Genomic DNA, 237258 nt, shown 5'->3' on the forward strand with positions numbered 1-237258 from the left:
TTTCAGGGGAAATGAAAAATGTGATGAATGTGAGCTGAGGCAGGATCGCTATTGGGCACTGCCTGGGATTATGACAAGTGACAAATGTTCTCCCTAGCTGTACCATGTTCTTAATATATTTTTTTTCCTTGCAGGTTGTTTATTTCCCTTACAATGCTAGCACAGGAGTAGTTATCTAGAAATAGGTAGTTTACTTAAAAGGGTCTTAGCTGCTTTCCTCCATCACAGTTCTGAGGAAGTCAGGAAGCTGCTGTGCAAGCCTTCCCCTCAGCTGTCCTGGTTGCTGTGCACTGCCCTTCTACCTTAGTGCTATTTTTCAATTAAGACTGAACACCTAATGCTAACACAGAAGTGCCCCAAGCTCCTGATGACAAAAACCGTGTTCAGGAAAATGAAAGGTCATTGGCTTATTAAATCAAACATTTTAACCATGACTCCAGATGACCTTCTGAGCATTCATCCTGATTTGTTGCATAAAGCTTGCATTGCGGTTATTCAACGTTCTCTGTTTATTGAACACTTATCATGATTTGCTTGTGTGGATATTATACAACTTTACATGCATCCATCCATCCATCCCTGTTCCACATGTTCTAGTGCATTTTTCCATCACATTCCTTACTACAAAAGTCTGGGGTTGTTTGAAGCGGGGTTGTTGCACCAGAGTGCTTTAATCTGCTATAATGTTACAAACCTCAATTTGCCAGTATGTGACTGAATCCCTCCTGCAAAATAATGTATTCTGCTTCAGGTGATCTTACAGAATTTAGTTTGGGGTTTCCCTTCCCATACCTTGCAAAAGCTAAGATCCATGCCTAGCACTTTATGTCTTTACTGCTGCAAGAGTCAAAATCATGATTATGAATTTTACCTACACTTCACCGGCAAGAATGTCTTACAGGAGACATACACGTCTTCAGGTGCACACCCAAAATTTGCACTGTACAATTTCCACAGCCTATTTCTTGAAGATATATCTCCTATAACAAACAACCTTTGCAAACCAATCACGTTTTAATTAAAACAAACCCTAACAAGTCAATGGAGAGCCTTAGAAGAAGCAGATCCAGCAGTCACTGGAGTAATGTCCAAGTGGGAAGCAAACAGAGATGGAGTGTGTATCTTTACAACAACACCAACACCAACACTAGAACTCTTAATAGGAGAAGAGTAGTTAGAGATGGATGCTTCAGTACCCTGGACAGATCATGACTTGTTCCAGTGGAGTCCCACCAGCAACTGAGTCCCCAGATCCATGTCAGATCAAACTCCTCCTAGGCTCTGCCTTCCTGCTGAGGAATGAAGAGCCTTAACAAGGACAATTAATTATTGAGCCTCAAGACTAACACTCATCACTCTCCCATAAATTTCTGCCCAGTGCATTGCCCTTCTCACTAAGCAGGCACTACAGAATGTCCCTAGCATGAAATAGGCTAGTTCCTCAGGAGAATCTGGCTATCTTCAAATATCTCAAGGACTATCATATGGAAGATGGAGCAAGCTTGTTTTCTCCTGCTCTGGAGGGTAGGACTCAAGCCAATGGCTTCAAGTTACAAGAAAGGAGATTCTGACTAAACATCAGGAAAAACTTTCTAACAGTAAGAGCTGTTTGACTCTCCTTCATTGGAGGTTTTTAAGCAGAGGTTGGATGGCCATCTGTCTTGGATGCTTTAGCTGAGATTCCTGCATTGAAAGGGGTTAGACTCAATGACACCTGGGGTCCCTTCCAACACGATTGTATGATTCCAATTCTGGCTGCTGCTGAAAGGTGTGGCTACTAAGCTGGACACCTTGTGACTAGGTTGTGGCTGGTATGCTAAACAGATCAGATGGTGGGCTGGTGTTCTAGTGGCATCAGGTCCCTTCCATGCTAAATGAACACTCAATAGTTGAGAAATCCAAGTGTCCACTGCACACCCCCTCTCCCTCCTGTCTACTAACAATTGGAGGAAACCCCAGCCCTCACTGGCCTTCAGCAGCAGCAGTACAACAGATGATGGCATTTGTCATCTTCAATGGCATAGGGAGAAAGATTTTATCTTGGATGACTGCCACTCATTACAAGGCACAGACACTGCAAAGGCACAGAGAAGCAAACAATTTATATACATATATTAACCACACACCACACTGGGTAGAGAGGGTTTGGTGGGTTTTTTAAAAAAATAAAATTGTGCATTTCCCCAGATACAGTAGGCTTTCCTGCTCTCTCCATTTTATTCTGCTTTATCTATCAAAAATATATTAACCCAAAAGCCTGTTTCCATCAAAGTCTCGATTCCATGAACATTTAAAGATAAGGCTTATCTTATTACTGGTGCATTAACAACAGAAATCTAAAGGGCTACTGCCAATCATTTGCTTTCCACAGGTTTTTTCCTTCTCCTCAGAAATGGCTTTGCAGACAGCATGGCGTAGACCTCACAAAGAAGGCAGGCAGCATTACATGTGTGTACTGTGCTTTCCCACTAATTCATGACGATACAACTAGATGTTATGGGTGTTACGGAGAGGCTCAGTTTAAGCTGGACCTCTGCACATGCCCCTTGGCTTTGATCTGTGTGCAATGTGTGCAAGAAGGGCCATTGCTCACTTGCATGCAGATGGTCCCACGTCCAATCCCTGGCATCTCCAGGTACGACAGAAAATCTTAATAATAGCATTTTTAGGTTTTCAGAAAGAGGTGATCAGCGGCCAAGTAGATGAAAAAGCACACATATATAGGCACCCGAATCATTGTTAAGCCAAGAATTTACCATACACTATAGGAGTAGCACTCCAGGTTTTATAGATGAGGAAAGGAATAAAAGAAGAACTGCAGCATTTTGGAAAAATATACCACACAGATGTGAAAGCAGTAAAATTCTATATAAGTGTGTGTATGCCAGGTGTTTATTTTTCAATGGGATATTTATGTCCAGATAATGACAGAATGTTTGAACTGTGTATGTCAGGCCTTTGCTGAATGCTTATGTTCACGTCACTCACTACCAGAAGATAAATAGATAGATGGGAGATGAGGAAGAATCATAGTCCTATACCGCTTTTACTCTGTTTTTATTTGCTGCTGCCACAAGAGCTACATTCACAAACTGACGAGAGGAGGATGAGTGGATTGGAGACCTGCAGTGGTGGGGGTGGACAAAGAGAATTCAGCCTGGAAATAATAGGTGATGAATATAACGATTCAGGAGAAACTCCCAACAGGCCTTGGAAATGGGACAATGAAAATTCCATTGTGGAATAGTTCATGCCATTTTTCATAGCTTAAGAATGACAACCACACAAAGTAACAGAAGCGGCTTAGGCCAAAAAAGGACAGATGATCCACTTACCTGGCAGGCAATGTGCAATAAGCATGCCAGAGAATTTTGAACTAAAGGGATTGCTGGGCTGCCAAATCCTTTCTAATGTTCCCATCATTGGACTTTCACTGCATAGACACCTCTAAAGACACAAGCCAGGAGGTAACCAAGGCTCTGCACAGAACAAGGAGGGAAAGGCAGGGGCTGGCAGAAAAAATAGGAAATTATTGCATTAGCCAAAAAGATCTTATAAGGCCAAGAAGACCCCTTCTATGCTTCCATGTCAATTTCCTAAACCATAACCCTTTTCATGGGAGCAGGACCACATATGCCTGACCTCCACACATTCTTCATAAGGTCTGAAGGAGCCCCAACACATAAAATGATATGCCTAAAAGTTTCATGCCTCATGATCGTGATCCTTGTCTTTTCAGCTAAACTGATCTCCAAATAAAATCTCCCCAAGTTCACAGATTCCTATGCATTCTTGTATTAAAACATACAAATTTATCTTATCTTAAGGTGTACTTCATTGGGCTTGATGGGGTTTACTGTATAATGCTTAGTAGGTATGAAAGCAATGCAGTTAATATCATAAATACCCATCCAGGCTCAAACATGACCAGCAATGCTCGTGAGTACATCATAAAGCTATATCTTAGCCATGGGAATCAAATAAGAAGTTGAGTTTCTCCAGAGCTTTCTGAAGTGTCCCAGACATACCTCTCTGGACTTCCCCATCTAATATGGTAGTGGTGAGATTCCCACCAAAGCCTGCACCCACACAACAGGGCCACCCCACACCTGCCATACTATATGAAAGGGGCTAACCACTTGGATTCATCCTGTTTGTGTGGCTTGCCTTCTTGGAGGCCACTGATAATGGCATCTGACCAAATTCAGATAGCAAGTCAGGTGATCTGCAGCTGTTGTGTGATTTAGCAGTTGCCTAGAGCCCAAACTACACAGAAGCAATTTTGATAGCAAGCATAGCATGGCTCTAATATACCAAGTATCCTTTAAGTTTTCATTGGCGGTTGTCATTTGCTTGAAAGCACCTCAACGTGAAGGCGAAGAGGGCAAAGCACATAGAGCAGAGCAAGGTGTAATACCGTACTAAACTCCTCTCAGATTAAGTTTCCCGTAGGCATCACAGTATCAGGACTGTACAACTTCGTGTTCAAAATAGCAGTTTCAAAAAGCTAAAGCGGTAGCATGGATTAAGAACAAATGTTAATGACAGGGGAAAATGAGGAACGGTAATAAGCTTCCGGATTTGTTACCATGATCAGAAAGGAAGAGGAGGATCTGGCTTAACTTCATTGGTACTGGAGGACTGAAAACCAAAAGCAGTGTCTATAACCAAATGATTTCACTGATGTCACTGGAACAGCTGCCGGTATGTTTACTTCCGCAAGTCAAGCACTTTCTTGTTCCATTTATTCCCTGGTCTTCTTCTCATGAGCTCAGGGCAACAAACATTCCAATGTAAGGGTGATTAGACTGGCCCAAGATCATGCAGTGAGTTTCACAGTTGTGGGAATTTGAACTCTGCTCTTTTTGCTTCAAGACCAAAGTTCTTTCCTAACTTACAGCTCCCAGTTTGATAGCATCTGCACTGCCGAATGCTGAACCGACAATTACAAATATCACTAACTTTCTACAGTTAAGAGGTGCAACCATTCAACAAAAATTAAAGCTCTCATGATCACTACCCCAGACTTCACAAACCTGGTGCAGTAGCAGAAACCAGCGCCAGGGCTCCTGTTAGCACAATGGGGGCTTTCCCCCTCTCCTCACCCTAATCCACACTGGAGGATCAGTGGAACCCCCCACACCTGCACACAGGGGGAGAAGGAGGGGGTCTGTTCCATCTGGCAAGCAGAAATGCTTGCACTGACAGAACAATCAGAAGCACGTGGTGGTGAATTCCTCCCACTGATTGTCATTTTTATTTTTTTTATCTCTGCATTTTGTTGCCATTCATATACCTTACAATTTTCTCCTTTCTGTATCTGCCAGGTAAGATTTCACTACAGGCACCCGGCAAAGTGGGCTCAAGTCCACAAAAGCAGGGGCCATAATACATTTGTTAGTTTTTTTAAGGCGGCACAAGGCTCCTAGTTTGTTAGCAGTCGCCACTGAAGAAACCTGTTTTCCCTCAGCAACTGCAGACCCTTTCGCTAGGCCCTTGGCATGTATTTGCACACTCCTCTAGTATGAAGCAAGCCCACAGACCCTTTCGTCACCAGCGCAACAGGTGCAGGATACCAATCAGGAGCCCAAGTTTCAAGGCTTTTATTTTCCAGTGTCATCATTTGCCCCATTGCGAAAGGGGGAGGGGATGGTTGGACAGAGAAGATAAAGGGACGTCAGTCTGCAGAACAAACTGGCTCTGTTCACAAAGTGCCTCAGCAAATAGAGGCTGCAGAGCGTTAATGGCGCACTCAGGTTTCCGCCGATGCCAGTTGGAGATAGAGTAGCCCAGTGGCAAACAAACCCCAGTCCCCAGAGGCTGCTCAGATTCTCCCCTCATTTGTTAGTTTACGTGTAAAATACAGTGAGGCTAATTCCTGCTTGCACAACTGGAAATATACATTTTCCAGCTCTTTTGGATGTATAATCTGTCTACGGTATATAAATCTGAACAAGGGCAGTAAGCATAACTAATGGCCATTTTCCAGGGCCTAGGTAGAACGTTCTGCTGGGATTATTTGGGTATCACATGACCTTGAGGTGAGATTATATACAGAACATACAGTGATAGGTTGACTGGCATTTAAAATATTAACACAATGTGGAAGAGATGCTCAAGCCCAGGTGCCTCTTCAACAACAAAAAATAAGCTCTAATTCACATCCATCTGCCATGGGTGCTTTAGTTGAGATTCCTGCATTGCAGGAGGTTGGACTACATGACCCTCAGGGTCCCTTCCAACTCTACAATTTCATGATTCTATTATAGTTTTTGCATCCCATTGCCATTCAGTTGCCCACTTACAATCTTCTCCATCAAGATGTCGCTTTTGAGTCCACACAAGCTTGTGCTATAATAAATTTCTAAAGTCTTTAAGGTGCCAGTGACCTAGCGTCTACAGCCTAACATGGCTACCCGATTGGGAATTTTTACACATTAAATAAGCTGGGGAATTTGACTCCTGTGCAAACAAATACGTCTTACATGTTGAACATTACTGAAAACGTAGGGGCTTGAGGCTGGGGAAGCAAAACAACTCCTCGCCCCCTACTCTATGGTGTGATTAGGGCGGGATGCAGATATTAAGAAATATTTTAAAGAAATGTTCCACCAAATACACTTCTTATGATTCTTCAGGCACCTAAGAAAATTCAGGCAAGTGATCTGAGCAGAGTACGGTTTTACTAAAACAACTGGAGTTATTAACCTGATTAATCAACAAGTACTGATTGTGGGGGCTAGCACAGTCTTCCATGCCTGCTGGAGTTACTTCTTGTTTGTGGAGACAGAAACCAAGCAAAACTTGGGTGGGAGCGCCTCCAGATTCTGATATTCTAGGACTGCAGCTAGAAAAATCTGAAGCAGATTTCTAAATATTGCAATTTTCCTTACCATAAATAAATATCCTCATCATATACCAATATCTCAATTTCTTCTCTACAAGTAACTATTTTAAATTAATAAAATAAATAATAGGGAATTCACAGATTTGACCTCAGCCTGCTGCGTCTAGAGTTTCCTTCTATTCTGGTTTCCCAAGACCATTGTTCCAGTTATTTTGTATGTTTAAATACCCAGTTTTTTTGAGGAACTTCCATCACAAAGCAGCTTGCAAGCTCCAATAAGTACCAGCTCCACCTAGCAATAAAAAAGTGCACAATACAAGATACACTACCTTTAAATAATAAGCCACGATTCACAGGAAATATCCAGGGAGCCCTCCATTAAAGCCAAGGTGAAGAGGAAGGTTTTGAGAGCCTTCGTAAAGGATCCTGGAGATGGAGCCAGCCTAATCTCTGCCAGAAGTTCCATAGTTTGCTGGGTACCACTGAAAAAGGCCCCATTTTGCATGCCCACAGGACTGATCATTTTAAGTCCGGGCTACGTTAAGGTTTAAATGGTAATAACCAGCACTTTAAACCCCAAAGACTCCCAGAGCAGCTAAACTATTGTTGTATGCACCCCAATCTCCGAGCAGTGAGAGGCTCCAGCGGTTCCAGTGCTGACAAAGTGATTGCTTTACTTGGAACGAAGGTCAGTAGAGACTGCGGTGTCTTTAGGACAGAGTTTCCCAAACTTGGGTCTCCAGCTGTTGTTGGACTACAGTTCCCATCATCCCTGATCACTGGTCTTGTCAACTAGGGATGATGGGAGTTGTAGTCCAACAACAGTTGGAGACCCAAGTTTGGTAATCCCTGCTTTAGAATACAGTGGTACCTCAGGTTAAGAACTTAATTCGTTCCGGATGTCCATTCTTAACCTGAAACTGTTCTTAACCTGAGGTATCACTTTAGCTAATGGGGCCTCCTGCTGCCGCCGCCACACAATTTCTGTTCTCATCCTAAAGCAAAGTTCTTAACCCAAGGCACTATTTCCGGGTTAGCGGAGTCTGTAACCTGAAGCGTCTGTAACATGAGGTACTATTGTATATTATTTTATTTACGGACAGGCAGACAAACAGACACACACACACCTTGTATTCAATATGTGCACAGTCTCCATGACTTTATACGAACATGCACAATCGTAACTGTTTACACACAATTTCCATTCTATGTGTGTTAACCCTTGTTCTATTTTTTTATTATTATCCTGAAACAGAAAATAAAAGGACCCTACTGTTTCCAACCTGAAACCCGCAAGAGCTGATTAGGCACGTGTGCATTATTCAGAGTAACGCTGCTGATGATCTGGCAGAGGGAGTGAAAGACACCCGCAGGTAGAAGGGTGCACAGCTAATCCCTGCCATGTAGTAGCCCTGGAGAGACAGATGATCCTTCTGCATGCTGAACTGCCAGTAACAGCTCCGACATCTTAATACGCAGCATGTACTAATTAAAATTCCTAATTAAAGAAACAGAACTAGCCGGCAAAACTAATGCTGTAAATTAGCAGGCTTTATGTACCAACTGAAGAAGGTTTTGTTGCTTTTTCAAAGAGCATGCTGTGTTAGCATTTGAAGTAAATGATTCCGGACAAAGCTATTGTGCCTCCCACCCCTTGTAACCCATTTCAGTAACATGAGACAAATAGCACTCTCCGAACAAATCTCTTTTGTTAGGGTGCAAGGTAGCTCAGAAAGCCCCGTCTCTCCAGCTGCCTGTGGACAACTCTGCCAACCCATCGAATCAAACAGGAATAGGAACCAGGATACCAGGCATCCTGCCCTCAGGATGTCCTTTCAAGGCAGTAACTTAGCATGACGTGTGCGTAATTTCATAGGGAGACAGTTATCTGTAAGACTGTGGCCCGCTGAAGTCGTCTCCCTTGCGTGATTAGAATCGCATGAGGGAAAGAGCGGGGATGCATTTGCTGGGCTTTCACCTACACTAATGCCTCCATTGCCAGGCCCCACTGCTCTCCATGCACAAGGGAGGGGAAATCCAAAGCAGGGAGCCTCCTCTATATGTGTAGGCTCCTCAGGTGATTTAGAACCCTGTTTATGTAGGCTTCAAAATAACACAGAGAATCTACATGCAAAGAGCAGGAGCCCCACTTCAGATGTTCTCCGACCAACATGTAGGGCCCGGCAGAAGGGCCGTGACAGGGTGAGAGGGGCCAGCAAGCACAGATCTGTTCTACCCCTTCAAACAACGAGGAGAAATGTCTGAATATGGCTTTTGCCAAATGGTGAGAACTGTACTGTTCTCCCATTTGCTCAGACATTTTGATCAGACGTAAACGGTAAAAAAATAATAATCTGTCAACACTTTCTAGGAAGTACAAGGTTTCCTACACCTTTCATCAACTAACTGCCAATTTGACATGTGTCTGTTGTGTGAATGATAAACCTAAAATTGCACACCATTTTGCGTGTTTGTGTGTTAGAAAACCTGAAGCTGTTTGTGAAATTCAAGCACTGTGAAAACACAGCACCCACAGTCCCCTCACTCTTGCCCTGCTTCTCATAAGTTGCTCTCTCTAGTGGTTCACTCAAGACTTCATGGGAGGTGTAAGTGCCTTCATTTTGGGGGAGCTGAAGTGAGGAACCTACTCCTGCCTGAGGGCCACAGCCTCTTCTGGACAACCTTCTGAGGGCCGCATACTGGTGGTAGGTGAAGTCGGAGGCAAAAGTGAGTAGGGCAACAACTGTAAATTGCACCTTTGCGCAGTAGATTTTCTACACACATGCACACATCCCTGTCTCTTCTCAATACAGGCAAGCAAGAGACATTATGAGAGTTCATTAATACATCCCAGCCAAGCAACAACACTCAAGGAAGGTGCAAAGGAATGCCAGTGAGAGGTGTGGCTGGGGAGGGGGAGTGTCCCCAAGGTCAAATAGGGAGGGTTGGAGGGCTGTATTTGGCCTCTGGGCCGAAGGTTCCCCAACCCTGGCATAGAGCTTCCAAAGTCTCTGAAATACATTAGGACTGATTCAATACAATCATTTTGACATGGCAGAGAAGCCAGCAACACTTGCTATTTACCAAATTTCATTATTGTGGTCAGGATTCAATACACCTTTTCAAAGTTTTCCTTCAGCCATGATCTTTAGCTGTGTTAAAGGCTTCACAAGACTGACCACCGCACACAACATTCTAAAAATCTGGGAAGCTTACCATAACATCACCATGTAAAAACAATGTGGCCCTTAGTTTGAGGGACAAAGTGGAACAGCTACCAGCACAACTAATAGACAAACAACACACAAATTGCTTTAAAATTCTCAAAATTCTCAAATATTAATGAACAACTACCTCAGGTTTCTGGAATTTACCTCAGGTTTCACTGCATACCCCTACAGGAATGTTCCAGGAGCAATAGGTGATGTGGTTAATAGAAAGAACAGCTGCCATCACTTGCTTTATGATCTGAAATATTCATTCTTCTGTCTTGCATGAAAGGCATTTTATGCAAATAGCACAGAACTCTTAAGAACTCACCTTCTAGAGACAAAATACAACAACTAAAGTTTCTAGTGCACTGAATTATTATTACCTAGGGAGTTTAATTATTTTCTCATTCTTTTAAAATAAACTCTTCGCTGTTTTCTAATTGTATTGAGAGAGATAAAGAAGGAACCAAATAGAAGAATATTGACATGATGATGTGGACTCCATTTCCCTCAGAGATGGATAGGTGCATTACACAGTCTAATCCCTAGGACGTGGCTTCTGATCTAATGAGACAAATATTAACTGTGGTTTTACATTCACAGCCCCCACATGTATAGCTCAAGCCCCCAAAATGGAGTTATTGCCAAAATAAAACATCCCATTACTCTAAACTGTGGGTGATATGGGAACTCCATGAAAATGTAATAATCGCCAACAGGATAAATGGGCTTAAAAAATTAAAATGTTCAGAAAGCACAATAGCTTTAGTTGGTGGCAATAGCGAAGAGACACATCCTTATGCTTGGAGATCCTTAAACTTCGGGTTACTGAAATATTGGAGTGGTTTTTTCTAGATAAATGAAAGTTCATGGGGGAAGAAGACTACTCTGGCAATGAACCTCTTGAAACTGCTTTCACACTGGTGTGGCTCAAAAGTGCATTGGATGTCATGGTTAAAATACCCTAAGGTTGCATATAAACACATAGACAAATCAGGACTCTGCGTTTCCCCCTCTGTAGCTGAAGCCCAGATCTCAGCACCTCTTGCCTCTGACCCAGGTCCAACCTTTGTGATGCATTTGACATTCATACTGATTGTCTTACCCATTCTTCCAGATAGTTATCCATCTTTTTTTTAAAGTACTGCATGTGCATTTATTCAATTCAATGTACACACAAGCAAAAGCTTTGCTATGTTTTCTATTCTGCTTATTTACAAAACCATAGAAAAACTGTGTCAGGGAGAGGCCAGGTGAGTTGGTTTAAACCCACTGTGTACAACCAGTATTCTTCGCATTCTTCCTTCTGATATATTTTATCATGTTGACCAAGCTATAGAACATAGAACAAGACAGACATTTTTATAGCTCTTCTCAAAAGCACCAAACAAAAAGGTAGTTCATCACCCCTCCCCTAACCATGGTTTAGTGCTACCTGTATGAGCAGGAAGCAGCCTAAGCCAAACATCAGGCATATGCACTCTTCCTTCAGTGAGGCTGGGAGAAGGATTTCACCAGAGTTTAGTCTTACCTTCCACAAATTGTAGTTTGCTGTGCCACATGAACAAGAAATCATGGTTTAAAGCAACAGCAGGTCAGTTTCACAGGAAGTTTAGTTATCGGTTATTGTATTAAGTTTCCCATTGAATTGCATATGTTTCCCATGTAAGGTGTAAAAATGACAGCTTCTATCTAGTTTGTTTACTACAACGGAAAGAAATTAGGGGAAATACTGGGGAAAACTAGTAATTTAAGATCCCTCTTGCAGTGAAGAACAGAAGGGGGCTAAATAGGGGGCATTTAATAACTAATCTTACAGCTATGCTAAGCAGGGAAAGCAACAAAAACAAGCTGAAACTGAACACAGGAAGCTTTCAATTAACACCAGAAAGGACTTTTGCTGAATGGAACTTATTTGTGAGTTAACGACAGAGAATAATATTGGCTATAAGGAAGGGCATTGCTGGATAATAGTGCTCTATTAAGTGTTTGTAGGGAACCTCTATATTAATTCCACTTCTAGACAATTATGGGAAAAGAAAACAAATGCCTCAGTAGCTCTGGAGGTCTCTGGTGTGGAAGCAACTTGGTAAAGGCTCTGGTGTTATAATTTTATACTTATAGAATTTGTCATAAATTCCTGCAATTAGGAGGACTTGGATTTCTTTTCAGTCTCAATGTTAACTGATTTAACTGTGACAAAATAAAGAGCATTTCCATCTGTGTTATTAAGCTCTGGTTTCATTTATTGCAAATCACTTTAGAGTGTTGCAAACAGAAGAGCAACTCAAATGTAAATTTATAATGATCATTACTGTGATCAAGTTCAAGCAGCAATTGAGCTCCATAGGATCAAACCCTGAATTAAGGTGAAATAAATTCCAGCAGAGGAGAGAAGCTGTTGAAAAACTATCCTCTCCTGAAAACAACTTCACGTATGGTTCCCCCACACAAACCCCAACTCTCCCACTCAAACCAGGATGCACCAAGTCCTGTGCATTAGCATGGATCTTGCGTTTTCTGCCTTTTCTCAACATCTCTTTCAAACCTTTTACTTTTGCAGTAATTGTGGAGCATTGTCTCCTGCAAAATATGCTAGCAGTACAGCATGTTCCACAACATTTAACTCGTTTTCCCTGCTGCCATTCTTGAGCTTCACGGCTTAATGATACAGAGTCAGTAGATCACAATATGACCCTGTTAATATTTTTAATGCCATTTTTACAAATTACACCATAATGCACCGATTACCAGGATGAAAGCAAAATCTCAGCTGCGTCTGTCTGGAGCCCAAATAAAAGAACGTTTGAACATCTGTTCATCCTACAAATGTCTTTAAAAGCTTTGATTTTCCTGTAATCATTTGGTTCCACCATTTCACTCATTTTCTGAATGTGTATCCAACAGCCTCAGGACAGTAGCCAGAGATCAGTGGTAATAGTACATTATAATCAAAGTTCCTGGGTGCACTTCTGTTTTCCTTTCAGAATTAACTAGATGGGGAGGGCGGGGGAAGCAGTTATTAGCTTTCTGTCCTTTATAAGTAAGTTCATAGTGGCAGGCAAGGTGGAGGGACATACAGAATAACCCAGAGGTTTAATATAGAATTAGAATTTGAGAACATTAGGATGTTTTTCAAGCTAAACTGAAGTACAACAGGAGTCTTAGAACTCTTTCTATGGTGTGTGTGTGTGTGAGAGAGAGAGAGAGAGAGAGAGAGAGAGAGAGAGAGCGCTAAAAGACTTAAGTTCATCCAGATCAGCGGTTCTCAACCTGTGGGTCCCCAGATGTTGTTGGACTACAACTCCCATCATCCCTGAGCTCTGGCCTTGCTAGCTAGGGGTGATGGGAATTGTAGTTCCACATCTGGGCACCCACAGGTTGAGAAAGGCTGATCTAGATGCTCTGCCCCTATTCCAGATGTTTGCACAATGGTGCAAAAAGTGGGCTCTAAACATGGGCACAGGTACTCCCTTTTTTATTAGAATATATGTTCAAAGATTAAGTCTTGGCTTCTAATGGTTTTCTAAAGGGCAGAGTCCCACGGTGGATTACAGACTATGGTTGCTTCCAGACAACCTGTTTCTTGAGCATTCAACCTAATTTGTTTGTGGGGATTGATGAGGTGATGCCGGCTGTTTATTGAGCATTAGTTCTGATTTGTTTGTGAAGTTAGGCCATATTGCACCAAGCAAATTTTATCCCACACTTTCCAGTGCATTTTCCTATCACTTTCCTTATCACAAAGAATCCAGTTTGGGGAGAAGCGGGTTTGTTGGGCAAGAGCTGCAAGTCAACTCTGATTGCACAGCCTGAATCTGCTTGTATGCGATTGAATCCCACCTGAAAATAGTGACCCTCTGGAAGCCACCTACATCTCCTTGACAGGAAAAAAAGAATACAGAGAAATAGAATAAATGTTCAAGAGAGAAATGATTGGCATTCATTGTCCTATCAATAGCAGCTTTGCTGAACCACAAACTATAGAATGACAAGAAGCAAATCTATACAGTGGTACCTCGGGTTACAAACACCTTGGGTTACAAACACTTTGGGTTACAGACTCCGCTAACCCAGAAGTAATACCTTGGGTTAAGAACTTTGCCCCAGGATGAGAAAAGAAATAGCGCGGCGGCAGCGGGAGGCCCCATTAGCTAAAGTGGTACCTCAGGTTAAGAACAGTTTCAGGTTAAGAACAGACCTCCAGAATGAATTAAGTTTGTTTTTTTAAAAAAATAAAATTTTTATTCATTTTTTAAACACATAATAAGAAACAAACAAAACACAAAACAAAAACATACAAAACATTTAAATCATAATCTTATTTTCATAACCCTTCTTTCCTCCGACTTCCCCATACCTCCCTTTCGCTGCATCCTTATTTTGCAGTTCTTTAGCAACCCTTTAGCCCGTTTATCTATTAGTTCCCTTTCATTAAATTTCCTTAGACTTATTAGTTACAGCTGTAATTCTCTACTTCTTACCCCTTGACATCTTAACACTCCTCAATTTTACAACAATTTTTAAGATATATTTTAAATTTCTTCCAGTCCTCTTCCACTGTCTCTTTCCCCTGGTCGCGGATTCTGCCGGTCATCTCTGCCAATCCCATGAAGTCTGTCACCTTTGTCTGCCATTCTTCCAGAGTAGGTAGTTCTTGCATCTTCCAATACTTTGCCAGAAGAATTCTTGCTGCTGTGGTAGCGTACATAAAAAATGTTCTATCCTTCTTTGACACCAATTGGCCAACCATGCCCAGAAGAAAAGCCTCAGGTTTTTTAGGAAAAGTCCACTTAAGGACTTTCTTGATTTCATTATAGATCATTTCCCAAAAGGCTTTAATCTTTGGGCAGGTCCACCAAAGGTGGTAAAAGGTACCTTCAGTCTCATTACATTTCCAGCATTTCAGAATGAATTAAGTTTGTAACCAGAGGTACCACTGTATTAACCAGGATTGACCATGTTTACATTAACAATCACTTCAGTTGCCTTGGGCAAGATAAAGCGACTAACAAATGTAATAAATAATGAGAATGAGAATGAGAATTCAGTCGAGCATGTTGTCCACACTTCTGAGCTCCTGTTTCGTTGTGATTGAGAACCTATGCAAAGCTTCATTCTACATGCTACATTCCGCACAGAAGTTGGGACTACACCACTTCAGAACTGCACAAGGAAGAAAGATACTTAAAATCCGCCTGCATATTAAAAACTGATGGAGCAGGAAAAAAATCAAGTCTAGTCTCCCTGACACAGTTTTCGACATGAACTCCTGACCTGGAATTAGCACTTCCTGTGACTCTATATCAAGCCACATCAAAAGAATGGGAATGTCTGGAAGGAGTCAAGGAGGTGGTTGTGTTTTTTGGGGGGAGAGGGTCCATCTCTAACAGCTTATACTTCTCCCTAATTTTTTGTTCAGCTTTTGTTTTATCATGGGAGGGAGATAAAAGAAGGGAAAGAGAATGATTGGCTGGTGAAGTTGGGGAACAAATCAGAACACACACACCCTAATCTTAATGGGCTGTTTCCTTGGTGTTTCATCTGCCAGGACCCTGTTTTGCATAAGACAATGTTGTGGGAAGGTTTGCTTTGATGAAACACCAGGGACCACTAGAGGTATTACACAGAAAACTGATGCAGGGCACTGACAATGAGCGTAAGCTGGGTGTCAAGGGTTCAAATTTGGCTCATCCATTTATGTGTTAGAAATTTTACTTGTCTCTCCCCAAAAGGTTGATGCATAAAAGTCTTTGCTCACCCACTTTATCCTCAGTTCAACAGTGAGGTCAGTTAGACTGAGAGATGGGGGCTGGCTTCAGATTACCCTTTGGGCTTCATGGCCGTGTGGAAATTTGAACCTGCGTCTGGCTGATCCTAGTCCCAAATTGTAAGCTCCCTTCAAGCAAGCCATTATTGTCCCAGCCCTTTATATCTGTAAGATGCAGAAAAAGTAACAATATTGCAATTGTTGAGATATGCAAGAAAAGTGCAATATAAACACTAGCTACTGTTATTATTAATGAAGACCATGTCATCAAAACATAAAAAGAAAAAAAAACCCACAACCACCATGGATCCAGAGGGTTGAGATGGTACTATAACTGGGCATAAGAACTGCACACATCTGTGTTACTATACCAAGACCATCCACAGCAGCACATAGCAAGTATGCTATGAAGGACTCTGACAAGAAGAGAAAGTGCAATTTTTCCTCTACAAAGATAATTTTTTTTCCCCTCAGTGGGTCTGGTAGCACAAGTCATACTAAGTAATAACTGAATTCGCTTGCCTAATTCCTCACGGATTATGCTGAAAGCATACCCCATAATCCTAAGGGATGTGCTAAAGCTTTGGCTGGGACTCACTCACTCAGCAGAAATCGCTCAAGATCACTCCACACAGCACTTTACTCAGTTTTGATTTAAAGGAGCACTGACCAAACTAGGTTAGACACCAAATGTGCCATGTTGCAAGGCTATTTAGTAGGAAATGTCCTCAATGTTTATTAGCATTTTTTTTCCTTTTAGAGTTCATCACTACTGCCAAAAACACACCAGAATATGACAAAACAATTGTTTCCCTATTGGAAAGGATCTAAAAGTCAGTAGCAAAAACCCACTGTCTTAATTTTTCAGAAACATAATTGTTTCAGGCGTTGTAAATGTATTTACTGCCAAACAAGTTCTATTGATTATTAAGGTCAGAATGCTTAGAATCAGCACTGTGGTGATTAGAAATAATAAAATGGCAAGCAATGGCAATATTAAGCCAGCAGATTTTGACACAAATCATTACGTTGTACTAAGCCTAAGCATATATAACTGAAATATTCTTTCTTACCTCCCTCCATTATTTCCCTGAGTTGAATTTCAGAATGTAAACTTGCCAGGACAGGGGTTGGGTCCTCTCGTATTTTGTAAAATGTCACACAACACATTTAAAGAGCTATATTAAACAACAACAGAAAAATAATTAATTTTCTGAGAAGCAGTGGGTGCTTCCCCCCTCTTTTCTTTCTTTCTCTGCTGCCGTACTCCACATATGGTTCACTAACATCTCCCAAAAGAATCTACCAAAGAAATGTTGTCTGCCTGCAGACCATTATTTTGTTCCAGTACTAACTCTTTTTTAAATTGTCCCCCCCCCCATTTAATATTCTATTGGCTTTTCTTTTCCCATAGTGATACAATCAATGAATATAAACAATAGAATGATACAGAAATATTGACAACGGATGAGAGGTGTTCCAGTGCTAGTTCTAAATGTGCAGTCCCTTTAAACGCTCACTCCCAAAAATCTTAACATAGTCAGAGTGACAACTGACTTTCACAAGACTTGTCACATATCACTTGGAATTGGTTACGCACATACTTCATTCAAAGCAAAATTGGCTCTGAACTTATAACAAACAACAGCAACTATAACAAACAAACAAACAAACAAACAAACAAACAAACAACAACAGAACACATTGGCTTGGAACAAATTTGGCCTAACAAATTTACGGAACTTTCTTACAGCACGGACACTACACTGACCTGGCAATCCCAATTTGTGACTGAAATTTCAGTATGTTTCTATTCACTCTCCACATCACTGTCAGGATGACCTATCCCTCCCCTGTTGCCAACATACATAGAGGCAGTGCTTTTTTCCCCTGGGTGGTCGCAGGGGTATGCATACCCCTAAACATTTTGTGAATCTTTGGACTTTTGTCCATTTACTGTATTTATTTTTCTTGAGTCAAAATGAGAGTACCCCTAAACATTTTTTAGGGGGGGAAAAACACCGCATAGAGGTCACACAAAATGCAGGTTTGGTGTCCTATGCTCAAGATTCTGTCTAAATACTTGGGGAAAAAGAGGAGGATGTGGAACCAAATGACTGAGTTAAAAACCTCAAAAGTACAATTTATTCTTTTTATATTTAAATAAAACAACTGCTCACCTCAAGCCACTTAAAATATTTATTCTCACAATTTGACACTTTGGTAATCACAATTAAGTTGCTTTTGGAGATGATGAGCAGCATTCACATTCAGCAAAACTTCTTAAGAGTAGCTCAGAGTTGCTTATTTTCTCAGCTTTCCTACGAAAACATTAACCAGCAGATTCAGAAAGCTTGTGTATAAGTATTATACCAAAGCATTAAACAGAAAAGGTTAACAACGTATACCATGAAATTATGTACATCCCTGAGGATGTTCTGACACTGAAGCCAGTTATAAATGGTACTCAAGATACAAACCTCATTTACAAAATAATCCCTGCCTTACAAACAGCGCGTTTGGATTATTAAACATAAAAGAATTTAAACATCCAATTTAGTTTCAACATGCACAGTGTTTACAGTTTGCCTTTCCATCAAGTCAGGGTGGTGAAATTTCACTTATGGGTTCAATCTACAGACAATCACAAAGCATCAGAAAGTTCAAATTAATATATAAAATACAAATGATACAGAAGTATTTGCATTAGCTGTGAATTAATAGTTTCAACAGGTGCCATCTACCTGCAGCACAGCAGATTGGAACAGCAAAGCCAGAAATATCTAAAGCATCTGTAAGGCCAATAAGAATGGTCTAGAGTCCATGGGAAATGCCTTTTGGTGTTCAGCCTTTAAAGGACACCTCAAATGTTTCTCAAGACTGAATCATTTTCTTCTGTGCATCAAAGACGTATCTTTTAAAGAGAAGAGTGATATGAACAGGCTGGACTGAGTCAACCTTGCTGCTTTCATCCTCTTTTCCTGTATCTCCCTTCCCTGCCTTGGGCTTCTTCTTAGAGGTGGCAGTCAGAAGTGCCTTTGTTTCTGGCCTCACCCCATCTGAAAAGAATAAAGATACGTATTTAAAAAAGGAAAAACCTCTGGGCAAACATTTCAAAATTATTAATGTCAATCTCAAAGTAGTTTGAACGTGAGATCATCCCCGCAGGATTCCAAAGTAGGAACAGCAGTCCAGTAAATCTGGGAGAATTGGCAATTCTATCACCTCATTTCAGATCTTCATTGACTAACAGAATAAATAAATAAATCTCCTCAAAACAGGTCAGCAATGTTGCACATAAAGGTCCATTTATACACTCTAGCCTCTTTCAGAATCACTGTCTTCACCATCTGAAGGCCTAAAACTCACAAACAGCAGATGAGGTGGAAAATCTGTGTTGGGGATGTGATAAAACAAAACTCCTGTTTCCAAATACAAACAAATAAACAAGTCTGGGATGTCAGTGACAAAGCCTAGCCTTCTATCTAAAACACTAGTTTTCCAAGTGTACAAATGTCTTTGGTGAGAGATTACTCCATCAAGTGAGCAGTTTGAAGTGGCAGCATTAGATCTCCTAATATCTTAAAGACAAACAGTTCCATATTTTAAGACATTTGATGAAAAGTGAAAGAAAGAAAGAAAGAGAAAGAAAGAAAGAAAGAAAGAAAGAAAGAAAGAAAGAAAGAAAGAAAGAAAGAAAGAAAGAAAGAAAACTAATACAATTGCCTGCTTCCATTTTAGACTACTGCAGGAAATGGGTACACGGTCAAAATTGGTATACGAGTTATAATTCAGCCAGAAAATACAGTTGCCACCATTTGCCCATAACCCACACATGAGAGGGTGAATTTATAACTGTGATTCTGTATATGCCAAAGTGTATCACTACATAATCCAGAGTTTTTCCAGAAGCACAATATGAATTATTATGCTTGTCGTTTTTATACTCTCATTTTAAAGGGAAGAATGTATTTTGTAAGTTTAAACACTTTGCTGGTGAGTAAGTGTTCAGATATTATGAGTAGGAACACCTGCCCTTCTGAAGTCTTTATTTTAACTTGTCACATTGGAGACTTTTAAAGAGATATACAGGTAGTCTCATTGTAATCAAAGCAGCAGAGCAAGAGAGAATAAGTGGTGTCCAGGGCCTGCCCTTGAGTCTGAGGTCTTTTATTTCTTGAAGTGGGATAAGAGAACTCTCCTTACAAGCATATTCAGTGCCACCCAGCTGAATATTCCGAAAACGTAGTTCTTGGGCAATGAGCCAATTTCAGCTCAGGTATTTCTAACCTGCAGTGTCACATAACCTTATCTCAAACACTTAATCAGCTTCTCTCCCCTCATACTGAAATTCAGAGACAGATTCTCATATCGTGGCTCGACAAAAAGATTGAGATGCTTATGATTTACTGGAGACAGGACGTCTACAAGCACAGGTGATCTGTTCCACTGCAGACAAACTAAATGGCCATTCACAGCTGATTGTGGCGATTCAGCACCGGAAATATTTTTTGTTTCTTTCTTTCATACTTGTCAGGCAGATATATCCACCATGTGGCAGGTGCAGCATGCTGCAGCGGCCTAAAGGAATGCAGAAGCAACAGTAGTAAGGCTAGAAGTCCATTAACTTTTCTCTTTTCAGTACTTATGGCCATTTTTTCCAGGCATGGCATGGCAGAAAGCTGCCTCGTGGATTACCTGACTGAAACATAGTCATGTGAACACAATTTCCCACCTGTTAGTATTAATTTATAAATCCTGAAGCAGTTGTTAAGTTATGTGGAAACATGAATGGAGGGCTACTCAGCATTGCTTTTTTAAAAAATGTATTCACCTGAATGCTGTCTCAAGCTCCTTTGAGGAGAAACAGGATAAACAACAATATCTAAAACTTAAGTTTAAATGTACTAACCACATATCATCTGGATTCATTCACTAGAGAGCTGTGATTGCCAGTGCCTTCTTGTTGAGCCTACAATCAGTATAATGTGTGGAACTGTAAGATAGCAAGCATGGTCTGGAAAAGTACCTCTTTTAAAATTTTTTTTTCAAAATTACAGTATTTCAAGTCAGCTAGGAAGCATGATTTATGTGTACTTCTTCACATGTTACATTTTTAGGTATAAGCGGGAGATATTTCCAATGATTGAGGAAAGTGGAGGAAGTCCCGTTGAGAAAGCAGAAGTCCTTTGAAAGGGATCCTGCTAATGGAACTGGTTAGGTGAATCCCACCCACTGAAATCAACGAACCTAATTTAGTCATGTTCATTCATTTCAATGAGTCTACTCTGAGTAAAACTTGACTACTATTCATGGCTTATAAAACACAGTTTTTGGAAGCAACCATTAACCAAGTGAACCTAGTATAACTCACAAACTAAATTTGATTCCTGCCCCAATCCCTTGTTCAATGGTCTGTGAGACTATGCATAACAGGAGCTTGACCTCTTAATCTGGATGATTAAAAACGGCTTCCCAATGGTGACTAATAATTTAAGCAGTTGTCTGTTTGGAAGAGAAAGAAAAATCAGGAAAAAGAAGCTAGTCCTCACTGTGGAATTGTGTTACCTAACAGTGAATTTATTTGAAATTAGAAGAATAAATACTTCATAGTTCCTAGTTTGTAAAGAAAAGGTGATGATGTGTTCTTGAATGTCTCCTATTCATTTAAAAAGAGCTTTCTCAGGAGGGGCTTCTACGTGCCAAAACTTTAAGTATTTATAGGCATCCCCCTCATACCTGTGTTTACTTGTCGGGGAACTCTGAGTCAGAGTTCTCAAATCCGTCCCTGTAGTTATTTAAAAGTGTGTATCCACAGAGGTGTGCCATCTACATTAAGTAGAAATACTGATGTAAAACTGATGCATACTGAACAATAGCTTATGATGTGAAATGTCTGGAGCTGCCCTATGTTGTGCAATACTTTGAAAAATATTTATATACTGCTTTGCCAGGAACTCAAAATAAATTATAGCAATGAAACAGACACAGTTAAACCAACAACATAAAAAACTCACTAATCAAACTTAGACCACCACAGAAGACTTTAATCAACTTAAAAATAAAAATCTTACAGAAAGTTCTTCTTCCACTCCTCCCCAGCTCTGTTGAGAAACAAGCCAGGGTCTTGCTTGTCACCATATCCAAACATGTGCTTATGATTTGTCTAATTGGACATGAACAAACCATGAGCTTGGGCTCAAATATCCCAATAAACTGGACTTTGGCTTCCTTCCTGACAGCATGGCAGAATGGGGTAGAAACAGAATGGACATTTTTCAGCTGTGTGCTAAACCATAGTTTGTTTGTTTTAAATTATGGTTTAATGTGGCATGCAAACCAGTCTTTAATCCCTGCTGGAAAGTAGTCCTAGAGGCATGGAATGGCGATTTTAAAAGTCCTACTGTGGCTAAGCTGCAAAAATAGCAGAGGCAACAAAGCCTGTTGACTTCAATAAGCTCATGTGCTCAAGACAGGCCTTAAGGCACCAAAGCCCCAGGCTATGTGAATCAGACATTAAAGTAGAGTCGGAGTCTATGGCCTTGATTCTGCATGCTAGCGGAAGACAGTGCAAGAGCTCTCACTAGTGCAACAGGGCTCCCCCCACCATTCTCCTCCATCTCCCCTATTTCTGCTCTGGAGGGTCAGGAGAAATGCTTGCGCTGACAGAACAATAAAAAGAGCTTAACATTTAATTCCTCCCTATGCAACAGATACAGGACAGGAGGGAGAAAATCTAAACATCCAGTCAACTTTGTTTTACATGAGGAAGAGTGAGCAGAGCAGAAGTGCACAAGGCAGAAAGAAGATGTCTATTTATTTTTTAAATTTCTATACCGCTTTATATTTTTAATAAAAACTTCAAAACGGTGTACAGCCTATTAAATCAATGAAACAATAGCCAGGCAATGTTCCTCCGGCCTCATGAGGAGCCTTTTCAGTAGGGCTAGGTGAGTGTGGGCCCCGCCCCCTGGGCCAGGTGGAAAGGGCCTTGCAGGGAGCGGCCTTCACGCCTTACAGTCTAGTAAAGTAAGCTTCACAAATGTGCTCCACACCATATTATGGAGAAACAGGGTATGTGGTGTGGTGATGGTGGGGGTATGTGGGGAAAGAGCACTCCATAGTAAGCTTCCACACCTATTCAGGTAGGCAATTATCTCCAAGGCATTTTAAAGCAGGGGAGGTAGAAGAAATAGGGTAGCTTGCGAGAGCAAGTGAAATCACAGGCTTCCAGCCAAAAGCCGCTCAGGTATTACTGCTAGGTATCTAAATTACTTAATCAGATTCCATGACCCTTATTCTGCAAACAGATTAGGTGGCTGCTGGCATCATACCCTGACAAATGGCATGTGGTAGTTTCCCCTCCCCCCACTCTGGTGCCAGGAGGTCTATGGGCTGAAGAGGCTCTGTGACACCGAGTAGCACAAAGAGGGAAAGCTCAAGCAGACAGGCGGGGAGGTACAATCTAGGTTTCATCTACCTTGCTGGATTTCTCACATTACACACAATGCATACTTTACATTTTACAAGACCAAGGAAATGAAGGAAAATATATCCTTCACCGAAGAAGACATCAGCCCCTTAATAGCTGAAATGACAGATATTTTTAGATTGAGGTCTAGTTTAACTTACTTACATTAAGGGTCTAATCTCTTCTGAACAATGACTATGTAAGCTTGAATACATAGTGAGAAATCTGTTCCATTAATTAAGTGCTGCCTGTACTACTCGGATTTGTAGCAAATGTTAATAGATTTCTCTCCCTTCCTCTCTTGGACAATTACTTTATTTTGCCAACTTGCTAATGGCTTAAATTGAAAAGGTCCATGTGAGAAAGAAAGAAAGAAAAAAAGAAAGAGAATTTAGCTGCAAAGTTCTACCAGGCAACTAGCCCACATTGCTCGGAAATACCTACATATACTAATATTATTAATAGGCATGGTAGATAGCAGGAAGCTTAGCAAATTCTTCCCCACCCATTTTGCCTCAAAATGCATAAGGTGATTTCGGTTCTATTGGCATATATATTATTATACAGCAGACTAACCTGTACAGCGTTAGCAATATAAACACCATAGCTCTTACCCTATCACCACACTTGAGTAGCTTCTGCTTGCTTATGCTTCACTGCTTTCCCTCAAGGTGGTGGTGCCTAAGCTTTGCACCAACATGAAACCACATCACAGCTCTGAGCTGCAGGTTGTAACAGCAGACACACAACTCCTGCATCACGTTCTTGTGTGCTCCTTTCTAGGAGTAATTCTTATGCCCTCTACAGCACATCACTCACAATTTGTAATGCTCCTCTTGCTTCCTGCCACGTTGAAAAAAGAGAGGCAAACATGGCCGGCTCCTTTGTGGCAAATGCCATTTTTGCTCTGAAGGTGGGAGGAAGGAGCCACCCTACTCCTAGGATCCTGGTTAGTATCTATTTCACAGCATATTAAGGTGTTATCTTTGCAGCTTTAAATGTGAAATAGAAACCCTGTGGTGCTGGAGGAATTCTAAGCTAGGGCAGGCAATGCCAAAGTGGGGCCCCACAGATACTGCTGGACTTCAACTACCATCAGCTTCAGCCAGTGGTCAGGACCAATGGGAGCCATAGTCTGTACCATATGGAGGGCACCAAGTTGGCTATTCATGATACAGGGGGAGAAGTTTCATCACTGCTGTTCAAGTTGCACAACACTTTCCTAACATACAGCTTTGGTTCCTTTAACTCTTTTCTGAAAATAAATTGTAGCCCAGATTTTTATAATTGCAATGCAAATTTTCATCTTCAGCACGAGTGTGCAACTGAATATAAACATATGCAACCAGAGTAATTTGGTATTCAAATTACACACAACAAAACATGGGCTTTTATTTCTTCAGGGAATCAACTGCAAAAAAATGGCAGAGGTTGTTTTTAATAATTCTTCTCTTCCATCATCTAGCGCTTGATATTTTGTATCTCCCTAATCAGGACTAGCCAGAAGAACCCAAGGGCTACTAAAACTGGGCCTCTAAATTCCCTTGATGCTTTACTGGACGGGGTCGTTTTGCCCCTAATTCAGCATCTGCCTACGAGGGTCATATATATGCTTTGCCTAGGCAAAACAGTTTTATTACCTCCAAACCTTCTCATGGTAATGTTCTGTATTCATGAATTAACTAGACAATGCTAAAAAGGGGGAGAAGTTGAACCTCACTTTTCTGCTGTCATAAAGAACTGGCAAACTGTTATTTCCATTCACTGAACAAACCCTGAAAGGGTATAATCAGAGGTCAGTGGCTCCCATATGTAGGTTAACATTTATTCTGTTCCACCCATTAGGATGTAATTTTTATTTGGAGACTAAGCACCATTTGATTCTCTTTCTGCAGACAGCATTCATTATATCTCTCATTACTTCACTTTATACATAAAAAAACTTTTCTCCACTTCAATCCTGATTAAGCTTCAGGGGCCTGAATCACACAACACATTAAGCCAAACCTTGGCTTACTTCAGAACAAAAATTATTAGGGAGCAGCAAAGTGGCTGCAAACCAGGAGCCCCCATGTTTGCGTGGATCCAGCAAGCCATAGTTTGGCTTGTTATGCCATGCCAACCAGGCAATTGAGACAATTCAGATAAAATACTGGTCCTCTTTTTACCCATCATTCAAGAGGTTGAGAATATACTCAGGATATACTCCCTCCCTTGCAGCATCTCTCATCACTTTTAATCGTATCTGAGGACCCATAGTGAACCTTCACCAAGATTTGAAACCAAGATATGCATTAAATGCATTAAGGTGGCAGAGGGGTAATTCATTCTGGAGAGAAGAGGGAGTGCATTACATTGTGACCCCAGTCCCAATCGCTCAGCTGTGCTAAAAAAAGGCAGGACTGCCCAACTTGTGACCCATTCCCCTCCAAGACAAATGCAACATACAAGGTATGTATTATGATGACTTGTCAAGTGCTCGACAACACCTCTGTTTCAGGGATTCTAGACAGGCAGCAGAAACTGGAGGTTTAATGAGTCTCTGGCAAGCTGTAAGACATGGCTGATTAGCTGTGCTCAGCCTGGCAGGTCACAAATTGTGCAGGCCTGGTGAAGACAGTTTCCATCTGAATCAACCCATTGTGGGCTGGGGAATGAGGGATGGGGAGGGAGGAGGAAGGAGTTAGAATATCCACCCTGAAATGAGTAACTCCCTCCCATTCATTGGATAGAAAGGCTGTTCATTAATATCTGATTTCCACTCATCAATATCTGCAGTGTTTTAACCATGTTTTCCAGCTTCAGTTTATCAATTTCCTAAGACAACCTCTCTCCTTCCATCCTAACACTGGTTTCCCTACAGCTTCCTGGGATGCCATACATGTTTCCTAAACTGACCATGACTCCTTATGAAGTCCTATCTTTCACCTCTCTTTCCTGTCCCACTTGGTGCTTTATATCAGCCAAGCTTTTAAAGGAAAGGATTGCCCCCTCCCCTTTTAAAGGTTGAACAAACAAAAAACGCTGAGTTTGTGGAAAAATTGTAGAAAGTTGACCTCTACTTACTGGGAGGAGAAGTAAGACAATCCAATATCTTTTCTGTGCCTGCCTAGGTTGAGAAGGGGATAACAGCCAAGCCACTAGCTAATCAGAATATTGTGAACAGGTGCCATAATATATGTAAGGACTGAGCTTTTGCAGAGAGAGAGAGAGAGGATAAATTTATACAGCTGAGCTCCAAACCCACAAAGAGAAGTCTGTGCACTGACCGTATTAAGTATCAGAAAATGAAAAGTGCCAGTTTCGAATGTGATGACAGTTGCACTCAAACACAGATTCAAACTACCCATCAAGAGCCCCATTTCAAGAGCTCCTTTTATGTCAAATGATCTCCAAGCAAATAGGTTGAAAAACTCAATGAACACTGTTAGCGCTGGTGTATCACAAATATTTCAGCATCAGCATACAGTGTGTACTGGATTGTAGACACCTACAGCATGAAGAGATACAAGGTGCATACCCAGTACACAAAAATTCAAAGGGAGGGAACTGACACCCATGTAATACCAGTGGAAACGTCATGTTTTAAATGTCTCTCTTGAAAGCCCTATGCACAACGGCAATCATACACGAAAAAGCACTAGGTCCAGCACTTCTGGTTCATCAAGGAATCACAGAACCAGTCCAAAGATAGTTTGCTCTCCTTTTCTCTTAAAATAACCTGTCTTAGGGTAAGTCTCAACTATTACTTGCCTGCTCAACTTGAAAATATCCATAAGAGGAGATTCTACAACCTTATATTCAGATTATTAAACTGATCATTAGCCATGCTTCCTTCATACCTAGTTTGGAAAGTTAGTACAAAATGAATGATGTGGACAGCAGCATCTAAACTAATCTATCAAGTCCTGGTTCAGGCACAACTAATCCTGGTGATATTCAAACTCAGGGAATAGTAGTCTATCGAAATTACATTTAATGAGAGCAAGCCAACTTCAAACTGTGGTTTCAGATCCTGGCTTGTTCTCACTTATAGTAATTTAAACAAACCGCATTTCCCTTAGTTTGGACAGCACAGGAACTATGGCTGGTTTAAAACCAGAAGTGGGTGTTTTCAGGCTTCTCTGGTGCGTGAAAGAGGAAGGGAAGAGGAGCATGTGAGTCACTCATACAGTGGGAAACCATGGTTGACTGTTATACCTGAATCAGACCAATGTGTGGCTAATGCACACAGGCACACCACAATATTTAGTTATATGTATATCCCTGCAGCTGGAAGCCATTCTATTGTTTCTGAGGGCTACTTCACAACAGCAGTAATATTTAACACCATCAACACTGTGCTAGGGGCTGTGCAACATACAATTGACATGATGCCTATTCAGGCAGCTCTGTCTCCCTGCCCTTAGTTATATCAATGGCAGTAAGAGAAACAGGCTTATCATAATCCCTACACAGACCCTGCAGTCTTGCAGAGACAGGACTTAGGCCTTCATATCACACCATGGTAATCGGCTGAACAGCAGAGCCCTCTTTACGCTAACTGCTTAGCACCACTTTGCATTGGGGCTATTGTCGCCGTAATGTGCCCATTGCTCTCTCTAGTTTAGACATGCTCACCAGTGTCAGGAAACTCTAAAGCCTGTTCTTGATTTGCTGCCAGCATCTACACAAGGCATTATCTGACTCCTTTCTGGAATTCAGAGTCATGTTACTTATTGGAGGTTCGCGAGGAATGTTGCCATCCCTCACTATTGTAAGTGGGATGCCCAATTAACTTCCTTTGTACACTCTGGCTGGAAGAACTCTGCCAACAGCAGCTTCTTGCTTCCCATCTGCATTCATATGTGACAGGAAACTGACTGAGGAGCATAAAACTCATTAATAAAACAATTTTGATACTGGAAGTAATAATTATGGGAGGCAAAGGCACTGCTTTCAAATGGGAGAAAAAAAAACTTTCATGCCTCTTTCTCCCTCTCCCTCTCCCTAAGGGAGAGAGAAAACTGAACAAATCCAAAAAGAAGGGTTAGAAAGAGTCCTCATTTACAATGGATTATTCACAGCCATTTTCCAGTTACAGGATTTCCTTAAAATGAACTCTAACAACCTTAACCCTCTGTCCAGTCAGGAACGAGTAAGTCAGCCCTATAGGAGCTGATTAAATTGAGAACTGGAATCCTTGAAACCTTAGGTGGGAAGTTTCCTCCTATACCCCAGAAAGGGGTCAGGTGGGGAAAGTGTAGTCAAGTGGCTGAAAACTCCTACCTGTAATTGCAACAAGAGGGAAAGGAGAATCATGTAGTACTGCTATCTGAACATAGCAACACAAATAACTCAGCATCACCTTAGATGTTTAGAAGCCTCAGCCCGTTTTAGCACCAACATTTACAACACTGCATACGGACCTCATTTGAATGCTGCAAATATTCTGAAGAACTGAAAATTTCAATTGATATTCTATTCTGATTCAAATAGGCTCAATTCAGATGTCATATTTCACAATCTCTAAACCCAACTCAGTTTTTATACCCCTGCCCATCCATGAATGAGGAAGGTCCAAGCATATAATGCAATATTTTTATCTTCCCTGAAGAATTTCCAAACTCATTCTAAGAAAGGCGTTGCTCTCTCAGAATCAGGATTTAGCCTGAGCTTCTCCTGAGCAGAGGAGAGTGATTTTTTTCCATCTGCCTTCTTGTTAAGATTATGAATACGGATAAAAATGGGAGCTACTACTATCATTCCCAGCCTGAGAAATTCAGTGTGTGTGTTTGTGCATGTGTGTGTATTACTGCTCTATGTATACAAACGATGTATCTGGACCCTGCTATTCACATGAAACCTACTTCTAATGACTTGATATCTTTTTACCTCAGATTCATGTCCTCTTTTTTCCAGAGTATTCAAAACATTTTAGTTATGGAGATAAATCACAAATAAGAAGTTGTTATTATACATATAAGACTATCCCAAGAACTGAATTTGGGGCATTTATACACAGTAGTTGCTAGACTGAGGGGAAATTCTCATATAAGAACTTTTGGTTCAAAGTGTGCGCGGGGGGGGGGGGGGCGTTCCTTGAAACCAGCACTATCAGGTCTTACTCTGGCAAATCACTGCCATTTCTCCCAGGATTTTTCCCTAAAAGGAGGGCAATAAGTACTGCCCTCACTCTGCTTGTGTTCAAGTGATGCACCCATGAAGGGTGGGGGTAACGGTGAGGTGGGGGTTTGCCAACCACCAGGTGACCGGTGGGGTGGGAAGATCTTGCTCAAAATAAGTTTCTCATTGAGACTAGATATATGTAAAATTAGTAGAGCAGAGTTTTAAACAGGGCATAGTGGTTGAACTGAGATTTATAGTTGAAATTCGGCATCAAGGGTACATTTACTTTCAATTTGATTGCTCAAGGACAATATAATATTGAATTGTCTTCTACACCTTGCCTGGCACTTTGAAAACAAGTGCACCAGCTGAACTTTGCGTCATTCTTGAAACACAGCATGTTGTCCAGAAAGTGCCTACCAACATTATTTCTGATGAATCAGCTAGGCTGCTTTTCACATCTTCCTTGGCCCCTTTTGAACAGGTGTGGTTCGGGAGACGGTCAAGTTGGGGCTCATTCTTGAACTGCAACATGCTATCCTGAATGTGCACATTGGCTTTATTCCAAATATCATTTAAACTTGAAATACAGAATTGTGCCCCGATTATGCATACCAGCTCTCATTCCAGTAGCTCAACATTCAACAGGATTATCACATTATAAACAACCTGACAAATGGAATGCTGAACGGGCAGTAATTGAACCAAAGGAATCATCTGGCTTTGACAAATATGACAGTGTATGCCGACAAAAACAACGAGAAGTAAAAGAAGTATACGACTTTTGGGTGAGTTTATGAAAGCAACATTTGAAAATGGTAGCATATAAGAATATCACTCAAGGTGCAAAGGGAAGAGAAATCAAGGGTTGCATTCAACTAATATTGCTCAGAGTTCACCAGTTGGCAATAATGGCCATGACTAAAGTAGGTCCATGAATTTTGATAAGTCTACTTTGTATTCAAGTTAGTTGAGTACAACCCCAATAATTATTTGCCTCTGTAACAACAACAACAACAACAATATTTTTTAAATTTATACCCTACGCACCTGGCTGGGTTTCTCCAGCTACTCTAGGCAGTTCCCAACAGAATATTAATAATAAAAAAGCGACATCAAACATTAAAAACTTTCCTAAACAGGGCTGCCTTCAGATGTCTTCTAAAAGTCAGATAGTTGTTTATTTCCTTGACATCTAATGGGAGGGTGTTCCACAGGGCGGGCGCCCCTACCAAGAAGGCTTCCATTATTGTGGTAGAAGCCATATCAACGAAACCTATGGTGTTGGACTGCACCACTTCGCTCTAGTGCACCCCTGCACGGTGGGTTGCCCAGTGGAAAGGGCTGTCCTGTCTATTTTTCTCTCCCACTGTGTGCTACCACTCACATATCTGTCACCTAGGGTTAGGGCAGCCCAACCAATTGCCGGACCGCAACTCACTTCAAACAAAGCTGCTTAACACCTTGGGGCAATTGGGAGATGGGGTATTAGGCAGCAGTCCTTCCTCAGCTTGTGTACTGGGATCTTGGCTTCTCCACCTGAACATGATGGGACGTAAGAGACACTGGGAAGTCTTAAAGTGGGGCTGAGCTCAGAGTTGCACTACACCTTCCACTTCAGTTTTGTCCTGTCTCAGGTGAAGCTCCCTGAAGTGTTTTTGGGAACAGCTGATTTGGGGCTGCAAGGGAGGGGAGAGGGAAGAGAAAGATTAATACATTCTTTTTGTTGTGGACAGAGTTGCCGTTCTTCACCGGGATAGTGGATATTTATTACTATTTAGTATCCTTATGCTTTCCAGTAACTAAAGTTGCCATCCTATGGGCATCTATATTGAAGTAATTTCTATAAACACAGTAGGAGTTACTTCTGAGTGTCGTATAGAATTTCCTATACCTGATTCTCCCTCTCTGCAGGGAGTCTCTGAAGCTAGGCTGGATGATCCCTAGCTGGCAAGATCTTTTGCCTGGCTATGCAAAGCGTTTGTCAGACAAAGAAGCCAGTTATTCTTCTCCTGCTCAGATTTCAATATGAATTGGAGAATTTAGGGATTTGTAAAGCTTGCCTCTCCTTTGAGGCAGGTTTTAAGGAGCCCCCAAAGTTCTCCTGAGCCTGGTTCAGGAGAACTTCAGCAGCATCTCTAATGCTGTGGAAAGGAGGGGGGAGGTGATGAAAATAAAGTAATGAAAATATTTAGTTGCCCACCAACTCCTAGATTCGTGGTGCACTAGAAACACACACAATTTCCTCCCTTGAAGCATTTCACTAGGACGGAAAGCACAGCTGTTTATATTTGTGGTGGCTTTAAGGATGCAAAATCCTCTTGTACAAATTCTTGCTTCAACTGCACTGCTAGAACAGAATTTTTTCTGTGCTTCTGGTTATTACAGAAAGAGTTCTCTTTCTTGATGAAAAAGACAGAAGCTGTCTGAGAGCAGGGGAACAGCTTAGGTAAATTCTGGCCAAAGCTGTGTTTGGAAAATCCTCACATCAAGAAGGGATACAACTCTTTCATGCTCAGTGCCAATTCTACACAATAGAACTCTCCAGCAGTCCTTAAAGGCACATTTGTATCTTGGCTTTCAGTGCTAGCAATCAAGAAAGAATGCAAGAAAACACAACTGTTTCCCAAGCACTGTTTGCTGGTGCCATAATTAATGTAATCAAACAATTCCACAAATTGCTTCCAATTGCTGGCGTCACTTTCATGTGCAGAGCCAGACTTTCAAAGAAGGGCCCTTCTTTCCCCTAAACCCTTACAGTGGGAACAAGGCTTTGCTAAACAGTTTAGGATAATTTGTACTGTAACTAGTCCCCAGGCACCCTTGACACAATTTCAATTGCCATCTAATTTTCCTGTGTAATTGAAAGGCAGCTACTATGTTTAAATAATTACAACACTAAACAGTTCAGAGAGGTCAGTTCAGAAGTTCCCATAACAGAAGTGGTAGTCTTTGGGAAGAGTAGTTTTCAGCAGGCTCAGCTGTAGATGGTATACTATTATTATTTTCTTCAATTAAAGGTGGCAACTTTGGTTCAATCCCTTACTTTCATATACTGCACATTAACAGAGCTTAGATTTCAAGGTTTACAAAGGCAAAAGACAGAGGGGAGAACATTAAAAAGTTTACAAACAATAAGAAGACTCCTGCTTGGCACACCACCTCTTTCTCTGTCCAAAGTCTCAAGACAGGGGAAAGGATGGTATATATATATATATATATATATATATATATATATATATATATATATATATATATATAAATGACATGCTAATTTTCTAAGTGAAGAGGGGATTCTTTAGCCATTGGGAAGATTTCATTTGAATACATAACTTCTTCCCTGCAGCTATCATAGGAAACAGCATACCTTTTGATTTTCCTGGGTATATAAACTGTATATAATAATAAATAATAATAATAATAATAATAATAATAATAATAATAATAATAATAATAATAATGATAATATACCCCATGTACTAATATGCCTCAGCCACGCTGAGCAGCTTCCAACATAATATAAAAATACAGTGAGACATCAAACATTAATAGATATAATAGATAAAAGAATCTACAGCAATTGCCCACACCTGTAAAAAGTGCTGAAGTATGCACTTCTTCACCTGTACCAGTTTAAAAAAGTAAAGCATGCAGGGGAAAGATGATCCAGTTTCTTAAAATGTAGAGCATCACCATTCAATAGAATAGATGAAATAAAATAATGCATGTCAAAACAATGATTTTGAACCATACTGTGCAATTATCAAATCTCAAGTATACAACTAAAATAAAGTGTTTAACTTGCAAAGCTATTGAGCCCAGATGCTACCTACTGGCTGAGCTCAAAAAAACCCCCGGTGTGGCTGATATCCAGCTTATTAGGAGAAGAGCTTATCAATCCTAGGAAAGATGGGAAGACAAAACAACAGAGCTGGCTTGCATAGGCCCCAATGACCTTGCATTAGCTGCTTTCATGTCCTTGGCATTAAAAAGTCTTCAGAGCACAGACCTTGGTGGGTTAGAAGAAGCTAAGCACGTAGAACAGGTGGTATTGCAAGTATCTGCAAAGAACAGAACAACATGGGATCTGTGGCTCACAGTCTTCCTGTTCATTAAGAGTCCAGCACTAGATAAATCAGGGTCTCTAGTTCACTGTTAGCTGAAACATTAGGACGCATCCCAAGTGCTCCATGTAATCCTGGTGGGGAACAACAATGGAAAGTTTTTAAAGAGGTTAGGCTTTATCAGACATAATTAGTTTCCATTATCTCAGGGATGGCGTTCATTTGTTGCCACTCTTCAGTGCCTGCTTGCTGATCGGAGGGCTGCAGTTAAAAGCAAGGGTGACCTTGGGTTGGCTTTTTTTTTTTCTTTTATTTAAGATCAACTATCACCTCTGTCTTTGACATATTTTTGTCAAAAAAGATAGATTAGCAAGAAAAATGTTGATAGTGAAACAATGATGGGACCTCAAAGCTATATTATTTGTCTTTTATACAGTGAATCTACAGTTCTTTTATACATATAAAAAATAACAACTTTGGGGGGCAAATACAAAATTGCCTAAAGGAATCCCTTAGTAATGTATGAAAATTCACATTCTCGGAAAGCACTATGAGACAAATGGGAAGTGAAAGTTCCAGTGAACACTTTCTATTGCCAATGGTGACAATTGGCCAATATTTGCACTCTACAGTGTGGAAAGGGATAATCAACGGTGTCTCTGAAAATTTTTACACATCACTTGGGAAGACAGGCAAACTAGTATCAGTGTACCGGAAGAAGCAAAGATCAAAAGTGTTGAAGCAATGACTCTTCAACATCAACTTTGTTGGACTGGTCATGTTGTGCAGATGCCTGATGATTGTCTTCCAAAGCAACTACTCTATTCTGAACTTAAAAATGGAAAGCGTAATGCTGGGGGTCAACAAAAGAGCTTTAAAGACTGTCTCAATGCAAATCTAAAAAAAATGTATTATAAACACTGACAACTGGGAAACACTGGCCTGCGAGCACTCCAATTGGAGAACAGCCTTTACCAAAGGTGTAATGGGCTTTGAAGACACTCGAACTCAGGACACAAGGGAGAAACGTGCTAGGAGGAAAGCATGCTTGGCAAATCCACACCGTGATCAACTCCCACCCGGAAACCAATGTCCCCACTGTGGAAGGACGTGTGCATCCAGAATTGGCCTCCACAGTCACTTATGGACTCATTGTTAAAACTGTATTTATGGAAGACAATTATACTCAGCAACGAGTGATCGCCAAAGAAGAAGAATGTGTGGAATTAAACATAGCACTAAGTGGGGCATACACAAAGGGAACAAGGTATACTCCAATCTCTCCCTAAGCCCTTTAACCTGTTTTGGAGGTCCCCGAATGTTCCAGAACAGATTTAAGGGGTGTGGGAGAGAATCTTATTGAGAATCTAACTATGACTATAACTTCCCCCCATTTGGCAGAAACAGATTAAATCTGTAGGCACAGGGACTACTCCAGGGTGAATCAAGACTCTTAAATTACAGACAAATAAGTCCAGGGGCTTTTGTGGAGAAGCAAAAGGGATACACTTTCCTCCCTGATCTGTATTAGGGCAATATCTGTAATAGACCAACTAAAGCTCCAGAATCCATATTAGTTTGTACATTTTTTAAAACAGCAGGTTCACAGGAGTCTTTTCTGGTGTTGTGAGGGACATTTTCCAATAGCCATTATAAGGTGAAGCTGCCCTTAATACTAACTGTGGAGTGCTTTTTCCAAGCAGAGGAGTAGACTCTTTTAAAAAAAGAAAGAATTAAATTAAGCTTTTACTTAAAAAAACTAATTTTCCACTGCTCTGCCGTAACAAAAAACAAAAACCTATCCAGAGCTCTGTAGGCAGGATTTACATAGCCTCACTTCTTATGAAGCCTATGGCCCTAGAGAGAAACAGAGAAAAACACAGTGTACAGAAAAGTAGAATCACCCCATTTTGCCTTGTTGTTGAGCCCCAACACATAGTAGTTGCACACAGCTATTAGCTGGAGTAACATAAAATGAAACAAGCGCACAACTGTCTCCATCTAATGGGGGGTGGGGAATTGGATAATATCTATGAATACTCTCGTCCCTTCCAAGCACATCCCAGTTATACAGCAGCAGTTGCTTGTCAGCATTGCCTTCCAAGTTGACCCCAACACCATAGAGACTTACAGCAAGGTGTTCCTCTGTTCTCCATTAAGGTGAGACCAATTCAACAGTGCAAAGGGCTAAACTGTCATCAGGGAAGTGTAATAAAAAGGCAGAGGGGAGGGAAACAGTACAAAAGCTCTTACAACACCAGTGTGTGTGTTTTTGTGAGGGGGGCAGATTCAGGCTGGCAGATCTGACACAGGATCAAAAGCCAATTTGTTACAAAGCAACTCCCAATCAAAGGGCTAAATTTGTGGGCTGGTAATCCTACCACCTTGCTTGAAACTCTTGATGCAGAGTAGGCACCACAGAAGCCAGCTAAGCTGGCCCAACTCTGCAGACTTATCTGGAGGCATCTGCTGCTTGGAGCTGGTTCAGGGTTTAAGTTGGGCGATATTCATCTTCCCCTGGGCTGCCGTTTTAAAGCAATCCTGAACAATGGGACTCCGGAATAAAGAACATTTAATTTTTATATTATTATTTTTTTTACACTTCTAGGCAAGGGCCTTTAATGCGATTAGGAGAAGGGGGGGAGGAGAAGGCTGGATAGCAGCCTTTTCTTTTTATATGTTATGTATATTGTGTGTAAACAAATATGCAATTTGCTTTAAAAAGATAAGGTGATTAAATTTTTATCAGACTTGTACTCTGTTGTCACCACAACAAAGAGAATTAGGAAGAGGAAAGAAAGGCTTTTTTATTTGAATTGTGCTCTTACCAGAGGTTCTCCACAACACAGCTATAAAGCCACTCAATGTTCTCCAAACAGGCCCTTTGATTGCATTTTATTCAACTTGTTTGCATTTGGAGCAATCGAAAGGAAAAGAACGCTCCACATTTTGATGTCTTAATGTTCCTTAATACCTTCTTTAATTTATATTAAGCTTCTTAACTAGGGTGAGGAATTCTTCAAAAACAATAAAGACCTAGTGCAGAAATCTTTCACACACCATGAAAATTGAAATTATAATATATTCATGGGTGCTTTTTTGTTATATAAAAAACACAACCAGTATTTTGAAGAAAGATTGAAAACACACACAAGCACACGCACACACATACACAAAAATCCTGAAGTTACATGAAAATGTCTTGATCCACAGAAGTAGATGAAAGTTTAAACTAATTATTACATGACAAATAAGGTATTGGGAAAGGATGAATGAAGTATGCCACAAGAACACATTAAACACTACAAAGTTTTCAGTCTAAATATCCTATGAATTCATTCCCTATAACTTTCGACTATAAAGAGATCAGGAATCTTTTGTTGCACGCTGAAGCAGCCTGACAATTTGCTAGTGTACCCCTCACAATAAGTCCTATTGCGCCTTGTTTCTATTCCTAAAATGGACTTTTAAAACTTCTGAAGTTTCCATAACATAGTGCCCTATTTATATCTTGTAGGTTGAGCCAAACCCAACAGCGTGCTTTTAATTGCTGGAATCCTTAAAGATACATTCATTCCCCCCTGCCATTCTAATAGTATAAAAAGGTATCAGATTGTTTATGTCCTTTTTCCAAAGTGATAGACCATGCACAGTGTGTGTGTGTGTGTGTGTGTGTGTGTGTGTGTGTCTCCAAGTGAGGGGCAAACTAAGCTACATGCCAGCAAGTGTAAAGAAACCCTGAAAGTTTCAGGAGGAAGTAATTTTGAGCAGAGAAGCAGCAGGATTGTGTAAGCTGCTTAAACCTTTCCCACCCCAAATCCCCACCCCTCCTTCACTGCTTTCCCTCTATTTAGGGATCTGTATAAACAACAACCTCCTGCCAACCCAGCAGTTCCAAAGCACATCAAAGTGCAAGTAGATAAATAGGTACTGCTCCGGCGGGAAGGTAAACGGCGTTTCTGTGCGCCGCTCTGGTTTGCCAGAAGCGGCTTAGTCATGCTGGCCACATGACCTGGAAGCTGTACGCCGGCTCCCTCGGCCAGTAAAGTGAGATGAGCGCCGCAACCCCAGAGTCGGACACGACTGGACCTAATGGTTAGGGGTACCTTTACCTTTACCTATAAACAACAACAACAACATACCTCTTACATAGACTTTGATACCTGCCAGCTGCCGGGGGGGGAATAAGGGGGGGATCTGGAGTGGAAAACCAGACAGGAGAGGGTGAAACACACATACAGGCTGTTGCTTCTCTGTTCAAAATAATCAGAAGCTGCTTTTCTACACAAAATGCAGCTCTTGGGAAACCATTACCCCACACATTTGCATAGAGCAGGCACTTAAGCCTTAATTGGTATGTTCAATTTTTGACAATTGTCCTAGATCCAAGTACCAGACACTGCAACATTCCCAACCTCTTTCCTCCCTATGTTGGAGGGATGTTGTGAAGGAGAAACCACAATGCACCAGTAGGGGGAAAGGAGTCCCATCCTTTTCCTAGCAAGGCTTTCCCAGTTAAATTTGCTGTTTGCTAATTGGCTGTTGCATCAGAATTCTGCCAACTGCGATTTGAGCAAAGCGTAATTCAGTCACAAATCAGAATCAAAGAAGGTCTTGATGTTCAGGTATGAAGGCAAACTGTGGTTTGCCCAAAGGTAAAAGGTAAAGGACCCCTGGACAGTTAAGTCCAGTCAAAGGCGACTATGGGGTTGCGGCGCTCATCTCACTTTCAGGCTGGGGGAGCGAATGTTTGTCCAGAGATAGCTTTCCAGGTCATATGGCCAGCATGATGAAACTGCTTCTGGCACAATGGGACACCATGACGGAAACCAGAGCGCATGGAAATGCTGTTAGGTAGCTACCGCCACAGTAGTACCTATTTATCTACTCGCAGTGGCGTGCTTTCCAAGTGCTAGGTTGACAGGAGTTGGGACAGAGCAATGGGAGCTCACCTCATCATGGGGATTCGAACTGCCAACCTTCCGATCGGCAAGCCTAGTTAGGATGAAACAGCAAGCTATGGTTTCTCATAAACTAGGAAGAGAACAAAGGTGGAGAAGAAAGCGCATGGGCATGAGGTTCATGTTTGCTACTGAACATAGCATCAAACAATGGTTTGGAGTTGAATCCCTATCAAACCCTGCTTGAGAATATCCTAAAAGCAATCTAGCTGAACTATACTGGGGAGGGAATGCTGGATTGCATAGGCTGTTGGCTGATCAAACAAGAATTTTTTATTATTTTGTAACAAGGCAACTTTATATTTTCACTACCCCACAACAATAGATTAATTATATTTATGCCCTGTTTTTCAGCCAATATTGGCTTGTGATGGAAATTCATTACAAGATACCGCATGTGCATATATTTGGTGGAGGTGGGGGTGTTTGTAGCCCACTGTCTAATTCCATTCATTTTCTTCCTTGCATTTCAAGTTGCTCTTGCCATTGCCTGCTTGGGTACTTTATTCCTTCTATGCATTTTTAATTAAAGCCAATTGCTGAACCTTTAAATAAAACCACAGAGAGATGTACAGCTCGATCTTTTCTACATGATGAAAGAAGTTTCACCAAATACTCCAGGCTGTTGGAGCCTGGCAGAACATAGAGAAGCTGATGCTGTCAGTTACGGGATGGTGGAGACGGAGAGTCTTAGATGTTCGTGTAATGCTCTCATCCCATCCTTCCAGCTGCTGGTGGCTGCTAACTGCTGGGTCCTGTGATGTCTCAGCTCAGTGATAACAGCTTTTTCCCCAAAGAAGTTAAAGGTGAATAAAACACAATCCTGGAAGCACAGAAGACCCTCCTCAGGACAGACTCAGCAGCTGTTAGGGCCAGAAGGGTTAGGTAAAATGCCAGTAGGTTAAAGGAGATAAATGGGGGGGGTATGGGGGGTATTTTAGTTGTTGCAAACAATGGAAATAATAATGTGAAGTAGCAGCAAAGTAGCAGGCAGGCAGGAAGAATGGATGGAAGATTAGAATCTGGTGGTGGGAGCTACAGAGGCATAGCTCAGTCGGTGGAGCATGAGACTTAATTTCAGGGCTGTGCGTTCAAGCCCAACGTTGAATTAAAGGTCCCTGCATTGCAGGGGGTTGGACTAGATAACCCTCAGGGTTCTTTCCACCTCTACAATTTATCTACAGCTGGGGAACCTGTAGTCCTCCAGATGTTGTTGGGCTCCAGTTCCATGCAGCCCCAGCCAGAAACAATATAAACTGTAATCCAACAACATCTGGGGAGTGACAGGTTCCCCAGCTTTGCATTGGTGGGACCAAAGGCGATTGTTGCGAAGACACATAATACATTTTCTACCACTGAACGCAAGCAAAACTGGGCCTGGTGGGAATGTCCATGTATGCCACTCAAGGCTCTTTGGGGAGGGGCAACTTATTTATGGAGCAGAAACCTCTGAGAGAAGAGGATAAATCCAAATAAAGAAGTCTCCAGGAATTTAAATCCTGGTGCCTTGCAGAGCAAAGGAGAAAGAAGGGGACAGAGTTTCCTTCAGGCTGAAGGGCGACCCTAGGAACCACAACCACAAGTCCAGTAAGATTCCTCACTGTTCCAGAGCTAAGTTGTGGTCTTTAGAAATCACGAGATCTGAAAATCAGCCAGAGTGCCTCTGAGAACAGATGGTAGAACCTGGATGTACTTGGGAATGTTAGCGCAAGACAGACTGGAAGCCTCTAGCTGATCTACAATGCAGAATTATTGTCCTCCTTTATGCCTGCCTTTCCCCAAAGGGAAAAATAATGATGATGAAGAGTGAGTATTGAAGTATTTTCATGTTGCAGTCTTTACAATAGCCCTGTAAGGTAGGTCAACATTATCACCCCCATGTTGCTAATGGGGAGATGAAACTGACAGTGCTCTGTCTTCTAGTGAGTTCATGGCAGGGGCAAAACTTGTACCTGAAACATTTGATTTGTCATTCAATCTCTTAGCCACCATGGTGCACCAATTCTACAAGGAAATATAAGGAGATATATAGCAAGACGGGGGACAGGGGGGAGGACAGGGATGGGACGGAACCGACATGGTAAAAAGAAAGAGATTATAATTTTAGAATAAGGGAATGGCCCCAGTGAGAAAAGAGTTTGGCCATTTTCTTTCAACTCTTTACTTCAAGATCTAACTCCTTCACCTTCATACTGTGAAAAGGAAGATGGAGCTTGAAACTTTGGGTCAAACTCTGAAACCTGGCAGCCCAATCCCAGGCAGCTCGGAAGAAGGGGGAGGATGGATTGGATGAACATATTGTTTGTAAAAGGTAAGGAGCTTTCCATATCATGTCCGCTAGCTCTAATCTATTAGTTCCTGTCATTAAGTAAAAGTCAAGCCTAAACCAATGGTTATATAGAATGTCTTTAGGTGATCATAATTTTGTCTTTAGACAACCCAAACTAGGGGATGAGGGGCAGGAGGAAGGAGGAAGGGGCTAATTCATGTATTTCAGAACTCTTCTTTGAATGCCAGGGGAGAAGGTAGTGGTGAAATGAAGGCATCTGATTTGAATCTTCATTTAAACCAAACTAATTATTTTGCATTCACATAGCAACTGTTATTCACTTGACAGCCCATCTTTTTTTTTCTACTTCCCAAATCAATCAAAAACATTTCTTAGAAGAGGGAGAATAATATCTGCACTTTAATTTTATCTCCCTTCCCTCTTCTTTCTAGGTTTGTTGTTCCTCTGTTCATACATACAAGTTGAAAGAATAACTGATCAGCTGTAGCCTCCTCTGCTCCGGAAATCTATGAAGTAATTCTGAGAGCTGTTGCTAATCCATCGGAAAAAGGGGAAATTTGCTACCCACAAATCTGGTCCCATTTCTCTACCTTCCTGTGAAAGAAAATGTATTTTTAAAAAGATAGGGAAGCAGATAACTGATAGAGATTTTGCCCTTAGCAGCCACTTTATTCAACTCAATTATAACATTCCTATGTTTAAGTATGCACAGAGAGAGGTAGTGGTTAGTTAAGGTAGCAAGGTAGTCAAGATATATTTGCAGTAGGAAAAACCTACAGGCTGCTTCCAATAGTTCGTGACACTGTTATGGAAACGTACAACAGTTCAGCTATAGATGTCTGGACATCAAGGTGTTGAAGCACAGAGTATTTGGACCTTTTGATGCAGCTGCTTATCACTCAAGTACATTCTGACTGGGAATAGCAGACATGTCAAACCCAAGAGTAAATCTGCTTACTCATTCTATTCTGACTTAAAACTCTTACTCTACAGATCATTTTAGCCTGAGTGCTTAGATTTAAGACTGTTTGGTCTTCAATATTAAACCTTTACAGTAACATATCTGCCTGCAATGCTACAATTATATGTTTGCTGCCATGTTGCACTAGCACAGGACTCAGCATGTTTGTTCCCAAAGCATTTATAGCTGGAAAACTAAGGCTTAGCATTGGGCAGCTAACTACTTGGATTTCAATTGAACAAGTATTGGCTGAAATCCAAATAGTATGGCAGGATTGGATAAAAGAGACCAAACTACAATTAGGTTACTATAGTGGTATGTTCCCCAACTGTGTGTGAATTGGGCAACCACATGGGTAGGGCAAATTGCAAAGGCCTTTCCCACCCAGTTAGGATCCTTCCTCATCTCAGGGTTTTGACTGGGTGGGGAAAACCAGTATCATTGAACACACCCACGTGGTTGGAATGCTCATACACACTCCCCAACTGTGTAGAATAGTGTTTAATTTTATTCAGCTCCAAACAAGTACTGTCGTATTCTTTTGATTTCTCAAATATACAGTACAAGTATCGCCCTGAATTTTTATTCTTGGGTTAGTTCTGTGTGAAAGCACATTACAAGTACACTTCACTAAGCCCTGCTAAGGCACAAACCCCCCAGAACTGAAAGTATATTGTATAGCAATAATATTTAACAATAATTTATGAGACTGTGTAGGAAGGTATGTTGTACCGGGTGAGACCATTGATTCATTTACAATGACTAGCGGGGGGGGGGGGGTGCAGTAGTGGGGAGACACGTGAAGCAAGAAACCAAAAGAGGAAAAAGGTTTCAAAGTGCTCTCAAAAAGTTTTTGTGTGGTTATAAATATTTTTTGGAATTTCTTCTTCTTCTTCAAGGACAATTCTTGTTGGAAAATTGCGATGAAATACAATATTATCGAGGTTTTCCCTTTGGCCAAACGCAGAGTCATTTCTAGCCCTTCATGGAGATGCCACATATTGATCTGCCACTCACCACCTGGTCTAGGGCGGGGCCTGATGGGCTCCATAAAGGACTGCCGCTGCTGGGCAGAGGGCTCTGGTGTTTTTTTGTTGGCTTTTTAAAACTGCACTTATTTTTTACCTACATCATTTTAAACTGTGTTATTAATGCTGTATTCTTAGTTTTAGATTTTGATTTATGTGGAAATTGTTTCCCATTTGGTTGTGTATTTTTTTGATGTGGTTTATTTATTGTTTATGACTTCTGAAATTATGTAAATCTTGCAATGTTGTAAGCCGCCTTAAGCAATGTGGAAAGGTGGCATACAAATAAAATGATGATGATGATGATCTTTGGCCTTTTGAATAAAAAGTACATCCGTTGCCACTGAGTTACATTCCCATCCTCAAAGTAGTTCACGTTGCAGCAGTTCACATCAAGTCTAGGTTTAGAGTCAATTTAGGACAGAGCACAGGAATAAGGAACAAAGTCCCTTCAACCCTGACCAGAGCCAACATGCTGACTGCAGAATAGTTGGCCAAGTGTGCTCTGAAAGACCCACAACATTGCCATTTCAGGCTAAGGGATACTGAGGGGAAAGTGGCCAGTCCAGCATGTACACATTCATCCATTTCTGCTCTGTCTTCAAGTCAGGTGGGAGAAAGGTGCCTAAGGCTAAAAACCTTTTTTTACAGGTAAAAAAAGGCATAAATGAATGGGTGGTCTACTAGTGTGTTTCTGCAGACTGGATTTACTTTATGGGTTTTCAGTGTTCACATTACAATACAATGAATTTTCTACATTTCTATGAAAGAGTTTCATTTCTATGAAAAGAGGTTCACCATTTATGACATTAAGCAAAAGTTAGAGGATTCAGCGTTATGGATAGGAGTGTTGCCTACTTCATTACAACATTTAGTGAGCATATTGAAGTTGTTGGTGGGAAAGTTACTTTTAGTTAATTTCATCAGTGGGGGGAAAAAGCTGTGTAGCCATAGAACCTGAAGATCAGCTTGCTGACTTCTTTGTACGTGAGTGTGCTCAGCAATTTTAAATTAGAATAGGCAAGCTACCCTATTCTCACCTTTTATAGAGGCCTATTTTAATATTTCAAATATACACTACCTAAATTTGTATACTCTTTAACAGTAGTTAATCTTCAATTAAAATACCTAGAGCAGAAACGAAGATAACTGGTTTAAAAGGTAAGAGTATTCTTCATATTGCATTTTTTTAATTCTGCATATTAAAAATGTCATTTTTATGACTTAAAAAATCTTCAGGAATAATGAAGGCTAACAAAAGAGTGAAGAGCAGTAATTTAAAAAGCTCCATATGTAGCATCCTGATTACTGTATCAGTCCCATTTCCATAACGAAGGGAGAAGTCACTGAACTGCCACTCGTCCTTTCTAGTGACAAGAAAAGGGCAAAAAAGACAGTGTATTTTCAAAAGTGTCATCCCTCAGGCTCTAGAAGAAGTAGTTGTCATCTTCTGCACAGTTACAAGTGTGTGGGTGTTGGTGTCTGGCACTTTCCTGAAATACAGTAACCCCCAGCTCCGGTGGTCCCGGCACATGCACTTAATTTGGAAGCAGCTGGGTTCAAAAGTTTAGCCTCACTTTTTGACCTGAAAGGCTTTAGGATGTGGATGTGCACTTGGAAGTATACAACATGCCACACAAGATGAGGAAACACAGTCCCAAGACAGAAAATCTGCATGCAAAGGAAGCATATAGGATATTCTTTATGTTTACAAGAGCAATAATATGCACATGGGGTCTAAGATACATCTGACACACAGTACAGCATGTGGCTGGCAAGTATGCACATTCAGCCAGTTAAGAAATGAAAGGCTGTGTTTTAAAATTCAGCAACATGCTAGAATTTGTATTCATTTGCAAGTCACCTGAGAAGGCAAAGGGCAGCCAAAGGAATATTTTTTGTTTATTTAAACAATTATCTCTGGCTGTGGTACTCTTGATCTGTAACAGGCCTTTGCTTCCTGATGTTAGTAAAATCTGAATTTCTTTTTTCTTCAGATGATCAAGCAGATATTCTCTCTCTTCCTAAATAGCTAGACTTAACTAGCAGCTGAAGAAGATGATAGTTAGAACATTTATCTTTTTAGCAAATATATCACAGTTCCACAGCCTATTAAACTAGAGTAACATAAATATTCCCCATGTTAATGTGACAACAACAGAATTAGCATCTAGCATGTGCAAGGTCCAGTAAATGTAAATGCTACTGATAAGGAGTTCCATACAAACTATTATTATAATACCACCATCATGCCTTTTATGTATTCCTGCATCAACAGGTGAACTAAACAGTGGACCAGGTACTGGTGTGGTTCACATGTAATACAGTAAGACTGCAACTTATGCTGGGGTTACACTCCCGGGATTGCCAAAATTGTGTATAGTCAAAACAAATTGGGTGCAATGGCAGTTGCAATTGACAAAAACTTTTTCGCCAGACACCTGCCCCCCTTTTATTTTATTTTTAAAAATTCTAAGTGCATAAAGCTGAATATGCACAAGTAAAATGTCTGTAAGCTGCAGACTTCATGTACTAAACCAAACCTTCACTGCGACTGAACAAACCTGCAAGCTCTTAAAGAGAACATGCTTGCTTTACTCCTCCCTGATCATTTTGCAGCTTCACTGCACCAGACAATGGTTTAGCATACTCTGGCTTCCGTACGTGGGCTTTTGGTTTAGTTTTCTCCGGACAAACCAAAAACTGCAACCAATGTTTGTTCTTGTAGTTTGTCTGGAGAGATCTAAACCACAAACCCAGGTTTGGATGACATGCTAAGTCATGGGTAGGCAAACTAAGGTCTGTGGGCCGGATCCAGCCCCCTGCTGAAAAAGTTTGCTGACTCCTGTGCAAAGCCAGACCATGACTTGGCTTATCTCAGTGCAGCATCAAATGACTGTGGGAGGAGCAAAGTGGTTGCAATTTCCTCATTTGCACTACTCCATGGTTTCTATGTGTAAATGAGGGTACTGTACAGAACATAAAATTGATAGAGCTCCAGAATAGAGTATCCAAAATCCAAAAATGTTTCAGCCAAATGTACAGCACAGCATTCCTTAACTTTGTTTAACACATTATTCACTGTCAGAAGCCCCAAAATTTGGGCAAGCCAGGGCTTTTAAGTATTATAGTACAGACAAATCACGCAATTTTGATAGCAATTTATATATAAGGAATTACTTGTGTTAGAAGCTTTATTATACCACCAAACCCAACAGCTATTGACTTATTGTGTGAAAGAAGCATGAAAGACTATCACAAGCAATAGAAAATAATGGTAAAACAATACTGAAGGATTACTCCTAAGTGCCCCTGCCAGGTGAGGTGCAGTGGGTAGTTTATTAAGGAGAGCACCTCTTCTCCCCCACATTGTGATATTTTAAGTTCAAGTAAAATGGCTATTTATTTTCTCTTGGATTTAAAATCTGTTTTAGCTTTTAATTCTGTTTTAGTTTTACCATTTTATTCTGCTTTCTTTGTGCTTTACACTTTCTTTGTGCATTTTACTGATTTTTCCATTTTATTTTTAATGAACTTAGCTTGTTTTATTTGAGATCTTTTCAAGCCATCTTTTAGAGCTAAGCCCTCACAAGTCAGCTTCCAACACATAAAAACAATATACACACAGTCAATTACTGAACGTTTACTAAATATTATTTTATGTTATGAGCCAGCCTGAGAACTTTTTGTTATATGGCAGACTACAAATGTTGTAGATAAATGAAATAAATAAATTAACAAATTGCATGTTACTGTTTCAATTTTTTTAAATTGACAAATTAAATAAGCACATCATTTTTTGTTAAGTTTGAAACATTTCAGTCATGCACATAGTAACGTGATATTTTAGTGTCCCAAGAACAAATTAAAGAGAACATGACTTTGGATACAGCACGCAAACCAAATAAAATAAACAGACATTAGAGAAGCAAAATTGTACAGAGAGAAAAGTTGTTTAACAAAACAGCCCATACATCAGCAGCTGAAGAAATGGGAATTAACACACTAGCTGGTGCCTCAGGGAGAGCATTCAACACAAAGACACTACAGAAGGCAAGTCTATGAAGACCAGACTACTTGACTGATGCCAAAAAATGCAAGTCTCGTTCTTCAAAAGTCCCAGCCGTACAAAAGGAAGTTACTGATTACAACGATTGCGGATATCTTAGCTCAGTGCGAGAAATTTCTAAAGGAAATGTTTTACTTCTACCTCTTCTGCAAGAGTTCACAAAGTTGGAGCTGCTTTTAAACAGAAGACTGTTGCTTCACCATCGATAGTGGATGCAAATGGAAGGGCTGCTACACCGTCCTGCCTTTAGAGAACAGCTATGCTGGCAACACTTCTGAGAAATCCAGCTGTCCGACTGACCTAATTTCAGAAGGGAACTTGTATGGCCCTACCCTGATAGCAGCCAAGTCAACACATTTCTTCTTGTTAGCAGTGCCAGTATTTTTCTCCAACATATCATGAGTATTAGTTCCAGCTGTGATACGGACCAATAGCAAGATACAAATACTGAAAAATGTTTAAGGGGTCCACATGCCAAAGCAACTGCGGTGGACTGTGTACAGTCTGCCCAGGGAAGAATCCAGAAATGCCAATTGCGCCTATGCTTCAACAGAAATCCCGGCTCACATTGTTTTTCCAAACGCAAGGGACAATGTAAGTATAGTTGCATGAGTCCATTAGATGCCTTTGGGCAAATGCCTTTCTCCTAGCATTGGTTGCATAGCCATAAAAATGGGAGTAGCAATAACATACCACACAGGTGTTCTGCTCTTGGCATGTGGAGCTGGCTCATTCATTTTCAGCTTTGTATTCTTCTTATAAAAAAAAGCATGCCTAGACATTCCGTTGTTGCGCCCATGACCTAGGTTTAAGGTGCCATTTAGCTCCTAGCTTTCATATCTCCGTTTCTAACACTGGAGGTAGACCATAGCCATCATGTCTGGTAGATGTTATAAGCCCCATCCTCCATGAATTTGACTAACCCTCTTTTAAAGTCATGCAAGTCAGCAGCCAACATTATACCTTGTGAGAGCAAATTCCAACATTCAGCTTCATTGGATGGTCCTAAGTCTAGTGTAATGAAAAGGGGAGAAGCACCCTTTTCCATTTCTCCGCACCATGCATGATTTTATACATCTCTATCATGATGACAAGCTACTCATTTTCTACAGCAGCGGTTTTCCTAACAGTACAGTACACCACACTCTACAGACCCTTTTACCCCCAAGGATGCATCCTGCTTTCATTGTATAAATAAAACTAAAAATGCATGAGAAAAGCAGAATGCTTCCCTGTGATGTTGCTACGGCTGTCTAAAGTTAGCATGGATCATGTCCCTGCTGATGCTGCTTGATTTTCGCATTTGACAATATTTTAAAGGAACATTTTGTTCATTTTCTTGACGGGGGATTTGAAAGTTTAACGTTACATCAAATATGCTTTTGTTATGTGCTGTCAAACATGAACATAGCTTAGGGTCATAACAAACTTTTAAGTCAAATCACAGGCAGCCTGTGCGCTCCTGCCCTCTTTGTGAGGCCTCCATGCCTGCTACAGAAGGCCAATTATGTTAGAACAAGATGTATAGAACGTTTTCTCCCCTAGAGCCATACTTGTTCATTGATTTGCTTCTGTTTGTGCTTCCAGAGCATGAATTCCTGTCTACCATTCCCATATCCCTAACACAAAAAATGAAGCTTGATTAGCAACATCCCCACCCCCAAAAAACAATCATTAGATTGACAGATTTATAATTATGTTTCTAATACATTAATGTTTGAGAAATGTCAAATTTCAAGCACATATAAAAATAATTTTAGTTCAAAGGTCAACCAGGCATGAATGTCTGTGATTTGTAAAAATAATAATAAAATCTCCGTTTTCAATACACCTGCATCTTCCAATGCTCAAAAACATGCAATTGTTTGATAATTATCACTGTTTGGTATCACCTCGAAAAACAGAATCCTAGTGTAATTCCTGGCTTTTGCTCAAATCTGAATGTAAATATGTGCCCCTGGAGTATATTTAGTGGCTTGGACAAGTGAGTTTGCCTGTTGGTCCAACCACTTATGTATGACCAGATTAAATCATATTGTCCTCTCTCAAATTTGTAATTACTGGAATTATGTTAGTATAAGCACACACCGAAGTAAAATTCGCATTGCACCTGTAATTTTGCAAGTCTAAAACTGAACTATTAGTTGCACTAGAGTCCATAGTGATTGCATCTGTTGCTGAGTAATTTCTCTGTTGACAGTGCCAAAATAGTAAACTATTGAAATGAAAAATAAGGTTAAAAATTCTGCATTTAATGGAAGGGTGCACGGTTAACAAGAAACTACAATCAGATAACATGATCAAAATTTGATGTAGTAAACGGGGATAAATGCATCCGAGATGGAAAAGCACTTTGGGTGGCATCCAGCGGTAATATCTGGCTTGTGCAGTAGACTTCCACTTGTGTAAACAGGACTTGCCCTGTAACTTGGAGGGAAAAAAGGGACATAGCCACCCACCCAACATACATCTTCCACCCCAGCTGGTGTGAGGGGCAGGATACTGAGTGCACTGGTGGCTCCATCAACTCAGTTTAGCTTTGCTCTCCTGGCTAGGAGCTAGGATTGCTCCCTGGCTGTTTGAATACTTCTGAAGGAAAATAAACCTATTTCACAAAGTTATTAGGTGTGACTCTTTTGGCCACCAATATCATCATTTTTTTGTCACTAGCAATGTTCTATGAAAACAACTTCTGAAGGAGAGAAACAAGCAAAATCTGCAGCGGAAGAATAAAATAACTAATAATTAATGCAAAGGGCAAAAGTCATGGAAGTGCTGGATCAGTGCCAGGTTTCAGTGAGAGGCTGAATAGGAGCCAATAAAGTGAAACTCAACCCTGACAAGCTGAAGGTGTTGGTGGCAGGTGATTTGTCTGCCTGAGGAGCTGCTGTTCAATCTGTTCTGGATGAGGTTGCACTTCCCCTAAAGGATCAAGTTCGCAGACTGGATGCCCAGGCTAATCTATGTGACACAAAGTGCCTTTCACCAGCTTAGGCTGGTAAACTAGCTGCGACTCCTTTGGGATGGAGATAGTCTGGCCTCAGTTATCCATGGCCTGGCAACCTTCAGATTAGATTATGGGCAATGCTTAATTGTGAAGCTGCCATGGAAGACTTCTTAGAAACAGCAGAAATGCTAAACTATTATATTAACTAATAATGATAATAACTACTGGTGTATCATGTCCTCCCAGCCCATTTGCAGGCACAATTCCAAGTGCTGGTGCTTACTTTTAAAACCCTCTGTACCAGTGGTGGGGAATATGTGACCACACTCTTTTTAAAAAGGCATTTCTTGTATTAAATCAGCAGTGGCCAATGTTGTTTCCTAAAATGTTTTAAACCAAAGGTCTAATTGGCCCCAGATAGCATGGCCAGTCTGTTATGATAGGAACTGTAGTTTTATGTATGTATTTATGCATGTATTCAACCATTCAATGTAAGAAATATCTCTATGTGGTTTACACAAAAACAATAAAAATGCAACCAACATCATTCACAAATAAGCTCAGGGTTCTAAATCAAGAAGGGAGCCTCTATGAGTTATGTGTGCTTGTGTTATCCTCCCTATCATGCTCTTCCCCTTCAACCAACTTAGTATAACAGTGGAATAGCCATAATACTTTGGTTACCACACTCCATTCTTACCAATCTCCATTCCTTACTGCCTTAAGTCATAAATGAATATTTCCAACACATTGTCAGCTTTCTTTTTTAAGTGATCCACCCAACCAAGCTTCCATCACTTGCCACAAAAGTTTTTCCCAAGTAGCAAATAAGGGTCAAGTTCAATTTGTTTAATTAATCCATAACTTCGAAACATGCCCCCCCCCAAGACATGCACAAACTCCCTCCCCCTCCCTTTCCAACAGTTACCATTAAAAAGGTCCAACCAGCTGTGTGAATTTGGTCTACTCTTCAGTTCCATACACGATTCCTTATTCCTTGAAAGGAATGAAAGATCCTTCCAGTGCAGAAACTATAGCAAGGGTAATTTGTAGCGGTTTGCTGACAAGACAGATGCTTCCCATCAACAATGTCATGTTTGCATTAAACAACAGATATTTTTAACATATTGTGTTACACCATCCATCTCAGTGAACTGCCCATCTTGTAAAATTATTTTAATTATGTTATTTTCTCTCCACTATCTTCACCATCTACAATTATTTATAGTATTATTGTCTTGGTTTCTAGCCCTAGCTATTAACATTGTTGCAGCAGTTCCTAGATGGGGAGGTTTATTTGATTTATTGTTTAATAATAGTCTGAAATGCTTCAATGGAGATTGTTTCTTTCATATACATCCCTCCCTCCGCTCCCCCCCCCCAAATATTCAGGGCACTACTTCTGTCAAGGGAACAAGACTAACTTTTCTAGTCAATGGCAAATCCTTGCCCTGACGCTCTCGCTTATTTCTAGGAAAGCACAGTAGTATAACCTCTGGGCTCCCCTGGATTAAATTTCAGCATAATGTTCTCAATAAGAATCAGAAGAGCATCACAAAAGTGCACCAGGAGGGTAAAACGCCAACTATCAAGATGGATGGTTTGTTTTCATTTTTATAGAGATTTTCTAAACTTCAACTTTCACCCTGCACTCTCCCGTTCCTCTCACTCTTTCGTCCTCCCTCCCACAGCCACCTCCAAATGCCCATCTGTCAGTTTCATTTAATAGAAACCTATAATTCCTAGCTAATGGATGCACTCGGATAAGGAAAGATAATCTCCTTGAGCTCGCTTCAGTTGTTTCATCCCCGTTATCATATTAATATTGATTAAATGCAAAGCGCAACATTTAAGTGAGACTGCACAAGTTATTTAAGGGGGACAAAAGCACACAATGCACCCTAATCAACATGAGAAAACAGCCTCCTTCAAAACTAGGCTGGGCCTGGCTTGAGGTGGGCATGGAGCAAGCAGCTACTTAACCTAGCCATACACTACTACAGCCATTCAGTCAACCACAACATCCATGTGGTATGCACTGCTTCAACCAGTCATGGGGCTAGAAGAAGACATCAACGCACAAAAGGGATTATAGTTGCTTGGGGTCATGTCCAACTTGACACTATCTACCCTTGATGGCTGAGGTTGACACTTATTTCAGCTAAAGGTATTCATGCTAACCACAAATATTTCCAGTGGTCTATCTCACATTAGTTTAACCCTTATATATGGAACCCAAAAGGTCACCCATGTTTTCTAAATCACAGGGGAGCTTTTGATAGGGATTTCACATTTTCTAGTAATTACATTTTGGGATTTTCACATGCACATAAAGTTAATTAGTGAAGTGTAGCAGGCATTTAAAATAAAGAGTGCTTTCATCAACCAGCACAAACACACGAAACAAGGTTTGTTCTTGAACTAAAACCAGTTTTCACAAGCAACATGCTACACGTTTCTGAGAGAGAAAGGCAATTACAGGCTAATTTATCTGACTGAAATTAATACAGTAATATTTCTAAAATGAACGCAACAATTCATCCCCAAGAAGACTGACAAAATATATTCAAACAGTTGTGATACAAATATGAAAATTACAACCGTTTGCAAATTAAATCATAACTGAGACCAGGCAGGGGCAAAGGGAGAGTGATGATTAAGTAGCATCTGTTGTTGAATATATCTGAAGTGTATGACTGCACCAGAACTTGTCACATTTCACTTACAGAAAAGTGGCTAGATCCTGCACAGAAACTGCATTGCGGGAGGAGGAAATCACAAGGAAAGACTACAGGTTGCAAGGTTAGGTACACTCCCCAGGTATAACCCCACTGAATACAGTGGAGATTGCTAACAAGTAAATAACATAGATGATGGAACAGTTAAAAAGTTCAGGTCCAGATGTTTAAAAACACATTTTTAAATGAGCACTTCTGAACACTAAATTCAATACCATCAATATGATCCGTAGCCAGAGATTTCCATTTGGATGATGCCTCCCCTAAGAAGGGATGCTATGTCTTGAGAGTTACACCATGGCTAAGAAGGCTCCCTCGAGATGTCAAGAAGGCTAACCTAACCTTTTGAGATCCATATAAACAAGCAGTTGAACATGGAAAGCACTGAACCAAGGGCCTGTTGTTTACCTAACCCCTGCACTGCAAGAGACATCAATCCCTGCCTTATTAAAGAAATGCATACACCAGCCCGGCATGCCTGCTCAAACAACTCTCTCATATTCACAGTTTCTCAAAGGTCGGAGGAAGTTCTGGAGGGGCCTGTTCCATAAATAAAACCCTTCTGCTTGATGATAACTAAATTGCATTAAGACTGGCTCAGACAGCGCCAATTAGAATCCTCTGGTAGGGATGGACTACAGAACTCTATCCTAGATTGTTCACAGATAGGGCTTTCACCTTACCCCATTCCAAGCCACTCTTACCTTTGTAGCGAATGAAAAGCAGCAGAGAATCTGCAACATATACCCAAACTTCACTGATAATGTAAGCGCAACAGAATTATCAAATATAGACACAAACCCACTAAGTGTACAGTCATACGTAAATACTGATACAGAAAGGATTCCATCTCACTTTCAGAAATCATGCCCAACAATGATGAAGCCCAAACAAGGAATATCCCATGGCCCTCGTTTCTTCCTAAATATACTTATTATTGGAATAAGGACGGGTAGTATACAAATGTAATCAATAAGAAGCACTGGTTGCACCAGAGGGTTGATGCTATACAATCTGCTTTATAGCATGTAGTATTATCTGCACTGAGTACTCCATAAATGAAATTAAGCTTCCCCCACCACAAATATTAACTGCCTAATTTTCTGCTAGCAGCAATTGACCAATCATGGAAACATCAGCTGTAAAAAAACTGCACAAATCTAGGAATAGGAAGAATCTAGGAATAATGAGGATAGTGTGTAGTGTAAGGTTAAAGGGTATATACAGGCAGACAGAAGACAAGAAATAACTATTAGGCACCACTTCTTATCCAGCAACATTTTTTCAAGAGAAGAAAGCATTTCTGTTCAGCACTGAATTCAGATGAGCTTTAGAGGCTTAAATGCTTCTACTCTTTTTTGCTAGTCTAACGCAGGCAACTCAACCATGTTGCATGGTGAAATAAATTCACTGAGCTGTTACCTGCAGAAACCTGCTAAATGGATAAAGCTTCTGAACAAAATTTTTACTTTATTAAGGAGTATGCGCCATTATCATACACTTCTTCATGAAGGCTTTTGCTTTAAGATAAAACAGTTTGGCTTGGTGCTGAAGGAGAAAATTATTTATAGCAGCTGTGGACAGTCTATGCTGCCTCTCTATAGACAAATGGGGTTTTAACTAGTAAAATGTGACTGGCCACTAAGAAAAGGGTTTTTTTTGGGGGGGAGCGAGCCTAGAAATATGTACAGTGGTACCTCAGGTTAAGTACTTAATTCGTTCCGGAGGTCCGTTCTTAACCTGAAACTGTTCTTAACCTGAAGCACCACTTTAGCTAATGGGGCTTCCTGCTGCCGCCGCACCGCCGGAGCACGATTTCTGTTCTCATCCTGAAGCAAAGTTCTTAACCTGAGGTAGTATTTCTGGGTTAGCGGAGTATGTAACCTGAAGTGTATGTAACCCAAGGTACCACTGTGCAAGAAAGGCATATTGCTGTAAAACTTCATCAGCCAAACATGTCAGCAGGGACTTGGAAGAGGGCAAGGCAACACTCGATGAATGGCAGCCAATGATCAAGGACAACTCAAAAGACTCAACTCAAATGACATCTCATCAGTACTGTGATCTAAGGCCAGCTGGGTCAGAAATCTTGAGTCCAAGATCCACTGCCTGTTCAGGTTGCGGATTCAAGTGTGTATAAGAACCAGGCGTCAATGTGAATCAAGAGAGGATGGGGAAATTGAGAGAAGGGCAAGGAACCGATTGAGAGAGAGAAGGTACACACTATACATAAGCAAGCCAGACAAAGGCTGCATGCAAGAAGCAAGTGAGGTATAGCAGAACAAGAGGTTGAAAAGAGGAAACAATGAGGGAAAGCAGTTTGTGCCAGGGTTATACTGATTGCAGGTAAACATCCTGCTCACAGTTTCTGCCTTTCATAGATTAGCACGGGCAACTGGGGTGTGCCAAAACAGAAGCACTCAATTTTACATCTGTTGGTGAAAAGCAAACAGTATAAATCTCAGTTCTGACCCAACTAGAAGTCAAGACAACAGATTACTCTACTGTGATATGCAGTTTCAAAGATTATCTACGGGTCACTTCGAAGGTGGGCAAGGTTTTCTTCTGGTCAGTGGCTCTGTAATCAATATCACCCACCTCCTCCTTGTGGTCATCAATACTTTTATACTGCCACAGTTTAATCCTCTCAATATAAAGGAGTATAAAGGAAAATGCTACTTTCTTGTCAACCTGCCTCCATCAGCTTCTGTCTATGTCACAGCAGCCAATTTTTACAAAGTGGGAAGGAAGATTTATGCTTGAAGTACCCCCTTAAGGGTTTTCATATTTTTTTTTTGTTTATTTTAGAGGGTAGGGAAAGAGAGACTATGAAAGAACAAGCAGAGTGAATCTCCAGTTTTTAAATAAAACTTTGTTGTTGTTGTTTGCCCTTGGGCTTTTGAATTCACCTCTTGGATTAAATCCTCCTGCTCAGCAACATCAGATATGAAAAAATGCAACCCAGCAAGCCTTGTGGCTAGTGGCTCTTGTTTTCTTTCTAAGAGGTGGGGAGGCATGATGCAAAGAAACCCACCTAAATACCATATGGCCAAAACACCAAGATAATCCTGTTTTAATGCAACATAATCAAAGGAATGCAAACAGCAGGATCTCCCTAAAAAGGAAGCATACTGAGTGATAAAAATGTTCTGTAATGGATTTCTTGCACATATCAACTCATCTCTGGAAAACCAAGCTATCTTGTTTCTATTTGTATCCACTAAATTTCCACAGTCTCACTGACCTCCCAAGCCACCCTATGCAATTAGCAATTGATATAAAAATCTACTTGCCCATTACCATTGATTTGGCAACACTACAATAACACAATTAATTAAAAATCCTAGTAAAGCCTCTTTCATCCATATTTGTCCAACTTGGACATGCTTCTTCTCCCCTTGTTTTCTCTCTCCTCAACCCCACATCAGTCTAACTACCCAAGTTTTGTGCCAAATAAATATGGCAGGGAAGGAATGGATCATTAAAGGTTGGGCCTTGAGTGACAGTCAGCCCTTGCAACATGTTGTATTTTCTGTTGCTAACCCCTAGGAAAAGACTTCCCATTCAGTCTCAACTTTGCTTTTGGGGGACAAGACTGGGGTGCCTTTTTATATTTGTTAGCTAGTACAGAGGGGACTTGAGTTCTACACGTGGTGTAGTGGTTAAGAGCAGTGGACTTGTAATCTGGTGAACCAGGTTCACGTCCCTGCTCCTCCACATGCAGCTGCTGGGTGACCTTGGGCCAGTCACACTTCTCTGAAGTCTCTCAGCCTCACTCACCTCACAGAGTGTTTGTTGTGGGGGAGGAACGGAAAGGAGATTTTTTGCCGCTTTGAGACTCCTTAAGGGGAGTGAAAGGCGACGACTCCTCTTCTTCTTCTTCTTCTTCTTCTTCTTCTTCTTCTTCTTCTTCTTCTTCTTCTTCTTCTTCTTTTTCTCAAGCCCCTTCTCCTGGGTTTTTAGATGTTAACTTTCTGAGTGGGGGACAGGATGCATATTGACTCTAGTGCGCATGCATGTAAATGCACGCACATGGGCTCGAAATGTCAGCACACAGCCTCCTTTCATCCCCCCATAACTGCCTTTCCAGATAATAAGTGTTTCTGAATGTGTTTGAAATGCATTCTTTCTATAACCTGATCCATACTGAGATTAAACATTCTATTAAGTGTTCTTACTTAAGTTGTTTTTTTAAAAAACACACACTAAAAAACCAAAACCCTAAGATGGTCAGTTTTAGAGATGGACAAAAACTTGCTGCATCGCTCCAAAATTAATCAGACTGTTCTAGCACTCCTGATGATTGCTCTGAACGATGCAGCACATTTTTATTTACTTATCTGAAAAGATACAATCCACTCTTCCATATAACAAGGCAACTTGTGGCATATAAAATACAATAAAATCTGTCTATAAATATCCATTAAAATAATCAAAAAGATCAACAAAAGATCAGTAGGCATAATGTCTGAACAGTGCAGTTTTCAGAAGACATCTGAAAGAAAGAAGGGCTCATTCCCACTGAAGCTCCACAGGAAAGCAGTTCCACAGTAGTAGGCAGAGGAGACTCTGGCAGCGGCAAATGGGCATCTCCTGCAGCAAATGGTGCTCTGAGTATCTTTTCCCATTGGGGATCATGCGGCTGGACCACAAGCCCTATGATCCCCAGTGAGGAAAAAAAATAAAAATTAGCATTTTACACCAAAGAAGATGGTTTCTGGATACATAGTTTACCACTCTTGCTTTAAATCTCACTCCATCTAGAATCAGTTTATTAACATACTGTCTTTCAGAAGTCAGAGGAGGACAGGCCACTGTAGACTAAATGAATGCAACATGTAAGTCTTTTGCAAACCAGGTATCCTTTCTAAGAAGTCTTGGGGTGCATATTCCATTTCAATGCTGTTTTTAAAACTGGATAAAGTTTTAGCTGTAGTTCACAATAAGGGCAAAGAAAAGCTGACTCAGCACTATATACAGATACACACTATGCTTCCTAAAATGTCAACAGAGTTTAAGTTAGCTGAATTTACAGTGATAAATCTCTAGGATTTGTCAATGCTTGTTGCTTTGTACCGAAATCTGAAAACTGTATTTTAGGATTTTATAAGCATTAAGATTAAGGTCCCCCCCCGAAACATAACTCTACCTCAAGACTATACAAATGAGAAATGTTAATTTACACTTCAGATCAATAATTTGCAAAGAAACAATGCCATTTTATTGCTGCTGAGAGTAATCACAACGTTTTTTTCTGGATTATAAAAAGAAAAGAAGGAAGCATTCTAACATTTTCAAGACAGAGTGAAACAACAACGATAATGGAAGCAGAATGAAATAATGGAAAATAATAGAAAATGTACCATAAAGAATAGTCATGTTTACAAGTGAGTTTGTCACAAGAGCAGCTAAAGGTCCATCTAGTCCAGCACTTTGTTCTTACAGGGACTAACCAGATGCCTATGGAAAGCCTAAAAGGAGCGCAGTGCCAGAGCACTCTTCACACCTGCCATTCCCAGTAACTTGCATACTGCCTCTGAAAATGGAGGTAGAACATAGCTGTAATGGATGGTAACTACTGATATCCTTATCTTCCATTAATTTGCCCAATCCTTTTTAAAAGACATCCAAGTTGATGACTTTTGTGGGAGGAAATTCCATGGTTTAACTATGCTTTCTATGTGAAGCAGTACTCTATTTTGTTTGTTCTGAAACTTCCAACCTTCTGCTTCATTGGATGTTCCCAAGTTCTAGTATTATGAGAGAAAAGCTTATCTCCATCCATTTTCACCACACCCTGCATGAATTTATACCTCTTTATCGTATCACCTCTTGGTCACTTTTTCTCTAAATTAAAAAGCCTCAGATACTGTAAACCTTTTGTCATAGAGTAGCTGCTCCATCCCCTTGATCATTTTGTTTGCCCTTTTCTGAAACCTTTTCAGCTACAATATCCTTTCTGGAGGTGAGACGACCAGAACTGTACACAGTATTTCAAGCATGGTCACACCATAAATTTGTATAATGGAAACAGCTAATATTTCCACTTGGCTATGGTTATGAATATGCTGGCTATAAATGGCTTCTTTTGGAAAACTGGAAAATGCTACTGCTTCTAAACAACACGTATGTATCACAATCTTTTGCTATTCAATTAAAAAAGCATGGAAATAAAAATTGTTGGGGAAAGTGCCATACAGCAACAGGAAATACAAATCTTTTCCTAGCAGCAACCTGATTAGGTCCAAGTCAGGAGAATGGGAAGCAGCCTGAAAGTCTGGGAATTACCTGTTGCATTCAAACCAAACACACACTGCCAAAAATCAACTTCATATAAATGCAACACAATACTATCAAAATGTATCAAAGCAAACCAGAATGCATTTATTCTGTAGCAAATGCTAATAGTCGTTGATATAGTAACAGAAACGAAATGGAATTGACCCTGGTCGTCAACAATTTGTGTTTACTGGTAGAGAGCTTCTACCCATTCTACTCTGTTCACAAGAAGGAGCAGTGTAAGAAGGAACAATAATGTGGGTATTAACCCCATACCCCAGCTGGGTAGATGTGGGATGTGGGAACAAAACTTGTTATTGATTCTGCTTACACGAGTCCTTTATGCACACACCCTACCAGAGCAGCAAGGGGAAAAGCTGTCAGAAGATGCACACACTCCAGGCACAAGGTCAAATCTTGATCTAATAAGCATCTGCTATGAAACAATGTGTTGCTCTTCTTCACACTTACTCTTCTTCTAACGGTGCAGTGTTATGCACATGTACTTGGGAGTAAGGCTGCACTCCTAACCTCACTCACCTGGAAGTAAGCTCTACTGAATTCAATAGAACTTACATCTGAGCAGACTTTGTTAGGATTCCACTGTAAGTCAGTAACTTACTTCCAGTTAAATGTGGATAGGATTGGGCTGTGTCATATTTTCTTGGGGAATCCTATACAATGCATCAACATCTCTTGTGTACATAATCATGCTTAATTATCATTCTGTACAATTTATCATGACATACTTTCTCACATACAGAAAGTTTTTCTTTTTTCTTTCAATAGCAAATCAATTACCTTTAGCCCCTTTAATACATTTTCTTGTGCTTTTCCAAGTTCCTTCACATTTTGGAAACATCTATGAGGAGATTCGATTTTAAGAGGAGAGAAGGATCAAAAGACAGGAGGTGCCATAGGGAAGAAGCAGGGTACCAAAGACTCTCCTTTGCAACCCCCAAATCTGCATGGTTTCCCTATTGATTTTAAGCTCCCATCAAAAGCTGCCACCAACACAGCTATTATTTTTAATCTAGAGAGTGGGACCTTGCTTTTACCTTCTAAAGGCAAGTTAAGGTCCCTCCAAAAATCCTTTTCATTGCACATTTGTGCTTCTGATGGTATCAAGGCAATTACATGCAATCCCACTTGCAAAAGTTAGGGGATGGACATGCTCCTTTGTTTCTAATTGATTCATGTTCCATAGCTTCCTGCTGAAATCCTGCACTTTTTCATACCACAAATGTTCCAGGTGGGTTGTCCTACTTTTGTTGAGCTGTAGTGCAAGAGTGCTCTTCTGGAAAGCAATAATGTGCTAACATGGGCAAGCACCAGAGAAGAACTAATAAAGCAGAATGACTTGTGGACATCCAGAATAAATCCACCACTAATGCACTTTTTCTGTGTCAATGACATGAAGTAGTACACACTTGCAAAAACACATCAGTCCCCTAAGAGTCTTAAAGTATAAGCCTATACATGTATACTCAAAGTAAACCCCACTGAGTTCAGTGGTACTAACTTCCAGGTAAATGTGTACATAAAGTCAAAGCAAACGCAGTTCTACTATTATCTGTTATTTAACAATTGATTCCCCAACACAGTAAAATTGGCTACCAAATAGAATATGTATTCTCTTTGTGCAATCAATTCACTTGTACCAAATGTACTGCAACAGTTTCTTTCGTTTCTTGAGCCTTTCTTTTCTACAACAATTTCAACTGGATTCAAAAATTGGGTGCTTTTCTTTTTTCTTTGTTTTTCTCCTCCTTTAAAGAAACTATTATGTCTTTCAGCTTGAAGTCATCCCTCAACCATTTAAACTTCTCATTTGTTCTCATGAGGAGTGGGAGAGTTTCATATGAATGCTGTTTAAGGAATCTTCAAAAAATTAATTACATTGTTTCTTTAAAAAGTTATATGAGTAAGCCTCTATGAAAGGAACTTTTATGAAAGAGAACAAGAGGTAGAATAATATGTATGGGGAGAGGAACAGAAGAGGGGAATTCAACCAGCTAAACTTAAAAAAAACTCTTTTAAAAAACCACAAACAGGATACAGACATATTAAAAAAGCAACACTGACCTAACAATGGAATGTGAACTATATTTGACTTAAGCAACGTCATATCTACTACCCTTCTCCACAATGAAATGTTGGTAGCTCTTAAAGAAACAGAAACAGAAACATCTAGCCATTTTCTAGTCATGCTTGTATTTTCTCCAGAGTGTGCAGTTTTGGTTCTGCAAGACAGCCTTGTTTAAGTCACTACCCCTGCATTTATGGGTGGCAAAGACTGAGGTCTATTTCAGACTAGATGGTGAGTGGAGAGACTTCCTTACTACAATATTCTGTTATAACTTGCCAAATTCTATCATGATCCATACCAGAAAATATTCAGTGAATGAGAAAAGGAACAAGCAATTCTGTAAATCTTGATTTGATTTGTTGTGCAGCACTGGACATTGTTACCAAAATGAGATCTTAGCACCTGTGAGAAGGAATCGTGTCTTTAGCTTTGTTCAGAACGAAGTCCTAAAATACTATAATATTCTACAGACTCCAGAAGCTTGGTGCATGTGGAGGTAATCACAGCTTGTGCTGCTTGGTCCCCACATGGTGGCAAGAATTCATTTGGGATGAGAACTTGCCAGCTCCCATATGCTACAGGCTTTCTGACATCAAATAAAACATAAATCTTTATTTTATTTGAAAATTAGTAACTATAGCCAAGAATCTACTAAACAGGTCAACAGCTGCCAATATAATCCAAGCCCATGTGCACCAAACTATGCTGAGCTTTCTTGTATAAGTTAGGGTGCTTTGAGACAGAGGGCTGTATCCAACTAAGGCTGTTTATACATGATACGTTTAAATAACAAATAAAGCGCGCACACCTCAACAATTCTGGGAACTGTAGTTTGTTAAGAGTGCTGGGAACGATAGGTGTGTGAGGGGTGAACTACAGTTCCTAGGATTCTTTTGGCTGGGTGGGGGTGCAATCTGACTTCAGAGCTACTGAAATAAACAGACCTAAATTACTTATATCTATGAATGCCAGCGGTTCTAGTTTTAGTAGGACCAACACTGGATACAACCCAGAGAGTTTACAGTCAAAACCCACAAGCTACATGGAAACTGTGTAGTGCCGGTAATGGGGATTCTTCCCCTGCCCAGACAAAAACACAAACAGCCCACTTGCAGAGAAGTCTAAACCTATGTTTAGTGCTACATGCATAAACAAAAATGCACACTGTGAGCCTCGGACTCACATGCTCCCCTTTCCTCTTCTCACAAGGTCAGGATGATGACTTTGGCAGAGTTTAGTTTCACTTTCTATGAAACCTGGCTTGCCAATGCATGCAAACCAGAGATTGTGGTTTAAAACACAAAAAACTATGGTTAGTTAAACAAGCCAGCTTTATACACCATGGTTTCATAGCTTATTTAAAAACTTCACTCTCCTGATTGCATGGAAGGAGAAGAGGGCAGCTCATCAGAAAGCTGACTTCTTTTTCCAAGCAAAATATTTTTGGATTAATATTAATTTTCTCTTGTAGTTATCATTTTTGTAGAGTTAAAAAAAGAAAAGAAAAACTGTATCCTTCAGAAATATATAGTAAGCAGAATGGCTATGGATGGAGTGTCAGGAACAGACTTTGGCTCAAATGTCAACACAGCCATGGGACATGTCACTCTGAATCAGTTCTGCCGCTATGCTGCCAGCTGACCGGGGAGGGGGGACTGCTCATGAGTAGTGTAACTTGACACTGTGATCTCACAACATTTTGCGGCTCCCTTTCTATGAAAACAAAAACTTGGAACTTGCCGATTTTGTTTTCATGGAAAGAAAGTTATTGACCTTGCATGAGTTCATGGATCCTTCAGTACACTGATCATGCAAGTAGACTATTTGTGTAAGCAAACAGCTTTATCCTCAAGTCAGCTAACAACGTACTGTTGGTTGGAATTAATTCTCAGTCTCGGCTCCCCACCCCCCAAAATGAGGAAACCATTCTGATATATGAAAGAGATTAGGCTGGGGAACAGATTGCCATGTGTACCACAGCTGGGCACTGCAAACTTTGTCCTGTGAATGAGATGCTTCATCGCTAATCAACTTTTTTTTTCTTCCCCTCAATTTTTGACAAATATTCCCTACACAACTACGCTGAAGTTGTTCCCAAGAGTGGGACACCCACCAGAACACCACAAGATGTGGCACAGGATACAGTGGGTGGGTATCGGTGAAAATCAGGGCCCTGCTTTATGCAAGCAGAAGTAATTTCTGCTTGGTTCCAGAGCCTCTGAAACCAGGTTATTATCTGCTGAATCCTCAAAGTCTTATGCTCTAAGACCAGCCTGAAAAACACCCCTTTGAATCCCATAGAAATAAATATTGAAGAGCCACATTAGAAGCATTCACAAATATTTTGCATGGGTTTGCAAACTTATTTGTCACACCCATTTCTTAGATCTTTGGATTAAGAATGTGAAAGAAGGTTGTACATCACATTTCATAATCAGTATCTTAAAGACATAAAAAGGTAAAGGACCCCTGACAGTTATATACTGTAATTATTCAGAATAATTAAAACACTGTGGTCCGCAAACAAGAAACAAGCTAAAATTAACATTAGTCATGGGGGGAAACCTGTTTTTTCTCTCTTCAAGAAAATCAAATTAAGCACAGTTTAGAACAAATTTTAAAACTGTTTCATCAATAGAAATCACATTGCATTGTAGTTAAAGTTTATGATACTGTATATATAAACTGCAGTTATGTAATCCACTCTGGTTGAGACTCTCATTTTGTTTTGTTTAATTTCATATCAGTTCAAAACTATTACCAATTTGAAAAATGTATTTCAGTAATTTTTATTAGAATATTAATAATGCATTTGTTCTCATTTCCCAGTATAGTTCTCCAAATTTTCCTAATAAATACTTTGAAAAACAGTAGAAACTGGCAAGAAAAAAACTGGGCCCCTGCTCCAAACTTAACTAGCTAATAAAGGATGATTTGAGCTTATCAGGCTGAGAACCATCTCCTTTCTTAACTTCCCAGGGAAAGGCTGAACTCGAATATCCTTCTTCCAAATTCCTTTCAGTTTTGCATATTAATTTAAAAAATCTATATGATATGAATCTAAAAGACTTGTCCCCCAATGGGTACGGGTGCTGATTTTCCTCAAAGGGTTGTATGCATCTCACGGGGCTGTTTTGCATGGCATGCTAAGGCAAACCTGCAGGCTCCTAGAGATGAATGCACAGCCACTTTGCTCTTCCTTGGTCCTTTTTGCCATATTGAACTAGGCCAGGGGTCTGCAACCTTTAAGACAAAAAGAGCCACTTGGACCCGTTTCCGAAGGAGAAAAAAAACCTGGGAGCCGCAAAACCAAAACCAAATATATCTCCGGAGCCGCGATCTGACAGCGGGCGGGAAGGTGACGTCGGGATGGTGAGTGACTAACGCACGCACTGCCCCCATGCAACGTCACAGCCAGTACAGCGCCCGCCACAGTGGGGAGTGTCGGGGCGCACAATGCGCCTCCTCCCCTTGCTAGTATCCGCCCCGGAGCCGCAGCAAAGGTGTAAAAGAGCCACATGCGGCTCCGGAGCCGCGGGTTGCAGACCCCTGAACTAGGCCAGCGTTTGGTCCTGGACTCATGGCTAAGATCTCTCCTCACTAACTACTAGCTGTAACCAAGGTTATTTACGGTAACTGCCAAATGGCAGTGAAGGACCAGCATATTGACTAACACTTTTCTTATTGAGTACTGCATGTAAAAAGTAGGAAGGGTGAGCATATCTGATCTTTAATATGGTGGGGAGGGATCATGTTTTGAGGCCAGGGAGTTGCCTAGAATATGGTACTGAAAGAGCCAGAAGGGAACTCTGTTCAAAACTCGTGGTACTTTGCTGCACTGAGAGGAATGTGCACATTTTGTGACTATCCAAACAGCAATTTAGTCTTCCATGGTAAACCCTGAGGAGTGACTGCATGCTGCCTTTTATTTTGAACTTGCTTACTTTTTCATGCTCTTTTTTCTGTTTGAACCTACAATAAATATTTACTCTGCTCATTATATAAATAGTGTAGGCTGGTGGGGGGCGGGGGAGGTATCTACAAACTCAATATGAAATCCAAGTGCCTTAGTGTAACATTACTAGCACTGGAAATTAGTCGTAATCAGAAGGGTTATTTGGAAAGGTTAGGAAAACCTTGTACTACAAAAGTAGTATCTTCTGCTCTTGGCAAATCCTCTTGAAAAGGCTTTCTTGAGTGCTCTTCACCTGGGTTAGGAAGTAGTAGTGAAGTACCTTAAGTGACCTTTCTGTGGTAAAGAAGAAAAGAGGCTTCTGATTTCTGTGTGTACTACTTGTCATAACCCATGACAAGCTGCTATGTATGCCAGAAGGTCCTTTCACGGCAAGACTAGCAACTATCTTGTTTTCATGTTTCTAAAATGTTATATGTTTCCAATTAATAACAATAACAATCAAAGCTAAACTACAGGCAAACCAGAAATATTTTAAGTGTGAAGAAAAAACATTTGGGTAAAATAAAATAAAACACCTCCATCAAATGTCAGCTTTTTAAAATTCTCCCCAGTCAATCAGGGTCACATAGTAAGTATATTAATGATGCCACAGCATCACACAGCTAAGTCAGATTTGGCTATCTGAGACCAGTTTTGAGCACGGGCAATGCTTTCGCATCTCATTGATAACACTTTGAATGGGTATCTGGTGGGAAGAGCATGGGCTGCTGTGATGCAAAGACTTTTTGCCCCTGTTCACAGAAAGGGGACATTTTTCACATGACTGTATTCAGATGAAGTGTCTTTCTTTTGGCTCAGTCCTAATAACAGTCTCCCACAATGAGCCAATTTCACAATACCTCCCACTTGTGTGCTATTAAGCTCTCTGAATGCATATAATAATGGGCTCCCCAAGATTTTTGAGGATATTAGAAAAACTTTTACTAAATGTGTGCATGCAGCAAGATAAACACTTACCTGGAATGCGGATTTTAAATTTTCCACTCTGTCCAAAGCCACCTTCTATTAAACCTTCCTCTCCTGTAGACAGCTTGACCTTCAGCCCCACAAAAATTTGGATGTTGGTCTCTTTTTTAAACAGTGAACGACCAATCACACTGTAATCATCACAGAGCTATAAAAAACAAACAAAAAGACAAACACAAAATCTAAGTTCTTGGTTTAAAAAAAGGATTTTAAAAGATACTGCATTGCCAACCCCCTGCAATGTAGGAATCACAGCTAAAGAATCTCTGACAGATGGCCATCCAACCTCTGTTTAAAAACCTTCAATGAAGGAGAGTCCACCACCTTCCAATATAGTCTGTTCCACTGCCAAACAGCTCTTACCATCAGAAAGTTCTTCAGCGTGTTTTGTCAGAATCTCCTTTCTTTTTATTTGAACCCATTGTTCAGGTCCTCCCCTCTGGAGCAGCATAAAACAAGCTTGCTCCATCCTTCATGTGATAACCCTTCAGATATTTGAATATGGCTCTATATCACCCTCTCGGTCTTCTCTTCTCCAGGCTAAACATATCCAACTCCCCCAACTGCCACTCATAAAGCTTGATTTCCAGGTCCTTTATCATCTTGGCTGCCCTCCTCTGCACATGTTCCCGCTTGTCAAAATCCTTCTTAAACTGTGGTGCCCAGTGCTGCTTCTTTTTTTCTAAAAAAATGTTTAGGGGTACTCTCATTTTGACTTCAAAAATCACCATTTTATATTTCAAATCAAGAAAAATAAATACAGTAAATTGATAAAAGTACAAAGATTGCCAAAATGTTTAGGGTATGCATACCCCTGCATACCCCCAGGAAAAAAAGCAATGGTGGTGCCCATAACTGGAGAAAGAACTACAAGGTGAGGTTGAACCAAGGCAGGATAGGGTGGCACTATTAATTGCTTTGATCTGGACACTATACTTCTGTTGGTGCAGCCTAGAATTGCATACACACCTCTGGCTGCATTACACTGTTGGCTCATGTTAAGTTTGTGGTCCTTCCTTAGATCCTTCTCACAAGTACTACAGTCAAGCCATGTGTCATTGTCGTTGTCGTCCCCGTCCCCCCCGTAATATTTGTGCACCTGATTTGTGAATATTTGTGTTAAGCAGTCATTTCCTTGGCTCCAGGTTTCTAATATGTTATGTACCACATTAGATCTGCTTCTAAATGCACCCAAATGTACCAGTTCTCAGGCTCCTGGCATTACTCCTGCTGACATGTCTACCACCTTTCAACTCCTTACCACCTTCATTTCAGCAGATTCTTTTGCCTTTTCATAAAAGGAAACATGCTTCCAATATGACAATACAGTGGTACCTTGGTTTAAGAACAGCTTAGTTTATGAACAACTTGGATTAGGAATGCTGCAAATCTGGAAGTAGGTGTTTTGGTTTGTGAACTTGAGTCCCTTGCTATGGGAAAGCATGCCTTGGTTTAAGAACGCTTTGGTTTAAGAATGAAATTCCGGAACGGATTAAGTTCGCAATCCAAGGTCCACTGTATAACTTTTAAAAATTCATCTTTGCAAGGAGTATGTAATCATGTCAGTTTGTTAAACTCAGAGTCTTAAAGTAGCTGTATTTAATTTTAATTTAAAGATTATTAAACCAGTGGAAGTCACCATTCCAACTTTGGATTCATAATTAAGCAATCAGGTACAAGAGGCAGCAAGCTTGTTGCACAGGGAAAGATAAACGATGCTCCTTGGGGCACTGGCAAAGCAAAGGTGCAACGAAGTGAGCCTAATCCCCAAGGTGTGAATATCTTTGCATGATGCTAACCCCTGAAGTCACTGTGCCTCAGTGTCATAACTAGAGTCTTGACATGAAAGGAAATAAGAAAATGCTGCTTTATTGAATGGCAAGCTACCATGATTTCTCTTCAAGTCAATATTGTAATTCTGTGTCGCACAGATCCCACAAAGTAAGAAATACAGAGCAATACAGACAGACCTTTTTAGGTGGACCAAGAGTAATATTTTAAATTCAGGAGACACAAGATTTTCAGCTGCACAGAATTCTTCTCACAACTAATCTGGATGGTAAAAATTGTGTATTCAGAATATTGCCATAGTCAAAAAGCAAATGCAATATGGTTTGTGGAAAGTATAGGAGTTAAACCTGAGAAGCTTTTTCAGTAGTGGCTGGTTTTGAAAGCTTATTATTTATTTTATTTAGGGTCCAAACCATCTGGCGTTAGGCATGCATTGCTGTCCAGTGAGCACTGCTCTCCAGGCATGAGGGGGTTACTCAAGGAGAGGGAAAGAAAGGAGGTGAAGATGCAAAGGACAACTGGATTGTGCCATTACTTATTTCCCCCCATTTATATCTTACCCTTTGAGCATCAGTCCTAAAAGCAACTAACAACATTTAAAAATAGTAATATATACTGTATATAAAATCAGTACACAACATGAGGCTACATGAAAACAGGCAGCTAAAAACAGCTGGCAAAATGGGATTGGGGTAGGGGAATTAAGTTATAACATAAGTAAAATGAAGTAAAATGAAATTTCGCATTTCCAGAATTAGAGCACTAGAAAACACCTTGACCAGAGTATGGTCTAAATAAATGCATAGGTAAAGGTAAAGGGACCCCTGACCATTAGGTCCAGTCGTGGCCGACTCTGGGGTTGCGGCGCTTATCTCACTTTATTGGCCGAGGGAGCCGGCGTACAGCGTCCAGGTCATGTGGCCAGCATGACTAAGCCGCTTCTGGCAAACCAGAGCAGCGCATGGAAACGCCGTTTACCTTCCCGCCAGAGCAATACCTATTTATCTACTTGAACTTTGACGTGCTTTCGAACTGCTAGGTTGGCAGGAGCAGGGACTGAGCAACAGAAGCTCACCCTGTCGCGGGGATTCGAACCACCGACCTTCTGATCGGCAAGTCCTAGGCTCTGTGGTTTAATCCACAGCGCCACCCGCGTCCCTAATAAATGCATAAACATGGACCAAAACTCAGTTTGCTCACCTGTGCAGCTAGCAAGATGATAAACATTGCTTATTCTTAATTTTGTCTTACAAATCACACCTAATCTAAAATTAATATTGACCTGTATCAATTTAATGCAATATTATGTTTGCTTAAGGAAATACAGAAAATTATTTCTTTGTTTGGAAAGCTTCAGTATATGGCCACCAATTGTTTACTGGCATGTAGCAGGACAGGAACTTGAACTTTCAAAAAATAGCATTTTTTCCGAATGTGAACAACTGTTGTGTTGAAACTGTCTTTATTTTTATGCTGCCCTCTCCTTCTTACAAAATGTTTTAGAAAAGCCTATTATTTGCTTCCACTGAAATCCAACTCTTTATTACTGCACCAGCAATTTAGCGCCAATCACTGGATAGAGCCATAATCTTTTCTGAGTTCTCAGAACATCTACTATGGCAATCACTTTGCCCATTAGCTGAGCAGCCTTTTGGGCTTTGGGACTCTCCTCAGACTCTCCTCCAGTTTCTTTCTGGTTATAAAATGTGAAGTTTAAAAACCTAGAGCTGCAAAGACAACAACGGATACATACTCTTCTTTTGAGGCAGCAGACAGGGGCCTCGCCGTGAAGGCAGACTAATTTTATTAACTTCAGGGAAACTTCAAAAAGCTTAAGGGCTTTAATGCCAGACAGAGACGACCCCAAAAGTCAGTTTAAGTGCTGCATAAACAAAGGATTAGGTCAAGAAAAAGCTGAAGGCTCCTTGCATTTCTTGTTTATATTGTCATATGACCTAGTGGGAGTGGAAGAGGGTTGCCTTTCTGACTTTAATCCTCCATGGTGTACAGTGGCGCTTCAGTTCACTGACCTACATTACAATAATATTTTTTTAATTTATGGGCAGAGGTGCAGCATCAAACTCACTTAAGGAGTTAAAAAAAAAGAAAAGGGAAAGGGAAAAAAGAACAAATGTTTCTGACTAGTAAATTCTCCCTCTCTTGCTTAGGTTAGATCAGCAGCTTAGAAAGGGATTTCAAGTTCAAAGGGAATGTTTCTGTTGCTCTTGTTTTATGGCTTAGACCAGAGGACACAATAGCATTGATTTTTATGAAATATTCCCTCCCCCTTGGCTTTTGTGTTTGCAGAAAGAAAAAAAACAAATAGTACTGTATTAACATAGGTGAAGAGTCAGTCCCTCTCCCTCTCCCTTACACACACAAACTTTAATACAGAGTACACAGTTTTAAAATCCTTTGATTTAAATATTATTTGCATTGCGGTATTATGTTTGCAATGCTGTAGCTACGTTTTGCGTGATGACATCCAGCACAAACTCATGGTTTAATTCTATCGATGGGGTGGGGGTGGGGGAGAGAATACTTAAACAGAACCTCCTCCTCCTCAGAGACACCAGAAAGTCTATTCTAATTTTAGAATAATGCAAATTACTGTCAGATTCAGTCTCTGAAATGCATTATTGCTCATATTTGGAAATTAACAGGCACCAGTTTTCCAGGAACATAGGGAGGAGACATAAAACAATAGGTGGGGAAAGAGAACTGGAATCAGGAATGAAGCGGGGGAAAGAAAAGTTGGGGATAAAAAGATCCTCTAGAAATAATCTAAATAACGAACTGTTCCATAGAGCACAGGTCAGGTATATGTTAAGGAGGATTCAATCTAGCAATATTTACTTTACAAAGCTAGGACAGTTAAGGTTAATAAAGGTGTTGGGGAATAGGGGTGTCAACCCAACAACTATTTTTCACTTATTAACTTCAGTTCATTGACTACTGAAGCATACATAGGCCTCATTCAGATATAAAACTAATTATGGTTCAGCATTTACACGAATGAGCCTTGGGATCATCAGCCCCCTCCACAATGGCCATGAGATTGGAAGCTTTTGCTTCCATTTTCAACTAACCACAATTAAGAATTATTTCTAAAATTGGACATAAACTGGGTTAGTTTTAACCAGGTGTAATGGTTCTAGGGGTTGCTCGTGCGTACGTTGCCGCCACTCCTGGCTAGGTTACCTGGTTGAACCCTTTCTGTCTGGACAGCCTTTCACCCGTGGCTGTCTCAATCGCTGGCAGACTCCGTCAGTGGGCGTTTCTTGAACTTCTTCCAGCAAAGAAGTTCTTTGACGCCAAGTCTCCTCCTACTCTCCCTGCGCAGAAGTCTTCTGCACAGGGAGGGTGTGGGCAGCGGAGTACCCGTGCTCTCCCCGCTGGTCTCCGGTGAGGAGTCCTGGAGCCTCCTCTCCGATTCCCCCATCTGCCCCCCTTCTCCACTGGTGTTACGCTGATTTCCTTCCCCAGCAGATGGGCTGCCTCTCTCCCTACTGGGACCCTCTCCGGCATCCCTCCGTAGCCTTCCCTCCGCCTCTGGCTCCGATGGCAGTTCCCTGACACCAGGCATAAGCAAACTTGGCCCTCTAGTGTTTTGGGACTCCCATCATCCCTAGCTAACAGGACCAGTGGTCAGGGATGATAGGAGTTGTAGTCCCAAAACATCTGGAGGGCCGAATTTGCCTATGCCTGGTTTTAACTATGTTTTACTGAAACAAGCCAACTTCAAACTATTATGTATGAAGTTATCTTGTTTCAATAATGAATCGTTAGGATTAACCACAGTTGAGTTAACTGAAAATGGGAGCAAAACCTTCCAATCTCCTTATCCTAGCAGTACCTAGAAGAGTGTAGGAGGAAAGCTTCTACATCAAGGCTTGTGTGCTAACAGTAAGCTAAATGCTCTTTTGGAAGAGAAAGTAAAAGGACTGGAGGAGCAAGTTTGCTCACTGCCTCATTAGAGGAGATAAGGATACAGGAGGCACTATGGCAAGGACAAAAGCAGGAAGAGTGTCAGGGAAGAAAATGAGAACTGTAGCAAACAGGGAAGTGCATGAACCAGAGTGACTGTTAGAAGCAGGAACATTCTGAACCACTGGAACTAATGTATTGTTTTCAAAATCTTTTCAATGAGAGAGGCTCTAACAATCCCGATGGAGAATGTCTGAAGCAGGCTGCACTAAGTGGGAATGAAAAGTCTCAAAGCTTCGGGAACAGAGGTAGCTCAATCGCCACCTGCATGAAGAGAAGGACAAAGGTTGCAGACTCCCTACTAAGAAATAAGGGTGTGACTGTGTGCTGATCAGATCTGTTAACTTTTGGAGAATGTTGATCCTATAGTGCCTGGATCTAGGATGGGCTGGACAAGTGGTTTGTCATGCCTACTGATCTTTATCCCTTCTTGTTCATCCATGTGGGAACAAATGACACCATCAGGCACAACTAGGACAGTATCCCATCTGATTAGGCAGCAAAAGGAAGGAAGTTGAAGGACCTTAGTATCTAATTTTTCCTGTGTAAATGCAGAGAACTACATACAGAGAGAAAAATACTTCCCTAGAATGTCTTATGTAGATGGTGTCAGTGAGAGAGGCTCAGTTTCTGAGACCATGTCTAAGCTTCCTTAATGGACTACTGGCAGATAGGCCGCTCCTGATGAGGATGGGGGGAAATGACCTTGGAAGAAGCACAGTGAACTTGATCAAGAGAGCATAAAAACTAAATCCTGTGGTGGTGGAGAAAATAGCCCAAAGATAAGCACATAAAGATGGGGACTTGGTACTACAGGAGAAACTGAGGAAACTGTGGTGTTGCCTTGCAAACACCACATTAATATAGCAGTTGAACAGAAACTCAAGGTTTTTGATGTCTATTCACTAATGTGCAGAGTATGGGAAATAAGATGAGCCTGAACACCTAATACAGGAAGAGAAATGTGACTTTATAGCTACAACTGAGACTTGTTGGGATGACTTTCATAACTGGAATATAGCACATGAATGTAATGGAGGCCTGTACAAAGCCTGTCTGTCCTTTCACAAAACTTCCATCATTGCTTGATGGTATTTGTTCTTTGGTTAATTTGTAGCTTTACAATTCTCCCTCTTCCTCTCTAGGTATAGCCATACAGTAATTGCTCTAACTATCCATCTCTGAAGGTTTCATGAAAATGTGACAATCCTCATGCTGTGCAGGGTCACCTTCTTCTCATTGATTGGACTCCCATTATTAGTTGGGTTTCTGGGTAGTCAAGGAATCTCCAGGATTATAGAATAAATAATCCTAGAAGGGGATTCAAAACAGTAAGACTGAGGACAGCACATACACACTGTACAGTCCTAGCAGCATTAGAGCAAAGAGAAAGTACAGGCACAAGGCAGGATGGGTAACCATTTGGGTAAAGGAAAGGAAAATGGTCTGCCACTTCAACCAAGGGATTTTAATGTAGGGAAATAAATTGGATTTGAGGAAGGTGTCATTACATATTTCTCTCTCACACACAAAATCATTAAAGTCCCTGCCTCCTTTGCATTAAAATGTTCAAATTTGGAGCTAGCAGCTGGCCCTGAACCTTCATGTCCACAGTGCTGTGAAGGAGAGTTTGGGGCAGACAGTCTCAAGCCTGGGCACTATATAGGAATATACAATGCTCACATTCAGGACTAGCATGGGTCTGAACGGAGTACAACTAGTGTCATAGCAAGTTCACAAAAGAAGCACTGAAGCTTTGTAGGTGTGGGGCTAGTTGCACAGAGAGCCTTAAACAAGTTGAGCATTTTCTGATGTAAAATTACCCCTTGCAAATTACCCTAATCTGCAATTTTTCCAGAAAGTTCTCTATTTATTTCTTTTTATAACCCCTATCACTGGCCTCAAGTCAAGGAGTTGGACTTGATTACATTTTGGTTCCTTCCAGTTGTAGGATTATGTGATAACACCAATAAGATGCAGAACCGTAAACATTATCTATAGTAGAAACAAACAGAAAACAAAACAAGCTTAGATTGATTCTGCTAATTCTATAAACCTATCCAATCCATGAAATCTTACTAGGCAGTATCTCCTACAGTGTTTTAGTAGCGCTACAGCCCAGATCAGCTAGAAGTGGCCATCCCACCAAAAAGAAATCATTTAAATCAGTTCAGTAACAACAACACAGGTTGCTTTATAGTTCAACAATGTTGTAATAAAAATGGCACTCAAGCCAAGAACACTGCGACAAAAAAAAAATTTAAATTACGTATTTTGAAGGGGGGGAAACTGCATTAAAGAAGTCAACAAAAGATTATGGGAATGTTGGGTGAGGAGACAGAAAGGCTGGAATCCGGCAAAGCTCAGGTTCTAAACCTTTAGCAGATAAGATTTATATATTTGCTATTACACAGAGAAAATAAGATACAAAACCATGAGGATGAGCTTTTATTTTTTCTTTTATTTTTTGTCTAAAGCATTAAACACTGAGAATCAGCAATCAGATGCCCAACTAGAACTGACAAGACAACAGAAGCCATTTTCAGGCATTCTGGGCATTCACAAATACACAGGGAAATGCACAACAAATGACACAAGGAGATGAGAACACTGGCTCTGTGCCCATCACCCTCTCCAAACTGCAGAACGATTATCTGCAGCAAGAGGCTCCTGCACTCAAGGAAGTTCCCCATGTGATGGAGAACTCTGGAAATCAGGGCCCAACATGGGCCTCCGAAAGCAGAAGCAAGTGACCCACTTCAAATAACCACCCTCAAAGAAGGTGGTGGGGCAGAGCCTGCACACTTGTCCCCATGGCTCCCCTTGCCATGTGCTGTATCTCTGGATTTTGAGAACACTTGAATAGGGCTAGAGCTAGATTATGTTACAAATCTAAGCATATAAACCTGCTTTTAAACTCATACAATCATGTGCAACTCACCATCTCTCCTACATTCTCATTATGCCCTTATCAGCCTCAACATCACTAACAAAAACAGATACTCAGTAAGTGACTCTAACACAACTTTAAAAAAAATTAATGACTGTTCAAACTCCTGTGCAAGCCAAAACGTTTATACTGTATGGTTTAATCTAACAATATCCAAAGCAATGGCCATAGACAATTTCTATTAGGAAGCCCTGCCAAATTCTGCCTCATCAGCCAAAGCAAGTATATTTACTGTTATTTTAAAAGTAAAATATTTATTCTTTCCTTAGAACTGCCTTCACTGGAAAATGTTGTGACCAATTAACCAAACCATGTTGATCCATATTTTGTAAATTACCATATCCTTCAACCTTCTGCCACTAAAGTTCATCCTTTTTTTTCATCTTCTTCACTTTTAAACATGAATAGTATTTCAAATGAGAACACCATTATCTCCACATTCCTAAGCTTCACAAAATTGCTCAATCGCAAACAGAACAGCAGCCAAAAAATAAATACATCTCTTATGCTCCTATTTTACTGCGGATTTTAACCTGTGAAAGCATTGTGCCTTTTTATCCACTGAGTGCCCTCATTGCTGTGTTATTATCACATTTAGCATGCCATCAGCAGCCAAGCACAACCAAGCAAACCCATGTTCAGACTTCAAAGCAGCTAAAACATTAATCGTGGTAAAAGCAGGTTCTGCTAGGCAGTTCCGTTTACTGCCAAACACTGATATCACACAGCATCATACGTATATAACAGAATTTAAATGGCAAAACTAAGGAAGAACTAAGGCACCAATACTGCACCTCAAGTACAATGGCCAACACAGGCCCTACAAGGAATTTTTGTGTTGCCCTTGTTAAAACCCTAACACTTTGTCTTTTAATTAGAAACAGAGAAGCTCAATGGGTATCCAGTAGCAGTACTGGGCCAATTAATTTCAGTAGTTCTACTTTCAGTAGAACTTAGTTGCAGATAACCCTCTGATTACAGAGAGGTGTATGATAGCAATGTGCTTCAGAAAGTAGGTACAGTATAAGCAAGACTATAGTAGAGTTGCGGCTTCTTATTCTGTATCCACACAATGCAAAAGATGTGCGAGCTGTTACCACACATGATGATCCAGATGCAGGCTTCAAAGTATTTGTGGTTAAAAAATAAAACAGAAACTTGGTCGTAACCAAGCTACCCTGTTAAAATACCTGCTCATGAAGACTTGTTGGCCAACAATCTTCCAGTAAATCTTCACATACCAAAGGGCTTTGTGTATGGTTTCAGCAAGGAGCTGTTCTCCTTGAGGTATATGTTTATTTTCACTAAACAAGTCCAAAATAACAACAAGCGGTGCAGCTTGTGCTTTGCAAACATGGTAGAGGGCTTCCCCTCCACCCGCCCCTTCTCTTCCTACTGTAGCAGAGTTACTCATTGACAAGTATCCCTTGCCACAGGCAAAGCTACAACATTCAGGATCTAATCTTGGTTATGCAAAACATTTACACAACAGACGCACCAAGAAGTCACAGCACGAATCTATGGATCACCTTTCACTTTTTGAACTTGGTGCAGGAGACTTTTTACCCCATTGGGCCAATCAGATGGCATTTCCTCAGATGATTAGATTCATACTTCTCAATGTATGGACAAAGTTAGGGACATCATGTTTTCTACAATCACACACACACTTTAGGTGGTAGTTAGAGCTAAGCCAAGGTTATGGTGAGTGAGGAGAGGAGTTTAACCACAAGTCTCTGTTCAGATGGCACACAAAGCCAAACCCTGGTTTAGCTTGGGTGGGAGGAACAAAGTGGCTGCAAGCTCCTCTCTGGGAGACTGTGCAGCCTTGCTAAGTCATAGCTTAGCTTATCATGTCATTTGAACCAGGTCAATATCTAAGTAATCATAGTAGCTCAACTAAGTGGAGTTCCATGCTGTAAGGAAAGCAAAATATAAATGTATTAAATAAACCAGTCATTATTATTACAGTGGTACCTCGGGTTACAGAAGCTTCAAGTTAAAGACTCCTTTAGTCCAGAAACAGTACCTCTGGTTAAGAACTTTGCTTCAGGATGAGAACAGAAATTGTGTGGTGGCAGCGGGAGGCCCCATTAGCTAAAGTGGTACCTCAGGTTAAGAACAGTTTCAGGTTAAGAACTGACCTCCAGAACGAATTAAGTTCCTAACCCGAAGTACCACTGTATTCCCATAGTGTAGATGTGGAGAGGGTGCAGAGGCTGAGAAACAGTGACTTGTCTAAAACAACCTAGAGAGCTCGAGGCTGGTGTAATATTTGAACTGGGAGCTTTCAAAAAGCTTACTGACACATGGGCCACAATGTCTCTTCAAGCACACACACATATACTTTCCACTGTGTGAAACCCACAGCACAATTTGCATGGGTCTGTAAGAAAGAACCTCATAGGTGGGGACAACTGCATGGCTCTTTCATATCCACTTTCATATTCTGCAGGTAAAAAGAGCCAGTCTTAACCACTATGCTATACCAGTAATTGTAGAAAACTGGTAGCTTGTAAGCATGACACAGGGTCTCTTTCACAGGGTCTCTTAAAAAGAGCAGCAATTGTCTTGCTTTGTGGAAACAGTGTGCTCACAAAGGTGTACTTCTCCCAAAGCATGCAGTCCCTAGATCAGGGGTCTGCAACCCGCGGCTCCGGAGCCGCATGTGGCTCTTTTACACCTTTGCCGCGGCTCCGGGGCAGATACTAGCGAGGGGAGGAGGCGCATTGTGCGCCCCGACACTCCCCACTGTGGCGGGCGCTGTACTGACTGTGACGTCGCATGGGGGCGGTGCGTGCGTTAGTCAGGCACTGTCCCGACGTCACCTTCCCGCCCACCCGCTACATTGTAAGGGGCATGTACGCTGGTCACTGTTTTGAAGGGGAGTGAAGAACACACACACACAAAAAAAGGTAACTTGTTAATTTAACGTTTATTTCTATGAGGAGGAGTAATTCTGAGGGGTCAAACAAATAAATAATAAAAAAGTGACAAATAAGTTATTTTTATAATGACGAGTTTTGCGGCTCCCAGTTTTTTTTCCTTCGGAAACGGATCCAAGTGGCTCTTTTTGTGCTAAAGGTTGCAGACCCCTGCCCTAGACTGACTAACTGAAGGCATCTGATCTATAGGTCTGTGAGAAGTAGGGGATTTTGCTGAAGGGTGGCAGCTATAGAACAGCTGTAAGTACTGTAGTAAAAACTTAAGTGCTAATTCTTTACTGCTACCTAATAACAAGCTACTGAACCCATGATATTTGGCTGACCTGAGCAAAGAAAACAACTCACAAATGCATAATAGCTACTATTTCTCAAAAAAAGCAGAGCAGACTTTGATGGAGCAATGAGAGCAATGTATTAATCTAATTATAATTAGAACAATATATAATTGCCTGATTTTAATTTATTCAAGATGAACTGGCCATTAAAACAGGAGGAGTTCATATCAAATTCTGCAGCAAGGAAGGAGAACAGGATCAACTCCAGCTATATTAATTGACCATAGTGTGTTTTCTTGGGGGGAAGGGAGATGGAACACCACAAAAAATCACTAAAATGTGTTTCAGGAATAGACTCCCATGAAACTGGCAAGCTAAAGACAGCAGTCTTTCCTTCATTCCCAACCTGTTCCCTACAATGCTTTTAGGGTGAAAGCATTCCTCATGGCATTATTATTTAGTGCCTCCCTAGAGCATTGAGAGGGGGAGGGCAGCCACCCTCTTCCTTCCTTGACAATGAGAATGCCCTTTTCCTCAATCAGTGCCAAGAATAGACACTGTAAATTTAGTTATTCTAATCTCCAGACATCCAGCGGCAGCAGGGTGGGACCATCTGAATCAGTATTTCTATTAAACCAGAGTCTGGACTTTTCTTAAAAGCAATGAATGATTTCACCACCCATTTGTTCACACTCCCCCCCACCCCCACGACAACTTGGACCAAGCACTAAGCTGCAGCTTTCTCTAAAAAAAGAAAAGAAAAAACCTATTCAAGATAGCAAGCCCCAAACTAAACAGAAATACATGAAAATTTGTGAAAACAATTTAGCATCACCAGCCCTATAGAAGCATGTCTCCATGATTCCTCTTGGTATGAAAACCGTACATGAGGGCAAAAGGGAAGTCAAGTGTTAGCAACAGAGATAGCAACATTCTCTCTGCTATCCTGGGCTACCCCAAACACCAGGCTTCTGGAGAAATTTCATGAACAGATACCCTCAAACCCTATTTTTAATTGCCACAGGCTTCGACAAAGACCATGACTCTGTCATCTTAGTTCCAGTTGTTTCCCCCCTATTACCATGTCATTGGCTCCAGGTTTCTGCTGCTCTCCCTACTATTGCATACCAGCATTTCAGCTGTCAAATCCCCCTTCTCTTGTATTCCCCTCTAACTTTCTTTTACTATATTAACTCTTCTACTGCCCAGTAATCTCAGGTGATCCTCAAATTAAATTACACAAGCTTACCCGTTCCACTTGTCCTTCCTTATGTTTCAGCTTGTAAACTTTAAGCTTTGGGAGACATGTCTCTGCATAATTCTTGTCTTCCATCCCTTGGAGGAGCACTCCATGGAACGCCAACCTGCAAGTGTTTGCGTGGATATCAGTATCCAGCTTTGAGCCAATCACAAGACACAGTTTAGGGCAGGTAACTGGCTTCTCAAACTCAAGTAAGGCCCACTGTTGTTTTGGGAGCTGTCTTTCTTCAGTGCAGTCATTCTCCTTGTTTTCTTCTGAGGACTTTGAGTCTTTGGAAAGATATTCCTCCTGATAAAGATATTCTTTTCCAAAATCAAAATAATTCTCCAGGGGTTCTTTGGTGAAGTCATTAGGAGCTGGGCTGAAGAACATAACTCTTCCCATAACAGTTTCATGGCCAACTGTGATATGAAACTTTGCCTTGGTCTGAAGAGTGCCTCGGAAATACGGGATTTTCTTTAAAGAGATTATAGCAGCATGAATAGTCTGGAGAGATTCAGGTGTACAGATCAGACCTCTTTCCAACAGCTTTGGATCAAACTGAGTCACACAGATTCCTACCCTGTCACCCTGCATGGCATAGTTAACTGGAGTATGAAACATCTGCATGGACTTGACCTTCTTTGTCACCTATTTATGGGAGCAAAGGATAAGAAAAATTGTCACTTTCATGTGGTTTATTTATTAATAAAGCATTTTATTAATTAAAAACGTTTATACCCACTTTTCTGGGTCTTTAGAAAAAACAAAAACTCACTCTTCAGTAGAGTTATTTCCAGACATTAAAACACTGCTCTTTAGTAGAGATACACAGTAATTACAAGAAAAATCTACCCTCTAAATTATCTAAATGAATGCTTCCTCTAAGGATTACTTTTTAAAGCTTTGTGTATCTTTTGTACTAGAAAATAATACTAAGAATCATTCTTTTGAATTTGGTAACTTTTATAGTAGCTGAAAGGAATAAGCAGATCAGTATGTATCTGCATAAATAAGGCACTGATTTGTTTTTGAGAAGTACAACTAAGCTACACAGTAGCAACCTTATAATACAAAAATAATAAAAATGCTGACCTTCTCTTTCTACTTTCCTTTTATTCTCTTATATGAATTTGCTGCAGTTCTACAAATTAGGCTAGGCAGTAGTTAGCAACCTTTTGGGGCCCAGGAGCACATTTGGAATTTTGAGAGGATGTTGTGGCCACCAATCACAAAATGGCTGCCACAAAAGGGCCTGGCTTGACACAAAATGGCTGCCACGAGGATGCGGCTTGACACATAATTGGGAATACTGGTATTCCTATATAACAGAGCATCAACTGACTGGTTGACCTGGGAGAACAGGATTAAATTCCCACTCAGTCATGAAATTATCTTTTGGCCACGTCGCTCTGTCTCCCTCATAGGATTGCTGTGAGGATATAATGGAGAGGAAAAGAATCATTGGTGCCACACTGAGCTGCCTGGAGGATTTTACTGTGATAAAATATAAATATTTTTAAAATAAAGGGAAAGAAAAAGCAATAAAACAAGCCTCAAGGCAAATGGGGAAGGTATCCCCTTTGTCTCCCCACCCCTCCTCAAAATCAAAATGTAAGAAATACTGGGAAGAGAGCCTAGGGAGCAAGAAGATCAAGCTGCTTCTTCTCCGCCATCAGAATGCACACCACAGCTAGAAAAAAGGCAGGACTAGAAAAGGGGGGATAGAGATCCCCTACAATGCCACTGCTTCCCCCCAAAATAAAAATGCCTTCCAGTGCTAGAAAAAGCATGAAAGAAAACCGTGAAGCAAGCCGGAAAGCTGGCTGTCTAAGCTACTGGAGTGAAAGGGAGCGGGCCCTTCCAATTCTCAGAAGGTACTCCCTAGGCTCTCATTTGCTTCTTAAGTTTTTGAGAGGGTGGCTAGCGATTTACTTGCTGTCAACCTCTGGACTACGCTTCCTTTTCTGTTGGTAAAAAAGTGTTCGTCTTATATTTTATGATGAGAAGCATGAGCATGTCTCAGATAATGTGCTTAATATTTTCACTTAATGAAATATAACCATCAGTGCATTAACACCATGCATAAAGAAACACATGCATTTAAGAAACACACATGACACTCTTATGACATAGAAAATGAGGAAAAATATTTTTTTACTCCATTCTATAGATATAATTCCCATTTACTCCAGTTCTTTATATTTCTGACCTAATATTTCAGTACTCTTCCATAAATCCTTCCACTAAAATATTTTTTACAACTGTGAGATTTATGAAAAGCAAGCTCTAATTTTCAGCAATTTGAAAACAATAAGCACAAGTATGGACTAGTGATGTCAGGGCTATGCCCACTGTTTATGGATATAGTCCATTTTCTCTTATCCATGTTACATGAGAAAAATGTAAACAGTGTGGAGTCTGGAGTGAAGCTAATAAGCTTAGAGTTGTATCAGTTATTCTTCTTCAGAAACTTCTAAGGCTGGAAAAATAAAGACTAAAATAGGCTTTTCAAAAAGATCAACGTTGGTTCAGCCTGATGAGGGCAAACCAGTTCAGTTTAATATGGTTTCTTTTTTCACTGCATTTCTTTTTGTTCTTATATTTATCCTTTAAGAATATATTTTCCCCACAGTTTATTCATTAGCCACGTGTGCCTGCCACTGTCTCTTTCACTCATCTGAACAGATGCAGAAAGATCTTCAGCATCTTAATATTGTAACATGAACTTTGTGCGTTCAATATACAGTTTCAGATTGTGGAACCAATGTATTGTTTAAATACAACTAAAAACAGCACTTCTTCCTTTCTCAGAAAGCTTGCAGGTTATCACCTGTGTCACTCTGGAGAGATACTTCTGTCAAAGAACTCAATACATTTAAAAGTCAGATAAAGGTAAAGGTACCCCTGACCGTTAGGTCCAGTCGTGACCGACCCTGGGGTTGCGCGCTCATCTCGCTCTATAGGCCGGGAGCTGGCGCTTGTCCGCAGACAGCTTCCGGGTCATGTGGCCAGTATGACGAAGCCGCTTCTGGTGAACCAGAGCAGCACACGGAAACGCCGTTTACCTTCCCGCCGGAGAGCGGTCCCTATTTATCTACTTGCACTTTGAGGTGCTTTCGAACTGCTAGGTGGGCAGGAGCTGGGACCGAACAACGGGAGCTCACCCCATCGCGGGGATTCAAACCGCCGACCTTCCGATCAGCAAGTTCTAGGCTCTGTGGTTTAACCCACAGCGCCACCCGCGTCCCTTAAAAGTCAGAAAGCAAGTTCCAAATCTGAAGTTTTGTTGTTGCATCACCACTATGTATATGTGTGCAAGCCACAAAGTGGGACATGTAGGATTATTTCCAATATTAATCAGAGTAGTTCTGCTGAAATCAATGGACATGAAATAAATGGTTCTACTTCATGATTTAGTTGATGAACTGAAAGCAACCAGGTACAAATTCAAAAGCAAAAGTCTATCAAGAAAACCAAATCTTGCTGTTCCACAAGAAGTGTTGTTGGTGGGTCTACAAATAGCAGTAGAATGGAATGTACCAGCGCATGTAGAACAATCACATTTTTAATGCTTCCACATTACTCCCAGGAAGTAGGAAACCAGCACATCAGAAAGAAAGGTTCTTAACAGGTTCTCTCTCTGCTGTCGTAGTTTTTAAAGAAGGCTACTGCTGCTCACCTGAAATCTAAAATCTTCTGCTTCATTTTTATTTTTAGAATGGTTCTGTGTAGACTGATATTTCATACATCTGTATTACAAATTCTGTCAGTTATGCGTGCACACCCACACACCCACACAATGGAGAAAGACGGCTTACAGTGTTTTATGCAAAGAAATTACATGCACATCTCACTCTGTGAGGAGATAACTTATGCTCCCAATATGACTATTGCTGTAGTGGTGATTCACAAGTCCCAAAAAGTGTGGAAAAGTATATGAGTGTTCTCTTTTCCATGCTTCAGCAGTCTTGCCTGAGCCCTCCCTTATAAAAGGAGTTTTCAGATCTTTCTAAAAGCACACAGATGTCACAGATTTGGTTCAACATAGACTCTCGGCTCCACACTAGAGCTCTTTGTTTCATGCCATCCCAAAAATTATTTTTAATATAAAAATGGCATACCTATTTTATCCATTTTGGGTAGTCACACAGAAAGAAATGGAACTTCATCTAGCAACTTCAAGCTCATCAACAAACAAACACTTCCCAATGTTGAAAAATCTGCTTAAAGCAGCTTCATATTTAACTAGAGGGGTGGCAACTTGTAATGCCTGAAAATAAATCAGGAAAGAATGTTCAATATTTTTATCTGGATGATCACATTAATATTTCTAAGTATGATGTAGAGGCTTGTGAAATGGCTTTGGTGGAGGAGGAGAAGGACTGGGGAAGTCCATGTGTTCATACACAGATAAAAAAATGCAAAAGGAGAGATAAATTAAAAGCACCCAAACTGTTCAGGCCCTTAAGATAAACAAATGTGTTCAATATAAGAAAAGAACCTGTTATTTGAAGACCAAAGGAAAAGCCCACTAAGATTTTCAAAGCAGTTTAACTAATAGAAAACAGCATACAAAAACTCCACTAATGGCTTTTTCTCCTGATACAATGAAGCTTCTTTTCCTTTATTTATCCAACTTTCATTAAGTTATCGGTACTCCATATGCCATAGTTCTTAGCTTTTTTTAGATAAGAGCCCAAGCATCCTTCTACCTCCAGTGCTGTCACTGCATCTTACTGATACAAAAGAGATAAAGGCAACCTAGCCCTTCTGATAATAACTGGAATCACAGCAAATTCAGCAAACTAGTAAATTATGAAATGGAAAATTTAAAAAATAAAATAAAAAGCAGATTGGAACACATAGTTAAGGTAGTTAGTAATCAAACAGTTTAAAACATGTTAGCTAACTTTAATTGGTGCATTAACATAATGCACACACCACCTCTATTAAAATGAGAGGATGTCCCTATATTTAAGCGAGATTTAAATTATACTCAGAGGACAGAAAAATGGTGTGGACATATTTTGGGGGAAATGAAAATACAGCCCAATTTTTGGTTGTTTGCTCACTGCCAAAAAATGGAACTGCAGCTTTGTTCTTTAGCAGTAGGGGCTGATGAAAGGGTGAGGAGTTCTATCAGCACCCCTCAGCATTGTTCAGATCACTAATTCAATCTTGCATTGACATATAACATTAATACACTATAAAAGGTATGTTTAATGCCAGCGTGCACTCTCTCTATATATATAGAGAGAGTGAGTGAGAGAGAGAGAGAGAGTGTTGCCCTGGAGGTCTCCAGAGCACCAGCCTCCAAAGACAAAATTCAGTGACCTTCTGTTTTAAAATAAATTCCCGCTTTCATGGTCATGAATAAAAGATTGTAAATTTGACAAGAGAGTTACTGGCATGGCATTATCTTCTTGGCTCTGGTGACAGCACAGACCATTAGCTCTGAGAGATGCATCAAGTATGCCATACATCTTAGTAGGATGTTACATCTTAAGTTTAAGATTGAACCTATCCACTACTCTGGAGGATTCTGGGAAAATCACAACCAAAGTAGCAAAGCCAAAAAAGATACCATGCCTGTTTTATACAAACAACTAGGCATTCCAGATGTTTCGGCACATACATATCCCCCTCTCTCTTTCCTGTTTCACTAGATGAGTAGGAGAAGGACTTGGCACAGCACAAAAGGCTTATTGGCAGAGGATATCATGTTCATACCAAAGACCATGTTCAAAGTACGTCACCGACGGAGTGACTCTGAATCTCACACTCCCCAAAATATCATTGTCTTCAAAGCATATACGTATGGTGACACTTATTCAACAAGAGGAGATGGATGACCACTTGTTTCAAACTGAGAATTATGTAAAATTATTTGAGTTATAGATTTATCATGCTTCTTTCAGTTACTTATTTTGGATTAATGAAGATACACACAGGAAGGTTATGAGACGGGAGACAAAGGACCCTGTGTGAAAGGCAGGGTAGAGAGAATTTCCCAGGGTGAGAGGTTGGGAAAAGAGAGGGAAGTTCCTAGGTGGGACCAGGGAGGGTTCCTTTTTTCATGCGTGGATTAAGGGATACAATTGAGATAGAGGGCTTTGCATTTACTTTTACTTCTTTTAGCTTACCTTTTATTGTATTTTATGTGCAAAAAATTTAATAAAAATTATTTTAAAAATATGTATAACACACTTCTTTCATACTGTATGAAGATGAAGTTGAGCAGCACTCTGGGCTGCCCTGAAGTGGGAAGCATTTTCTGCCGCATATTAGCCATCCAACCAAAGTGGAAACTTGTGCCTGGTCAGACTCAGGTCTTTGGGACACTGACCTCCCCCCCCCCCAGCTATTTCTCCACATAATGGAGGACACAAGATCTCTAATGGATACCACACAAAAGCCCACTCTCTCAGAAAAGCATAGCTGCTTGATAGTTCGGCAATGATGGCTGCACATCCATTCTGAGGGCCTCAGCGGGAAATGATGTATTGGAGAATGAGGACACAGAGCTAAATTTTCAACAAGAAGCACTAAGGTAGAGAAACAATGAGAAACTTCATTTTTCCAAAGAAAATGTCACCCATTATGGTGCAAAATGTCATGAGGCAGAGGAAACCATGCAAGAGAAGAAGGGGAAGATATGATTAATGAGAAAGACGTAAATATTAAACTAGAAGATGCCTTTCACCTAGGTATCCAGTGTAGTCAATCCTTTGAATTTCCTTCTTTGCTTATTGTCCATCGAACAAGCAACGTCTGCTTTGTGAGAAGAGTTTGATCTCTACACAAGCTGCATTGGCATCCTGGGGCCAATAACTCAAGATCCTGGTTTCAAGAAGAAATATCAGAGATGGGTACAACAAAGACGTTAACCATTATGACCCTAAGGCCTCATTCTGGTCAGTCACTGCAAGTTCAGACCCAATGAGTATATATTTGAAATAAATATATATATATTTATTTATTATGACATGTGCTTTATTGATCTAGTTTTCATTTAATCATACCTGAAAGGCTTGATCATAGCATCTCTGATAATTAATTCCTAGACCAAGTATGTACCCAACATGAAATTTCCCACATTTGCAACTAACTAGATTCGAATTGTTTTTGAGAAAAATGAACACAGTCATTGGTGGTAATGCTTCCCCCACAATTTATTTTGATGAAAACTTGTACAGGAACGTCGATTCAGAAATTTATATAACAGGACAATAAAATTACAACAGAAAAAGCAACACCTCAACAAAACAAAAACAGCGTCTGTTGAGTCCTCCTCAAAAAGTTGAACAATTTCGAGCAATAATCATAATCATGATTTAGTTTGAACCAAGAAACATCTGCCTTTGCAGTCAGTTGGGAAACATGAAGGTTGAAAGGTTCTGATATTCTTCAGTGAATCACTACATGACTGTCAGTATAATCCCCTCACATCAAATAGCTGAGGGAGTTCTACTTCTTTGATCGTGCCCTGGCTGTCCGCAACTGTGTCAGAAGTGGGATAACTGATGGACCACACAGCAGCATACAGGCTGGCTATTTTCCCTCCTATTTTAGACCAAGTGCATATTATTTATATGTACCTATTACTATATACAAGGAAAATGGTAAAATGTTGATAAGAACATCTTAGAGCCACAAATATATGCACATATGTGGAAAATCCCACTCCTTTTGACAGAACGTGCTGACTAAAATATCTAATGAGCCATGTCCATCCATGTCAATGTATATACTAAGTTAGCATTTCACCAAGCAGATGCAGAAAAGGGGAAACTCAATCTGTTCTTCTACAGTATATGCATTATAAATAAGATTAACATTTAATATCAAGTAAACCTTAAGTTATCAAAAGTGCTTTCAAGCCACATATTTTTGTTTCTTCCTAACGACCTCACCCATACACAAGGGAAAAACCAGGTTGTAAAATTACATGTGGGAAAATTCATTCTTCCAATGAAATAAACCAAATTCCTCTGTTTTAACTCTAGACATGGGCTTAGAACAATAGGAACACTTTCATCCAGAGACTTCAAAGTGGTCCACAAAATACTACATCAGAGTAAACAGAGGGCTGAAAGGTTTATAGAGAAGACCTTCCAGAGGGTAAATTCCCCCCACCCCCCACCCCCAAAACAGGATATTTTTGTTTATTACTAGTTGCTGAAAAGCATAAAAGAAGGGAAACTATAGGCTAGAGAAGTAAAACTTTTTATGTGTAAGCAACATTTGGAGCTTTGTCAGGAGGCTGGTTTTGGTAGAATGTGTGACATGTAGCCCAATGTGAGTAATATTATATCTCAAATAAAAATCAGCCCATGAATATACATAATCCAAAAGGTAATTCTCCCAATCTCTGAAATGTAATGGAGCTACTCTAGATCACTGAGGCATGAATATTTACCGTATTCAGGCTTTACTGCTCTCGATCTGGGTTCAATTTTGCAAATTAAAATGAGAGCTGTGTGGATAGAGAGATTAAAGAGCATCCCAACGCTTGCCTGTTTCCTTGGTGTGGCAGCAGTGATCCGGTTACCCTTCTGTTAGGTTATTTCTTTTTACTTAACAGAGTAGGTCAGAAGCAATTAAGAGTGGAGTGTAGAGGTCACAATTAGTTCATAACCTTGCAGTTAAAGGATCAATTAAAAATAAAACAACAATGCCTGCAAACACTGCCTCCCTACAAAGATATACAGAGAACAGAAAACAGCATTTAAAATAAAATCACTACTGAAAAATAATATTGCTAGGTGTTTTGACTTCTACTGGAGAGGTATGGGGACAGCAGGAAATACAGTTTTCTTGTATCCATTTCTTTCTCGTAAGCAAAACTCTGTATTTCCTCATTTGTGACTTCAGTATTAAAAACTGAAATATACCCCATTAAAAAGAGTCATTGGAAAGAAAGGACTAAAGGCAAGTACCGTAATTTTAAAGGAGTTTTGTTGGTTTTGTAAGTGGTGTCAATTTTTTATATTTACCGTTGGCAATTTTTGCTTGAAATTTAATAAAACAGAAAACTGTGAGCTTTAGCTATAAAAATAATGACAAATTAAGCAGATGCAGATGTTGATAACTTTTAAATCTAGCAGTGATTAATATATGAAATGACATATCAACTGTTTTTTGATATGCTGTGAATGGAACACAGGACCCATTCTTAAGCGGGTTCCTAAACCTTTGGCCAAAAAAGGTCAAGTCAGTTGTTAGATGAGGTAATCTTAAAATTAGCCAAATTATAATAACTAAACCAAAAACCCTATATGCTATTCTCTTCCAAAGTATAAAATACTAGCAGTTAACGTTTGAAAGAAACAAGTAGGCTTTGATCCTAGGCATCAGATTCACAAAATGGCTGTGAATTTGCCATTTTGAAATTCTGGAAAGAAATGATAGAGAGTTGTTGTTGTTGTTTTAAATCCAATATCTGAACAATTAGGGGGGAAAGATGTAGCATTTGTGCTGCTTTATAAAGTAGTAATGATACAAATATGATCATGCAAACCTAAATAAATGACATACATGAAACAGGAAGGAAAGATACATCATGATTAACATTATACAAATATGCTCACCTGGGGGGAAAATACTAAAAGAAAAAGAATACGCTAAGACAAAAAAAAAAGTCTGTCAAGAAAAGGTAGAAAATAGGAAAGTAAAAGCTTCAATCCAAAATATTAATTCAGTAACAAAAAAAGTATTTACAATAATGAAGCAGCATGTCATGATTTGTGTAATATATAGAATTTACCCCCCTTTTTTGTCTTCAAATAACATCCTGGTACCAAAGGGTTACTGTCATTCGAAAACCCTCACCAGCAGTCTTAATAAACATTTAATATTTTTCTTTCTACTTTCTTAAAGAGCCCAGATGTGTTCTTACAGATCAAAAGAATCCTAACTTATAAAGTTAAACTAAATCAAGGGCTTTTGTTCCAAGGCATCGTTGCTGAACTAATTATTCCTGGATGTTGTTTAATGAAACAGTGGTGCCATATATTAAAACATTTAACAGGATGAGTTGTATGAGTTATAGGGAAGGTCTGATCTTAGCATATAAATTTAACCTTTTCTTCAAAAGAGATTAAACGAACTACTCAGAACTCCCTAACACTGGCAATGGGGACGTAAAGTAAAGAGACACTAACCTATAAGGAAGTATATTGCTGTCTGTTTACCTCTTTCATAGTAATGAAGATGGGGGAATTGGCAAGCTCTCTAGACTTCATCTCCTCCACCTCAAAACAAAATCCTTGCTTGGGTTTCTCATCATACCACTAATTAAATCTCTCTCAAAAAAAATATTCCATTCTGAACCCAAGACAGAATGATAGGAATTAAATGCAGCTCCTAGGGGCGGGGGGAACCACTAATTCTGCACTGAAATATTATGAACGCCTATTAACCAAAAGATTCTCTCCTGCTGATGGGTGTTTTGCTTTTAATTACAATGTGACAGAAGGGAAGATATCCTTTCACCAAATTAATAGTATTTCTCCCTTTGTCTCATGCAATAAAAAAAATGCAGACCCACTGAATGTATATCAATTTGAATTTTTAAAAATGGAGCAAGAAAATGAAAGCCACCATGGAACACCAAGAAGGTTCTAGAATAGGCTGGCAGAGGCTTCCATACACCAAGCACTTCCCTTTCGTGGGAACAGACTTTTCCGCTGTCCCGGGGCGATCTTAAAATGCTGGCGGGCGGCAGCGAAGGCAGCGCTGCCTTTTCCGCTCTCCCGGAAAGGCAGGCAGGGGGGAGCAAAGACTTTTGCCCCCCGCCAGCCTTCAGAAGAGGTCCTGGCGGGGGGCAAAAGTCTTTGCTCCCCCCCCGCCTGCCTTCAAAAGCCGTCCGGGATAGCGGGAAGCGCTTCCCTGCTATCCCGGACCGCTTTTAAAATGCTGGCGGTGGGGAGCAAAGCCTTTCGCCCCCGCCGGCCTTCCTGGACCTCTTCTGAAGTCCGGAGGGGGGGGGAAAGGCTTTGCTCCCCACCGCCAGCATTTAAAAGAGGTCCCCGAGATTTCCCTATGGGCTTTCGTCTTGCGATGCAAGCCCATAGGGAAAATCGTCTAGCGAAGCGTCGCAAAAACCGAAAAACCCTTTCGTCTTGCGGGTTTTTCGTCTTGTGAGGCATTAGTCTTGCGGGGCACCACTGTACATAGGTATTACTGTGGCGGGAAGCTAAACGTGTTTCCATGTGCTCTGGCTTCTGTCACAGTGTTTTGTTGCGCCAGAAGCGGTTTAATTACATGACCTGGAAAAGCTGTCTGCGGGCAAATGCCAGATCCCTCGGCCTGAAAGTAGAGATGAGCGCCACACCCCATAGTTGAATTCGACTGGTTCCAGGGGTCCCCTACCTTACCCTTATGGTTATGCTCTGGTTTTTACTTTTTGAAATATGACAACCCTAGCTCATGTTCTGCTCCCTGGTCACTGCAAGAACAGGATGCTGGACTAGATAGGCCGTTGGCCTGATAGAGCAGGCTGTTCATATGTTCTTGGGCAGCTTCTGTTGTTCCTATATCTGAACCAAGGAATTTCACCAAATAATATTCTAACCATTTAGATCTCAGGCTACCCCCTTGTTATTGCCTGACCCAACACTTATGGTGTAACTAACATATGTAAAAGCTGAGGTCCATTTATTGATCACAGTAGCTGGTATTAACTTGAAATAAAAAGTTCATGAGGTGTTGACCAAACTTTATGACAACTCAAGTAAGAATTTCCACACCTAGCCACCCACACTTAAAAGCAGTGCAATATAGCCTGTGAGACAATAAAGGCTCACCTAACAACAGAAAACTGCTTGTTTTTTTAAAAAACACACACAAACACAAAATCCTGTTTGTTTGCATAAGGCTTTTTCTCAGCTCAACAAAGTAGACCTGCTATGATATTTTGTCTTGAATCAGCATTGAGGTTTCTTTGTACATAAGACTGTATTATACATAATAAACATGGAGACTCATTAAACTTGCAGAATAAAAGCTGTCCAAGTTTAAAATTAGCCTGAATAGTAAAATAAACAGTTCAGCCTCCTTATTACATTCTGTCCCTGTTACTGCAGCAGCATTTAAATGCTAGATGCTTAGCTCTAAAGAATTATCTTTTAATATATCACCTACATGCCTAAACCTTTAAGCTATCATCAGGAAAAAACGCAAATTCTTCCATTTACATTTTTGCAGCTCTGGTGTTGTTGTTTTTAACTTCAGCATTCTTAACGAGGTCACTTGACAACAAAAGCAGGGAAAATCTTTACCTAGGTGTCCAGGGAGTGGGGGCAGGCCTAAACTACAAGCCCATTCTCCTGAGGCAAGAATAGTGGATCATGCTTGAGGATGCTTATGCAAATTTATTTCCCTGCATCTCTATTGGGTATCCCTATCTCGTGAAATTTACTGTAGCCAATTAGAAGCAACTTTGGATCAGAAGAATCAATGCCCTCCTCTCGAATAGCAAAAGAGAAAGTATCTGAGGGACAACCTCCTTATGTGATATGCTCTTTCCAGAACTACCTGTGCCAGAGTTACTAATTTCAGGGGGTATTTTCGATGCACAAGCAAGAGGAATCAACAGAGTATGGCAGCAGACTGGGCAGCAAGAGCAACGAACAAGGAAGTGATAATAATCAGGGATACTGAGATCCCAATGGCCAGTGGGGGACAGTGACACTGATAGGATTTACAGGCCCCAGAACATGTATAAGGAAATGAGATAGGCCTAAGGCAGAAGCAACTCGCTACACTAGCTTCTCAGTAGGTCCGTCACCACTGTTTGCTGGGAAGGGGAGCGACCACTTCTGGTCTGCCATCTCCAGAGTACCTAAAAGAGCTGACACTGGATGCATGGATAAAGAACAGAGCCTAAACAACAACAACAGCAACAACAACAATTTACTTATACACTTACCATCCAGCTGGGTTGCTACAGCTACTCTAGGGGGCAAAGGATTTTCGTCAGTCATACATAATTATAATTTATTTTAAAAAGATTACCTCCCTCTTCAGCTGAAAATACTCCCTGAGTGGCTTACATATCCATTTTGAAAATCTGTCCTTGCCCTCTGGCTTTCAGTCTAAACAACATAAACCCTCCCAATTTTATTCTGATTGGAAGGATGAAAAAAAGCCAATTCAGATACTGTTACTTAAAGTAATGGGCTCCCAACCTAGTGCCCATGAAGCCTTCCAGTATTGGCCCTTGACAGATGCTCCAGACTCTGAGCTTTCTTTTCTTCTTTCTTTTTTAAAAGAGAAAGAGAGAGCGCAAGAGTCACAGAGACCTCCATAATCAGGACCAGCAGGACATAACAGACTTATCATGATAAGCTTAAGGTTGCCGGGGGTGGTTCTCTCTTTAATTTTGTGACATGTCATTTTCCACATGGCAGCCATTTTGTGTTTTGCACTCCCAGCACTCAGAATGTGCCTAATAGTCCAAAAAGATTGGTGACCCCTGCCTTAAAGTTATCATTCTTAAAATGACCTGCTGGGATGCAAACAGCTTAGATAGCCTGATGGTACTGGATGTAGCTAGATAAAGACTGAGAGAAAGGTAAAGCCACCTGCTCTCTCAGCAAAACCTGCTTCCCTGCTCTCCACCTGCTCTGAAGCTTGATGGAATGGCTTCCACCAGCTCCCATACATACGTACATGCATACATATGAATGAGTGAATATAAAATCATACATACATTTATGTACACGCATATTGCCATGTCTGCCTATAAAGATAGGTTACTCAGCCAGAAATATAAGGAGTTTATACAAAAGGAGGTGAAAGTAGTTAAAAGGACACTAATCAAATCCTATTTATATAATTTCAAATTTATGAGGCGTTTGGGGTGGGGAGCTGGGTTAAAAGTGTGCATCAGGTGCAAATAACAATGCTTGCTACTACATGTCAACCTGTTTCAGCAATTTATCATTATGTGAGGCTCAACAGGTCGCTAGTATTGAAATGCAATAAATCAACAGCCTGTTTCCAACCTTCCCATTTCAAAGCACTTCCCTCCTTTTTTATGCTATAGCAAGAGAGCATTTCAGAATAACTGAAGCTAGGAATGTGTGTATTTCTGTTTTGTGAAGACAATCAATTCCATATGGCTAACAGGCACAAAATTAACCTCATAACTCAGCCACATTAGCATCAATATCTTTGGGCAGGCCATCTAACAAAGACATGTGCCTTCAACCTAGTAAGTAAGAGATCTGCCCCACAACCTTGGGACATTTTTTATTTTAAGATTCAACCATTTTAAAATCAATTACAGAATTATTAATATAAAATGTATATTATAGTTTAAAACTCATAATCATTTCTAGAGCAAATCTTGTTTAGCAGTGCCCCTTGCTATTTGAAGGCCATGCAGATTTCTACAAATGGCCCGAGCATGAGGTGACAGACATGAACACTGGTGAAGCAATATACACCTGAATTACATGAATTCATTAAATAGTAACATTTACCATGAAGTTTACTCTATAGATCTGCAACAGTGGAGACCTCCCAGCTAAGGAACAGGGCTTTCAGGAACATGACAAAAGTATACTGCATGAAAATCACTATATGCCCATAGAGCAAAGAATAGTCCAAAGTAGCCAAAAGTCCAAAAGAAAGCAGTGTTAGCTTGTCCACTAACCAGCTATGTCAGAGTGTGGGAGGCACAAGAGCACATTCTTCACCCCTAGATTTTTTTATACCTTTTGGAGGCCTTTATGCAGGCATCTCAACACTATTTTGGTCATACACATTTTACACAACTGTGATCATGGAGATATCATACCATTTTGACAAATTCTTGGAAGGTATGGTGATCAATGGCTACTAGCTGTGGTGGCCATATTTTGGACTAGATGGGCCTTTGACCTGATCCAACAGGGCTCTTCTTAATAGGAGGATCAGTCAACAGGCTGAATTATTCTGATTACAATCTTCCTTTTCAGACAGTGAACTGGGAGGGTGGCATAATGGTGAGTAATTAGACTTGCTAAATACTAGCATCTCTTAGGCCAAACAAAAGAGGCAACAAGCCGTTGCCTTCAGTCTTAAGAGCAAACATTTTTGCCTTCAGAGCAGTGGAAGTGGAACTTCATTTGCAGAACTGAGATTACCTGCCCACCCTCCTTATTATACACTTTGTACCACCTAAAAAGCAACTCTAAGGGTCAAGGGAACCTCCAGATAACAAAGCAGGAGCCACAGCAGGAAGGGAGAATCAGAAATTGGGAAGGCCCACCTTATGTGAGAAAAAGTGCACCTTAGGATCCAAACCATTTTCTGAATTCCTTCTCTAGAAACGTGTTTATTTTCTGGTTTTACATAGGAACATGGAGGTCTACACAATACGTCTAAGGCCAAACCATAAAATCCGCCTTGAAAAAATACCACACTACGATGATTATCCCCCTATTTGTCAACTGCCAATAACTGAGCTATATTGGGAAACCTTCACCATGTCCCATGGTTTGGGGTGAAGGGGTTTGCAGTCTAACAACTGGAGGGCCATCCCTGTGCTATAGAACAGTGATAGAGGACACGGCTTAAGCAAACCTGGAAAAGATTGCTGCTTGAAATCAGGATAAAATAGTAATGGGATATATGGGCCTATGATCTGATTCAACACAAGGGAGCTTCATGTTGTCATGTGCCTCAGAACATTAGGGTTCAACAATTTGCAAAATCATCTCTAATGATGTACATACTTGCAATTCCACATGGGAGAAAGAGAGAGATGTGAACTTTCGCAACATGTGTAGTCCAAGATGTCCTGATTATTAGAAAAATGAGCTTAGGCTTTTCATCGAAACTGGGGACTAAAAATTACCCTGGCAAACAGTTAATGCATTTCCACACACTCAGGAGTGGAAAACGGATTTCACAGGGTCCTAAACACACTAATTACTAGAAAATAAGACATATATCATTATGAATGAGGGATCATGGTGTGCAGCACAAAAAGATCAAGGAATATCCACAAAATTTACAAGTTTGAAATTTGGTACACATGTAGCCCACACACTGATTATTAGAAAACGGGAGATGTTTTGCTTCTAAAGGTCAGGACTTGGTACATAAAGTTCATCACATAATAGAGGCCAGAGCACAAAAGTCAGCCCACCCACCCCACCTTTCCTATACAGCCTGAAGCATGAGAGCTGACTCTGTATTACGACCCCACACCTTAGTGGGTGGAAATGTATAAAATGCAACCACCTAGGGGATAGCAATCACATGAACATCTTCTTTTTTAAAAAAATGGCAACTTCTTTATGGGGGTGTGAATGGGAAAGATCAATCCATCTGACCCACTCATGTGGTCTCATTATTTAAATGGGATTGCAGTGTACAGAATTGGTTTCCACACTACTAATTGTGCAGGTGAAGAGGAAATCAGGCCAAAACAATAAATATATGGGACAGAATGGTGGTCTTTGCACATTCTATTGCCTCTTCTCACACGTGAATCAAACTTGAATTTGGGGAAGTAGCCAGGAACAAGCTTGGAAAATACAGGTTTCACACGTGCACACATTTTAAAATTATTGTTATATTCTTTCAAGTCCCTGAAGAGGGGATGGGCTAAAAAAAATCAGCTTTAAAAAATATGTAGCTGCAAAGAGCCATAAAAAAATTCAAATTCCCTTGCTTCAGGCAGAATAGAGCTGTGTAATGTTATTCAAACATTCTCTGTCCAGTCCACGCAGTATAAAATCAGAGGGAATGCGAAAAGTAACAGAGATCATTTTTCATCTTGAAAATGGTAAAAACCCAACACGCAAAAGCGTCCTCCATCAACCTTGTTTGCTGTGTTGCGTTGCTTGCTACTATTTACAAATCCAAAGGAAGTTAGTAAACACTGAATGGATGCAAGGGATGTGACCCAACATAGGCATGTTTTGGTTGTTCTTTCACGTGTTATAGTAAAGTGTAATGCCAGAGTGCAGAAATCAAAGGATTTTATTTCAGTTGATCTGTGATTAACTATTATCACCCACTAAGGGCTCGTCCGCACTTCTGCTTGACCCCTCCCCTGGGGAAACCCTCTCTTTACCACTGAATCAGAGCAAACGGCTCTTCTACAGATTTACGTTTGGTCCTATTCAGCAGTAAGGAGCAAGTTTTCCCAGGGAAAGCAGCAAGGCAAACAGAAAATCACTTGGATCCATGCCAAGAAAGCATGGGACAAGCAGAAAACCTCTAGGAGCCATGCTTCCTAGGTGCAGAACAAGCGAAGTGTGGACAAGCCCTAAGTCAGCACAGTAATAAATTTCTATAAAGTTTTACACCAATGAACAGCCAATTGGTTTCCTGACCTTTAGGGTATAGCTATGCTTTTCCCTTCGACTGTGATGGGAATGGGGGCCCTCAAATGTCCTAAAGAAGCTGCAGTACTCCAGTGTTGCAGAGTATCTATCTCATAAGGATAAAAAGAGCGAATAAGACTTTTCTGCTCTCTATCATGAGCTGACGTCATAATGACAACTGGCAGTGAACTCACACAGACACCCAGCTGATACCTATGAGGTATGTTATGCAAAACGATAAATCATTTGAAATCTAACTATAGAATTTGTTTCTAATATACAGTGAATCATTGGTGAAGTTATTTTTTTAAGTCAGTTGGAAAAAACATCTTCAGCTGCAACTTTATTCCTTGCCAATTTGCTATGAACTCGAATGACTAATTGGCACAATGGAATTCAGTATACGTTCAGTAAGGTGAGTTAAGGATGTTTGAAAGAGTTACTGAGATCCCCTGCCCCCCATTTTTTGAAGTTGTTGCACTGGAGCTGTTGCACAAGCACTTAGCAGAAAAGAAAGTACTTTGCAATTTAATATACATTCAGCGCCAGTAATTTTTCTACAAGTCTTTGGCTCCATCTGCTGACTTTTAATGTTAAAAATAATTGACAGGGGTTGAAAACATTATTAGCCTCTAAAATCCTAATTTTTCAAGTCATTTAGTGATTATCAAAATTTAAACAATCAAGTTCACCTCCCGGGGAGGGGGGGCAACCTAAACCATCAGAATAAAATAATTTGAAGCCTCTGAAAAGCACTTTTAGAGAAAGACTACTCTAAAATGTTCAGGTAAGAAAACTGTACTTTGATCCTGGTTCTTGAGTCTATTGCTTGCTTTTTAATTGAAGCAAGATTAAAACAATTTTTAAGAGTAATAAGGGAAGGTTAAACCAATAGGATTTTGTGATACTACTTGTTGCTTTAACAAAGGCCAGGTTTCCACATCATAAGCTACTAATAACCACCATCTACTGAGCAACAGGTTATTGCACTCATTTCCCCCCTCCCCACTCACACCATGGAGAAACAAACCATGTTACTTGGCTTAGGGTTACATCTCATGACAAGTGGGGAGAAGTAAATTGGGAGTGATTCACAGTGGTTCATTAATAATAAGCCATGGTTCATTAAAAATGGAAATATATAGTGGTATGGAAGTGAGAGCTGGACCATAAAGAAGGCTGATCGCCGAAGAATTGATGCTTTTGAATTATAGTGCTGGAGGAGACTCTTGAGAGTCCCATGGACTGCAAGAAGATCAAACCTATCCATTCTGAAGGAAATCAGCTCACTGAAAGAACAGATCGTGAAGCTGAGGCTCCAATACTTAGGCCACCTCATGAGAAGAGAAGACTCCCTGGAAAAGACCCTGGTGTTGGGAAAGACTGAGGGCACAAGGAGAAGGGGACGACAGAGGACGCGATGGTTGGATAGTGTTCTCGAAGCTACCAGCATGAGTTTGACCAAACTGCAGGAGGCAGTGGAAGACAGGAGTGCAGTGCCTGGCGTGCTCTGGTCCATGGGGTCACGAAGAGTCAGAAACGACTAACTGACTAAACAACAACAACAAAAAAATGCAACCAACTGCAAAACAATAAATTGAGACATTTAAAACTTCATACCAAAAAATAGGTAGTACATAACACAGAGAAAAATTACTAATATAGGATTCCAGATCCCATTCATGTTCCAATGAACCGTCAGTTGATGCCTGAAAGTGTCAATGTGGGTGACAAACATACTTCCACAAGCAATTGGTGTGCCTCCACAGAGAAGCCTCTGTATCACTTTACTGTGAAGTGAATTCTTCTGATATGTTGAAGAACAGCGATAATACTAGAGATTAGCCAACAAACCTACACAGTGTTTGCACCCAAAGATATGCTTAGCTTAAAAATCTCACTTTCTTATGCAGCTCTGCACCACAGGGTCTCTGCATGGCAGCTCAATCACAATAGCCAGGACAAGAGCTCCTATCTGGCCCAAGTTTTTATTCAACATACGAATCCCCCCCCCTTTTTTATATACCTTTATTCTGACAGCATGATGCTTCTGTGAGTTCCCCGTAGTTCATGTGACCACCCTGGCTGAGTCACATGATGCTCAGGCCAGCTATTTACATGGCTGCACTTCATAACTTACAAATGTCTATTTCCCCTGTTATTTCAATACAGACACACGAGGCCACCATTTAAACCAATTCCAGTATTTCCCTCCTAATGAAAGCTCTGTTTCTTACAAAACTTTTTTTAAAAAATCTAAGGCAAATTTGTGCAAGAACTCCAAAAATGTCTTTTTAAATAATCTCTTGTAGCTTACTTTATTTCAGTACTGCAGCATCAATTTTTCAACATCCAAGTCGGGGTGTCACATGCTCCCTGCATGTGCATCAGAAAGGATAACTGATGATAGTGAACATAGGGCTGTTCACCCTACAGCCACTGGTGTCAATGCACTGGCCACCCAAAAGAAATTTTTTGTTGGAATTTTAAAACAATTTCCTATTAGGGATTCAAATTCCCAGCCTTCAAAAACACTCAGAGCACAGAAATCACATCAGTGGCGTAGCGTGGGTTGTCAGCACCCGGGGCAAGGCAAGTAATTTGCGCCCCCTAACCCGTGGATTTGCGCCCCCTAACCCTAACCTCCAGATGTTTCGCCCGGTGCGGCCGGCCCCCCCTGCACCCCCCACGCTACGCCACTGAATCACATGAAAAATTAAATAATTTTTTTTTGAGGGTGGGCATTTCTGGTTGTTACCTACTGTTACAAAAGGAGGCGGGTTCCCCTCCATCAAAAGTGTTCTCCCTCCAACACCACATCCTTTGAGGCACCAGGAACAAGTGAGGACACTGATACAAAAGGACAAGCTCCCAAATGTTGGAGTGGTGGAAAGGGAAGGTGGGGCTTGCAGTTCTCTTCCAAATTTTGCCTACTATGTTTTGAATCATTTGGTGCAATCTGAACCGCTGGCACTTTATTCAGTCATGTGCTTGTAGCACACTACTCCTATTTTAACAGAGATTTAGACAAAGTAATCCGGTACGTAGCTGATTGTGAGGAGTCGGTGTGATAAAACTATCTCTTCTAGGTTCATATTTCTGCAATTCACTTTAAAACAGACTGACTTTGGAGTGGGGTGGGGAAATTCTCCTCCTATTTATACAGCAATCTGAGTAAGATTTTAATACTGTGGAAAATGTTCGGAAGTAGTAACAACGTTGAAACATAAAACTATTTCTCTTCCAATTTCTCTTTAGTGCCCTTTTCCAAAGTAAAAAATATTGCAACAAAACAAAATGCAGACATGTTTTACGACACAACCATAAAAGTTATTATTTCTTTAGTATCGGTGCATCTCACCAATATTAAAATACTTAAATCACATACCAAGTTGTCAAGGAGGATCAATGTTGTTCACATTTTACAATGAGACCTACCACAAGGCAAGAAATAAAAGACTAATCCTAAATTGAATTAGGAAGCTTCAGAGTCAACAGAGCTGGGAAATAAAAATGGAGATCTACTGATGGCAGAGCCATATAAAACAAAATATGTTATTTTATTGTTTCTGTTAATGATGTCTCTTGGAATGGCGTTCCAATAGATTCTGTTCTTGCCCTTTTTTGTTTTCTTCCTTTGCCTCCCACTCTTTGTTAGTTTAATGTCAATTATTTTAATGCCTATAATCTACAACTGTATCTCTCCAGCACAGGCTTGTCTTTTTCATTACTTAATATATCCACCTGTTTTACAAGTGTCTCTTTGCGGAACCCTTTGGGTTTTTTTAAATCATATAAACTTAACTTTTGATTTGTCCCTCATAGTTCTCTTTCTGACCCTTCCTATTTGTCCTTTCTTTACAAGTTCATCACAAGTTCATAATTTGGAAATTCTCTTTGCCTGAAATTACAGTTAAATCTTAGTCATTACCAACTGTTAAACATTCCCCAAGCTGCCATTCCTTTTGATACCACAAAAATATTGCTCAATTCTCTTACACTACCTAGAGTTGATTCTTGCAATCTCCTTTTATGGGGTCTACCTAACTGTTGCATTTGAATTTGAATTCTTCATTTCATCTTATTTCTCTTGCTTTCCATTTTATTCATATCTCTCTTGATTCCTCCTTAAACTAGCTTCCATTCTTTTGCTATGGAATTCAATGTAAACTTCTTTTGTTAGCTTACATAAGCCTTCACGTTATAACTTCTCATATTTTTGCTCTCTTATACTGTATATTTATATTCTCCTCTTTCTGCTGGTTTTTAAGTTGATTAAAGGGTTATTTAGTGATTGACTAGGTTATCTCTAAATAACCCCTTAATCACTGAACAAAACACCAGATTGAAATGAGTTAATAGCTGGATATCTCATAATAGCTGCTTGTATAAACAAACCTTAACTGAAGAAAGCTGCAATGAAGGTATAGACTCAAGCAACTTCATGGTTTCACACCTTTAAAATGACTTTATGAAATGATCATGTGACCATCACGGTATTATTATTTTTTCCAAAGCACTTACAAAACAAATCTCTGTGGAATAAATAAAATTAGAAGCAGGCCTCTGATGGAAAAAGACTCCAGGTTTTCAACTGGTGGCTAGGACCTGTAAGTGAGCCATGCCCTGACCTTAGCTGACTTGTATCCACAAAGAGACAGATATTCAGCTAGAATAGAGAACTGGCTTTCACATCACATGCTGACCTTCACACAATTCTTACTCCCCACAGACAACCAAGTGAGCACCTCACTGCAAACCTGCATTTGCTATCTTCTCTGTTATGTGGGATTATAAAAATGTCACACTGAATTAGATCAAAAATTATTCCGCTGTTTCCAAAAGTGCCATCTCCCAGTGCAGCCCCTCCCTCATAGATAATGGTACTCATGCACACATACTCCTGAGCATGAGGTCTTCATTTAGCTATCACACCTAATAACCATTGCTATGTCTGTCTGCAGTGGGTTTAGGGGGTCACTGATGGATCCCACACTGTCCACTGGGCTAAGTTGCCATCACTCACCATCAATGCTGCAAAACAGAGGAGCTAAGGGCAGAGCTTTTTTTCTAGAAAAATAGGTGCCAGTACTCACCATGAAGTTGTTATAGTAAGTGCCACACTTTTTAACAACAAAAAAGAGGTGCTGGTACTGCATTCTCTTGAGCACCCCCAGAAAAATAGCATGGGCTAAGGAGATTTATGGCTGGGCCTTTTTATGGAGCATGCAGCTTTAATTAATAATGATGATGATGATGATGATGATGATGATGATGATGTTACTTATACCCCACCAATCTGGCTGGGCTTCCCCAGCCACTCTGGGAGGCTCCCAAAAGATTAAAAACATGATAAAACATCAAACATTAAAAACTTCCCTAAACAGGGCTGCTTTCAGGTGTCTTCTAAAAGTCAGATAGTTGTTTGTTTCCTTGACATCTGGTGGAAGAATGTTCCACAGAGCAGGCGCCACTGCCAAGAAGGCCCTCTGCCTGCTTCCCTGTAACCTTGCTTCTTGTAATGAGGAAACCTCCAGAAAGCACTCAGAGCTGGACCTCAGTGTCCGGGCTGAATGATGGGAGTGGAGAAGCTCCTTCAGGTATACTGGGCCAAGGCCATTTTAGGGCCTTAAAGGTCAGCACCAACACTTTGAATTGTGCTCAGAAATACAATATTCATTTATCTTCACTGACTTCCACCAGTCCACTTCCAAGCACAATTCCAAGTGCTGGCTATGATCTTTGGTTGGGGGCAGGATATTATAGTGATACTAGGATGTGAACCTGACATCCTAGTCAAATGCAAATGCATGTTATAGTTTATGGGCAAGGAACAAAATGGTAGCAAACCATGTTACTGGACTAAGAAAGAATTATACTAAAATGGTTTGCTACCATTTATTCAATGCTCTCAATACATAATATGCTATTTCAAATCATCCAAGTATTGTTCCATTAGCAGAACATCAATGAGTCTTGATTGAAAGTTTCACTAGATAACTCCATGTCTCAGCTTCAGTTCAAATCAAACCAAACCAACAGATTATAGTTCTCAAGGGGCAAACATTTACTGAAACAGTCTGCCCCACCTCTTCTAAAGAGTATACTACTGCACAGCAGAAGGGCTTCAAAGGGACAACTTAATTAACCTTAGCCTGGTAACCCAGCAGGTAACATGGAACAAACCAGATGTGGCAAAAAAATTGCAGAGGTAAAAACCAATCAGAGAGAATGGTCTTCTTCACAGCCAGGTATTGGATATGTGTCTGCTCTTGAATCTTTTATCCATATTTATTGAATATTGACACTATCTATACCAAGTGTTCATGGTTTACTTGTCTTTCTGCAAAATGTTGAATAATGATTACCCAAAGACTAGAAAGACAGGCTTTGTGTTGTACACTAAAGCACTAGAACAAAATGAAGACATTGTTTACAAAATTATCACTTTTTTACTGATAAAACGTGGAATTTAATTTCTTTTCTTCCTTCCTTTTGATATTGCTCCAAAATATGTGATTCACATAAAACTTTAAATGTGCTTTTATATGATCATATAATGCTTTTCCCTAAAAAAACAACAACACATTCTCTGCATGTTCAAATAACCTGGAGAATTTATGTCTGTATTTGAGCCCCACTAGTATTTGGTTTTAATATTGGATAACCTACAGCTGATAACTGATATGCAAAGGTATATCAATAATTATTATTCTAGTTTGTTAAAACAGAATAATAATTTGACAGTTGACAGCTCATGCAAGTTCATATTTGAAGCCTATCAAACAATCAAGAGATGCTAATTAGTTAAAGCATTCACACTCTAATTTTCAGGTTAACATTTCACAAAATCAAAAGTTAAATTTTTAATTCAAAATTACTCAAATTCACTATCAAAATTAGAAAATTTGCCAGTATTAATTTCAGCTATAACCATAATGCAACTAGAGAAGTAATAGTAATTTCCAAGAGTTGTATCTAATGCTGGTGCTACTCAAGAGTAGACACAATGAAATTAATGGAGATGAGTAACTTGGGTTCCATAATTTCAATCCTGAATGTTACCAGCATTAGACACAACCCCAAACCATATTTATTGTTGCATTAACCCACCATATATAGTCATATCTTTATGCATTGAATAAACATCAACTTTGGAAGAGTTACGGCACCAGCATCTATCACAACCATGTAATAACTTGTCTGTACGCAAGAAGTTTTTTGAACAATGGTTCTTCCATGCCACATGAAAAACTGCTATTAAAAAGCTTTCAATAATACATTGTGCTATAGAACAGAGGCCTGGTATTAATCCCCCCTTCAAAAATACTACCGGATATTCCCACGCCCCTAACTCACTCTTTGGATCCTTGTGTTCACACACACAGACACACACTGGAATAGTAATTACAGATTTTATTTATAACTGGTGCTTTTTCTGTAATTTGGTGTACAAATTCCATCAGTTTTTAAAAGCTGTCTGCTACTTAATTGGGCACCACATTTAACTGGCCACGAAATTATTTTAACCAATGTTGCTAAAATGCAAAAAGACTGCAGATGACAAGGACCCTCTTTAAAAAGGCATTGCCCATTTTCATATAGGAAGGAATGCCTTTAAGATGATACAACACATGCATGGACAATAAAAAAAACAGTAAAAGAGGGGTTAGAGGGGTTTGTGCTTCAATCGTCAATTATTGACTAAAACTAATATGATTAGCACAATCCTATATAATGTTATAATCTCATTGTGCCTACTGTGGCCTCCTCTCACAGGGAGTTGCAGCCTATGATTTCTTTAGTACGCAGTCAACAGTTCAGATGTTTCTGTATTTAAAGCTATTATTTGGGAAAGCTTTGGATTTCTGCTCATCTAGGTCAGAATATTATACAGATTTGAGAGTAGGCCTTTGAAACCAATAGATATAAAATTCTCAAATGATTGCAAATCTCTGGAGATACCCAAAGTTTGCCTGCATATTGACAAAAGAGTGGTCTATGACTCTCCAGGATATTGTAAGACTTCTAATCAGAGATGTAAAATCCCTGAATGAAATTCAACTCTTCCCACAGTGAAGAACTTGCTTTCTGAGACTCTGTCTCAGTGCCTCCTCCTTCTCTAGTGTTTAGTTTTTAAGTAGAAGTCCTGGAGCTCAAGGACAAACATCTTCTGCACATTTCCCTCTAATTAATGCACATGCTCAGAAGCCCCCTTCATTAATACTTCACAAGCCTCCAAGTCCTTCTACTACATATAGGTTTTGGGATGAGCCTTGGAAACTCCTATCTGGGAGACTTATCCCCTGTGTGATGCTGCAAATCTAGGAATAGGGTAGTGTTAGGAAGAGAGGTACTGGCTCTCCAACCAGCACTAACTGACCAAGTCCTGGGGGACCTCATAAGGGAAGATTAACTGCAATTAAGTCCCTCCTCACTCCATCGCTGGAATCATCTTTTTTTATATAAAAAACAAAAAAGCATATGATCAAACCATGACCCATCTAGCCCAGCTCCCTGTTTACACAGTGGAAAGCTTGTAGGAAGTCTACAAGCAACAGCACTCTGCTCTTCTGTGAGTCCCACAAACTGGTATTCAGAGCCATATCATCTCTGGACAGCCAAGGTAGAACATTGCCATCTAGAATGGAATGATTCACCCAAATGCTTCCTATTTAAAAAATGAACTGTGTTTGCACCTTTAAAATAACAGTGAATGTTGGTCATTAGAATCTGAACTAATACAGAAACTAAGGCATTGGGATCTTTCAATCAATTAAAAGGAATGCTTGTGCGATATTGCGCAAGAGCACATGCTCGGGGGAGAGGGGAACACACTTTTAAAATAATAAATGAATGCCCGGTTATTTGTGCTTAACCAAATGCAAAGCAAAGAGAAAAGAACAGAAGGGCATGCAATGGATGGGCAGCAATCTTTTCAAATTCCAGATATCAATGCCGAAAGAATGGTGGAGACTAAGCACAGTAGTGCCACTTCCTAAACAGGGATAATAAAATTGGAACTGTTAAATCGAAGATAAATTTGGTGGGAGAGAATTTGGGAACCTTCTCTGTCTGCACACTGCTCCTACTTGTGCATGAAACAAATAAAAGTGTCACCTCCAATCCAAACTTCTTTGCAATTAGGATCACTTTCCTTGTAGTTTTCTGTAATAGGACCCAACTATTTGCTAATGGATATGTGGGAGGGGAGGCATCTGTTAGAAAAAACTGTGTGTGAACACCAAGAGGAAAACATGCATGTTCTTGAGAATGGTCCACTATTATTAATGACAGCCTGGCCATCAAGCTGCTTTAAAAAGGATTCTCCACACTCGTTTTATGAAGCAGACTGCAGCTAAAAGCAGGCAAATACTCTGGAATTAAGACACGCAGTTGTTTTCAAATTTACCATATGAAGAGTTAATAAAACAGCAGTGACCAGGCCACTCTCCTGCTTGAAAGGATCACATTAAATACACAAGCACAGGAGATGCAACGTATGGTTCATATTAGTGGTGCTCAGCTTGGCAGTGCTCCCTCTGGCTTTCTTTCTTTCCTTCTCCTCTGACCAAGAAAAAGAAACAAACTATCTGTATGTGTATTATGTAGCTCTCCCGTTCCATACCTGAACCTGGCCCTGAGTGAAACACATCCTTCAAACCAGCCCCGCTCCTAAATCACATTAATTAGGCAAGGGCACCCCTTAGACATAACTATCCATGGGAAAAGAAATACTGTACCTGACTTACAAGGTTCAGATGCTGGACACAACAGTCACAAACGATACGACTTTTCCCCAAAGCTCAAAGCGCTAATCTCAATTTCGTTTTATGCTCATTTATATCTCACACGCAGCACAAATGCAGGGCACTTCGTTGTAAGTCAAGATGACGCAGGTATTGTTATACAATATATTGCATATCTTGATTATTATTTTAACAGTGATCAATGATTTCATTAACACAGAAAGTTTTAATCTGCGCTAAGGGAAAAGTGAGTCACATGGTTGTGGAAAGTTGTAGCTGAATTCTCTGGTCTCTGAATGATAGGACATAAAGCTACAACTTATATCAGGAGAGACCATGCGAACTCCTGAAGGCAGGCTTGCAACCACTTTGCTTCACCCCTAAGGTCTGGCTCAGGAGTTGTACACAAGGTTGAATACAGCTTATGGTTAGTGAGAAGAAAGCTTAACCATAAGCCCTGGTAAGGACAATATGTAAGGACAATAACCTTAATGTAGCTTAGAAGCAAAAAAAGGGACCAGGGAGGAGCACACTCACTCACACGGTTTTGCTAAGCCAAGCCTTGACTTAGCATGTCATGCAAACCAAGATAAGGAATACCATCTTCATCTGGAAAAGAAATTATGTCCAATCACCTGCCAAATCCTGCATGCTTTGCTTATGTAAAGAATGTGCCCGGCCTAATCTGATCACCTCAACCCAGAAATTGAGAGGCAATTAAAGGAAATGAACCAACAATTACTTAAAAGTGTATTCATAATTTTAACTAGGTGTGAAATTTACTCTTCCCTAGATGTTAAGCTCTCCTGTTCATCCATTAGTTTCTTCCACCCAATAGATCTGATGAGCTGGCTTCCACTTCACAGCATTTCAACAAAACAATGGCTGAAAAATATACCAAAATATTGAGAGTAAAATAAAAAGAAGCTTCTAAAGAGCTACTTGCATCAGAACCTTCCAATGAACTTTCCACAAACAAGAGATCCGAAAAACTCACAGAGCACAATACACAAGGAACAGAACAAAACTTACTGAAACAAATGGGAGTGGCGCAAGAGCATAACCGCGATCTCGGGAAACATGTTCATTTCAACGGGGCCTGTGCAAGAGAAGTTCTTGGCATGCTGTGATCTTATTCTTTAAACACTTGCAACAAAGGGAGCTCCAGATCCCCCCTTTTTTGAAAAAAAAAGTTTTACTTATAGCCGTATCTTCAGATCTGTTGCACCAACAAGTAAGTGCCTAGGACATTGCATGCCAACCATTCTGTAGGAACAGAGTCACACACTGAGTCACACACTGCCAGGAGGAAAGTAAACACATTGGCACAGACATGTTGTATTAGGTTGCCAGGATGGGCACATCTCTGAACTGGAATATGTTTGTCATTAAGTTTGAACAGCCTCCAGTGCATCATAACTGCAAGCCTGACTGGATTTGCTCACAGTTTGTGTGTGTGTGTGTGTGTGTAGCGCACTATGAAAATGGTACAGACTAAGGCAAACCAAAATAAAACTATCATAAAATTGACTATAGCGGGTTTCCCTCCTTCAGCCTCATTAACAGGCTTATGTCCAAGACCAAAGTAATTCTGGACAAATGTTCTTTTAAAAGGGAGCGATCTTGCATGGGAACTAAGAAGTCAGAATCCTAATGGATTTTTTTTTTAGTTAAAGTTGAGGAGAAGGGGACGTAGAGGGTCATGACTGCTTTTCCAAGCCACTTGATTGTAATTTGCAAACAGCTGCTATGAGCTGCAACCCTCACTAACATGTGGTTCTGAATTTGTTGTTGTTGTTGTTGTTGTTATCATTATTATACAACTATAGTACATAAATCTGTGGTAATTAGTATAATCCTTAGACTTAAGAAAAGTCTTTATTCTCTTGGAATTAATGTTTTGAGCTCCACACGTAAGTCAGCTTTCCAACATTTGTTTCACTCTTACCAGTGAAGACTACCGTACTTCCCACAACTACTCTAATTATTTAATAACTTTTTTATTAAAAAACAACAACAACTTGGCACTTAAGGTGAACTTATTTCTCTTAAGGTCATAGCATACCATCTTAAAGTGTTTGCTTTAAGCATGAAAGCAGGACTTAAGGTCTCTACAGACACACCCTGCCCCCATCTCTAAACATTATGCGACCATCCACAACCTTCGTTCCTCCCATCCTCTCACATGTTTATTTAATTTATATACCACTTCATATTTTATCTACATATCCTGACAAAAGGAATAAATATTAAGGAACCGACCTGCTCTGGAAGGAGTTGCACTCCCTACTAAAGGAGCAGGTGAGCAGCTTGGGGGTCCTTCTGAATCCACTGCTGTCACTGGAGGCACAAGCAGCACTGAATTACTGTAACATCAATAGCTGAATCCTACTGTGACCTGAATGGATCATTCCCAAAACAGTATGACACCTGATTGGCTCTCTAAACACACGTGCTCTGCATATCAACCTAAGCAAGCTGTGCTTCCTTTTTCTTGTTATTTGGCTGTACCTTTTGATAGAATACAGATAACTGAACAAACTTTGTGGCATTACATTCTTCATTAAATTATCTTTCCACTGATATATAATTTTATGGTATTGTTCCAAAAAAAAGGGTTTTTAAGAGCCGTCAAACCTCAAAAATACACTTTTCCCAAAAGGTTTCCACAATTTTGGCCACTAGTGTATACATTCAGCTCCATTATACATGGGGTTTCCTTTGAAGACCGTTCTGAAAGTACAGGCAGTGAAGAATTCAGCAGCTAGATTATTAACTGGGACCAGAAGGTCTGAACATACTACCGTACATCAATTCCGGCCCAACTGTAGTAGCTACCAATTAGTTTCCTGGTTCAGTTCAAATGGTTGCAGCAGTGACAAGACCTTGCCTACAGATACTTCAAAGACACAGTTTGGTTTTGTCTCCTTTACCTGAGCAGCTTATTGAGTTAATATGTAATAAAAGAAAGTTGTTCCTTCCAGGTCAGGAAAACCTTTATAGTGCTGGATTTCGATGTTTCTAAAACTACTGTATTACATGGGCTATAAATTACTTCTCTCATTTTCTGTTGTGGTGTAACATCTATATTGGTGTCATCCAACAATGCCTGTGTAAATGCACAACAGATTTCCATGTGTGCAACTGGGCATAATTTTCTCTGCCTATACTCTGCTGGTATCCAGGCTTCCAGAACATATTTTAGGGGTGCATGGGGAGAGGAAGGGAAGACAAAGGCAGCTCTGTTTAGGGAAGCTTTTAATGTTTAATAGATTATTGTAATTTAGTGCTTTGTTGGAAGCCGCCCAGAGTGGCTGGGGAAACCCAGCCAGATGGGCGGGGTATAAATAATTTATTATTATTATTATTATTATTATTATTATTATTATTATTATTATTATTATTATTATTACAAGCGGAAAGTGCTGTTGTGCAAGCAGAAGCATTAGAGGTCATCCATAAAATGTATATACGTTATACAGACTGTGCTCTGGCATGTTTTATCAAGCCAAGAATATAAACAGCAACCGCGGGCAATTCGTAGGCATCAATTGTTGTTGTTGCTATTTATTAAATTTGTATATCGTCCTTCATCCAAAGATCACAGGGCAGTTCACAACATAAAAATATAAAATGAGAACACAAACACATAATAAAAACAGAAACAAACCAATAACCCCCTCCCACAAACTCAATGAGTTCAAAGATTCACCTGTCAGTTTTGCTTTTGTACTATCTAGTGCTGCCATTCTTTAGTTCTTGCATCCATTATCCTGCTTTAACCACTTCTTTCTTATGAGAAGAAGCAACAGCACAGCAAGACAATGTTGTGAAAATAAAGTCCCATCTATCGGACATGGCAAAAGAAACGTCAGGATGAACCTTCTGACAGTAAGAGCTGTTGAAGAGTGGAGCAGAGTCCCTGGGAAGGTGGACTCTCCTTCCTTGGAGGTTTTTAAGCAGAGGTTGGACAGCCATCGGCCATGGATGTTTTAGCTCAGATTCCTGCATCACAAGGGATTGAAATATGGTAGATGATCCTCAGTTTCCCTTCTAACTCTACAATTCTATGATTCTATGATGTGTCCTAGAAAGTGCTAGAAAGCTCACCAACAGATTGCCTACTGGGCTGTGCAGGAGAGAGAAAGAGAAAAAACATAGCTTTCAACTAATCCGGTTGAAGGCATACAAATCTACCTTTACAGCCTTAACAATATTGCTTCCTAGCCTATAAAATAAAGACAATGATGACAACCCAGTTTTCTACTTAGGAGTTTGCTCCCAAGTTTTTTAAATGACTGGAGTAATGGGCAAATTCTTTCTTTTTGCCACGACTCCAGAAAGGGGGAGGGAACACAATATTTGATACCCTCATTCCAAAACTTTATTATTAAAAAGGCAGCAGTTGTGTCACATCATGTATGCTCCTCCAGTTTATTAAGTTGGATATGTGGCAAATTAAATACCTTAATTATCATTAAGGTAATCCCAAAGGCCAGTCAGAAATGTGTTATCACCACATTTTCAAAGCACAAATCCTAGGCTCATGCTCTTCAAGATGGATTTCAAGTACTGTTGAGCAAATAGTATTAAATTGCCTCATTGGAGAATGGTTTGCTGCGTCAAACATTTTAGCCAACACACACACACACACACACACACACACACTTCTCTCGTTGCAGTTCCAATAATCAACCCCAGATGGCAATTTACATAGGCAACAGTGTAAAGGAATCTGTGTGCTGCTGGCGTTCTCAACCTCAATCAGAAAGTATGGGCGTTCGAGAATGTCACTGTTTATTTTTAATTGCTCTGTCCCTCCTTTGTGCAAGTTCAAGCGGTCACAGATGTCGAAGTCTATTAGCAGAATAGGTACGAGATGCCACTTTATTTGCTGGGAGGGTTACTTGAATTTGGAAAGCAGCTGTTTTGCAATGTCCCCAATGCCCAGTGGGCACCAGCTGTCAATCTCAGTTAGCAAAGGGTCAGGGCAAAGAAAGGTCAAGGAGTGTCATGATCCAGAGTGTGTTATAAAATCTGCCTCCTCTGTTACTTTGTAGACCTGTGAATGGAATAACCTCTCACAGGTATCCAAGCCTAGCACTCCACACAGCATACGTGACAAACCCAATGTAATCATGTCTATGTGGAAGCGCACACTTATCTAAAAACCTAAAGTGCTGGATGCATGCTGAACATCTAACTAAAATTATATTCTACATAACTAAAACAGGGGTGGGAAACCTGTGGACCTCCAGCTTTTGCTGGACCCCAACTCCCATCAGTCCCAGCCAACATGGCTAATGGTCAAGGATGATGGGAGTTGTAGTTCAGCTAGAGGGTCACAGATTCCCCTCTCGTGAATTAAGGAACAGACATAGCCAACAAGCAAAATACTACTATCAGTACTACTAACAATAATATAACCTTTTTTCAAAACAACAACTCTATTTTTAATGGTGCTGTCAAACCCAATAAAAGTGAACCTTACCTAATAATGAAGAAATGATGTCTTGATTTTCCCCCGGTGTTCTTGTGCCTTTCTATCTCTTTATTTAACTCTAGGATTTGAATTCCCTTTCCTATTATAGCATGTTGATTGAAACAACTGTACCCCATAATCATCACAATTATAACAAATAAAGGCTTGACATATCTCACTTTGTAGGTCATGAGTCTACCTCATTGTGATGGGATGATGAGCTGCTTGTGCGTAAAATGCAAGTCCCTCAGAGTTTGATCAGGTTTTCAAACCTCTGCCTGTGACGGAGCCCCTCCGGCATGGCTGCGTCAATCGCTAGTAGAATCCGAAAGTGGTTGCTTTCGGAATCGTTTCCAACATAAAAGCTCTTTAACGGAAACACGTCTTCTGGACTCTCGGCGTGACAGTTTCCGGCGAGGAGTGGGTGTCCCTATAGGAGGTCCTGAGACCTCCCCACTGTTTTCGCTGGAAGCGTCTCTGAGCCATCCCTCTGACTCACTTTCCCTTGGAGTTCTTGCTCGCCCTCTACTGGTTCCCTCTTCCGCTGCTACTTCTCTCTCAACCTCAATGAGCCTTTGCACCTCCGGTTCTTCCGATGGCAGTTCCCTGACACTCATATATTAGTTTCACCTTTTAAGTTGAATTACTGAAATAAATGAACTTTTCCACGATATTCTAATTTTCGAGTTTCAACTGTACACACACCTCTCTCATCTATTTGATCTTATCCTTTCTTCACATTACAAGCCATGCTGTCCTTCTTTTCCATATAATCTTACTAGTTTTAGGCAAAAATGCAGACTAATGAAACAACGCTTTCCTTATGACAAATATTTAAAGGGTTATCTGAAAAACTGCATTTCAGAATCAAATGGTTTACGGTACAAGATTTCCAACCCAATATCTGAAAAGCCCCATTTATCATTCATTTATTGTGTCTCACATTTGATGTTCCATTCCACCAATGGATGCCCTAATGGAAAGAGGATAGTCATTTTGCTTGTTTTGTAGCCATGGCTCTCATATTGTCTGTGCTAAACAGTGCTAAACCTTCCAAAGTTAGAAAGGGGGCTACTAGGTTTTTTCAGACAGTTTTCAAAATGTCAGATTACTCAGATTGAGAGAGAATAATCAGAGAGAGGTGGTGGAAAGCAAAAACGGAGACATCTGTAACATTCAGGACCTATGGATGAAGGAATGGATACAGTACTAAGCTGATCTCCAATGGGTCCAAGGCTGCAATCGTATCCTCACAAAAATGGGAGTAAATCCCTTACAACAGAGTGGGACTCACCTTTGAGGAAACATGCTTAGGATTGAATTGCAAAGGGTGACATTCTAAGCAGATTTACATCTGAATAAATGGAAACACTTAAGTTCAGTTTTAGGATATACATTTCTTCCAGGTCCATGACATTTGAACATTCAAAGGGTATGATGTTACATTTTTTACTATGCTAATAGCTGCTCATTTTCAGTTGGAAATATATGGAAAAATAATTACTCTGCTTTGGTTCATCGTTTGTTCACAGGCTGGTGCCATATAACATTTTATTGCAGCAGCTAACTCTTCACTTTCCCAGTGCCATACACTTTTCTTATAGTCTCCTCCTTTTTCGAAGCAGGCAGAACATTAAAGTTGTCTGATTCCCCTGTCAAAATGTTTTCCCCAGTGATTCCCTGTGTCTTTCTAAATAATGTCTCCAAAAAGGACTGAACCCACAGTCCTCAGGCACATAATCTTGCTGAAAGCAGATTTTAAAATGTTCACTTAATGTTCTTGACTACAAACATGGCCTGAATTTGTTCTCTTCTCACTTCTGTCTACTGCTACAATCAGGCAAAGATTTTGCCCCATTTGGCTGCCTGAACTGTTTCCCATATCCTTGTTTCTGGGGCCTCCTCCTTTTAAGAAGCCAGCCTGTGGCTTCCATTTCCCTTGCAAATTACATTCTTTGTGATTCCATTTAACAATACAATGTTAAGAGATGTATGCTGCTATACAGTTTTTCCCAAAGGGTTTGTTACGTTCCCAACAAGCAACACAGGTTGGTTAGGTAAATTAGGAAATATATGGAGAGATGAGAAGCAAGGGAGAAGCAAGCATAGTCTTACCTTCTGCATGTTTTTCTCATTCCCTTTTATAGAGATGTTAGAGATAGAAATGATACACTCACCTTGAGGGCAGGAATCTCCACATTGTCTCCATTGCTGACACAGCCTGAAAGAATGGTTCCCGTCATCACAGTGCCTTGACCCTTAATGGAGAAGCAGTGATCTACGGCCATGAGGAAAGATCCCGAAGGGTCTCTTGTGGGTAGGTAAGCCTCTGACTTCAGGACCTAAACACAATACAAAAAGAAGCACTGTAGGTTGGTGAGCCATCATATCGCACATGAATGGAGGAAACATGAGGAGGACTGATTTAACCATTGTATACTTTTTCTGATTCCAGGAGTCCTGCAGCAAGGTTGGAGCAGGCCACCGTCAAATGAACTGGGTACGCTACCCAGAATATGCACGCTTAGTTCAGTTTTCTGCCTTAAGGATTTAGCGCAGCACAATCAGCTTGGTTAACAAACAATGCCAGGGACAAAGATCCTGCCAAAAGCAATGCAGACACTGCTGTGCTACAGTGAAGACCAACTGCTTACATACCCTGGATGCATATACCCCACCTGTTCTCAAGAGCTGCACACATGAAAAGTTCAAAATCCCTATAACCGCTCCTCTCTTTGCCTTGGACAATTTGTGACTACAGCAGGATCGCAACTTGCTTTATGCCTTTGGTGGCTGGCCAGCTGATATCACACAAATTAAGCTCGTGCAAGTCAGGAATCTTAAAAGCTCTTTCCATGCCTGGCTTTCCTGGTGCAGAAAGAGCTCTTGAGCTCTCAGGCTTGCTTACTGGGTTCTGGGAAGGTCTCACAAGGCCTTCAGAAAATCTCGCAGTACCATTCAAGATCTCATGAAGGAGTCCAGAGCCCAGTAAGCAAGGTGGAGGCTTCTCTGTTGAAAGGGATTGCAAAGGGATTTAAATCCAGGTGCACGCATCTATAGTATGCAGGAGGGCTCACACGAAATTTCATCTGGGCATTCTAATATTATTGTAATTGGAGATCTAGGTCAAAGCTCACAATTTCCCTCCTGCCTCACATATGCTTCTAAATGCATCATACTCCCCATCTGTAACCTAATGTGCTTTTACCTCATTTGGCTACTAACTACTCTGTGAAATGTGGGACGTTAGAATTTCTATTTCATGGATGGTAAACTGAGGCCAAGAAATAGTGACTTGCTGGAGACTACACAATGAATCCATGACACTTAAATCCAGGTTGTACAAAGTCAACAGATAATCAATTGGGTCCCACAATTCATGCATAGATCATGATTGAAGTCCTTAAAAAATGGGGGTGGAGGAAACCTCCAAGTGCACAAGGATATATTTAACTGAGACCTATACATTTTAAATAAAATTATTCCTTGGGGCAGTCTTAGGCACCACCAATTTCAATTTTAGTTTGTCACAATAAATAATCAACTATTATTTATTGAAAAAAGATATTGTAAACTCGCACATTTTCTGTTATAATCAAAGTTATCTTTAGGTTCATGGTTGCATCAAGTTGACAATATATTATCCTGGGTGGTGAATTTACCGGTCGAGAATCTAGCACACATTTTCAGGAAAACCACTGAACTTAGATGCTGCTACGTAGAGGACAAATAAAGACAGTTAGGAAAGATGCTTTTCAACTTTCTAACTGGTTTACCTTAAAGGTAGTTTGGTCAACCTGGAATGTGCACATTTTTTCCTCAAAAGCATGCTAATCAATTAAGGATATTTTGTCACTGATATTCTCCAAGCTGAAACGTAGATACCTGCAAGCTTATGCATACAATTATAGTGGCAATTTGAAAGCTGACTCATGCAGGCCATACCAGGACAAAAAATATATTTAAATAAATAAACAAACTGCTGCCAGAAACATGGAAAACTCTGCATTGTCTTTTTCTGCAGTGGAACCCTCTAAATAAACTAAAGAAATTAATCTGCACCATCTCAAGTCTGTGTCTACATTTCTGCCTTTCAAGAGGAGGAAACCCTGTGGCGAATTTGGGCACCTTAGACTGTGAGAATATACCCCTAGCCATTTCTCACACATACACAAAGAAAACATATACAATTTACACAGCTAGATCAGCAAGCATATATGACAATCATGAAATAATGAGGTTGAAGAGTGGAGGACAGGGAATGACTTTGTGGCAAAACACAGTTAACATGCATGAGACCACCCAGTTAAGTCATGGCATTTCCACCATGAAGAAGATGGAAACCAGTCACAGAAATAGAGCAGTGACTTAGGATAAGGTAGCTTCTAACTTGGCTTTTAAAGAGCTTTAAAATTCAGTTTAGTTATTAAGTACTCGTAGTTTAGTTCTACAACGTTTACTTTGAACAGTGCAATCCTATGTGTGTCTACCCAGAACTTCAAAAGGAAGTTCTGCTGAGACCAGGGACTTCTCACCAAAGGTATGAATAGAATTACAGCCTTCGCTAACAGACAAACAGACAAACAAACAAACAAACAAACAAAGTCCTCTCCTCCTTGATGAAATATCAGTTTTTGGATTCAAACGTGACAGTTTTTCCAAATATTAATAAGTACATTTTTTAAAAAAATCACACAATATTGAGCCCTTGACAGTACCTCCCATATGCAAGGGAGAGTGGAGGGGTCCAGTACATACAAGGCTGTGTCACATAAACCCTTAATTGTTCAGACCTTAGTCACACAGAAGCCCCTACATGCATGTAGATGCACCTTTTCATGTGTTTGCGTTAAAATATAGCCACCAGGGCTTCTCCCACAGCAGATCTAAGTTGGGTTAGAACCAGCCAACACAGTCCCACTTTGTTTGAAGAGGGCTATGGGACTTTAAAAACATTGGGGTTTCCGTCATTCTGTCATTTATTTATCAGGACATTTATATCCCACCCTTCTAGTGTAAACGCACTTCAGCGGAGCATACAGATTAGAAAATGACAGGTTCATAAAAACAGTGCCAAACAATTACAAAATCAGCAACTAAAGGGGGGGAGTCATTGAAACCTTGTCTAGCTCATAAAAATCCAGCCAGAATAAAAAGATCTTTACTAACCAGCAAAGAGGAAGGAGACGAGGAGAAGGAGAAGGAGAAGTAGGGAGAGAGGAGGCCAGTGGCACTTCACAGGACAAAGTGACTCTTAATCCGGGTGCAGCAGCTGAAGAAGGCCCTCTCACTCATCCCACCAAGCCGTGCTTGTATTCTTAAGAGAGAATTATATTCCCTAATTCTATTGGTGAGGGACTGCTTCAGATACACCCCTCCAATTAAATCATTTCACACTATCCTTCAGACACAAGGATTTGTAGCATGCCCAGACTGACAACATTTCCATGACACATACCTCAATTAGTTCAGAAACCCCTATCGGCGTCACTGTTTCTGGAGCTTCTGGTCCGCCAGGCTTTGCTGCAGTGGCAACTATAGGGCACCCATGGAACCTGAGAAAAGAGAATTCCACCTCAGAGACAAGTCACTCCTTCTTTTTATTTCTCTTTTTAAAAATAGATTTCAAGACCACTCCATTCCTAAGTGGCTCAGAGAAGAAAATAAACTACACTATAAAATTCCAGTAATAACACCCTCCTGCCCAGCGATGATTTCATATAAACAAACATGTTGAATATTCCCTGAAACCAATTAATGTTTAAAAAACTAAAAAAGCATAACTAGACCAAACACAGTTTGAGTGGCACCTAACCAATCCAGACCTTCCTCCTCAATCTCCCGAGCACGTACCTAAATAAGGACATTTTACATTTTTTGCGTATAGGCTAATGACCCAGTCAAGTCCAAGGACTGGTCCAAAGAAACTATGGGAAAAATTAATTTGACCCAGCCTCATCCTACTGCATTGGCTCTGTTCCAGGGAGCAGCCCCACAAACTCCAAGGCAACTGTGCCCTGCCCACCTGCTTTCACCAGGAAAACCACAACACTTTCCTGATTTTTCAGGGGTGCCAACTCAACAGAAATCAAATCACGTAACAGTACACTTCCACCTGCAAATGGCATCATGGTATATTCAGTGATGGACTTTTCAAGGCTATAGCATGTGTCTTTGTATTCGTTCTGCCTTCTCTTTCTTACTTTCTAGGCAAGTAATAAATTAGGAGTAGCCAAGTTTCAGAAGATATCATCAACACAGGGACTCTTCAGGGTCTCAGACAGACAACTTTTACATCTCCTGCTAGCTGAGTATGGAACCAGAGAATCTAGAAACTGGAGCTGGGCTTCCTAAACACAAAATACATGGTCTGCACTCTGCTATGGCTTCTCTTTCAGACAGCTTGGGGTTCTCAGCAAGAATCAGCAATATTTATATAAGACTCGCCTATATAATGAAGAACTTCAAATCAGCAAATTGAAGGAATTTAAAAATCGAAAGCTGACATTCTCAGGATGGTGAATCCTCTGCCATGTATCTTCTGCACCTGCGATCAGATTTTGCCTCACAAATACTATTGGCACTTTTAAAAAGAAGGCTTTTTTCCTTCTTAAGACAAAAACCTAAGTAAACAGAATGACAATAGCTCATTTTCTGCCATAAAAAGTGGGGGCAGGAAAATGTTACAAATACAGTAAATGCTCAGTTCTAGCAAGCATTCAACTTCAGCCACATAACAAATACTGGCAAGAAGTTTCTGAGTCAAAGGCCTGTCCCTTGCCTTTTTTGTTGTCAGGCTCCAAAGCCTCAGATTTTCATCTCAAAGGGGCAAGTTCCTGGGGGAAGGGAACTTTTTGACAAAGCGAGAATGTTCATGGGAAGTTTGATTCTCAAAGCTGCTCCAGTGCAGGCTCCACTGGGATCACAGCCCAAGTGTATTGCCCTTCCACTGAAGTTATCTAACACTAATCCTGTATACAAGGTATTTTCTCTGTTTATGTGCCATAAGCCTAAGGTTCCCAGGGAGAAAGGACGATAAAAATGTGTACTGAGAATTCGAGCGATTAACCATAAAGCTTTTTGGAAATTCAATTATTTTTATCCAAATACATTTGGGCAATCTCTCCTAATACATATAAATTAATGTTGAATTAGGTGCCTTGGTGTCTGTTTTTTGCAGAGGCAAGGGCTGAAAACATGACATATTGCTCTTACAAATGTATTAACATATAGCATACCTTGGGAACAAACTTTTTTTACCTGTAACCAGTTTTAGTGGCATCAGAACACCTGCTTCTCACAGTAATACCTTTGCTAAAACACTGGAAAATGAAGAAGACTACAGCTCCACTCTATAAAAACATATTAAGTTATACAAGAGCCACCAAACATATATCAGGGCCAGTAGGAAGAGGAGGAGAAGAAGAAGTGGGGAAGGGGTGCAGTATTACATGGCTTGTTTTAATCTTGTGCCTCAAATGTGGCCAACTGAAATGAGAATTTCCATTTCCCCCTGAGATTTTCAGATGCCTCCCCTGTCCTCCACTTCCTACGAGGTATCAACGTTCACACAAGTAGACGTGACATATCGGATAGACAGGATCTGCACTAAGAAAAGTGGGTTTGACAGATAGAGTTTGCAGACATGCAGTCTTGGACCTAGAAGGACTGGGTTCAAATTACTGGTCACTAGTGGATAAACTCTTGGGCCTATCACAATCTCTTGGCTCCTGAATCTGTAACAGAAGCAACGGAGAATTTAACACTTGTGGGATTTTTAAGAATACAGTAAGCACTGTGAAGCATTTGGAATGCTAGACGTGCTACAGAAATAAATAAACCAGTCAGCCAAATTTATCACAAAACTGGAGGAAGGGGTGCTGCTTTTATTTGAGGCCCACATCTACAGATATAGGCCAATCTGGACACATTTTAATATTATATGCAGAAGCTGCAGTAAGATACAAGCTCATGAGCTCTCCCTCCACCACAAACACACACATTCACTCACAGGAACAACAGATTGAAAGCTTCCACATTCTATTTTAAATTAACCAGAGCTCCATGTTACATCTGAAATCAGGGACCTCTTGTCAGTTTAAATTGTAGTTAGCTCAGACAAGCCAGGATCAAACTGTGCTTTGTTCACTAACTGGACTTTGAAGATACCAAAGTCCCTCCAAGTTTGAGGTAATGGAGAACTCGGGTGCCTAAAAAGCAGGAAGAGCGAGTCCAAGGAATGCTGCAGCTTGTGCCCATAAGACCATGAGAGGCCAGTGTGGTGAGAGAGTGAGGCAGAGCCGCCCTCCTGACATGCTGCCGCAGACCAGGATGGTACAGGGACACAACTTTTATGAAGAAACCGAAGGCTTTTCTTTGGGGAATTATGGGACCAGAGATACCTAAACAATATAAAAATCAATTTATTCGTGCGGCCATGGCCACTCGAATGTTATTTGCCCAAAGATGGAAGGAAGAAAACGTCCAGGCAAAAGAGGAATGGCAACTATTGGACTATGCAGAAATAACGAAGCTGACTGGAAGAATAAGAAATCAAGACTGCAATGTTTTTAATATAGAGTGGAAATCGTTTATTGAATGTTTACAAAAATATTGCAAAGAGATTAAGACATTAGCAGGATGTCCAAACAACTATTGATTGTATGTGTTAAATAATAAATCGGTTTAATTTGGAAATGGAGGGAAAATATTATAAATATAAGGAACCACAGAAATAGCGGGAAGGCAGTTGAAATATGTAATAACTTGAATTTTAAAGAGTTTGTTGTTTGTTATAAAATGAAATATATATAGGGACAGCCAATCCAGCGCACCCACCAATGCAGCAACACAGTCCTGGCCTTGCCACCTCTCTCTGCCTTGCGCCATTACAGTAAGCAGCAGAAACACTGGTTCAGAAAAACTACTCCTGTGCAACACTAAGCAATGATTCAGCATTATAGCCAAACTGGCCCACCATCAAATCAGGGAAGACCAAACTTTGAATATTAGTGCTACTGTACTATTTGCATTGACCTAAAAGCGGTTTCAGCAGGCGCAGCTTTCCACGTTGCAGTGCTACAGGGGCTTGAAAAGCTCCCTGTGTCAAAAATGTTCTCAACCCCTAGTGTCAAAACGCTAGACGTCCCCTGGTCTAAGATGTACATAGATTCAGAGGATCCTGCTTCAGTGCGTGGAGACTTTGAGTGAATGCCATCACTTTCTTTCCAGCTTTACAATTCATGGTACTCAGTAATGAAGTCGCCTACGGGTTGCCAAGGAGGATGCAATTCCTATTCCTGTCCTCTGCATGATATGAATCTGGCTTGATGCTATGCCTCTCTGTTAGCATGGATTGTATCACTAATATTTTAGCAAATAATCCGTTCAACTCATTGGAAGTCCTTAAGTGCCTCTCTGCATTCATCCGCAGCCCCCATACATTCATTAGAGCCTACATGCATTCAAAAGGAATGAGAAAGGAGCCCTTTGTGTAGAAATATATGCAGCTCACTCAAAGAGCCAAAACTGGCAACTATAAGAACCACAAAACTGCAGGGCAAAAGGGCAGCTAGTCTAACTTCCTGCAGTATCTAATCCAGCCTTCACATCTAAGCATCTTTAATGGGCTAGTCCCAGCAGAGAGCAGAATCACTAAAAGGAGTACTAGAAGTGTGGCTAAGAGGTAAAGATAAATTTACTAAAAACTAATCTGGGTGTCTGGTGCAAGGGGGCTGATCCACAAACTTCAGAGGAATAGGCATGTTCCCCAAACAAAAGCATCCAATCGGTCCTGGAAAAAATCCTTACATTATAATCTATAAATAAGACAATTTGTTACACCCTAGAGAAAAATGTGGCAGCTTGCTAAAGTGTTTTAACATAATGCACAAATACACTTTTTTTAAGGAAAATAAAATCCAGCTTGAAAACCAGCCCAACAAAGGTTTTGCCCTTACTCCTTCACAAGCCACTTAAAGGAGGTGGGAGAGATAATGGCTGTGGGAATTGGGGATGAGACATGGAACTTTCTAAGCAAACTGTTAAGCTTTTGATACAGCTACTGTTATTGCATCCACCTTTATTGGAGCATGGTGGAAGCTAGTCGGCTAGTATAAACTCCAAGGTTCTTAAACTCACAGGTTCTGGTAACACTTATGCAACACAGGATCGTTGCACTAAACTTGGCAGGTAGAGGCAGGGAGGCACAATCTCCTAAGCTTCCAACCTGACCAGTGTGAGCATGACTACATCACTCCAATAAGCCATGGTGCTGCTGGCTTACATACAGTGGTACCTCGCAAGACGAATGCCTCGTAAGACGAAAAACTCGCAAGACGAAAGAGTTTTTCGTTTTTTTGAGTTGCTTCGCAAGACGAATTTCCCTATGGGCTTGCTTCGCAAGACAAAAACGTCTTGCAAGTTTGTTTCCTTTTTCTTACGTCCCAGGCGCCGGGCGGCTGCGCGGATGAGTTGGCGCTGGCGGGAGCCTCGTCTGTGGGCGCCGGTGGCGCCTCGTCACCTCTCCCTTCCAAATCCTGCGTGCAGCGCCCGTACAGGATAGCCAGCACCAGCAGCGCCAAGAGCAGCGTGGCCAAGAGCCGCGCCAGCAGCGCGGCAGACTTTTTGCCCACGTAGAAGCCCGAGCGCAACTTGACGGTCATGGTGGCCGGTTGAAAGCAAGGGGGGAGCCTGAGCGACTGAGTTAGAAATTCAGCACAGGATCCGTGCTTCGCAAGACGAAAAATTCGCAAGACGAAAAAACTCACAGAACGAATTAATTTCGTCTTGCGAGGTACCACTGTACTAAGAATCAGGAATGTTTCAGAAATTCCTGCTGGCCAAATGTTGGTTTGGTGATGGAAACAATCATATTCCTAATCACAAAGACAGAGATCACCTGAAAAATATGAGATTGCATGACCCTGAGTTTTAATAATGGAGGAAGGAAGATCAAGCATTCTAATTTATGAGCTCTTTTTCTGTAGAACACACTTGCACTTTAACTTCCAAGATATGCCAGAAGGCCTGGTGAAATGGCTTCTGAGAAATTATGAGGTTCAAAGGGCTACAAAGGTTTAACAGAGAAGAGGGTGAGAGGATTTTTAATATGACATTTATATCCTTGCTATATATTTCCAGCTTTTGTCAACCCTACAGTCAGAATCCTCAGTCTATCTGGGTGTTGAAGGGTGTTGACCTCTACAGTGGTCATTTTCTCTTGATTTATAACAAGGTTGCATATTTAACCCAGTGTCAAGTAGTAGCAGTAATATCAACTCAAGTAAAAGCTAGAAAATCCTTTTCATTTTCCGGGGACAACATTATAGAGAAAGGATAAACTCAAGTATAAGTATTCGGTTTCACAAGTACAACTCACCTGAATATTCCCCTCAGCTGAACATCTGTTGCCAGTATGTTCAAACATAACAGATGCATCACAGATGTACTGTAAACCAAACTTTCTAGCAAGTAAATAACATTTCAGGAAATCCTTCAGTTGGTGTTGTTGTAAAATAATAATTCTGCTCAGTTTTTGCAGTCTCATGGACCTTATTACTGAAATTACATTCTTACCCAATACTGAAGCCACTGATATTATATTACCTGACTGATTTTACAAACAGCCAGAACTATAAAATTCTTTACCATGCATATGAGGTCAATCAGAAATTAGAGCTTTGAAATTTTAAGATAGCGCAGAGCAAATGTGAAAGTATTTACTTACCAAAGAATAACAAAATAAAGAGGAATCAAACTATAAAACAGGTTGACACACACAAAAATCGCAGCTTATTTACATTTGTTTGCCCTCCAGCAACTACCTTGAAGGACAGTTTAAACTGATGGGATTTTGTCTCTATCAAATCTGCAAATAGAAATTTAACTCAGTGACCTTTATGGTGTACTGATGAAAAGGAAACAGGGCAAAGACGAGCAGAGAGACTGATAAAACAGTAAGATGCTTCAGATTGTTTGGTGGAACAAAAAGACACTATCCTGCAATCAGAGTAAGACATAAGGTGGTTTATGCAACCTAGTTTGGCCAGCTTATTTTGTCCTCTTTTACTTGTCAAACATTCAGTATTCAAAATGCATACCCTATTTATTTCTGCTGAAACTCTCGGAACTTAAGAAGGGGAAGGAACATAGCAGGTGAAGAATGAAGATTCCTAGGCTTTGCTTTGCAATCTTTCTATGTTGTGACCTTGTGAGGGGGAAATCTACTCTATGTACCCACTTGTAACCATGACCTCAACAACAGCAGCTCCCTTCATAAACAACTTGCCGCTGGATAGTGGCTCTGTAGATATTTCACAGAAAAATGAAGTTGTATCTCTAGATGCAGATGCTAAAGGCACTAATAGAGCAGCAGGCCAGGAATATAGCAAACTAACCTGTCTCTGTAACTAGACATATAAAATAAGTGACAATTTAACACCCATGCAAAACCAATCACAATACTACACCTTATGGCTGGATATGTACACACTTGCAAGCTCTTTTCCAAAGTATGCAAAAAAAAAAGTGTTAACTAAGCCTTCAAAGCAGGAGATTTCGTTTTGATCAAGTCATTAAAGGGCATTTTTCATCTGTGGGATAGCTCTCAATCATTTCCATGGAAAGCATGTGAAAACTACACAGTCATCTACAGAACATGTTCATACATGATCCCCTGAGCTGTGGCTACTGCCCTGGATAGCTTTGATTTAGGGATTTTCTTTATAGAACATGGCTCATTCTGACTCTTTCTTTCATGTACATACCTGGCTCGCTCAGTTACATACCTAGTATTTTCCAAGGTCTTCTGCATTTTCTTCGACATCTTCTCAACAGCAGCTTGTCGTTTACTTTCTGGAATGAGGTCTATTTTGTTCAAAACCACGATCATTTTCTGACATGCAATTTGCCCAATCACCAAGCACTCTGCTGACTGAGTCTGCATCCCTTTTGTTATGTCTATCACGAGCATCATCAGGTCAATTATCTGAGCCCCTGAAATAAAAAAATATGGAATCAGTGTCTAAAGTTCAAGACAGTAAAAGTGTGACTGCAAATAGCACCCATATTTGTTATAACCAAAGAAAACAGGTGGCTTAGATAAAATTCCACAGTGAACATTCTACATTTTCTAGATATTTAAATGATTATAACACTAGGGCAGAAAATAATTAAACAAAGAAAACAGAAATCAAAATTTAATTTTGCTCCACAGAGTATCAAATAAAAAAATACAATATATCTCATCTCATTTCAGAACTGCACGGACCCAACATAATTTTAACTGAACAATTTAAACTTTTTAAAAAAGCAATCTGATAGTCCTGACTTAAAAATGTGCTATAAACGCTGCAATGCTCCACAACAGCTAAAACACCACTGTCAAATTCTTCTCACCATGAAAAACTCCCTATTAGATTAAACTTAAAGGGGTGGCAATAGGATCAATAATATGGAGTCAGGAGTGTGCACCAGATGTTTACCCAATTCAGTAATTTCCAGATGTTCACAGAGTGGGGGGCCCTGCTTGCTGGCCCTGTCCCTCCATCATAATCGCAACAGCATGTCCCTGCAGCCCCCACAAGTCCAGGCTGAACTTCTGCTCCGAGGGATTTGCTATACTTATGGTGGCTCCCAATTTAGATCCCTAACTGGAGAACCAACATGGGTGGAACAGACTCACCATAGCAGAAGTTCAGTTCAAGCACAGGTGGGCTGTCAGGATGGTAACTGAAGGGGAAGGCCAAAGAGCACAACTCTTGCTTTCCCCACCTAATGAGACTAGAAATGCACAAGAGCAAACTAAATAAGATGGTTCTTATGATCCCTTGTCTAAGGCTACTTCAAACCTCCTCCTTCCAATCCCTCCAGCCGCCAAACTTAATAGTGCTGTGTCAAAATATGTGTATTCTTCACCAGAGACCAAACACTGGCCATTGCGCTCAGTTATGGAGATTTTGGAAATGTATGGCCTCCTATCGGCTCCCCCCTTCATCTGTTCACTCAGAGCTTAAGTCACAACACTTATTTACATCTTGGCTTAAGATATGCACCTCTGAACTGGCACAATGTAGTTATGTGTCATAGCCTTATTCAAAAGGTGTGCTGCTTTATATGATATGGACTGAATTATAAAGCATTTTAAGAGCAGTTTCAGACAGTTTCACTTGTCTTAACAATAATACAGTGGTACCTCGGGTTACATACACTTCAGATTACATACGCTTCAGGTTACACACTCCGCTAACCTAGAAATAGTGCTTCAGGTTAAGAACTTTGCTTCAGGATGAGAACAGAAATCATGCTCCGGCGGCGCAGCGGCAGCAGAAGGCCTCATTAGCTAAAGTGGTGCTTCAGGTTAAGAACAGTTTCAGGTTAAGAACGGACCTCCAGAATGAATTAAGTACTTAACCCGAGGTACCACTGTATCCTTAACAACAACATTCTAAAAGTTATGCTAAAACAGGTTGTGCTAAAAAAGGTTATGGCCAAGACACGTGATTTACCATAATTGTTTTTCTTTCGGTTTCTCCTTTACCATCAGAATTTAAGAGCTTGCTTGCTTTTTCTTGGCTTACTTTATTTACCTGATATAATCAGCTATCCATATCCATACACACTCATTTAGAATGTCCATGAGCTCAAAAAATTCAGCTTAAAAGTGCATTAAAATGCAGCACATTGTAGTAATCAAAGCTGAGGAGCACAAGGGCAAGATACACAATCAGCATAATGTATCTGACCATCTTTTACTGGTGAAACAAAATCAAAGCAATAAAGCACTATTTCCATCTTATCAAACATTTGGATAGCTTCACGTGTGCATTTAACAGGCTGACACCATGTTTTCCGATTATCTTTGGGGCACTACAATGCAGTGATTCAAGCAGACGTATGGGTCACAGTGCATTATTTACTAACTCATGAGAAAACAAGTAACTTCAGCATGTTAAAATGTGAAACCACTCTTTGGCTAATCATTAAAAGCTGTCCTCATTTAAATGCTAGAAATCTACATAAACTGGGGGTGCATTAATTTTCAGCAGTAAGATTATGGTGTTTCACTTCAACCTTTGACTCCAGGAGAAACGTGTCCTTCTCTAAAATGGGAACGGCAACATTTACCTAGTTCACAGGGCTATGAGGTTAAAGAAAATTATTATACACCATTCTGCATACTCAAGTGTTGCAAAAATGAATTACGTATTTTGGGTGCTTTTAAAATGTTTTTTTCAGAGTACCTAGTATTCATTATTTGTAATGTTGTCATATATTTTATGTTACTTTAATGTCATTAATGAATTACATTAAACTTAGAATTCAGCTGCCTGTTAATTGTAGCAATGTCCAAGTAATGCCTGATACAACAGCATATGCTTTGGAATATAGTGGGTATACAGTCATACCTTGGGTTGAAGTTGCTTCAGGTTGAGCGTTTTCGGGTTGCGCTCCACGGCGACCCGGAATTAACGGAACGCGTTACTTTCGGGTTTCGCCACTTGCGCATGTGCAGACGGTCAAAATGACATCACGTGCATGCACATAAGTGGCGAATCGTGACCCACGCACGCGCAGATGCAGGTTGCATTCACTTCAGGATGCAAACGGGGCTCCAGAACGGATCCCGTTCGTATCCAGAGGTATCCCTGTACGTTGTTTTTTTCGACAGATAAAACTGTTGCTGAGTATACCATAGCAAGCTTACAACTATACCATTGTTTTCAACCGAAATCTCCTCAAAATTGAAGCCCTTAAGAACTGAGGCATTTTGATTTATAAGATAAAATTAATCAAATCATTCCATAAAACCGATGTGTTGTAATTTGAATTTCACAAAAACCAAACCACATTGGATCTGTAAACTGCCAACATCAGGCCTAAGTGAATCCTGAACTAATTTGTATAGTTTTAGCTGTCACTATCTCTCAGCTTTCATTTCCAACATGTAAAAGAAGAACCACTTTACCTGAAACAGTGACTGCTAAACAATCTGAAATGCCGAGGTGTTTCGTAAACAATGAATAGTGCTAGCTATAATTCCTGCATCAATGTAAATTGGATCTTGACCAGCATGGCTGAAAGGAATTAAGGAAGAAGCATTGAGGCATGAACACTGCATAACATCCTGATTTCTCCCTCAACACCGCTACAGACCAAGGGTGGTTTCAGCCATTCCTACACAGGGCTTGCTTTTGTATAGGAAATTTGCAATATTAGAAGCTTACGTTATTCTAGCTCAACTGTATTATGAACATCTCCACAAGCCTAAGAGGGTGGAAAATGTCATGGGAAACTGCCAATCTCTGAATCAGACCAAGCATATCCTTCCTATTGCACGCCAGGAATGGAAAGTTGTGACACTGGAAGAAGCGGGGGATGCCCCACAAATATGGAACTTCTTTCCTAAATGCATGTAGGGGGAGGCAAACATTTCTGGAAGTATCAGACAAACCTTTTGATAGGTATTATTTACTGACCCTACTTTTCTTAGATTTAAAAAAAACCCTAAAGGATCAGTTTCCAAAGGGGTAGCCTCTTAGTCTCCAGCAACAACCAAAAGTATTGTGCCACTGTAAAGACTAGCAAATTTATTATGGCATAAGCCAAGCATGGGGAATCGGGTCCATTTTTTTTCTGTTCCAGATTTCACAGGTAAGTAGAAATTCCCACAGGCCTGTCAAGAAAGACAATGGAGTTCACTTAAAGGCTGACATTCCAGGGAGAGTGCAGTAAGGGGGGGAGCTTGCTTGCAGAGGAGGGGGTTCCAACGAAGTAGCATTTTATGAACTCCTGACTAACATGAAATAAGTGGGCAAAGAACTCACTGCCAAACCATATTTATGACAATAAAAGATTACAAAGATATCTGAGATTTCCCGCAGGTATTAAGGACTTAAACAACAAAGGAGAATATGAAGATGAACCTATATAACACTGCACTGTTATGCATATAATCTCATGAACAGAAGGCTTTTAATTCAGGTAAGAAAACACTATCACAGCCGCAGCGGTAGGGACATCAGAAACAATGACAGGAATAAAACAAGCCGATGCTATCTCACCATAAACCTGCACAATTTGCTGAGAGAACATCTTCCAAAGACACTGTGGGGAAAAGGAATAAAAAGAGTAACTGAACTGTTTCAGTTTTTCAGAGGATATTGTTCCATATAGATAAAAAGTGATCTGAGAGATGAGAAAGTTCTTCAGAAACCACCAAAGGCAGACAAGTGGGACTCAAAATGAATCTGAATGAAGCAGACACGCAGAAGACTGATCTGCATACATGAAAGCATCACTGAACAAGAAAACGATTACAATCTGCTGTGGATACACCAGCCATGATCTGATAGAACCAATTACAAATTGGGAAAATCTTCTAGAAACAAAAACATTATGAATCTATGGGAGGAGGAGGGAAATTTCCAACCTATGAGTGATTTCCCAGGAAAGCTAGACCAAAAGATCTCAAAATGCAGATTCAGCTACAGTTTTTGAATTGAGGGTATTTTATAGTTTAAAACAAACAACCAGAGGCTGGGATCTCTACAACACACATCTCCATATATTCTATATATCAATAAGATGGAAAGAGCAGGCTTTCCCCCCCAAACTTAAAACCACTACAGATAAGACATTAAGGATACTTTGTACATTTCTTTCCAAATAGGAGGCAGCGGCACACTATCATGTAGTGTATGGGCTGTTGCAGCCAAGTCTCCTCTAGCTGTCTCTCCAATATAAGAGAGTGCTGTCAGTCCTATTACACCTTCTAGAAATGGCAATGAACAGCTATTTCATGACTGCACACCATCCACCCACACAAATAGATGACTATAGCTTTAGGATTCACTGTGATGTAAGTTATTGTTATTTCTTACCAGTGGCGTAGTGTGGGTTGTCAGCACCCGGGGCAAGGCAAGTAATTTGCGCCCCCTAACCCGTGGATTTTAGCACTGATTTTAGCATTGCGAGTGCAAGCGCCCCCCCCAAGATGTTGCGCCCGGTGCGGCCGCCCCCCCTGCACCCCCCACGCTATGCCACTGTTTCTTACATTAATGAGGTGGCTCTGAACATTGCTCTGATCCCAGCCCTGCTGGCCTCCAGCCCTCAGCAGGTCCCGCAAACCAAATCCAGCCCCTGACCCAAAAAATGTTGCCCATCGCAGCCCTAACACGTATAAACACATAAATACAAACATATGCTCACCCTGGAATGCATTTGCAGTCTAAAAACAAAAACTCACTAGAGTGAGGTCACAAGACATAATCAGAGAAGTGAAATGTATATAACAGAAAATCTTTCCCAACACTGGCAATTCAGCAGTCCTAGCCAGCATTGGCCAAAAGCATACTGTCTTTTGCCTTTCCTTAGAACTCTGATTGAGATCCAGCATCATCATCCTTGACTTGGTTCACCATATTGAACGGAGAACCAGACTTGCCTTGCCCTTGGAATGTGAGCTCTATCCTATCAGTGACTTCCTCAGCATCAGACTGGCCTATCCTGGGACTCTAAAACAGCAGAAAACAAGACAGCTAACATGCAGCCCCTTCATATGGACCAAAACATTCTGCCACAGTCCATGGCAGCCTGGGACTGAGTGATGGAAGGTGGAATCCCATCACATCTGGAGAGCCACAGGTAAGCCATTAAAGCAATGTTCGTCCCCATGCCCCCCACCCTCTGCAGATTAACACTGCCCTATAATGTCTGGAAAGGACTTGTGAAAGACACTTTTCTATGGGTTCTCCCATTGCAGAGCTCTAAGATGCCCTCTTGGTAGAGCCACTGCCCTGAGAATCTTGCGTTGGTGGTGGCCCAGGAGAAGGTATTCTCTTTAGCAGCTCATAAGTTGTGCAATTCTCTTCTCCCAGAGGTACACCTGGAACCTTCACACAAGCTCTCATTGTATGTTGAAGATGCATCTCTTTACCCTGTCCTTTTGACGCCCAAGATGTATATTTCTAAGACCCACTCTATTCTTGTGATTGTAATTTGTTTTAAACTGTTTTAATAGTTAAACAGTTGTGATCTGCCCTGAGAACTTAAGAGTAAAGGGCAGGTGGTAATAATAATAATAATAATAATAATAATAATAATAATAATAATAAATATTTAACCCACATGGACAGAACCAGTCACATGTGTCTTTCCAACAGAACTGGTACCCTATGTAAAAGGATACCTAATCAGTAAATATAAAATGTTTTTGTTTTTATAGCCCAAATATATAATAGGAACGCATTTACAATAATCCAATTAATTGAGCTACAAATGTCACGACTGGATCACTTATAGACCTCCCCTTCCATTTCTTGGAATCGAAAGAATTGTTACTTATTTTTAATAGGCTTGCTGCACACAACTAGAACAGTGAGACTACAATACTCCAGGCATGTGTTGTATGTCCAGGTGTTTTTATAAGTGCATGCGAACACCAAAGATGAATTTCCAGCTACTCATTTCAAAGCATATGAACTTTTGCCCCCTAAAAAGGAAAACTAAAAGAGGTGCCTTGAGCTTGGCACATGATCAGACTGCTCCATCAGTATCTATCAATATCAAAAACTGTACATGCCTTGATCTCCAAACACAATAAAAATTGAGCGAGTAGAGGAAAAGGGAAGAGGGTCCAAGTGAGAATGAGTTAAAAGGTTTCACATGTCACAGGAGGATTGAACATAAGCACAACATTCTGACTACTTGCCTATTTAAGCTACTGCCGTGTCCTTTTTTTGTTTTTGTTTAGGTAATCTCTTTAGTTCTCTTTGCACAAACAGCACAACCCCTCTTCACAGGCACTGCAAATGGCAGAAAATGGAATTTAAAATGTAGAAATAAAATAATTGTGGGCCATGGGCTATAATTTGATTTCATGCTTTACAAGAAAATGAAATAGCATTTCCTTGAATGTATTTTAAAATATATATGGCTTTTTACCATGTTAGGATTTCCTCTAGCACAGAAGAGAAAATGTGCTGTTCTCAAGTATCACTGCTATTCGGGGGCAAAGCTGTTTTAATATGCACTTCCCATTCTGGGGAAAGAGGAAATTCTTCAATTAATAAACCGGGTGGACTGAGGCGAGTTTTAAAAGGTTTAATCAATTTCATCTGCACTTAGGATAAAAAGACTGACTATTCTACTCTTTTCTCCTTCTATACTAAAGGTTTTTTCTTTAAAAAAAAATCATAAAATAAATATTTTATTTTAAATTCTTTGAGGTTAATATCTCCTGTTTCAGGAAATATTGTCTGTTTCATGCAGTGCATACAAAACTTCCCCCGCCACCCTCTCTTAGCTTCCCCCCCCCCTCCAAATCCCCATTCAGAAGTACGTAAATTATTCTGTTTCATATATAGTAACACCTTGGGAGATACTACAAGCCATACAGGATTTTTGTAGGTACCTTTGGGGAGCTGATGGGGTGAACAAGGAAGATTTTTCCAGGATATGCAAACCTTCAAAATCCCACACTAAAGGGAGGGGGCCAAGAGTGCATGAACTATACATGAAAAAACCCTCTGTAAACGAATGCAAATCATGTATCAAAACCAGATACCAGACCTTTGGACAGACAACATTTTGAAAAGAAACAGGAACTCCCAATGTGGTTCCAGCATCCCGTAAGTATTTTGAGGCATGCTGTTCCATATGGAAGGTGTCACTAAACCCTGGTGGCCGGATGTCAGGGGTGAACATCAGGGAATCAGTCACTCCTTAATTTCTGCGTTGCTTCCTACAAAAACCCAACACCGATTGCCGCAGGAGTCAAGATATTTGATTAGAGAAACTCTTGAACAGAAAATTGCCGTGTTTCTAGATAGCCAGAAGTTACACTGACTCCTAACATTACAACAAGGCACAGTAGCTTTCCATAGCTTTCCTGGCCAACACTCTTGTAAAGCCCTAAATCAGGGATGGGGGAATCTTATTCAGGCCAATGATCACATTCTCTCATGAGCTACCTTCTGGGGGCTGCAGTTGCTGTCCCCAAGCCAAAAGTGCCACTCAGTGCAAACTTCTCATTTCCCACATATAAGTGAATGGCTCCCATTCACTCCTAAGGGCACAATAGAAGTGCTGCACTTGGTGACAGAATCACTCAAGATGGAGGCTTTCCCTTCACATGCATCCCACCTACCAAAATGACAGGGCTTTGCACTGGTCCTTAAGTGCCACAAACTGGCAGGACAACAAAGAGGAGAATCCCAGTGAGGGATGCAGCCATGACTGGGACCCACCAGGGCAAGCTGGGGATGGAAGAGCAGAAGTTGGGGTCGTGGAAAGTACACATGGGATGACAGAGGACAGCAAGAAGATGGGGGTCAGAATGCAGGGACCAGAAGAGGAGTACCCCTCATCAGAACTGGAGAGGCCTCCATCTCTATGAGACAGCAGACTCTGAGGTGTAGGGCGAAGGAGGAAGTACACTCTGGGAAGCAGAACTGAGGTGCTGGATGTGCTCAACTGCCTATGCTGATAGACTTCAGCTTGGATAGAGCTTGGATACTCCAAGACGGCTATGGGACTGTGCTTCAGGGTTGGTTCTGGGCTGTATTTCCTGACTGCTGGACTTTGAACATGGCTTACTTGGATTGACTCTGGACTGTGTTTCCTGTCCATTAGACTTCGGATTTTGCTTATGTGGACTGACCCCTGGACCGTGTTTCCTGACTGTTGAACTTTGGACTTAACATACTGTATATGCTAGCGGGAATTGCTGCCAGGTAGGGCCAAGGATTCAGGACATTAAGACTGACAAAGAACTCCCTCTTTGGAATATTGTAACACATAGTGGTATGTTCAGTAACAGAAGGGGAGGGGGTTCCCTGATTTCAGAGCAGAGGTGGGGAATCTGTGGCCATCCAGATATTGCTAGACTACAACTCCAAACATCCCTAATTTTGGTCTGCCATCTTTATTCAAAATGGTGAGCAGTGGACCATTGTTAACAATGATTGCTGTCCCCACCCCAGGAACCATCATGCTTAGTTTGGTGACAGTATCTCAAGTGACAGCCAAACCTACAGAGAACAGACAGATCGACAGACAGACAAACCACTTTTCAAAACATGCAGTAGATTCTCCCAAAGCAGTTATCATTTGCATTATTAAAAAAAAATTCAATCCACTAGAATAAGCTTATGCAGCAAGCTTGATTTTTCACATGGCTTTTTATGGGTAGAAAAAAGAAACATGAGTCGAAGTATGCAGAACAAATCACAGCATTTCCTCTTTCCATAGGGAAAAAATAATTAGTTTTCATCAAAACTGCAGTTATAACTAGAACTTTAATCAAGGCATGCCAATGCTATCTGGATGTAGTGGGCTTTTTACACTCACTTGAACTTACCTCCATGAAAACCCCAAGTACCTCAATTGCACACCATTCGTCTCATAGCAGATTAAGTATGGAAATTTGTGGGAGGGAGGTAAACAGAAGAAGGTTAAAAACAAGAGTGGAAGCTGAAACAACTGTAAAAACAGCTGTAGCAAAATAACCCATCCCAAGACTGCAGACCTGAAATCATTGCTAGAATTCAATGAAAAAGGCCTTAACAAAAATGGAGCAGCCAATCAAAATTGATAGTGCAAAATTAAATAGCAAATGTACATGAACGTTAACTAAATTTCCTAACTGAAAACTCACTGAAAACCTATCCTAAAGCAATGCTTTCAATCAGACCAGTGTTGTTGCTTGAACAAAATAACCTCTAAGCAATAGGTGTTAAAATACACTTGTGGGTGGGGATGTTATGTGATCTCACTGCCCCAATGGCTCTTTAATCTCTGCTGCCATCAACGTTCAAGCCCATATATTCTCCTTTCTCAAATATTACTAGCCCAGTGGAGTTAAGTTGCATATTCATATCCTTTTTTCATATACTCTTCACCTGCATATACTGTTTTTTTCTCCCCAAATATTCATTAATCAATAATGAATTGTTGATTACTGTTTGATATTATTATGCTCTAATCTTTCACAAATGGAAATGAATTCACTAGACTATTTAAAATAAATCTTTCTAAATATATTTTAGCCTCTTGAGTCCTGTTTGGTCACCACCCTCTCGCCCACTGGAGCAATAAAGGTCCTCATTTTCAGTTACTTAAGGGAAATAATAAACATCACATGGCAAAACAAATAAGGTTTTGAAACAGGACTGGACAACTTTAATGAAACTGCAATTATAGAATTTTAGCTCTGTTGGGTAAGATGTCGAGGCTTTAGAAGTGACTACCTGAATCATGTCAATTTTATACTCTTACTCCAAACTCAAGTATAGAAAATGTTATAGGAATGATATCGGAAAGCAATACCAAAACAGTGGGTATGTTGTACGTAATGCTAAACCATTGTTTTGTATTGCATGCATGAGGCCTGGATTTATGGCTATAATGTCTTTTTGCGACTGTACCTAGAGAAAAGAGGTGAATGAGGAGCATATGAGCCCAAGGGCATGGAAGAAGAGGACTAAAGTCATGTAGCTGACTGATTTATACCTACCAAGTGCAAAAACACAATGGCAATTCATTTCTAGCAAATTTGAGCCTTCAAAACAAAACATTTGTCTCTGTTTCACAAACATAAATTGACCCATATCTTTTTTTTCTTCTATCTTTGGGCCATTTTCACATATTACACAGTCTAACATATGTCTGACCACCAAAGCATCCGATCCTGTCATCCTGAGAAGTACAATATGCACATCTGATATGCTCATATTCTACACTTACAGGTATAGACTTAAAATATCTTAGGTGAACACCTGAAATCTTCATGTATGAATAGTCCTTTCATTATGGATCCAACAGAGAAACCACACCTTATTCCAAGGTTTAAACCAGGCTTCCTCAAACTCGGCCCTCCAGATGTTTTGAGACTACAATTCCCATCATCGCTGACCACTGGTCCTGCTAGCTAGGGATCATGTGAGTTGTAGGCCTAAAACATCTGGAGGGCCGAGGTTGAGGAAGCCTGGTTTAAAGACTGGAATCAATTCAGGAGTTTAGAAATATATAAATGAGATTCAAGTTGCACTTCTAAACATACAGTGCTCAAAGTAAGCCACACCAAAATCAGTGGGACTTGCTTGCAAGTGAATCTGCTGAGGATCAATGTGTTAAGGGTGTAAAAGGTTTTCTAAAATAGCAATGCAGGTCCTCATGAAGAGGAAAGTAATAAAATTTGTCCCAAACAGTTTAAACTGAAGAAGATGCAGAAAAGGCAATTCACTGGTGGCTGACTAGGGGTCAGAAGCATCTATTGGTCATTTACTTCTGCCAGTTTCCATTATGTTAATGGAAATGGAGGGAATGGGGCTAACATGTTAATCACATCCACATGCACTCTATGCCACAGGGTGTGTTTCAAGATGAACTCTAATCAATTTATCTTTATATCCAGCTGCCTACTTTCCCACTTGAATCATCACTGAGGTACTCCAAAACCCTTTTTTAAATGCCACCTGTGCATGGCACACAAACTAAAAACATAGCAAACACATGCTTTCTCAAACAGAGAATGTGCCATATCCAGAGCAATTTAGGATTATCCTATGGCCTGTTGAGTTGGTTCTGAATATTCAGCAGAAGTGTGATTAGTTCAAGCTTCAGTCCTCTTGTTGGGAGGTATTTTGTTTTGGTATCAAGACCATATGTGCTCATGCAATGCTTTGGAAAATTAACTGTAACTTAGCATTTAACCTTGGGCCTTACACAGCTGACCATAAATGGCATCTGTGACTCAGTGAAACTTAAAAAAAAGAGAGTTCTGAAATGCAAATAGGTTGGAAAAAACTAATTTTATTAAATGTATTGTCTTAATTTACATCACATTTATGTGAAGTTTTCTAATAAGTGTGTACAAGAAAATAGGGCAAACTCCATTTAGTGAATATATCCTAGATGGACCAGAAAGGGGAAATTGCCTGCCCTGAACAGCTAACACTTAAAAGCAAATGCCTCACAAGACCACAAATAGTATTTTATCACAATTAAAGTTGCAAAGAGACGACTTGGGAGGAATAAAGCAGAACTAGTATGGAGAACCTACAGTTTTAAAAAGACCAAGGCGATGACAACCTATGTAATGAGTGGATGGTCTAAAACAGGGGTGGCCAAGTCTCAAGAGACTGTGGTCTACTTTCAGAATTAAAAACTGGCAGTGATCTACCCCCTTTTGGGGGGTTCAGCTCAAAGTTGTTGAACTTTTTGCGGGGATTTACAAAAAGCTTGGGGGGGAGTTCTATTTTTGAGGGGCGTTAAAGGCAAGGGACAAAGGGGTAAAGTCACTCACAAAAATCGCTATGGATCAAAACAGCAGCACAGAGAAAGCTCCGTCTTCCCTTCCAGAGATCATACAACAATGGAGGGCAGGGCATGGGGGCATGGGATGAGTCAGTTTTAGCAGTACCAAAACCTCATGGGGATCTACCAGTAGATCGAGATCGACCTGCTGGACATCCCTGGTCTAAAAGCAACAGCAGGGTTTATGTAGACGCAGCAAGCTAACAAAAGAGAACATTGCAGAGAACTTGAAAGGACTTAGGTCCAAAGATGGATGTAAGACGCTGTAGAAGAATATGGCCTTCTCTGTTGTAAGTCAACCCACATCAGACAACTCAGGACCCACTAACCAGCATCAAAGATGAGCTGGTTACCAAGACACAACTTGAGATCTGCATAAAGCGTGAAAAGAGAACCTTTGCTACTCAGGCCATACTTCTATTCCCCCTTATTTCAATTAAAATATGGTTTGATGTGTGGCAATGTAGGAAAGGAGGAGTGCACAGCCTCCAAAGGAGATTATAGATAGATGATAAGTCATTTAATTTTATCCTGATTCTAATTTTTAAGCTGTATTTTAATCAATTGTTTGATTGTGTTTTAATGTATTTGATATTTGAAGTTAGCCGCCCTGAGCCCTGTCTTGACCGGGGAGGACAAGGTATAAATAAAAACTTACTTACTTACTTACTTACTTACTTACTTACCGGTACTTACTAGATGATAGATGATAGCTAGTTAGCTAGAATCATAGAATCATAGAGTTGGAAGAGACCACAAGGGCCATCGAGTCCAACCCCCTGCCAATAGATAGATGATAGATTACATAGAGATAGATAGATAGATAGATAGATAGATAGATAGATAGATAGATAGATAGATAGATAGATAGATAAATAGATAGATAGATAGAGATAGATAGATAGATAGATAGATAGATAGATAGATAGATAGATAGATAGATAGATAGATGATAGATAGATATTCAACAAAACTGAGGAGAAAAGGTTCACAAAATGATGATGCTGACTAGGAAATGTGAGTGGCTCCTCTCAAACAATGTCAAGGAGATATTAACTCAACCACATTCCACACAGCAATTAACAGATTAACTAGGGAAATGCATGTTCTCGGATACAAAATCTGCACTGTGGATGCTCAAAAACTGCAATATAGAAATAATAATTTTCCATTTAGCTGCATTGTAAATGTTCAACCTTGAAAGCGCAACCCTTAAAAAGTGTGTGGCCTATGTACAGCTACATGTACCTGCTATCTTTATTTACAGTGAAGAAAGTTAACGTTCTTACTCATAGAGCCTGCTCACCTTTAAAACAAATGGCTTCTTCAAGTGAACAGCCTCAAGAAACTGTTAATCAATCCATAAAGTTCTCACAAATCTTTTAAATAAGAATGAAAAGCCAAAAACACTGCTTAGAGGCGATGCCAGTAATGTGTTTGTTAGCTTCCCACCATCTCCAACACTGGAATAACATCACTCCGGGTTATAAACATCTGTACTCACATAGAGAATGTACAATACATTTAAAAAAAAAACCTCTGGGCCCACATATCCTGTAGCTCTGTACTTCACAAACAAAAGGTTGGGGGAAGAAAGAGGGGGTGGGGTACAGGGAATAAAGGCTTAAAGATTAAAGTCACAGGCAGAGACAGACGGCTCTGTTTTTTAATAACTGAAAACATGAGTTGTGCCTGAATGTGTTCATTGTTTTACAGAAGGGGGGAGAGTCTACGAAAGCAGGACTCACTGGCGACAGGGCTGCCTTGCCATCAAAAGTAAGATTTACAAAAAGAAAAAGAAACAGACTTCAACTCTATGCCTTAATTTCCCCTCCTGTAATGTTTAATGATGCAAGTCAGGTAGGAATCACCAAGCTACCTCTTCTGTCTCTCCCAACTCTGATCCTTTCATGAAACTGGAGAAAACTCAGAGAAGGGGGGAAACTACTCAAAGCATCAACAGCTTTACACAAATTAAGGAGCATTCAGATCCATGTGGGTCCTAAAACATAAAATGTATTGCCATGTACACATTTTTATGTACTTCTGTCTGTGCAGTTTAGCATGTAATCCACTATATTTTTGATGAGTATTTGAATAACAATTTATGTAATACAGAGCGTTACAAGCTAGATTTTATTAGGAACAATCAGGTTCCTGAGATCCTGTTTGAAATCATTTTCATCAGTTTAAAACAAAGTTAAATTCATATTTGTTGCTCAAAGGTTTCTCTGTGGCCTTGCTTTTACTTTTTTTAGGGCTGGATCAGCTGAGGACCCCCCCCCCAAAAAAATGGTTTGCTTAGCAGTAGAGAAAAATGCTGAACTAAACCTGGAAAGCAGAAAATGCAAAGTCTACACCTCCAAATGTTTTCATAATTAATTTTAAAAGGGAAAAGCTTGGGGACTCGGGGGAGAAAGGGGCTGAACCCAAAGGAAGGAAGCTGGGTTTAAGTAATGTTTGAGAACCCTGAAACAAAAAATAACCTTTTTTTGGGGGGAGGGGTTACAAAAGTAGAAAACAAGCATGATGCCACAGTTCAGATTTTATTGTTGTCATTATTATTTCACAATTAGGCATTAGTAAACACATTTTAAATTTAACAATTCCTTGCATTTGAGGCATCCTATTAAAAGATAAAGAGGAATGCTTTGCAGAGAAATCACAAGAAAGAGAAAAATGCATGGAATAACACTACTGAACAAGTATTTGAAAATTTGTACAAACATATGACTACACCTGCAAAAATTATTCTGTAAGGTTTTATGAGGCACTACGGGATGTTAAGTTTAAAGAGCAGCATGGATCTGTACTGCAATGCCAGCGAAGCCAATGCCACCAGATGCTATGCATGAGGCGGTGAACGTTCATGATTTCAGTGCAAAAACCTTAAAAGCATTTCAGCAACAGATGCATCATTGGAACTTTGGGAATCTAACATTTTGTGGCAACCTTTCGGAATAGGAGAAAGGGCGGCACAACATGACTTATTGCCATGTCTGCCTGGCACAGGATATTGCTGTGTACAAGCACGGTGAGCCAGCTTGAGCTATCCTTATCTATATAATGACAGCGTCCGTCCTCTCTCTCCTCCACTTAGCAACAAACCCAAAGGTTCAGAGTTAGGAATGACATTCCAAAATTAATACCAACATCAAAACAGCAATCTTCAAAAAGTTAAAACAGTGGAAATGTTGCTCCCCAAGACCAAAGCCATGCTGTCTCCAAAACAGCCCAAGGGCAAACCAGTAAAAGTCAGGGAGAGGAGGAGGGTTAGATCTATACTCTGTTGTTTCTTACTCTTAGGAAAATGTGACCAGGGTGGTAATTTACCTTGTACAACCAAATTGTACATGAAAGTTTTGAAACAGTCCATTAAACGTAACATTATGGAACAAGACTGAAGGTCCGAGTGGAACACATTAGACATGCATTCCAAATCAAGGCTACAAGAATTAGTCTAGCAGGCAGGCGATTGTCAGCAGGCAGGATAAATGGTCAACAGTTTCTACCAATGAGGCACTACAATCAGCCCATAGGCTCCCCTGGCAACTTACCAAGAAGCCAAGGGGCTCTACTAACTTGCAGAATGAACCACCCACAGCTATACTGTGGAAAGCTGTTCTATGATGAAAAGAGCCCATAATAATTGCTCTAACTTGATAAGACCTGATTAGATTAGATGTTGGAGCAAGGGAAAATTAATCAAATTGATTCTACCCAGGGAGGGCGTACTCCAAGAACCCCTGCAGATATTAAGAGATAATGGTTAAGTGCTCTGGAGCCAGCCTTAGAGAACAGTGAGCCCTGGCTAAGGTGAAATGGGAAGAAATTAGTGCTGGAGAGGGATGGGGAGGAAGCACTACACCCACTCTAACCCTAAGGGCCAAACTATATGTTACAGGAAATGCAGAGTTTTAGATTAATCCTTTCCTCCTGTTAGTTGATTGGCATCTGTCTGTCTCAGGAGACAATGGAGGACTGCACCTTTGGAGGTGAAGTCAAATTGTTGGAAAGCAACATCGTCTGATGCGTCTGGAGAGACTGATATGGGACAGACATGTTTTGTTGCAGCTGGGGCAGATGATGGCGTCCCGTTGTGCTGTTACACAATGGTGTTTCTTCTCTCTGCAGTCATTCCTCCTCTAGTCCTTGCTGTAGATATACAACCTGACTGTCTCCAGGCACTGTGGTGATCAGCAAGGCATTCCCACATGGTGGGGTCAATGTTGCCAACCTTCATGTCACGTTTTCAGACATTTTTTGTAACGCAGAGTTGGTCAGCAAGTTGGCCTGATGCCAGCTCCCCATAAAGCACATCCTTGGAGAGCCTTCTATCTTCCATTTTGTTTACATGGCCAAGGCAGCATAGGCATTGCTGAGACAGGAGCACAAACATGCTGGGAATGTGGGCTTAGGAAAGCACATCTTTGTTTGACACTGTCTTGTCATGTGATGCCCAAAATCTTCCTGACGCAGCACATGTGGAAGGTGGCCCAATTAAGATTATCCCCTTGTAAACTGCTATTTAGTACAGGAAGGAAGATGCCATTGTTCACTGTCATGGGAGGGGGTGTCATTTAATTTCAACGTGTAAGAAAAGGGATTAATTCCCCCCACACCACATTTCTAATTTTCATCAGCCTTTTACCCCCATGACTGTTTAAAGTTTTTAAAAGAATTGCACAATGCCAAAGTATAGATTTACTTTGGCCCAAGTAACAACATTTGCAAGAAAAAAACATTAAGGAACTGCACTGTTCTGAAATAAAAGTGTCTTCTTGTCACAGTTAAAACACATACTGTATCTTGAAACACTGTTTATGTAAACTGACAACCCTAAAAAAAAGAGGACACACTAGGGCCAACTTGTGTATTTGGCAACATAAGAAGTTGGTGTTTGTTAGAGACATTAATGCTTATTTATGTAAAGGTAAAGAACCCCTGGATGGTTAAGTCCAGTCAAATTTGAATATGAGCTATGGTGCTCATCTCTTTCAGGCTGAAGGAGTCAGCATTTTTCCACAGACAGCTTTCTGGATCATGTGGCCAACATGAGTAAACCACTTCTGGTGCAACAGGAAACTGTGATGAGTGCCAGAGTGCATGGGAATGCCTTTTACCTTCCTGCCACAGCGGTACCTATTTATCTAGTCACACTGGTATGCTTTCAAACTACTAGGTTGGCAAAAGCTGGGACAAAGCAATGGGAGCTCACCCCATCACACAGATTCAAACTGCCAATCTTACAACCGGCAAACCGAAGAGGCCTGGTGATTTAGACCACAGTACCACCTGCATCCCGCTTATTTATGTATAATGTTTTTATTATATATTCACAAATAATGTTGTTAAAAACATGCATCAAACCTTAAAAATTCTATACTACCCTTTTATTATTGTTAAAAATATGTTTGTAACCTAGTCTGAAGCTTAGTTTTTGCTAGAAGATATTGAATTTTGAACTTTTAGTTACTTCTCAAGAACAACAACAACAAAGCTTTAGTAGCTGCCTGGAAACCACATTCCAGAATTGTGAATTAAGTTTTTTGGGGGTGGGTCGTGATTACAGCAAGGCTGAAGACCATCAAGCTGGACCTGTGAGGCAGGCAGTCTGGACTTCTTGCTACTTTCATAAAAGTCCTCATACATATGAAGAGAACCAGATCTGAACGTGCAAGCTGGCAATCTGAACTTTTGCTACTTTACTATGTGGAAACTTTGGGCCTATGCAAATGGAAGGTGTTGCCATGTATGTGGAGAAAACAATATTGAGACAATTCAAACCATGGTCCTGGCAGAGAAGCCTGCTATAGTCACAAGCCAATGGAATTTCTGGATTCTATGGGAAGCACTTGCTCAGCAAGATAGGTAAAGGTAAAGGGACCCCTGACCGTTAGGTCCAGTCACAAACGACTCTGGGGTTGCGGCACTCATCTCGCTTTACTGGCCGAGGGAGCCGGCGTACAGTTTCTGGGTCATGTGGCCAGCATGACTAAGCTGCTTCTGGCGAACCAGAGCAGCGCACAGAAATGTCGTTTACCTTCCCGCCTGAGCGGTACCTATTTATCTACTTACACTTTGACGTGCTTTCAAACTGCTAGGTTGGCAGGAGCAGGGACTGAGCAACGGGAGCTCACCCCGTTGCGGGGATTCAAAGCGCCAACCTTCTAATCGGCAAGCCCTAGGCTCTGTGGTTTAGACCACAGCTGTAAAAATTGCTTGCTCTCAATGCCAAGGGGGAGAAGAACCAATTCACAAAAAGGACTGCAAATCTGGAGAGTTTGGCACTGCAAAGATTTAAAAAGGCAACATGGGACCACTGAACTTTTTTCTCCCTCCCACTTACTTATTTTTCATCCTATGTGTTGTGAAATTCTTGTGCCAGGATATAAAGGCTTTCCTACAATCAGATATGTAAAATACGTGGCATGTTGGGGACTAGTGATGGGCATTTTTATGCTGGTGTCAAGATGAGGGCTTCATTCCTTTGGCAACCTACTGGTTTATTCTCTCCTTTGGTAACCTGCTGGGCACCCATCTCTCCCTCCAATAGTCCTCTCATTTGCCTGCATGCAGTTCCTTGTTGCCTGTGGTTATCAGCTGAGTGCTTAAATACAAGGCTGTCTATGTGAGGTTTGTGAGATGTTCTTTGTTTTTTTACTAGCACACAAAGGTCCATCAACCAGAATCAGATGCAAAATAGTGGCTTAAGAGAGGAGAAGGGAGTGAAGCCAGATGCAAAAAGGTGGCTCAAGAGTCAGTTCTTTGCGGCACTCCATGTCATGTGCTGCATGACATGAATGTACAAATGCAAATTTACATCAGAGTTACTACAGATCAGGAATTCTAACAGCTTACATTTGGGGGGGTCTTCTTTTTGCTGCTATTGGGAGTCAGAATCCAACATACTGCAAAATCATCCAGAAATCAACTAATAGAGCCTAAACTACCTTCTGTACAACCTCTGCAATAAGTTATGCTCTACGGAAACGTGGTATCAGAAAAACCCACATCCATACTGAACATTATGGTGAAATTGTACTGCATTCGTATTCTTCAGAACAATGCTTACACAGCTGTAAAATGCCAATTCTAATTTGGCATCGTTTTCCATGCATACCATAATCATTTCCAACATGCAACCTCTCAGTTCTAATTAATCTGATATCACCCTTCTCTCTGCACTGCATGACTCCAAAACACTGAGATGTTGTGCTTCTACCTTCCTCCTTTTCCTCCTCTTCGTCAGTTCGGTGAATGTAAAATAAAGCAAAGAAAGGCAAGCAATGCCCTCCAAACCCCAGCCAATCTCCAGAGCTCCTGCCCACTCCTATCTACTTCTGAAGGGAAACTGTTCAATTATATGGGTCTAAGCTGTGAGAAGAATAGGCCTATTACTTGGGTCTAACCAGCAGAGGATATAACGGGCAGAGTTGGTGAGTGTTACGTAACTGAGGCTGGATACAAAATGGGGAAATGAAAAATGAATTTCTGCAAAGAAAGAAAGAAAATGGTGGCGAAGGGGAGAAGCCCACGTGATACAGAGGGAAGATATAAGGGCTAGGATTGAATAGGCCATGTGTGCTGTTCCACAAACACACTTAGCGTTGGGGATCAGGGCTTTCTCGGACACCCCCCATGAAAACTGTTCCTAAAGGTGGAAAGTTCTTCCAGAACAACCCTTGTGGTACAAGGGGGACTTTAGTCCCCTCTGATTTGTGCACAGGAATGCATCCTGCTTCTACACAAGGCTGCTTGCATCCTGGCTGGATCATGGATTCCTTGAAAGAAGAAGACAAATACGATGAGAAGCCATGGTGGCTTTCTTCCTACCACAGAAAACCACAGGCGGTGCTCAGTTTAAAATATGTCAACATGCCTTTTAAAGCCAACATTTTTTCACAGTAGTGAGAGGCTTTGGACCTGTACATTTCTGAACCTACTTTTGCCTCTGGTGTATTATTATAATTGGAAATATTCCATATCCCTAAATTTGATGAGAGAAGAGATATGAAGAGAGAGCATTTCCTTCCAACAGTGAGGGGAAGCTTTTATTTCCTCCCAGGCTGAAGGGGAATTTTCACTTTCCTTCAGACTCTTCAAAAAGGTATCTTTATTCAGGTTCAATAAATTAAAATTTATATATTACAGAACATTTAAAAGCCACACAGTTAATTGATTTAAAACATCTTTTATCTCTCAACAGCCCTAATTCTCTTGCTTGCAATAATTTTCTGCTACTCTCATACATTTTCTCTCTCGTAGGACTTCTATTCCTTTTGGGAAGCTCATCCTTTCCCATCTTCTGCTTCAAGATGGAAGGAAAATGGATCTCAAAGCTGCAGGTAGAACTCACTGAAGAGAACTAAGCTTCCAAGGTGAAAAAATGGAGGGACAAGGGAATGGGCCCTATAATGCTTAAGACAAATTCTTTGCTAAATGCCTGGTACAATCTCATGAAAGAAAAAGAGCTGGAAAGCATTAAAAATGGGAATTTAGACCTTCTTTCACTTTCTTAGCAGATCAGCAAGTTCTATAACTTTCATTATATTAGGAGAAAGTAAAGGAGCTGGCAGGAAGCACTGCAAATGTGATTCATTTGTAAAAAGAAGTTCATTTAGGACTCTTTTCTTTTAATTCAACAGTACCACTGATCTTCAAGACATCTCTCAGGCAAGGGAGGGATGTGACCTAAATATGGTTAAATTAAAATAATAGGTCAGTTGAAACAAAATCTGGAAGCATCTGACAGCTTTCAAATAGCCCAGTCTTTCTCCACACTTTAACATTGTTTCACAGCTGGAATGAATAATAAATATTTATAGGTCACCCTAAAACAGAGGTTCACTGGGTGACATGCAAGATAAAAACAAGGTTAAAATAATCATAATTACAATTAAATATACAGTGTCAGGGAACTGCCATCGGAAGAACCGGAGGTGCAAAGGCTCATTGAGGTTGAGAGAGAAGTAGCAGCGGAAGAGGGAACCAGTAGAGGGCGAGCAAGAACTCCAAGGGAAAGTGAGTCGGAGGGATGGCTCAGAGACGCTTCCAGCGAAAACAGTGGGGAGGTCTCAGGACCTCCTATAGGGACACCCACTCCTCGCAGGAAACTGTCACGCCGAGAGTCCAGAAGACGTGTTTCCGTTAAAGAGCTTTTATGTTGGAAACGATTCCGAAAGCAACCACTTTCGGATACTTCTAGCGATTGACGCAGCCATGCCGGAGGGGCTCCGTCACAGGCAGAGGTTTGAAAACCTGATCAAACTCTGAGGGACTTGCATTTTACGCACAAGCAGCTCATCATCCCATCACAGCAATCCGAAAGTCTCCGAAAGCCAGCTTGTGCAGGGAGAGGCATCATGAGCAACCCAGCCGGAACCGGAGGAGCAGGAGCAGCTGGAGGGGGTCCAAGCCTGGAAGAAAGGTACAGGGCGTTGGAGATCCAGCTGGCGCTGCAAACGGCGAGGCTTGAGGAGAGGAGGGCTCAGGATGCAGAAAAGGGAAAGGAGAAAACCACCCCGCTCGCCAGAAAGGTGCCAGGATTGGTGCAGAAATTCGGGGGGGATCCCAGGAACTATCATGCCTTTAGAACAGAGATGCAATACGCTCTCAACCTGCAGTTTGATGACTTCCCCGACGAGGAATCGCGAGTGGCTTTTGTAATTGGCCATCTCGAATCGGGGGCGAAGGACTGGATTAGACCCCTGATGGCAGCGAATAATGAGATCCTAAAGGACACGAGGAAATTTTTTCGTGCCATGGACCTGATGTTTTCCAGCGACATTGAGCAGGGGGTGGTGCGAAGGCAGTTAATGGCTTGCCAGCAGGGAAGCCGATCTGTCCGTGAGTACTGGACTGAGTTTACTATGCTGATTCATAAATTGGGGTGGGACCTATCGGCGGAACCCATCCAGATGCTTTTCGAAGAGGGGCTTTCTTCGGCCGTCAAAGATGAACTTTCCCGGGGGCCCAGGGCGGAGTCTATGGATCAGCTGACCAAATCTGCGCTGTCCATAGGAGCGCGCCAGGAGGCGAGGGCTTTGGAAAAGCGGGAAGGGAGGGAGCCTGCTCGGCAGGGGCTGGGTCCTACCGCACCGGCGATGCGGGGACCCTTAAAAACCACGGCCACGGAGGCCGTGGACATGGAGACTCGGCTGGCACCGTCAGCGCCCTCTCGATTCGTGAAGGAGCCTTTTTAAAGGCTACGGATCGGGTGCCGGGGAGGAGCGTGGTGCTTTGAGTCCTCTGCTATCCCTGCCGAGCGCAGCCGCATGCCATCCGGCGGAGAGCGCTGACTTCTTCTATTGAAAATTTGGACCCAAAAGAAGAACCCGTGAGTAATTGGAATATGGACTAAAAAGAGGGATAAATTTTTAGAATTTGGAGCGAACGGGGGAGGTGGAAAAAAGGAAGTCAGCCCCCCCCCAAATTGTAGAAGAGCCAAAACAAAGGATTGGATAACTAAGATCGAGAGGAACCTTATCTTGCCGAACTAGCAACTTCGCGAGGGAAATTTATAAGATTGAGCTGGAGGAGAAAAGTGGAATTCGTATTAAAAAGCAACCCCCCCGGAATCCCTGGAGCGATTCGTGAAAATGCCTCGAGAAGAATAACGGAGGTTTTGACAGCTGTCAAAGAGCTGTCAAAACGGAAGAATGAAATTGAGACTTTGTTATGAGGACTTTGCCGGTTACATTTGTTATAAATTGGAGATAAATTGTTTCAAATAAGGATTTATAAGTTATTTGGACTGGCGGATGTGATCTGGAAGGGAACTTTGTTATTGTAATCCACCTAGAGGAGCTGAGGGACATTGCATGTGTTTTCGACGGGAAACTTGAACAGTTGGATAGAACTTTTAATCTCCTGGGAAACTGCAGAAATGGAACATTATTTTGTCTACAGAGGCCTACACTTTACTGGAAACAATGGATTATGTTTTGCTCCTGAATAACAAGCCTCTGTAGAGACACTAGAAGCCTTTGGAAAAAGAACATTTCTGTGAGGGAACAGGGAAGTAAAAAGGAGGAGAGTGATTGACAAGAACAAGGAAACAACAAGAACTGGACAGAACTGGAGTGGGAACATTTGGGATATCCAGATTTGACAAGCTTATGGATATAAAATTGGAGTTTATACTCCTGGATATAAAAATCTGGATAGAAGAAATGGGCCCCCTTTGATAGACTCCTTCTATGATTGGACATCTGTAATTTAAAAAAAAAAGACCGGTAAAGAACCAGAGGGATGTGGGTTTAGTGAAATGTGGGTTCATCAGGAAGACATTAGAAGTGGAGGGATAGGAGGAACGCAACAGGGAAAGAGGGGAGGAAAATTTGGAATCCAAAGGTTGTAAAATTATTGTTTGTTTTTATTCTATTTTCATCTGTACTATATTTGAAAGGGGGGGAACTCGTGGAAGGGAAGAGGTCGACCTTAGGGGATGGAAATTTGGATAAATTGAGTTATTGATGATGAGTGTATTTTGGGAATAAGAATTTGTTGAATATTATTGCTTTTTTGGAAGATTTGGAACACAAGAGGGGGTGGGGAGGGGAAGTCCTGGATATTGGAAAAAGTTTATGAATTGGATTTTATTTGTTTTAATTTGGAAAACCTTAATAAAAATTATTTTTTTAAAAAAAAAAATAGAACAGAGATGCAATACGCTCTCAACCTGCAGTTTGATGACTTCCCCGACGAGGAATCGCGAGTGGCTTTTGTAATTGGCCATCTCGAATCGGGGGCGAAGGACTGGATTAGACCCCTGATGGCAGCGAATAATGAGATCCTAAAGGACACGAGGAAATTTTTTCGTGCCATGGACCTGATGTTTTCCAGCGACATTGAGCAGGGGGTGGTGCGAAGGCAGTTAATGGCTTGCCAGCAGGGAAGCCGATCTGTCCGTGGGTACTGGACTGAGTTTACTATGCTGATTCATAAATTGGGGTGGGACCTATCGGCGGAACCCATCCAGATGCTTTTCGAAGAGGGGCTTTCTTCGGCCGTCAAAGATGAACTTTCCCGGGGGCCCAGGGCGGAGTCTATGGATCAGCTGACCAAATCTGCGCTGTCCATAGGAGCGCGCCAGGAGGCGAGGGCTTTGGAAAAGCGGGAAGGGAAAGGAGACCGTTGGAGGGAGCTCCGCATTCCAGACATTCCAGAGCCACCTTTCCCGCCGGCAGAGCCGATGGAAGTTGGAACAGCGCGGGCGCGCGCAGTTTCAAATCCCAGTGAAGGGCGGAAGAAGGAGGGAAAGAGCGCCAAGAGATGTTATCTCTGCCAACAGCCAGGGCACTTTGCCAGAGTCTGCCCACAAAGAAAGGAATGGCAAGGGATGGCAGGAGCTGTTGGGGAAAAGGAAGAGGAAAGCAAGGAGCAAGTAAAAGCCAACGCCTGGCTGCCACCGTCGGGGCACAGCAGCCAGGCCAAAGAGCAGTGAAAGTGCCCACGCCGGAACCTCCCAGACCTGCTTTAGTGATAGAGGTGTTACTAGAACTGCCAAACGGACACCCACTAAAGATCAAGGCGCTTTTGGATTCAGGCAGCTCCTGTAATTTCATGAGTAAGGAGTTTGCAGCTGAGCACCAGATACAGACCATCCCTTTAAGTAACCCCTTGCAGGTGACTACGATTGACGGCAGAGAGCTGTTGGGGGGAGAAGTTAGCCAACAGACTGTCCCGATGATAATGAGGGTGGCCTAATTTGACTCTTTGGCAGAAAAGGGGATAAATAAATTGGGCGAAATGTCGCATACACAGAAAAAAAGTGGTGAAGGGGGGACTCCGGGGGAAAGAAAGGGATCCAAACAAGAATCAGATTTTAAAGCGGAAATATTGAAAATGTTTAGTGAAATCAGGCAGTCTGAAAAGAACCTAGAAACAAAAATAGAACAATTAGATACAAAGATTGGCAAAATGGATAAGAAAATAGACGAGACGGTAAATGAATTGAAAGGACAAATCAAAGAAATATCCAAGAGAACCCATGTGTTAGAGGAGGGAATGAAAAAGACAAAACTGGAAATGAGAGAATTGAAACGGGAAGAGGATAAAATCAGGGTGGGTCTCATGGAATTCAATAAATCACAAGAAGAAATGTGGGATGCCATCTCCATGAATGAACTTCGACAACGGGAAGTTAATTTAAGGATGAGAGGGATACCTGAAATCCACAATGAGAATATTAAACAAAGATTAACAAGAGAACTGGCACAATGGTTGGAACTCCAAGAGGTGGAAGTGGCAAATTCGATCCAGAACGCCTTCAGGATGAAGGTAAGAACGACCAAAGCGAAGAAATATCCCGGGGACTGCTTGATAACATTTAAAGATAGAGATATGAGAAACTTGGTTCTACAAAAAAATAGGGAAAAAAGATTGTCCATAGATGGTTTTTACATAATTATTTTTAAAGACATCCCAATTAAATTGTTGAAACGAAGAGACCCCTACAAACCACTGGTACAAATTCTTAAAAAGAACAACATAGAATTCAGATGGGAGTTCCCGGAGGGGATCTCCTTTACCTACAAGAACAAAAGGCACCGACTATGCAGCCCAGCGGAGATAGGCAAGTTCCAAAGAAAGTATAAAGAATTAACGGTAGAAGAAGAAGACGAAATGAAAGGAGCAACCGGAGGTACCGCCGCAAAGATGAAGAATGGAGAGCAACGGGAAGAGGAGGGGGAGGAGGAAGTGGAGGAAGAAGAAGAAGAAGAAGAGGAGGAAAGATTATAAAACTTAGGAAAACTTATTATTTAAATTAATTAATTTGGAAAAAATATGGCATTAAACATATGGAATTGGAATGTGAATGGACTGAATGAAAAAAAGAAACGGAATAAGGTGGAACATCTTTTAAAGAAGAAGAATTTAGACATAATATGTTTACAGGAGACACATATAGCAAAGAAACACAGAAAGATTTTGATCAATAAGAGACTCGGAAACGAATTTATATCATCAGATAGGGAGAAGAAGAGGGGAGTGATACTGTATGTAAGGAGTAAAATCGAAGCACAACAAATTTTTAAAGACGAAGAAGGAAGACTTATTGCAGTCCAAATTAATTGGCAAGGTGAGAAAATAATGATTGTCGGGATTTACGCACCTAACGGAAATAAAACTGATTTTTATAAGAATTTGGAAGAAAAACTGTTGGAATACGCAGACCAGAAGATAATTGTAATGGGAGATATGAACGGAGTGGTGTCAGGAGAGATGGACAGATTGAGAAACAATGGTTCAAAGGAAGGAAAACTACCCAAAACTTTCTTTGAAATGGTCAAAAATTGTAATCTAATAGATATCTGGAGGTTGCGGCACCCACTGGAGAAACAGTTCACTTTTTATTCGGAACCAAATCAGTCAATGTCCAGAATCGACCAAATTTGGATATCAAATGAATTAACGCCAAGAATCCTAGAAGTAGAAATACAACCGAGAGTTATCTCAGATCATAGCCCCATTAAATTAGAAATTAAAGGATTTGAAGAAAGAACCTATAGATGGAGACTAAATGATTACTTATTGGACGATCGAAAGGTAGTGCAAGATGCACAGAAGAAATTGAAAGAATACTTTGAAGACAACTGTAATAAAGGAACGAGGATGAATATAGTGTGGGACGCAAGCAAGGCAGTGATGAGAGGCTTCTTTATACAGCAGAATTCGATTAAGAAGAAAAATCGGGAGAAGGAAAAGAAAGAAATTTTAAAACAAATTATGGAAAATGAACAAAAATTAATCAAGAACCCAAACAGTGAAAAAATCAAGCAAAGCATCAAGGCTTTACAAACCCAGTTTGCAATGATGATTAATAAGGAGGTGGAATGGAATATTAAAAAACTGAGACAAAAAAACTTCGAATTCGCAAATAAATCAGGAAAATGGCTTGCCTGGCAGATCAAGAAAAGGAAGGAACAAAACACAATAAACAAAATTGAAGTGGGAGGAACAGAGATAACTAACCCCAAAGATATCAGGAAAGGATTCTTGGAATATTATAGACAACTATATAAAAAGAAAGATAAGAACAATATGAGGAAAATAGAAAGATATTTAAAAGAGAAAGAGGTGCAAAAGATCCCGACAGAAGCACAAGAAAGGCTGAACACCCCGATTGACACAGAGGAAATAAGAACGATGATAAAAAAACTGAAAAATGGAAAGGCCCCAGGACCAGACGGCTTTAGTGCAAGATATTACAAAGAATTGGGGATATCCCTGTTGATACCACTGAAAGAAGTAATGAACAACATATTGAAGGAAAGAGAAATCCCAGAGACATGGAAGGAGGCACTTATAACTTTTATCCCAAAAGAAGATGTGGACTTATCCCAAGTAAAGAATTATAGACCAATTTCATTACTCAACACGGATTACAAAATTTTTACGGGAATTATAGCAGAAAGATTAAAAAAGGTTCTACAAGAAATTATCCATGAGGATCAAGCGGGTTTCCTTCCAAATAGACAGATGAGAGATAATGTGAGAAATGTAATAAATATCCTAGAATATCTATCTGCAAGGAATGAGAAACAAGCAATGTTGATGTTCGTGGATGCTGAAAAAGCATTTGATAATGTGGCATGGGATTTCATGTTGAAAAACATCGAGCAGAGAGAAATGGGAAATGACTTTTTTAACGGAATAAAAGCAATATACACGGAGCAAAAAGCGAAGCTGCTAGTGAACAACATGATAACAGAGGAGATAAAGATCTCTAAAGGTACCAGACAGGGATGCCCGTTGTCACCATTATTGTTTGTGCTGGTCCTGGAGGTGCTATTGGACTCAATAAGGAAAAAGGAAAGTATAAAGGGGGTGACAATAGGCCGAAACCAATACAAAATTAAAGCCTTTGCTGACGACATAGTTTTGATGGCGGAAGACCCGTTGGAGACTGCAGCGGAGATATTGGAAGAAATTGAAAAATTTGGGGAGGTGGCAGGTTTTATAATAAACAGGAAAAAAACCAAAATTATAGCTAAAAATATGGAAAAAATAACAATGGAGGCATTGCAGCAACAAACAGGTATTGAAATTGTTAAAAAAGTTAAATACTTGGGAATATGGCTATCCCCAAAAAACATCGATCTGTTCCAAAACAATTATACCCCGGTGTGGAACGGAATTAAGAAGGACCTGGAAGTGTGGAATAGGCTAAAGTTATCTCTCTGGGGGAGAATCTCTATGATCAAGATGTCAGTGCTGCCAAAGATGCTGTTTTTATTCCAGATGTTACCAATACTAAAAGGAGTGGCGATTTTTAAGGAATGGCAAAGAACGATTTCCAGATACATATGGCAGGGCAAAAAGCCGAGAATCAAGTATAAATTACTGACAGATGCAAAGGAAAGGGGAGGCTTTGCCCTGCCGGATCTGAAGCTATACTACGAAGCATCGTGCCTTTGCTGGTTAAAAGAATGGATTAAACTTAAAAATACAAAACTCTTGGATTTGGAAGGATTTGACAACAGATTTGGATGGCACGCATACCTTTGGAAAGAAAAGAAGAAGGGATACAAAACTTTTGAAAATCACATCTTCCGGAAATCGCTATGGGAAGTTTGGGACAGATATAAAAACATATTGGAAGGGGGGGTGCCACATTGGCTATCACCACTAGAGGTTATGGGGGTCAAAAAAGTTAATATGAGAAGCGATTGGATTACCTATGGAGACTTAGTAGAGAAAGAAGGAGGAAAGTGGAGATTAAAACCATATGAACAAGTCAAAGAGCATGTTTTTGATTGGCTGCACTACCATCAAATAAATGAAATGTTCAAAAGGGATGTGAAAGAAAAGGGGTATAAAGAAAAAGATTCGAGATACCAAACAGAGATAGTGAACAGCGACTCCAAAACAATTTCCAAAATGTACAAAATCTTGCTGGAATGGCACACAATAGATGAGGAAGTGAAAGTAGTAATGATTCAGTGGGCCAAAGATTTAGGATACAATATAGATTTCGACGACTGGCAGAAAATATGGAATGAGAATTTGAAATTTACGGCATGTACCACACTAAAAGAAAATGTAATGAAGATGGTTTACAGGTGGTACATGACACCAGCAAAATTGGCAAAAATGTATAAAACCTGTAACAAATGCTGGAGGTGTAAGGAGAAGGAGGGTACGTTCATACATATGTGGTGGGACTGTAAAAAAGCAAGGGGGTTCTGGGAAGCTATATACAACGAACTAAAGAAAATACTAAAATACAGTTTTGCTAAAAAACCAGAAACCTTCCTTCTAGGTATAACAAGAACGGATATAAGTAGGAGAGATCTTAAACTGTTTCAATATGCTACTGTCGCAGCAAGGACACTGCTAGCACAAAGGTGGAAACAAGAAACGGTTCCGACTTTAGAGGAATGGAGGTCAAAACTAATAGATTACGCAGAGTTAGACAAATTAACGGGGAAAATTAGATACAAAAAGGACCAGAATTTTATTGAGGACTGGGGGAAATTTACAGAGTATTTGGAAAGTATATGTGAGGATAGTACAACGCTAGCGTGTTTTAAAGAGGCTTTGTGAAAGTAGAAGGAGTATTGTCAAAAGGCAAGCAAAGATAGAAACATAATACTTAATGGCAATATAAAATTAAGGAATGTGAAGAGAGGATTGGGAATACGAAAGATTGTCAGAAAGGTTGGGGGAGGTCCAAGTAAGGCTAAATATGTGATATATAAATGGATTTGTTTATTGCTTTTTAAGGAAAACTTTAATAAAAATTTATACATGGTGAGAACAGCCCCGATAATGAGGGTGGCAAGGCACACCGAACGGATAGCGTTTAATGTGGCCACCTTGGGAGGAGCTCCCATCATTTTGGGGATGAGCTGGCTGGCGCTACACGATCCGCTAGTGGGCTGGCATCAGAGGGTGGTCTCCTTTGGGTCAGCGCATTGCCTAGAACACTGCAAGGAAGGGAAGGTTCCGGGAGGAGCCAGAGTCACCCTAGCCGGGATGGAAGTAATGGACAAAGGGAAGGTGCCCCCGCAATACGCAGATCTGAGCAACGTATTTAGCGAAAGGGAAGCAGACAAACTGCCACCGCATAGACCCTTTGACTGTCAAATCAACCTACTCCCTGGGGCCCAACTCCCAGTGGGCAAGCTGTACGCCATGTCAGACAGGGAGATGCAGGAGCTGAGGGAGTTCATTGACAAAAACCTGAAGCGAGGTTTCATCAGAGAGTCCCGAGCGGTGGGGGGCAGCCCAGTGTTTTTTGTGGACAAAAAAAACACAGATAAGCCGAGACTTGTGTGTGACTTTAGGGCCCTGAATGCAGTGTCGGAACCCCTGGCTTTCCCTATGCCCCGAATTGATGACATTTTGACCAGGGTAAGGAAGGGAAAGATTTTTACAAAGCTGGACCTGCGGGGGGCGTACAATCTGATACGCATAAGGAAGGGGGATGAATGGAAGACCACCATGTTCACCCCTTTGGGAGCCTTTGAATACCTCGTTATGCCCTTCGGTCTACAAGGAGGCTCCGCGTGCTTTCAAGCTTTTATTAACCACGTTCTGGGACCTTTGCTCTACAAGAATTGTGTGGCCTTTTTAGACGACGTGTTGGTGTATTCGGAAGATGAGGAGCAGCATGTGAGGGACGTTCGAGAAGTGTTGGGCAGGCTGCAAGCCAACCAGCTGTGGGTGAAACTGGAGAAGTGCCAGTTTCATACCAAGGAGGTGGAATTCCTGGGGTACCGCTTGTCAGACAAGGGATTGGCCATGGATCCAGGCAAGGTCCAAGCGGTACTGGAATGGAAGACACCGAAGACCAAGAAGGATGTGCAAAGATTCTTGGGGTTTGAAGTTAGGATTCCAGGTGGAGAAATCGAAACTGGAGACAGAACTGCTAGAACCTAAGACCAAGGTACTTTCAAAAATGTATAACTTGCTGCTGAAATGGAACACACAAGACGAATTGGTTAAATCGGCTATGATAAAGTGGGCCCAGGATATTGGGCACAACATTATGTTTGAGGACTGGGAAAGGTTATGGACTACCGGGCTGAACTTCACAGCATGTAATGCTCTGAAGGAAAATGTAATGAAAATGATATATAGATGGTACATGACCCCAGTGAAATTGGCTAAAATACACCATTCGTCTGATAACAAATGTTGGAAATGTAAGGAAAATGAAGGAACATTCTTTCACCTCTGGTGGACCTGCCCTAAAGTGAAGGCCTTTTGGGAAATGATATATAATGAGTTAAAAAAGGTATTTAAGTATACCTTCACCAAGAAACCAGAGGCCTTCCTTCTGGGCATGGTCGGCCAGAACGTGTTAAAGAAGGATAGAACATTTTTTTATGTACGCTACAACGGCGGCAAGGATACTTATTGCTAAGAGCTGGAAAACCCAAGATCTACCAACACTGGAAGAATGGCAGATGCAGCTGATGGACTATATGCAACTGGCTGAGATGACTGGCAGAATCCGCGACCTGGGAGAGGAGAGGGTTGAAGAAGACTGGAAGAAATTTAAGATTTATTTACAAAAGTATTGTAATTTGGTTGAATCCTAACAAGGAAGCCAGAGCAGAAATAACTGTCTACCATTAAATTATAATTTTTTATTTGAGTTGAACCTAAACATTGCACTTAAGAGTATAAACAAGATGATAATTTGCTTGGAAAAATTCGTTTTTAATGATGAGAGTGGAAGCGGGAGACGTGAGGGAGTCCGCAATAGAATGAAAAGATGTTATGAAAACTATTTTGTTTGTTAAATATGTATCTGTAAAAAATCTTAATAAAAATTTTTATAAAAAAAAAAAAAAAAGATTCTTGGGGTTTGGGAACTTTTATCGGAAGTTCATCAAGAACTTTGCCCACTTGACGGCGCCCATCACCGACTGCCTCAGCAGCAAGAAGAAATTTGTTTGGACGGCAGAGGCGGAGCGAGCATTTGAAGAACTGAAAAGGGCTTTCGCCTCGGAAGAACAACTTCTGCATGTGGATTTACGAAAACCCATGAGAGTGGAAACCGATGCATCCGACCGGGCGGTAGGGGCGGTACTTCTTCAACCGGGGATGAGTACGTCGGAGTGGAGACCGTGTGCCTTCTTCTCGCGGAAGCTGAATAAATCCGAGAGGAACTACACGGTGTATGACAGGGAACTACTTGCCATTCACGAAGCGTTCCGGAGGTGGAGACATTTATTAATTGGGGCACAACACAAGGTGCAAGTGTGCACCGACCACAAGAATTTAGAGTATTGGAGAACAGCTCGAGTGCTCAACCAACGACAAGTGAGATGGGCACAGGAATTCTCCAAATTCCACTTTGAAATTTGTTATGTGCCAGGCCCAGAAAACGTCAGGGCGGACGCGCTCTCACGCAAACCAGAGTATTGGGAGGGGGAGGGGGTGATCGAAGAGAGACATGTCATCCCTGAGGACCGCTGGGTGTGTGGGGCGGCGCTGGTGGGGCAACGAGAACTGGTAGAGGAAACGGAAAATGATGAATATGCCCAGGATAAGCTCAGAGGTCTCAGGGGGGAGGGCGAGAGCCCCGGAGGTTTTGAGGAAAGAAATGGGGCATTGTATTACAAAGGGGCACTGTATATACCCGAAGGTGAATTGAGGGGGAGAGTACTCAAGCAGTTGCACGATAGCCCCACGGCGGGACATTTTGGGCAACACAAGACCATGTGGTTGGTTACCAGGGAATTTTGGTGGCCCAAGGTGAGGGAAGATGTAAGGGAGTATGTAAGAGGGTGTGACCAATGTCAGCGAGCCAAAGGGGAAAGAAGGGCGCCGGCAGGGTTATTAGAACCATTACCCACACCAGAACGGCCTTGGGAAGCGGTATCAATAGATTTTATGACGGATCTGCCGAAGTCCAAGGGGAAAACAGCCATCATGGTAGTAGTAGACCTGTTAACTAAGATGTGCCACTTTGTAGCATGCTCACATGCAGTCACAGCGGAAGAAACAGCGAAGTTGTTTGTAGAACACATCTTTAGGTTGCACGGGGCTCCCTTGAGGGTGATCTCAGACCGCGGCAAACAATTTACTTCCAGGTTCTGGAGGAAGCTCATGAGCTTGCTGCACGTGGAAGTCAATTTTTCAACTGCCTGGCACCCTGAAACCAACGGGCAGGCGGAAAGAGCAAATGGCATTCTTCAACAATATCTGAGGTGTTATGTCAATGACAGAGAGAACGATTGGGTCGAAAAGTTGGCGCTGGCAGAATTTGCCTACAATAATGCGGAGAATGTGTCCACAGGGATGAGCCCCTTTTTGGCTAATTACGGGTGTCACCCCAGGGCATTTCCAGGGGAAGGAGGGGAGAGATAGAGCGTCCCAGCGGCTGAACATTTTGTAGAAGAGATGGAAGCGATCCATCATCAGCTCCAGCTCAACTTAGAAAGGGCCAAGGCACAATATAAGAAGCAGGCAGACAAGAACAGAAGGGAAGGTGAAACCATAAGGGTGGGGGATCAAGTGTGGCTGTCAACCCAAGGGTTGCCGTTCAAAGGGGGTTGTAAGAAATTGAGGCCCAGAAGATTGGGACCCTTTGAGGTCATTCAGCAGGTCAACCCGGTGGCTTTCAAACTCCGGTTACCCAACCACATGAAATTGCACCCAGTGTTCCACAGGTCGTTACTGTCACCATACAGGGGGGGGACGTGAAGGGGAGCACGTCAGGGGACCAGCCTTGGAAGAGAGGGAACGCCGCAACCATGTAGCGGAAATCCTCGATTCCAGGTGGAAGGGAAATCAGGTGGAGTATTTGGTGGCGTGGGAAGGGGAACCGGAGTCAGAAAACACCTGGGTGACTGCAGAGGAAGTCAATGACGAGGTTTTAATAGAAACGTTCCACCAAAGATTCCCGAGGAAACCTCAGCCGGTAGCAAGGTTTAGGAGGGAGTATTTCGGCACCACCGACGAGGAAGAGGAACTGGAAGGGTTCGCGGAGTCGGAGTTGGAAGAGGGAGTGGACTCCGATGACGAAGAGTACCGAGAGACCAGGGACAGCAACAAGTGGAGGGAAGTGTTCGAGACTTCGGAAGATGAGGGAGGTTCTTTCAGGGGTTTTACCTCCTCACCGCCCGTAGGGGAGGAGACGGGAGGGGGTGAAGGGGGCCCTGGAGGGGAGGTGGATGTCAGGGAACTGCCATCGGAAGAACCGGAGGTGCAAAGGCTCATTGAGGTTGAGAGAGAAGTAGCAGCGGAAGAGGGAACCAGTAGAGGGCGAGCAAGAACTCCAAGGGAAAGTGAGTCGGAGGGATGGCTCAGAGACGCTTCCAGCGAAAACAGTGGGGAGGTCTCAGGACCTCCTATAGGGACACCCACTCCTCGCAGGAAACTGTCACGCCGAGAGTCCAGAAGACGTGTTTCCGTTAAAGAGCTTTTATGTTGGAAACGATTCCGAAAGCAACCACTTTCGGATTCTACTAGCGATTGACGCAGCCATGCCGGAGGGGCTCCGTCACAGGCAGAGGTTTGAAAACCTGATCAAACTCTGAGGGACTTGCATTTTACGCACAAGCAGCTCATCATCCCATCACATACAGCATATAAGATACAGGGCCAAAACGAAGTAAAAAAAGCCACTTTAAAAACAGCAGAGGAGCACAACTCTGCAGCATGAATTAAATAAAAAATGCAAAGCAGTATATTTACAGAACTACTTAAATTACTTCTCTCTGATGTGAGAAAGATATTAAAGCAGGTCCCATACAAATCTCCAGAGGCCACTGCTGAAAAGGCCCTTTTTATGCATAGCCCCAGCTGTACCCTTAAGCTGTGGGACTCAAAAGGACCTTGGCTAATGACTTCAAGGCATGGACAGGTAATGTGGGGGGTGGTCCCACCCTGCTCCAGAGCCAACCCAAAAGCATAGCCAGGTAGCAACCAAAGTCCCTTTCTTTTTGTCTATCTATCCACCACATCTCTGGTTAGAAATAGAAAGATCTGAAACCAGTTAGAGAAGCTTAACTGGATGACAGTATGAAGGTACAAATGGTAGCTCAGGAAAAAAATGGTTCTTTGCCAGCATTACTGCCATGCTGGATCTGTTGACCTCAATATAGATTTTGAGATCCTCTGGAAACATCTTCTTGAGTGTCTTGAACACAAAGTACAACACCACCTCCATTAGCTCAGGTTGGGAGACCAATGAGCACCTGGGAACTCATCAAGACTATTTCAAAATAAGGAAAAGGGCTACTGATTTCACCGTGAATTCGCCAATTCACAACTGTTCTTTGTTTGCCATAGGGTTGTCGTACGTCTGAAATTTCCCAGACATTTGGTCGTTGTTAGCAGTGTCCGGCTGGGAATTACTGGGAAAATCCGGGTGTATGGCAACCCATGTCAGCAGTGTGGATTTTGCTGATTTTCTGCAAAAATAGCTCAAAAATTTGCAAAAAAAAAGGCTCAACAACTTTTTTGTCCAGATTTTCACCCAAGTGTGATGCTCCTTCTAGTGTTCCAATGGCCTGTCAGTCAAGACTGGCTTCCTGATGACATGACCAAAATAGGATTAGGAAGCTTGTTCCTCCTAAACATATTAAGAGGCTAGGATCAAATTTGTAGAAGAACAGGTAACCAGGATTTTTCAAACTCTTCCTTATGAGTCAAATCTACTTTCTCTCTCAGAGGGAGAATTGTATGGAGGGGAAATATTGTGCTGTATTTAATTAATGAGTAAGTTACAAAGGCCACAATAGTCAAGGTGAACATGTGTGCTACCTAATAGGCTCCTATGTATTAAAAGCTATTAAAGCCCATTTCCAGCAGATATGCAAAGCAATCTCAATTTTGAGTATTTAATATTTGTACAAACATTTTTCTAGACAGATGTGAAAGGCACTGCTCATGTTAGAAAAGTTTCACATGTTAACAAAGTAGTTTGCCTTCTGTGACAAGAGAGAATATTTTCATATTTCCAATGTTTTTGCCAGTCTAATTTACTGTTTCAGGTTTCAAATGCTGGAAGCAAAGGGGCTGCAAGGTAAAGCCATAAGAACTCTTTCCCCCCGTTTTTCCCAGACTGAAAAGGAGATGAGAAAGTTCTGTTTCAAGCAAAACAGAGAAACACAGGAAGCATGAGACACTTCAGGCGGTAATGCCTGTATCAGAAATCATAATACTGAACAAAGAGGTATTAAAATAATTGTTTACCAGTATTTTGTGGATTTTAAGCATCCACTGCATATCTGCTGCATAACAAGTGGGTTTTTAATATTTTGCTCCATTATTCTGTTCTGTTCTGTTCTGTTCTGTTCTATTCTATACGGCAGCCCAACCTAAAATGTCACACAAACTCAAATGCAATGATGAGAATTTCTTGGGCCACAAGCTCATTCCCTCCACTTAACAACTCTCTCATATCCCACTTTATACAACAACTTTCATTTCACAATCAATTTCTGCTTTTGCTGCCTCCTCCAAATCTAAATTTGGATTCTGAAACAGAGAGTGGCAATATCTCTAGGGAACTGAAAAAACTTGTTTGTGTTTATGCGCACGCGTGCGTGCACACAGAGAGTCTATTCAGGACATACATTGTTTTCCCTAGCTCATGTGACTTGGCTCTGAAGAATGCTAGCATCATTCAAGTTATTTGATGGGAAACAGTAAACAGCCAAATTAAGAATCCTAGATAAGCAAGAAAGTAGCATGCTATAAAACACTTTTTCTGTACAAAACTGTATCCTTTAGAATTTTAGTACTTAAATATATGCAACATAAAAGACACCCGGCTATTTTAAGCAACCAACACTTGCTCTGAACAAGGCACAACAAAATCCACAACCATTGATTTACTTAGCAGCTTGTGTTTTACCAAATGAAAATATCCAAATTAGAAAGAACCTGTGAGCCAGTTGAAAAATTTGAATCAAATTGTCTCCTTGAAATGGAAAATAGAGGATTTTGGTTATCCGGCACACAAAGATTCAAAAGAAGTAAATAAAATTTGTGTGAATTGTATTCACGACACATTTGTGTGAGGTTTGTAGCCGATGGGCTGGATTCAGCTAAGGAGTTCCGGTAGCTGGAGCCTAGCACAACTTCATAAAAAAAGGTTACATTGATTGTGCTTGCTCACCAGCATTAGCACAAAACCCAAGTTTGCATAAAATAAACATACCAATTTTCCTTTGTCAGAGTTTGGAGAACATACATACAGAGCCAATTTAAATCAATTTAATTTTCAGTTAGAAAATGATTCTGAAGCTATTTCTGTGCTGTGATGGAAGCAAACTGAGGGTGCATGGAAATAATAATAATAATAATAATAATAATAATAATAATAATAATTTATTTATACCCCGCCCATCTGGCTGAGTTTCCCCAGCCACTCTGGGCGGCTCCCAATCAGTGTTAAAAACAGTACAGCATTACATATTAAAAACTTCCCTGAACAGGGCTGCCTTAAGATGTTTTCTGAATGTCAGGTAATTCTTTATCTCTTTGACATCTGATGGGAGGGCGTTCCACAGGGCGGGCGCCACTACCGAGAAGGCCCTCTGTCTGGTTCCCTGTAGCCTCACTTCTCGCAATGACGGAACCGCCAGAAGGCCCTCGGCACTGGATCTCAGTGTGCGAGCTGAACGATGGGGGTGGAGACGCTCCTTCAGGTATACAGGACCGAGGCCGTTTAGGGCTTTAAAGGTCAACACCAACACTTTGAATCGTGCTCGGAAACGTACTGGGAGCCAGTGCAGATCTCTCAGAACCGGTGTTATGTGGTCCCGGCGGCCACTCCCAGTCACCAGTCTAGCTGCCGCATTCTGGATTAATTGCAGTTTCCGGGTCACCTTCAAAGGTAGCCCCACGTAGAGCGCGTTGCAGTAGTCCAAGCGTGAGATAACTAGAGCATGCACCACTCTGGCGAGACAGTCCGCGGGGAGGTAGGGTCTTAGCCTGCGTACCAGGTGGAGCTGGTAGACAGCTGCCCTGGACACAGAGTTAACCTGCGCCTCCATGGACAGCTGTGAGTCCAAAATGACTCCCAGGCTGCGCACCTGGTCCTTCAGGGGCACAGTTACCCCATTCAGGACCAGGGAATCCTCCACACCTGCCCGCCTCCTGTCCCCCAAAAACAGTACTTCTGTCTTGTCAGGATTCAACCTCAATCTGTTAGCCGCCATCCAACCTCCAACCGCCTCCAGGCACTCACACAGGACCTTCACCGCCATCACTGGTTCTGATTTAAAGGAGAGGTAGAGCTGGGTGTCATCTGCATACTGATGATCTCCCCCAGCGGCTTCATATAGATATTAAAAAGCATGGGGGACAGGACAGAACCCTGAGGCACCCCACAAGTGAGAGCCCAGGGGTCTGAACACTCACCCCCCACCACCACTTTCTGGACACGGCCCAGGAGGAAGGAGCGGAACCATTGTATGACAGTGCCCCCAGCTCCCAGCCCCTCTAGACGGTCCAGAAGGATGTTATGGTTGATGGTGTCAAAGGCCGCTGAGAGATCCAGCAGAACTAGGAAACAGCTCTCACCTTTGTCCCTAGCCCGCCGGAGATCCTCAACCAGCGCGACCAAGGCAGTTTCAGTCCCATGGTGAGGCCTGAATCCCGATTGGAAGGGATCCAAATGGTCCGTTTCCTCCAGGCGTGCTTGGAGTTGTTCAGCAACCACCCGCTCAATCACCTTGCCCAAGAATGGCAGATTTGAGACTGGGCGATAGTTGGCCAAATTGGCCGGGTCTAAAGATGTTTTTTGAAGAAGCGGTTTAATGACCGCCTCTTTCAGCGGGTCTGGGAAGGCTCCCTCACAGAGGGAAGCATTCACCACCCCGCAGAGCCCATCGCCCAGCGCTTCCCGGCTCGCTTTTATCAGCCAGGATGGGCAAGGATCAAGGAGACAGGTGGTCGGTTTCACTCGTCCAAGCAGCCTGTCCACATCCTCAGAGGTAACAGATTGGAATTGATCCCATATAACAGGACCAGACAGAACTCTAGCACTCTCCCGCCCTGGCCCTGCTCCCACGGTGGAGTCTACCTCCTTCTGAATCTGAGCGATTTTATCTGCAAAAAACTTTGCAAAAGCATTGCAGGAGATCTTGGGGTCCCTACCAGGCCCCGGTGGTACAGGTGGTTCCGATAAACTGCGAACCACCTGAAAAAGTCTCCTGCTGCTGTTTTCTGCAGATGCAATGGAGGCGGCGAAGAAGGCCCTCTTCGCCGTCGCCATTGCCACTTGGTAGGCTCGACGTTGAGCTCTAACCCGTGTCCGGTCTGATTCAGAATGAGTTTTCTGCCACCGGCGCTCTAGCCGTCTCAACGATTGTTTCATCACCCTCAGCTCCAGGGAAAACCACGGGGCTGTCCGGGCTCCATGCAATCGGAGAGGGCGCTTCGGAGCCAGACAGTCAATTGCCCTGGTTAACTCCGCATTCCAGCGTGCCACCAGGGAATCAGCTGAAAGGCCATCAACTTGGGATAAAGCATCCCCTACCACTCTCTGGAAGCCAATTGGATCCATTAAGTGGCGGGGGCGGACCATCCGAATCGGTCCCACCTCCCTGCGGAGGGGAAGGGTTGCGGAGAAGTCCAGTTGCACCAGGAAGTGATCTGACCATGGCACTTCTTTTGTTTCGCTTTTAGTTAATGTCAGATCACCAACATCCGTAGAGGTAAACACCAAGTCTAAGGCATGTCCGTGGCTATGAGTTGGGCCAGACTTATTCAGGGACAGCCCCATGGAGGCCATGCTTTCCACGAAGTCCCGAGCGGCTCCTTGTAAGGTCGTGTCGGCATGGATGTTAAAATCCCCCAGGACAACCAAGCTAGGTGTCTCCAGGAGCATATCCGCCACGACCTGAAGCAGCTCGGGCAGGGAATCCTTGGTGCAGCGGGGAGGTCGGTACACCAGTAGGAATCCTGTACTGCCCCTATTGCCCAACTTCCAGAACATGCACTCAGAAAACTGGGTCTTCCCAATAGGACGCCTGGTGCAGACTAATGACTTCCTAAAAATCACTGCAACCCCCCCTCCCCGCCCACATGACCTGGGTTGCTGTGCGTAAGAGAAACCTGGTGGGCAAGCAGCGGCAAGGACAGGCCCATCTGCTTCATCCAACCAGGTCTCTGTCACACATGCCAGGTCAAATCCTCCATCCACAATCAGGTCGTGGATGGCAGTGGTTTTATTCATCATTGACCTGGCATTGCACAGCAACACTTTCAGGTCATGTGGGTTTCCCTTGCTGATTACTGTATCCTTCCGGTCAGGACCAGACCTGGAGGCAGGGATAGTCCTCAAACAACGACTAAACCTGCCTCCTCGGTAATGACATGGTCTGGTCTTAGCATAACTCCTCCTCCTGCCCGTAATCACTGAGATCGGGTATCCCAATACATCTCCCCCTGTGGAACCTGTCCCACCCAATCTATTGGCTGAGGCCCACTCCCAGGCAGCCATGACCCTTCCCCTTAAAAGGCAAAATACAAACTATATAATAATTTAACAGAATAATAATAATAATAAAACAAAACAGAACAAAACAAAACAAAGCAAGGAACAATACTGCTGACTCAGTGCTTATCCCACCCCAAGCAAAAATAAAATAATGAAATAATATAATATTCTAAAAAACAACAACCACCATTTAAAATGCTGCAAATTAAAAGCGATTAAAACATTTAAAACCATTTTGTCCATTGCTGCCGGTAGCTGCTCAGGCCTCTAAACTGTAGTGGTAGTGCAGGCCCCGCCCCCTAGGCCGGATGGAGTTGGCAGGAGAGGGAGCGGTCTTCCCAACACTCACGCAAGCAGCAGCAGCAGCAGCCGTGTCCTGGAGGCCTCTCTCAGGCCTCTTATGCTGTGGCAGTGAGTGCAGGCCCCGCCCCCTAGGCCGGATGGAGTTGGCAGGAGAGGGAGCGGTCCTCCCAACACTCACGCAAGCAGCAGCAGCAGCCGTGTCCCGGAAGCCTCAGGCCTCTTATGCTGTGGCAGTGAGTGCAGGCCCCGCCCCCTAGGCCGGATGGAGTTGGCAGGAAAGGGAGCGGTCTTCCCAACACTCACGCAAGCAGCAGCAGCTTTACTACAACCCTAAAAGGGATATGGATTTATTTATTTATTTTACTAGCTTAGACCCACACTTGCAAAGGGCACGTGCCACGAAATCAACAGCTTAACTGACCAGCCTTCTCACTCACTGACACTTCAGAAGCATCTTGGCTGAAGCATCTAATAAATCCCAGAGCTTATTCACTACTCTGAATCATGCAAAGACCCTTCATCCTATGTAATCTACATCTCTACCACAAAGGATGTGATTTGCTGAAATACAGTTTGCAGCCAAAGAACCAGCTGTAACCCTACTGATCCTTTAAGTAATTTTATTTGTTAAATATTTATCCTACTTTCCCCCCAGGAACTTTCTACACCATTGAAGACAAGTGAACAAGACACACCCCAAACATTCTCTCTTAATACAGAAGATGGTGTTCCCGCATCAGACAGGAACCAACAAGGAGACTGTTCCCATTCATGCTTCTTGTACCACCTCACTGGTTTGTTGGCAAGTATTAGCTGCCAAATCCTCTCTGCGTTCATAACAAATTTCAGGTGTCTCGAGTAGAGTAAATTTCCACAAGACTGGCTGAGTCCCTTCTCTGCTGGCCAGACCCTCTCCTGACACTCCAGAGACAGAAATAATAAATTTCCCCAATGTCTTTGTCTCTGCTCATGTTGTTGCTTGTTCACGTGTGTTCCAGCAAGTCCCAAACTGTTTGTATTATCAGCTGTACGGTTAGTTGGAAAATACATTTTCTTTTTGCGCCATTTCGGGTGAGCTCTTGCTTGCACACGCTCTTACCCACAGCTCAGATTTGGCATAACCTGGTTACTAGAATGGAGAAAACTCAGGCCTGCTTCTGCATTCTCACATGTTCAGACCAAACACTTAGAAAATTGTACTGGCAGTTCTACCTGCGAGTCAGCTGCACAAAAGCAGCCTGCCGTGCCTTGCAAGGAAGGTAGCAGCACGTGCCTCTTTATAACAGGGTTTAAGCAGGAGAATTTTCGAATGTATTGCGTCCATCTTCTAAAATGGCTCTAAAACAGAATTAATAATAATGGCTTCTGCAAGAACTCTGGCAAGTTTACTATTGTGAGAATACTATGGCTCTGTACACGTTACCTTTTACACTGGGTCCAGGGCACTCCCACTGATGCCTTTTGAATCCATGTACGGTACACACATTACCCACTATACATACTTATCCTGTAGTTTCTTAAGAAATACTGCACTGTTTGGTGTTCTTCCCCTCAAAACAGCTTCAATCTGAAAGGAAAACCTAAGTCACATTCATTCTGTGTTAAGCTATACATCTAAGACAGTCATTGTGCACATGCAGATGGCAGCTTCATGAATAGGAGTACGGGAGGTTGCAGGGGCAGGGAAGGTAAAGGTAAAGGACCCCTGGATGGTTAAGTCCAGTCAAAGGCGACTCTGGGGTTGCGGTGCTCATCTCGCTTCCAGGCCAAGGGAGCCAGCATTTGTCCACAGACAGCTTTCCAGGTCATGTGGCGAGCATGACTAAATCACTTCTGGCGTGATGGCAGCCGGAGCGTGTGGAAATGCCGTTTGCCTTCCCCCCACAGCGGTACCTATTTATCTACTTGCACTGGCATGCTTTCTAACTGCTAGGCTGGCAGGAGCTGGGACAGAGGAATGGGAGCTCACCCCATCGAAGGGATTCAAACTGCTGACCTTCTGATTGGCAAGCCCAAGAGCATGGGTAGGCAAACTAAGGCACGGGGGCCGGATCCGACCCAATAGCCTTCTAAATCCGGCCCACAGATGGTCCGGGAATCAACATGTTTTTACATGAGTAGAATGTGTGCTTTTATTTAAAATGCATCTCTGGGTTATTTGCGAGGCATAGGAATTTGTTCATTTTTTCCCCAAAATATAGTCCGGCTCCCCACAAGGTCTGAGGGACAGCGGACTGGCCCCCTGCTGAAAAAGTTTGCTGACCCCTGCCCAAGAGGCTCAGTGGTTTGGACCACAGCGCCACCTGGGGCAGGGAAACCAAACTGTTAATGGGCTTCAGGTAAAACCATCTCCACTCCCTCTCTGGTGTGTACAGCAACAAGCAAGGGGAAGAACAAAGGGAACAACTGAACAATATATGAGAGGTGAACGATCCAATACACTTTATAAAGGAGGAAAAATAAAGCAATAAACAGAAGCATAACAAAATACAGTAACTAGTTACATAAACAAACCCTATTGTCTGCCTTCATATTCTAAGGAAGTACAGACCACATAAACATAAATAAAAGGCCAAAGGGGTTAGGAGACAACTCTCACTATTAACCTTGCTACATTTTAAGTCACAAATGCATACATAGACTGAGAAATCTTTGTCAGAGATCCACAGCCGCTTCACATAATTATGGTTCCAAATATTCCTTGATTTGTGAGCCACAACAACTAGCTAGTTTTGAAAACTGCCGCAGATATTCTAGGAATGTTTGAACAGCCACATCCCAGCTTAATAAGCCAAAATATGGGCGAGCCTTTTCGCAGTACATACAACTCCATCATTCCTTCCTCCATGGAATGAGCCAACATGCCAGAAAGTGTTCCATCAACTATTTTATCCAAACCAGGAAACTAACTGCTGCAGAATATACCAGAACATTATGCCTACTTCAAACCATGGTTTAACATCCTGACTTGTTCCAAAGCTCTTAGCCATAGTTTCCCAGTTTGAATGGAACAGGGAACTATAGTTAATGGAAGACTTCATCAATTGTTCACCAGCTTTCGTGAACGAGATGTGAAGGGTTCTATGCATTGGTCAAGGGGCACATTCATTTTAAGCCAAGATATGAGTGTCAGCCAGTCTCTCCCAACAAACTGCCCATTTAACTTCTCTCTAACCCTCTTCTGTAGCTTATGTGCTCTGCTCATTCAAATCTTGCTTCATTCCTCCAAGGAGCTCTAAGCAGTCAGTTCCCATAGGCAGTTCAAACAACCTGGTACTTCTCAATCCTACAAAATCTACATTAAAAAATAGGGTTTTTTACTACTCTTAAAGCTGGTCAAAGTACAGTCCAGGAGTTACATTATTCTTATAAATAAATGAAAAATTCTAAACCGCCAGCTCATTTTAAAAATTCATGGGGGTGTACAATAAAAACATTAAAACATCATTAAATATGATCATAGAGTAAAATACATAAATATCTGAAATCTACAGGGAACAAGTGCCTGTATTCTTCAGTTTCAATGAGACAGGGACACCTGACTCCATCTGGATTGCACCCTTGATCAAACACTGATCACAACAGGGTAACTGGAGTTGTGGTTTAATAAATATTAATATGATTATGATCATCCAAGGACCTTTAAACATCTCAGTCAGCCAGGTTGATATGCTAACAGAATTGGTTAAAGACCTTGGCTCTTTGGAAGCTTCCACTGGAATCTCTGACTACCTTCCAAAAGGGACAAGTAAATGGGGGGGGGGAATACTGATGGAGCAACATTCCTGCTTCCTCAACTCACTCGAACATCGTTGAATATTAATTGTTTTCAGACAAGGAAACCTGCTGAAATAGCTAAGTGTGGGCCAAATTCAATAAACCAACAACAGCCCCTAACAGCAAATGCTTTGCTAAGATAAAATTATGTTTAATTAAAGAGTACTGATCGCTTTTAATGAAATGCTGAAACCACCAAATGAGCTTGGATATGTAGAAACAAGCAGTTGCTTAAGCTCAAGTTTTTGGTACATAAAAGCACAGAGGGCAAAAGATGTAACAGCTGAGAGACTCTCAAGAAGCATGCAGTCTCATTTCCATATGGAGGAGGAAAAAAGTGTGCCCATGAATACATTTATTTTTGGAAAATTAATCTGTTAATTATTTTTCCTGCTGCAGGGCAAACTGGCATTTGACATCAATGTGCTTTACTCTACTACCAACTTTCAAGATTTCATCAAGCTGGTTACTGCAAACTGCTCTATGGCAAAGCCTTATGTGGCATTTCAGCTGAACTGACATCAGTTACTTTTTATACACTGCTATGCTCTGCTTGACCCCTAAAATTTACTTAAATTAGTTTTGCAAACATTACTCCTTTAATCACATTCTCCCTTAACCAGTGTCTCATATTTCCCATTCATTGAACACTTTGTTCTGTTCTATAATGGGTACCGGTATATATGAGGCTCTTTATGAGGAACAACTCAAACAGATTTTACTCATTCACATCCAAAAACTATAACAAGAATATATACATTTCCTTCCCCTCTATCAAAATAAAATAAAACTTACTGAGAACTAAGGCCATTGCCTCCTGAGAGTCACAACAAAACTGCCCTGCTGGTTCAAACAAAGGTTCCAAAATTCTGTGTCAGGCAACGGACATTCAGATATGCACCCAAATCTATAGGGCATACTTAGCAGGATATAGGGCATACTTAAGCAACATACAGTGGTACCTCGGGTTACAAACTTAATTTGTTCCGGAGGTCCGTTCTTAACCCAAAACTGTTCTTAACCTAAGGCACGCTTTCGCAAATGGGGCCTCCCACTGCTGCCACGCCGCCATTGCTCGATTTCCGTTCTCATCCTGGGACAAAGTTCACAGCCCGAGGTACTACTTCCAGGTTAGCGGAGTTTGTAACCCGAAGTGTTGTAATCCAAAGCATTTGTAACTCGAGGTACCACTGTACAATATATCATACATGTAATGGTTCTAGGGGTTGCTCGTGCGTACGTTGCCGCCACTCCTGGCTAGGTTACCTGGTTGAACCCTTTCAGTCTGGACAGCCCTTCACTTCGTGGCTGTCTCAGTCGCTGGCAGAATCCGTCAGTGGGCGTTTCTTGAACTTCTTCCAGCAAATAAGTTCTTTGACGCCAAGTCTCCTCCTACTCTCCCCGCGCGGAAGTCTTCTGCGCAGGGAGGGTGTGGGCAGCAGAGGACCCGTGCTCTCCCCGCTGGTCTCCGGTGAAGAGTCCTGGAGCCTCCTCTCCGATTCCCCCATCTGCCCCCCTTCTCCACTGGTGTTATGCCGATTTCCTTCCCCAGCAGATGGGCTGCCTCTCTCCCTACTGAAACCCTCTCCGGCATCCCTCTGGAGCCTTCCCTCCACCTCTAGCTCTGATGGCAGTTCCCTGACAATACATGTATACGTCAAGATCCCCTGAAATGCCTTATACTGAAAGGCTGGTTTCGCTACACAACTTCCACTTTTTTGCAAGAGTTCAGGTGGGTTGTCAATTACAGACTTAGCTTATTTTCTATCTGTGTGTTTCACTCCCTATTATGCCAAAGAGGGATACCACACCCTTGTGTGGTGGGCAGGCAAGAAACAACCTGCTAAAATGTCTTTAGAAAAATCATATGAAAAATATCACTTCGGCCAAATACTTGAAGAAGACCCCTAGTTCAAGCCTATAGGGCCAGGGCATGGGCTGAAGGCACATGATGCAACAACCCTGCTGAAGCTATAGAACCCCCTGGGGCTCCATCAAAGAAGGGTAAGATTACAGTTCCCAAAATTGATTAGGAATTGTGATAACTTTTATTATAGTCAAATATCACATCAGAGAAAGTTGTTTACCAGTCCTTGCATTGTATTGCAACTTTTTTGTTCCATATCAGCATCAAGTTCAAGTACTTCAGTAGTTATAATAGTAGTTACAAAATGAGTTAGATAAAATCGCTGTAAGCTGTTTTGGTGATATGGATGTTTAATCTGAAATCAAGCTAGATTTAAGCTTGTTGGTGTCTCTGACATCTTCTCTCTCTTACATCATGGATGTTGGCTTGTATTATGGATGGATGTTCTGTACAATTTTTATTATTATTATTGCTACAAGTTTGTCATGGCCTTTGGCCAGAACAATAAACTTATGAACCAAGAACTAAGAACAATTAATTGCTATATTTTCTTATTGCTTAACTACTATGACAGCATTACAAAAGCATTCAGGAAATCCTACGCAAACTTGCACTTGCAGTGTTCTTGCAATCATGTTGAATAGATGCCTGCCATTTGTTCTCCTCATCAAAAAGCCTGTTTGCTTCTCTAAGCCTCCTATAACATATTTGTAGAGTTAAGAAAATGCACTGAAAATTGCATATACAAGAAAAATAGGATAAAAATGCCAAATCTCTACAGTAGCATAGTTGTAATTAAATCATTATCGGATCTGGATTGAATGAGGAAAGGCTGAGCAACTTACAGACACACTGTACAGCAAATTATAATAATAATTATTAATAATAATTAAATTTTTATACCACTCTTAATCTGTAGATCTCAGGGCAGTTCACAACATAAAAATACAGTCTAAAACACAAAACACATGATAAAAACAAGAATACAAAAAAAACCAAAAAACACAAACCAATAACACCCCCTTTCCTCACTCCCTTCCACAAGGCATCCTACAAAGAAAAATTCATAACCCTTTTTAAAACTAAGAATGCCTTAAGTGCTTTGTAATTATTCTTGTAAGGCTTCTAACTTAGCAGCATAGCTTGTATATTACATTTAGACCATTTAAATGAGTCCATTATGAAGCATATTTCACTTAATCTTGCAGAACCTTCCAGTCTATATGTAAAGTTATTCAGTTTGGGGCATGTAAGTGTACAAATCTTAGCCGTGATCAACTACCAATCCTATGCAGATTCAGCCATGGCAGCATAGCTGTAATACAGTGGTGCCTCGCAAGACGAAATTAATTCGTTCCGCAAGTCTTTTCGTCTTGCGAAGCACGGTTTCCCATAGGAATGCATTGAAAATCAATCAATGCGTTCCTATGGAAACCGCCTTCAGACCAGGTCCGGGGACAGTCTGTCCCCCGACCTCTTCTGAAGGCCGGCGGGGGGGGGGCGAAAGTCTTTGCTTCCCCCCCGCCTGCCTTCCCGGGACAGCGGAGACTTCTCCGCTGCCCGGGGCGATCTTAAAATGCTGGCGGGCGGCAGCGCTGCCGCCCGCCAGCATTTTAAAATCGCCCTGGGACAGCGGAGGAATTTGTCCCCCCTGCCTGCCTTCATGCTGCATGCTGTTCTGAATGTTGGCGGTGGGGAGGAAAAACCCTCCTCCCACCGCAAGCCCCGGGAACAGAGGAGAAGCCCTTCGCGCCTTGTCCTCTGTTCCCAGACCTCCCACCGCAAGCCTTAGGACAGGTCCGGGAACAGAGGAGAAGGCGCGCTGCGCTTCCCCGCTGTCCCCGGAGATTTCCCTATGGGCTTTCGTCTTGCGAAGCAAGCCCATAGGGAAATTCGTCTTGCGAAGCCGCTAAAAATCGGAAAACCCTTTCGTCTTGCGGGTTTTTTGTTTAGCGAGGCATTCGTCTTGCGGGGCACCACTGTATTTATATCATAGGGCACATGTGGAGTTGCCCTACACAAGTGAAAGAAGGGCAAAAGATTCCTGCATTGCAGGAGGTTGGACTAGATGACCCTTGTGGTACCTTTCCAACTCTACAAATCTATGATTCAGCAGCAGCATCTGGTGATCTTGTACAACCCAGATACTTAGAAGAAAAGGAACTGAAATATTATGGAAGGGAATAACAAATTCAAGAGAAAGAACCTATTTAACCAGCAATTTTGACACAATTACATGTGGGTTGTTTATTTTGTAATATAAATAGAAGCAAGAAACATCTAGAGCCATCAAAGTGGCATGATTTCAGATGGAAAGTATGTTCCAAAATACCAAGAATGGGACTCAAAATATGGATTATTTCATTGTGTTACTGCTACCAATGTACTCTCTTTCCCTTCCTGAAGGGAAATTTCAATTCAAACCCATCATTTGGAATTCAATTAATAAAGATCTAAAGCCGCAATCAACAAACTGTTTAATATGGAACAAGCCCAATGCCTTTCATGGACATTCTGCCAAGTGAGAAGTTTCTGGATTGCACCTAGTCCTCTCATAAGATCAAATTGGCAGACACAGCATGCATGACAAGATAAAAGTATCATTCAAAACCTTTTCGTGAAAATTGGAATGCACCTCCTGTGAAAGCCAAGAGCTCTAACATCTCCCATTGCCTTAACAGGGCAGAGCTAATTAGTATAACAAAATAGCGCAGCATGGGTGGTCAAGGATATAAAAGTCCAGAGGCAATTAAAACTCTGGTGTGTGTGTGTGTTTTACTTTTTTACTTTTACTTTTATGTGCAATCCTCACCAGAGGATTGCACATGCAAACATCTTCATATCAGTTGTTGTATAGGAAACCACCTTTGTCTACATGAAACCAGAGAGACATTATTTCTGAAAAATTGTTTTTATGATATTCACATCACCGCTTTCAATTGTCTGGTTTTTAACCCCGTATCCAGGTTTTCCAGAAGCTGTATGGTACATACAACCTTTCTATTGCTGCTTTAATTGTATTCCGCTTTGACTGACTATATGCGGCTCTTGGCAGATATTGCAACTAAAAAAAGATCACAATCTGCATTTCCCATAAGTACTGCATCAACCCAGAGAATTGCTGTAGACACTTTATTATAGCCATGGTGCAAAGTGGAGCTAAAGGTGGGGAGCCCATGGTGGGGCTCAAACCCATGGCCCTGAGATGAAAGTAGAGCTAAGTGCACAATGCCTTCTTTTCCATGGGCATGCATGGTTAGATTTTGACCCATATGAGCCCCCTCCCCCAGATGTGAAAAATGTCTTATATTTGCAAAGAATAAACCCTCTGTGCTCCACACCACCAATGAAATGCCTCTCCAGAAGGTCAGAGGACCTCCTGAACAGAATGAGATAGAGAACAGAGCAATGCGGGCGAGAGGGGAACCATCCAAAATTGGGGGGAAGCACCTTGCATGAGGAAAGCTCTGCTTGCACATGCTGCCTCCACCCAACCTTGGGTGATTCCTCCTTCCCACTGCAGCTCAGGATAATCCCCCAACTTCTGGAGAGGCTTTTCAGGAAGCACAAGGGGGAAAAGACTGCAGGAATCCAAGTCGGTTACTCCTCCTATGATACTTCAGTAGGACACATGACTTTAGAGTGTTATCACTGCTTCTTAAGTAGTATCCAACTAGAAGGGTTTCTTTCATAACCTGACTGCAACTGAGGAGGCGGACACTCTATGCCACAAGCACTTAATTTCCACAGCAATCTTCATGCTCCAGTTTGTTTTCTTCCCCACATAATACTGTATTCATCACTACGGAGATATCTTCCATTATTAGAGCTTTTGTTTTTGTTTTGTAAGCAGTGAATCTATGCTAATTCAAGTTTTAAAAAAGTAAGAAATCCAAGTATGTGAACTGATAAGGAGAAAGCATTTGAAGTATGTAAAATCATGGAATCATAGAACTGTAGAGATGGAAGGGTCATCTTGTCCAACTCCCTGCAATGCAGGAATCTTTTGCCCAAGGTGGGGCTCAAGCCTACGGCCCTGAGATTAAGAGCCTCATGCTCTACCAACTAAGGTGTGCAAACATTAATGGTGCAAAGAAAGATAGCTGTAATTGGACGCTATGACCACATTATATCTGTGCTTCATTAACTCTGCTGGCTCCAGTTTATTCAAGGCTCATTTCAAAGTACTAATTTCAACCTTTAAAGCCCTACAGAGCTTGGGACTGGGATCCCTAAGAACCAGTTGCCTTCACATTTACCTGCTCATGAACTAAAATGTTTGACCACGTTCCTTCTTCAGGTGCCCCCGTTACCCGAGGCCTGGGCCCAGGGGAAAGCGTACTATTGGACAATGGCATCCAATCAATGACCTGCAAAGGCCTTCTTATGTTCCCAAGTTCCTAAACCTTCTCTGCATTTCTGTTATGCCACGTTGCGTTTCTTTTATAGATTGTAATGGTTTAATACTTGCATTAATGTATTTGCTTTATTGAAACTTTAACTTCTTGTAAGCCCCACCCCCCTGCAAATCTGGCGGAAACGCAGAGAGGAATACCACATAATGAAACAAAATGCACTGAAACTGCTGGCTTGGACACACCATATAAATCAATTTTGGGTTCTGGAAAAGCATACTATGTTGTTTCATCCATACATTTCCTCTCTATATCCAGTGCCACAAGAATAAAAAGTATACTTTTGGAGCTTGTGCGCTTCTGCAAAATATAATACTATCAAACCACTAGTACTATGGAAGTCGTTGTATATGAGGGACCCAAATGCAACAGAAGCTCAACATTCATTCACAGTATTATTCCACACTTTTGCTCCTACTGTAATAATTCATACACCAACACGTAGGTACAAACTCCTCCAGAAGCCCAACCCTGTGGTGTAAACCCTTGTTCACTATTCCACACTTGGTTATACTGAAACCAAACCATGCATAGTCATCATGGCCCTTCTCCAATAGTAGTCAAGATGCTACAACAGCAGTAAGCAAATGCCATAGCAGATTGAGGCATACCAGCGGTAGTTATTTGCCTGTTTAAAAGCCACGCTTTAAATCATTTCACATACTAGAATGTCAGAGTGGATAACCGCTGCCCGAACACCACTCAGAATCCTCCAAAGTCAACCACAGGTTCAGGTAATTGTGACCTCCCGCTTTACAACAGAAATGCATAATTTCCGTATTGGTCTTTAATGAGGGGACCACAAACTTGAAAAGAGGAAACAATTACCCTCATTAGAATTTCGCCCAAGCATGAGATTTAAACACAGGCCATGGACCTGCCAACGGGTTTAGGGGGTCTCTCAATGGAGATAAAATTGCTCTGAGGATGGGGGTGGGGAAGACCCAATGACAACATCAGTCAGCTAGAGACTGTGCTTTGTCTTTAGAAAAAAGCTGTCAAATATAAGGAATCTGTAGTGCTCCCACTTGTAAATGACATACATGCATAGACACAGCACAATTTCTTTCTTTTGTTCCAAAGCAGTCTTTCCTTACTTCTGAAGTCTTGTCCAGTGAAATACAATGCTTCCCGCAGCACCACCATGGAAATAAGGGATGGACTTTGTTTAGCGAAAGTACACTTAAAGAACAAAAACAGCGACAGCGACAAAAAATAGGCTCTTTCATGCGCATGCTTCCCAAAGCTCATGTGCAGACACAACATAAGTCTTCACATATGTTCAAGTAGAAGATACAAAAACAACCTTCCAATAAAGCGCACAACAGTAAAAAAATCCATCTGTCTGCACAGGTTCATGTAAGTCATCAACGTGTCACAGGTTAACTGAAAGCAGGGTGTGGAAGGATTGTTTTGTAGTTTACAAAATCTTCCAACCCTGTCACCTGCTGGACTGCCTTCTTCTTCTTTCCTTCTTACAAAAGAAGATTCTTTCTGTATTCATGCAACCCAAGAAGGAACTGTTTAGAAGCCTGGAATAGAAAGCTTTACAAAGCCGATGGGCAGGGATTTTTTCCCCAGCCGGAATTTGCTGAAGTTCCAGCAACTCTCAGGTGGGCACCTTTGCCATTCTAAGAGAAGGAGGGAGGTGGTTGTAGTGAGTTCCAGAAAAACAGCACTGCCTATTTGGTTGCCATCTGTAAACAAAGCTAAATAAACCAATGGCATCTGCTTTTCATTTCTGCCTGACAAGCAGTACGATGCTAACCACGCTACCACGTAACAGTTCTTCACGAAGCTTACTTCCAAGCGAACGTATTAAAGCTTGGAATGAAAAAGCCCCAGCGACACCAAAGCCTGCATGTGCTTTCATCAGCAAAAGGTGGTTCAATAACATTGCCTATTTCTTACTCTAGATTAGGGGACCGGAGATCAAAGGATGTCTCATTAAAGCCAGAGAAAAGAATAACCTGAAAGCAGATGCAGGAATAAAAACTTCTTCTTTGGGGCATCACAGAAAAGATTATCCTTTAGGAGATTCCGTTTTCCAGCTTCCCAAAGAAGACCAAATTAAAGGCTTGCACCCAATAAACTATCAATGCGCAGGGAGGGGGGTGTTTCGGAAAGCAAGCTGAAGAGATGTGCTAATCCTGCTAAGATTGAAAGCCTGTAGTTCACATCAGTCACCATCTGCAAAAATTCATGTTACAGTAATAGTAAAATACAAATTCTAAAATAGTTAGAAACAGTAGTTTCTAACCAAACTCTTCTAATAGTCATAGGCATGTGCCTGTTTGTATTACACTTGCACACAAACACACAAATAAGCTTATGGTGGGCTGCAGCCACGCCAGATACTGGTAATGCTGATAGTCACAATCTAACACAGAACTAATCAGCTTGGGCTTGAAACAGAAATCATAATTCAAATTGGGACCCAACACTAATCATTTGATGTTCACTTGAAAAGATTAGATAGGCTGCGCGAGAACATTTTGGTAGAAGTGCAGATAAGAACACGGGGAACGGGAATTATTGGTATTTACTCTGCCTGTAATGCTTACGGAAGCAAACTGTTTAGAAAAGCGGCACTTCAAAATGGCTATTTAGTCTGAAATTTACAGACAGCACAGAAAACATTTTCTCACAGAATATACAATATCTTTCCCATCATATCTATCCTCTGGGCTGTTCTTGTTTTTCATTGCAGGAATCTCACTCAATTTTCTCCATTATAGGATGCAATCCAAGGTACACTATACATGCAAGAAGCCAACTGAAAATTATCACTGAGAAGGTTTGATTCTCCTCTTCCTGGCTTGCTCATGGCTGTCTCAAAATGGAGGTCTCTTGGAAACAAGAATGTAGGCAATCTGGAATAAATGTAAAAAAAGGAGCAACAAATAATCCAGATTATGGAATGCCGTCTACATAAGAACAGGCCAAAAAGCTGGATCTCTGCCTAAAAAACTCTGTTTAAGGAAAAGTGTGCCCTAGACCCTGTTGGAATTATCTGTAATGGGGGGGGGGTAGAATAACAATAATATAATTACTACTATATTAGAGGGAATTCTGGAGGTATACTATATTAAACACATACTCAGTTTGTACTTTAAAAGCTATTGGAGTATATAAGAAACATCTTAGTGCAATCTGATATGCTTTGCACTTGGCACAAATTAACTTAATGAATCTAACGAGGGGGACTTCTGGAATAGCCATTTTAAGACACTGTAGTAAGGCAGACAATATGTCTTCACCAACAAATGCAGAATCATAGAGTTGGAAAATATCTCAAAAGTCATATAATCTGTCTCCCTGCTGATGCAGGAAATTTGCTGCCACAGCTTCCCTCAGAGGGCATCCAGCTGTTGCTTAGAAATGTCTACTGAAGGAGAGTCCAACAACTTCCAAGGCAGTCCATTCTCCTATTTAAAAAAACAACAACCCCATACCATCAGGAAGTTCTTCCCATAGTTTGGCCTTTTCCATATTTACCTACACAAATACAGAGGTACCTCTAGTTACGAACTTAATTTGTTCCGGAGGTCCTGAGGCAAAGTTCTCAACTCGAGGTAACTCTTCCACGTTAGCGGAGTTTGTAACCTGAAGCGTTTGTAACCTGAGGCGTTTGTAACTCGAGGTGCCACTGTATTAAGATCTGCTTCAGAGGCCATGCTCTAGATATGTGTCCAACAGCACAGTATGGTCTTTTCAGGGAGAAATTTCTGCTTAACCAGACCATTGGTATGACTTATGTAGTATGGGTCTCTCAGTTTTTAAACAGGGGGGTGTTCAGTGTGCTCTTTTTTGTTGTAGCTAAGATTTTATATTCTATTATTATTATCTTATTATTATTTTCCAACCAGAGATATTTCACGCAGGTAGTAAAAATAAATAAATATTTAAAAACCCTTTCTTGTATTTTGAAACTGGTTATTATTATTATAATTATTATTATTATTATTACAGTGGTACCTTGGGTTACAGACGCTTCAGGTTACAGATGCTTCAGGTTACAGACTCCGCTAACCCAGAAATAGTACTTCGGGTTCAGAACTTTGCTTCAGGATGAGAACAGAAATCGCGTGGCGGTGGCGGCGTGGCGGCAGCGGAAAGCCCCAATAGCTAAAGTGGTGCTTCAGGTTAAGAACAGTTTCAGGTGAAGAACGGACCTCCGGAACGAATTAAGTTCTTAACCTGAGGTACCACTATATTGAGTCTTACGCCCTGGAGCAGCAAGAGAAAACAAATTTGATTCATATGACAGTCCTTCACATATTTATTTTATTCATTTCATAAAACTGATATACCACTTGATTGTAAGGAAGATCCTCAAAGCTGTCTATGTATTTGAAGATGGCTATCATGTCACCTCCCAATCATCTCTTTTCCTGGCTAAACATACATAATTCCTTCAATATTTCCTCAAAGGATTTGATCTCCTAACCCTCATCCTTTTTGTTGTCCTCCTCTGGATGGGTCTCAGTGCATCAATATCCTTCTTAAACTGAATAGAGTGGGGCCATTACTACTTGTGAATTTATATATCTTCCAGTTTTCTCCCTTCCCCCCCATGGTTTTAACATGTAAGAAGTCCAAGGATATTTTACACTACAGTCATCATGCCACTCCTAAATTCTGCCTCTGCTAGCTTACTTGAAGGGCTTAGAACCAAAAACGCAATATGAGGGGATGCGGAGAGTCAGAAGACAATTGGGAGTTATGGTGTTTAATTATCTCTCTTTGGTTTATTTCTGCTATGACTATAAGGGGATGTTCCCTAACACATCAATGCATGCAACAGTACTGTACTAAATGCTGCAACTTGCACTAATTTCACAAATCAGATATTACATATATTAAACCCTCAGATAAACACATATTAAACATATTGACCCCCTATCTGCAAGTGAAAGAAGAGCAGCCGATTTATTTTCCTAACTAACAAATATTTTTGCACCACAACAGTGATGGGTAGTATCCAACTACTATGTCATATTCATAACGGACATGTTCAAATCAACGGAATTAAGTTAGTAATGACTACCTTAGGTTGACTGATTTCAATTAGTCTTCTCTGAGTGTGACTTAGTAGACTTAGAAGTGACTTAGTAGTCACACTACCTAGTATTTACATAATGAAGCATAAGACATGATTCTTTCTCCCATGAAAAGAGAGGTGCCTGGACTCCAGACAAGGTTAACAGCATACTTTAAAGAGGAAATTCATCAGACAGAGTGTTCTCCACTTTTTGTTTTAAATCAAGTAAGGGAGGTGGGGGTCAATGAAAAGGAGAACCGGAATTAGAGTTTGAACTTCAAGCTATGCAGCCCTTCATTTTATTTTCTCCCAATTCTAATTCAGTGACCTGTTACCCTACACATCTATCCTAAAGATCCTACTTTGCAAGCAAACACTGCCCTCTTGTGCACTAGCATATTGAGCAGAGGGATTTTGTATGCTTTTTAAAGGTAAACGAGTAATGCCAACAGTAGATTTCTATATATTCATCCATTTTTGTTTTAGGCAGCAAGGAATATGTATTACAAGTTAAAAACAGACAAAACGCAAAACAGAAACTCTGGCCCAACCAAAGTGTTGATAAATGGGAAATGCATTTTACAGCCTGCTTACTCAAAAGTGTGTCTGCACAAGATTGCAACAGAGCAGAGCAAGCCTATGTGTGATCACTCAGAAACAGGTTTCACTGCTGTTCATTCACTGGGGCTTACTCCCCTGTAAATGCATTTAGGACTGCACTCTTGAAGAGGTGTTTCATTGCAAAAAGGACTGAACTAAGCGACTGGCAGAAAACATGAGCTGGAGTGGGTTATGATTTCCACAGAGAAAATTGGCAAAGCAGGGTGCTTGACCACTTCCTTGGCTGTCACATTCCCTCTGCAGTCTCCTCAATTTTAGATGACAAAGAGTGAATTGAGAACAAGTCAATTTGGGAAAGGGGTACATGGAAGGCAAAAGCAGAAGGCACGGGGAATTAAGGACACATGCTATCACTCACCTGAAAAATCACACTCCTTCTACACTGTTTTTCAGGAAATAAACAGTGACTCCATTTTTAAGTCCTGTGTTTGCTGCCTAACAACTAGTTTGGTCCTACAGAGGAATGCACATGTTTATTTCTCTTTTTTCCAACAGTTCTCTACATAGATCTGCCTCCAATCAGAAGCACACTGAGCTTGTTTCAAATAAACGCCTTGAAAATGTCAAATGGCACATCAGCAGAATTTCAGACCTTTTTAAAATGATTTTTTCCCATTTTGTTTTCAAAGGTAATACAGTGGTACCTTGGGTTAAGAACTTAATTCGTTCCAGAGGTCTGTTCTTAACCTGAAACTGTTCTTAACCTGAAGCACCACTTTAGCTAATGGGGCCTCCCGCTGCCGCCGCGCCACCAAAGTACGATTTCTGTTCTCATCCTGAAGCAAAGTTCTTAACCCGAGGTACTATTTCTGGGTTAGCGGAGTCTGAAACCTGAAGCGTATGTAACCCGAGGTAGCACTGTATTTCGCTAGCCCATTTCTTCACACAGACATTTTCTACAGATGACAATAGATATGCTGCCTTCTGCTGATTTGGACCATTGATCTATCTAGCATAGTACTGTCTATTCTGATTGGCTGTTGTTCTCCAGGGTTTCAGGTAGTAGCTCTTCCCAGCTCTGATCCTTTTGCATGCAAGGCTGCAAGGCAGATGCTCAATCACTGAGCTATGGTCCTTCTCCATGAGACATATTTTACAGTTCCAGTAGCCTGTAGAAATTTAGTCTATGCTGAAAATGCAAAAAAGGAGCCTAAGATGGGCCATTTTCATCATGATGCTAACTACAAAAGAAGAACGAGATCAGCTGTTGCCCTTCTCTGTATGAGTGAGGGGGACGATTCCATCATTTCTAACACCCTAATTATAAACGACTGGATATGTAGGCCAATAATGATTTGATTAGGGAGGACAGTTCGATAGGCTGAACCAGGAAGCCTAGTATGGTAATCTTACAAATAATATAAATAAGAGGGGGAAAACTGAGGCAGTAGTAATAACTCCACAATTTTCTTGATCTTCCATGACTTTAACAGTAGTTATTTGCATCAGCAAAATCCACTTTTGCTGTATTCGCCTTCTCCTCCTCCCCGCCACTCCCCACCAGCCCTTGCAAGAGTTCAAAAGTCTCGGCCCTTCAATGTATCAGGTATGAATTAATACCCTTCCTTAAAAGAACACAGCAGCAAAGTGGAAACAGACACTTGTAGGCAGCCGTCTTTGAAACGAGCTGCAGGGACAAATGGTGACAATGAAGCTCCGGTCAAAAGTAAAAAGGTCAAAGGTTCAGACAAGTGTAAGGAATTACAAAACTACAAGTTCGTCTCCGTTCCTCCCACAGGTTTAGACAATCTGGATCAAGCAGGAGCTTTCGAATTAAAACACTGCAAGTCTATTCCGGCTTTCGTACTTCCATGAAGAACAAAAGGCAATATATATTCTTGATCTGCTCTTGCAGAAGCTCTCTCGGCTAATACAAAGTCAGCAAAAACAACGGGCATCTTAAAAACAGTTTAACCTAAAACAAACAGTTCCGCAGGCAGTGCTCTGTGTGGGGGGGGCAGAAGGGAAGAAAGGGTAAGGTGAAGTAATCATGTTCTCCTGTATTAGTGCGCTGACCCTTTGTAGGGCATGAAATTAACTATCAGCAAGTAAAAAATCTGCTACTTGTTAAACTACTTTGCTACGCAGAGTGGCCTTAAAATAAAATATGGGGATTGGATTTCCTCTGAAAGATTAACTTGTATAACCTCTCAGCAGGCTTCCCCTATCACTGAACTCTAGCAGAAACTGCTCAGCACCTAATTGGAGAGATGCAGACATTTTGCAAGAATGTGCAGAATAATTATGAAAACGGGACTGGCTAGAACACCTTACCTTGACAGTCATGCCTGGTCTTGGAATACACTTTAGCACTGGCCATTTAAAGTGTATCTTAAAAACAAACAAAAAAAACTTTGATAGACATGCAGTGAGGAGGAAACTGGAGTCCAAACCCACCATTTAAATCCAACCTTGACTACCAACTTAATCTTACCGCCCAACCTTTTAGAAATGTCAGGGGTGGAACGATCTGTAGCATTCTCTATTCCTAGCATGTAGGTAAAAAATTATTTTGATTTAAAACATGATATGCTTTGTTTTCAAGGGCAAAGTCTCTAAGAAAAATGTAAGCACAGAGAATGAAATATGACTTCCATCTTCCATTCCTCTTCTGTTTTGTTACTGTTCAAATATTCTGCATTTATTAAAACATAAAAGTTTTATCCTTAAGTTTTAGTGTGTTCTCTTGCAAAGTACCTACAAGGTCAGATATTGCCCAGCATAATAGGATTGATCCTGCTATACAAAATTCATTTAGCAAAACTATCTTGACACAATGTTATTTTATCGGATATAATTTTAGTTTAAAACTTCAAGCAAAGAAACTGCCACCCTGAGAAGCATTCATACAATTCAACCAACTTGTGTGAGAATGTGATTGAACACCTATACACAAAAACCTTTTAAAACCAAGAACCTTTAGTTCTATATGCAAAATAAACAATCTTGACATCCCGTTGAAAACCAAACAAGCTATTTCTCTAAAAGGCACATCAGATTACGGGCATCTGCATTTAAGCAGGCCTTTTTCCACCAATGAAGTAACAGCAATCTGCATTTGATGAAGTGCCTATCAAAAATGTTTCACAACACTGATCAGCTTTGGTATACAGATTGCAAAACAGATCGTGTCATTCAGAACCAGGACTGAAATGGAAATATAATTTTTAAACAGGTGCCATCTCTATTATCTTTCCAGAACCAATTGAAGACTTTCCTTTTCCAACAAGCCTTTTAAGTGAAGATTTTTATCCAAGTCTGTATTTTAAATAAACTTTTATTGTTGATATTTTTATTGTTAAATTGCTTCAGGATTTTTCACGGCAAGCCACTAATAAATGAAACAAACAAACAAACATCCAGAACCTGTATATGCATGGAAATATAATTTTTAAAATCTCTGGTTGCTCCACCTGTGTCCGTGATCAAAGTAGTCATTTTACTGAGGTGCCACATTTTACTGAGGTGCCACATTTATTTGCACCCTGCCCTCTTGCCGGAATAGCAGATTGGGCAGCAGAAAAACCCCTAAAGATCAATACATAAAACCAAATCATACATCACCCCTCACAGATGAGTAAATTTCAGAAAAGGGCTGAACACTTGACAGAATCATCCGTGTTTTTAGCTGGCAACGAAAGTGCTACAACAGAGGAGCCAGATGAGTATCAAGGAGCATGGAGGTCCAAAACCAGGGTGCCACCATGAAGAAGGCCAGACACAACAACAAATACAATTCTTCAAAGGCGAAACACTGAGGAGTGCTTCTCTAGACAATATTAATTACTAGGCAGAACAATATCTTACCTTTACTAATCACTTTATGCAGAATGAATGAATGAATGAATGAAAATTGCTGGATCAAGGCCACAATCCCAGAACAATTTATCTTTATTTCTTCCCTCTGCCTTTAGCAGGGCACCTTGCAAATAATGAATGTGGGAAATGCAGCCAAATTCACTTTCAGGACATTTTTCATGCTACCCTAAACTGTGCATCTTAAAACCTGCCAAACAGAACGAATTGGAAAAACACACACTCACAATAGTAACTGGAGAGCTTTCAGGCACAATTTCCTTTGCTGTCAGTCACAAAACACTATTTTGTACAAGGAAAGGAACTATACAAGTACATTAAACATTAAGTTTAAAATTATTTTAATTGCAATTGCTTTTTGTTCTTATCATCCACAGCCAGCCATCATCTATGCTCTATTTTTGAAAAAGAGAGAAATGTGCTTCACTTTTACACGTAGTAAGAACCTCACATGCCAATTTGACTACCAAGTGTGTGGTGGAGGGCATCTTTTTGCACTAACAGGAGCACATTGGGGAGAAAAGCCTAGTCCTCCCACCCATACCCAATTTACCTTCCTTGCACAGGCATGCAAGCAAGCCACACATTCAACCCTCTCCACCATAACATCACGAGGGCAAAACGGCTCCTCCAAAAACAGCGGCACAGCAACTTCCTCCAACCACTTGGCAAGGAAGGTTTGCTATTGCAGGTCCTGCCAAGCAACCAGAAAGAAGAAATGCAAACGATTGCCTCTGCTTGCTTGCTTGCTTGCTTGCTCACTCTGTCTCTGTAAATGGTGGAATGACAGGGAGCTTTGAGCTGAGGGGGACAAGGAGGTTGAACCAGTCCTCTACCACAATCAGTAAATGAGTATACAGTCTTTGCAGAGCACAGGCAGGCAACCCACCCACCCCTGGCAGTTTTGCCTCTGTCTGCCTCTTACCTCCAATAATGGTGCGAATAAGGGAGGCATGTCCTGGGCAATCCACCAGGGTCAGTTGGAGCTCGCCAGGCTCGGTTCCCAGGTGTGGAGGCAACTCTGTACAGAGGCAGGAAAAGCCCAAGTCCAGGGTGATTCCCCGAGCTCGGCTCTGCGGGGCTCGGTCAAAGGCAGCAGTGGAACCAACAGTGCTAAGGGCCCGCGCAAGAGCAGTCTTGCCACTGTCGATGTGGCCCAGGACACCAACATTTATATTTAGTCGATGAGAGGTGCTGGGCTTCGGGACAGGAGGAGTAGCAGCTGCACCGGCCATGGATGTCTTGAAAGCAGTTCTTTTCTCTTTCAAGGCGGTCCTGCTTGCAACACCACCCCTGTGACAACACAGGCCAGGTTGGGACTGTTCCAATCACAGGAAACTGTAAAACAAACACTAATTTTAAAAAGTGGTGGGTGAGCTGTGGGAATGAGTAAGAAGTTCTGCTTCGCTCTGCTATAAGCATCCTGAATACAAAGCAGTTCTCCAATGACACCCAGCTGTACAAATTACCTTACATTCTCTCCATATCCTAAAATGAAATGCCACATTACTATGCACACAACATAGACCTAGACAGGCCTTTCCCAAAAGCCCAAGAATGCATGGCCAAGGATGACGGGGACTGTCGCACAAACCATTTGGAGTTCCTCTTAGAGGAAGGGCCATAGTTCAGTGGAGGAGCATCTTTTTATCCTTAGGTTCAGTCTCTGGCATCTCCAGATAGCGCTGGGAATGTCACCTGTCAGAAACTGTGGAGAACTGCTGACAGTCTGAATAGATAATACTGAGCTAGATGGACTTATGGTCTGATCTAGGCTAGACTTATGGTCTGATCTAGCCTGCACTTCAAGTCACATTTGCATGGTGTTGTACACAGCAGAGAGGGGGCAGGGATGTCTTCACCCAATGCACCATTGTCTTTTTCATAAAGCAACCCCACAACTCCTATTCATGAGGCTGCCATCTGTGCATGTGCTGTCATCCGCACCTGTGCAACAGCGGTCTGCAACGTACACACCTCAGCTTAACCGCAAAACAATTGCGGTTTACACTTTAAAACCGGGTGGAAGCTGGAAATTATTTTCCAAGAAACTGCAGGATAAGGATTGTGTGGATGATGTCACATGTACAGACATCTTCAAACACCAGTGGTGTGGGTGCACTGGAGCAGAAGGAAACAAGAGTGTGTACACAGTGTCAGTCTAAGGTGGCTTCCTAAGTTTCTTATTTATTTAAATTAAACAACTTGCACACCGCTTAACTTCAATAGTCGCTAAGCTGTTTAGAAACATACAATAAAAAAGAATCAATTAAATCTATAAAATGAAACTTCAGTCAAAAATGCTAGCTGGGGAAACCTAGCCAGATGGGCGGTGTATAAATAAATAAATAAATAAATAATATCATCATTATTATTATTATGGCTGGAATGGGGGGAAATGCTGGGCACCAGATTGGGAAGTGCCGTCCTCAGGTGCACTGTCAGGGCTGGGGCGGGGGGCGGGGAGAGACCCTTGCTACTTTCTCTCCCGCCACCCTTCACCCTTACCATTCAGGTAAAAAAGGGGGCTGGTTTTTCTTTCACTCGTTACAATGATTCATGTCTCCTCCCCCCTCCCGCCCTTGCGATGCAGAAAGGGACTCCCATGGGGCTTATCCACCCGGGGCTTTCGTGTGCATTGACGGTGCTCTGGAGGCTGCCCGAGCCTCAGTTTTGTGGGTGTCCTCCACGTGACGTTTCCCTGATGCAGCATCCAACCTCATGGTTTTCTGTTATGGCATTTATTTATTTTTACAGTCAATTCGGATTCCCCTGATCCCTGGGAAAATCCGAAGTTAAGGCACACATACATACAAATACACAAATAAATACAGCCCTAAATTCGCTTACCGGCCACGCTCCTGCGGCTTGCTTTCCCTTGCCCTAATCTACTCACTCAACCCTCCGCCCCCAGCCCACGCCCCCTGCAGGCTTCCCACTCCTCTTCCGCCCCGCGTTGCCTCCGCTTCCGGTATCCCTGCGAATGCACCCGCCCGCTTGCTTGGAAAGTAAGTGGCAGAGAGAGTTCGCCGCTTTTGGCTCACAGAGGGTTAAAAGAAGCGAAAGAGGCGGATTCCTAGAGAGGAAGGAAATTGGAGGAAAGGGAGGGGGGAAATAGGGTGTCCTCCAGAGCAAAGCCTCTGCCTTGCTCCTTGCCCCGCCCCCGTCCTGTCTTGGAGATGGAGCTTGACGCAGGGGAGAGGGAGCAAATAAGTTATTGCGGAGATAGTTTTCCCTCATTCTCTCTGCGCGCGGCAAGACGAACCGGCTTTTGTGTTTCCCCGGCCGGGCCCCTTCCCACTTTCTGTGCCTGGATGAAGGCGACCCACATCTTGCCTGGAAATGCTAGTGGAAAATGCATTCCCAGGAGGGGCGAGGGGGAGACCCCAAGCGGGGAGAAAGGCGTCTGTGGGGAAATGTCTTGAGAGGAACAAGCCAAATTTTGGGGATCTGCACAAGGAAGATTTAGCGGGGCCAGAAGGGCGCCATAAAACTGCCCACTGGGATTGCCCACGCTGTTAGGGAGACTGGAGCAAACAGCCGGGTAATGCTTAAGTGTGGGTGTGTGCCGGATTTACGTATAAACTGAACAAGCTAAAGGAAGAAAAAAAAACCCTGGATGTATATTTCCAAAATATAAGATAAAAAACAAATAAAATCAAACAAAACAAATAAAATATAAGATAAAAAACAAATAAAATCAACAAGCTGTAAATAAAACCAGCAACAGTGCTTTGTGTTGTGTAGGCTCCAATGCTATACGCCTGCTAGCCTGCTCACTGGTTTGCTCATTTCTATATATAGGGTGCCTACATTCTGCATGAAGGGACGCAGGTGAGGTTTTACCCACAGCGCCTAGGACTTGCCGATCGCATGGTCGGCGGTTCGAATCCCCGCGGTGGGGTGAGCTCCCGTCTTTTGGTCCCAGCTCCTGCCCACCTAGCAGTTTGAAAGCACCCCTAAGTGCAAGTAGATAAATAGGTACCGCTTTATAGCGGGAAGGTAAACGGCGTTTCCGTGTGCTGCGCTGGTGCTGGCTTGCCAAAGGAGCTTCGTCACGCTGGCCACGTGACCTGGAAGTGTCTCCGGACAGCGCTGGCCCCCGGCCTCTTAAGTGAGATGGGCGCACAACCCTAGAGTCGGACACGACTGGCCCGTACGGGTAGGGGTACCCTTTTACATTCTGCATGATTTAATACATATTTTGTTATGTGCAAATGGCTTTAGATACCTATTAGGTCCATAAATTACCATATAGCATATATTCAACACAAAAAACAGCGACAATTTGTTGTTGTCAGAGGACAGCTGGACATATAAAGGGCCCCATTCCTCCCCTAGTTAAGAATGTGTGTGTGTTTCCTTTATTCCCCTCAGTTGGTGGCATATAAGAAGGTGACATTCTTTAAACCTAGGAAAGATAAGAATTTCCCTGATGCGTGGACTCGTATAGATCTAGCCATTCCCCCGCCTTCCCCATCTCCCACTTGATTGTATGCATAGAACATATCTTGATTTAGTTTGTATCGTTTGACTACGCTTTTGCATTTTTAGAAAGTTCAGTAAAATAAAAAACTGTTGATAAAACAAAGTATGTATTTCTTCCTCCTCACAGACCCAGCAGTTCTGAAGTCCGCAACAACTCTCGCACCTGCTGTTCACCTTGAACAACTTTGCACATACAATGCTAGAGGGGGCTGTTCCGTTTACTGTGATGGAACAAGGCAGAAAATACAGTGCTCTTACCAGAGCACAAACCAGAAAGGATGCAATGCTTGCATTAAAAGAGTATACAGTGGTACCTCGGGTTAAGTACTTAATTCGTTCCAAAGGTCCGTTCTTAACCTGAAGCACCTCTTTAGCTAATGGGGCCTCCTGTTGCTGCTGCCGCGCCGCCGGAGCACGATTTCTTTTCTCATCCTGAAGCAAAGTTCCTAACCTGAGGTACTATTTCTGGGTTAGCGGAGTCTGTAACCTGAAGCGTATGTAACCTGAAGCGTATGTAATCCGAGGTACCACTGTATTAGGCATAGTTAGGAGTTCCCAGTTGTCGTGCATAATGACAGTGCTGTTATGTGGGGACTGATGTGTGGGATCCAAAGGAAGAGGCTACAGATGGTAGGAGAGGAGAGAGATCATGGAGGCCATAACCGTTCTTGAAAGGCTTTTTATAGAGGTCTGTGCCAACCTCTATAAATGTTTTTAAGAAAGGTTAGGAAAAAGGCAGGGTTTCTTCCACACTGTGCGTATGCATGCATGCTGGGCAGGGGCAGCCTGCTGCTTACCTTATTTTGTTATGTTTGAAAAAGGTGGCTCATGCTGTAGTCTATCTTTTCTGCTTCGTAGAAGGGTTTTCCACGTTGCAATAAGATGAAGAGTGGCTGCTGCTTGCCATGCTTCCTGGAGTGGCTCCCCTTCCTCTATCCAATCATTAGGCCACTAGCTGTCCTAGAAACTTTAATACCACATTCAATTCCCACTAAGTGCATATCGAACGTCAACACAAAAACAGTACTCCTTCCTATGAACATAGGCCCCTGTTTACATTTGCAAATAGATAGATAGATAGATAGATAGATAGATAGATAGATAGATAGAAGATAGATAGATAGATAGATAGATAGATAGATAGATAGATAGATACTGTAGATAGATGATAGATATGGATAGCTACATGCATTTGTAAGAAATTCAGTAATCATAAAACCACTGCTAGGAAAAACAATCCATAAAATGCCAATATCTAAATGGTAGTGGTAAAGTGGCCAACCTAAAGGAAAATAAGAGGTTCGTTACCTCAGTTCTTTACTTCAGTGGATTTGTATGAATTCACAACCTTTCACTTGTTGGCAAGTAAGCCAAATAATTACCAACTAAGGGGACTTTATGTATTTATTTTTACATTTTCTTGCATTTATATGCAGTCTTCCACCATGGAAGCCAAGGTGATGTACATGTGCATCCTAGGCAGTTGCTGACTTACACACTGTTTAGCTCCAGAAAAATAGTGGTTTCATGTACCTTCAGACCATATCCTGGGAGCTATATTACCCTGTGTTTGGAAAAAGGCAGGACCCTGTGGTTTGGCCCAGGAGCCTATGATTTATTTTCTGTAAGGTTTGGAAGACTTTGTTTGTCTGAAACTTTGGTGAACATTGCTAAAATGCACAATTGTATCAATAGTATGAGGGCCCATGAACATCCAAAGTGCATTCTGAATTCAAAAAATTAAACTGGAACTTAAGGCAGTTAGTAAATGTGAATAAATTAAACTGATAATGTACCTTTTTTGTATTGTTATTGTTGTTGCTGAATTGGAAGTAAAGATATATGTATTACACATACAACATTCCTATTTTAAGAAGGCTGGGAACATTCCAGTTCATTTTATTGGACCTCCAGGAAAGATACCCCTGCATGTGGGGTGGGGAATAACCCCCAACTTGCTATTGGTAAGGTTACAAAAATACAACCCTTTGCACTTCATAAATAAAGAAACAGAAGAGGGCACAAAAACATTTCCCCCCTCTTTTGTTAATTAGATGTAACACCCATTGCTCCAATTTCCTTTTCTATACATTAAAATGCTCCTTCACAAAATGTTGCTATTAATTGCTAGAGTTTACAAAACCTCATGGGAGCAAGGGCAGGAAGTCAGACCTTTGGGATGGGTTAAAAATGTAAAGGTCATTCACAGACTTGCACATTTTCCTCTCTCCAAAAATAATATACTATTTGACAATTTCAGGGTTCAGCATGTCCCACTGAAATTTGGAAGCTTATGTGAAACTAGGCTACGTCCTGTAATCTCAAACGTTTAGTCTATTTAAAAAAAAACTACTCTGAAGTCTCCAGCTCCCTCCTTGGGTATCACATGACGTCTGTGCTAAAAAGCAGACTGGCTGTTCAGACAAATTTTCCTTCCCCTCCACCCCATGGGTTGGTACACATACGAGAAGTTGGCAAAGTTAGTTGATTAAACCTGAAGACCAATAGGTCAAATTTTCATAGTCGTATTATTTTTCTGGTTAGTGGAATATTGAGTTATACCTAAATGCTTTAAGTAAAGAAACAAAAAAGCCCTCTCTTAATAACGTGTTGACAATGCAGAGAAATGGTTTTATGTTTGCCTTCTAAAATAATCCTACTTCCCTCTGTGGTTTCTCTTCAGTATAAATGGTATACTCAGTCAAGAGCAAGGAGAGTATTAGGCTTCAGTATTTTTTATGATGGTGTATTATAACTACATCAGTGTTAGTTTTATTTAACAAAAAAAGTTATAACAATTGTAAAAGCCTCTGAGCAGTTTACAAAAATATAAAATAAAACATTAATATTATTGATAAATTTAAAAACAGGTATCTGAAACATTCAAAGATGTACATTTGGCAATAGCTAAAAAGACATAAAGCATCTAACTTCTAATTTTATTAAATAAATTTTATTTTATGAAATAAATACACATCTGGAAATAAATACATTTTCATAAAATAAATATTTTATTAAATAAATACACACATTTTATTTTATGAAATAAATACACATTGCCTAAGTAAAAAAGTTTTAAGCAGGCACCAAAAATAGCGCACAATGGATGTCTTGAGGCAGGGAGTGTTGGTTATTTTAATTTTAATTATATTTTAGTTCTTTTTGGTCCTTGAATAAGCTGTTCAAAGCTTCACTTTGCATATGAACAATAACTTGTGTGGTCTGAAACAATATTATTGATAGCAGAACCTCCAAGTGTCCCTGTTTTCCAGGGACATTCCCATATTTATAGAAGCCGTCCCAGTTTCTGATTTGACTCCGGAATGTCCCTCTCTTCCTTGAGATGTCCCTATTTTCATCAGAGAAATATTGAAGATGTCCCTATTTTCACTGGAGAAATGTTGGAAGGTATGGAGCTATCCAACCACCGAGCAATCTCAAGGCAGCCTTGTATAGGGAAGATATTTTAATCTTTAATGTTTTATTATGTTCTTATATATGTTGGAAGCTGCCCAGAGTGGCTGGGGTAATTTGCTATAAATAGTAAAATTATTATTATAATTATTATGGAAAAGGATGTCCCTATTTTCATCAGAGAAATGTTGGAGGGTATGTGATAGCAGTAACATGAAGAAATCATCGCTATAAAATGGACTTATCATTGACACGCTGGATAAACCAGTTTTGTTTAGGAAAGTGCAAGCAATATGAAACTGCAATCCTATACACTTACATGAGAGTAATTTCCAGAGAACTGAAAAGCAGTACACATGCATAGGTTCATGCTGTGAGCCTGTGATCCATACAGCCCTTTACATGGATCCATGTTAGATAAGTTGGCTAATAAGTTAAATAAACAAGTTTGTAAGATTAATTAGTAAATATAGTATTGCACAGCATGGTCCATTTATTTTTTTTAATGTATTTAGTCTTTGACCATTGTAAGCACTTGTCCAAGTTATGTCCTTTTGATCTTCTGGAGCAACATATTTCATTAACTCATTCAAATGCATTTGAAGATTTATAGCAATGTCTCACACTTTTTTTCAACCATTCTTCACAGGTACAGTGGTACCTCGGGTTAAGAACTTAATTCATTCTGGAGGTCCGTTCTTAACCTGAAACTGTTCTTAACCTGAGACACCACTTTAGCTAATGGGGCCTCCCGCTGCTGCCACACTGTCACCGCACGATTTCTGTTCTCATCCTGAAGCAAAGTTCTTAACCCGAGGTACTATTTCTGGGTTAGCAGAGTCTGTAACCTGAAGCGTCTGAAACCTGAAGTGTCTGTAACTCGAGGTACCACTGTATTTCTTTACATGTCCAAAGAGGACCGTAAACTAGACTAGCAACTACAAGTGCATTCAAAATTATCTAATTTATTACAACTCAATGCATTCCAACATGTCTCATAGGTTTTCCAAAATGGGATTCAACTAATAATGCCATAAGAAATAATTATTTGTTGCACCAGTTTCATATCATGAAACTGCTACATTTGGATTTATGATACCACTTTCTTTTTTGCATGACTACATACTGTATAAAGAGGACTGTAGGAAAAGCTAGTTCGGATACTACCTTGGGCAAATGCATTCACAAGTAGAGCTATTGATCCAAGTTCTACTGCTGTGTGCTCAGAGTCCCAACATAAACTCTGAAACAGTCCTAAGAAATCCGTATATGCCTCAGATAAGGTGGTAAGACTACTGAAGGCAGTGGAATCCTACAAAGTGGGGATTGTTAGTCTTTCTGCCAGGCTTTAGTTTGCTTGAGAGATGCCTTTTCTTTTTCTTGAGCTGCATTTAAAACCCTTGAACAGTTTTTTTTATTAAAAGATCTGACTGATTTGATCATACATGCAATAAAGTAATAATGAACATATAAATAATAAAAGGAATATTCTGGAAGGAAACATTAATAAGTGACTTGCGAAAGAAAATAGTTCCTCCATTTTCTAGGTTTTAAGACTACTGTAACTTTTTGAGTCAAATTCTCTTGAAGGCCTCACACATAAAGAATTCCAGTAGTGAAATGGAAAGACATTGTGAACAAGTCCTGAATATCAAAAGAACACTCCTTTGTGTGTGGATGATATTTTTAATGATTAGAGATCTGGTATCAGATTGAGAGGCAGTGTGGTGGAGTGATTACAAAGTTGAGGCTTAAGTGTGGAAAACTCAGGTTAATTGCTCAGCTATGAAGGATGGCTTTGGATGCCACCATCTGTCAGCTCAACCTCTCTCAGTGTTGTGAGGAACAACATCCCGACGTCCATGAAGAAAGGGGGCACGATACAATCCTCCTTGTTTCTTCACTCCTGTAGCTTTAACTCCAAAGGAAAAGGACTCTGCCCTGTAAATACTAATGATATCCTTTTTATTATGTTATTATCATTTATTAGATTGATATACCGCCCTGCACCCGAAGATCACATACTGATCAGCAGTAGTACTGCACTGCTAAAATGCCAGAAAATAACGAGACATACAAAAATTTCGGGGGCTCTTTCCCAGCTGCAACCCTTCTCTGCCGGTACTCTATTTCTACAACTACCGGGTGAAACCGGAGCGTCTTCGAAGGTGCACTAAACTGAATTGCCTGGGCCTAAAGGGGGCGGGGAGAAACCACGACCTCTGATTGACAGGAGATTTGCCCAATGGCAAGCGAGAGCACGTCCCCGTTATCCAGTTATTTGAAAGGGGGCAAGGACAAGACGGCAGAGCGCCGGGAGCCTTGGTAACGCGCGGGTGCCGCATGTTAACTGCGTGTGCGGCCGGTAAGAAGAAGAAGGAGGAGGAGGAGAAGGCGGCGGGCTGAGTTTCCCGGGGCCTCCTTTGCTTCTGGTCGCCAGCGGCGGGATGAAGATCGAGGAAGTGAAGAGCACGTCGAAGACGCAGCGCATCGCCGCGCACAGCCATGTCAAGGGCCTGGGGCTGGACGACAGCGGCGCAGCCAAGCCGGCGGCGGCCGGGCTGGTCGGGCAGGAGAACGCGCGGGAGGTGAGGGCGGCGCTGGCGGGGCGCCACGGCCACGGCGGTGTCCCGTCCGGCCGCGTCGTGGCCTGTCCTATCCTCGGGCTCTTCGACTCGGAGGCGACGGGCAGGAGCCCCCTGGGCCCGTCGTCTCCCTAAGGAGGCGCTGGTGCAGCTGTGGAACCCCTGAGGGGGGAAGACGGCAGCCGAAAGAGAGCCATAAAATAAGTTCAAGCCATGAAATAAGTTGGGGTTTGAGAAGAGCGTGGTCAAACAGATTGAAAGTTAGGAGTGGCCCCCACCCCAAAAAAAATCGCTTTAGGAGAGTTTATCTAAGCCACGGAGAGACCCCTGAATTTTCATGGGCTACTGTGCACATCATGCTGTGGCTGGTGCTAATAATAATAATATATTATTTATACTCCGCCCATCTGGCTGGGTTTCCCCAGCCACACTGGGCGGCTTCCAACAGAACACTAAAATACAATAACCTATTAAACATTAAAAGCTTCCCTATACAGGGCTGCCTTCAGATGTCTTCTAAAAGTTTGGTAGTTATTTTTCTCTTTGACATCTGGTGGGAGGGTGTTCCACAGGGTGGAAGGCCCTCTGCCTGATCCGAATTGGAGGCCAACAACATATGCAGGGTCACGTTTCACACACACACACACCCGCAAAAAAAATCAGATTAGGTTCAACCAAATGCTAAGCATCCTATATCCCTGCCTTGTGTAACTTTTTCATAAACTATAAAATAACTGGCTATTCTAGGAAGGGGATCTTCATACAGAGCTTGGAATCTCTGCTGTATGCTTAACCTAAATCTGCTTCAATTCAAGGATATTAATTTTGGGTCTTTATTAAGTGAGAAGATCAAACTGAGCAGTTGCTTGTCAGATAGACATAGCATCTGAAGTTCATGGTGTATCATTCGAGATGTAGCTTATTTGTGTTTGTTTATTCTTACACTTCTATTCCACCTTCAAGGAACTCGAGGTGGTATACATGCTTCTCCATGTTGTCATTATTAGGGGCAAATCTGACTGGCTGGGCTTTATGGAACATCAAAGCCATAGCTGCATCTGCAGCCTTGCTGCACACCTTTCATCAGCTTCCTAAAATTTGGTGCTTAGCTTAGAACTGTATTAAAGACAAGGCCTTTTCAGAGTTCATATTTCTTTGGTTTGTACTGAATTCAGAGACATATATATAAAGATATAATCTGAAACAGTGAACCCCACTGAACACAGTGGCCCTTCTGAGTGGACATGCCTACATTTTAAAATTTGTGTTAGTGCATTTAACGTTCCACCAGTCTGCAAACTAGCCATTTCAACATCAGGTGAGCTGTTAATAAGAAACTTTATAAAAAGAAGAGCACTCCGAAGTTCTCATTTTTCTTCTGCCAATACAAGCTTGGTGGGAGATCGTGGCCAAATCCCTCACTTTCATCATTTTAAACTGGTGATTGTGCAAGATATTGAGTAGATTTACTCAAACAAGCCAGAAGATTATATATAGCTGTTGTATTTGTGAAAAGGTGTCCTATGCTATTGCAAATGCCTTCTGTTTCTAATCTCAACAAGGACTTTAAAAAGCAAAAGACAAACAAACCCCAAACCCTCCAGTATCTATAACACTAGTATTTTTATGTTTTAGGCTTGTGGTGTTATTGTAGAATTGATCAGAAGCAAGAAAATGGCTGGCAGAGCTGTGCTATTGGCAGGACCTCCTGGAACTGGAAAGGTATGTCTTATATCAAATGCTTGTGTCAAATGCTGGCTCCCTTGGCCTGAAGCAAGATGAGCGCCGCACCCCATAGTTGCCTTAACCATCCAGGGGTTCTTTCCCTTACCTTTTACTTCCCAGTAGTTTGTACATTTGTTCTTATGCATACGTCATTTTACGGAATTTATGTGCTGATTGTAAAAAAATAAATTTAAAAATATTCAGTTGGTTTACAGAAATACAATAATAAACAATATTATTTATAATATTTATTATTAATAAAAAATAATATAATATTAACAACATCACAAAAGTTAAGATATTCAAAAGATCATTAAAATAAACAGCAGCTAAAAAGAAATAAAGCACATGTAACTTTTATATGCCTTTAAGGGCTTGCCTAATAAATGTTTTCAGCAGGTGTCAACAAGAGTACAGCAAAGAGTACAGTACACGCATACACATCAGACCTTCTAAACTCATTTGGTCAGTGGAATGGGAGGAGAAATGAACTACTGCAGAACATTTGATCCTTGTATTGTAGGAGCATTATTGTTATTAAATTTGTATGTTGCCCTTCAACCGAAGAAAACAGGGCAATTCATACCATAAAAATGAAAACACAGAATACATTAAAAAACAAAAGCAAAACAAACCGATAAACAACCCCCACCACACACACATTTAAAAGGCCATAGAATGTTAATCCGCCAAATGCTTGGTTCAAGAGAAACATTTTTCCTGGTGTCTAAAGATGGCACCTAATGGAGATAATTAAATAAACTAGTATGCTTGTCCTAGGTGAAAGATTATGTGAATATGCAACCATTTAACAGTAGTTAGTTATTTGATACTTACTGATACTTATTTAGGCAGCAGTTCTGCACACATTTCTAAGAAGCCTTTAGGAGCCATGCTAGAACTAACAAATTACTAAAAAGCTTTAAACCAGTAGTTCTTAAACTTGTTCCACCCCCATGGAACATTTGAAAATTGCTGCAGATCTCAGCAGATTAATTCCCTCCCCCTTTCCATCGTCATTAAAACCAGCACCATATTATAGAAATCTAGCCCCAGAAATCTAGCCCCAAAACCAGCACCATATTGTAGAAATCTAACCCCCAGACTAGAGAAGGATTTATTTAACTGGTAAATCTCTCTGGAAAAAATAGTAGACTGTTCTAGCACTACATTGTGAAAATCATCATCTTTAGGCAAGAGCCTCCTTAGCCTATTTTGATAAATATGGTCCTGTTAAAATGGCCTCCCTGCATCCCCGAATACTCCACTATTCTGGAACATTCCCTCAGCCCCCTGGAGTTGCTTTGCATGGGGCAGAAAATGAGGGAATGTAAAAAATGGTCTCCCCTCTGCTTTCTTCAGTGGGAAGATCCTTTAAGCAATATTCCACTTACAAGGACATTAGGTTGTATCCAAAGTTAATCCTACTTGGTGTAGGCCTACTGAAATTTAAGTTTAAAACCTGATAGGCTGTCTAATTTATTTAAATTATCTGAAATTTTGAGATTTCTGTATAATATATAATTGCTCAGTCTTTTGACTTTTTATTTTCATAGACTGCTCTGGCTTTGGCTATTGCTCAGGAGTTGGGTAGTAAGGTTCCCTTTTGCCCTATGGTTGGAAGTGAAGTGTACTCTACTGAAATAAAGAAGACAGAGGTCTTGATGGAAAATTTCAGAAGAGCAATTGGTACGTAACTTGAAACAAGAAAATAAGTTTTCAGTGCAAGGTTATATTTTTTTTTGTTCAGTTGAATGTATAACATATATGTTATCATTTGTTTTGATGAATAAATCATATCTTGCTTCAGTTTTTAATATTACTGCAGAATTACTGAATCTCTTGCTAGCATATTTGCATAAGCTTATAAATACTTTCTTCATTATGGCATTTTAGTTGACTCTTGCTTTAGTCACAAACAGTGCAAGAGTGATACTCTGCCTTTCTGCATTCTCATTGCATAATGCTGGACAAAATAGAAGAAGGTATTTGTAGCTAACAAGATGAGTAGCTTTTCAATTAGGTTAATTTTCTCTTTAGTACTTGTGGATTTATCAATTGAATTGTTTCACTTTGTCAAGAGGAAGAGTTGGATTTGCAAGCAAAACATTAAGCATCTAAAATCTTCCTATTTTACTTACTGTTGACAGCTGATAGAACTATCCCTTTACAGACCTTTGGATTGCTTAAAGATACCCTAATTGTTTTTATTACTGCGTCCAACATCCATTAATTCCCCGGGGCTCTGTATCATGATTTACCACAGACTTCATCTTAGTATTGAATGGCATTAAGGTGAAGAAACATTTCCATCAGTTCTTGCAACTGAAAAAAGTGGCCCATTGATTTCTGTAAGAAAGAGACTCTCAATCATCTGTGCTCTTTAAGTTACTGTTAAATTGGCAGGGTCGAGGGGGAGAGAGCCGAGAGATGGAGAGAGCGCAGTCTGCAATATTTCCTTGATGTGATGAAGTTCCCTGTCAGATTTGGAAACTTGAACCAGCAGTTGAAACCTGTGTCATCCATGTTGTCATTCTTAAAGATAGCAATAATTTAACAGCCAGCCACATTGTTGGTGCTCCACATTCCCTGGATGTCAGCATGAAGATGCTTCTAAATAAGTATTTGGTGTTAGTGAAAGATAGAAATTCTTCTCCTCCCATCTGTTGAATTTTATCTAGCCCAAGTTATTAAAACATTCCTCTGAGAAATGGTTTTCTCTCCATTAATACCTATAACAATCCAGACATATTTCAGAACTGGTAACTGCCTACTCTGCTTAATGGAAACATGCTCTAATTCTTGTCCAATCATCCAGATTTTCTTTCTCAAATTAAGAATTCTCAAAAGGATATTTCTAGGGTTGCAATAGCAGAGATTTGTAGTGTGTGTTAATTTGACATTCCAGTAGACTCTGAAATGAGTACCAAAGGGTTATGAGTTTAGCCTTATTTGGTCATTTGTTACTCCTCTGTTGAGCAACACCAAAGCAAGGGAGTGGGGTTGTGACAAATAGCCCAGTCTTCAAAGCTGTGTACTCCTCCACCAACATCCATGCATATAGAATGAACGTCTGGAGGGGGTCTTGACAGTTGTAGATGGGGAAAGCTTCCCCAGAATCTGAAAGCCTGAGGGAAGTCTTCACATGTGCAACATAGTCATGTGAGTTTACAGAAAATGTTGCTATATGAATTTGGGTAATTTCCAAAAATTTATTTGCATCAGAAAATTTATTCTCTGTAGATTGATCTAATTTAGCAAGGTTATCCTATGTATTTTAGTAAACAAAGCTGAGGACTTTGAAACTACAAACTTGCTTAATTTTATTTGCAGTTGGCATTCATTCATTGTTACTAGTGAGCTTACAAAACAGAGAATTTTCCACTAGTAAATTATAATGTTTCATGTTTATGCCTTTTCCGAGTCAGATTTTAGGTGGCAATTATAAGAACTACTTAGCAATTCTTTTCAACCAAACTGTCAGTCTTTTTAATGTCCTATTTGATAAATATGTATTACTGGTTATAACTCTAGAATCTGTAATGGGATTTTTCTCTTCCATGACATAGTTTTCGTTTAAGTGGTAAAGTAACAAATGGCCCTTCTTCATCTTTTGTTTCAGTGCTACTAAATTTATTGGGTTTTACATAAATATTTCCTGATGGTATTGGAGATGGCAAAGATGACTTCAGGTGGCAAATATCAAGAGCAGTCCATTATAAATGGCAATTATTTTTATAGCTTATATAATCAATATTTTACAGGCTTGAGGATTAAAGAAACCAAGGAAGTTTATGAAGGTGAAGTCACAGAATTAACTCCATGTGAGACTGAGAACCCCATGGGAGGATATGGCAAAACCATTAGTCATGTGATTATCGGACTCAAAACTGCAAAAGGAACTAAACAGCTCAAGGTACGTGGGGTCTTATCTCTCACACATTTCTCAGCATCTTAGCACCTCCTCATGTCAGTAAAAGGGGCAGGAGAACAGTTGACTAAAGGTACTTTTTAAGCAATAGAATTTATTTATTTTGCTATTTCTGTTTCACCACATGATCTGATGGGTCCTCTAGGTCATTTGCCACTTGACCACAAAAATTGATAGATATTGCCCACTCCTGCTTCCAAGAATGATTTGGAGATAGGTGATGCAGTTCTGCTGAAGCTAAGCGTTATTTGCCTTCTAAGCTGTCTGGGTCAAGAACCATTTGTAAAGCACTTAAGGTACAATACTATACACCAGGAGAGACAAGCCTGTGGCCCTCCAGATGTTGTTGAACTACAACTCCTGTCTTTCCTAATCACTGGCCAGACTGACTGGGGCTGTTGAGAGTTTGGAATCTAGTAACATCTGGCAGAATGCAGGATCCTCAACACTTCTGTGCACACTTCCCTGGAAGTAAGTCCTACAGAGCTCAATGGGTCTTACTTCTGAATAGGATTGCACTGTTAGAACTAATTCAGTTGATTGATATGTTACCAGTACAGATAGGAATGTATGCTGAGTTTCAGTGAAACGGAATTACTGTAAAACGTAACTATTTTAATAAATGTGACAGTAAAGGTAAAGGGACCCCTGACCATTAGGTCCAGTCGTGACCGACTCTGGGGTTGCGGCGCTCATCTCGCTTTATTGGCTGAGGGAGCTGGCATACAGCTTCCGGTTCATGTGGCCAGCATGACTAAGCCGCTTCTGGCGAACCAGAGCAGTGCACGGAAATGCCGTTTACCTTCCCGTTTACCTTCCCTATTTATCTACTTGCACTTTGACATGGTTTCAAACTGCTAGGTTGGCAGGAGCAGGGACCGAGGAACGGGAGCTCACCCTGTCATGGGGATTCGAACCACCGACCTTCTGATCAGCAAGTCCTAGGCTCTGTGGTTTAACCCACAGCACCATCCACGTCCCTAATGCGACAGTACCAAATTGCAAATTGTTATCATTGAAAAGCAATAACTGGAAATCTGTCTCACACATTGCGTTGAGTCCAGAATTAAGTATGTTTACCAGGGCTGGTTCAAGCTGGCTTTCATACCTGTCCTCTTCACAGCAGCCCCCTGTACTGTCAGGAACTCTGCTGAATGGGGTGGGCTGCAGACTAAGACAAGTTCTGCTAGCCGGAACTCTGCTCATGAAAGCTGCCCAGAAAAATAAATATGAAGAAATAAAAGCCAACACACTTCTACTGGAACCTCTTTCTTTGTAGTTGCGTCTTAATATAGTTGGTCTCTATTTATTGTCTCTGTAGTTGGACCCCAGCATCTTTGAAAGTCTGCAGAAGGAAAGAGTAGAAGCTGGTGATGTGATTTACATTGAAGCAAACAGTGGCGCTGTCAAGGTAAAGCAAAGACAACAGTTGAACCTCTGACATAGTATTGGTTCAGGATTTTCCAACTTTTTGTCAAATGTCTGTGTCCCAAAAACCTTATCAATCCCTTCTAGGATATCTGTGGTTTTCCTCAGGAAAGGAGAGAGGTGTTTTTTGTTTTGAAGGGGATCATTCATGAAATAAATGCCACCTCTAAAGGGGAATCATTTGATTCACAAGTAAGGTCATCTGGTTTGAGAGCTCTGGTTACAGTTGCCCAGAGTGGCTGGCACAACCCAGTCAGATGGGTGGGGTATAAGTAATAAATTATTACTATGATTATTAAATGTTTTCTCATTCATTTTAATATTTAACTTCATACTTGTGTGTGTTCGTGTTCATATATGATATATAAGTGAAGAGAGAAGACCTGAAATAACTAGTCGTACTAAAAAGAAATGCATAGAGCCTTTAATCTTTTATCTTCCTAGTGTTCTTGCCATAAGATATATGCATCTAGAAGGGAATACTGCATTAGTTAGCATGTTCTTCGTATCTGATTTAAAATGTAGTTTAGGGAGATACTTGGTGTTTAATGGATGAGCATAGTATTTTGTATCATACAATAAATCATCTATGTCCCAAGAAGTCTAGGACAGTTTTCTCCAATCTCCAGCTAATCTGCTGGATTTGTCCTTTAGCAAGAGTTTCGCTCTTTCAGAAGAATGGAGAAAATACCAGGTGCTTTCAGTATGATTTCATAGGTTGATCAGTCGTTCGTTTTCCAAGGACAAGCATGGCATTTTCAAAACTGTCAGACGAAGCCTGTTGGTGTTGTCACTGTAAAACAAGACCTTTGTTTATCAGCTATATGTCATTCTCAATATTGGCAATAACATTAATTATAAATATAGTGTATGTGATTTCCAAATTCCTCTTTGCAGAGGCAAGGCAGGTGTGACACCTATGCGACAGAGTTTGACCTTGAGGCTGAAGAGTATGTTCCTTTGCCGAAAGGTGATGTGCACAAGAAGAAAGAGATTATCCAGGATGTAACTCTTCATGACTTGGATGTGGCCAATGCTAGACCTCAGGTATTCAACTATACTGACAGAAGCATCCAGACTTTCAGATTTGTGAAGAGAAGGAAGTCGTGCTTTTGCAGGATAGGCAGCAATCCTGCAAAGGCTCCCACTAAGGAAAGAAGGGAAGAAACAGTGGATTCCCCTCTGCAACCCTCCGTACCATCCCCCACGCTGTTACAGAGGCTCTCCCACAATCCTCTGGAGCAGATTTTCAGGGGGCGTATAGGATTGCAGGGGAAAGGAATTCTATCAGCAAGAATTGAGTGGAATTTTCCTTGGACCAATCCACTAAAAATCTAACAGTAGATCTTTGCCTCCCTTTTGAGTGTGCCGGCACCTGGGGTCAAGGAGTACTGTCACAGTTCTATCCATTATTTTTCCTTGTTGCTGCAGTATGGAGTAAGCCAGGCTTTCCTGAAACACACAAACTCATTTAAAACAGGGATCAGGATCTACCAGTAGAACTGTGGATGATTTGCAGCCATCTCCAAGAGTTTTTGACTACCAATATTTGCAAGTTTTAAAAACCACCAACCTTGTTTTGGGGGAATTAGTGAGGGTGGTTATTGCATGGAGATCAATGAAGAAAATGGAAAACATTTTTGGTGCTAATAATATTCACTGCCTTTTACCAGTAATTTCTACTGCATCCTAAACTGTATACATATTTTAGTACAGTGAGGCTTTTTGAACCTACAGGCAAAGATATGATAGTTTGACTAAAATGTAAACATATTCCATGAGATAGGGGGTCAGTGAGAGGTCTTGCTTTTTCTGTTCTTTTACTGGTTCTAATAACAAGAAGCCAGAAATTTTTTTTGTCTTCTTTTAAACTCAAATTACATGGTTTTGAAAAGTGAATACTTGAAAAGTCGTTAAGGCACACATATAGCAGGAAAGTCAATATTGCAACTCTGCCAGGGATCAATGACTCAAGCTGATACCTGTCATGCAGAGACATGGAATATAGAGAACTCCTAAAACCTTTGGCAAAAGCATTTTCTGTGTGTGGTATTTGACACATTGTTAAAACTAATCTTCTTTACACTCAGGGTGTCTAGATACATTTTGGAAATATCTAATGGATCTATCCAGTTTTTGTCAAATGCCCATGGACAGATTAAGTTGCTTTTATGAGAATTTGTACTGTCAGCTCCCCTCAGTATACAGTGGTACCTCGGGTTAAGAACTTAATTTGTTCTGGAGATCCATTCTTAACCTGAAACTGTTCTTAACCTGAGGTACCACTTTAGCTAATGGGGCCTCCTGCCGCAGCGCGATTTCTGTTCTCATCCTGAAGCAAAGTTCTTAACGCAAGGTACTATTACTGGGTTAGCGGAGTCTGTAACCCGAGGTACCACTGTATGGCCCTTTCAATTTGTCTCTTAGCTTAGAGAAGTTCTGTATGAACACTCCAGTATGTTAGATAAGTTCTTAAAGTCCCCACTGTGTTACAGTGAAGGCTTTTGTGTTTGCAGCTGCAAACAGATTAATCTCTCTCTCCAATTGCAGCAAGTCAGTTCTGAGGGTTAAACAAGGCTATGTTCATGCAAGCTTGATTATTGCAGTCTTCAGTTGGAGAATGTCATCCATGCTCACAATAACATATTGTCAGCATATCCACACAAACATATTCATCTTTATTTTTAAATAAGTGCCCTCATCAAAATAAAATTAGGCTCCTGGGTGTCGTGGAGAAATGCCAATTGTATGAACTGATATCTCCACATTGAGTATATAATATATACATGGTCCTGAGGAAGGGCTGCTATGCTAGCCAAATAACGGTGACTACATGCTGTAGTGTTAATTCATATAGCTGGTACAAAGCATGAAATTAATCCAAAGAATTTGTTTTCCCGGGTGTGATTATTTCTGGCTGGCTGAAATACCTCATAACTCTTAATGTTAACAGTACTTATTTCTAAGACTTTTAAAAACATTTTAAAAATAATTTTAAAGACCATCAACTTCCCAAGCTGAAATATTACAGAATATACTGTATAAAACTAAAACAAGCATTTTCTTGTTTAACAATGCATGTAAGATTTTTTAAATTATATAGCGAAGGAAAACAAAAATCCAAGTTCTCAACTAGCAAAGGATTATAAAAACATGTTTGCAACTGATATAATTTCCATACGTGCATTTTCCTCGAGTAATTTTATTATTCTGAAACATTGCAAAATTTACTGAGACCTGAATAAAATGGCATCATCATGTTCCAAAGTGCACATAAAGAATGAAGCTTAACAGATATATATATACTAATGTACTATGCTTAGAATACAAAAGTGGTGAATTTATAAAGTAGTTGACTGATATTAGAAACTTCAATGTTGTTTAAAAAAAACTGAAATAATAGTTATGGGCCATATTCAACTTAATAGTGTAAAATTAGCACTAGAGCAACAGGATTTGCTGCTCCATCCCTACATAGGTGCCCTGTGCCAGCTGCAGATCTGCCCATAACAGATTTAGGGGGCACACAGGTTATGTCAGGGGAGGAGATCTGTTTAATGCTACCTTGAATTCAACCCTTTATTTTTAGTTTGACCAAATTAAATTTTCATAGCTTTTTCTGTACAGTAACAAAAAAAGATACAACCTTAATTTTCAAATTTGTTTTCTCTAGGGTGGGCAGGATATCCTCTCCATGATGGGACAGTTGATGAAGCCTAAGAAAACTGAAATCACAGGTACAATAGTTGTCTCACTTTCAGCCTGACCCCTATGCTTATACGGAAGTAAGTCCCACTGAACATGGTGAGACTTGGGTGTATAATATTGCATCCTTAAGCTTTCAACAAGGCAGAAGGAAGGATAGTCGGAATGTACAGGAAGCGCGATGGGCATTACACAGTGCTGCTAAAGTTGAATGGGTTTCGGAATATTGTGTTCCAGCAGTTCAGTGACTACTCATGTGTAACACTTGAGAAGTGCTACATAGGGCATCTGTTGGTACTTGTGAGCATTGATCAGAATCTGGTGGTGTTGCCTCCTTTCCCCAAATGGGGCACCAGCAGAACAGGCATCAATGCATCAGCTGTTACTTCACTCTTACACTCTTTAAACAGGCTTTATTCATAGTATGTTTTACATTTACTGACCTACAATTTTGTATACATAGTTGAGCACTATAGCATGTGCCCTACATTCAGCATCCAGCATTTTGAAAACATTATCAAATCCTGGAAATATCAGTCATTGGTCATTTATTCAGAAGTTATGCAGCCTTTTTTGAAGTTATCCACAAACTGCAAGGATGAGAATTCACCTTACTGAATGTGAATAGTATGCATGGATGGATAGCACAAAAAAGTAGAATCCTGGAGCTTTGGCAGATAACAAATAATGGGCGTGCAAAAGATCTGAGATTGAATCCCCAGCTGGGATTGGAAAGACCCCTATCTGAAGCGATGGAGAGTCATTGCAAGACAGTGTATTGTTTACATTGTAGACAGTTACTGAGCTAGATGAACAAAGTTGTCTGACGTGCTAAATTTATAATAACGACTTGTATTCACCAATCTTCATTTATTTGTTTGTTTGTTTTTTAAAAAAACCTGGTGCAATCTTGGGACAAAACAGCAATATTTACAAATATTGAATGTGGAAATCCATTAGTAAGATTGGTTTCCATCCAAAAATAAGCAGTTGAGTAATGCTTGACTTGAATCCATAATTATGCAAAACCATTGTCTCAGCCTCATCCATTCTAAAGGAGTTTAATTTAATTTAAATTTCCTGATGCATAAGATTTTTATGTGTGCATCTGTTCAGAAAAGGATACTAATAAGTTGGTGCAAAAGGGGCCGCTCTTTTATTGTAAGTTGTCTTGGAGCTTTCATTATAAATAAATCAGGTTATTAACCTTTATCTTTCCCTTAGACAAGCTTCGAGGAGAGATCAACAAGGTGGTGAATAAATACATTGATCAAGGCATTGCTGAGTTAGTCCCCGGAGTTCTCTTTGTGGACGAGGTTCACATGCTGGATATTGAGTGCTTCACATATTTGCACCGAGCGCTGGAATCTTCTATTGCTCCGATTGTCATCTTTGCTTCCAACCGGGGGAACTGTGTAATCAGGTACAGTGCTTAAAGCTTAGTCCTGCATGGTTCTCGTCTTCCCATAAGCCTCAGTGTTAGCTGCTTCAGCACAAAGAGCTATGATCTTTGGGAGCTTTTTATCCGTGGCGCTGATACACCTGTGATAATCATCATGATGGGTCACAACCATATCTGTTGCTGCAGGGCTGCTTAAGGGCTTCACTGCAGGAAAAACCTTCACACTGCGATGACCAAGAATTAGTAAGTTTCTTTAGAGTCAGGTTTTTCAGGATCTTAATTTTTTTTTCTCCCCCTGTGCGCATCCCTATATCTGTTCCTTTACAGTTGCTTTGCTTGTCTTCTCCATAATGTTTCAAATGCCACTTGTTCATATCTTTTTTTTTTTCTTAGTATCCGGCTATACTGCTTCATCCGTTGGCAGTCTTTGCACATGCTCATCTTTCATCCCATACAGTCAGGTTTCTTTTTATAATGGCACCATCACCCTCAGAGGTGATCTGTCTTCTTTTGATAATTTGGACTTGGTTTTGTATCTCCAAACGGCTTTGAGCTGCACTGCTTTGCTGTGAACAAGTTTACATATTGCACTTGGATAAAAAGAATCCTGCAACATCATTTCCAAAAAAGAAATAAATGTCTTGTTTAAATATTCCCTTTCTGTTTGTTTTTGCAGCATGTGCATTAGATATCGGGTGGGCAATGGCTTTTGTTTATTGATTTTTGCTCCAGCATTTAAAAAAGCATTTGGTGCTTTAGAAATAATAATAGTAACGCCACTACCTGCTTTCCCTTTTCATAGTTTAGCTGGATCCCATCTTGTATACTGTTAACAGCTAAATGCTAGACTGGCAGCTTTCAGGTATTACTGCTATTTCTGCCTTTACTTAAATAGACTACTTGTACTCATCAAAGATTCATCCCTATTCATTACTGTTGTCTACTTCTTGTGTCACTTCGTAGTCTGCTTACAGCATTTTTTTCTGAAACTTGGTTTATTTCACTTATTAAAAACATATCTCACCATTTCTTAGGCAGCTAACAAAATCCACATTGTGTAAAACAGTGACAATGGAATAAATTGTGCTTGTCTTGATATAAATTGGAAAAAAATTTAAAATGACGATTTCTCTGGCATTGAGGGTTGCTACCTTCTCTTTCCTCTACTGCTAGCAATTTGCCACAGAAAATATGTCAAATGGTGGGACTTGCCCCTTCTGGCACTCGATTGGGATGGGAAATGCATCTCTCCCACTTGCATATATATATAGGACAGAAAATAACTCTGAGAGACCAGTGTTTAGAAAAGCTATTTCAAAGCAGCATTAGTCCACATGTCTGTAAAGCCTTCCACTATTGCATGATTCACACACACCTATACTTGCTGAAGAGGGAGGCCCTGCCAGTGTATAAGGGACCATTAAGAATTAAGTACTGTATGGGCTTTTTCTTGAACGTCCACATTCTTTGCTGCCCACCAACATTTTATACAAGCTTGGGCACCTGCTCTGCAACCTGTGTGCAGAAGACATGGGCTTAGATGCAAAAGTGTCTTGTGCAAGTGGAAAGATTATTCCACAAGGCAAATTCTACCAATTTACTTGTCCCACTGTAATGCACCCCCCCCCCAGTTTCCCATCCCTTTCCCTTAATTGAGCAACTATTGGGGTGAGGGGAGGGTGCAGGAAAGCAAGTGAATTTATGAATATGTACTATTTATTTTCTGTTTTAAACCACTTAGCCACCCACTTTTAAGACGCTCGGGGAAGGGATTTAATATCCACAAATCAGAATATGTACATTTGGACAAAAGGGTTGAGGATGGTAGAGAAAAGAACATGCCCAGATCCATTCTCTTATCTTAGTGGAGAAGAGACTCAGTCCACTTTTTTCTCTTGCCTTACTTGCACTTTATGCTCTGCATGCTATAGATTTTTAATAAACTTAAGATTACTGTGAAGTAGTGTTGTCTCCAGATACTTGGAATTAAGGCCTACCACACCATAAACACCTCCAGTCATCTTGTCAATATGTTTCTCCTTAGGCCAGGTAACAGTAGAAGTGAACCTCTCAAAGTTAAAGAACAGTCTGCTTCTGGTAATTGTTGGGTGATTTCTCCTCATCAGCTCACGGTGTTATCGGTAGACTCTTAGCCTGTCTTCCTCCTTACAATTCGTATCACACCCAATCTTTCCTCGGCTTTTGCAAAATATATTTTGGCCCCATGCAGTGAAAGCACCTTCTTTTGTAGACAGAAGTTTCCTATGAACCAGGACTAAAATTGTATCAATAGTCTTTCATGTTGTGTTGAAAGAATTTTGAGTTCATGATTCTCTTATTAGAAATAGAAGCCGCTATTATTTAGAGGAGGGGGAATAGATTAACATTCTACTCCTATGCTCTGCTCCTCCCTCCCCTCTGCTCCTCATATTCCACAACTGAGTAGGATCATGATTTTCTAGTAATCGCCTCAATAAGAAATATTTTTAGATGAAACTGGAGTGCCCTCTAATGGAGAACAGAAGATATTGTTGTTATTATTATTTGTTATTTTTTGAATTTATATACCACCCTATACCTGGAGGTCTCAGGGCGGTTCACAGAACAAAATCAAAATATAAAACCACAAAATATAAAATCAAAATAAAAACAGCAACCCAATAACCCCCCCCCCAAAAAAAACCACATTTTAAAAGGGCAAAGTCATTTTCTTGTTTTACATAGATACAATATATTGGTGGGAGTGGAAGGCAGGAGTGTTCATCAGTCAAATACTTCACAGTATTTGCACTAAGATTGCAAATTAAGGTACCTTGTGATGACAAAGAGTTTCACCAAGCTTCTTCTTGAATCCAGATTTTCTGTTGCCTAGCTCATTTATGTAGAATACAAGCCACTCTTCAGGAGAGGTATGTCAAAGTCTGCCTCTTAGGATAGTGCGACGTAAGCCATCACCAGCCAATATAATTTCTTAGTGTGTTGCTTTGAATGTTAGAAGAAAAGCTTCCCACCAGCAACCCTATTAAGGTGATAAATAAATCTAAACCTGAACTTTTCTTTATATCCTTGCAGAGGTACAGAAGATATAATCTCTCCTCATGGGATACCTCTGGATCTTCTGGATAGGGTGATGATAATTAGAACCATGTTATACACGCCACAAGAAATGAAGCAGGTAAATCTCTTACTTATGTAATATTTTGTCGGGCAGGCAGCAAAGGTCCCTCTCTAGAACCTCAGCCAGTGGTGCGGGGTGTGAAACAGCACTGGCTTCTTACCTATAACATGACTGGTTTGCAGGATTTGTTTTTTAGAAAGTTTTGGGGTCCTATAATTTTTTAAAACAATATTTATATGCTGGCTGATAACAAAGTTCTCAGAGTGGCATACAATAATGTGAAAAATATTTAATACAGTAATATACGTGGCCCTTTCCAGAAGGAAAGTTTCATCCAAGTAGGAATTCATCCTGCAGGTTTCTTGCTTTGAAACTATGAAGGCTATGGTTTCCTCTTTAAGATATTATTATTATTATTATTATTATTATTATTATTTATTATGTTTTATTTAATTTTATTTTTAAATATCTGCTGCGTTCTTTGCTATTCAGACATCACCAGAAATGGTTCGCAACAAAAGTAAAAACCTGCAACTTCTGATAAAATCAGAACAGCTCTCCAATAATGGGTAAATAAACAGCCCACAAACAGATCTGTTTAAAAACAACCCATAAGTCAACAGGAAAAGTGCTTTAAAAATGCCAATAAGTATGAAGACTGTTCCACTCTCCATATTTATCTCCATGTGAACTGATTTTTTAATTCATCATAATGGTAATGTGATGGGAACAGATCTTCATTACACTTCACTTGAAAGGGCGGTCCTGCTTACATTTTTTGTGTTTCTTAATTCCAGATCTTATTTTTTTCAATATTTGCTCAATTTGAAATGAAACCACTCCATGTTAGTATTTGAAGTATGTGCATTTGTAAACTCCTGGGGTTCGTATTCCGTCAGTGATTTGCTTACTGTATTCTTGGATTCATTTTATAGTTGATCTAGACGAGATTTTTTCAATGATTAGCTAGAGCAACAGTCCAGTAAGCAGCAGGACTCCTCTTGGTGCAAGGAGCATTGATTATAATCCTTGGGTGCCATTATGAGGCATCTTGTCAAAGATCCCCCCTCATTAGTGTCTCAGTGCTGTGGGCTGACACCATACAGGAGCCATTACGGTTTATCATGTCAATTCTTTGTATTATTTAGGAGATAGTGTCAATGGCGGAAAGCATTGTCACCAGATAATAGTCTCTGCTGCTGGATAAGTGCCAAGGTGAAGCAGAGGCATTTATTGAATATAAACGTACCAGCAAAGGCTCATTTCCTTTGGTATGAGGAAGCTTTTGTGTGGTGCCTTCTTTCAAAATATGCCGTGGTATTGATACTTGGGATGTTTTTGTGTACCTGACAGGATAGCTGTAGCACCTTGATATAGATTACAGCAGAGGTGGCTAGAGGATACAGCTGTACAATGAGGTTTTCATTTCAATATTAGCATAATACTATGTATTATAATATTAACGTTGGGCAAAGTAATTGAGAGTGGCCAACTGCAGCTGTGCCTGGGTGAAAGGGATTATCTAGACCAATTTCTGCCTGGCTTCAGACCTGGGTATGGCACTGAAACAGCCTTGGTCCATCCTAGTTATTAACTTTTATCATAGTGCTGCCCTGTTGATTCTGCTCAATCAACCCCTTGGTAGTGTTTGATACTGAACATTAGGAATAACTTAATGAAAGTAAGAGCTGTTCAACAGTGGAACAGACTCCCACAAGAGATGGTGGACTCTCCTTCGTTGGAGGTTTTTAAGCAGAGGTTGGTTGGCTGTCTTTCGGGGTTTCTTTAGTTGTGATTCCTGTATTGCAGGGGGTTGGACTAGATGACCCTTGGTTCCTTACCCGCTTTTGATATGCTGCAGTTTGCCCTCTTTTGCATCTCATTTGGACAAGGTTTAGATTTGCTTAGTGATGTGTTCAAAGTGCTGGTTTTGACCTATAATGCCTTAAATGGCTCAGGACCGCAATACCTCAAGGACCGCCTCTTTCCATAGGAACCATCCTGGACCCTGAGATCATCTTCTGAGGCCCTTCTTCATGTGCCTCCTCCTTGAGAGGTCTGGAGGATGGCAACATGAGAATGTGCCTTCTCTGCAGTGGCTTCCTATCTGTGGAATGCTCTCCCCAGGGAAGTTCACCTGGCGCTTTATACACCTTTAGGCAGCAGGCAAAAACGTTCCTTTTCAACCAGGCGTTTGGTTGATTTGATTGACATCCTATGACCTTCTAAAATGTGGGTTTTATGGGGGGAGTTATTGGGTTGTTGTTTTTATTTTGATTATCTATTTTGTGGTTTTTTTATATTTTGATTTTATTCTGTGAACCGCCCTGAGACCTCTGGGTATAGGGCGGTATATAAATTCAATAAATAAAATAAAATAAACATTGTCCGCAGCAGATTAGGAAAGGCAGGGCACAGAATAGGATTCTTTCTTTCTCTCTTGAGCCTCCCCTCTTCCTCACCTGACCCTGCTAAAGAGTTCTGTTGCCCCACAGTTTTAATTGACCCTATGGAGAGGGGGAAATGGGGCTTGGGGTTTTCCAAGAGCAGTTACATCCCTTCTCCCCGCACACAGCCTGCAAGTGGGGCTTTCCACCCTTATAGTTCACAGCAGCAGTGGGTAACCTGTGTGCCTTCAGATGTTTTTATACTCTCAACTCCCATCAGCCCTGACCTTTGGCTGGGGATGATGGGAGCTGGAGTCCAACCCCTGGTTTCAAGGATCCTTTGGCATGCCTCTCTGTGACCAGCTCTTTGCAGCTGAGTTGGGGAATGGTCAGTTCCAAGTACCATTTATATGCATTCCTTTAAATGCTTACCAGTTGAAAAAATGCCTCCTTGTCCCTGTCCCCACCAAAGTAAGATTTGCATGCATACCACCAGAAGACTGTGTGCCTACTGTAGGGACCACCTGCATTCCAGAACTTTCTCCTATTTTGACATAGATGTACCTGCACAAAGAACACTACCTTGCAAGTAGGGAATGTGATATGGTGTGACTCAATAATCCAAATAGGTATTTGATTCTTGCATATAGCCTTAGAGTGCTTTACATATTCTGGGTTGACTGTGCCCCCCCCCCCCCAATAAACTGGCTACAGAGATTATTTACTGGATTGTGTATTCTTTATCTGTTTTTCCAAAGAAGAAAGTATTACACAGGCCTTTAAAAATTATATTCAGGTTTAGTCTTTATCTCAGTTGCAGTGGTTTAAGGGTTGGGAGCCAGAGAGAGATTTTAGTTCAGGTTCATTCAAGAGCCTGTGCACATTCAGAGGACTTCTGATTTATCCTGACTCAGTACCTAATCATCAGCCATTTTTACGACTTGAAATGATATATCGTGGGTTGCTGATCAAGAACACAACTCCAAAGCCAACTTAGGCATACAGTTCTTCGGATCACAGTCAAGTTGAATATCAGCTAGAAACTCCATATTGGTGGGGGTATTTGTCTGATGTACTTATATTCAAATTTGATGACAGACTATTTATAGGAGCACTGTTTTTTCTTTTTTTATTGATATATTGATATCTCAATACATATACAAAATGTTTACATAGTATAACATATACATTATACTTGTAAATTCACATTTTTCTGTAGGAGTGCTGCTAATTGTCTCCTTGTGTTTCAGAAGCCTGACTAGCTTCAGCTGGAAGTCAGGCATTTAGTGTTGCCCGTCCCCAGCTGTGGAATACATTTCTAGCAGGTGGAAGACTTTTATATATGTCACCAGGCCTGTTCAGTATGATTTAAACTATTTAAGATGAACGAGTCATTTTATGATTATTCCATATTGTTTTTATGGGTGGGGTTTTTTTGTAAATTTTGTTGAACAACATCTGGTAGTTTTGTATGAGGTGCAGTCTAAATATTTTAATAAACAAAATGAAGTATTAGCCTTAATATTTTGGTCAAATTTGAACACTCCCAAGAGCAACTTCAAATTCTAATGCTCCTTCAACTAGCTGCCTAGTACGTGAAGCCCCAATTCTGTGCTCATCCCCCTTCCCCCTCTTCCGCACTCTGATTCCCTTGGTGCATTTTTATGGCTTTAATTTAAACGAGTGCTTCTTGATATCTTGTTTACAAAGCTGCCAAAGTGAAAAATACCTGTATTATATGAGACTCGCAGTTCCAGAGTTATCTCAACACTACAACACAACATCATTATCCAGTCTGCCCCTTATCACTCAGCTGGTAATACGGACTGCAGGGAGCCTGGTGCCACTTTTGTTACAGCTCTCTGTGCTCAGGCTTATTGGTGATATCTTCTTCTTCAACTTTACAAAGATCTTCAAACTGGTACAAGCTGGAGACTGTTCTTGATAGATTAGATTTATCTGAGAGGTTTTGTGGGAGTAGTTGAACCTTGCAGAGAAACTTACTTATTTATTTATTTTACCGTCTTATTTGTCAAGAGGCTAAAATGTCTGGCATGCATTTGAGCAACTAAAGGACAGTTGAGACTTTCCAAGCAAATTGTTCTGAAGATTTATTTCAGGTGGGGTACCGATGATCTGTGATTCTGTAGGTATATTCCATATCATTCTCATAGTTTAGGAGTTACAAAGGTTCTTGAGGAATACCCCAAAATATTATTCCATTTGCAACCCGAAAGGATCCCTGACTGTGTCGCAGTTCTAAATTGGATGCAGTGAAAGTGGATGTTAAAATAAACCAGCCCGTGTTTAAACTATGTTTTATATATGATTTGCATGTGATGCTAAGGTGTGTTCACAGTTTTAAGAAATGCATTTTTTTAAAGTCCAAACTGTGTTAAATATATTTTTCTGCTTTAGATCATAAAGCTTCGTGCCCAGACAGAGAGTATTAATATTAGTGAGGAGGCATTGAATCATCTTGGAGAAATAGGCACCAAAACAACATTAAGGTAAGCTTGTTGACTATAAATGTCAAATAATGACTGGTTTTGGAAATGGTATGAAGATGGGCAGAAACAGGTAGCTAGGGGGTAACCAGCAGACCATTGTGGATTTCTGGTGAAATACTAATTTGCTTGAATGACGAAGCTCAGAGTTCCACCAGTGTTGCATAATCCACTTTTATTCATGACATTCAATTTCTGCATTTAAGGTAGTTCCTCTTTATTATTAACATATGAAATACTTGCATATACATAACTTACAGACAAGCTAAATTATAGTAGTGAAAATCCTTTGCAGAAATTAATAGTTGTATGATAATGATTGGTCATTTTAATGGACTGCATATTACTTATTAAACTGTTTGACTGCTCCTTGCCATTTTTGCAGGTTGATTCAGTCAGTAATTTTGGACATGGGAGCCCAATGTCTTTTGCAGCCACCCATTGATGGCTGGCCAAATTGATTCTACCCCCCTTCAAGGCTAGTGACATTTTTGCAAGAGTTAGTAAATTCCAGACCACATGAAAATAGCCATTGCAATAGAGTTCTGTAAGAATCCTAGCAGGATATATAATAGAATAGATTCATGTGCAAAGTGTGGCCGGCAGATTCTTTTTACAACTTCCTTGCAAGGCAGTGAGGAGTCCTGAAAGTAGATTCTAGTGCTATTGCGAATGTCACTGGGGGGACCAGGGTCTAAAGAACTGCACTCATTTCCATTCAATATGAAGTTGTGTTTCTCAAACCACAGCCTCATTTCCACATCACAAATAGCTTTTGAAATTCTTCATGTTTTTTCATCTGGTATGGGAGGTGGCATCACTGCTCAGAGTGGGAAGAGTCACGTTGGTGGGTCTGCTTTAAGTGGCTCTTTGGCTCTTGGCTTAAATGTTTAATTTTCCCAGCTATAAGGTGCATTGGACATTTCTGGAAGCTAGGTTCATTTATTCACCCTGTGGAATATTTCTGTAAGTGTCTCTTTTGAGGAGTTTTCTCTGTTCTACTTTGTAGCTGGCATGTTAATTTGACACATGCTCTTATTATTTGGCCATAGGTATGCTGTGCAGTTACTCACACCAGCCAATCTGCTAGCCAAGATAAACGGGAAAGACAGCATAGAAAAGGAACAAGTTGAAGAAATAAATGAACTCTTCTATGATGCCAAATCCTCGGCAAAAATACTGGCGGATCAACAGGAGAAATACATGAAGTGAAGAAGTTTGTTAGCCTTTCTCGTCCTCAGAGCCTCTTTTAACATTCTCCAAATTTTAACTTTCACTGGAACTGAAAAGTTCTCAAATATCACAATACTGTTTTGTAGCAAGAAGAAGCATTTCCTTTGTTCTTAGTTCACCGAGTTGGAATGAAATCATTTCAATGTCTGTGGTATCTTCTTGTTTCATATATTGAGTGCCTATATGAAATGGATGCAGGCTGGCATACCCTTATATTCCTCTTCTAGATTTGATTGCTAAGTTGCTTAGAAAAGACAATTTATTTTCATTGTTGGTTTTGTTTAAAAATAAATGTGAACTTGTTTTTAAAATGTTTTAAGTTTGACAGACTAATGGTGTTTTGGAGTGTCTATCAAACCTTGTCAACAAAGGATGGATAACCCAGTAAAAGTGATGCTGTTGCCTACATTTTCATTCTTTGGAATGAAAACTTGAAGGTGCATTCACTTGGATTCTAGGCTTTTGCTTGGTTTTGGAGAGGTGGGCCAAATTCTCCAAGTTAAATTGCTGAATAACCAAACTTGGATGTAGCTAGCACAGTTTGCTTGGATGTAGCTAGCACACTCTCCCAAGTGGCAAACTAGCCAATAACTTCAAAAACTTTGGCACTGATGGAAACGGAAGAATTCTTACACACTCTACACTTTCTTCTCCATAGTTGTTGCTTTGTGTGTCTTTCACTAAGCTAACCTTCACAACAATAATGATTGGTATGATGTATGCAATCCCAAATTAAAACTGAACTTCCAGTTTACTATTTTGAATGTAACAAAATTGTGAAGTTTATGACACACATAGTTCATTCTAAACAGAAGAATGCAAGCCTCTGTGAAGGGTGTGCTGCTGCTGAATGTACCAAACTGAGGTCTGTGTAGACTTCTCTGATGCAACTAGCAGTGCTTCTAATCAGGCTTTGCCAGCTAAGCCCTTTGAGAACCTAATGCATTCTTTATAGCAAAAATATAACAACCAGTATCCAATGGTGAGTGTTCCCAGATGGAACAAAGTGGGAGGCTATTTTTGGCAATCTCTCCTTCCCTTTGCAGCACCCCATGCCCCCTATAAAACTTCAGCAAAAGGTTGAGGGACTCTCCAGAGCAGATATAAGGGGGAGTATAGGATTTTGATGGCAATAGCTAAAAATTGCCTCATTCTGCTGATGGATTTCCTACAGGCAGAGGACAATCACCATTGGCCATCCCCCTTTCATTTGTCATACAGCTCTAATGGTTTCTTATGATCAAGTCATCTGCCCCTGATCCTTCTTCATGCAGCTAAAGCTAAATGGCAGCAGATCAAATTTGTAATGAATGATAGTGAAAATAAACTGCAGTAAAAAAAATCCTCGCCAGAAAAACTGCAGTGTATTGAAGTCTGTTTGCTCTGAACAACTCTTATGTAAATCATCTGCTTTTGGGTATGGTGAGGTTTCCTGTAAATTTGTCACTTATGATACTATTGTGATCTATTTTACTGCTTTTTATAAAGAATGCCCATGCCTGAGAAGTTGAGCTGATTCACCATAATTATTCATGCTACATGGAGATTTCCAGAGCAAAGTACTTTTCTCAAAACTGTTCATGTGTCCTAAAACAAAAAGTACATGCACAAGTCACTTGTATATCTAAGTACAGTACGAAGAGAGGGACTTGAACATCACCTGCTCCTTTGCCATAAAATGATAAGGATTAATTTTTCTTAAGAAAAAAAGGTCATATAAGTTTTCCTTTCTGCATCAGTCAGAAGTGTGAGTCATTTATAAATCAGATTTCAGTTGCTTGTTGGACCACACAGACAAGTAACATATTTGAAATTCATAATCGGATCTTAGGGAGCAGGTAGAGTGGTCTTTGTTTCTCTGTGTATTTAATTTATACACCACCCCTCATCAGAAAACAAGGTGGTTTACAAAATACAACACAAATGTTATCCATCTACACAACGTAAAAATCAAAGCAATTATATAAATGCAATTATAGGCGAGATTATTTTAGAAGGTCCGGGCCTGAGCCATTTAGGGCTTTAAAGGTAAGTACCTTGAACTGGCCTGGAAACAAGCATGTGTGTTCTTGTATAGCAAAGTTGTTAAATACCGAACCTGCAAACATGTACAGTGAGCGCTTGGGATCTCCCTCTGACCCTCGTGAGGAGAGAGGGAAGTTCCATTGTGCAAACAGAGATTATTGTGTTAGAGCAGGGCTGTGCAGCAGCAGCAGTAGTAATTAAATTTGTATACCATGCAGCCCTCAAAGCCTTTCTCGTCAGCCCTCAGAAACATTTGACAACACCCTGCAGCCCTTGTGCTGCTTTCCCAAAGACGGGTAAAGAGGCACTGGGTTTGGGAAGGAGGTGTGAGGGATCTAGTACCCTGCCAGAGTTTCACACCTAGGGGTGCCATATTTCAAACTGAAAATTCGGACAGAAAAGTTGTTGAGCAAAATTAGCAGTTTTTTATCTATTTTTATGGGAAATCGGCAAAAACAGCACTGCCGACATGGGCTGCCATATGTCTGGATTTTCCCAGACATTTTTCCTATTTCCTACACTGCTGCCAACTGCAGTATTCCAGATATGCCTGAGAAATCCTGGACATGTGGCAACCGTACTCACGCCTCCTTCCCAAAGCCCAGCACTTCACTTAGCCAGCTTTGGGCAGGCAGCACAAGGGCTAGATGGTGGCATCATATTTCGCCTCTGATTCCATTCCATATATTTTATTTTATTGTGGAACAGTTTGCAAAGAGACAGGCACCATGCTTCATAAAGAGCAGGTATTTTTTAAAAATCCAGGAAAACCAACCAAGCTGTAATATAAAGGATTAAAACAACAGCAACCACTGAATGCTAAATTGTACCTGAATGTTTATCTGGTCTATTAAGTGATTCCCATCAGAATTACTGGTGTCAAAGCTCTGCCCATGAAAATGGCCGTCATATAACTGATAAACAGTTCAATTGAAAGAATAACAGCACCACGCACTATAACTGTAATTCTCCTTTAAAATCAATCGAAATAAGAGTGTTCTTATATATGGAGGACACGATGATCTAACAGAGGGAGAAATCCCATCTCGGTTGCTTAAGGTTTCTTATTAAATCTGGAAAAAAATAACTGCATTATTTTAATTCAGCTCTGCCCATTTTCCAGAAGTGCTGCACTTATTGCATTAATCTTCAGAGCGAAGTTTTTACGACCGATTGCCTGCAGACTATGAGAAGTTTCTCCATCCATTAACCACAGAGAAACGGGCCCTGCAGGGTAGGAAAATATTTGTTACATCTTATCAGGGTGACACATAATCTAACAACAATTACAGCAGGCCCATATTTTGTACTATTTCAGTTTCGGTGTGAAAAATAGTTCTAATATTAAACCCGGGGTGGGTGGGAGCTGCAGGAACCAGTTGAATATTATAAGCTCAGCAGTGGTGATTTCCCTTCAGGTTGTGGGTCTCGTCATTACTGGGATACAGCCCTAAGGAAGTGACTACACATAAATCCAGTGTACGTGCCCCCTATGCAAATGGCACAGTGTGCAGTGGCAAAGCAGCTTGAAGGATGATTGCATCCATATCAATATGAAGTGCTGAAATTGCATTCTCCCCATGCTTGATGTTTTTGTTAATGTAAAAGCTTCTCGAGGCACTTCAGGTCACTCTCATTCTTCCAAAGGTTAAAAATGCAGAAGAAGTGTTTCAGCCTTACCAAGAGAGAGAGAGAGGGAGAGAGAAGCTACAATAAAAATGCAGGTTACCATAAAAGGTTTGCAAAATTATGTGTGCCCTGCCTTTTTTGGTGCAGTAAGGTAAGGTAAAAAGGTAAAGGACCCCTGGATACTTGAGTCCAGTCAAAGGTGGCTAGGGTGCGGCGCTCATCTCACTTCAGGCCGAGGGAGCCACTGTTTGTCCACAGACAGCTTTCCAGGTCATGTGGCTAGCATGACTAAACTACTACTGGTGCATGGAGGACTGTGACAAGTGCCAGAGCGCACTGAAACACCGTTTACCTTCCCGCCGGAGCGGTACCTATTTATCCACTTGCACTGGTGTGCTTTCAAACTGCTAGGTTGGCAGAAGCTGGGGCAGAGCAACAGGAGCTCACCCCCTCAAGTGGATTTGAACCACCGACCTACTGATCAACAAGCCCAAGAGACTCTGGTTTAGACTACAGCACCACAGGTGTGTGTATGTGCAGACCAGACTGACCCACCTTATGCATCATCCCTAAGACATGTTGTACAATAAAGAGAACAGGGACAAGTAAAGAACCAGAGGTGTCTGCAAGACAAGGAACAATTAGAGTTAGGAAACAATACCATATGCCAGGGGTGGCTAACACATTTGGGGGGGTTGTTGTCTCCCCTTACAGACATACACATTTGGTTATTTTTTAAAATCCTATTTTTTAAATACTGCACCAAACTGTCCCATGCAGCCTCCTTTATTGTGATGCCACAATGCTAAAAGTTTTTTTTGTTCTTTTTTTAAAGTAATAAATTTGATTTTAAAAGAAAGACTATACTGGTTTCTCCTTGGGGAGGGCACTTGGAAGAGGAAAGGGGTCAGAAAGCTGAAGCGTTTTGTATCGATCCCTAATATAAGCTGGGATCCACACAGTGCAACAAGTGGAGAAAGAATGCTGCATTAAACTGGAGCTGTGTGTTTTCCTGTGTTTGCTTCTATTATTCCTACTCCTGCTGAAGAGACTAGTAGCTGTTTAAATGGATCAGCTTGTTTCTTCAGCAGTAGGATTCGTGGAAAACTTTGTCCTGTCCGTCCTTTCATTACTCACACGTGTCACTTCCTTGGATTGGGGCAAAGGACTATGGCATCCAGACCCCTCTACTGGACTAATTGGATTGGGGTGGCCGTTAAATCCCTCCCTAATAAGGAAAGCTTGTCTTGTGGTGATGGTTCAAGGCAGAAAGAGGCTTATTGGGACAGGATTGGCAGTTTGTATGTAAACATTAGGAATTTAACTCAGGTGCTTACAAGGATGTGACAGGTAACCAGCAAGAGTTTTACTGCTTTGGAGATCAGCGCCCTCTTTTATCACCTTTAGTCATGCCACAGTAACAGCACTGGGCAGCCAAATGTAGACCATATCAGCCCTACTTAATTTTCAGCCTTTAAAAATGCAAACCTGTGTTACATACTGAAATAACACTAGATTCTGATGTTGCCAGGACCCTCTCAGTGTCAGCTTATGAGGGTGATTGATGATTTGTCATTACCCACAGCATAAACTCAAAGTCTGTTAGGAAAACTGGGGACATGAATACCAGAAGCCAGGGACTGAGAACATCATTGTTTAATTGGATTCTCGGCCTGAGGCTGAAGCAATAACATTTCCTTATCTTGTTCATCATTAGACACACACACACACACACACACACACTTGTTTCCATTTTACAGATGTAAAGTTGCTGGTGCTTGGAAGATACTTATGGAAAGCTATCCAAGAAACAGCAACAACTAGAGGATTCTGACACCGTATTTCCCTGCTTTTCTTTTGAGAAAGTATTATAGGGCAGTGACCGGAAGATGGAAAGGTCCTGCAAACATGTCCATTTAGGTATCTTGGCTGTGTATTTATTTATCTGCAATTACATTGCAAAAGTGTTTGGGTGGGGAATGGAGGGAGGGCAAAGCACATTGTCAGTCTTCTGTTCAATTTTTAAGCAGTGGTTTTCAAAAATTTCAACCTTCAGCAACTACTTTTATACCTTCTCATCAGCCCCAAAATTCCTGCACATTGCAAAGGATTGTGGGGCATGTATTGTGCGCCCTGCTCAGAGCACTATCAAGTCCAGTTGAGCTCAACCGTTGCCTCCAGTAAATGGGCAGTGGTCCAATTGTCTTCTAAAGCTGCCCACTAAGAGGAAAATTAGTAGTGGTGAGCTAACTTTATTTCAATATAACTTGTCTACCAGTACAGATCTCACCAGTGAAGAATCCCCTGATAAGTTTCCAATGAGGCCCATGGCTCACTTGTGTTTAAGAACACAAGTTTGGGAAAAGCTGGTTTTGAGGCCTCCTGGAGGTTGGAGGGGGCAGGTGAGGAAGAAGTTCCATTGTGCACACAGACAATGGAGTAGCGTGGGAGGCTTTGGTGCATTTTTTGAGGGGGTGAGACTCTCCCCTCCACCCTCCTCTATTCTTAATGAGTTATTATAAAACAAGAGACAGATATTCTATATGTGGACCATACCCTCCAACATTTCTCCAATGAAAACAGGGACGTCCCATTCCATAATGATAATTTTACTATTTATGCCCCACATATCTTACTGGGTTGCCCCAGCCACTCTGGGCAGCTTCCAACATATATAAAAACATAATAAAACAGTAAACATTTAAAATACTTCCCTATGCAGGATTGCCTTCGGACGGCTCAGGGGTTGGATAACTCTATACCCTGCAACATTTTTCCAATGAAAATAGGGACATCCTAAGGCATGGGTAGGCAAACTAAGGCCCAGGGGCCGGATGCAGTCCAATCGCCTTCTAAATCTGGCCCACGGACGGTCCAGGAATCGGCATGTTTTTACATGAGTAGAATGTGTGCTTTTATCTAAAATGCATCTCTGGGTTATTTGTGGGGCTTAGGAATTCATTTCCCCCCTTGAAAATATAGTCCGGCCCACCACAAGGTCTGAGGGACAATGGACCGGCCCCTTCTGAAAAAGTTTGCTGACCTGACCCCTGACCTAAGGAAAAGTGGGCCATTCTGGGATGGAATCAGAAACTGGGACAGCTTCTCTAAATCAGGGACGTCCCTGGAAAATAGCAACTCTTGGAGGGTCTGCTGCAATGACTGGCAACAACAATCCAGGGTTTCAGGACTGGAGACATGCTTTACTACTGAGCTACAGCTGATCAGAAAATGCTCTGACATGGTACTGTAGAATCAAGCTATAGACCAAGCTTGCTCACTCTCTTAAGCATTAATATATGAAAGCAGCTTTACTAGTTCCTGCTTAACATTATGTGAGTCAGTCTTGAGCTCTTTCTAGATAATAATTTGAATAGCAAACATTACATCCACAAAGCATACAAGTCATGTGGACATATGTCATTCTCTCCATAGTAATCTGAGGCTGCAGGAATGTGATCTTCCTATTGCTGATATTGCATGTAAATATCTCCACAAGATCTCAGTACTTCAAGAGTGGAATGAAGGCAGCAGAAAATTCTAAATACATTAAGGTAATCCTGGATACACCAGCCAACAAAAAATCAGGCTGATGTGTCAGATGACACAATACAACCTCTTAGTTCAGCACTAATCTATAAAAGAATATATATGGCAACATGGAAAATGACAATGTCACTCTTGGTTTGTTCCAGAAAAGGAACAGTATTAGTCTGTTGTGGCAAAAATCTGAATTCTGTGGCACTTTAAAAATTAACCATTTTATTGTAGTTTAAGATTTAGAGACTATTTCACTGGATCCGTAACAGAGACAGCAGCACTGTAGAAGAAATGTCAAGTACATGAACCAAGCAAAGTTAAAAGTTATGCACATTTATATGGGAGTAAGTCCCATATCCTGCTATAAACACAAACACATATAAACATGCAAAGATTGTGCTCTAAGCTCCATGTATTTCTATAGGAGCCAGCTAAGAATGTGCTTAACTCTGCCATTTAATTCAATAGGATCCTAACGTGCATAATGCTGGCTGGATTCTGGTTCAATTTAACAGAGCGAGGAAAATATAATGGCAATATTTGAGGCAGACCCCAAGAATAACACTGCACAACCTGCATTTCTCACAATGTCACTGCAAGGATGAAGTACTCTTGCCTATGGATCTGTGCACCCATCCTTGCACTCATTCCCATGGGAATGAAGTGACAAAGGGTTACCTTACAAGTTGGCCCATAACTTCTGAACCAACATTTATGGAAGGGATGAAGCAAGAAGTAAGACAGAACTTTCCAAACTGTGTGTCACGACATGTTAATGTGTCAGCTGCAGTGTGTCGGTGTGTTGCACAAACACTCCCCGCACTCCTCTTGGGGCTGGAAAGGGGTTAGTTTAACCTTCAGTTTGCAGTAAAACTGAATTACTGTGTCGCAAAATGGTGCATGTCTAAAAAGTGTGCCACCAACGTGAAAAGTTTGGAAAGCTCTGGATTAAGAAAATGGAGACTCTGGGGATAGAAGGCACCTTTCCAGGAGGACACTCCTTGCCCCCATAAAACAGGAAAATGGAGAAAAGGATAGCTGTAAGGATTAGATTATGCTCATAGTCCAATGGTACACATTGAGTTTCTGTGATTTTACAATGAGATGAAAGCGTAAGCTTTCGCTCACCAAGTATGGCTCTGATCACAGCCTCTTGGCAAAGAAGAAAAATAAAGTTTCCAAAGTTGATGTTTCTGTGGGATGGATGGATGGAAGGAAGGAAGGAGAAAGTCACTCCTCCCCCGCTTTGAGGAGAGCATCCTCACTTTGAGGTGGCTCAAACGTAACAGGAAGTTTCAACCCAAAGGTCCGCACACCATCCACAAACCCCATATTGATGGCACTGTCGCTCCCGGCAGCCGCCATCACCCCCGGCTTCACTTTTTGATTAATGCTCTTCCAAACTTTCCCTGGCTCCCTGCGCTCCCACTTTCTGTCACACTTCTCATTATGAATGTATCTTTGCATCGAGGAAAGCGGGAGGAAAAATTGTTCTTTCAGGGTGACAGCTGAGCGAGGGCTATATTATTAAAGGTACCAATCATAGGTGCCCAGCTATCATCTCACGATGAATGCACTTGTCAGGAGAGCGAGGCGGCCGGTGGAGGGGGGTGGGAGAGGAAGGAGGGAGCTGGTGGGACAGCACCGCTCGCTTTCTCTCTCTCCTCTCCCCCCACAACACCCACCACCACCAACACCCCCCCGCTTCTCTTTCTCCTTTAATGTTGGCCACCTCTGCTTGCCTGAACTTGGACCTTCAGCGGCGACAATTTCTCTGGCCTCGACAGCACGATTAATTTCTCCTGCCCTCCGCAGGGCCTGTGAGTGCTGTGGAAGTCCAGCTGGCCTGCTGCTGATAAGATGTACCTTTTGATTTGTTTTGTCTTTGATTGCCTTTTCTGTCACCTACAATGGCTGGCCGCCTAGAGACCTTCACATCGCCTGACTGACGGATCTATTTATCTATAGGCCTCTCCCTGCTTCTCCCGGCTGGTCTCCCCCACCACACGTCCCCCTTTCCAAACCTCCACGTCCCTTCTTCCCTTCTCTCTCTCTCTCTGTCTCCCCCCCCCCCAACCTTTCTTTCAAACCACCACCTTGTACCACTGAAGTCCCAGCCTAATAGAAGCTGTGAAGGCTCATCCACCATAAAATACATCTGCCATCCTCCTTCTCTCCAAGATAAAAGCCTGTCAGTGTTACTTTCCAATTCCAGGCAGCTTGATTAATGGTGAAAAGCCACGGCAAGATCGACTTCTGGTTTTTACAAGCGCTGTCAGCCGGCCCAGGGTTATGCGAAACACACACTCATACAAAACAAAACAAAATGAGAAAAGGTTGGGTGGGGAGGATGGGAGGTGGGGGGCGGAGGGAGAAGCGGGAGGGGGGAAGAAATGTAACCAAATCATATGAGGTTCAACACTAAATAAAACAGGAGCCTGGAGAGCCATCAACTGGCTGTCACCCGGGTGCAGAAATATGTTCGCTGGCTCATTGTACCAAGGCAAATTATGCCAATAATAAATCATTGTTGAAGGAAGATTGTTGATAATTTTTTTGGGGGGGGAAGGTGGCATTCAGTGAAAGTATTGGGACACCTGCTACTGGGCCCAGAAAGAGCGGGGGTGAGATTATTAGTCTTGTCATTCACACTTACACCACTATACTAAAGAGATAGATGCAAGAGGCCCGAAATTCAGTACAGAACGAGAGATTGGGGGGTACTATTTAAAATGGTAATCTAAAATAGCAAAATAATGATTACATTCCACACAGGAATGGGCATGGAGGTTTGCGTGTGTCTCCAAAGTGAGGCTTAGAACACTAGTCTTCAAGGTTTTGAAAACTAGGATCTAGTTTTAACCCAAATATGCATTTGGGGACCCATATCTTATTTTTTTGAACCACATCTTTGTATGTCTGACTGCTGCTATCACAACCCATCCCGAATCAGAGTTCCTCTCCACCAGTTGAAGATCAATGGTTTCCTTCAGATGCTTTGGATTACAAACCCCATCCTGGCTGCTCACTCCTAACTCAAGAGCATTTATGAATCTCAAATAGCAACAGTCCCCAAATTTATATTTGGGAAACCCCCCCCCCTTATTTCCCTATATTTTTGAAACTCTGCTTGGCCTCTGTTTCCTGTTCTTCATTTGCTACTTTCTCAAAGAGATTTGAAAGGGGTAAGGGGTTAATAGAATCATAGAGTTGGAAGAAAGCATGCTAATACTTACATTAAGGTTTGCTCTCCTGTATCAGACATGGCTAAACTCCAGATCCAGCCTACTCCAGAGATCCCAACTCCCATTAGCCCCAGCCAACAGAGTCAATGGTCAGGAATGGTGAGAGTAGGGAGTCCAACTATACCTGGAGGGTCAAAGCTTAACCGCTCCATCTGTATGTTAGAAAACATAATTATTAAACATTAAACTTGAATAACACTTTCTACAGTTCACCTGGAACAGGAAAAAGGTGATTTCCTTGCTCATTTCCAAATCCCTTTCTTGTCAATTAAACCTTCAGACATTATTCCTCATAACAGTGTTTTAGATGTTAAGTACTGAACAGCTCTGATTGGTTCACCAGCTACAGCAATTCCTTGAATGAGAGCTTGTTTTCAGTGATCCATGATCTAATAATCTCCTGGATGGATGACTGCAGCGCCTTTTACACGGGGCTATTCTTGAAGACAGTCCAAAAGTTACCAGTGATATAGAATACCACTGCTAGATTATGGTGTAACAGGGAGCGGGTGGCTCTGTGGTCTAAACCACTGAGCCCCTTGGGCTTGCTGATCAGAAAGTTGGTGGTTTGTATCAGCACAACGGTGAGCTCCCATTGCTTCTGCCAACCTAGCAGTTCGAAAGCACACCAGTGGCAGTAGATAAATAGATAGCATTGCGGAGGGAAAGTAAATGGTGTTTCCATGTGTTCTGGTTTCTATCATGGTGTCCCATTGCACCAGAAGCAGTTTCATCATGCTGGCCACATGACGCGGAAAGCTGTCTGTGGACAAATGCTGGCTTCCTCGGCCTGAAAGTGAGATGAGTGCCACACTCCATAGTCGCCTTTGACTGGACTTAACTGTCCAGGGGTCCTTTACCTTTACCTTTTATGGTGTAACAAGAGAATATCCTATTATCTCCTTTCCTTAAGCCACACCACTGGCTATTTCTGAGTTACTGGGACCAATTCAAAACATCAGTACAGTGATACCTCAGGTTAATAACTTAATTTGTTCCGGAGGTCCGTTCTTAACTTGAAACTGTTCATAACCTGAAGCACCACTTTAGCTAATGGGGCCTCCCGCTGCTGCCGCTGTGTGATTTCTGTTCTCATCCTGAAGCAAAGTTATTAACCCGAGGTACTATTTCTGGGTTAGCGAAGTCTGTAACCTGAAGTGTCTGTAACCTGAAGCGTCTGTAACCTGAGATACCACCGTACTAGCAGCAGAGGTTTCACGTGACTTGGGAAACAAGTACGGCATTTTCATCAATACATTGAGACCTCTTGAAATTTGTAAGCTGTGGAAGAGATTCTACTCAAAGGACCTAAAACAGGGCACTCTCAGTGGCAGCATCCTGGCTGTGGAATTCCCTCCCAAGGGATCCCCCTCTTTAGCTGCATTCAGCAAGCATGTAGACTTATTGTTAATCCAGACCAAAGAGTTTTATGAAGTTCTTATAAAGCTGATGTTAACTGATGACTGAAATATGTTACAGTATTGTTTTAAATCACTTTAATGTAAATTTACTATTGTGAGCCACCCTAGGCCCCCTTTGGGAAGGAAGGATGAGTTATAAAATTGAACTAATAAATATGTAACTACATAATTAAATATTCCATAGTGAATAAAGATGCAAACAATTAAACTTTTCTGCAATTTCCCATGCCTCCTTTGCTAAACCTTTAACATCTTTGGCATTTAACCTGGCTAATTTCCTGCTTCGGTATTTAAATAAATTTGATGTTCTCAGCAATACACTCCTCAAATTATCTTTTATTGGGGGTTGGGGAATTTATTTTGCCAGCATTTGAAGACTGCATCCCGGTTTGGTGAATTGTTCATCTAACACAATATATGCCCAGGTTACAGGAGAACAGGTGAGCCGTCAGCTAGCTGGATTAATGTTGGCCCACAGTTTGAATTCATGCCACAGGCATTTTTGAGCAATTCACTGTATCTGGCAGCATATCAATGCCCAACAGGGCTAACCAGAAAAGACACATGGAAACTGACAAATAGTGCTGTGGATCCACACTGAATTTCAACTACTGGTGCAATGAACAGGTGTCAAATATGAAGATTCAGTGTTTTTTCCCAGGTCCCTCATATGGCCCATGATGCTGCTTCTACAGTCCACACAAAATCCTACATCATCTCCAGGAATCTGGTGCTCTTAGAACTGACTTCCCAGTGGTAGCTACTGATACTGTCCTCCCATCCCTTCCATATTAGCACTGAGGCTTCAGAAAAACAGAGAATGGGAAAATGCTACAATTACCGTATTTTATTTTTCCCGTCTATAAGCCGCCCCCCATGTATAAGACGGGGGACTCCGATTTAAGAAAATGGGGGGAGATCTATCCGTGTATAAGACGCCCCCAAATTTTGGACATTATTTTGGGGGGGGGACTAGTCTTATACACGGAAAAATACGGTAAGCCAATCATTGGTGGCAAAGTTGAAGGTTTTAAATTAAAGTTGAATTGACTTTTTTGTGATAAATTAAGGTTTCAGCCCCCTCTCACACTGCACCATCTACTAGTTGAGGAACTTTACTACCCTAGTTTGGCACCTTCTGACAATGCTCCTCAGTAATTAAATAAAGGGAAGAATTGACTTATCTATTCAAAAAGAAAAAGAAAAAAAGATTCCACCTTCTATCAAATTGATGTTGCAAGGCCTCTTAACTACAATATAACAACCAAACTATATTAAAACAGAATCAAACAATGCAGTCACAGCATGAACAGTAGTAGAAATCACAGGGCTGAATGAGGACATAAAAAAGGAACAGTTTATTTCCCACCATCTCAAATGCCCCCCAAAATAGCAGGGTCTAACTTGTCATCTGAACCCCATTACTGAGGGAGTCATGTGAGCCTCCTTTGGAAGGAGGCAATTACACATTGGTGTAATTTGGAAATGTGGGCAAAATTGCATTAACTGCTTGGTCTGGAAGGTGGAATATTATTTTTAATTACTTCCCTTTTTTTTAATTACTCAGGAGCATTGCCAGAAGTTGCTTTATCCCCACATCTGAATTCTGTTCAGGGAAGAATGCCAGCTGTGGTGGGCCATTAGAAACAGCTCAAGGCTACAGACTTCTGGCATTATCTATCCATCCTCACTTTCTCCAAAAGAATGTGTGTGCATGCTTATAAAACCAACCAGTTAGAAGTGAGGAGTTTGGATTAAGTGAGTGGATCTCTCTGTATATCTGGATATCTAAAGTTTAACCTCTAAGACTAGAGAATCGTACTTAGTAATAGTTCATGATGCACCAGTATCTCTTCAGCATATGTGTATAGTGTGTCTTGTATTGTGTCTTGAGACAATAAACACCTAACACCAAACTGTATGGGCAAAGAGTCTTCGTAGCTATCAACTGTAAAAGGCTAACAACTAGAGAGTAAGAGGCCTCTAATACTCTTGATGGACTTCTCTGCTGCAGCTATGGACACTGCTGATCACACTGGTCAAGGTGTGATATCATAAAACTATATGTTCCATGATCTAGGCATCACCACCAATAAGGCCATGTCTTTGATTGTCATCCACTACGAATCAGACAGCAAGGAAATTTGGAGCAGGGCCTCAAAATCCTATGCAGGTAAGGGGGGTTGTTCATGGGGTATAAGCCTGCCCTTAAGGCATCCTGGCCCCAGATCAGGGGTCAGCAACCTTTTTCAGCCATGGGCCGGTCCACCGTCCCTCAGACCATGTGGTGGGCCTCAGCCCAGTATACCTGAAGGAGCGTCTCCACCCCCATTGTTCTGCCCGGACGCTGAGGTCCAGCACCGAGGGCCTTCTGGCGGTTCCCTCATTGCGAGAAGCAAAGCTACAGGGAACCAAGCAGAGGGCCTTCTCAGTAGTGGCGCCCACCCTGTGGAACGCCCTCCCATCAGATGTCAAAGCGATAAACATCTACCTGACATTCAGAAGACATCTTAAGACTGCCATGTTCAGGGAAGTTTTTAATGTGTAATATTTTAGTGTATTTTTGGTTTCTATGGAAGCTGCCCAGAGGGGCGTTCCACAGGGCGGGCGCCACTACCGAGAAGGCCCTCTGCCTGGTTCCCTGTAACTTGGCCTCTCGCAGTGAGGGAACCGCCAAAAGGCACTCAAGCTTGGACTAGTCGCTCCCTGCGTCAACAGAGAATTTTCACATTAAAGGCAGCAGCCCCGACACACTGAATTTAACAGGGAAAGCTTCTCTCTCCCCTGCCCCACCACCCAGTGCTAAAATCCATGGTGTGAAAACCCTCACTTGCAACCTCTGTGCACCCAGCTGCTGCTAAAAAGCACGTGAGCAGACTTTATTCTGTCCTTGTTTTAGGGAAGAGTTCACTGCTCTCCTAACAATAAGTTGCACTGCTAATGTTTGCTACTAGCAGGGTTCCCGTGCCTAACAGATGTAGGGCATTCAGAAAATTGGCAAGTGAAGCCTTCCCCATTATGAAAGGTGTGTGCTGGAAAAGTGGAGAATGAGAGCTACCAGTATTGTCCATCTAGCAGCAGATTGAATGCAGTTAACTAAATTATCATTCCTCCCCCTTACAACCCATCCCCGGGCACCTCCAAAATCTTCTTTGGAGAGCTGGTGTAAAGATGTGGGGTGCACATGGGAGCTGCAGGGTGGCGGAAGAGGAGCAGCCGTCTGCTCATAAATTGTTTGATGTCACCCATAAGAAGCTAGGAGAGAATGCAAAGTAATATCAAAAGTAGCTCAAAAGAGGAAACAGAGTTTTTGGAAGGAGATTGAAGTATCTGCAGCAGGTGGTGTATGTAAAATGCAAAGTTGTGGAGCTACAACTAGTATGCTTGCACTTCAACTTTTGTTTGTGTGGTGTTGACTCTGAATAGATTATCTGAAATTTGTGCTGAAGCTGGAAATAGAAATGTCATTGGATCCCGGTTTTGCATGGAGCTGCATCATTCAAGAACAAATAAGCCATCTAGGTAGGTTTGTGGGGGGTTTTTTGGTTCCTCTCCTAGTTTCACCCGTCCTTCATTATTTTTACATCTCAGTTATAAAAAGTAAAATTGCTGCTTTCTTCTGCTTAGCTGCATTTATTTCCCCCAGTGGATTGTTTTAGGACTGCATTTGTTTGAATGAAGATGGCTGGGGCAGGTGGTGGAAGTGCAAAGAGACTGCAATTGCACCTAGTTGTTTCATTTTTCTCAGCTTGGTGATTATTGTAGAGTTTGGACAATGACATAAGTTTCTAACTCTGAAAGAGGGCATTCCATCACTAGCAGACAGCAGCTAAGGATGGGATCCTCAGCGTCAGATTTAGTGGATTTCCATTCAAGCTCTGTTTTGCAGTATGCAAAGCAGAACTGGGAAAGAAAAATTGCTTCTGTTCAAGTGGATGCAGTTTTTAACACACTATGTATCTTCATAACATTATGCCTGCGCTCTCGCTGACATATTGCAAGTGTGAAACTGTGGATAAGAGCAGGCAGATCCACAATACAGTAAGGACACAGCAGCACAGGTGCTTTTCAGAGATGCAATGGTCAGCACCATCACTGGATAAATATTTCAATGCAGATAGTTTCAAGCAACAGCAGCATTTCCTAAGGCAGATAATGAAAGTCATTATCATTAATGGGGTGCCTGAAACATACTAAGCACTTTGGAGAGGGTGGGGGAGCAGATATCGGCCCCTAATGACTTGATACTTAAGAAGTGAATGAGAATAGCAAAGAAACAGGGGAAACACATAGGACGGAGAGGGGAACCTTGTACCCCAGATGCCAACTCCCATTAATGTATCTGACGTCAAAGGAGGGCAATGTAGCATCCTATCTTTGGAAGCTAGCTACTAGTTTTACTTGAATGCATCTAACTTTAGAGAGCGAGAGGGATGTAAAGAGATGCTGTCATTGAGCCACAGATAAGGCCTGCATTAGCAATATAGATCTTCCTTCTCACACGCTTTCAAATTCATTCAGAAAATGTGCACTCAAGAGCCTATTCCTCGAACTTAGTGTTACCATTACTCACTTGGCATCTGCCACATGGTCCTGTGCACTAGACGTTGGTCTTAATGTTTCTCTTCGTCTGTGGCCCTCACATCCCTCAGACTGCTGGCTGTACCATTGGGGCACAGTGCTCTCTTTGCACTGGAAGATGGGGAAGGGGTGGATCGGTTTTGATCTTGCACCCGCTTCACTCCTTAGAACTTCCTGCACATATTCAGAGAGACCCTGCATAATAGTCCCCATTGTCAGAAAACTCCTTGATCTTTCCAATTCAAATACCAACGATGAGAGCCTTTTGGCAATAGTTGGTCACAGTGGGATTTCTGTACCCTAACCCTGCTGATATGAAGAAGCATACACGAAGTGTGACAGAAGAGAGGGCGCGCAAAATAGGATTTCTAGCAAAATAGGATTGAGGGTAGAGATGATGTTAGCACCAAATTAGCTAAAGACCCCAAATGTAATGGAGTGTACCAGCTAGGGTTACAGAGTTACTTTTGCTGCTCTTGAACATGTTTTACGCACGTTTTGCATTTACACAAGGGTCGAAAAAGTCAGGGAGGTTAAAAAACAACAACTATAGGTTTCTTTTCAAGAGATGCATACTAATGGATCCAACATGGAAGTTAGAAACTGCAGACACAGAACTATTAAGACAGGATACAGTGTTTTCAGTTTAAACATGGTGTTTAGGAAGCTGGCAGGATAGCAATCCAAGAGACCTAATACTGTATGATCACCAAGGCAGCGTGAGGCCATTTTCAAATTATTCTCCATTTCTTACTTCCCTACTGACAGCAAATATATGTACCAGTAGCAGCACAGATCTGTTTGGCTTACTTGTTATTAGCATCAAGGAACTTAAAACTGCAATAAAACAGCATCCTCTAGTGGATACTCATGTGTTGCAATTTGAATGTTCCTTTTCAAGGATGTCTTTGTTAGCTAGACTCTCCCGTTTTCCAAGCTCTTGGCAAAAAGGTCCCTACTTGAAAGTTGCTTGCCTTCCCTCTCTCTACCGCCATTATGAGGTGGCTTGCAATATGAGGCTGGCCAGCAAACTTCAGCCTTCTTTAGGCAGGAAACACGTTAAAAGCTGGGGATTCCTATTCTGTTTTGCAGCAAGAGGAAGAAAAACTGGAGACCATAGACAGATCGATCAGAATTCCCCATCAGCTGCCCAACATGCCTGTAATACAAGAGAAATGAATTTCTAGGAATTTCATGTATTGTTGTGCACTGTCTGCCAGGGAGGTGTTTATGGAACGTTCAGTCTCAGGTGCCAAAATAACTTGGCCAGCCTTGGGTGCTACGCATTATGTCTTGTGGGAGATAATTCTGCACTTCGAAATTTTGCAACTTTCAGCTTCCTTGGATGGTTGCAAATTCCAGTATTATGAGAAACAGGTGAAGGTAAAGGTATCCCTGTTAGGTCCAGCCACGGACAATTCTGGGGTTGCAGCGCTCATCTTGCTCTATAGGCCAAGGAGCTGGCGTTTGTCCGCAGACAGCTTCTGGGTCATGTGGCCAGCATGACTAAGCCGCTTCTTGCAGTTTACCTTCCCACTGAAGCAGTACCTATTTACAGTGGTACCTTGGGTTAAGAACTTAATTTGCTCTGGAGGTCCGTTCTTAACCTGAAACTGTTCTTAACCTGAGGTACCACTTTAGCCAACAGGGCCTCCCGCTGCTGCCACGCGATTTCTGTTCTCACCCTGAAGCAAAGTTCTTAACCTGAGGTACTGTTTCTGGATTAGCAGAGTCTGTAACCTGAAGCGTCTGTAACCTGAGGTACCACTGTATCTACTTGCACTTTGATGTGCTTTCAAACTGCCAGGTTGGCAGGAGCAGGGGCCGAGCAACGGGAGCTTGTCGCGGGGATTCAAACCGCCGACCTTCTGATCGGCAAGCCCTAGGCTCTGCGGTGTAGACCAGTTTTTTTCTTTTTCATACCGTGCATGCTTTTATACACCTCTATCACGTTCCTGTTTATTTGCCTTTTCTCTAAACTAAAATGTTGTGACCTTTCTTTATAGGAAAGTTGCTCCATTCCCTTGATCAGTTTGGTTGTCCTTTGCAAGGAAAGGTAACCAGAACTGTTCACAGTATTCCAAGTGTCATTGGCTAACCTGGGTCCCTCCAGATGCTCTTAATGACATTTTCTATCAGCCTGAGCTAGCATGGTCAATGATGATGGGTGTCTGTAGTCCAACATTTGGAGGACTGAGAGTTAGGCATCCCTGCTCTAAAGCTTTTCTTTATTTAACTCCAGTGCACAATGTTAGGAGGCATGGAGTCCATCTCAGGCATTATCTTCCAATTTTATTCTTCTCCAAGCACAAAAGAGAGCTTATGTTTTCAGGTCCATTTTCAAAATGATTACAGGTCCATTTACACCCATTTTCAAAATGAGAAGGAAAACAGTGCAAAACTATCACTTGTATGGAGTTGGAGAAGGGCCTGGAGCTCAGCGGTAGAGTACAAGTAAAGCAAACCCTGGCACTGGAGAGTAAAACAGCTGGAGGTGGCAGACAGGACAAAGGGTGGAGAAAGAACTGAGAGTGGAGGAGGGCTCTTTCCCCATCCTCTGGACTTGCTGGAAAACTCAACAAACCTGCTGTACCTGGAACTGGGTGCAGCTGAATGGGACATAGTTGTGGGCAGCCTGAGGAAGCAGCATCCACTTGGGGCCTGCAAGTCAAGTCAGACTAGGGTGATGTCTGCTGTTTCAAGATCTCTTCCCATTGTGAGAATTTGTTGAACCCTGAGTGAGAACCCAGAAGCAGAGGGTGTGTCAGAAGGAAATGAACTGATATTTATATATCAGTAACTTTGTGCTAACGTAACATTTCTATATGTAACGTTTTTGTAATACAGTAGTGTGTTAAAGGTCTGTTGTTGCTTCAGTTTTTTCCACACCACTTTAAAAATATTATTTTATATATTAAGTGGTATAGAAATTAAATAAGCAATCAATGATTGCATGCCCTAGGGAAAGATTCTTGTCTGAAGCCTTGGAGCAATTTTAGAATGAAAAATTAATGAATGCATTGGATATTTTGTGTTTTAAGGATAAAGCCCAGCTTGACCCCTTGAACCATTTGGGAAATGATGGAAGGCAGAACAGGTACAGGCCTTGATGGCAACCCTATGCCCAATTACAGTCGTACCTTGAAAGTTGAACAGAATCCGTTCCGGAAGTCCATTCGACTTCCAAAACGTTAGGAAACCAAAGTGCGGCTTTTGATTGGCTGCAGGAAGCTCCTGCAGCCAATCAGAAGCCACGCCAGATGTTTGGCTTCTGAAAATCATTCAAAAACTGGAACACTCACTTCCAGGTTTTGATCGTTCAGGAGCAGATTTGTTCATGAGCCAAGGCATTCCGAGCTCCAAGGTACGACCGTATTTGGAAGCAAGACCTACTGAGCTCATGAGACTTCTTGACTCCAGCTGACTCAAATGTCACCTTCACAATGTATTTCATGAGGCTAGCAAGCCACTTACTCTTAGCTTGATCCACTCAATCTGAAATATGAGGGCAATATCTCACAGCTGATGGTTAAGGCTTATGTCAGCGAACAGGGAGAGAAACAGTTTTCAGCAATTCTTCATCTGTCTGTAACCACACTTGTTCTGCGGCATCTTCCAACCCTGTGCAGTAGATCTGTGGAGAGGGAACTGCTGAAAATAGCTTCCCTCCCCATTCCATTGACAGAAGCCACACCATCAGTTGAGTAACACTGTTGGATACAACAGAGTGTATTACAAGGAATGCCAAGTCTCATTTTTCAAGGGGGGTAGAAAAGATGAAACACG

General features: G+C 41.2%; 2 protein-coding genes and 1 long non-coding RNA gene across 4 annotated transcripts; 1 reads left to right on the forward strand and 2 right to left on the reverse strand.

The window, feature by feature from the left end:
• Positions 1 to 18010: 18010 nt before the first annotated feature.
• On the reverse strand, positions 18011 to 188063 carry EEFSEC (eukaryotic elongation factor, selenocysteine-tRNA specific). 2 transcript variants are annotated; one of them, XM_081900476.1, is made up of 9 exons: positions 187959 to 188063; positions 186034 to 186446; positions 124314 to 124521; positions 116984 to 117080; positions 113703 to 113867; positions 78974 to 79615; positions 65768 to 65924; positions 20742 to 20801; positions 18787 to 18888 (listed from the first exon to the last, which is right to left on the reverse strand). In XM_081900476.1, exons 2-8 carry the CDS (start codon positions 186341 to 186343, stop codon positions 20758 to 20760), a joined length of 1623 nt encoding a protein of 540 aa, XP_081756602.1. In that variant the 5' UTR covers positions 186344 to 186446; positions 187959 to 188063; the 3' UTR covers positions 18787 to 18888; positions 20742 to 20757. The 2 variants fall into 2 exon arrangements, with proteins under 2 accessions (XP_081756601.1, XP_081756602.1); XM_081900475.1 differs by lacking the exon at positions 20742 to 20801 and having other exon boundaries at positions 18011 to 18888.
• Positions 188064 to 195293: 7230 nt separating this feature from the next.
• Positions 195294 to 217346, forward strand: RUVBL1 (RuvB like AAA ATPase 1). Its single transcript, XM_081900482.1, has 11 exons — positions 195294 to 195598; positions 197231 to 197317; positions 198877 to 199009; positions 201085 to 201236; positions 202573 to 202662; positions 203577 to 203726; positions 206353 to 206416; positions 207609 to 207807; positions 210859 to 210961; positions 215710 to 215801; positions 216851 to 217346. The coding sequence occupies exons 1-11, from the start codon at positions 195458 to 195460 to the stop codon at positions 217008 to 217010; spliced, it is 1371 nt and encodes a 456-aa protein (XP_081756608.1). The 5' UTR covers positions 195294 to 195457; the 3' UTR covers positions 217011 to 217346.
• Positions 217347 to 218880: 1534 nt separating this feature from the next.
• On the reverse strand, positions 218881 to 230825 carry LOC309363967. Its single transcript, XR_014165678.1, has 2 exons — positions 227462 to 230825; positions 218881 to 220283 (listed from the first exon to the last, which is right to left on the reverse strand). It is a non-coding gene; the product is annotated as an uncharacterized lncRNA (long non-coding RNA).
• Between the last annotated feature and the right edge of the window lie 6433 nt (positions 230826 to 237258).

Source organism: Podarcis melisellensis (assembly GCF_964234715.1).
Source record: "Podarcis melisellensis genome assembly, chromosome: 2".
Classification (NCBI taxonomy): domain Eukaryota; kingdom Metazoa; phylum Chordata; class Lepidosauria; order Squamata; family Lacertidae; genus Podarcis; species Podarcis melisellensis.

Bases quoted from the DNA above. Each gene is read 5' to 3' on its own strand.
- EEFSEC (XM_081900475.1), bottom strand. From the start codon at position 186,343: ATGGCCGGTGCAGCTGCTACTCCTCCTGTCCCGAAGCCCAGCACCTCT. The intron at 124,522-186,033 runs GTAAGAGGCAGA...TTTTTATTTCAG, and splicing joins TATTCGCACCATTATTGGAG to GGGCTCAGATAATTGACCTG. The intron at 79,616-113,702 runs GTGAGTGTATCA...TCCCATAAATAG, and splicing joins TGGAGATTCCTGCCCTCAAG to GTGACAAAGAAGGTCAAGTC.
- RUVBL1 (XM_081900482.1), top strand. From the start codon at position 195,458: ATGAAGATCGAGGAAGTGAAGAGCACGTCGAAGACGCAGCGCATCGCC. The intron at 195,599-197,230 runs GTGAGGGCGGCG...TTTATGTTTTAG, and splicing joins GGCAGGAGAACGCGCGGGAG to GCTTGTGGTGTTATTGTAGA. The intron at 201,237-202,572 runs GTACGTGGGGTC...TTGTCTCTGTAG, and splicing joins AAGGAACTAAACAGCTCAAG to TTGGACCCCAGCATCTTTGA.